The sequence below is a fragment of the Aquarana catesbeiana genome, linkage group LG09 (genome assembly GCF_042186555.1).
Source record: "Aquarana catesbeiana isolate 2022-GZ linkage group LG09, ASM4218655v1, whole genome shotgun sequence".
Taxonomy (NCBI): domain Eukaryota; kingdom Metazoa; phylum Chordata; class Amphibia; order Anura; family Ranidae; genus Aquarana; species Aquarana catesbeiana.
In genome coordinates, this window is record NC_133332.1 from 65,122,220 (window position 1) to 65,396,447 (window position 274,228).

The 274,228-nt window shown below is 42.7% G+C and overlaps 1 protein-coding gene across 2 annotated transcripts; it reads left to right on the forward strand.

The window, feature by feature from the left end:
- The first annotated feature begins 111,729 nt into the window (after positions 1-111,729).
- TMEM91 (transmembrane protein 91) lies at positions 111,730-233,297 on the forward strand. Of its 2 annotated transcripts, none has more exons than XM_073598672.1 (4): positions 111,730-112,160; positions 157,307-157,908; positions 231,356-231,499; positions 232,807-233,297. In XM_073598672.1, exons 2-4 carry the CDS (start codon positions 157,516-157,518, stop codon positions 232,963-232,965), a joined length of 696 nt encoding a protein of 231 aa, XP_073454773.1. In that variant the 5' UTR covers positions 111,730-112,160; positions 157,307-157,515; the 3' UTR covers positions 232,966-233,297. The 2 variants fall into 2 exon arrangements, with proteins under 2 accessions (XP_073454773.1, XP_073454774.1); XM_073598673.1 differs by having other exon boundaries at positions 111,730-112,135.
- The last annotated feature ends 40,931 nt before the right edge of the window (positions 233,298-274,228 follow it).

Sequence of the window (274,228 nt, forward strand, 5' to 3'; positions counted from 1 at the left end):
CTCCAACAGTTGTCTCCTTCTCACCAAGCTTCTTGCTGATGGTCTTGTAGCCCATTACAGCCTTGTGCAGGTCTACAATCTTGTCCCTGATGTCCTTTTACGGCTCTTTGATCTTGTACATGATGGTGAGGTTTGAATGGAAGAAAGATTCTGTGGACAGGTGTATTTTATACACATAAATTGTCTCTAGGGGCACCTTCTTAAATAGACAGGACTAATCTGAGTACCACATGAGCACAAACTGTAGCCAGTCTGTGGGAGCCAAAATTATTGTTGGTTGGTAGGGGATCAAATACTTATTTTACTCATTGAACTGCAACTCAATTTATAACATTTGTATCATGTGTTTTTTTTTTTTTGGTTGCTATTCTGTCTCTATCATTCAAAATACACCTATGATAACAATTATAGACCATTAATTTCTTTGTAAGTGGGCAAACTTACAAAATCTGCAGAGGATCAAATAATTATTTTCACCACTCTATGTATTAAAAATAAGGCCACTTGCAAATAGGACTTTCATGGTGTCTCAACGGTACATTAGTCATCCAAATTATAAAAACGTATGTTTTTTGTTAAAAAAAAATTCTGTTTTAATAAATCTAGTTAAATGTGTTTGCCAAAAATTAGGTGGAAAACCCCTAGCTCATATTTAGGCCAGGTGTGACACCAGCCATTTTGGTTGCTTGACAGTTTGGTTGACAGCACAAGCAACTGTGATAGTTATCAGGCATGCCTTTGGCAAACAGTTAAATTGATGGGTTTAGTTCCACTTTAGTATGTTTTAATTTTTTCAAGATTCTGGCCCATTTTCTGAGTAAATGTCCACTTCTTCTGAGTTCTACAATCAGCAAACTGAATGCTCAATTGGACTTTAAAGCAAGAATGTATGATCACTTTACTATTTCTTATAGTGGCTTGTTGAAGAAGATACAATGCCAGGATGGCAAATCCAACAAGAAGATAAATATGTTGGGTCAGCATGGCTGCAATTTGGACAATGACCAATTTCAAGCATAGGCTTCATGTTGCACTACCCTTGGACCATGCAAGTCTGTTCACTTTCCACTCAGCTTAAAGTAGCCAGTTTTCCACTACAGGACAGCTGGTGGTAATGTCATATTACATTTACACTCCAGTCAGTGCTGCTAATCAGCCCTTGGGATGATATTAAAAGTGGTATTTTGGTAGCTATGCAACGTGAATGTCTACAAATCTAAGCATTCACATTCCCATCTGATAAGCCAACTTAGACTGCTATTACTAGGCAGAAACAATCTCCACAATACAATTATGTGCACACCAGCCGGCTGCTCTAATTGTTTATACCCTGACCTGTGATGATTGGAGGTCATGAGCTACAATGACCTTGTTTTAACAGCCAATTAATTAATGGAATATATTAAATATGTTTATGGTGGTGCTCCTGAACTCTCTGCTGTAAGAATCTACAGCATGCCATATGGAGCCAGTAAGAAGAACCTCCAGTAATTCATAGTTCAGGACCAGTTTAAACCTAAGAGACATGCAATCATACTAGTACAGTACACAACGTTTATTCCCCCTCTGGATTATTCTTACCTAGACTACATGTACTATTGATAAGAAGTATGCATTGATTTTTTTTCCCCTTTTCCCTCTCTGGGTGCATGTTGGGACCCTCTGAACTGCTCTACTGTCTGGGTGGCCACCATTCCCATACCATCTAGTACCATTTATGCTCCCAGCTGCGCCTATTGATGTAAGCCTTTGATTTTTTTACCTACTATGTTTGATACTATATTCATTGTTAAGCTGTAAATACACCATAAATCATCATATGTGTGTAGGTATATATTTATTATTTACATATGTTACCATCTGTTTTCTTTTGCATTTTAGCAACTATATCTCAGAACATCCCATGTGTCCCTGAGGAAGCATGTGGTGTGAAACACATCGGGATAAAGCACCAAACAACCCACCTGGTTTACCTCAGTCGAGTGGTATATAGGGGGTGATTTACGAAAGGTGTGCGCCATCAGTAGAGACGCACGGCGAGGCGCAATGCACATTTCCATATTTACGAAATGGTGCGCCGGTAACAGAACTTGAATTCCCCATTTACTATAGCGATCTTGGCGCACGGGAGAATGCAATCTGTGCTCCACTATGGACATGGTGCACGGCATCTCCAAATCAATATTGACAGAAGATGGAGGTGCCAATGTTTTGGGTTGATATGAGAAAGATTAGTAATAACTGCAGAAGTAACAAATATGCCCAAAATAGAATAAGAAAGTAACTTTTTCAAAGAAAACCTGCTGTGCCTGCAAGTAAGTTTAGAACTGCGTGAGATCAATGTAAGCAGTGCGCATGCACAAGCGGCTCTTGCGCTCGTTCACATGAGTTTGTTCACTGCGCGGCCAAAATCTTAGTAAATGTTAAGCAACGTACATGCAATTGCATGGGTTGAACGGGCCCACCTCTAAACTTGAAAATGTTTTTTTTACGCTGGTTCTCCTTTATGTATTTTTTTAAGATTTGCACCAGGTCATGTTAGCATGTCACGTTGCCAACATGTGACATGCACCTTGTTAAAATGATGTAAAAAGACTCTCGCTCCTCTAGCTCCCCCTAAAAGGGCATTTAACCTTCCCCCTCTGATGCATATGATTTCCTTGGGCTAGCTTTTGCTTTTAAAGGGGTACTCCACACTCCATTCTCCAATGCTCTTGTCTCCCTCCTCCAATCCCTTGGATCTGCCCCAGGCATCCACCTCTCTTTCATGGGCTGGCTTGCTGTGTATTTGGCTAGGGGTTTGTTAGTGTGTGGGAGGGGCACAATATTTTTTTAGTTTGGGGTGGTATTTTTCACGTGAGGGTTCTCATTTTAAGCCTTAATAGACCCAAATGGCCTTGTATGTATTGGGGGCAGGCTATTTTTTGTTTTGGGTTAAAATCTTGCATCTGCAATGTAGATTTTTAAGTTTTCTCTACATCTTTGAAGCAGCATTTTGGATACATGCTACAGATGCACCACTTTACAGGCAGAGTATGCCCCCCCCCCCCCCCCCAGTTACTAGCTTTTGAGCAATTTTGCATTTTTAAAGGCACTTCTCCTTGTTTTGTTTTTGGGGTTGTCCAAATTGGTGACATTGATATATGTCCCTTAAGATGGGACCTGGGCCCCCATACCCATTTTAAGGCCAATAACTAGAAGATAAGCCAGCCAAGTGGGGACTAGCAAAATTAACAAGTAATTTCCCATAGACTGCAATGGTATTTGTTGTATAACTTTTGCCCATGTTAGGCTCTTTGACTGCCCTCTTGGACCGGGGGGGGTGTTTGTGCCATTTGTAATTTGTAGCATGCTGGATGATGTGCTTAATTTTGGATAGGGGGGTGGCTTATTTTGTGCTAGCAGCATTTGGGTTGGTTTGGGCATGCTCAGGGACTTTATTTTTTTGCTGTGGCTTTTGGTGTGTGAAATGCATTTAGGTTGGTCTGGGCATTCTCAGGGACTTTGGTTTTATTGTGCTTTTTGTGTGTGAACAGCACTTGGCATGCTCAGAAAGTGTGTTTTTGGGGTTAGTAATTTAAGGACATCCTTAAAAGGTGTCCACTTTGAAGTTCTTTTTTTTTTTTTTTTCCCACTTCAGCAGACACGTTTGAGAGACTTAAATCAACTTTGCAGTTCATCTTTTTCGTCCCTTCTCTTTGTCACATTATAGTAGCTTGTGTCAAACATAAGTGTTTATTTTATCATGCCTTATACAACTGAATAAATATCTCGCTGTTACAAAATATGTGACCCAACCCCCCCCTTTCCCCCCACCCCCACCTACCTCTGTGTACCCAACCCAAACCCTCATATAATATATGATAATTAACTAGTAACAGATGATTGAATGAAGGGGTTTTTATATAAATTACTGACTAGACCAAGGGGACCCTAAGACCGCTGAGGAAGTCCTGCTGGACGATACACGTGCAGATTGGTTTTTATCCCGGTTTAGATGTTGCTGCAGCCGCCTATCATTGTCATCTGTAATTTACATGCGCCTTAATGCCTAGTACTGGCTATAGTGCTATATTTGTGAGTACCTGTCTTTTAATAAAAGGAATCGCTTTTTAAGTTATACAGAGAGCACTATGTATTTTCTTTGTATATTCCATGCATATTTGGAAGAAAAGTGTTGAGCCGTATTAAGGAAGAGAGTTCCAGCTTTCCAGTCAAGACACCTCCCAGACCACTAAGAAGTGGTGAAAGCTTATGAGACCTTTCTGTTAGTTCAGGGGTCCCTTTAACAAGGTGAGCGGTTTGACTGGCAAGAGGGGGAGCACGTTTTCTACGAGCACTTTGGATTTGCATGAAGCACCCTGCATCACCGCTGATATTTGTTGTTTTTTCCATTTATGGACATTTCTAATTATTAATTTGGATTTTAGCGCTGCACTATTTATTTTATTGCAAACCCTCATATAACCTACAGTTTATCCCTTCCTCGCTAGAAATCTAGACTCTAAGTTCCTTTGCATAACTCAATGATTTTTTAAATTCTTTCCAGCAATCCCATTTACCTATGGTCCTTTCATTTTCTTCTTCTAAACTATACCCCAAACATTCCATACTATATGTCTCTTCAACAGCATCGATCCACTCCCAAAATGATGGGCATTCCTCATTTTGATAGTTCTTGGGGATCAGTCTCTTTGCTGCATTTATTAAATGAGGTACCAATGACAGTTTATATTGTTTTACATCTTCCTCAACACCGTGTAGCAACACGACCCACGGGTCTTCTGCAACTTCTTTATTAGTAATTTCCTTGATAGGATGTAAAATCTTTTTCCAATATTTTTTGATTTTGGGGCAATCCCACCACAGATGGGCCATTGTTCCTACCTCCTTACAACCTCGCCAACACTGCACCGATTTATTCCTCTGATATTTGCTTACTTTATCTGGTGTTGCATACCATCTAGTCAAGCATTTGTAATTCATTTCAGCAGTTTTAATATCTACTGCCGAACTATGAGCAAGTTTCACTATTTTTCCAGTAGTGTTTTTATCCCTCTGTGACCCCAGTTCCCTCTCCCATTTTCTAATATATGGCGGTATCTCCACTTCTTAAACCCTCAACAGTACTCTATACATTTTTGATATAATATTCCTTGTACCCTCGACTGAAAACAGTCGTTCCAACATAGTCAAATCATCTCCAGATCTAATTGGTTGAGGTAGATTTTTGACAAAGTGGGTCAACTGGAGATACCGCCACTCATCTATTGCCCATGAGTCTTTATTGTGCATAAATTCTTGTAGTGGAATAATTTTGCCATTTCTAATTATTTCTCTAAGTTGTGTCGTGTCCTTTTTTATCCAATTCCCACCAATACTTTTTTTCCCTGGTGCAAAATATTCGTTTTCTTTCAGTGCAATTAAGGGTGAATTATATTTTCCATTTAGTTGTTTATATATCCCGTCCCAAATTTTTAATACATTTCGTGTCAATACATAAGTGTTTTCGTCCAGTGTTCTATAATGTGGAGGGTTCCATATAATAGTTCCCAATTGTGCCTTACTAAGTGTTTTTTCTATACCCATCTTTTTTCATTTTTTCTTTTGCCCATTCTATCACCCTTGACAGTACTATTGCTTTGTAATAATTATGAATGTCAGGAACAGCTAGCCCTCCGTTTGTTTTCCCCGGTTTTAATATTGGAAAGGAGACTCTTGTTTTTTCCAAATTGAATTCATTAATAAGATTTTTAACCTTCTGAGATATTGCTGAGGGAGTGCCACTGGCAGCATCTGGAACCTATAAGTAATCTTTGGGAGAAGTACCATCTTTATGATATTAATACGTCCTATCCATGATAGCGACCTACTTGTGAGTTTTTTACTTTCAATTCTAACTTTGTCGAGCAAGGGTAAGTAGTTTATTTTATAGATATTCTCCAATGTGTTTGCTAATCTAATTCCCAAATACTTTAGTTCTTTTGTCCAAGCGAACTTGAACTTGTTTTTCAACGATCGTTCTTCCGACTTACTTAGATTAATATTTAATATTTCAGACTTTGCTAAGTTTATTTTGAAGTTAGATATTTCCCCATATTGTTTTAAGACATTTAATAGGTTGGGCAAAGTGATCCGAGGGTTCGTGATGTAAAACAATATATCGTCCGCAAATGCTGCAAATTTATGTTCTTCCTTTACCAATGTAATTACACTTAAGTCAGGATTTTTACGTATCGTAGCTAATAGTGGTTCTAAGGATAGGACAAATAATAATGGGGATAGGGGACACCAATGTCTTGTCCCATTTTTCATCTCGAAAAGGGAAGACATTGAGCCATTTATTTTATAGATGCTGTAGCGTGATGATATAATGTTTTGATCCATTTAATCATTCTTGGGCCGATCCCCATAGTTTCCAATGTCTGTATCATGAACCCCCAGTCTACCCTGTTGAAAGCCTTTTCGGCATCGATCGACAGGAATAGTCCTGGGGGTCCGCTTTCTTTTAGCCTTTGGAGTAAAAGCAACATTCTCACCCCATTATCCCTCCCCTACCTTTTGGGGGTGAATCTTACCTGGTCCGGGTTTATGAGAGTGTTCATCAATTCTTTCATCCTGCCTGCCAGTACTTTTGCATATAATTTTATGTCTGCATTTAATAATGAGATTGGTCTATAACTGGAACACAGCGTTCCGTCCTTGCCTTCTTTCAATATTACTGTAATTGAGGCAGATAGAGCCCCCCTACTTAGATCATACTCTACCCCCAAACCGTTCATATATTGGCATAGCTTTTGGAATTAAGATCTCTTTATATTTTTCATAATAGAACATTGTGAACCCGTCTGGGCCAGGGCTTTTCCCTGGTGCCGACTCTAGCAAGGCCTTTTTTATTTCGTCCTCTGTTATAGGATCCTCTAATGTCTCCCCAACATGTTCGATGATTTTAGGGAGTCTCGCCTTCTTTAGAAAATTGGTAATTTTCCCGCTATTAACTCCAAACTGGGTCCCTCGTTGGTCTACTGAGTATAATTCTTGTTAATAGGTTTTAAATATATCCGCAATTCCTTTTGACGTATAGACCATATCACCTTCTTTAGTTTGAATCTTTTCAATAAAATTTATGGCTTTTTTCTTTTGTAACATTTTAGCCAGGTGTTTGCTAGGTTTATTTCCCCACTGATATCTTTCTCTTGCTATCCTATTAAATGTTTTCCTAGATTCTTGTTCCATTAAATATTTCAGTTCAACTCTTTTATTTATGACCTTTTGATAGGATTCTTGGATACGGCCCTGATATTTTTTATGTTCTTGTTCGATCCTAAATATTTCATCCATTAATTTTTGGATTTTCCCTATTCGCTCCTTTTTTTTCCTTGCACCCAGTTTTATCAGGATCCCCCTAATATAGGCCTTATGGGCCTCCCACAAGGTGGATCCCGATACTTCCCCAGTATCATTTAATGAAAAATAATCTTTCAACTCCCTTTCAACTATTGCAGAGCCTTCCTCATCCCGAATATCAACTCCTCATTTAAACGCCAAGCAAAGGCTTGGCCCTGTTTCCCGGGGACTGTCAGTTTCATCCTCACTGGGGCATGGTCCGAGAGTGTAGAAATTTCTATCTTAGTTTCTATCACGTTATCTATGTCTCTATGGTCAACAAATATATAGTCTATCCTAGAATAAGACCCGTGGACGAGGGAGTAGAACGTAAAATCATATATTTTAGGATGTTGTATCCTCCATATGTCGACCAATTGGCAGGCATGCAATTTTTGTTTTGCCTCTTTTAATTGTACGTTATTTGTCCCCTGTGCCCGGGTCGTATTATCCAAACCTGGCTCCATACAGAAGTTCATATCCCCCATCAAAATCAAATGTCCCTTCTTGAAGTCCATCAGCTTCCCCAGGAGATTTTTTAGATATTTCATAGAATCCTTATTGGGGGCATAGATATTCGCCAATGTACACTCCATTTCGCATAGTTTACTCATTAGGAAAAGGAATTTTCCTTCTGGGTCCGTCAACCTATCCTCCATTATGAACCTGGGTTCCTTTTGCGAACCCTATTGCTACCCCCCTCGTTCTTTTTGTAATTGTGTCTCCATAGTACCATGTCGGAAAATCGCTAGAGTACAATTTCACGTTTGACTCGTGGGATAGATGGGTCTCTTGGAGGGAGACCACCTCTGCCCCGTAACGTTTAAGCTCTTACAATATCTTATGTCTTTTATTGGGGGTATTAAGACCCCTAACGTTATAGGACATGAAGTTAATTGTTGTCATCTCTTTATTCCCTCTATCCCATACGGAACTTGTTTCTCTTGTCTATGGCGAGGATTTGCCACTCTTTTAAACACTGTACCAGAGGTAACCCCCCCTCATGCAAATCCCTCCCCAATCCTCACTAAATTTAATAGGTAGGATGCCCGGCGGGTGTGGAGAGGCGACTCTTTTTACATCTTGCTGCATGTATGCGTTCCTTGATCATCCGATCAAGGGCGAATACTGCTGTGCAAAATGTAAGCACATTGTTTCCCTGGAAGCCCAGGTTCTGAATCTGGGGAAGCAACTGTCAGCACTGAGAAGTCCCTCCATACTAAAGAAGAGCCAGGAACGTACACGGCAGGTGCCGGCAGGGGCCAGCACAGAGGCGGGTGGAGACAAAGAGGTGCAGGCACTAGCAAAGAGTAGATAGGTGAGAGTCAGGAAGGGTAGAGGGGGAAGTGCCAGGGAGGCCGATCCAGGACTGGAGCATCCCAATAAGTACGCTCCATTGAGTGACATTGGTGAAACCAGTCAGGGACCAGCACTGCTGGAGCTGAGGGACTTTCCTAGCTGCCGGGGGAAGAACTCCTCCAGTGAGAGTGGGGGGGCAGTGAAGGGAAAGGAAAGACAGATTCTGGTGGTAGGGGACTCAATTCTTAGAAGGACAGAGAGGGCAATCTGTAACCAAGACCTGAAGCGCCGAATAGTACGTTGTCTACCGGGCGCTCGGGTTCGGCACATCGCTGATCTTGTGGACAGATTACTGGGAGGGGCTGGGGAAGACCCAGCTGTCATGGTGCACGTTGGCACCAATGACAAAGTCAGAGGCAGATGGAGTGTCCTAAAGAACGATTTTAGGGACTTAGGAGCTAAATTGAGGCAAAGGACCTCCAAGGTAGTATTCTCAGGAATACTACCGGTACATCGAGCCACACCAGAAAGGCAGAGGGAGATTAGGGAAGTAAACAAGTGGCTGAAGAGCTGGTGTAGTAAGGAGGGGTTTGGGTTCCTGGAGGACTGGGCCGACTTCTCAGTCGATAACCGGTACTATAGAAGGGACGGACTGCACCTAAATGAGGAGGGTGCAGATCTGCTGGGAATGAAGATGGCCAAAAAGTTAGAGGGGTTTTTAAACTAGGCGATGGGGGGAGGGTCCAGAGGTAGAGATAGTCAGCGCCGAAGATATTCCAGAGGGTAGAATTGGGGGCATTAGTGGTAGGTAGACCAAAGCACAAAAACACAAGGTAAGTATAGTAGCAAGTCCTAGTTGCAATCTCGAAACACCCAATACGAGGACAATATGCGACCGGTCTAAGCTATGTGGTATGTTCACCAATGCCAGGAGCATGGCGGACAAGATGGGTGAACTAGAGATACTGTTGTACGAGGAGGATTTGGATTTTGTGGGAATTTCAGAGACCTGGTACAACAGCTCTCATGATTGGCTGGCAAACATTCAAGGGTATACCCTTTACCGAAAGGATAGAGAGGGTAAAAAAGGGGGAGGGGTATGCCTATATATCAAGAATAATGTACAAGTGAATGTGAGAGATGACATCACTGAGGGAGCTAGGGAGGAGGTGGAATCCTTATGGGTAGAGCTCCAAAGGGATGAAGCTAAGGGGAAAATAATACTGGGAGTATGCTATAGGCCCCCTAACCTGAGGGAGGAAGTGGAGACAGATCTCCTATCACAATTTGGATTAGCAGCAAGGATGGGAAGTGTTATCATAATGGGGGATTTTAATTATCCGGAAATAGACTGGGCGGAGGGAACTGCGCATTCATTTAAGGCTCGCCAGTTCCTTAATGTCTTGCAGGACAATTTTATGGGTCAGATGGTAGACACACCAACTAGAAATAAAACATTACTGGATCTACTGATTACCAACAATACAGACCTGATCACGGATGTGGAAATACGGGGCAATTTAGATAACAGCGATCACAGGTCAATTAGTTTCAGTATAACTCACACAAATAGGAAACATAAAGGGAATACAAAGACACTGAATTTCAATATAGCCAACTTCCCTAAACTACAAACCTTGCTAAAAGGCATAAATTGGGATAAAATATTAGGAACAAAGAATATGGAGGAGAGATGGGTTTGCTTTAAGAGCATATTAAATATGCGATTACACTCAATGTTTTTAAGATTTATCTGGAGAGGGAAGACACCTCAATTAAAATTCACTCAATTAATAAATACTAAAAGGAAAGGGGGATGGGGAGCACCAGACGTACGGAAATATTATGAAGCTATTGCATTAGCTAGAATTGTAGATTGGGTTAAAAATAAAGAAAAACACTGGGTTGTAATAGAAAATATAATTAGTGATACTAAATTATATAAAATAATATGGATTTCACCTCAATTGAGAGAATATAGCACCAAAACTCATGATATCACCAGACATGCACTTAAGACATGGGACACACTGCACAAAAGGGAGCATTGGGAGTTCAATTCACCTTTAATGCCACTCAAAGATGTAGACCATTTTGCACCAGGGAAAGAGGAGTGGTTTGGCAAATGGTTACTAGAAGAAAATATTCAACTAAAAGATGTAATGTGCCAGGGCAGAATATGCTCACTCCAAAAGCTTCAAGATAAGAGAAACATGATAGCTATTAACCCTTGGCGCTACAATCAACTAAAGCACTTTGTAGATTCCTTACAGCGCCCAATTAGATCATGGGATAATTTATTGCCCCTAGAGAAAATCAGCACGGACAAAGATGGGAAGGGTGGTCTTTCTCGGATTTATAAAGTCTTAGTTGAACTGGGAAGGCCAGACAACCCGGCCTTTATAGAGAAATGGGAAAAGGAGTTAGGGAGAACACTTTCAGCTCCAGAAGTCTCATTGATATTGAAGAGAGTCCTGGCCACATCAGTCAACAGTAAATTGTTAGAACTAAACTTTAAGTGTTTGACTAGAATGTATCGGACTCCGGTTAGGGTACATAAACTTCAAAGGGAAAAACCGCAGTATTGTTGGAGGGGCTGTTCAGAACTAGGGACAATGGCCCACATTTGGTGGCTTTGTCCGGAAATAAGAATATTTTGGGGCGAAGTAAGAAAATATATCAAAGAGATCACAAGTTTCGACATACCCAATGACCCTTGGATATGCTTATTGCACTTGAGCGATATGCCCACTAAAACATATCTTAGAACACTTTTGCCACATCTTATTGATGCGGCCAAAAGCCTAATCCCTAAGCATTGGCAAAAGAAAGAAAGACCCACGATGAGGGAATGGTTTAATAAAATTAATGAGATACATTGTCTAGAGTATTTAAGGTTTAGTGAAGGGATAAAAATGGGGGCCTATGAGATAAAGTGGAGAGAATGGGAAAAATGTAAAGAATCCTCAAAAGCAGTCGAGATGTGGATCACTTAATTGGATTGGGGGTTTTCGCTCTAGTGCAAGATACAGAGGTAAATCCAAAGTAGGGGTAGTTAGGAAGAGATTATGGGAGGCTTGAGAAGAAGAACGAGGGGAGACGGGTGGGGTATGGTCTCGGGGGAGGGGGGGGGAGTTTTTCAGGAGGGAAGTAATTGCAACTTGTTGAGCAAAAACCTTTTGTAATATGATGATTTGGTCTACTAAACAGATCTATAACCACTATGATGTGAAGATAAGATGGGAAAAATTTTGATTTTTAAATAATTGAAAAATGTATTCCCGGGGAAAACTTTCTCGCTGATGTGGCAAAAAAAAAAAAAAAAGAGCATATTAAATATGGGCATTAGCCAATGTATCCCATTGGGTAATAAATTTAAAAGAGCGAACAAAAGTACTGGATGGCTTAACTCCAATGTAAAAATGCATATAAAAGCAAAGGAGAAGGCCTTCAAAAAATACAGGGTTAAGGGATCATCCTCAGCATTCAGACTTTATAAAGAATGCAACAAGAAATGTAAGAGTGCAATTAGGACGGCTAAGATAGAACATGAAAGACACATAGCGGAGGAGAGCAAAAAAAATCCCAAGAAATTCTTTAAGTATGTAAACATTAAAAAAGGGAGGACAGACTATATTGGCCCCATAAAGAATGAGGAAGGACATCTGGTTACAAAGGATGGGGAGATGGCGAAGGTATTGAATTTATTCTTCTCCTCAGTCTTCACAAGTGAATCGGGGGGTTTCAGTAACCAAAACTGCAGTATTTATCCTCATGACACAACACAGGAAGCACCTCCATGGTTAACAGATGACAGAATTAAAATTAGACTTGAGAAATTTAACATTAATAAATCACCGGGACCAGATGGCTTGCATCCAAGGGTACTTAGGGAACTCAGTCAAGTGATTGCCAGACCGTTGTTCCTAATTTTTACAGACAGTCTACTGACTGGAATGGTACCAGCTGATTGGAAAAAAGCCAATGTAGCACCAATATTTAAAAAGAGCCAAAAATACATCCCTGGGAATTGCAGACCAGCTAGCCTAACATCAATAGTATGTAAACTCTTGGAGGGGATGATAAGGGACTATATACAAGATTTTAGTAATGAGAACGGTATCATTAGCAGTAATCAGCATGGATTCATGAAGAATCGTTCTTGCCAAACCAATCTACTAACCATCTATGAGGAGGTGAGTTGCCATCTAGATAAAGGATTTTGCAAAGGAATTTGACACAGTTCCTCATAAACATTTACTGTACAAAATAAGGTCCGTTGGCATGGACCGTAGGGTGAGTACATGGATTGAAAACTGGCTACAAGGGCGAGTTCAGAGGGTGGTGATAAAATGGGGAGTACTCGGAATGGTCAGGGGTGGGTAGTGGGGTTCCCCAGGGATCTCTGTATTTGCAGACGATACTAAGCTAAGCAGGGCAATAACTTCTCCGCAGGATGTGGAAACCTTGCAAAAAGATCTGAACAAATTAATGGGGTGGGCAACTACATGGCAAATGAGGTTCAATGTAGAAAAATGTAAAATAATGCATTTGGGTGGCAAAAATATGAATGCAATCTATACACTGGGGGGAGAACCTCTGGGGGAATCTAGGATGGAAAAGGACCTGGGGGTCCTAGTAGATGATAGGCTCAGCGATGGTATGCAATGCTAAGCTGCTGCTAACAAAGCAAACAGAATATTGGTATGCATTAGAAAGGGGATCAACTCCAGAGATAAAATGATAATTCTCCCACTCTACAAGACTCTGGTCCGGCCGCACCTAGATTATGCTGTCCAGTTCTGGGCACCAGTCCTCAGGAAGGATGTACTGGAAATGGAGCGAGTACAAAGAAGGGCAACAAAGCTAATAAAGGGTCTGGAGGATCTTAGTCATGAGGAAAGGTTGCGAGCACTGAACTTATTCTCTCTGGAGAAGAGACGCTTGAGAGGGGATATGATTTCAATATACAAATTCCGTACTGGTGACCCTACCATAGAAATAAAACTTTTTCGCAGAAGAGAGTTTAACAAGACTCGTGGCCACTCATTAAAATTAGAAGAAAAGAGGTTTAACCTTAAACTACGTAGAGGGTTCTTTACTGTAAGAGCGGCAAGGATGTGGAATTCCCTTCCACAGGTGGTGGTCTCAGCGGGGAGCATCGATAGCTTCAAGAAACTATTAGATAAGCACCTGAATGACCGCAACATACAGGGATATACAATGTAATACTGACACATAATCACACATAGGTTGGACTTGATAGACTTGTGTCTTTTTTCAACCTCACCTACTATGTAACTATGTAAAAGCCATGTAAGCCATGACCCTCTCAAGATCTCAATCTCCTGAGGTGAAGTTCTCAGTGTACCGCCCCCCCCCCCCATTACAAAGGGGTTTATTGGGGCAGCAAACCGGTCGCCTGGAGGGCACCCAACCCAGAGCAACTTTCCCAAACCGCCATAAACCACTCTTCTCTCTACTCCCTCCCCCGCCCCCCAACCACCCCAAAGGATTCTATCAACCAGTCATGTATAAGGCTGTATTTCTAATCAGATCTTCTTCCTATCATGCATCCCGCAATTCATCAGTCCAGCCCGGTAACTCTGGTACCTGCAGATCCAATTTTTTGCAAAAATCCCCCACTTCTTTGGGGAATTTTAACCTGGCAGATTTCCCTTCTTTGTAACCCAACAAACAAGCTGGGAACCCCCAGCTATATTTAACGTTCTGTGTCCTCATCCCCTCCAGCAGGGGTTTCAAAAGACGCCTTCTTGCCAACGTTTCTGGTGCCAGGTCCGCAAAGACTTGGATCTCAGAGCCCTCATATTTTAGAGGAGCTTTTCCTCTTAACCTCACCCAAATTTTTGCTTTATCTTCATAAAATTTGAATCTCACTATTATGTCCCGGGATCTGTCTGCCTTTGCGATATCTGATTTTCCGACTCGGTGTACCCTTTCAATATTTGGAAACGCCGCTACTCCGATATCAAGTAAAGGGCAAAAAATTGTACACATACTTTTCCTCAGATCTTCACCCCTTTTCTCCGGTACAAAGCGAATTCTTAAGTTTTGCCTTCTATTTCTATTCTCTTGATCTTCTAACCAATAAAGGAGTTTCATTTGATTTTGTTGTATTATTTTAACTTCTTCTTTAAGGCCGCATAGCTCCTGCGCTTGTTTATCTATTTTATCCTCCGACGTCTCTACTCTTGCCAGCATGTTTCCCAGATCAGCCCTCAGCATATTTATATCAGCTTTTATTGAATTTTCTAGTCTCAGGAACATTTCCAACATTTCTCCTTTTGTAGGGATTTGAACATCCATCCTTTGTTCTTCTGTTCTGGTTAATTCTAATTCGCTTTCAGTTGTTAAGTCATCTCTAGATTGATCTGAAATTTCTTCTCTCTTTCTATCTGTTCCCTTCTTCTTATCCGCTTTACCTGCCCTTTGAGTCTCTAGATCGATGTTCTTAGGGCTCGTCCCCTGGGCCAGATACTGTTTAATCGTGCTCCCCACAGCATTATCTTTTGGGGTTTTCGGGGCACCCCCCTTAGAGAGTTTAGTCGAGGATTTGCTCATGCTGCCGCTCTTCTGCCCGCCTCCCCAGTTTAAAAAAAAAAAGGAGGGGGGCCTCCAAAGGGGGGAGGAGATAGGGGCTAAACAATAGATCTCAGTATCTCTTTGCGAGACAGATGTGTATATATGTATATTTTTTTAATTCAAACACAGACTCTAGCTGGATTTTATCAAGCCCGTCAGGTGCAGTCGTATGGTACCAACGTAACAGCCACAAGGTTCCTATTGATGACTTGTCTCTTTTTTAGGTCCTATAGCGGCTCTGAGGGAATATCTTTTGGTAAGTCAGTGTACAGCTAGCTAAAATAAGGTATAACACAAGCCTGGAGATGCAGTTTGCCTGACCACAATTTAATATAGTGTCTATGCCCCAAAGGAGCCCGGCTGAGTAGTCCACCCTCCACCAGTCCTTGGAAACAGCCCCTTTAAATGCAGGGTTATTATTGATGTTGACAATAAACTTAAATGTCTTAACTCTGGTGGGATAGTCGGCTTCCTTCAGACCCCATACTAACTTCTGTGTCCCAGACCTTTGAACCTCCCCAATAAGTAATACCGTTTTTCTACACAGTCAAAGGGTTTTAGTATGAGTCCTTTTTACATGTATGTGTCCTTGTTGTATGTATTTGATCTGTCACCCAACCCACCGGCAATCTCTATCTACTGCAGGATCTCACCGACCACAGTAGAGGGCTTCATATGCAATGACAAGATTGTATCTTAAATTTTAACACAGCCAAGTAAGGTACCTCCGTGTTCTGCCCTTCAGCGTGATGGGATCTTATATCCATATGTTCCTACTCTTACCTGGGCAACCAGGTGCATCAGACTGCCAACCTGACTTTGCTGCAGATCTTCTCGCTGCATTCGTGGGGGACACCAGTGTTAGCTTCAGGAATCCAGGATGGGGTGGTGGAGCATGAAGTTTAGGAGGAGTAGAGGGGAGACAATGGAATCAATCCACACGCCTCGCTGCGCCGCATAGCCGCGTGACTGCACACACCATCACGTGGATCTACGGTTCCCGAGCACCCGGGAAACAGAGTGATCAGTGCCGGTATCATCCGTGACCGCGGCTCCTCTCCTCCTCCACGCCCGCCACGGCCCTCCCCAGGAAGACACCGTCAACCCGCCGGCCGGCACACTCAGGCTCCTCCCTCCGTGTCAGACGTCTCCTCCTCACGTCATCACGCCCACTTTGAAGTTCTATCTCTACATTGGGTGAACTTGCATTTTGTGTGTTTCACGGACTGTGCATGTGTTTTCAATTGCCTAATTAACACACAAACCTATGTTATATTAAGCTTGCAGATAGCATTCTTTACCGTGTCAAGAGAGTACATTTAGGTGTCCTTATAGAGTCTGTAAACACAAGTATTGTCTCTTTGTATTTTGTTTGTTATGTCTTTGCAGATTTGTTTTAGAGTACTTTTTACTTTTGTTTATTTTTTATTTTTTTTTACGGGGGGGGGATATTTTTCCCTGAAATATTTTTGATGTTGTCAATGTGTGTTGTTTGTAGGTTGTTAGTTTCACTTTGATTTAATTGTCTGTGCTGCATTATTTTGCAAAATCTTCCTCAAGATGTTGTGACTAATAAATGTTTAAATCCTTAAGAGACTGTCCGTTTGTGGATGCAGTCCTTTGAACTCCTGTTAATTTCCACTGAAAAATGGTCAGACCTCAAAACCATATTCTGTTAGTGTCTCAAATTAACATACATGTGTTTTTTGCTTTTCTTGCTCTCTTCCAAGTCCTGTTTTGTTGACCAATAAAATTTATAGCAAATTTTTATTTTTTATGTGTTTTGTTCAGATTTTGTTTTGCAGATGCATGCTCAATCCAAGTAATGCATTTTACCCCCCCCCCCCCCCCCAAACAATTCATGCAACAGATTTCCCAGCTGCAGCTTAACTAGGCTGATTGGCATGGCAAAACAAAAAAAGGTGTGATTTATCTAAAAGCTACTTTCCTGGTACCTTCATGGTAGCATATGCATGGATTGTGCATATGCTGACATGGATAGCCACCAGGAATCGAAAATTACAGAGAGGTAAGTATTCAATTTTCCATTTTAGCGCAGTAGTTCTCAGCCTCAGTCCTCAAGTACCCCCGACAGGACATGTTTTGGGGATTTATCTTAGCTAACAAAAATACCAAGCCATTGACTGTGATTTAAAGCACCCGTGCAAGAAGAAGGAAAACCTGCAAACATTGCCTGTTGCAGGTACTTGAGGACAGGGTTGAGAAGCACTGATTTAGAGCACTAAGCTAAAATCTAGCTCAAGACAATCCTATTCTAATTGTGGGCATTTGAGGGAAACCAAGTGAGTGTTAGAACCCCTGCTTGTCTTTTTTAGGTTGGGCTTTGTGTCCCTTTTCTAAAAATTGCCTTCACTTCCTGTCACAAACCGGAAGTGAAGGTAAAACCCTACCAATATCTTTCCTTGGGGACACGCAGGTCAATCTAACTAGTGTCCCCATTAGGCAAATTGCACTCTAGCACTTTGTTGTGTACACCCCAAATTATTAAGTATTTTGTGGTTTATTAAAGGCAAATCCACTCTGCAATACAAGTGTACTTGCTGTAAATCTGAGGGGGAAGCTCTGGTGATTTTATCATCCAATGATGTAGAAGGAAATATGCTGTTTTTTTATTTTCCTTGCATGTCCCCCCTTGGATCTCCAGCAACTGCACTTCCAAGTGCACTTGTAGTGCAAAGTGGATTTGCCTTTAGTAAATAAACCCCAAAGTCCAAGATACCTAATAATTTGGGATGTACACAGCAAAATGCTAGAGTGCAATTTAGCTAATGGGGAACCTAATTGGATTGACCTGTGTGTCCCCAAGGAAAGACATTGATAGGGTTTTACCCTCAATTCCTGTTTGGCTATGTGACAGGAAGTGAATACATTTGAAGGAGAAACTGGAAAAATTTGGGAGGTGTCTTCACCCTATCAGGGGTGCAGACATCCCCAAAAACTGACAAGACTTATAATCCCTCTGCACTCTATCCCCAAGCATAAATAATAAATGATTTCATTTAGTTTAACTTTGCAAAGACACATTCCTAAGTTCAACTGTGGTGTATGTCAATGGCCCATTTAGACCTTGTTTAATAGAAAATACCAGTTGCCTTTCACTATAAACATTTGGTAGTCCAGTCCTGGAAATCTGCATTTGCTTTACTATTAATTTCCATAAAAATTGGGTTCCTGCAGCTAGATGTGCCAAATGCATCTAGATGTGCCACCGCTGTGTATGTGAGATGCACAACTGTTGTGTGCATGGAGGTATGTACCTGTGACGCATATCTGGTTCCTGGAAGCGGTGGCCAGCACACAGGAATGACATCACCCCCTCCAGGAAGTTGCTTGTACTGCTGCTAATTTTGTTCCCACCACCATGCTCCGCTCACTGTTCTCTGAGAAAGAGATGATCCTTATTTGCAAATTAAGATAATGTTTTATTTATTTTTACATGGGGTGGTGTTTGTATGGGTCATGTGTGTATGTCTAAATGATTTGGCCTCAAAACACACACCTACTTCCTGTGTACAGATTCACTTCTGGGCCAATATATATTGCTTCCTGCTTCAGTGTGTGTGTATACATAGATATATATCTATAGATGTAGGTTCTTGTGTCCACTAGCAGAGAGAAGTTGGGTAGATGCCACACACCCAATTCTGGAGGTATAATAATGGTCTAGCACAGGGGTCTTCAAACTACGGGCCTCCAGTTGTTCAGGAACTACAATTCCCATCATGCCTAGTCATGTCTGTGAATGTCAGAGTTTTACAATGCCTCATGGGATGTGTAGTTCCGCAACAGCTGGAGAGCCGTAGTTTGAAGATTCCTGATCACTCTAGCATGTCTTGAAAAAAGGTGGTTTTTCATGTGCCTTGTATAACGCCCAAGAAATATTGTATGGAAAAAACAAGTGGGTCATGGCACATCTACATTCCAAATTTGGCACTTGAGATGGTCATGCACTATGCAATCTGATTGGCCAATCTCTGTACAACTCGATATTTAGGCAAAATGGGTAATAGGAAGACGCACTTGAACAATGAATTCAAATTATAGGAAATCAAACAGGCTCTTGCACTAAATCTAATTTATTTAAGATCTAACTGATTGCAGTGTATGGTCACCTTTACAGATCAAGATTTGAAAATATTAATTTATTGGGTTTAGAAACACTTCTCAATTCTTTGTAATGTTTTGAAAGATTTGGGTTAAAAAAGAAAAAAACACATTTCAAAGATATATTAGAAGTGATAGGAATGAGATTAGCATCAAAAGGGTTACTTAACTGAGAACACATACTAATTGCCTAACAAGACACATCCAATGAGATGAAATTAACCAATTGTATTGCGTGTGCGCTATTATCAATGAGAAAAACGCAGTTACCCTAGCGCCAGTTGCAGTTTACATATGCAGATATTTCTTATCGCTGTTTGCGCTTCAATGTGCGCTGGTTCATACGTTCGATTAATTACTTTTCCAGCGCACCAATTAATGTATGAACTGTTGGAGTGCCTTCTTCTTAGTAAATCACCCCATAGTGTCATACCTTGGATATCTTCCACTTCTACTGTATAGAGATTATTTGATTAATCTTGAATTTAAGACGGGAAGAGCAGTGCTTTATTATCATGGGGCAGGTGTCTGTTAAAATGATTTGCTGAGCTTCTGTTTTTAGGGGGATGTATTACCCCATATCTCTTTTACCCAAATATGTAATAAATTGAACTTCTTAAACTAATATGGTTTTCTGATTGTATTACACTGCTGGAAGGTTTCAACAGAGGCGGCTCTCTAATTAGGCAAATTAGGCGGTCGCCTAAGGCCTCGCACTCACAGGGGCCTCGCGGCCGCCTAATTTGCCTGTTCTCAATCACTGAAGTTGACGCCGGCGGCTCCGCCTACCCCCACTGGGACTCTGTGGCTTAGGAGCTGATGGACAAATCAGATACTGCCCGCAGCCTGAGGAATAGCGGCCTCATCACGGAGCGTCCCAGTCCGTGGGGCCTCATGTGTAAGTTTTGCCTAAGGCCTCACAAAGCCTAGAGCCGCCTCTGGGTTTCAACACCTCTAAAGTCCCACCTCTTCTATTTGAACCCTTTTTTCTACACACCATTCTTTAGACTTATCTGCATATTATTTGTGCTAAGGTGGCAGGACCGCACTCATTGTCCATCCTCATGGCAGCCATACATTTTCTCACTAGACCCAAAGGGTGCATCACGCCGCTGTCTGTACTACTTGATGTTCACGTCAAGCGTGAGTTCAATATCTAAGACGTACTGGTACACACACAGAGATTCCCCTCTGACGTATGCCAGCCAGCAGAGGGAGGTTGCAGCACTGTTCAAGAAGGTATTTAGGATTATAATAAAAAAAAAAAATTGACATATTGCGCTTCATATGGGGATGCAAGTGATTTATGTACATTACTTTGCAGCCACATAGGACATAGCGGCAGGAGGGGAGGGGTGGGAAGGAGATCAGCTCACACTAAACAGACTACTGTGCTAACTGACAGGGAGGGTGGGGGGAGAGACTGTCCACACAGCGGGATGATGGAGGAACATAAATCGACCATGGTATCATGGATCAGCATCCATTTGTGAGGTCAGGCACTGATGTGGACAAGAAGGCCTGGCTCGCAGTCTCAACTCAAATTCATCCCAAAGGTGTTTTATCGGGTTGAGGTTAGGACTTTCTGCAGGCCAATCAAGTTCCTGTACCCCAAACTCGCTCATCCATGTCTTTATGGACCTTGCTTTGTGCACTGGTGTGCAGTCATGTTGTAACAGGAAGGGGCCATCCCCAAACTGTTCCCACAAAGTTGGGTGCATGAAATTGTCCAAAATGTATTAGTATGCTGATGCCTTAAGAGTTCCCTTCACTGGAACTAAGGGGCCAAGCCCAACCCCTGAAAAACAACCCCACACCATAATCCCCCCTCCACCAAATGATTTGAACCAGTGCACAAAGCAAGGTCCATAAAGCTACCATTTAGCTTTCAACTGTAAATTCTACAGTATGGTTTTTAAGGGTTTCTGAATGTTACTGGCAACAAAAAATTGCTCTTGTTAGCCCACGTCTATCACATAAGCCCTTTGGGGTTCAACTAACATACACACATCAAGAGCCTGTCAATTAGGGGACATAGGGTTGCCACCCGGCTGCTGTTTTCCTGGACTGGCCTGTAAAATCAGACTTGTTGCTTTTTTGTTTATGTGAAAAGGCTCATTATGCCAAGTGTGACTTTGGTAAATCCACAGACCTTACCTGTATAGATTTATTTTAACTCACAATTTCTATTTTTACAGAGTGTTAAACTGGCCTTCTGCTCCTTCTGGGGGTTGTGCGGTTAGTCCTTGGCTCTGGGGAGGAGGCAATGTCTTGTAGCTTTGCTTGTTGTCAAAAACAAGTATACAGGTCATTTTTTTCTCATTATACTCTCCTGAAATTCTTCAGAGAGCTCCGCAGAATAAAATTCAGGAATTTTCTGTTATCAGACCACTTGTAGGAAGCTGATGAGATGCAGGACAGGTTGTTCTTGTTGTTGCGGTTGCCGTGAATTATTTTCATAAGGTCAGTGGTTTATACTTTTGTTCCAGTCATCTGGGTCTCATTTAAAAGATAATAAAGGTTCCAAGAAGATGGATCAACATTAAAATTCACATTTTGCATTGATCAATAGGGCACATGTAATTTTTTTTTTTTTTGTGTGTTTAATAACAGTCCTTCTTTTATGCTATGAATGAAAAAAAAATACTCCAAAAAAGCCCAGGCTAAGCTAAAGATGACATTCAGGGCAAAGTAACAGGTTCTCTTTATAGCATACCTTTTTGCTTATAATAATTACCCTTTCTCCCGCTGCCACCCAATTCACCTCCCCCAATTGGAAACAAAAAGCCATATATTACCTTGGGGTTATCAAATCTAACGTCATTGCCCCTGCTCCCGTCTGACATTTCTGAGGCCTGGCAATTGGCCGCCTAGGTGCCATGTGCTACATAGTGGGTGGAAGGGGAGAAGGTCACATGCTCCTCAATACCTAGAAATTCTGGTTTGTTTCCAAAGTGAATAGGTGGCAATGACTGTATAAGTTGCAAAGGAGGTGGACTCCAAACAGAAATTGTTACTTAAAGGGGAGCTCCAGCCCCCCCACCAAAAAGTTAAAAGACTTTTAATATTAGGACATCTACCTGTCCAGGCATCCCGCGATGTCGGCACCCCAGCCAATTTTTCAATCGGCTCTCAGCTGTTTCCGCCGCCATTCCTTGTAAGGGAAACAGGCAGTGAAGCTGGTTCCCTACTGTGCATGGGCGATGCGTGTTGCACTTTGTGAATGGCCCGGCGGCGGAGGAAGGGGGCTGAACTTCCGGGGGTACTTCCCGGAAGTGGGGACGGCTACCTGCCAAAAACAGGTACCTGCTCCCCCCAAAATGTGCCAAATGTGGCAGCGGAGAGGGGAGGAAGCAAACAAGCGGAGCTTCCCTTTTGGGTGGAGCTCTGCTTTAACCAAAATTTGGCAAAGTAGCAGGTTGACCTGTAAGAGGACTTGAACTCTTGAAGCTGTGCCCAAAAAAAAAGCAAGCAAAGGGCAATTGCTGTCTGTAACCTTCCTGCAACTGTTATTGTCTTTACTTTTATAGTCCCTGGCTTACCATGCCTTGTTCTGCACGGTGTCTAAGTGTAGAGGCAGACGTCTTGGTAATAGCAAGGCTTTGCTTCCTTTATGTCACAGCTGTCCCCTGATCACTAGTAATCAAATGACTGGATCAAGAAGCAGCTAAAGAGGTTTAGAAAGCGCAGCTCCCTAGAATGAATGAATCAGAAGTAGGAAATGAATGCAGTGCAGATTCCTCTCCAGCAAGCAGCACAGTAGTGACACCATCAAATCTCACTCCAAATCTCCTGAGTTAAGCAATCTTGGGCAGCAGTGCCTTCCATACTACAGATTTACAGCAATGAGGCTGTAGGCACAGGAATGAATTAGAACACTCAGATATCAGTAATTGCACTGTTGTTTTTAAAGAGACATTCAATACAAAAGGTAGATTTTTCAGGGTACTGCTTTGGTACAAAGAACAGTTCTTGAAGTTCTACATAACATAGCAAATCTTCGCTTTTTGATTTCCTGTCAATTTTAAGGTCTGCACCACAATTGTTGCCTTTTTATATGACTAGCATCCACAAGAATATTTCTGATGGTTCCAAAGAACAGAAGTGGGTCAAGACAATGAATCAGAATGACTGGCTGCTCAATAAACTGAGGAGATGACGCATGTCCCTGGTGTAGAAGATGTAAAGAAGAAAAAACAGTGCTTAACCCTATGCATGGGGTAGCTTTGCATATCTGCTTATTACTGGGTATGCACAGACGAAACATGGATGTAGCACCCTCATGTTTAGGCAGGGTTGCTATCAAATTTAGTTGCCAGGCGATAGTTGCCTTGGTCGATTGTCAGGAGATCAATTGACTCCTCTCTAAATCTATCTCTCTAAAAACACTATGCTAGTAACACTGGATAAGACAGGGGCTTTTCAAACTCAGACATGAATGGATGGGGTGTCTCAGCCAATGGGCAGGGATTTTCTTTGGTCCCTTAGCCTGCTGGGAGAGCCTGTTTATTTGGGTGGAGTCAGGTGATCGGGTTCTGTGCCACCTGGATGGCTGTCTGGGTGGACACGTGATGTGCTGCCCTGGGCTGCTATGCCAGAAGCCTGAGGCCTATCCGGGGACATTTGGCTGCTAGGCTGCCTGAAGGCCTTTCCAGGAGCGGGAGAGCAGCGTAGGGTTGGGACTGCTGGCTTGTAGTCCAACCAGAAGTAGCGGTTCAGCTGGACGGGGAACCAGCCGTGGTCGGAGGTAGAAGGGGAGACTGTTGCCACTAAGGGACCATCCACCTTGTTACCGAAGACCACTGTGAGTAAGCTGAAGCCAGTACCACAGCAGTCTTCTCACTAGCCGGGGATGGTGAAAAAGTGGGAAAACTTCAGTGAGTGCCAAGCCAGGGACCCAGCGGGAAAGCAGGGGTGACGCTTGCAGGGTATCAGTGGGTGCCGAGCCAGGGACCTAGCATGACAGCAAGGGTGACGCTTGAAGAGTATCTGTGAGTGCCAAGCCAGGGACCCAGCAGGGAAGCAGGAGTGATGCTTGAGGAAGATACTGAGTGCTAAAAGTGGAAGAGCTCAGGGGATCTAGTGGTTATTGGATCCGAAGTCTAGTAAAAGACCGGGATTTTATTGAGTGAAGATCCACAGTGAGCGACTGTGGAGTAAGCAGAGAACTGTTTGTGTTGCCAAGAGTTGGATACAACTGCCGTTAGTAACTGCTACAAGATTGTTGCCATAGGAGAAAGCGGTGCTACCTATACAGAAGTTGTGTCCGGCTGGAGGCCTTCACCTGTATAGCTGTCTTCCTATAGAAGTCTCGGAGTCTGCCAATTATCATTGCGTCTACTTAAGGGTGTCCTGGTCCTAACCCTCTCTCTCACAGTACTGTTCAAGAGCCAATAAATCTCTTTGCATTCAAAAAGTGTCTGGCGCCCACCATTTCATCTTGCATTACACCCACCATGCCTTGTAACCCGCTCTACACAGAAGGATGACAGCTGTCCCTAACTCTGGAGGTCACCATTAGGCCTCAAGGGACTCGGGACTTTGCTACATGAATAAGGTTGAAAGTAGAACTATAGGCAAAACTTTAAAAAAAATTTTGGGATAAATTAAGGGAGGGTTATAACACCTGTCGGTTCATTTTTCGCCATCTGTGACCCGCTAGGGAAATTCACCTTCACTTTCAGCCCCATAACTAAGACAGGAAGTGAGAGGAAGTCCCTGCAATTAAGGGAATCCCTTGTGGACTCCTAGGCCATTAGAACTACTGTCCTCATTGGAAGATTTCCCCTCTATTTTCTGGGGACAACCCAAACCTTACTTTCACTTTCAATGATCATGGTAAACAGGACAAATAGAGAAGGTAAAGCGGAGTTCCACTCGTTTTTCAGTCTATTTAAAGTCAGCAGCTACAAAAAGTGTAGCTCCTGACTTTTAATAAACACCCACTCACCTGTACCAGGGTCCAGTGATGCGGCCGCCCAAAGCCTCACTCTTCTCCCTCTCCTCTCCGTGGCAACAGCATTGCAAGTGTGGGCACCCGGCTGTGATAGCTTGCGGCTTCACAGCCGGGTGCGCACTGCGCATGCGTGAGCTGCGCTGCGCTGTCCTGAATGGCCGGGCAATCTTCTGGAACCTGGGACGTGTCCCAGAAGATTGCAGGGAGGGAGGGGGAGAGGAGATGTCGCCTAGGCACCATGGCGAAAGTGCCCCCCCTTTAAAACATTTAAATGCCTAATAGGGGGCACAGACAGCAATAAAATCTGACAGATGTTCTAATTCCTTTCCAAAACCAAAAAAAAAAAAGAGTTTTGCTCTAAGTTATACTTGGAACAACAGGTACAGGTAAGCAGTATTTCAATGGAGAGGTATTCCTATTGTTCCTATGGACAGACATGTATTATATAAAAAATAAATGTATTATGAATAGGTTAGAGCAAGGGTCTCCAAACTTTCTAAACAAAGGGCCAGTTTACTTTTCTTAGGACTTTAGGGGGCTAGTGGGAATAGACAATGTCCTTGTTTCAGTGTAAACTATGCCCTATCGTTGGTGTTATTGGAAGGAACAGTGCCCCATTATTGGTATTAGAGTGAGGAATCGTAGCCTATTGTTCGTATCAATGGGGGGAATAGTAACCCATCATTGGTATCAGTGGGAGGAATAGTGCCCCATTATTGGTATTAGTGGGAGGACTAGTGCCCCATCATTGGTATCAGTGGGAGGAATAGTGCCCCATTGTTGGTATCAGTGGGAGGAATCATACCCTATTGTTCATATCAATGGGAGGAATAGTGACCCATCCAACGCTGTATCCTGGCCTAGGCCGACAAGGCCTAGGCCTAGGGCAGCACTTTGCAGGGGGGCAGCACGGAAAGAGTCCCTGCTGGCTTGCGCTACACAGTTAGTGAAGCGCCAATCTTATGGGGCGGACTGGTCTGAGAGGCAAATTAGTCTAGCACCCCCATAAAGCGACCAAACTGCCTCTGGTATGCGGGCGGCTGGCATTCTGCAACTGTGGGGGGGGGGGCATCGCTTCTCATTTTGACTGTCCTATCATGCAGGACCACAAACCTTCCCACTGTGCTATATGTTTTCTGCTGCACCATTGGCATGGTTATATCTTTAGTCCTCTCCATAAAATTATCAGAAATTATCAGAAATTTGTGCTTAAATTAGAACTATAGGCAACACTTTTTTAATATATTTTGGATAGAATAAGGGAGGGTTATAGCCCCTGTCAGTTTATTTTTTTACCATCCCTGTCCCATTGCAGAGATTTCCCTTCACTTCCTGCCCCATAGCCAAACAGGAAGTGAGAGGAAATCTATGCAAATTAAGGGAATCCATTGCCCCCCCCCCCCCCACAGGCCCTCAGAACTAGTGTCCCCACTCGAAAATTTCAGGGCGGGTCTTAAACAGCAAGGGGTGTGGCCCTGACCGGAAGGGGTGGGTCATATTTAAATTAGAGGGTGCACAAGTTTAGTCAGGCCTAGGGCAGCACAAAACCTAAATACACTACTGGACCCATCATTGGTATCAGTAGGAGGAATTTTGCCCCTTTATTGGTATCAATGGGAGGAATAGTGCCCCTTAATTGGTGTCAATGTGAGGAATCGTGCCCCCTTGTTGGTATCAGTGGGAGGAATCATGCCCCATTGATGGCGTCAGTGGAAGGAATAGTGCTCCATCATTGGTATCTATGTGAGGAATCGCACCCTATTGTTCGTATCAGTGGGAGGAATCATGCCTCATTGAGGCATGCAAAGGGCCATAGTTTGGAGAGCACTGGGTTACAGCATTCATAGTGTTTTGACACTCAGGGCCAGATTTCTGCATATTGGGCAATAGCTCAAGATGGCAAAACTGCCAGGAATAGAAAGATTCCAGCAGTGTCCCCTATGGTTCTGAGATTTCTACTTAGCCTGTTCTGACCCCCCTGAATAAGGGCGGTCGCAGGCTTTCTGGTAAGCCTCCATTTCTATATCACCAGATGGTGGGCAGCACAAACGGTGGAATATTGATCCAGGGTCTCGCTTTGAACATTTCAACTTTTTTGGATTTTATTTCACCTTCACTTCATATATGAACTATTTTTCACAACATTTATATATATTTTTATGTTTTTTTTGCGATATTTTTTATTAGCATTTGATACTTATTAATTTATTTATGTCAACATTAACATTTTTGGATATCAATCACTATTGTTTGTTACAGATTTAGTGACATATCATATTCACATTTTGTGGTATTTGTCCAGCGCTGCACTTTTTTCCTTTTTATTCTTTAAAACAAACCCAGTTCTAGCCTGCCACTCTTTTCCACAAAAAATTGAATGCAGGGGTAGGCATCCTCAGCATTCCGACTGTTGTGGAACTACAAGTCCCATGAGGCATTGCAAGACTGCCAGCCACAGGTATACATCCCAGAGGCAGAAGCATGATGGAATTTGTTGTTTCACTGCAGTTGGAGCGCCTACCCCAATCGAATGGGTCCTCACTATATCTGTGTCCACACAGTACATTTGTTGTTAGTGGAAAAGTACTGCTTACAAAAAGTTCCCTCATTCTGAGTTTGCTCATATATAATCAAACTATTTGAAGATAAAGCACTTTGTCTAATGTCGTGTACACACGGTCGGACTTTGTTCGAACATTCCGACAACAAAATCCTAGGATTTTTTCCGACGGGTGTTGGCTCAAACTTGTCTTGCATACACACAGTCACACAAAGTTGTCGGAAAATCCGATCGTTCTAAACGCGGTGACGTAAAACACGTACGTCAGGACTATAAACGGGGCAGTGGCCAATAGCTTTCATCTCTTTATTTATTCTGAGCATGCGTGGCACTTTGTCCGTCGGATTTGTGTACACACGATCGGAATTTCCGACAACGGATTTTGTTGTCGGAAAATTTTATATCCTGCTCTCAAACTTTGTGTGTCAGAAAATCCGATGGAAAATATGTGATGGAGCCCACACATGGTCGGAATTTCCGACAACAAGGTCCTATCACACATTTTCCGTCGGAAAATCGGATTGTGTGTACGGGGCATAATTCTCTAGCTATCAGTTTTAGGATGTACTGATACAGAGTGGGCACACTACTTATTTCAGCCTCTCAACAGTCTTGACTTACCTTGAGTGGCTATGACATCCGATCTTGTCAGTGTAATAGTAAAGCTTGCCATACATACACGTATAGATTACTCCATAGGGGAATTAACAGTTTCCTCCATCCACGCTAGCAGTGCAGATGGACAAATCTCCCGCTGTGCTCTATTGTATTCTGACAGTTGGCACTCTTGGCTTTTCAGAACAGTGCCGAACCAATTGGATGCAGGTTCTGTTTGGCCAACAATATTAAACCTGGCTGTTTTAAAAACAGTTGATCAAGGAATCAACTTTTGTCAATCCAGGTGTTGCAGACAGTGCAAACCACAGAGCAAATTTCAGCTGAATTTAGCATGAATCATCTAAAATTTCATGCATGTGTAGCAAGGTCCCAGACCTCTAGAGGCCTAATGGTGACCTCCAAAGTCAGGGAGAGCTGACATGCTTCTTGGTAGAGTGGGTTACAAGGCATCGTGGGTGTAATGCAAACTGAAGTGATGAGCGCCAGACACTTTTTGAATGCAAAGAGATTTATTGTCTCTTGAACAAGAACTGTGCTAGAGAGGGTTAGGGTCAGAACACTCTTAAGTTGATGCAATGACAATTGGCAGACTCCGAGACTTCTATAGGTAGACAGCTATACAGTGGAAGGCCTCCAGCCGGACACTGCTTCTGTATAGGTAGGACCGCTGTCTCCTATGGCAACAAATCTTGTAACAGTCACTAACAGTGGTTGTATTTAACTACTGGTAATACAAATAGTTCTTCTCGTACTCTACAGTCTCTCACTGTAGATCTTCACTCACAGAGCTCCCAGTCTTTCACTAGACTCTCAGACACAATCGCCACTGGATCCCCTGAGCTTCTCAACTTCCATAACTCAGTATCTTCCTAAAGCATCACCCCTGCTTCCCTGCTGGGTCCCTGGCTTGGCACTCACAGATACTCCTCAAGTGTCACCCCTTCTGACCCGCTAGGTCCCTGGCTTGGCACTCACTGATGCTCCTCAAGCATTACCTCTGCTGTCCAGCTGGGTCCCTGGCTTGGCACTTGCTGAAGTTTTCCCACTTCTTCACCGTCCCCGGCTGGTGAGAAGACTGCTCTGGTACTGGCTTACTCACTGTAGCCACTCTGTACTGTTACCTGTTACCTGTACTCCAGTAACAAGGTGGTCCCTTGTTGGTGGGTGGCGACAGCTTCCCCTCTACAACCGACCACAACTGGTTCCCCGTCTGGCTGAACCGTTACTTTTGGTTGGACTTCAAACCTGCAGTCCCAACCCTACACTGCTTCTGGATAGAACCTCAGACAGCCTAGCAGCCAGATGTCCCCGGGATAGGCCTCAGGTTTCCTGCCTAGCAGCCTGGGACAGCATAACACATGTCCACACAGACAGCCATCCAGATGGCACAGAACACCAATCACCTGACTACACCCAAATAAATAGTCTCTCCCAGCAGGCCGAGGGACTAAAGAAATCCCCGTCAATTGGCTGAGACACCCCATCCATTCATAACCTGACCTTGCTAAGCCCTTGTCTATCTAATGTCACCAGCATAACTCCACCTAGCGACAGAAGAGAGAAGGTGCAGCAAGTCCAGAACTAGAGAGGAATCAGTGGATCTACTAACAATTAACCAGGGCAACTACCGCCTGGCAAACTAAATTCACTAGCAACTGCCTAAACACCAGGGTGCTACACGTGTATGGTCAACTTAAGGCTTGCATTTACTGATATTGAAGGGGAGGCACAACACAACTGCCCCGGGAAAAGGAAGTATAACTCCAGTCTCTTTGGTGCGGCTAATCCCATGAATACTCATTCAGTCTACCCAGGTATTATTTAGAGATGCCTCCTTATGATGATGTGTAAATGATAAGAGAGTCCCCATTGATATGAGAAGGCAGTCGGACATGCTTGCATGACTCACCTGTCATCATACCTCCCAACTTTTTGAGATGGGAGCGAGGGAGACATATTAGCAAAAGTATGTAGGCATCAGATACACACCCTGCCACGCCCGCATAAAGGAGACTATATAGGGGTTGTAAACCCTCATGTTTTTTCACCTTAATGTATCCCCCAGGGGGCAGGGCCGAGTCCTGCAGGAAGTATGACGTTTGTTATTTTTTTTTTTTTTAAAAGGGGGGTTTACAACCCCTTTAACTAAAAAAATATTACTTAAACGCACAAGTGCTTTTTTTACTACTACTACTATTCCTTTATATTGGCTTTTGAAATGATAAGTAGTGCATTTTATTTACGACTATAAAGATTAGACCAAAATGAGGGACAAATGAGGAGGAAAGAGGGACAGAGGGAATTTGTTCCAAATCAGGGACAGTTGGAAGCAATGCCTGTCCTCAGGAGCTCCTGTCTGGTGGCTGATACAGCAACATGAATGTTAGGCTCAACCAAACGTTCCTGTTTTGGTGATTAGAGAAGGGAGGAGATGAGCAGTGATGGCAGATACTGTCTGCTGCCCATCTAACAGGAAAAGAGACACTTGGGGCTTCTAACCTTCCTGATCGATTGTTCCCCTTGACAGTGGCCAGATAATAGTATCTCTGGGGAAAGCAACTATCCAGCAACAATGAAAATGGCTGAATCAGCCATCTATACATTATTATGTTTGAGACAGAGCTCTTCCTCGGATCTATCCCTGTCCCTCCAGCCATCCTCTCCCCACTCTGCAGCTTTCTCCTTTCTCCATCTTTCTCTTTTTCACTACACTTCAGAACACTTTGATTTATGGATTATGATAAGAGCCCTCCCAGCTGTGCAAGTCTGTCTAGGGCCATGATTACCAGCCTCAGTCCCTATCAGGTTATTAATCAATCCTGCAGTCTGATCCCTCTCTTACAGGATAAATATGTCACTTACCTACACAATGAGCCACAAACTGACAAAGTGCTTGATCAGAAAGCTCTCATCCTCTGCTTCTTATATCACGTATCTGGCTGCCGCTGGTCAGTCCAAATCACTCCTCACATCCAGTGCTTAAAGGGTCTTTACTTTCTATGCCTAGAGATTACTAGTGGTTGTAAAGGATAAAGGTTTTATACCTTGATGCATTCTGTATTAAAGCGGAGTTCAATTTGTTTTTTAGTTTATTAAAAGTCAGCAGCTACAAAAAGTTTAGCTGCTGACTTTTAATAAACAGACACTTACCTGTCCCACAGTCCAGCGATGCAGCTGCATCTCTCCCCCTCCCCTCCGCGGCACCGTCATAGAAACGGTGGGCACCCGATAGGGTTGCCACCCTTTCTTTGAGCCAAACCCGAACACTTCAGTGGAGCTTGGCATTTTTTTTGTAGCATACACTTTGAGATTGTAAAATGCCTGGGACACTTATGTGTGCCCTAGGGGAGTAGTAATGCGGCACGTGCAGCGGTGAACAGTGGGTGTAGCCAATTGCATATAGTGCAGGTGTGTGTAATGTACAATATAGTGTATATAGTGCAGGTGTGTGTAATGTACAATATAGTGTATATAGTGCAGGTGTGTGTAATGTACAATATAGTGTATATAGTGCAGGTGTGTGTAATGTACAATATAGTGTATATAGTGCAGGTGTGTGTAATGTACAATATAGTGTATATAGTGCAGGTGTGTGTAATGTACAATATAGTGTATATAGTGCAGGTGTGTGTAATGTACAATATAGTGTATATAGTGCAGGTGTGTGTAATGTACAATATAGTGTATATAGTGCAGGTGTGTGTAATGTACAATATAGTGTATATAGTGCAGGTGTGTGTAATGTACAATATAGTGCAGGTGTGTGTAATGTACAATATAGTGTACATAGTGCAGGTGTGTGTAATGTACAATATACTGTATATTTAGTGTGTAATGTACAATATAGTGTATATAGTGCAGGTGTGTGTAATGTACAATATAGTGCAGGTGTGTGTAATGTACAATATACTGTATATTTAGTGTGTAATGTACAATATAGTGCAGGTGTGTGTAATGTACAATATAGTGCAGGTGTGTGTAATGTACAATATAGCATATATAGTGGAGGTGTGTGTAATGTACAATATAGTGTATATAGTGCAGGCGTGTGTAATGTACAATATAGTGTATATAGTGCAGGCGTGTGTAATGTACAATATACTGTATATTTAGTGTGTAATGTACAATATAGTGTATATAGTGCAGGTGTGTGTAATGTACAATATAGTGTATATAGTGCAGGTGTGTGTAATGTACAATATAGCATATATAGTGGAGGTGTGTGTAATGTACAATATAGTGCAGGTGTGTGTAATGTACAATATAGTGTATATAGTGCAGGAGTGTGTAATGTACAATATAGTGCAGGTGTGTGTAATGTACAATATAGTGTATATAGTGCAGGTGTGTGTAATGTACAATATAGTGCAGGCGTGTGTAATGTACAATATAGTGTATATAGTGCAGGAGTGTGTAATGTACAATATAGTGCAGGTGTGTGTAATGTACAATATAGTGTATATAGTGGAGGTGTGTGTAATGTACAATATAGTGTATATAGTGCAGGCGTGTGTAATGTACAATATAGTGTATATAGTGCAGACGTGTGTAATGTACAATATACTGTATATTTAGTGTGTAATGTACAATATAGTGTATATAGTGCAGGTGTGTGTAATGTACAATATAGTGGAGGTGTGTGTAATGTACATTATAGTGTATATAGTGCAGGAGTGTGTAATGTACAATATAGTGCAGGTGTGTGTAATGTACATTATAGTGTATATAGTGCAGGAGTGTGTAATGTACAATATAGTGCAGGCATGTGTAATGTACAATATAGTGTATATAGTGCAGGAGTGTGTAATGTACAATATAGTGTATATAGTGCAGGCGTGTGTAATGTACAATATAGTGTACATAGTGCAGGTGTGTGTAATGTACAATATAGCATATATAGTGGAGGTGTGTGTAATGTACAATATAGTGCAGGTGTGTGTAATGTACATTATAGTGTATATAGTGCAGTCGTGTGTAATGTACAATATAGTGCAGGCGTGTGTAATGTACAATATAGTGTATATAGTGCAGGAGTGTGTAATGTACAATATAGTGCAGGCGTGTGTAATGTACAATATAGTGCAGGTGTGTGTAATGTACAATATAGTGTATATAGTGCAGGAGTGTGTAATGTACAATATAGTGCAGGTGTGTGTAATGTACAATATAGTGTATATAGTGCAGGTGTGTGTAATGTACAATATAGTGCAGGCGTGTGTAATGTACAATATAGTGTATATAGTGCAGGAGTGTGTAATGTACAATATAGTGCAGGTGTGTGTAATGTACAATATAGTGTATATAGTGCAGGCGTGTGTAATGTACAATATAGTGTATATAGTGCAGACGTGTGTAATGTACAATATACTGTATATTTAGTGTGTAATGTACAATATAGTGTATATAGTGCAGGTGTGTGTAATGTACAATATAGTGGAGGTGTGTGTGTAATGTACATTATAGTGTATATAGTGCAGGAGTGTGTAATGTACAATATAGTGCAGGTGTGTGTAATGTACATTATAGTGTATATAGTGCAGGAGTGTTTAATGTACAATATAGTGCAGGCGTGTGTAATGTACAATATAGTGTATATAGTGCAGGAGTGTGTAATGTACAATATAGTGCAGGTGTGTGTAATGTACAATATAGTGTATATAGTGCAGGTGTGTGTAGTGTACAATATAGTGTATATAGTGTAGGTGTGTGTAATGTACAATATAGTGTATATAGTGCAGGTGTGTGTAGTGTACAATATAGTGTATATAGTGCAGGAGTGTGTAATGTACAATATAGTGTATATAGTGTAGGTGTGTGTAATGTACAATATACTGTATATTTAGTGTGTAATGTACAATATAGTGTATATAGTGTAGGTGTGTGTAATGTACAATATACTGTATATTTAGTGTGTAATGTACAATATAGTGTATATAGTGTAGGTGTGTGTAATGTACAATATAGTGCAGGTGTGTGTAATGTACAATATAGTGTATATAGTGCAGGTGTGTGTAATGTACAATATAGTGCAGGCGTGTGTAATGTACAATATAGTGTATATAGTGCAGGTGTGTGTAATGTACAATATAGTGCAGGCGTGTGTAATGTACAATATAGTGTATATAGTGCAGGTGTGTGTAATGTTTGGTGGGGAGCCTCCCAGTGTAATTTTGGGGGGTGGGGGAGTGTGACAGACCTAGCTGGGACAGAGGCTGTTGGAGAGGACTGAATGCAGGCCTCTTGCCTTTTGATTATGGGCCCTGGATTTTCAAGGGAACAATACTCTTTGCGAGGTGAATGAGAAATCCAGTCTGATCTGTACTGTAATCAGACTCAGTCTTGTATATATGTACATATTGTATGTTGTCTCATTCTGTTGTGGACTCTTTGCTGTGATCATTTGGGAAGTGTATCTCTATGAAGGGAGGGGGGATTCCTCCAGCAGCCCCCCTGCTGATAAGACTGTTTACTGAGGAGAAGTTTAAACACACCTGACCTGTGTGTCTATTGTCATTGGACAGTTTAACCCGCCCCCTTTTCCAAGGGTGGGGGGGAAGAGTCTCTGAGTTATTTTATCTGTTGTGTCCATGTGCTTTGTGAGCGGTTGGAATATCTGATATCTATATCCAGACTGGGAGGAAGTGGTATACTGACGGAAGCACTCAAGTGGAGTGAGGGGCGTTCGTTACAGGGAGGTCTCCTGGTGTAGTATGGAGGGGAGAGGAGGGGAGCTGACAGAGAGGAGGGGCTGAAAGAGAGAAGGGGGGCTGACAGAGAGGAGGGGGACTGACAGAAGGGACAGGGCATGACAGAGGAAGGGGGCTGACAGAGAGGAGGGGGGGCTGACAGAGAGGAGGGGGGTGACAAAGGGGAGGGGGCATGACAGAGGAAGGGGGCTGACAGAGAGGAGGGGGGGCTGACAGAGAGGAGGGGGGTGACAAAGGGGAGGGGGCATGACAGAGGAAGGGGGCTGACAGAGAGGAGGGGGGGCTGACAGAGAGGAGGGGGGTGACAAAGGGGAGGGGGCATGACAGAGGAAGGGGGCTGACAGGCAGGAGGGGGGGCTGACAGAGAGAAGGGGGGCTGACAGAAAGGAGGGGGGCTGACAGAGAGGAGGGGGGCTGACAGGAGGGGAGCTGACAGAGGGGAGGAGGGCTGACAGAGAGGAGGGGGGCTGACAGAGAGGAGGGGGCTGACAGAGAGAAAAAGGTAGCTGACAAAGAGGAGGGCTGACAGAGAGGAGGGGGGCTGACAGAGAGGAGGGGGGCTGACAGAGAGAAGGGGGCTGACAGAGAGGAAGGGGGCTGACAGAGAGGAGGGGGGCTGACAGAGAGAAGGGGGCTGACAGAGAGGAAGGGGGCTGACAGAGAGGAGGGGAGCTGACAGAGAGGAGGGGGGCTGACAGACGAGGGGGGCTGACAGAGAGGAGGAGGAAGGCTGACATAGAGGAGGGGGGCTGACAGAGAGGAGGGGGACTGACAGAAGGGACGGGGCATGACAGAGGAAGGGGGGGCTGACAGAGAGGAGGGAGGTGACAAAGGGGAGGGAGCATGACAGAGGAAGGGGGCTGACAGAGAGGAGGGGGGGCTGACAGAGAGAAGGGGGCTGACAGAAAGGAGGGGGGCTTACAGAGAGGAAAGGGGCTGACAGAGAGGAGGGGTGCTGACAGAGAGGAAGGGGGCTGACAGAGAGGGAGGGGGGCTGACAGAGAGGAGGGGGGCTGACAGAGAGGAGGGGGGCTGACAGAGAGGAGGGGGCTGACAGAGGGGAGGGGGCTGACAAAGGGGAGGGGGGCTGACAGAGAGGAGGGGGGGCTGACAGAGAGGAGGGGGGCTGACAGAGAGGAGGGGGGCTGACAGAGGGGAGGGGGGCTGACAAAGGGGAGGGGGGCTGACAGAGAGGAGGGGGGGCTGACAGAGAGAAGGGGGCTGACAGAGAGGAGGAGGGCTGACAGAGAGGAGGGGCTGACAGAGAGAAGGGGGGCTGACAGAGAGGAGGGGGACTGACAGAAGGGACGGGGCATGACAGAGGAAGGGGGCTGACAGAGAGGAGGGGGTCTGACAGAGAGGAGGGGGGGGACAAAGGGGAGGGGCATGACAGAGGAAGGGGGCTGACAGAGAGGAGGGGGGGCTGACAGAGAGAAGGGGGGCTGACAGAAAGGAGGGGGGCTGACAGAGAGGAGGGGGGCTGACAGAGAGGAGGGGGGCTGACAGAGGGGAGGGGGGCTGACAAAGGGGAGGGGGCTGACAGAGAGGAGGGGGGGCTGACAGAGAGGAGGGGGCTGACAGAGAGGAAAAGGTAGCTGACAAAGAGGAGGGCTGACAGAGAGGAGGGGGGCTGACAGAGAGGGGGGCTGACAGAGAGGAGGGGGGCTTACAGAGGAAGGGGGCTGACAGAGAGGAGTTAGGCTGACAGAGAGAAGGGGGGCTGACAGAGAGGAAGGGGGCTGACAGAGAGGAGGGGAGCTGACAGAGAGGAGGGGGGCTGACAGACGAGGGGGGCTGACAGAGAGGAGGAGGGCTGACAAAGAGGAGGAGGAAGGCTGACAGAGAGGAGGGGGGCTGACAGAGAGGAGGGGGACTGACAGAAGGGACGGGGCATGACAGAGGAAGGGGGCTGACAGAGAGGAGGGGGGTGCTGACAGAGAGGAGGGGGTGACAAAGGGGAGAGAGCATGACAGAGGAAGGGGGCTGACAGAGAGGAGGGGGGCTTACAGAGAGAAGGGGGCTGACAGAAAGGAGGGGGGCTTACAGAGAGGAAGGGGGCTGACAGAGAGGAGGGGCGCTGACAGAGAGGAGGGGCGCTGACAGAGAGGAAGGGGGCTGACAGAGAGGAGGGGGGCTGACAGAGAGGAGGGGGGCTGACAGAGGGGAGGGGGGCTGACAGAGAGGAGGGGGGCTGACAGAGAGGGGGGGGCTGACAGAGAGGAAAAGGTAGCTGACAAAGAGGAGGGCTGACAGAGAGGAGGGGGGCTGACAGAGAGGGGGGGCTGACAGAGAGGGGGGGCTGACAGAGAGGAGGGGGGCTTACAGAGGAAGGGGGCTGACAGAGGAGGGGGCTGACAGAGAGAAGGGGAGCTGACAGAGAGGAGGGGGGCTGACAGAGAGGAGGGGGGCTGACAGACGAGGGGGACTGACAGAGAGGAGAAGGAAGGCTGACAGAGAGAAGGGGGGCTGACAGAGAGGAGGGGGCTGACAGTCGAGGGGGGCTGACAGAGAGGAGGAGAAGGGCTGACAGAGAGGAGGAGGAGGGCTGACAGAGAGGAAGGGGGCTGACAGAGAGGAGGAGGGCTGACAGAGAGGATGGGGGCTGACAGACGAGGGGGGCTGACAGAGAGGAGGAGGAAGGCTGACAGAGAGGAGGGGGGATGACAGAGAGGAGGGGCTGACAGACGAGGGGGGCTGACAGAGAGGAGGAGGGCTGACAGAGAGGAGGAGGAGGGCTGACAGAGAGGGGGGGGGCTGACAGAGAGGAAAGGGGCTGACAGAGAGGAGGGGGGCTGACAGAGAGGAGGAGGGCTGACAGAGAGGAGGAGGAGCGCTGACAGAGAGGAGGGGGGCTGACAGAGAGAGGAAAGGGACTGACAGAGAGGAGGGGGCCTGACAGAGAGGAAGAGGGGCTGACAGAGAGGAAGAGGGGCTGACAGAGAGGAAGGGGGCTGACAGAGAGGTGGAGGGGGCTGACAGAGAGGAGGGGGGCTGACAGAGGAGGTCTCGGGCTCCCCGGTCACCTCAATATCTCATCTCCCAGTCCCCAGCTGTGGTGGAGCAGGAAGAGGGTGAGGCTCCATGAGATGAGGAGGCGCTCTTACACGGACAAGTGTAGGAATGGAACACAGCCGCCGGTGCCACTTGCCACATAGTAAATACAGAGTTACAGGGCAGAGACGGGGCAAACTGGGATACAGAGGTACTGGATATATGTTGTGCATGTCTGGGTTTCCAGGGGACAGAAACCCAGGCACAAGTTGGCAAACCCGTACTGTCCGGGTCAATCCCGTACGGGTGGCAACCCTAGCACCCGACCGTGACAGCTTGCGGCTTCACGGCTGGGTGTGCGCTGTGCATGCACTGTGCATGCACGAGCTGCACTGTACTCTGCTAGTGGCCAATCTTTTTGGACCTGTGACATGTCCCAGAAGATTGCAGAGAGGGAGGGGCCACCTAGGGGTGGAGGAGAAGTCGCCTAGGCGGCCAAGAGACGGAAGCAGGAAGTGGGAAAGGAAGTACCTCTCAAAACAAGGTACCCCCCCCCCCCCCCAAAAAAAATGACATGCCAAATGTGGCATGTAAGGGGGCGAGGAGTGCTGAAAGTGGAAGTTCCATTTTTGGGTGGAACTCTGCTTTAAGGTAAAAACCTTTCATGTTCAGCTCTCCCCCAGCCCCCGCTAAATACTTACCTGAGCCCAATCTCGGTATAGCCCTGTGCCCGAGAGCAGCATCTCTGTGCTCCCTCTCCTCAAAAAACATAGGGGCAGCAGTGGGAGCCATTAACTGATTCTGCTGTCAATCAAATCCAATAAGCAGAGAGCAAGGGGTGGGGCAAAACCACGCTGTGTGTGTCTATGGGCACACAGCCCGACTCGGGATGGAGCCTGCACGTGTGCCACCATAGCAAATGGCTTATTATGGTGGCACACAGAGAAGAGAAGGAGGCTAGTGTCGGTGGGGACCCCAGAAGAGGAGGATTGGGACTGCTCTGTGCAATACCATTGCACAGAGTGGATAAGTATAACATGATAGTTATTAAAGCTTGACTATCACTTAGAGAATTTACTGCTAGTCTAAAGCAGTGCTTTTCAACCTTTTTTCAGTCAAGGCACCCTTTAAATTATAGACAATGTCAAGGCACCCTTTAAAACTATGGACAGTCTCAAAGCACCCTATTCTAAAATGTAAGAAACTGTTTTAATAATTTTACATAATGCAGAAACAGTCACATGTAGGACATCCAACGTTAGAGGTGATTTTATTCTTTCAAAGCAAATACACTTTTGCACACAGGTACTGACTAGTATTCCAATGTTTCTCTTCTTCCTCATTTTCTGTCTATCAGTTATCTACAGTAATGTGACCCCCAGTACCGAGGAAGAGGGGCAGAGGAGGGTTAAACAAGGATGCTGTATAGGCGACAGACATCCTCCTTATCAACTGATGACATGATTGGTTGTTAGGATGCCAGTGCCTAAAAAGTCGTAATGGTGCATAATGAAAACCCATGGATTTGTGTAACTAGAAGGCAGGCTTGATCCACCTGCTGACTTGTATATCATTTTTGATAAATTTTTAGGCATTTTGCAAAGGCACCCCCTGAGGAAACCTCAAGGCACCCCAGTTGAAAAAGGCTGGTCTAAAGCAACCTTTCTTAACCAAGGTTCCTTGGAGACCTAGGGTTCCTTCAGAGGTTGCTAGGGGTTATTTAAGTAATTAACAATTTCTGTAACCACCTACAACAATGATCTTTTTTTTAGCTATCTGTAAAGGGGGTTCTTTCCCAATGACCACAAGTGTAGGGAACAATCTCCCTAGTGACTATCATGCTATGTACCATGAGCTGTAGATATTATTACATTAGCAGGGGTTCCCTGAGGCCAGAAAGCTATTTCATGGTTCCTCTGTGTTAAAAGGTTGAAAAAGGCTTGTCTAAAGAGAAAGGTTCCAGTTTCTGCAGAATTGAATCTATGATCACTTTCTTGAGAATCTTTTGTTTTGTTTTTCCAACTGTTGGGCAGCCAGTTTGGGTGTCACTCATTAAAGGTTTTGACTATTTAGAGGCCTCACTCTGCATACTTGTCAGGAACTAGGACAGCTTCTAGGTGGCTAAGCACCATGGTAAAATTGTGATGAGACAACGTGTCTTAATTACTATGATCTCAATTTAGTATGAAGCTGTGCTCACAACCCTTTCTGGGTACCTACCCTCTCAGGTTGTCCAAGCCTGATGCCCCACTCTATTCAAATAAGATCATGCAAGCCATAAATGAGATTTAATCCCAGTGTAGAACTTTATTTTCATTGAGTCCAAGTACAACCCACCTGAGCTCCAGGCACACATATTAAAAAGATCAATTAAAGGATACATGCGCATTAAAACAAACACTGGGTCAAGATAAGTATGTGTTCGGGGGTGAGGGAGGGGAAGTTTCAAATTGCACTTATTATTTAAATTATCTGCACATACTCTTCCCTTTAAAAAGCAATTCAAAAGGTAAATTGTTTTCACTACACATTATTTTCACCTTACAACATAAACTGCCTTGCAATTGAAATGGTAGAGCATGCACTTATCTCTTTAACTGATCTTGTAAATTTAAAATGTAGCTAAAGCTAAAACAAAAAAATGCAATGTATTCCAGTTTACCAATACTTAGATGGGGTGGCTGCATTCACTTTCTTTCTTTTTGACTTTTTGTTTTTTTTATTGTTACCTTCAGCCAGTAAAGCCTTGTACATGTGATTGGATTTTCCGCAGACAAAACCTCAGACTTTTGTCCGAAGGGGTGTGCCTGGATTTTGTCTTGCATACAAACGGCAAGGAATTGTTGGCCGACAAACATGAACGTAGTGACGTACTACGTGGTTTTTCAGCTCTTTATCGCCATCCTTTGGGCTCCTTCTGCTAATTTCGTGTTAGTAGAAGTTTGGTGAGTGTTGATTTGTGCTTTTCATTTTGCGCTTTTCATTTTGCGCTTTTCAATTCGTTTCTGAACGGCCGTTCGTCAACCAGACATGTTGCGGAATCTGAGTAGATAACATGTTATTTATTATTGGCCTTGGAGTTATTGCTTTGACCCAAGTCCAGTCCAGGAACAGGAGGAGGAGGATTTATTGGACCACATTTATTCGTGACCCATTATGTCATATGCCTTTGCTGCGGGAGCTCCAGGAGAATAATCCGGATGATTTTCGGAATTATCTCTGGATGACGGACCCCTGCTTTTACCAACTCTTGGCTTTGGTGACCCCCTATATTAAGAAGCAGGACACATGCATGAGGCTTTTATTTTATTTTTTGGTTGAATAATAATGATTTGATTTGGTATATTTTCTATATTTTTGGATGCATAGAATGCACTTTTTTGTTAAGTTCTATTGGCAGATAGCTTGTCTAATTGTATTTGTTTTCTTTTTTTAATGCACAAAAAAAATTGTGTAGAATAATACCTGGCTATGTGTTTTACTTCAAATGACAGTTTGGGAGTAGGCAGTTACATTTAAAAAAATACAATGTAAAATTAACAAGGAACACCAACATAGTTGTATCTTTGATCTTAAAAACTACAGGATAATGGTGTTGTGCTAACTTGCCCAAAAAAAAAAAAAGCATAATAATATTATTCTTGATATCACTAGAAAATAAAAACGTTTGGCAGAACTCCATCAGTATCACCAGCAAAGTAGCTTCATTATTATCCCATTAAAGAAGTAGGGAATTGTGCGCTGCATTTCGAGATTTCATAATTTGCCACATCACAAATGTCAATTCTCCATTACGAATGCTAGTTTACAAGACCGACCACTCCTAGCTCATCCTTGCTTCCGAGCATGCGTTTGGACTTTTGTCCGACGGACTTGTGTACACACGCTTGGAAAATCAGACAACAGACATTTGTCCGCGGAAAATTTTAAAGCCTGCCATCCAACATTTTTCCACGGAAATACCGACAACAATTGTCCAATGGAGCGTACAAACGTTAGGATTTTTCGCCAACAGCCTGTCATCACACAATTCCCGTCGGAAAATCCGATCGTGTGTACGTGGCTTAAGTCTGTTATTTCTCAACTTGACAAGGGTGCTTACAGGGGTCAGCTTTTATTAATCTACGTAAAATCTTTATCCAAAAGGTAAAAAAAAAAGTTGCTGTAACTGCTTAAAAAGTGTTAGCTGAAATTAATTTTTAATTTGTTGTTCAAATCAATCTAAAGCCAGCCATGGACGGAGCATTTTTTTCCTGCAACCACGGGGTTGCAGGAAAGAAAATCACTCAATTCCCCTATCAACACAGTCAGTATTGATGGGGGAATCCCTCCCATGGAGCCATTGTGCTCTCCCGACGGGAATGACTATAACAGCCACTAGCAATAATCGCATGTAAAAAAGCAGAAAAAAACATCAAACAAATACATCCACCACATACAGTTGCAGTATCATACATTTTTATAAATATGCTTTAACCATTTGACCTCTATTCTACCTGTGTAACGAATGATCGGCAGGTGCCGGCAGACATTGAGTCTTCGGTAGCTGCAGATCAGCTCCCGCTGTGTGTGATCACAGCGGGAGTGGTTCACCTGTAGCACACGCACGCGCCCCAGACCTGCACTAGGTACGTGATCTGGCACAGAGCGCCTGCCCTGCCGCACTATATGTATGGTGGGCGGTCTGCAAGTGGTTAAAATGTGTATATGGCTTTCTCTGACTTCACAATTACAGTCTTTTTTCGAGTGAAACGCGCCAGTGGAGGGTGCTCAGGAGCCTTGTGCATGGACTCATAGCAAATACATTTTTTTAAATCACGAAGCCAGTGTGTGGCTTTCATGATCTTACTTGCCTTTGCAGTGGTGGTGTGACCTCTCGCAGACATCCAATCAGTATCCTGATAGAACTTTAAAACATCTAATGCTGTCAGAGGTCACATAGAAGCAGAGCCAGCTAGTTCTAAGACTGTGAAAAACAATGACAAAGGGATTGTGTGCGTTTCATCTTCTATCTCACTGCAGCTTTAATTAATTAACTGCGTATGCAGTACAAAGCGGTTGGTCTGAAAACCGCATGGGATAAGCTATAATTCCTCTTTATGGAGCAATTACAGCCAAAAAAAGGCAAACGTCTTTTAAAGCAGTTATAAAGTCCACTGCTAGCTGTAGAATCGTTTTTTTCCCTGCTGCGGAGCCAGTCTTCCCCCATGTTATTATGGCTGCTTTACCCTGCAGAGTAAAAGTGTTTAATTTTTTAAGTGCCTTCAGCTTTACCTTTGAATCACGAACCTCCCTTCTAAAGGATGCTTGAACTCTGCTGAACTCTGTGCCTGCCTGCATTCTCCCCAGTGGCGGAAACCCACCTGCAGATCTGCATTTGTGTCGTGCTCTGCTGTTCAATGCCACCAACCCTTCTGCTTATATATATATATATATATATATATATATATATATATATATAATATATACAATATGCCTTGAAAAAGTATTCGTACCTCTTGAAATTTTCCACATTTTGTAATCCTACAACCAAAGACGTAAATGTATTTTATTGGGATTCTATGTGATAGACCAACACAAAGTGGCACATAATTGTGAAGTGGAAGAAAAATGATAAATGGTTTTCATAATTTTTTACAAATAAATATGTGAAAAGTGTGGGGTGCATTTGTATTCAGCTCCCCTGAGTCAATACTTTGTAGAACCGCCACCATCACTGCAATTACAGCTGCAAGTCTTTTTGGGGATGTCTCTACCAGCTTTGCACATCTAGAGAGTGAAATGTTTGCCCATTCTTCTTTACAAAATAGTTTAAGCTCTTTCATGTTGGATGGAGAACAACAATTTTCAAGTCTTGCCACAAATTCTAAATTGGATTTAGGTCTGGACTGTGACTGGGCCATTCTAACACATGGATAGGCTTCAATCTAAACCATTCCATTGTAGCTCTGGCTGTATTTTTAAGGTTGTTGTCCTGCTGGAAGGTGAACCTCCACCCCAGTCTCAAGTCTTTTGCAGACTCTAACAGGTTTTCTTCTAAGATTGCCCTGTATTTGACTCCATCCATCTTCCCATCAACTCTGACCAGCTTCCCTGTCCCTGCTGAAGAAAAGCATCCCCACAACATGAGGCTGCCTCCATGTTTCACAGTGAGGATGGTGTATTCAGGGTGATGTGCAGTGTTAGTTTTCCGCCACACATAGCGTTTTTTGCTTTTAGGCCAAAAAGTAAAATTTTGGTCTCATCTGACCAAAGCACCTTCTTCCACATGTTTGCTGTGTCCCCCACATGACTTTTTGCAAACTGCAATTGGGACTTCTTATGGCTTTCTTTCAACAAAGGATTTCTTCTTGCCACTCTTCCATAAAGGCCAGATTTGTGGAGTACACGACTAATAGTTGTCCCGTGGACAGATTCTCCCACCTGAGCTGTGGATCTCTGCAGCTCCTCCAGAGTTTCCATGGGCCTCTTGGCTGCTCCTCTGATTAATGCTCTCCTTGCCTGGCAGTTTAGGTGGACGGCCATGTCTTGGTAGGTTTGCAGTTGTGCCATACTCTTTCCATTTTCGGATTATGGATTAAACATTGCTCCATGAGATGTTCAAAGCTTGGGATATTTTTTTATAACCTAGCCCTGCTTTAAACCTCTCCATAACTGTATCCCTGACCTATGTGGTGTTTCTGGTGTGTTTCTTGGTCTTCATGATGCTGTTTGTTCACTAATGTTCTCTAACAAACCTCTGAAGGCTTCACAGAACAGCTGTATTTATACTGACATTAAATTACACACAGATGAACTCTATTTACCAATTTGGTGACTTCTGAAGGCAGTTGGTTCCACTACATATTAGTTAGAGGCATTAAAGGGGGCTGAATACAAATGTATGCCACACTTTTCACAGATTTATTTGTAAAAAACATTTTGTTGAAAATCATTTATCATTTTCCTTCCACTTTACAATTATGTGCCACTTTGTGTTGGTCTAGCACATAAAATCCCAATAAAATACATTTACATTTTTGGTTGTAACATGACAAAATGTGGAAAATTTCAAGAGGTATGAATACTTTTTCAAGGCACTGTATTTTTAGGTTATATAAGTTATATTAATTTAGTATACAAAATAAAAAAATTTAAACGGGCAGGCTTTTTAAAACTGAATAGACATACTAGAACTATTTCTGTATGAAAATATTCTTACCTGAGCTGAGCTGTGCAGCGTAGCTCAATGTACAGTGTTTGCATCCGGCAAGATTAATGAACTCCTGTGTATCACGACCCAGCCAATCAAAAATGGCTGAAGTTCGAAGCCCGAAAGAAGACTGTCTGAAGATGTCAGCAGCTGGTGTGGGAGCTCTAGGACACCATAACGCTGGAGTTGAGCTGAGTATGGTTCAGCTTCAAGCTGGTGGGCCAGTATTACATTCAGGCATTTTCAGAATAAAGGGTAAGTAATGGCAACGTTATTTTCCATTAGAATGAGCTTGGGTTTGGACCTAAACCCATAAGGAAGCTGTCAATGCTGAGCCAGTTAGCTACACATGGGGATTCCCTGCCCTGCAGCTGCACTTACACTAAGGGGTAGGGATGCTTGTGACATTATTGACCTAATATGGCCCAATAGGTCAATGTCATTGACCTAATATGGCCACATTAGGTCAAAGATGTCACAAGTATCCCTAACCCTTTGTGTAAGTCTAGCTATGGGGCAGGGAACTCTTCATCCAAAGCTGAATGGCCGGGTACTGACCACTTCCTTCTAGGTTTGGACTGAACCCAAACTCATTCATATTTCCCACTTAGTTTAAAGAGGATCTGAACTGTGGCAGCTGTCCAAAAAAGACAAGAGGAGAGCAAAGAGTTAGTCACCGGCAGGGGCGTTGCTAGGGGGTCGCTTTTGGGGCTATAGCCCCGAATCTGGGGCCAATAGCCCCGAGTCTCTGCAGGGGTCCCCAAAGCGGAGGGGAGGCTCTCTGGGGACCCTTATGTAAGTGGGGGGCTCTCTGGGGACCCAAATGCAAGGGAGAGGCTCTCTGGGGTCCCTGATTTTAAGGCAGAGGCTCTCTAAGGACCCAGATGTAAGGGGGAGGCTCTCTGGGGACCCTAATGTAAGAGGGGCTCTCTGGGAACCCTGATGTAAATGGGGGGCCCTCTGGGTACCCTGATGAAAGGGGGAGGCTCTCTGATGATTCTGATGTAAGGAGGAGGCTCTCTGGGGACCCTGATGTAAGGGGGGCTCTCTGGGGACCCTGATGTAAGGGGGGACTCTCTGGGGACCCTGATGTAAGGGGGGACTCTCTGGCGACCCTGATGTAAGGGGGGACTCTCTGGCGACCCTGATGTAAGGGGGATTCTCTGGGGACCCTAATGTAAGAGGGGACTCTCTGGGGACCCTGATGTAAGTGGGGGGCTCTTTGGGGAAATATACACACATACACACACACACGTATATTACTGTATATATATGTGTATGCCCGCCCAAGGGTATGACTTTCTTTACTATGGGCTCTAGCCCCAGATCTTTTGTAGACCTAGCAATGCCCCTGGTCACTGGTGTAGTGCTACCCCCTCAGGAGCCTGAGTATTTTGGGTACCCTGTCCACTACTGAGCCCTGAGTGTTGCCCCTGCTGACACCACCGGAATACCCTAGACCAGGTGAATCCCTAGTTGTAACACATATAAACTGATGAAATAAAAGTTTAAATTTTGTAAATGTCATGGAAATGGCAAATAGGCAAAAGAAACCAATTGGCAAAATTTTCCAAAGGGCAGAACGCCAACAAGAGAAAAGCAACATAATGCAATACAGTACCACTTTAGGCCACTCCCACCCATCCTGCAGGACTGAAGATTTAAACATGAACTCCCAAACCGAGAGAATTTTCCCTAAATGAACAAAAGAGATGAGAAAAAAAGAACAAACTTGCAGGCTCTCAGTGAGGAGAGTCAGGGTTTAACTCTCAGGTATTTAGGCAAGTAAAAATACTATAATAATAAAATGCACAATAGGGGTGTAGTCTCTTTGAGGAAACTGAGTTACCCAAGGGATGGTAAAGTAGCTAGCGAAGTTCCCTTGTAGTAAACACTGGTAGGGTGAAGAGTCATTTACCATTTTTCTTCCCCATGTCAGATCTCCCCTTCTAATGACTGGTGACTTGATGACTAGTGGGAGAATATTCAAGAAGCAAGACAGGACAGATGGAAGAATCCACAGAAGAACAAAGCAGAAGCAGTGAATTTCTTGCACTGCAAGTCCTAAGGTACAGTTTCCTCTTCAGCAAAGAGAACAATGAGCAGCACAGTAATCACATCACCAAATCTTACTACAAATCTTCTGAGATAGACTGGTCTAGAGGAATCCACACTGCAGAGATCCAGCTAGTAGGCTACAAAACAGAAGTGGATTGGTATTTTTTGGGAGGTAAATTAAAGCTGGCCATACATGGCTGGCTCAACAAAATAAAATTAACCGATTCCACATTTGAGATGGAAAGGGGAATCCTCCCTACTGCACTATTGTATTCTAACACAAGAGTGACTCCTCTGTTGTCAGAATACACAGATCAATGCTGCAGACTGTAATCAAGCAGCTTTTATCGAACAGGATGGTTCTACAGAAGTCAACTGGTAGATCAACTTCTGTTCAACTGCACTTGCCACACATGGATAGAAATTTGTCTGGTCCTCGCTGAAACAGCCAAATTTTGATCCACCTAATGTCACCTTATATCAAAAGATAAATCTTTCAAAGTACTCCTTATGCACAAATAGCATTTCTGTATGCTGCCTATAACATAGCAGCTTCACTTGAGTTCAGAGCCACGTTAAATGTTTTTTCAAGCCAAAATTAATATCTTAGTTAGAAGTTAGGTATAGTAGCCCCTGCTCTTCCTATTACTTTTGCTATAATATAAAATAGATTGGAAATCCAACAGGGATAGTGGTCTCTCTCGTAATGGCCATAGCAGATGTGCAGACCCAGAAATCCATGCCCAGATATCTCAATAACAGAGTCCCTGAGATATGTATTAGAAGCCGTTGGGTGCTTTACTTTTCCAGCATCTATCAAAAGCTAATGTAGAGCTACCGTTGACTAGAATTGTTTTAAAGTCCCAGGTTCAATTCCCACTAGTGCAGCAGCCAGGCAAACAGCATCTTCACACACATTGACTCAGAAATAAATAAATAAATTTTTAACATTTATTTCTGTGGTAACTTGGATAGGGTTCATGGAGCTGCAGGATATTCCACAACACTAATTGGAAGTGAGGACATTCTTCCTTCTAGTAGCTCTGTTGAACAGTGGTGGGACACTAAGTAAGCAGCACTGGGGCACCAGTATCAATGACCCAGGCCAACCAAGCCTTACCGTCTGTGCAGCAGCAGGGGTGATAAAGTGGACCATCACCGAAATTGTCTCCCCCTCTGGGCCAGTACTCACAGTGTCCTTCTGATATAAAATGCACTTTGATTCCAGCAGACAGGCTTTCCCTGTGTACTCCCAAGGCAGGTCTTCAGTGCAGTACCCTTCTTGGTTCCTGGAAGACTGGTGGTTGAGCAGACCCTCTCAGCAATGGCTGGGATCCTGTGAAGCGGGGTGGGCATTCAGCAATGCACCCAGGAAGGTAGGCAGCCCTCCCTGGCTGGGAACTTCTTCTCCTAGACAAGAAACCCTGGGCTCTGTGCTCCAGACTACTTATGTACTTCCCAACCACAATCTGGATATGCCTCTCCAGGAATTGGCTGGGGCTGCATTAATATTCAGGCTGCCCATCCAGCTTCCCTCAGAGCCCTGAGGCCAGCACTCTACTGGGGCCCCCCGACAGTGATGGAACGCCAAGGCCCGTTCACAAGTGCGACCTTTGCGAGCCTGGTAGTTCCCCCAGTTAACATGTAAATTCTTGGTGTGCTTTGTGTATTTCTTCCAAATCTGTGCAGTATTCCATTGTGATACTTTACCTTGGTGCAGGAGTTTCCTGTAATAAAAATGGTGCAGCTTTGCATGGTAGCCAATCAGATTCTAACTTCAGCTTGTTTAGTTAAGCTTTGGCAAAAAAAAAAAACTGGAAGCTCATTGGTTGCTATGCAGAGCTGCACCACATCTTGCACTCTGCAATTTTGGTAAATCAACTCCAAAGAAGCTAACGTGCTTTTTTGCCTTTTAACACCTTAGAAATGCCTGCTGTGTGTTTACATTAAAGAGTTGACAGTCTGCCAAGATTCTGTTCTCACCAAAAACAGCTAATGTGTTGTTAAACTTAAAAATGTATTTATGCACAATGTGTATAGATACAGAGATGAATGAGGAATTGTTTTAGGCCCCTTTCACACGATCGGACCGTTCAGGTCCGCCTGTCAGTTTTGACGGCGGACCTGAACAGGGCGCTCCATGTTAGTCTATGGAGCGTCGGATGTCAGCGGAGACATGTCCGCTGACATCCGACCCGGTCCGATCCGCTAAAAGCAGATGGATGGCTCTACGTCCAGGTCCGTCGCTGGCGGATCGGATCGGGTGAGATCTGATGAAAACGGACATGCTGTCCATTTTCATCCGATCCCTCCATAGGTGGCAGCGGCGCCTGACAAGCCCCTCCCCGCTCAGTGAGCAGAGAGGGACCTGTCATCCGCCGGCTCAGCGGAGATCAATGGACAGATCTCCCGTTGAGCCGGCGGACCGAGGTGGGCTCCGTAGAAACGGAGTCCGCCTCGTGTGAAAGGGGCCTTAAAGTGCTTATTCTGCTTGTTTAGAAAATACAAATACTTTAATGTGCATGATCTTGGAACATGTTCACCTTAAACATAACACACATATTGTGTTAGCAAACTGTCACAGAACACAGATTAAGATCGCAGAACACAGCTACCTGCAAATATCCTCACAGACAGCATCCCTCACACTGTGAGGCTCACAGTGAAGTTCAGTTTAGCTCTGGTACCACAGGTGAATAGCTGGAGGCATCCAAGGCCCAGGGAAGAAGGGCCACCCACTGGAACTGGAGTACTCTGGTAGCAAGTGAGGGCCCCCCCCCCACAGAAGCTATGTCTTCCAGAGAAGCTTTGTGATGTTAGGCTCTTACTCAGCTTGTTTTGACAGTGTAAGTATAGGCGTTACTGCGCTAACCTCAAGAAACAAAGAAAAAGCAGCTACATAAATGTGACAAACATATAAGGAATCAAAATAGTGGGTAATGTAGCGCTAACAAGTAAGCACAAATATTGTAATATAAGTGGAACAGTGCAAAAATATTTAAATTATACTTTAACATATAAGTGGAACAGTGCAAAAAGTCAAAATATGCACAAATAGCATGTGAAAAAAATATGTGAAAAAGTCCAATGGATGAGGAAATCTATTGAAAGAGGCCTGTACGTTACCACCAGGGCTTTTTTTCTCAAACAATAGGTGCTGGAACTTAACCACGGCCCCACAAAACCCCTCCCCCTACACACACCCTCCAAATCACATCAAATAGTGGGTGTGTTCAGTCAAATTTCACAAAAACAGTAGGGGGGTCTTAAAGGGGCATTAAATACCAGGATTGCATTACATACAGCGTGCAGAGCTGTCACTTGTAAACATAGAAACCAGACTTCTGTGTTTACAAGTGATTGTGGTGAGCAGGCACCAAAGAGTCTGAGCCAGAGGTGGTGGAACTGAGTTCCACCGAGTTCCCCCTGAAAAAAAAGCCCTGGTTACCACTAAATGATAATGGATCGAGGGTGGAACAAACTAGCACTGTCCGGTATGGGAAACATCAGGGGTGGTACATCTTCAACACAAGAGAGGTATATATACTTTTAACGGAACAGGTGGACTCAAATGTCAGCGACAAAAAGTCATACAGGCAGGGTGCCGAAAATGGCAGATACACAGAACTCCAAAGGGTCCAGGACCTCAGAAGATGAATCCAGGGGTATTGTGGATGACCATCAAACGAGCCTCCAATGAAAGGAGCACCGAAACTGAATCTTAGATGCAAAAAGACCAGCTGGACAGCAGCGCAATTCTCATCCGGATGGTATGTGGAGAAAAAAATTGCTTCCATATGGTGTAGGTCAAACAATGAGGTTTTTTATTTCTAGAAACCAGTATACAGCAATAATGATAAAAATTGTGATCACAGATAAAAATGCAGGGCAATGTGAAGAGCAATAAACCTAGCCCTTTTTTGCACCGTTCCACTTATATTACAATATTTGTGCTTACTTGTTAGCGTTACATTACCCACTATTTTGTTTTGACAGTGGGCCTCTCACCTGGCTGAAAATTACATGCCCACCTACCTCTGCTTTATCAGGGGTGGCTTCTCTAAGTTGCTAAAGGAGGGAAGTTAAAAAACGTATCTTCTGTGTCCAGGAACTCAGGGAGTTTTGGGAAAAGTAGTTAAAGTGGCCTGCATCCGCATCTAAACATCGTGAGAGCATGGGCACTCCGCTACAGATCTATGTTAAGTCAATACATTTCCAGAAGCAAATCTTTAAAACAAAATTTTCCCTGTAAACCATGGCATTTGGCATATATACAAACATCAAACTTGCAAAGATGAATAGCAGTTCCAAGGTAAAAATGCAAGTGTTGTACCCAAACAAAATTGACATACTTTTTTTCACACAAATAGAGCTTTTTTTTGGTAGTATTTGATCACCTCTGAGGTTTTTATTTTTGCGCTATAAACAAACAAAGAGCAACAATTTTGAAAAAAAAAATACATTTTTTTTTACTTTTTGTTATAATACATATCCAAAAAAAAAAATTTTTTTAAATGTATTCATTAGTTTAGGCCAATATATATTCTTCTACATATTTTTGGTAAAAAAAGAAAAAAATTGCAAAAGGCATATCTTGATTGGTTTGCGCAAAAGTTATCGTGTCTACAAACTATGAGATAGATTTAGGGACTTTTTTAGGGACTTTTATTTTTATTTAGCGATTTTTAGCGGGACTGCGACATTGCAGTGGACAAATCTGACCCCAAATGACACTTCCTGGGGACCAGTGACATTATTACATTGATCAGTGCTATAAAAATGCACTGATCAATGTAAAAATGACAGTGGCAGGGAAGGGGTTAACACTAGGGGGCGATCAAGGGGTTAAGTGTGTTCCCTAGGTGTGTTCTAACTTTAGGGGGGGTGGGCTCACTAGGACATGACAGAGATCACTGTTCCTGATCACTGGGAACAGTAGATCTCTATCATGTCTCCTGTCTTGTTTACATACATACACTCTGTACTAGGCAATCGCGGGGGCGTACTCACTTTTGTTGCCAGCGGTTTAGACATCAATGGCTGTGTGTTGAGTTCATTTGAGGGGACAGCAAATTTACACTGTTATACAAGCTGTATACTCACTACTTTACATTGTAGCAAAGTGTCATTTCTTCAGTGTTGTCACATGAAAACATAGAATAAAATAAAATAAAATGTGAGGGGTGAGATACTGCATATATTATATATATATATATATATATATAGTATCTCACAAAAGTAAGTACACCCCTCAAACTTTTGTAAATATTTTATCTTTTCATGTGACAACACTGAAGAAATGACACTTTGCTACAATGTAAAGTAGTGAGTGTACAGCTTGTATAACAGTGTAAATTTGCTGTCCCTTCAAAATAACTCAACACACAGCCATTAATGTCTAAACCGCTGGCAACAAAAGTGAGTACACCCCTAAGTGAAAATGTCCAAATTGGGCCCAAATTGTCAATATTTTGTGTGGCCACCATTATTTTCCAGCACTGCCTTAACCCTCTTAGGCATGGAGTTCCCCAGAGCTTCCCAGGTTGCCACTGGAGTCCTCTTCCACTCCTCCATGATGACATCACAGAACTGGTGGATGTTAGACATATTGCACTCCTCCACCTTTCCGTTTAAGGATGCCCCACAGATGCTCAATAGGGTTTAGGTCTGGAGACATGCTTGGCCAGTCCATCACCTTTACCCTCAGCTTCTTTAGCAAGGCAGTGGTCATCTTGGAGGTGTGTTTGGGGTTGTTATGTTGGAATACTGCCCTATGGCCCAGTCTCCAAAGGGAGGGGATCATGCTTTGCTTCAGTATGTCACAGTACATGTTGGCATTCATGGTTCCCTCAATAAACTGTAGCTCCCCAGTGCTCATGCAGCCCCAGACCATGACACTCTCACCACCATGATTGACTGTAGGCAAGACACACTTGTCTTTGTACTCCTCACCTGGTTGCCGCCACACATGCTTGACACCATCTGAACCAAATAAGTTTACCTTGGTCTCATCAGACCACAGAACATGGTTCCAGTAATTCATGTCCTTAGTATGCTTGTCTTCAGCAAACTGTTTGCTGGCTTTCTTGTGCATCATCTTTAGAAGAGGCTTCCTTCTGGGATGACAGCCATGCAGACCAATTTGATGCAGTGTGCGGCGTATGGTCTGAGCACTGACAGGCTGACCCCGCCACCCCTTCAACCTCTGCAGCAAGGCTGGGAGCACTCATACGTCTGATTCCCAAAGACAGCCTCTGGATATGACGCTGAGCACGTGCACTCAACTTCTTTGGTGGACCATGGCGAGGCCTGTTCTGAGTGGAACCTGTCCTGTTAAACCGCTGTATGGTCTTGGCCACCATGCTGCAGCTCAGTTTCAGGGTCTTGGCAATCTTCTTATAGCCTAGGCCATCTTAATGTAGAGCAACCTTTTTTCTTTTTTCAGATAATCAGAGAGTTTTTTGTCATGAGGTGCCATGGTGAACTTGTAGAATCAGAGAGTTCTTTGCCATGAGGGGTCATGTTGAACTTCCAGTGACCAGTATGAGAGAGTGAGAGCGATAACACCAAATTTAACCACTTGACGACTGCCTCACGCCGATGTACATCGGCAAGGTGGCACGGACAGGCAAAATCACGTACATGTACGTGATTTGCCTTCCGCGGGTGGGGGGTCCGATCGGTCCCCCCCCCGGTGCCCGAGGTGGTCGCCATTTCTTCCCGGGCGATGAGAGGTGAGGGGGAGGCCATCCATTGTTGGCCACCCCCTCCCGATCGCTCCCGGCGAATGAAAATGCTTCCTTTCCCTCTGTAATGTAAACAGAGGGAAAGGAAGTGATGTCATCCCTCCTCGAGCCGGTCTTTTCGTCGCGGCGCCGAGGAGAGAAGACATCAAGTAAGTCTGCACAACACTACACTAACAGTAGAACACGCCAGGCACACTTGTCACCCCCCATCACCCCCCGATCACCCCCCTGTACCCCCTGTCACTCTGACACCAATAGCATTTTTTTTTTTTTTGCATTGGTGTCAGTTTGTGTCAGTTACAAGTGTTAGGGCAGTTAGGTTAGCCCCCTTTAGGTCTAGGGTACCCCCCCTTAGGTCCAGGGTACCCCCCTAACCCCCCCTAATAAAGGTTAACCCCTTGATTACCCCCCCGTCACCAGTGTCGCTAAGCGATCGTTTTTCTGATCGCTGTATTAGTGACACAGGTGACGCTAGTTAGGGTAGGTAGGTACACTAGTGAAGAGGCCTACACGTTTCTGAGCATGACAGATAGTGAAGAGGAAGTCACTCATCTGTCAAGTTCAGGCTCAGAATATGAACCTGTAGAGGACAGCGGCTCCATGACAGATAGCTCTGACGACAGAGTTGTGGTCCCTGCTAGGGTCAGGCGTACCAGACCCCAATCTTCTTCTGTCCTTGAAGTGCAAGAACCGCAGGGCTCTCGTATGGAGCAGAGAAGTACTAGCGCCGCTATTCCTTCTGGTGAACTGGCAAGCACCAGCGGCCTAGTACACCCTGGTCGTACATCCAGCACTGCAGTATCACGTGGTGACGTGGCGAGTCCCATAAGTGCAGTTCAAGCTGGTGAGGTGGCAAGCACTAGTAGTATCCCGCTGCCACCAAGAAGACAAAGACAGGCCCGTCGTGCCCATAGTGCCCTTCCTGCTGCATTGGCCTATCCGATTTGGGAACCCACCACTTCTGCAGCACCCGTACTTCCCCCTTTCACTGACCAACCCGGAATTCAGGTGGAAACAGTTGACTTTACGCCACTGGATTTTTATTCACTGTTTTTCACCGAAGATCTCTATAGATCTATTGTGGACCAAAGCAATTTATACGCTGGTCAACACATCGCCGCTAATCCCCAGTCCTCCCTTGCCAGAGATTGGAGACCAATTACGGTCTCCAAATTTAATACCTTTCTGGGCCTTTCCCTCCTCATGGGGTTGAATAAAAAGAGTGAGTTGCGGTCATATTGGTCCACTGACCCAATTTACCATTCGCCCTTGTTCTCTGCTTCCATGGCCAGGGCACGATACGAGCAGATTTTGCGGTTCATGCACTTCAACGACAATGAACTCTGTCGTCCTCGTGGAGACCCTACATACGATCGGCTCTACAAAATTCGGCCCCTCGTAAACCACTTCAACCAACGTTTTGCAGACTTGTTTACCCCCCATCAAGTTGTCTGCGTTGATGAGTCCCAGATTAAATTTTCTGGCCGCTTGTCATTCAAACAGTACCTTCCCAGCAAGCGTGCCAGATACGGGGTCAAGATGTATAAGCTCTGTGACAGGGCCACAGGCTATACATATAGTTTTATGGTTTACGAGGGCAAAGATAGTCACGTAGAGCCGACAAACTGCCCTGACTACATAGGAAGCGCTGGCAAGATAGTGTGGGACTTGGTGTCACCCTTATTCGGAAAGGGGTACCACTTGTACGTGGACAATTATTATACGAGCGTGCCACTTTTTAGTCACTTGTTTGATCAGCAGATTGGAGCATGTGGCACTGTGCGACCTAATCGCCGGGGCTTTCCCCAGCGGCTTGTAGATTCCCGTCTTAGGCTGGGGGAGAGAGCCTGCTTGAAGTATAATAATTTTCTCGCTATGAAGTGGAGGGATAAGAAGAATGTTTTCGTTCTCACCTCCCTTCATGCAGACACGACGACCCAAATTCCTACGGCGACTGGTGTTGTGGAGAAACCCCTCTGTGTCCACGAATACAACCTTAATATGGGAGGGGTGGACCTCAACGACCAGTTGTTGGCGCCGTACCTAGTTGCCCGTAAGGCCAGACACTGGTACAAAAAAGTGTCTGTTTATTTATTTCAATTGGCTTTGCTGAACGCTCATGTGCTATACAGAGCTTCAGGACTGACTGGATCCTTCCTTAAATTCCAGGAAAAGATCGTCAGAGCCCTCCTGTTTCCAGACGGTGGTCTACCTCACCTTCCCCAACCAAATGCAGTAAGCCGGCTGCATGAGAGGCATTTTCTTTATGCCATCCCGAGTACCCCTACCCAACGAGCCCCCCAAAAAAAAAGTGGTCGTGTCTGCAGCAAGCGCGGATTTAGGCGTGACACCCGGTCTTATTGTCCCTCCTGTCCTGGCAATCCTGGTCTTTGCATGGGTGAATGCTTTGAACGCTACCATACACTAGTTGAGTATTAGCGTAGGGTTCAGCACTGCACAGACTAGGCACACTAACACAGGGTCTCCCAAGATGCCATTGCATTTTGAGAGACCCAAACCTGGAACCAGTTACAAAAGTTAAAAGTTACTAAAAAAAAGTGTAAAAAATAAATAAATAAATAAATAAATAAAAAAATAAAAACACAAAATAAAAAAAACAAAAATAGTTGTTGTTTTATTGTTCTCTCTCTCTCTATTCTCTCTCTATTGTTCTGCTCTTTTTTACTCTATTCTATTCTGCAATGTTTTATTGTTATTATGTTTTACCATGTTTGCTTTTCAGATTTTTTATACTTTACTGTTTACTGTGTTTTGTTGGTAACCATTTTATTGTTTTCAGGTACACCATTCAGTTGCAGCGCGGATTTATTTATCTTGACAGCAACAGCGTTTGCTCCCACGATATATAAAGCTGTGACTCCAGCGCTGTCGGAGGTGATTTCACCACCACAGTTACATACTTCAGCATATATGCCGAAGCGTGGGGGCAACAGTGGGTGGAGGAGCAATTTGCTCCTGCCTTTTGCGGGAGGATGCCCCCATGCTTCGGCATATATAAATGGTGCATGTATGCCCATCATTAGAAGTGGGTGGATGAAGGGAGGTATTCTAATGGTGGGCATACCCACCGATCAATATCTTTTTTTCGTTCAGCCCACAGGCTGCATGAAAAAAAAGTTTACAATATATGCCCAACAAGGACCAGCAACGTACTGGTATGTTGCTGGACTTTGAGTGGTTATACCAGAAAGATGCCTGCAGGTTTAGGTATCATCTTGGTATCATTCTTTTCAGCCAGCGGTCGGCTTTCATGTAAAAGCAATCCTAGTGGCTAATTAGCCTCTAGACTGCTTTTGCAAGCAGTGGGAGGGAATGCCCCCCCCCCCCCCACCGTCTTCCATGTTTTTCTCTGGCTCTCCTGTCCCAACAGGGAACCTGAAAATGCAGCCGGTGATTCAGCCAGCTAACCATAGAGCTGATCAGAGACCAGAATGGCTCCAAACATCTCTATGGCCTAAGAAACCGGAAGCTACGAGCATTTCATGACTTAGATTTCGCCGAATGTAAACAGCGCCATTGGGAATTTGGAAAAGCATTTTATCACACCGATCTTGGTGTGGTCAGATGCTTTGAGGGCAGAGGAGAGATCTAGGGTCTAATAGAGCCCAATTTTTAAAAAAAAGAGTACCTGTCACTACCTATTGCTATCATAGGGGATATGTACATTCCCTGAGATAACAATAAAATTAATTTAAAAAAAAAATAAAAATGAAAGGAACAGTTTAAAAATAAGATAAAAAAGCAAAAAAATAATAAAGAAAAAAAAAAAAAAAAGCACCCCTGTCCCCCCTGCTCTCGCGCAAAGGCGAACGCAAGCGTCGGTCTAGCGTCAAATGTAAACAGCAATTGCACCATGCATGTGAGGTATCAACGCGAAGGACAGAACGAGGGCAGTAATTTTAGCAGTAGACCTCCTCTGTAAATCTAAAGTGGTAACCTGTAAAAGCTTTTAAAGGCTTTTAAAAATGTATTTATTTTGTCGCCCCTGCACCTTAGTGTGCAATTTTAAAGCATGTCATGTTTGGTATCCATGTACTCGGCCTAAGATCATCTTTTTTATTTCATCAAACATTTGGGCAATACAGTGTGTTTTAGTGCATTAAAATTTAAAAAAGTGTGTTTTTTCCCCAAAAAATGCGTTTGAAAAATCGCTGCGCAAATACTGTGTGAAAAAAAATATGAAACACCCACCATTTCAATCTGTAGGGCATTTGCTTTAAAAAAATATATAATGTTTGGGGGTTCAAAGTAATTTTCTTGCAAAAAAAAATAATTTTTTCATGTAATCAAAAAGTGTCAGAAAGGGCTTTGTCTTCAAGTGGTTAGAAGAGTGGGTGATGTGTGACATAAGCTTCTAAATGTTGTGCATAAAATGCCAGGACAGTTCAACCCCCCCCCCCCAAATGACCCCATTTTGGAAAGTAGACACCCCAAGCTATTTGCTGAGAGGCATGTCGAGTCCATGGAATATTTTATATTGTGACACAAGTTGCGGGAAAGAGACAAATTTTTTTTTTTTTTTTTGCATAAAGTTGTCACTAAATGATATATTGCTCAAACATGCCATGGGAATATGTGAAATTACACCCCAAAATACATTCTGTTGCTTCTCCTGAGTATGGGGATACCACATGTGTGGGACTTTTTGGGAGCCTAGCCGCGCACGGGACCCCGAAAACCAAGCACCGCCTTCAGGTTTTCTAAGGGCGTAAATTTTTGATTTCACTCTTCACTGCCTAGCACAGTTTCAGAGGCCATGGAATGCCCAGATGGCACAACCCCCCCCCAAATGACCCCATTTTGGAAAATAGACACCCCAAGCTATTTGCTGAGAGGTATAGTGAGTATTTTGCAGACCTCACTGTTTGTCACAAACTTTTGAAAATTGAAAAAAGAAAAAAAAAATACATTTTTCTTGTCTTTCTTCATTTTCAAAAACAAATGAGAGCTGCAAAATACTCACCATGCCTCTCAGCAAATAGCTTGGGGTGTCTACTTTCCAAAATGGGGTCATTTGGGGGGGTTTTGTGCCATCTTGGCATTTTATGGCCTTCAAAACTGTGATAGGTAGTGAGGAGTGAAATCACAACTTAACGCCCTTAGAAATCCTGAATCCTGCCCTGCCATTTTAGCACCTCAAGAAATGACATAGGCAGTCATAAACTAAAAGCTGTGTAAATTCCAGAAAATGTACCCTAGTTTGTAGACGCTATAACTTTTGCGCAAACCAATAAATATACGCTTATTGACATTTTTTTTACCAAAGACATGTGGCCGAATAAATTTTGGCCTAAATGTATGACTAAAATTGAGTTTATTGGATTTTTTTATAACAAAAAGTAGAAAATATCATTTTTTTTCAAAATGTTCGGTCTTTTTCCGTTTATAGCGCAAAAAATAAAAACCGCAGAGGTGATCAAATACCATCAAAAGAAAGCTCTATTTGTGGGAAGAAAAGGACGCAAATTTCGTATGGGTACAGCATTGCATGACCGCGCAATTAGCAGTTAAAGCGACGCAGTGCCAAATTGGAAAAAGACCTCTGGTCCTTAGGCAGCATAATGGTCCAGGGCTCAAGTGGTTAACACACCTGCTCCCCATTCACACCTGAGACCTTGTAACAGTAACGAGTCACATGACATTGGTGAGGGAAAATGGCTAATTAGGGCCAATTTGAACATTTTCACTCAGGGGTGTACTCACTTTTGTTGCCAGCGGTTTAGACATTAATGGCTGTGTGTTGAGTTATTTTGAGGGGACAGCAAATTGACACTGTTATACAAGCTGTACACTCACTACTTTACATCGTAGCAAAGTATCATTTCTTCAGTGTTGTCACATGAAAAGGTATAATAAAATATTTACAAAAATGTGAGGGGTGTACTCACTTTTGTGAGACACTGTATGTATATATATATATATATATCACCAATTTCATATCTTGTTCCTCCTGGCTTGTATGAATCCTGTGATGCCTTTATTTCTATTTTTAAAAATGTCATTTTAATACCCCCTACCCACAGGCAACCATATGTATAAGATATTCCAAAGTGTCAGCCAAGCATTTATAAATTTGTCACGCTTTTCTAAACTGCACCTGCTTTACGACATGTTCTTCTTGTATTTTTTTTTTTTGGCTGATCCATTAGCCGTTCAGCAGGACATTTATTCAATTGAAGGCAGCTACTTATTTAACAGTCTACTGCACTGTAGTTGGATGAAATTACCCAAGTATGAGGGATTTACAACTTTCAGCTCCAATCTGGTTCTTGTAAAGCCAAATGTGTGCCTCTTTTGCATTGTGTAAAAAAGTGATTTTATGGTGTTTTTTTTACTAGAATTTTATAAAACTGAGTGGTTATGAAAACAGATGTATTTATTTTGACAGTGCTTTTCAAAAAGACATATTTTAGAAAGAATATACATTTGTATATTATAATTACTCAGTGTCGGAATAAAACCAAGGAAGTACATAGAGAAACTGGAAGAAGCAATCAATTATTTATACTTTTTTATTCAGCATTTTACCATTTTACTGATCTGCATTGTGCAGCTTCTAAGCACACACTGAGGAATAGACGGGAAGCAGAACAGAAAATGCTAATTTCTTCCTCATATACTACTGATTGGTCTCTGTCACTCATAACGGACTGTACTTACTGGCCTGCAGTGCGCACCCAAATTCCCCCCTCTCTCCCATCCATATTCAATTTTTTTTCTAAATCTAATAGGAATAGCTTGACATTTCTGGAGTCCCATGAAAGATATGAGCTGGACATCTGCCCTGCACATTTTTGTATTATGGTCAAAGCTGTAGACAGTTGATTTGGAGGATTTGGTGTCCTTGCTGGTGCTATGCTGCTGAGATCCTGCCATGTTGGTTTCCTGGTGCTGGAACGTTTAGTAGCAACAAACTTTGCACATCAAGCCAGCTGAAAAAAATGTTTATTCCACCGAAAAAACAATTTTTTAATGTTAAAAATGTGTTATGAAATTATCATTTTATTGTTACCCTCAACCTAACACCAACCTCTAATCTATCCTAATTCTTAGACCTCAACCCAACCCCTAAACCCATCACTAAACCTAACACCTAAACCTAACCTTAACCTGCACCCACCCCAATAACAAACCCTTAACTTTCCCCAAGAGACTGCTCCTGCAAAAGAGTGGAGTAAATACTCACCTCTACTGATGCTCCTTGCCAACTAACTGCATTGAAGAGGAATGTTCCACTGAAGTTTGTTAATTGAACCAACCCTTTTATGTTTATCTCCCTCACTGCTCTCTGTGGATCCTCCCATTGGCTATAGGACACAGTAGTGATATAAAGGTGGACAGGAGTACTGAGCACCATGAGGGACCAAGGAGAGGGACACCCCCCGAAGTGTCAGTTTCTGTAGACTCTTCAGGTGAGAGGTCTCTTCAGCTAAGCTGCTTTTCATGGTACAGGTATCTGAAGTGGTGTGCAATAACTCTGCAGGGACAGCTTACTAAGGAATTACATTTTTAGAAAATTGCCGCATTAAAGTAAACCTGTGCCCTGTCTTGTTGGGTAAAGCAAAGGTTCACTTCCTCTCCCCAGCAGAACATACTGTTTTTATTTTACCTTCTCTTCACTCTCTATCGATCCGTTTAGCTGCTGGGCAGGAAGATAAATTCCTAGTTCTTCCAGTTTTGAGGGGGTATGTGACCCTTTCCCCACATTACACAGAGCTTGTAGCTGCCCACTTAGATACCCATCATTGTAACATGGGGAAAGGGAAGAGTCCACAGACCTGCGCAATCTTGAATTTGCTAACTGGACCTTACATAGGGCATCTTCTCTTTAATTCCTGGAGGCTAAACAGAGTGGTTCGGGGAATGAGTGGAGGTGAGTATGTGCTGCTTGGAAGGTGGTGGATAAACATTAACCTTTTCTATGTTTGGATTTAGACCTTACATCTTTTTCATGAGTGTCACTGCATGTATACTTCACCCTTGGTGCCCACCTGCAGGAGGGGGTTTAGGGGCTGTAATACAATATGTGTCCAACACTGAGAATGCTACAATTGGTAGTAAATGTTAATATTGCTATAACTTTCTTGATCACTCACTTTTTTTGATGCTTTATGATAGATTGTAAAGAGTACTAGTACCACAATTGTGACTGTACTCTCGCCTTAAAAAATGTTTTCTTACTGATAATTCTGTACTTGACTTGACATGTCCATTACCCTTTGAAAAAATCAACACAAATATTGTAAAAAATATTAAACATGCCATATTAGGAAGACCAAAAGAACTTGCAGGGATGGCATTATCCAACTTGAAGCTTCACCACTGTGTTCCAACCCTACAAGGGGTTCTTAACTGGTCCAGGCATGTAGATACGGAACAATGGGTAAACCTTGGAACAATTGGCTATTCTCCCTCCCCTGAATACACTTTTCTGGTGTGTGGCCCCAGTGATTGCACAACAGAATTAATTTTTACCCATGTACAACATATCATCGAGCCCTTCCCCTCTCCTTCCTATACTGGGAAACCCCAACTTCCCCCAGGATTGCATGATAAAGCTTTTAGCTCACTTAAGTGCCAAAAACAGACTACAAGCACCTCACTTTATCAAAAATTCCTTTAATTCTGAGAAAATGTGTCCCCCCACCCAGGTCACTTCTGATTCTACAAATGTCACATTTCCTTAAATTCCTTCCTAATGCATACCTGGTAGAACACCCCATGACCCCATTCAAAAAGGACTGCTGTTCTCGAGGACCAATCAGACATGCACGCTCGGCTGCTTAAAAATGACTACTACTTGAATCATCCTTAAGTCCATTGCCTTCCCACCCTACAGACATGTCCACTCAATAACTCAAAGTTCACAGATTGCCTGATACCCAAGGAACCCACCTACTTTCTCTTCCATCACAATACAGTTCTGTTCAAGGTGTGTAATCATACAGCATTCATCAATGCTGCACACTCTTGCATTCAGTGTTATGGAAATCCTCTTTCACACCATCCATTCGGCAAAGACATCCAACCTTTGGAGGACCTGATAAGTTCTCTCAAGGGCATGGATGCAAAAGTCCAAAAACTTCTCTTTAGGTCCAACTTGTCTTCTCTTTCTTAGAATGCTGACATCTTGATTATTGTGTATAAGGTGGAACACCCAACTATAGCTTTATCACAGTTTTTATATAGTAAATTTTCTCACCCAATGCTTCAATTCTACAGTCACACAATCCTACACCCATCATAGTACCTACTACTGATCCCCTTCTTTAGTTTGCCTTGCCACCTTCATCTGTCTGGAGGTGAAATTAATCCCTACTTTGGCCTTTTCCCCCATCCACCTATCCCCCCCCATTTACCCTTCCTTAATCAACCTTAAAGTGGTTGTAACCCTAAAAAGAAATAAAAAAAGCTTCTGTTTCTTTAAAGCATGGTTAATACCACAGTGTTTCTGCAGTTTAATTTGTCCAATTCTATGTTCTAAAATACCTGGGTGATCCTGCCTGTTCCTATGTTCCCCTATGTGTACTGAGCACAGTAATCGTGGATGCTGATCCATGATACCATGGTCAGTTTATGTGTCCCTGTCATCAAGTTGTGTGTACACAGTCTCTCCCTCTCCTTCTCCCTCCCTGCCTGTCATTTCATAGCCTGTGTGTAAAAGCCGATCTCCGAATCAGCCCCTCCCCTCCCATCCTGCTGATATTCACCTGTGGCTGTAAACTCAGATTTATAAAAAAACTGGCATCCCCTCTGTTGTAGCAAGATATAAAGTACTGTGTCAGTTTTTCCTAAATACCTTGCACAGCACCCCTGTGCGGTCATGTGACCTCCCTCTGCTGGCTGGCATACATCAGAGGGGAATGTCAGCCCCTCCCCCTGCTCTCCTTAGATCGGGGAAGTCACGTGACTACACAGCGGCACTGTGCAAGAAGGTATTTAGGATTATAGTTTTTTTTAAAACTGACACACAGAACTTTATATCTTGCTACAACAGAGGGGATGCCAGTTATTTATAAATCTAACTTTACAACATCTTTAATTGTCTCCCAAATTTGTCCCTACCCTTCCCTTCCCTAAATTTGACCCCAATCCCTCCTTCCCTTCACTAGTAAGAGAAAACAGAGTATCGACCATTACGGCAATACACCTAATCCAATCCCAGGTGATCAATACTGGCCAACAGATCTTATGCATTGACTTGGTGCGAATTGATATACACAGACTTATACCTCCCAGCTGTCCCGGAATGGGCAGGACTGTCCTGAAATGTTATTCATACCCCGGGGTCCTGCGGATCAAGGCTGAAGCCGGACTCAACTAATCCCACTGCTCCAATCCTGGGCCCCATGGGCTCCAATCCCCCTGCAACACGGCTTCTCCTTCTTTTTCTCCCACTGTAGCGGGATTGGTTACAGTATCTGTGTCCAGCACCCCCCATTTCTGATTACAGCTCCCCATGTGCCCCCCCCCCCCCCCGTGTACCCTCCCAGCACTGCCGGCTCTCTTCTCCTCCCTCCCACCAGCTGCATCACGGGGGCACAGAAGGATAAGATTTAGGATGGAGAGCAGGGGGAGTGAAGTAAATTCCTTTCCTCAATAAACACAGTGAGCGATCGGTACTGATTGCTTCTGTGTTTATTCATAACTAAAGCATAGTACAGAGTGCGTTCTGTTCATTCACTGTGCAGTGCAGATGAGGCCGTTTCTTGAAAAATAAAAATGCATAAAATTTGTGAAAAAAATTTACTTTTGCTTTGCCATACAGGGCAAAGAAAAAGGGTTACTTAGCATACACTTACACAGGGCTTTTCCTGGGCTTATCGGCTGAATGGAGCAACATAGGAGTGAGGACAAGAAAGTACACTATACTACCAAAGTATTGGGACGCCTGCCTTTACACGCACATGAACTATAATGGCATCCCAGTCTTAGTCCGTAGGGTTCACTATGGAGTTGGCTCACCCTCTGCAGGTATTACAGCTTCAAATTTTCTGGGAAGGCTGTCCACAAGGTTTAGGAGTGTGTCTATGGGAATGTTTAACCATTCTTCCAGAAGTGCATTTGTGAGGTCAGGCACTGATGTGAATGAGAAGTCCTGGCTCGCAGTCTCTGCTCTAATTCATCCCAAAGGTGTTCTATCAGGTTAAAATCAGGACTCTGTGCAGGCCAATCTAGTTCCTCCACCCCAAACTCACTCATTCATGTCTTTATGGACAGCCTTCCAAGAAAAGTTGAAGCTCTTATAGCTGCGAAGAGTGGGCAACTCAATATTGAACCCTATGGACTAAGACTGGGATGGCAATAAAGTTCATGCGCGTGTAAAGGCAAGCGTCCCAATACTTTTGGTAATTTAATATATATCCTGCTGGAGAGAGGTAAGGGGATGCAGTTATACTTTGCCCTGCATGGAAAAATTGGAAAAATTGGAGGCTCGTTAAAGAGGAGTTCCACCCAGGGGGTCCATTAAAAAAAAAAAAAAAATTAAAAGTCAGCAGCTACAAATACTGCAGCTGCTGACTTTTAATTAGACACTTACCTGTCCCTGGGTCCAGCGATGCGGGGGATCGAAGCCCCGCTCGTCCCCCTCCTCCGCTCGTCGGCGCCGGCATTTTAACTGTGGGCGCCGGGCTGTGGCTTCACAGCCTGGCACCCACTGCGCATGCGCGAGCGGCGCCGCGTGCCGTGATTGGCCGCTCAATCACCTGGGACCTGTAATGGGTCCCAGATGATTGACAGGAGGGAGGGAGCAGAGCGGAGCCCTTCCTGTGCCGAAGGGGAAGTGATGTCACCAGCCCAAGCAAAGGAAGAGGCAGACTACGAGGGACCACCTAGCAACAGGCATTTAGAGGTAAGTAAAAGAAAAAAAAAATATCCAAATGTTTTTTTTTTTTTTTTTTTTTTTAATTTTTCAGGTATTTTTGTTTTTTTGCGTGGAACCCCACTTTAAAGTCAGTGATGACAAACTTTCTTGATCTGGAGGGCCTCAAATATAGCACCAAAGGGCCACACATAAAATTAAGTAAATATTATTATTATTATTTTACAGGATTTATATACCGCCAACAGTTTTCGCAGCGCTTTACAATGCAATGAGGGGGGACAGTACAATTACAATACAGTTCAATACAGAAGGGACAGGAGGGCCCTGCTCATGGAGCTTACAATCTAAAGGAAGGAGTTGGGGTGGATATTCATTGTCAGACAGCAGACACACAACAGAATATATTCAGAGACTGCGAATAAGAGGTGATGAGAGACTGCAGACAGGATAAAAGAGATGGTCAGAGACTGCAAACATGACATACAGTATGATACAAGAAATGGTCAGGACTGGGGGCATGCCATAGGAGATGGTCGGAGACTGAACATGCTGTAAGAGTTTTTGGAGACTGGGGACATGCTTCAGAAGACAGTCGTAGACTGGAGACATATTATGTGAGACTGCTAGAAATTGTTGCTATAACAGGTAAATAGGGAAACACAGATCAGTGTCTGCAAGGGTCCCCAGAGGGCTGCACAGAAAGTGCCAAAGGGCTGCACATGGCCCCTGGGCTGCAGGTTGGGCACCAGGGCTTTAAGTGAACCCATTGTATTGCCCTTCATAAACATGCCACAGTTTAATATCACTTGACTCCTTCAAATGAGGAAATCTGTGTAATTATGCTGATAATAATACGGAAAAGTCTTTGTACAAGGACGTAATGTGTCACATTCCCTGTGGACAAAATCTAGCACTGAACATATTAAAATCTAGCACTGGACATATTGCCATTTTAGGTTTCCTTTCATGAACTCTGTTCTCTGCACAGGATGTATTATATGAATTAAATGTTCTCCTCAGACGATTGAAAGGCTTATATTGACCTACCACTAGAGATGAACAAAAATTCGTATTACAGAGCCAAATTGTTTCCCAGACTTCAATAGAGTTTTCAAAAGAAAAAGCCATTATAGTCATTAATACCCTGCAAGGAGATAAAGCTGTACGATACACTTTAAGGATTTGCAGGGAGCAAACCAGAATGTATGTCAGGGCAAAGTGAAAAAACACATATGCAATACATCTCTGCAATGCAAGCACATATTTTTATGTTTTATCCCTTTAACCAGTTTGGCTCTAGAGCAAATTTTTGAACACAATGTAAAAATCTGCATTTGTAGCAATAAAATTAATCCAAACCTCCAGAGGCCCTGGAGAATGAAAAGATGATAGCTGAAATTTTTATGTCACATATTTGCACAACTGTTTATTAAACATAAATTTTCAGGAAAAATTATACTAAAATTAATTTTAGTGCAGACACACACAATAGAATATCAATTTTTGGTAAAATATAAAAGATGAGGTTGAGTCCAATAAATAGATATTGTACATGCCAGGTTTTAAAATTGTGGGCGCCTGTGATATTGCAAAAAATTACAGTGCCCAAAAAATCACCATAGGTGATGCTTTAAAAGCTTTTACAGCTCATCAGTTTACAGTAACTAGGAGCTTTGGTGCTAGAATTATTGCTCTCACTCTGACGTCCGTGGCGATATGTCATACGTGTGGTGCAACCATGGTTTACATATGCATGTCCACCCAGGGTGTTCATTTACACATGTGTGCTGAGCAGCAGGGGTTAAGGCAATTTTTTCATACATTTTTTTATATGTATTTATTTTATTTATTCGTTTATTTTTACTTGATTGCTATCACAAAGGGTTAAACCCCCTTGTGATAGCATTGGGCAGATGACAGGTACTCTTTATGTAGACATTGGGGGTCTAATAGCCCACTATGTCTCCCTTGCCCTTCACAGCATCTAACCAAGCACTGTACCTGCCAGGAAATGATGGATATGAAACCAGATGTGATTGATTTCACAGTGCTCTCCCTCCTCTACCTGGGTGTTGTGGTCCCGGGCAATAGTGGGAGAGCCCAGGAACCATGGGGGGAGAGGGCATTGTCCCACTGGCTATATGAAAGTGGAAAAATACCTGCTGATCTGCCAGGAATGCACTCCTGAATCGTGTGGTAGGCTGACAAATACAACATTTTTGTGTATTTAGAAGCGTTAATGAGCTTCGAGATAAGCAAAATATTGTCTTCAAGAGCCATGTGTATTCTTGCTTAAACCTTGGTGTGATTTGTGTACAACTGTAATTCTAAAAAAGTTGGGTTGCTGTGTAAAAATCTACCTAAAAACAAAATGCAGTAGTTAACAAATCTCATAAACTCATATTTTATTGACAATAGAAAATAGAAAACATATCAAATGTTTCAACTGCAAAATGTACCATTTTAATAAAAAAATAAGGTCATTTTGAAATTAATGGCAGCAACATGTCTCAAAAAAGTTGTGACAGGGCCATGTTTAACACGGTGCAGCATCTTCTCTTCTTTTAACAACACTCTGTAAATGTCTGGGAACTGTGGAGACCAGTTGCTGGAGTTTTGGGAGAGGAATGTTCTCTCATTCTTGCCTCATATAGGATTCTAACTGCTCAACAGTCCTGGGTCTTTGCTCTATTTTTCATTTCAAGATGGTCCAAATATTTTCAGTTGGTGAAAGCCGGCCTGTTAGGCACCCAGACTCTTCTTCTACGAAGCCATGCTGTTCTCATAGATGTAGTATGTGGTTTAGCATTGGCCTGCTGAAATATGCAAGGGCTTCCCTGAAAAAAACAGTGTCTGGATGGGAGCATATGCTGTTCTAAAACCTGGATATATCTTACAGCATTGATGGTGCCTTTCCAGATGTGCAAGCTGCCCATTCCATATGCACTATTGCACCCCCCATGCCATCAGAGATGCAGGCTTTTGAACTTAGTGCTAATAACAAGCCAGAAGGTCCCTCTCCTCTTTAGTCCAGAGGATGTGGTGCCCATGATTGCTAAAAAGAATGTCAAATTTCAATTAGTCTGACCAAAGAACAGTTTTCCACTTTGCAACAGACCATTTTAAATGAGCTTTGGCCCTGAGAAGACTGCTGTGTTTCTGGATCATGTTCAGATATGGCTTCTTTTTTGCATGATAGAGCTTTATCTTGCATTTTGGAAAGGCACGTCAAACTGTGTTCACAGGCGGTAATTTCAGGAAGTTTTCCTGAGCCCATGCAGTGACATCCAAGATCACGGGCATCCAATGTTGCATTTTGACTTTGTCTCTTGGGCACAGAGATTCCTCAAGATTCTCTGAATCTTTTGATGATACTATTTACTGTAGATTATATATTTAAAGTCTTTGCAATTTGACATTGAGGAATATTATTCTGACACTGTTTTAGACTCTGATTGACTCCCAATACCATACCTGGGAACTTTTGAAAAGCAGAATTTCAGAGAATTGGTGCTGAGCAGGGATGAGGCTAAGAGTGGCACGCATAGCATGCCATGGCAAATGGTGGGTAGGCCAAAACTGTGCTAATATGGAGAGAGGCTAAAAGTGATATAAAAGTCTTGTATTTTTTTTTGGTTTAAAAATAACAAACATGTTATACTCACCTGCTCTGTGCAGTAGTTTTGCACAGAGCAGCCCAGATCCTGCTCTTCTCGGGTCCCTCGGCCCCTTCCTCCTGCAGAGTGCCCCCACAGCAAGCAGCTTCCTATGGGGGCACCTGAGCTAAGTCCATTCAGACACAGAGATGCGGCTCAGCCCTGCTCCCCTCCCTCTCCTAATTGGCTCACTGAGCCAATGGCACCCGTTGATGTGTCTCAGCCAATCAGGAGAGAGAGTCCCGGACAACTGAGGCTGTCATGCAACATCACTGGATCGAGATGGGACTCCGGTAAATGTTGGGGGGGCTGCTGCACATAAAAGGTTTTTTATCTTAATGCATAGATTGCATTAAGTTAAAAATCCTTCTGCCTTTAGACCCACTTTAAAACTTGAGCCTATGTACAGGGTGCAAGAGTCAGAAATATGCAACATACAGGGAGTCTTGCATAGGTAATATACTGGGGCCCAGGTTAGGTAAAATATATGAAAAGAGCAAAAATACTCTTGCGCACAGGTGTATTGGCTAAAGAGTCCCAAGGGTTCAAGAAGGACTATGGATTTCAGCCTTGCTGCTCTTAAGTATGGGAATGTCCTAGTGGACATAAACCACTGGATTATTTGCCTCTGTGCCATATACTATGCGATTTTTTCTTCGACCTTTGTGAGTAGTTTTTATCTTGTTTTTAATTAATAAATCTGTCAAGGATAATGCACTAGGCTGGTGCGCTCTTTTTCTTTCGTTTCATTTAGGTAAAATATATATAGAGCAGGGGTCTAAGTTGTCTAACGTGCATAGTGCAGGGGTCCAGATTTAAACATGTACATAGTGCAGGGGTCCAGGTTGGGTAATGTTCATAGTGCTGGGGTCAGGAGTGGGTAATAAACACAGTGCAGGGGTCAGAATTATTTACAGCTCAATGCACAAAACCCTGTTTGATTTTTTTTCACCATCACCCTCTTATACATAGCACAGCAGCACCATGTTGCACCACAAAACACATTCCCAATGTACCACATCCTCAACGTATAACAATCGACCTGCTCACCATAATATATGGATGTGAACCATCTGTACCTTGAGGTGCACTGGAAGATAAAGGGTGCAGGTCTGTCAATAGGTGCATTGTAGTGCACTGGCAGCCCATTAAAAGGTAATGAGCTGCCTTTCCTCCGCACATCCTACTGCTCAACGTAAGTCACACAAACTTGTGTGCAGTATTACACCGCAAAGGTCTATATCCATTCTAACAGTCCTCAGAGAAAGATATTGCATGGATAGAAAGGCCCGGAGTAAGGAAAAAGAAACCTAGACGGAGGGCTGACAGGGTTAAAAGAGGTTTGGATCAGTAGAAGTTGTTAGGTAGGTTAAAGTAAATAATAAGGGAACAGCTACCGGATTGGTGGAGTAGAGAAAACGGGAGGGGCTGCAGGGGTAGACCATAAAGAGAATCCTGGTGAGGTCTTCACTCAGGAGAGAGACTGCGTTGGGACAACTTCCCACCCTCCCCATAGTATGGTTAAGTTCTTGGGCAATTTTGGGCCACTTTCCTTGGTGGACTGTCATGGCAGCTGGCGGGGTACAAGGTCCTTGTATGTACTTGATAAATGTACATTGGTAGAGACCCATCTTGGGTACGGCTCCCTGTAGTTTGTTTGGGTTGTATCTGCTAGTAATGGTGTTGTCTTTGAGTCAGTGCTTTGCAGCTGGAGGCCTAAGTTTGGTTAAGCAGATACTTGAAGTAGTGGTGCCTACAAGGACCTTGGGGCTCCAAATTTTCACACGGTACTGACTGTTGTTTGTATGTTTTGTATATATGTCATTTAACCGCTTCAGCCCCAGAAGATTTTACCCCCTTCCTGACCAGAGTACTTTTTGCGATTCGGCACTGCGTCGCTTTAACTGACAATTGCGTGACGTGCAACATTGCACCCAAACAAAATTGACCTCCTTTTTTTTCCAACAAATAGAGCTTTCTTTTGGTGGTATTTGATCACCTCTACGGTTTTAATTTTTGTTCTATAAACAAAAAAGAGCGAAAATTTTGAAAAAAAACGCATTTTTTTTACCTTTTGCTATAATAAATAACCCCCAAAAATATATATATAAAAAAACAATTTTTTTCCTCAGTTTAGACCGATAAGTATTCTTCTACATATTTTTAGTAAAAAAAAACAAAACGCAATAAGTGTATATTAATTGGTTTGCGCAAAAGTTATAGCGTCTACAAAATAGGGAATAGTTTTATGGCATTTTTATTATTATTTTTTTTTTTATTAGTAATGGCAGGGATCTGCGATTTTTATTGGGACTGCGACATTATGGCGGACACAAGGTAAAGGGGGAGTGTTGATCAAGTAGTCACAGTGACAAAATCAGCTTTTATACCCTAGTCAAATCTTCAGGCAGAGGTCAACAGAGCTGTTGAATTTAGGGTGACTGGTCAAAGCTACAGGATGAGATAGATATATAAGTATCTATGCATTTCTGCAAGGCTGTAACCGGTAGCGTAGCCTCATGCTAGCACTCAAATATATTTTAATAGTTGTCTTCTTTTATCTCCTTTCTTATTATCTCGTGTAACTTATATCCCTAAATACGACACCCACGTTTTCTCTACATCACATTGCTCTGCTCAGCTAGTGTTTGATCAATCTGGTGAATTTGTACCGTGTCATCTACAGTATATTCACAGATTGCCTACAATTCAGTAGAGCCTAGATGGAACACAATGTTTACCAGAGAGCTTTCACAAAACAGATTTCTTCCCTCTGTATTTGTTGTATGTGTTTCCAAGCTCGGTGTTTTCCCCAGTATGTCTGACATTACTAACATTCCTCTTAAAGTGGAACTCAATGAGGGTTGGGGGGTTTCAGGAAATGGTCCTCCCCAAACAGGCTGTAGTGCTATACCAGACTGCTAATTAGGAGAACCACAACCTTTGCTAAGTTGGTTTGATAGTAAATTTGGCAGTGCCTCCACCCAGGACAGGGCCTATGTGAGTAGAGGTGATTCCCAGATGTTTTGGAACTACACTTTCTATGATGCTCATGCACACTGCAGTGTAGTTGAGCATCATGGGAAATGTAGTTCCAAAACATCTAGGTTTGCCAAGGTTCGCCATCACTGAACTACTGCAACCAGCATATAGCAATAATCATAGGTTTATAGATACACAACAGTATAGAAATAATGCTAAAGACTAGTACATACATTCAATATACATAACATTTGCAAATAGGCCCAACAGGAGTCCTGATGGAATTGCATACCTGCAGTATACCTGGTATATACTGTATAGTTATTTAGCAAAGATACCTCTAGAGAAAAGTGGCAAACAGTGTACAGTTGCAGGGGTCCCTAGGGAAGATCATAGGTGTGACATCCGTTCTTGTTTTGAGGAGTTGAATACTGGATCAGTGGTGATGCGGAAATCGTCCAACCGGAACTCAAGCACCCCGTGAAGCAGCTTCTTACCGACAACATCAGTGGTGTGACACTGGAACTCAGTGTCTGTCTATCTACTCTGCCTCTCATTTCCTAACAGTTGCTATTCTGCCATGCACCTATGTCTAGGACAGGGATCCTCAAACTACGGCCCTCTAGCTGTTACGGAACTACACATCCCATGAGGCATTGTAAAACACTGACATTCACAGACATGACTAGGCATGATGGGAATAGTTCCTGAACAACTGGAGGGCCGTAGTTTGAAGACCCCTGGTCCTGGACCTCAGATACACACAGAGGCTGCAACAGTTAAAATATAAGAACACAGGAACACTTGCCTAAAAGTCTCCACTTTTGGTATGGATGAAGTACAGCAGCAGTAGCTCCTGCATGGAAGGTCACCTGGTTCAATTCTGTGCTTACTTTCTGGAAACTGCCCTATTTAAAATATCACAGTCCTCCAATCTGGGGTTTCTGACCCAGTTAGCAGGGACAGGAAGGACCTATCTATGGTCAACTAACTTTGTGATCATTACTAAACATCAACTATTTACAAATAAACACTAGAGGCAAGCATCTCCCTACACAAGTTTTTGTATGTCTGTGCTTCCACTTACTTTCTCCCATGCTGTTAACCTGTAGTACTTTTTTTATGTCACTAAATGTACTTAGTCTAATGGGCAACATCATTTAACCCACTTGTTCTGGACCTGCCCCCAGCCTATGAATGGACAGTAAAACAAGAAGCAGCACAGTAATGAGCTCATTTCTCCTTCACTCTACTTTCTCCTCCTACCAGCATGCTTCTTGTCTGCACATGAACTGATTGGCTCTTTGTGCTGCATGCTCTTCTCAAACTCCAGCTCTGTGGAACAGAGAACGCATGTGGCTCATAGCAGGTTAAATTCAGATTCTGACACTGCTGGCATTTAAACATTCATGTAATGATATATTAATGATTACAGAGCTGCATTAATATGAATCTTTTATATCTGCTTAGAGTTTAAAGCATTGCCAGGGAGATTACTGTGATCTCTGGGAGAGATAATAGACACCTGTATTTATCACACTCACACATTACATAGTATGCATAGACTTAAAATAAAAATAACTACCTGTTTTTAGGTCCACTTTAAGATGATGCTTTATTAGGATTGCATGAATTTAGACAACATCTTTTGCTGATCTCTTCTACTGAAAATGTTAGTTGCATGGCTGTCATGCTATCCTCCTGCTTCAATCTTTGAGTCTCTAACCCAGAACAAGTATACATATAATGACTTCTAATTTTTCTATGACTTATTCTGATACACAAAAGTATATAAACATAATTGCTCTCTTTTATTCTGTTAAATATACAATTGAGAGTGTAAAAGAATAGTATACCTGTTGATCCTGCCACAAATCCAGTGCCCTCCTAACATCCTGTACTGAGCTAACAGCACAGCACCTCTGAGCTGTATCAGCCCTGTCCAGATCAACTCTGTGAACTACAAAACACCTTCTCCTATGTTATAGAGACAGGGACAAGAGGAAATGCTCTGTAGTCTCAAGACACTTATGGGAAGATTTGCTAAAACTGGCACACACAGAATCTGGTGCAGCTGTTCATAGTAACCAATCAGCTTCCAGGTTTTATTGTTAAACTTAATTAAACAAGCTGACGTTAGAAGCTGAGTGCTTACGACGCACAGCTGCACCAGATTCTGTGTGCACCAGTTATAGTAAATCTCCCCTTACACCTCAATCACATCGAACTCGCACAATTTCAAAGCTGCATTTCAGTCCGACTTCGGGGGCGACTTGAAAGACATCTGACAAATCGCATGTCAAATGCTGATGTGAACAAAGGCTTAGTGTCTTAGGGTGACAGTTCTGCTCATCCATAGATACAGTGAAGAAGTGTGTTACTGGCAAGGTCACCAGGTGACAAAGGGAAAAAAAAATCCCGACCAAGGAAAACCAATGAATCCACCACCTCTAAGGACTGGTAGTTTGATACATACAGTATAATACATGTTTGTTTTTGATATTAGATATACTTTTTTAAATCAGGTATTTTTTATTGAGATCTTTTAAAGATGAAATTCAAACATCCCATAATCTGTCCACATTGCATACAGTGCCTTGAAATAGTATTCATACCCCTTGACATTTTCCACATTTTGTCATGTTACAACCGAAAACGTAAATGTATTTTGTTGGGATTTTATGTGATAGACCAACACAAAGTGGCACATAATTGTGAAGTGGAAGGAAAATGATAAATGGTTTTCAACATTTTTTACAAATAAATATGTGAAAAGTGTGGTGTACATTTGTATTCAGCCCCCCTGAGTCAATACTTTGTAGAACCACCTTTCACTGCAATTACAGCTGGAAGTCTTTTTGGGTATGTCTCCACCAGCTTTGCCTATCTAGAGAGTGACATTTTTGCCCATACTTCTTTGCAAAATAGATCAAGCTCTGTCAGATTGGATGGAGAGCGTCTGTGAACAGCAATTTTCAAGTCTTGCCACAGATTCTCAATTGGATTTAGATCTGGACTTTGACTGGGCTTTTCTACCAAATGAATATGCTTTGATCTAAACCATTCCACTGTAGCTCTGGCTGTATGTTTAGGGTTGTTGTCCTACTGGAAGGTGAACCTCCTCCCCAGTCTCAAGTCTTTTACAGACTCTAACAGGTTTTCTTCTAAGATTGCCCTGTACAGTTTTGGCTCCATCCATCTTCCCTTCAACTCTGACCAGCCTCCCTTTCCCTGCTGAAGAAAAGCATCCCCACAACATGATGCTGCCATCACCATGTTTCACGGTGGGGATGGTGTGTTCAGGGTGATGTGCAGTGTTAGTTTTTCGCCGCACATAGTGTTTTGCTTTTAGGCCAAAAAGTTCAATTTTGGTCTCATCTGACCAGAGCACCTTCTTCCACATGTTTGCTGTGTCCTCCACATGGCTTCTTCTTGCCACTTTTCCATAAAGGCCACGTCTAATAGTTGTCCTGTGGACAGATTCTCCCACCTGAGCTGTGGATCTCTGCAGCTCCTCCAGAGTTACCATGGGCCTCTTTGCTGCTTCTCCGATTAATGCTCTCCTTGCCCGGCCTGTTTAGATGGATGACCATGTCTTGGTAGGTTTGCAGTTGGTCCATACTCTTTCCATTTCGGATGATGGATTGAACAGTGCTCCGTGAGATGTTCAAACCTTGGGATATAACCCAACCCTGCTTTAAACTTCTCCACAACTTTATCCATGACCTGTCTGGTGTGTTCATTGGCCTTTGTGATGTTGTTTTTCACTATGGTTCTCTAACAAACCTCTGAGGGCTTCACAGACCAGCTGTATTTATACTAAGATTAAATTACTCACAGGTGAACTCTATTTACTAATTAGGTGATTTCTATAGGCAATTGGTTACACTAGATTTTAGTTAGGGGTATCAGAGTAAAGGGGGCTGAATACAAATGCACACCACACTTTTCAGATATTTATTTGTAAAAAAAATGTTGAAAACCATTTATCATTTTTCTTCCACTTCACAATTATGTGCCACTTTGTGTTGATCCATCACATAAAATCCCAATAAAATACATTTACGTTTTTGGTTAATCTGCAAATGCATGCACAATGTTTTCCATGTATTTAAATGGGCCTAGTTTAAACCAGTGCATTGCGTTCCAGTGCAGTCAATAAAAGTGGAACATGTTGCATTTTTTTTTGTATAGAACATATCTGTAAAGCACAAAAATGCATGGAAAATGTACTGGATTGTATATCAACACACCAGGAACACACTAGAATGTCCTGAGTAGAGATGAAGAAAAAAGAAGGGGAAAAAATGCAGCGGGACATATTAAAAACACGTGTAGGTACGCATGCAGAAACGAATATGGAAAGCAAAAATTGTGATGTGGACCAGCCCTTACTTTGGGTATTAAGCTACGTCCACACGATGCGGAATTCGGAAGGGGATTGTCGTTTTAAAGGCTGTTGTCCGAAATTCTTGCCGTTACTATGCTCCTTTCAACAACTGTCTTCCAATTTTCGAACAACAAATGTTGGATGACAGGCTAGTAAATTTTTGGTGAACAACGGCTCCACGTCTGATTTTCGGATGATCAGTACACAAATCTGTCACACAAAAGTCGAAAGTACAACCACGCATGATCGGAACCAAGGAACAAGCCAGAAGCGGTCAGTCTTGTAAACTACCATTCGTCATCGAGAATTAACATTCGTGACGCGTCAAATTATGAAATGTTGAAATGCAGCGCACATTCTCTTCTTCTATAATGGGATAATAATTAAGCTGCTTTGCTGGTGATACTCATGTAGTTATGCCAAACGTATTTTAAAAGGCATTTGTTTTGTACGATATGAAAATCGCGAATTAACGCTCACCAAACGTCTACTGACATGAAATTAGCATAAGGGGCCCAAAGGGTGGCGCTTGAGAAATGAACTTCCTCTTTATACTCTCATAGTACGTCACTATGTTCGTGTTTGCTTCTAGACAAAATCCTGCACACCCGCTTTTGACAAAAATCAGGCGCTCGGTCGTCCAACAATCAAACCGTGTGTAGAATCCCCTACTGTTGACATAACAACTGACTCTCATTAAGATGATAATGGGTACATCCAATGAGTTCCCCACATCCAATTCGCAATAGGAGTCGGTTCACATATCTCTGCAGCGGCTCCGGTGCGATGTGCGTCTTTTGGTCCATTTCAGGTCCGAATTCAGACAAAAATTCGGGCTTAAATCAGACCTGAAACGGTTAACAAGGATGCACCATTCTCCTGCTGTGAGCATATGTGAACCCAGCCAGCCAAGCTCTGTAGCCCAGGACCTATAAAACATGTGACCACCAAGGTCCAAAAAAATATATATCGTGTGAAGATTTATCACTGTTAATGGATTTACATAACAGCCTTTGTGTCAATAAAATGATGTACAACCCAAGTCTATGATTTCCAGTAGCTAAATTATTAAAATAACCTTTGTGCAATCAGTGTAATAGGCGATAGACCTGGCACTGATAACCATTAGAAATTTCCGTGGACATCCTCTATGTTGGAATTAGATACTCTTGTAAAGAAAATGTCAGCAATGGAAAGGCTAGTGTATATTCAGTAATACTGTATCTCCAGAAAGGTTTAACATTGCATTTTGTTTTAATTCAGCTGATGGTTTACCTTAGCTAAAATGGATCTTAGCAGAAGCGGAGGAAATGCTCAGTATAGAAACTTACTAAAAACTAAGCATGTGCAGAGTTGCCACCACAGCTGCAAATTCCCTAGCTGAATTGGGCACATGAACAGGATGTGGAAATAGAGAGCAGCAGGATCACACAGTTTTGCAGAATCCAGAAAACAAATCTCATAGTGACTGGGTGAGTATGAACAGCATGTAATACACCATTTATTGATAGTGTTTTAGGATGTGGAGTGGCAGTCCCGTTTCTACCCTACCGATGACAATTGAGAAGTAGCTGGATCAGGAGCACTAAGGGCTACTAAGAGTTGAGTGAGGAAGGACAGCTCGGAATGTGATGGGGGATTCACAATATGGCATATCTCCTCTGTATGGAATGTTTCTGGTAACTCTCTTCCTGTTGTGTTCATTTCTGAAAGGGGATTTCAGTCAGTAGCCCAATACTTACACTGTCAGGTAGGCTGTACAGGGCCCCCGTGATTTGCAATGGTGGCCCTGCCTCCACTTGATCCCACACTCATATGCCGTGATGTCTCTAATTCATGTATACGCAGTGCCTATAGCTCTGCGTTCTATCTTTTAAAAGATGTTGTTTTTATCTCCTCAATGTCATTGTGTGACACTCATTGATCTTCCCATTCCCCATCATTCACTACAAATTTTCTCTCTACTATCACTTGTGTTCTCTATCACTGTTCCTTCACAGCCCACATTTGCTATCTTGTTTTCCTCTCTTAAGTCTTATTATTACCTCTCAGCTTCCTCTGCCTCCTTCTTTCTTATAAATAACCACAAGTGATGGTTTACTGATGCCCTTTCTAAATGTCCTTGAACTGAGGCTGCCATGACAACACAATGCTTCCATCAGAAGCCCAGATCTCTGATATTGCAAACTCTAATGCTTCTTCTATGTTTATAAATAGCACGGAGCAGTAGAGGTCATCATGGCCTGAAGCAATTGGACCACTTATGTTGTGTTAGTGCACCAGAATGGCAACATGCACATGCAAATTTTACAACCAGCACAGCTCTACCGTGCTAGCCCATCTCTTGAAGGAATCTGGTACTGAGGTAAATATGGCAGCTACAAGAAGACCTGAAGGAGGACACTCCTCCTCTACAATTAAGAAGATAAAAGACTAAGGACCCAGCATATCATGTGGCCATGGAATTAGGAACGTAAATGGATTTTTAGCATAGTGATTAGCTGGGGGTTATTGACTAAAGTTCCACTTTAAAACCATAAAAGCTTATTACTTTATAGATGTTACCTAGCGTGACGTTTTGGTACAATCAAATTGTGGCCTTTGTGTGATCTAAACTTAATTTATTAGCGGGACCTCTTACACTTACGTCTTTTGAATTATCTTGTCAAACTACTGGTTTGTTAAGGGGTAGAATGTTGTTGTTCAGTCATTTAGTCGTGTCCTCATGGACCATAGCACGCCAGGCTTTTCTGTCCTCCACTGCCTCCTGGAGCTTGCTTAACTTCATGTTCATTGTTTCAATGATGTTATCTATCCATCTTGTTTTCTGTCGTCTTCTTCTCCTTCTCCAACACCGTTTTTTTTTTTTTTTTTTGTGGGGTTCCCCTTCAAGATCCTCAGAGCACAACTCACACCACAAGTTGGATCATCATGATCCGACTTGGATGCGACTTCTATTCAAATCAATGGGCTGAAGTCGGATCAGTGGACGGCTTTCATAGGGAACCATTGATTTTGAATAGAGGCAGAGAAACATTGCTAAAAGCTAATGCGGCTAAACGTACATTACTGCTAATGCAAAAAGCTACTAAAAGTGCGATTTTACAGCCACTTTTTCCTGACGTTGGTATTGGCTTTGCAGCTCGTTTTTTCTAACGCCTGTGTACGTGAGGCCTTACAGTTAGGACCACAGTATATACAGTGGTCCCTTGGCGTAGGCACTGTGGCTTACGCATATATTTGCACTTGATTTGTTGTAGCCGTATTAGTGCAATTGTGACAGAGAAAATTGAGTACTGTCCGTGATACTTTTTTTATTTGCACTAACATACAATTTTTCAGGACAAGCTTTCGGGGTATGTCCCCTTCTTCAAGGTCCAAGCAGTACTGATTCACAAATTTGCTTTAAAATTTGTGAATCAGTACTGCTTGGACCTTGAAGAAGGGGACATACCCCGAAAGCTTGTCCTGAAAAATTGTATGTTAGTGCAAATAAAAAAAGTATCACGGACAGTACTCAATTTTCTCTGCATATATTTGCAAATGTGTGCAAACAAAACTCTCTATTTTTAACGTAAACTGTTAGACATGGTCAGATTTGGTTGTTTTGTAGGCTGGTTGGTAAGTGTGCTGGGAAATCTTTTGTTTGTGATAAAAACTATGACAGTACCCATCTGACTTTGCCTATACATGTTATAATAAACCATGTCTATCTAGCCTACATGTTTGTATTTGCTTGCAGATAGGCTTGACCTTAAAAAAAGATCTAAATCTTAACAGATGATATTTCATTTGCAAATGCACTGTGCATTATAAAGAATTGCCCTTTTCATAAAATACCATTTTCAGCTTGTCTTATCCTTTTTTCCCATCTCAGTGCTTTTTTCAGCGACTTCCTTTTCTCCATGCACTCATTCCAGCGTTGGCTGAACTTGATTGTTCAGGACTGTCTTCTTAATGAGGTTGATGGTGGACCACGCCTGTGGAACATGTCAGCATGGCCAATTGTAGTCTCAACCAGAAGTGTATGTGACAAAATAGGAGCACAGCTCTGAGACAGTTGCCACCCTTTAAAAGGAAGTGTGTGAACAAAGACCTTTATTACACCGATGTCAATGAAAGTTGCAGATATACATTTTTTATTGCAATACCACGTTGAAGCTTATGTAGATTTTAGTAATTGGATTTAGACCTATTTTAATTGCTGGAAATGCTGTGCAGTCATTGGATCTTTCCATTTTCTTTATAGAAAAATGAGAAGCCTTTTAACAATGGGACGATTTAAATGATAGATGTGTAAGTAATATACATTTTTTACACAGTATGTTTAATTGCATTTTGTAATGGCAGTGATTATTTTATTTTATCATTCAGCACTGCACAGTTTGGTAATACTATTCATGAATTACTATTTAATTGCTAATCTTTTATATAGGATTATATATCATTTAAAATATATTGCTGCCTTTTTGTGGTTAGACAAACCCAACACCTTTCACTGCTCACAGACCAGCCCGGTATTTGCTGCAATCAGGTACCAAGGCCCTGAAGTCAACTCTGCGCTCTACTGTAGTCCACCATCCAAATAATGGGCCACACACTGAAGATGTTCTGTTCCAGCCAAGGTTTATTGTAATGACAGCACACTGCTCATTTTCACCCATAGCCATGCCCTCAACATGTTTCACTCATAACAGGCCTAATTATGTGGATTATCATGGATCCCCGTGATTAAAGTGATTCTAAAGGTTAAAAAAAATAACAAACATGTTATACTTACCAGTTCTGTGTAATGGTTTTGCACAGAGCAGCCCCTATCTTCTCTGTTTGGGTCCCCCACCAGCAGTCCTGGCTCCTCTCCCCTGCTGAGTGCCTCCAATAGCAAGCCTCTCTCTATGAGGGCACTCAAGCAGGCTCGCTCCCGAGCCACACTTTTGTGAATGGACCTTGTCGATTCACACATGGAGAATTGACAATAAATGACCTGGAGGATGGGGTAAACAGTTCAATCTCTGTATTTGTGGATGATACTAAGCTAAGCAGGGCAATAACTTCTCTGCAGGAGGTGGAAACCTTGCAAGAAGATCCGAACAAGTTTAATGGGGTGGGCAACTACATGGCAAATGAGGTTTAATGTAGAAAAATTTAAAATAATGCATTTAGGTTGCAAAAATATGAATGCAATCTATACACTGGGGGGAGAACCTCTGGGGGAATCTAGGATGGAAAAGGACCTGGGGGTCCTAGTAGATGATAGGCTCAGCAATGGCATGCAATGCCAAGCTGCTGCTAACAAAGCAAACAGAATATTGACATGAATTAAAAAGGGGATCAACGCCAGAGATAAAACGATAATTCTCCCGCTCTACAAGACTCCTGTCCAGTTCTGGGCACCAGTCCTCAGGAGGGATGTACTGGAAATGGAGCGAGTACAAAGAAGGGCACCTAAGCTAATAAAGGGTCTGGAGGATATTAGAACTTATTCTCTCTGGAGAAGAGACGCTTGAGGGGGGATATGATTTCAATTTACAAATACCGTACTGGTGACTCCACTACAGGGATAAAACTTTTTCACAGAAGGGAGTTTAAGAAGACACGTGGCCACTCATTAAAATTTGAAGAAAAGAGGTTTAACCTTAAACTACATAGAGGGTTCTTTACTGTAATGCTCCGTACACACGGTCGGATTTTCCAATGGAAAATGTCCGATCGGAGCGTGTTGTCGGAAATTCCGACCGTGTGTGGGCTCCATCGGACATTTTCCATCGGATTTTCCGACACACAAAGTTGGAGAGCAGGAGATAAAATTTTCCGACAACAAAATCCGTTGTCGGAAATTCCGATCGTGTGTACATAAATCCGACAGACAAAGTGCCACGCATGCTCAGAATAAATAAAGAGATGAAAGCTATTGGCCACTGCCCCGTTTATAGTCCCGACGTACGTGTTTTACGTCACCGCGTTCAGAACGATCGGATTTTCCGACAACTTTGTGTGACTGTGTGTATGCAAGACAAGTTTGAGCCAACATCCTTCGGAAAATATCCTAGGATTTTGTTGTCGGAATGTCCGAACAAAGTCCGACCGTGTGTACGGGGCATTAGAGCGGCCAGGATGTGGAATTCCCTTCCACAGGCAGTGGTCTCAGCAGGGAACATCGATAGTTGCAAAAACTATTAGATAATCACCTGTACGACCAAAACATACAGGGATATACAAGGTAATAATGACTTATAATCACACACATAGGTTGGACTTGATGGCCTTGTGTCTTTTTTCAAAGTCACCTACTATGTAACTATGTAGCTTGGCCCCACCCCCCAGGTCTTCTTTTCTCATTGGCTAACTGGGTGTGATTGGCAGCAGCAGGAGCCAATGGCTCCTGCTGATTTGTGAGCCAATAAGGAAAGAGATACCCAGGAGGGCACTGCTCTCGTGCACATCCTTGGATCGAGATGGGACTCAGGTAAGTATAAGGCCTCATGCACAGTGGATGTTATATTAACGTTATAAAAACGCCAGCAGCTTTGCAGTGGGTTTTTAAGTATTTTTGAAATATTGCTTTTTAGTGGGTATTTAGTGCTAGCGTTTTTCAGCGTTTTTTTTTTTTTCTTCTATCAGCATTAGAGCGTTTTTACAGCTGAAAACGACTCTCAGAACCCACTAATTTTGGGGGGCTGGGGGGAAGCTGCACCAAAAAGTATTTTACCTTATTGCATAGAATGCTTTAAAAGGGATTTTTTTTTTTCACAATCATACTTACCTAGGTGGATGCAACATTGGTCCAATGCTGCATCTGTCCCATGCTGGATCTGCACTGTGAACCGAGTGATCTAACACGGCCAATCGCTTGTTTCTCAGGGCTCCGTGAACAGAGAGCTGGTCACTGTCAGTCTCTGCTCTCCCCTCCAGCTCTCACCAGAGCGCTGGGCTGTGGAGGGGGCGGGAGCGGTCGGCTGAGGCTCTCAGCGGCTCGCTGAGAGGCTGAGCTGGGTGCCGGTCCAGGCATGTGGGCGGATGCCGACTCCATTGTCGCGATCTTGCCTGAGCCTGGACTGGCTCTCTGATGTCAGCAGACAGCGAACTTCAGCCCGTTGTCTGCTGAAAACAGGTCACAGGAGTGCAGAACGAACTGCACTCCTGTGATCCACAGGAGAAGTATAGCCAAACAAGCTTTGGCTGTACTTCTCTATTAAAGCGGTGTTCCACCCGCAAATTATTTTTTTTTAAAGTCAGCTGCTACAAACACTGTAGCTACTGACTTTTAATAAGGACACTTACCTATCCAGGAAGCCCGCGATGTTGGCCCCCCGAGGCCAATCCGTCCATCGGATCGGGTGCAGGCGCCTCCACTCTAGCTAAGGGAAACCGGCAGTGGAGCCTTGCGGCTTCACTGCTGTTTCCTACTGCGCATGCGCGAGTCGCGCAGCGCTTTGTGAATGGCCAGCTGTCTTCTGGAACACACACAGGTCCCAGAAGACAGCGGGGGGGGGGGGCTCGCCGCACAAAAAGGATATGACAGCCTGCGCCACGGACCGGATGGATCAGAAGTACACTATGTACTTCATAAAAAGGTATGTTACAAGAAAAAAAAAATTTAATATCCAAAAACGAGAGGTGGAGTGGTGGTCTTTCGTTTAAGACCACCTCTCAAAAGTGGGTGGAACTCAAAAAAACCCTTTAGAACCACTTTAAGACTGTTGTGGCTGAAACATGTTAGGGGTTTGGCTTTGGATGGGAGTAAGCAGTGTGCTGCCATTGCATTAACCCTTGGCTGGAGCTGAACAATTTTGGTGTGCAGCTCGTTATTTGGATGTTGGATTTTTGCTGTCAAAATATATAAACATTGCATGATGATTAAAAAAACCTCAATGAAACAAAGGGACAATGGGCAAATCTCACGCCACTACAGTTAATACATCTGCCCTTTTCAAGACAGCTGTAAGGCAGCCTACAATACCCCAGCACACTGGCAGTACCATACTGCATACAAGTCAAATGGAACAGAAAGCAGAAATTCCTAATACCGGTGGTTTTTAAGGAGAGGTGACAGGTAGACAGATGGAAAGGTGGGAAAGCAGATGGAAGTGTGACATCCACAGATCCTGTATAGCAGGAATCAAATAAAACTCACGGATGAGAAATAAACCAGAAGACCTGTTCTAGATTGGGGGAAACAGAAGATGCATTTATCTGTATTATTCATGCAGTCATAACACATAATTACATGTGCATCGCATACTTCTTTGTCATTCTCTCCATGTTCCCACTCTGTAAACTAGCCCGCACCACACATAGCCTTTAAGACAATGGTTTAATTAGAAGGGGTGACGATTAACAAGCTAACCTTTGTAAATGAAAACAAGTTCCTACGCACGATTACATGAAGTAATTACAGTTCAGCCCAACTCTTTATCTCACTGTGATAAAAACAGCCTGAGGACTTCATAGAGGAGCTCCTGGGTGCCTTATTGCCCCAGACTTAAAATCATCACCAAGGGAACATAATTTCTGTAGGCAGGTGAATGGCAGATGACGGCATTGGCAGAGGCCCCTATACAGATCTAACAGCCTTCTATGGATACTGCAGAATCCACCACACCATGGGGTGAAAGTACACAGCGCAAACACATAGCTGAGTGCAGTGAATAGTCCTGTCTCCAGGGGAGCCGGCTGTGGATTGTGTGCGTTATCTGAAATGTTCAGATGCCATGTGCTGTGTATTTACCAAGAGATAATGTATCTGAATCAGAGATCCAGGGAAAGAGGGACACAGGTTGACACTGGGAGGGGGGCAGCTTGGAGAATGAGGCTTGTAGGCTTACATATAGCCATAGAAGCCCTTATAAGTGCTGTGAAAAAACAGGCAAACCAATGGACACAGAGAAAGAATTTTGGCTCAATATCCTGTAATATTAGCTTTAAAGTATAACCAAAGGCATACATTCAGATCTGGATAGAGTAGTGAGGGGTTAGAACCACTGTACCACTGGTGGCCATTAGGAATGAGCTTGATGTTCGGGCCGAACATAAGTTCAACTTGAACATCGTGTGTTCGCCCGTTCGCCAAAGAGCGAACATTAATGGGCATTCGCAGCAAATTCGAGTGCTGCGGAACGCCCCATAATGCACTGCGTAATCGCAGTGCATTGCTGTATGATGATTGACCAAAGCATGCACCTGACCTTCATGCTTTGGCCAATCACAGCGCGCTCTGCTAATAGAGCCATAATTAGCAAAAGGCAGGGTGCATTTGGCCAATCATGGCTCAGGGGGACTAAGTCCACGCCCCACACTATATAAGGCTGCTTACAAAGCGGCCACGTGTAGTGTTGTTAGTAGATGAGAAAATCCGGTCAGCCGCACATATTATCCAAAAAAAATTATTGTAAAATCAGGATCATACCATATACAGGACACCGTGGCAAAAAATATACAGGCAATCAGCTAACGCGTTTCGCACTTATGCTAAGTGCTTGCTCATAGCTATAAGCATAAGTGCAAAACGCGTTAGCTGATTGCCTGTATATTTTTTGCCACGGTGTCCTTTATATGGTATGATCCTGATTTTACAATAAATTTTTTTGGATAATATCTTCCTGGTGTGGGGCTGTCCGGATTTTCTCATCTACTCTCAGCATGATTCAGCATTAGCCAGCACCTGGGGCTCTTTACTCCTGGAGAGAATCATCCACTTTACACCTGGTTTGGATCTACACTGCTGCGGGGAAAACTCTCTTGCTGCACGTGTAGTGTTGTTGGTGTAGACAGAGAGATAGCTTGATTTAGATTAAGCAAGCAGGTTATTCAGTTAGTGGCAGTGTATTTGATATATATATATATATATATATATATATATATATATATATATACAGTCAGTCTAGTGTGTATATATATATATATATATATATATATATATATATATATATATATATACATAAAATCTGCATCCAGTGTAGCCTATATCTACAGTGCATTCTGTGGTGTACTGTTTCTAATACACTTCAGGACTTCAGGCGGTGTACGCAGTATAAAATACAGTGTGTACAGTGTTTACTACACTTCTGGTGGTGTACACAGTATAAAATACAGTGCAGCCGTTGTACCGTTTCTAATACAGTGCAAGCGGTGTATACAGTATCTAATACAGTGTGTACAGTTTCTACTACACTTCTGGTGGTGTACACAGTACACAATACAGTGTAGTGTGGTGTTGCAAAACAAAATATACATCATGTTCGAAAGGCCACCAAGGAGAGGCAGACGCTCACAGGCCACTAAAAGAGGGCAAGCAATCTCTGTGTCTACAGTCAACAGTACTGGTCGTGGACATGGTGCATCCTCTGCAGGTGGCCGTGGGGCATGCTTGTCCTTTTTTTCTGCTGCTGGCCGTGTTATTGAGCCAGAACATGCAGAAGAGTTGGTGGAGTGGATAACAAAGCCGTCCTCATCCTCCTCGTCCTCTGTCACCCAGGCTCAGAGTAGTTTGCCTTCCAAAACAGCTGCCAAAGCGGCCTATTCCACCGGCTTCTTGTCCACAGTCACTCCTTCCATAGCCCCACCATCATGCATGGAGGAGTCCCCAGAATTATTTGACCACAGTGTCAGATACAAGCTGCTGGAGGATGCGCAGCGATTTGAAGGCTCCGATGTTGGTTCCCAGGTTGAGGAAGGGAGTAACGTGAGCCTAGAGAGATGGGTTGCCCAAGAAGGACAAGAAACGGGCAGTCATGTTCCCCCAGCTGCAGCGTACTGCCAAGTTTGCTCCAGTGACGAGGAGGGAGGGGATGATGAGGTCACTGACTGTACTTGGGTGCCTAAAAGAAGAGAGAAGGAGAAGGCACAACTCCAACGAGGCAGGATGTCCTCTAGGGGGCAGCTTAAGGGGAACCAGCCTATTGCATCACACTGCAGAGCTCCGCAGGTGCAGGGTGCTGCTCGATACGTGTGCAGCAGATCACACTGTTGCTGTTTGCAACCTATGTCTGAAGCGGATAAAGCGTGGCCAGAACAACAGCTGCTTGGGCACCACATGCTTGACCAGACATATGACGACCTGCCATGCAGTCTGTTGGCAACAGCACTTGAAAGATCCAGATCAAAGAAAAAGGCGGACTTCTCCTTGCTCCATATCTGGGATCTCCAACCGTACTATACGTCCAGTCCTCTCAAAAACCTGCACTGAGGAATGAAGGTATAGCAATAGGTGTCCCAAGTACTTGCAGCCAATCTGCCAGCAGTACAGCACCATCTGATTTTAGCAGGCAAATTTCCCTACCCCAGTTGCTGAACCGTAAAAGAAATTCAGTCCCAGCCATCCACATGCTCAGCGTCTAAATGCTAACTTGGCCAAATTGCTAGCACTGCAACTGCTGCCTTTTCATCTGGTAGACTCTGCCCCCTTTCGTGAATTTGTGGAATGTGCTATACCTCAGTGGCAAGTTCCAAAATGCCAGTTCTTTTCACGGAAGGCCCTTCCGGCTCTCTACCAGCATGTGGAAGGCAATGTTTTGGCCTCGTTGGACAGGGGTGGTCAGCAGTAAGGTGCATATTACCGCTGACTCGTGGTCCAGCAGACATGGGCAGCGCACCTTCACAGAACACTGGATAACTCTGCTGGCAGCTGGGAAGGATGCAGGACAGGGTTCAGTGTTGTTGGAGCTTGTTCAGCCACCACGCCTCCAAAATGCTAGTGGTGATTCTGCCACAGCTCTCTCCTCCACCCCCTCCTCTTTTTCTTCCTCTATGGCCTCTTATGCAGATTTGTCCTTTCAACCAGCGGTGCTCCGTAAGCATTCAAGGGGCTACACAAGTGGTCAGGCTAAAAGATGCCATGCGGTGCTTGAGTTAGTCTGCCTAGGGGACAGGAGCCACACTGGGACAGAGATTATGTCAGCTCTGCAGGTGCAGGCTCAGAGGTGGTTGACGCCACGCCAGCTTCAGCCAGGAATGGTTGTATGCAACCATGGCACCAACCTTCTCTCCGCCCTCCGACAGGGACACTTGACCCATGTTCCATGTTTGGCACATCTCTTGAATTTGGTGGTGCAGCAGTTCTTGAGCAGGTACCCAGGCTTACAGGATCTCCTGAGGCAGGCCAGAAAAGTCTGTGGTAATTTCCATTGGTCATACAATGCCAGTGCTCGGCTGGCTGACATTCAAAGGGAATGCAACCTACCCACCAACCACCTCATTTGTGACATGCCCACCAGGTGGAACTCAACGTTGGCAATGCTGCAGCAGCTTCACACACAGCAGAGGGCCATCTATGTACCTGTGCGAGTATGGCGCCAAGACAGGGTCAGGGGAGCTTGGCTTCTTTTCGCCACACCAGTGGCTACTGATCAAGGATGCATGCACTGTCCTGTCACCATTTGAGGAGGCCACAAGAATGGTAAGCAACGATAATGCATGCATCAGTGACACTGTCCCTCTAGTCTTCCTGTTGGAGCACGTGCTTCGTGGAATCATGGACAGGGCACTTGAAGCAGAACAGCGGGAGGAAGAGGAGGACTTTCTTACCTCTTAAGGCCCTCTTCTATCCAGATAGCATTCCCGTGGGTCCGCCAAACACACAGGAAGAAGAGGAGGATTGTGTCAGCATGGATGTAGAGGATAACACTCAGTCTTTAAGGGATGGTTTTCAGTCCCCAGAAACCCAAGGAGTTGTACGTGGCTGGGAGGAGGTAGTTACGGATCATGTGATCTTAGTGACCCAGAGGACTTAGAATCAAATGCCTCTGCAAACTTACTCTGCATGGCCTCCCTGATTCTACAAAGCCTTTGAAAGGACCCTAGGATTCGTGGTATCAAGAAGAGGGATCATTACTGGCTGGCAAACCTTCTTGATCCACGTTACAAGGGTAAGGTTGCAGAACTCATCCTGCCTTCGCAGAGGAAGCAGAGGATGAAACACCTTCAGGAGGCCTTGAAGAAAGGTTTGTGCAATGCATTTCCAGACCCTGGGAGGTTACAATTTCCTGGTGCTGGACAACATGTTGCTGAGGCTTTGTTCAGTCAGAGGATTAGCGGTGGAGAAGGTGGCCGGCTGACCGATGCATTTAAACAATTTTTAAGTCCTCAGCAATAAGGTCTGATCTGTTCAAGCAACCATCGCCAGCATCTGCAATACATGGTGTAGGAATATCTAGGGGCAAGAGCAGACTTGGAGACCTTTCCAACAGAGCATCCATTGGGTTACTGGGTCTTGAGGATGGACCACTGGCCAGAACTTGCTCAATATGTAATTGAGCTACTGGCCTGTCCTGCATCCAGCGTGCTTTTCTGAACGTACATGAGCTGCTGCTTTAGGGTTTGTAACGGATCAAAGAGTGCGCCTGTCCACAGACTCCATTGATAGGCTCACATTCATAAAAATTAATCAGTCTTGGATCAGCAGCTATCAAGCACCTGAAGCTGATGTAACTGATTGAATTTGCTATGGATGTGGGATCCCTTGAAGACTGCCTATGCTTATTATCCTATTGCTCCTCAATCTTGATGATGCTAGCTTCCAACAATATTTTTGGTTTAGGGCACCACCACCCAAGGCCCAATTTGTCTGTCCCTGTTTAACAGGAGCATGTAATTACAAATTTTGATATATAATTTCACAGCAGAGCCCGTTCCTGCACCCAACAAGAGTAAATGTGAGGGCTTACAGTGTTGTGGCACCACCACCACCAAAGGCCCAATTTTTCTGCCCCTGTTTAACAGGGGCATGTAATTACAATTCTTGATATAATATTTCACAGCAGGGCCCATTCCTGCGCCCATCAATAGTAACTGTGAGGGCTTACAGTGTTCTGGTACCACCACCACCAAAGGCCCAATTTTCTGCCTGAAGGATTTTGGGGGTGACATCCACGCCATTTTTTTTTTTTTTGGTATTTTTGATATTTTTATCTATATTGCCGGGATCTGACAATACATTACAGCCACAAGCAGTTTTAAATGCCATTTTTTCCTTTAGAAATGTAATTTTGCTGTGGCACTGTTTATAAACATGGGAAAGATGCGTTACATTACAGGCATACTAAGGACATCCCCCAGGCATGATATTTAAAGGAATATTTCATTTTTATTGTTTCACTTTAAGCATTATTAAAATCACTGCTCCCGAAAAAACTGCCTTTTTAAAACTTTTGCATTGATACATGACCCCTGGGGCAGGACCTGGGTCTCCACTTTTTATGGCAATAACTTGCATGTCTTTAACCCCCCTGGCAGTATTCCCGAGTCTGGCTCGGGGTGGATTTTCTATACCAAAAGCGGTATCCCTGAGCCAGACTCGGGATCGCTCGGGATCGCATCGCAGGCTCCATGTAGAGGATACTTACCTTGTCCCCTGGATCCTGCGATGTCTCTCTGCTGTGATCGGCGAGCCGCCATGTCTCGATTCACAGTGCCGAGCTCCGTTCCCTGCGAGCGTTGTGACGCACGGGGACGAAGTTCGGCGGCAAATTCAAAAAGTGAAACACACAGTATAGATACAGTATACTGTAATCTTACAGATTACAGTACTGTATCAAATAATTACACATCCCCTTTGTCCCTAGGGGTCTGTCCAGTGTCCTGCATGCAGTTTTATATTATAAATACTATTCTTTCTGCCTGGAAACTGGAGATTGTCCATAGCAACCAAAACTGTCCCTTTACATCAAAAGTGACTTTAGAGCAGCTAGAAAACAGCGATAATAAATTAGAATCACTTGCAGAATTGAGTGATAGTGATTTGTGGGAAAATCCGTCATCAAACACTAAAAGTAACGAAAGTGACAATTCTGCAACTGAGCAAATTTCAGTGTTTTTGATTTGATTACATTATTGAATCATTTTTATTATTATTATATTATTATTTGTTATAATTATTTATAGTTATTTATTATATTATAATTTTTTATTTTGTTTTTCAAACTTTATCATACCCGGGATGTCTACTAGACTCTGGTTTGGACAGATTTAAGTGAATTATTCCTAAGAATTACAGGCCTACCAGGGGCGTAACTACCACCATAGCGACCCATGCGGGCGCTATGGGGCCCGCAGCCAAGTGGGGCCCAGTGAGGATGAGAGCACCACCGGCACAGTCTCCCAGCCAGGGAAAGAGAGAGGAGAGGAAGAGGCAAGCTGTGATCTGTCCCCAGTGCAACATGACCTGTGCCCAATACAGCATTGCCTGTGCCCAATACAGCCTGGTCTGCCTGTGCCCCATACAGCCTCACCTGTGCAGAGGAAGAGGCAAGCCACCCGGATCAGCAGAGAGCTGAATTGCCCAATGTAATAGCTTTCATTAGAACTTCCAGTGTTCCCGGGGCTCACGTCACATAGCCTTGGCCCTTGACAGAATGCCAATCCTTAGCGGGACGTGTGACGTCATCAAAGGAGTCAGGCCAAGAGGTGGGGCTATGTGATGATGAGCCCCGGGAAGACGGGAAATTCAAATGAAAGCTATTACAGTGGGCAATCCTGCTCTCTGCTGATCCGGGTGGCTTGCCTTTTCCTCTGCACAGGTGAGGCTGTATGGGGCACAGGCAGACCAGGCTGTATTGGGCACAGGCAACACTGCATTGGGCACAGGTCATGCTGCATTGGGCACAGGTCACGCTGTATGGGGCACAGGTCACGCTGTATGGGGCACAGGTCACGCTGCATTGTGCACAGGTCATGCTGCATGGGGCACAGGTCATGCTGCATGGGGCACAGGTCACGCTGCATTGGGCACAGGTCACGCTGCATTGTGCACAGGTCACGCTATATGTGGCACTGCATTGACACTAGAGCAGCTGTGGGGGGGGGCTGTTTGCAGGGGGGCCCCATACAACATTTTGCTATTTCTAGTTACGCCCCTGAGGCCTACAATATAAAACGGCAAATTTCTGTGCAAAATAATGGTACCGCTTTCAGCACCTAAAATCTGAAATAATCATACCGCCAGGGAGGTTAAAATTAGAACTTTTGATTTTTCACGTTCGTGTCCCATAGACTTTAACGATGTTTGCATGCTCGAACAAATTCTGATTGTCCTGATGACAAATGTCACCAGAATCGAAAATTAAGCTAAATCCAAAATTGAGAGTTGCCACTAGAACAGCGATCTTCCAATAGGGACACTTGTTCCCTTTGTAGCACCCTCCTAGGTAAATGTAGCTCTGTTGCTTTCCTGTAATCAGCAGAGCATCGTGTGATTGCTTTAAGCTGATCTTTGCTCTGCAGGCTACAAGTTTGATTGCTTCCTCCTGTCTTCTGGAGATTTACAAAACATAGTGGGTCGAAGAGTCTAATGAGCAGCCTGAATATTCCTGTAGCTTTAGCCAATCCATGGAGAGGTGTGCCCAGATGGTGGTTGGGGAGCACATTAAAGGGTTTGTTAACCCATATATATAAAACTATGCCAGCCCCCCTATCAGTAGTTTTACAAAACGAGCAGTGTAAATACCTAATTAGAGCTGTCATCAGGCCGGTGACATGACTCCCGACCGCTTTCCAGCTCTGATGGATGGCTTCTTGATCTCCCTCTGACGTCAGCCGGGGAGATCACGTGGCCGCTGGTCTCCACTGCAGCAGCCACCTATCGGAGCTGGAAAGCGGCCGCGAGTCACGTGACCGGCCTGAAGACAGCTCAAATTAGATATTTACAACACTCGTTTTGTAAAACTAATGACATAGTGTGCTATGCCAGTCTCTAATAGAGAGGCTGACGGTGAAAATGTTATGTTTTTAATTTACAAGCAATAGCGGTGGGGGGTGGGCCGGTGACAGACACAGAGGCAGATGACAGGGAAGAAGGAGGGGGGAGAGAGGAGAGCAGAGGAGACAGCATAAGACGGAGGGCCACAATTAGACCACGGTGATTAAGGCGGAGCTACCCTGGTTATCGTGGTCTATTTAGAGAGGGCATACAGGAAGTGCAATGTTCAGAGTTTGCAATTTTAACGTGTTACATTAGGGCAGCCTATTGAATTGAATGGGCTACCTAATGCACCAAAGAAAGGTGCATGTAGCATTCTTGACAGCATATGTTAGGAAATTGTAGCACAATGTACTGTTCCATTATGCACATTCATTGGCATGGTGTGTTGAGGTGCTATTCAGAATGAATGGCAGCACAGCACCAATGCATATAATGTTCACACATTATCGCAACAAAGCAATTTCAATCTGGCTTAGTGAGACACAGATGGAAAAAAAAATTAAAAATGGCTCTGGATATAGCAATAGCATTGATTTATCTAGTCACTATAAACAAAAATAAATAGATTAAATAAAATATCTTCGCTATTGGGTAAAATAGGGTAACCCTTATTCCGGTGTATGGAGTAGGTGAACTGTAAGAACACAGTACACTATTCCCCTATAAAAACATGCAAAACTCTGACAGAACAGTAACAATAACTAAGTTGGCAATCTGCACCTTTTGTTATACACATTATACTTAAAGTCAACAACATGATGTGTAGGCGGCTGTGCGCTGGCACTGGCAACCCTGCTACTCTAGGCCACTAATGTTGACTATGCATAAATCTGTCCCTGAATACAATTCAACATTACTGGATACAAATCATTACTGTTACAACCACCCCTGAATGATCTTAAATACAAAATACGAACATCCTTGACCACTGGACAGATAAGCATAGTTCTAGTCCTGTTCATTCTAACACTGGTTGCATTTGGATAATCCTGTTCAAAAGCACCTATTGGCCGACACATCATAGATCTGTTACACTGTGACCAAATGTACTGCATTAAAGCTGGACACCATTCACAAAAACTTTCAATCAAATGTATTTATCAATAGTCTTAAAAAGCTATAAATCCATTTTGTGTGTACCAATATCTTTCCAAACCCGGGTATTACCTGGTACAAAGTACTGATGACATCACTGTGCTGTGTATAGCCTGTGTATTGGGCAAAGCTGTGGGAGAGACCCAGCTGGCTCCACCCACTACAGGCTGCTTGCAGAAAACTACAGATGGGGGGGGGGAGAAAAGACCAGTCACCCTGCACAAGGAGAGAGAGCAGAGCTGTGGGGGGGCCTAGCAGGCTCCACCCACTACAGGCTGCCTGCAGAAAACTACAAGAGGGGGCGGATACAAGACCAGTCACCCTGCACGAGTAGAGAGAGCACCAATGGCTGGTCTTTATTACAGGAAGCTCCCACACAGAGGCAAAGTTTCACACTGAATTACTGTAAAGACCTGAAATACAAAAAAAAAGGTGATAAGATTCAAATAAGAATATAACTGATACTTACATTGAGACAATATTTGCTTATCCTGGAGTTCAGCTCTAAGTCTGTACAGATAGTATATGTCAGTTTTTCTTAAGGTGGTTGTAAAGGCTGAATGTTTTCTACCCTAACAACTTCAGTTCTGAAGATTTACCCCCCTGCCTGACTTTTTCCACTCCAGCCCCAGAAGAATTTAGCCCCTTCCTGATCAGAGCACTTTTTGCGATACGCCACTGCGTCGCTTTAACTGACAATTGTGCGGTCCTGCGACGTTGTACCCATCATAATTGACGTCCTTTTTTTCCCACAAATAGAGCTTTCTTTTGGGGGTATTTGATCACCTCTGTGGTTTTTATTTTTTGCGCTATAAACAAACAAAAAAATGACAATTTTGAAAAAAAAGCAATTTTTTTACTTTTTGCTATAATAAATATCCCCCAAAAATAAATAAAAAAACACATTTTTTCTTCAGTTTAGGCCAATATGCATTCTTCTACGTATTTTTGGTTAAAAAAATTGCAATAAGCGTATATTGATTGGTTTGCACAAACGTTATAGCGTCTACAAAATAGGGGATAGTTTTATGGCATTTTTATTATTAATTTTTTTTATTAGTAATGGCGGCGATCTGCGATTTTTATGGTGACTGCGACATTATGGCGGACGCATGGGACACTTTTGACACTATTTTGGGACCACTGTCATTTATACAGTGATCAGCACTATAAAAATGCTTACTGTGTAAATGACACTGGCAGGGAAGGGGTTAAACACTAGGGGGCGATCAAGGGTTAAGTGTGTCCTAGGGAGTGATTCTAACTGTGGGGGGGATGGGCTACCACTGACATAACAGCGATTACTGCTCATGATGACAGCGAGCAGTGATCTTTGTCATGTCACAAGGCAAAACAGGAAATTCCTTGTTTACATAGGCATCTCCACGTTCTGCGGCTCCGTGACACGATCGCGGACCCCCAGCGGACATTGAGTCCGTGGGACCCGTGGGCACAGTCACGCTGTACGCGGCGCTGGCAATTAAAGGAGACCTACAGGTATGTGCATTTGCCCACCGCTGCCATTGTGTCGGTTGGCAAGTGGTTAACTTACAATTGCGTGGTCGTGCAACGCTGTACCCAAATAAAATTTGTCCTATTTTCCCACAAATAGAGCTTTCTTTTGGTGGTATTTCATCTGCAGTTTTAATTTTTTGTGTTATAAACATAAAACAACCATCAATTTTGAAAAAAAAAAAACAATATTTTTTACTTTCTGTTATAAAACATATTCCATAATACATATTCCTGCTTTGCAGGAACACAGGATTAATGTCTTACCTTACTGACAGATCGACGATCTGCCTTGTTTATATAGGCAGATCGCTGTTCTGCCTGTGTCCCGAATCATCAGCGAGTGCCGGCAGCCATCGGGACCACTAATTAGCTCCTGCTGTGTAGAATCACAGCGGGAGTGAGCCTCAAGCGGCACGCACTCATGCCTGATACCCAGAGATGCAGGATCACGAATATATACGTGTTACTGTGCAGCGCGTCCGCCATGTAGCAGTAAAACTGCTATACAGTGGTCAGCAAGTGGTTAATACATTCACTTTATTAAGGTAAAAAACTTTCTATTGTCAGCTCCAGCCCACCCTTATACTTTTCAGGGCCCTATCTCGATTCAGCGCTGTGCCCAAGAGCAGCAGTGCTACTCTCTCTCCTCTAAATGGACTCTGGCTCCCCATTGGCTCCTGCTGATGTCAATCAAATCCAGTGACAAGGGACCCCTGGGCAGAGGGAGCAATCAGCAAAGCTCATGTATATAGTGTTGGACCTCTACACAGAGACCACTGCTACCACACATAGAGCAAGGGTACTTCTCTGACGCATCCTGACAGGGAACAGACTTTTTTATTTAGGTTGGGACTGTTTGCCAAGAAAATACATTGTAAGTCTCTGCTGCACTTTTAATGTATTTATAGATTTAAACTGATAGTTTAGTTGGGCTTTAAAGCTCAACTCTAACCAAAACCTTTTGCCATGGGACAGAATGTGTTGGCAAATTATAATGAAGACATAGAGAGCAGTAAAACTTAACAAAGGTTCCAACTTATCCTCATGCTATCCAAGATTTTCTAGATGAAGTTAGTCTTTAAAGTACAAAGTATAAACAGAGAAGTCAGTGCTACTACCCATACAACACATAGGTAGCAGAGCTCCCAGGTGCTCGATCCACAGTTGCTGGCTGAGTAGAGTAATGTGGAAAAAATGATCCGCACTCCGGTTGTTGCTCTTGAAATTTCTTCATTTTATTGAATAGCCACAGTGGACAAACGCAGATTAAGTCAGTTGATGTGTTTCAGCCTATAAGGCCTTAGTCATAACCACCAGTCTTTAAAGTACACCTGCATCAGTCTAAATCTAAACTACCAGTAGGTATGAAAAACAGGCACCTGGTATGGTCCTACTTTTACCTAGCTTCTAGGATTCCCTAGGACCACCCAAAACCTCAGTAATGCAAATTCTGACCACGGCATGGTCCCTCCTCAACTCACTACTAGTCCCTCTGTGAGAAGTTTGGCCTTAATGACCAACAGTGAAATGCAGGAGGTGGTAGGGGGTTGCCAAGTTCAACTTGATTATGTACAAACAGTATTTGCATAACCAAAAGAAATGGGACTCTCTATAAAAGCCTTTCTCAACCTTTTTAAGACTGGAGGAACCCTTGAAATAACTGTCTAGTCTCAGGGAACTCCTGCCTATTACTATATTTACCGCTCATGGTACATTAGTCTGATGGTCAGTGGGAAGAATTGTTCTTATATTTTTTGTCATTAGAAAGAATTCCCCCTTAGGCCGGCCATACACAGTTTGAATCTCAGCTGGTTCAGCAGGAACCGGCCAAGATTCAAACCGTTATTGGGGAGTTTGAATGTACAAAGTTGATCAATTGATCAACTTGGGACAACCAGCCTGCTGGATTCTCTTATTACTAGCAGCTGCTATAGCCACTAGCAATAATCACTGTCTTCTCCCAGCTGGGGCGGCTTTCCCCCCACCGGGAGCAGTTGAAGGAAAGAAATTCGCACTGTGCATGGCCTGCCTTACAGACAGCTAAAAAGATCATGACTGCCAGTGGTTACATATCTGAGAGGTAAAAATTTCTCATAACTCAACAAAACCCTAATAACCTCAAGAGCAGTGGTTCTCAACCTCACTAGTGCCGTGACCCCTTGATAAAATTTTCCAAGTTGTGGAGACCCCCAACCGTAAAATTATTTTCATAGCGTGGGTTGTCAGCACCCAGGGCAAGACAAGTAATTTGCGCCCCTAACCCACGGACATTTAGCACTCCCTGAGTCCCTAACACTCGTACAGTATTAAAAACCCTTATGGTACATTTTAGAATGTATCACTCTTTCTCTTTGTTCTCCTTTCTTTCCCTTTTATCTCTCTCTATCCTAATTTCTTGTTTTTTTTCCCCCATCCCTCTCTCTAGCCATCTTTCTTGTTCTTTCTCTTATTCTTTCTCTCCCTTTTTCTTTGTTCCTCCCCCTCTTTTCCTCTCCCTTCCATGTATTCTCTATTTTTATTCCTTCTCTTACTTCTTGGTGGGGGGGGGGGGGGGGGGGAATGGGATAAGTGGCAGTGTTGGCGAGGAGTTCTGATCAGCCAACTAAGGGGCTCTTGATCAAGGTCATCTGCTGATCTGAGAACTGTATTGGGGACCTTTAATGGCAATTATAATCCCAGGTAGTGTTATTCAATGTTTCTCCGACTTTGTGGTGTCTCGTAGCAGTGACACCTATGCCAAAATAAGGAGATAGGGTCTCCTCCAGCCCCTCCCACTTCACATTCCTCACCAGTCAGCTGACCTCTAGTCTCTGCCCCTCAGTCATGCTGTGAACTGAAGGGGCGGCTGCAAAGAGACTGAGAGGGCAGCTGCGGGCTCCAGGGACAGCCCTGCTGGGCGGCCGCAAAAAGGCTGGGAGAGTGGTGCGGGCTTCAGAAACAGCCAAGGATTTGGTGACCCCTGGCAAATCATCATTTGACCCCCGAGGGGGTCCCGACCCCCAGGTTGAGAACCACTGCTCTAGAGGAACCTTAAGGTTCCACAGAACCTGGTTGAGAAGGGCTGCTTTAGAAGCTATGAAGCAGTATCAGTTGACACTTCTCCATTCTTGCTTCTCACATCTGCTAGTGGTATAACACATTTAGGATGAGCTTAGATGTACTTTACAAAATCCTTCATTCTCATATTCAGCTATACCTGACCTATAGATATGCGCATAATACATCGCTATGCTTTATACAAAGCCGGTGCAGCCTCCTCTCAGAACATCTTCTCTGGTCCTGATGATCATGATACAGTATAACTATGTTTGGAACACCTTGCTTTGAACTGAGTAATCGTATCTCACATTCAGCATACAGAAGAGATACTTTGAAGTATTTTTCTGTTCCCCAGCATGAGACGTGGAATAGTGCACTTGTTAAAAATCAAGGACAAATGTTTAAGCGTTGCAAAGTGTTCCCAGACATGCCTTGACAGCTCTGATGAAAGGTACGTAGTGGGTACTTTCTGTGTTGTTCTGTATTTACAAGCTCCATCACCAGGCTTAGGAAGGATAATTGTCTATGCAGATCTCCACAACTCTGGAATATATGCTAATGTATACATTTAGTGAGTGCTCTCAATTTATCTTTTTGGCATTTACACAACTTGCATTGCATTGTACCTTTGTTTATGTAACCACAGACGTAACATGACTACTATCTATTAATGCAGAGTTACAGATTTTAGGTGGCCAATAAATTTTGTATTCTTATAGCTTAATGTGGTTAAAACATATATTGAGTGCCTTCACTATTCTATTTATTATCATTATTATTATTTCACAAGCCTTATGCCGCGTACACACGGTCGGACTTTACGGCGGACTTTGCCCGGCGGATTTTTCGACGTACTTTCCGACGGACTTTGTGAATGAACGGACTTGCCTACACACAATCCACCAAAGTCCGTCGAATTCGTACGTGATGACGTACGACCGGACTAAAACAAGGAAGTTCATAGCCAGTAGCCAATAGCTGCCCTAGCGTGCCTTTTTGTCCGTCGAACTAGCATACAGACGAGCGGACTTTTCGACCGGACTCGATTTCAACGGATAAATTTTAAACAAGTTTAAAATCTAAGTCCGTCCAACTTTTGAGAAAACAAAGTCCGCTGGAGCCCACACACATCGAATTGTCCGACGAAATCCAGTCCGCCGGGCAAAGTCCGCCGTAAAGTCCGCTCGTGTGTACGCGGCATTAGTTTACATTTTCTCCTAATTCACGTAAGGGTCAAGCTGTCCCCCAAAAGTAAGGAAAACTATAACTTGAGCAGTTGCAGCAATACTTTAAAAGTGACGTTTTAAAGCATATCAAAACCCAAGAACAAAAGTTGATAGTAATGCAGCTTACTGGTCCTTATTACACTATATTACCAAAAGTATTGAGACTCCTGCCTTTACACGCACATGAACTTTTATGGCATCCCAGTCTTATGCCCCATACACACGGTCGGATTTTCCACCGGAAAATGTGTGATAGGACCTTGTTGTCGGAAATTCCGACCATGTGTGGGCTCCATCACACATTTTCCATCGGATTTTCCGACACACAAAGTTTGAGAGCTTGCTATAAAATTTTCCGACAACAAAATCCATTGTCGGAATTTCCGATCGTGTGTACACAAATCCAACGCACAAAGTGCCACGCATGCTCAGAATAAATAAAGAGATGAAAGCTATTGGCTACTGCCCCGTTTATAGTCCCGACGTACGTGTTTTACGTCACCGCGTTCAGAATGATCTGATTTTCCGACAACTTTGTGTGACCATGTGTATGCAAGACAAGTTTGAGCCAACATCCGTCGGAAAAAATCCATGGATTTTGTTGTCGGAATGTCCGATCAATGTCCGACCGTGTGTACGGGACATTAGTCCGTAGGGTTCAATATTGAGTTGGCCCACCTGTTGCAGCTATAACAAAGTCAACTCATCTGGGAAGGCTGTCCACAAGGTTTAGGAGTGTGTCTATGGGAATGTTTGACCATTCTTTGCAGTGAGACTTGAGCCCATTTTCTTTGTATGGCCTCAAATCGCACCACAGAGGTATTGGTTTTGGGCATTCGCATGAGTATGAGTACTTGTGCAAATATTCTATATCGGCATTGATACTGATATCGGTATCAATCGTGCAATCGGTGCAATCCTACTTTAAACTATATATTGGGGGGCGTGGCTTGGGCATGACCGAGTGAGGCAGCATAGCTCCACAGCTCCTCACAGAATGCCGCTTTATTAGCATATACTGGGGCTTACACGGCCGTTTTCGGGCACATGGAGAGATGTCTCAACGCCGCAGGGCATACTCGCAGCCGTGGAACTCAGCAAGGACCTCCAGGGCTCCATAAACGCCTTCCTTACCAATGGAGGACAGCCACGTGGTGGAGCTTCCAAGTTGGTGCCCGGCCACGGCAGAGGTAAAGACGCTCCTCCCGCGGCCCACTCCTCTCTGCAGCCAGCAGTCTCCCCTATACCATTGCCAAAGTTGATGTGCGATGCAGCCCCTCCAGAGTCCCCTGGCTATGGTTAAGGTAGTGTCATACAATGTTTGTGGTCTCTGTTCCCCAATAAGAGTTATAGGCTGTGGCTCAAACTTAGGCGACTGAGGGTACAGGTGCTATTTCTGCAGGAGACACACATAGATGGCTCGTCTCTCAAACTACCCGCCCACCTTTTTCCACAGTGGTACCTTAGCAATTCCCCAAAACCAAAATCTTGCGGCACAGCTATCGCCATCCATAAGGGCTGTCCGTTTCAACCCATAGACCACTATACAGACTCCCAAGGGCGTTATGTATTCTTAAAAGGGACCATCATGGGACAGGTATACACATTTGCGACGCTATACGCCCCAAACTCACAACAGCTGATGCAGAGAAGGCGTTTGATCGTGTGGACTGGGATTTCCCTATGACTGTGCTGGTGAGGCTAGGCGTGTAAAACAATAAAATCAAGTATAGGAAAGAGTAATGCTCAATCTTGCCTTACTCTTTCCTACACTTGATTTTATTGTTTTACACGTGATCACATTTTTATATCGTTTGTTGATTATTGGTTATATCCAATAAAATACGTAATTTGATCTGCACTATTGCGTCCTATCTATCTTTTTGGGAACCATCCATGCTCTGGAGACTTGTTTGTGGCCTAGAATTCCCCCCCGGGCTTTTGAACGGACAGTCGTGACATGGACCATAGAGGATAGATCCCCCTCGAGATCCGGAATTTCCAGGACCAACCATCTTCCAACCATCGTCCATTAAGGATCTCAGAGCCTGTTTGATTTGGTGTCACCGGCATCCGAATCCACTCCTGCTGGTAAGCGTATTCCATCTATTCACTTCCCATGATCGTACAGCTTATGATATACAAGAGAAGATTTCTACATCAGTCCAACATTCATATTTAGCCTATGTTTGGGACTCTCTTGTATCAGATTCATAGCCATATATTGGGACTTTACTATATCCCGTCTAATATTCAATTCTTTGGTATTATGCTTCATGTATTTCAGCTATGTATATATTGGTAATGGTCACCATGTCTGATGTGCCTTTTACCATTGGTTATCATTTTTAGCGCTGCATTTCACTTTTATTAGCCCTAAACCAATTTACATCAGAGAGTGGGAAAGAGACCTCCAGTGTGAGTTTACTAATGAACAATTGAACCACCTATATCACCTAACACACTCAAGCTCAGTGGAGTCAAAGACTCCAGAGAATAATTACAAAATACTTTCACGGTGGTATCGGGTACCAGTGACCCTGTCTAGGATCTATCCATCGACTTCGGATTTGTGCTGGAGGGGTTGCGAACAGTGAGGAATGCTTCTCCACATATGGTGGGATTGTCTCATACTGAAACCCTTTTGGGCTATGGTCAGTAAGCATATTTCCGATGGAATTGGGGTGGATATCCATGACTTACTGAGGCAGTTCCTTCTTCACATCCCCCCCATGGCTCTATCATGCTATAAATGTAGTGCTCTCCCCCACCTGCTCAACGCGGCTAGACGCCTAATCCCAATTCATTTGGAAAGGCCACACATACCGAGCAAGGTGAAATTGATTGGGTAGGTGGGGGAGACTATGGAAGCAGAGGGGTTGCTTGCCACCTGCAGGGGTACCCAGAAAAGTTTTGACTCCACTTGGGCACCTTAGAAGAACTACATTTCTGGGATGTTCCCAATCTCACCCAGCTTGGACATGGCCTTGCTAGCATTGGCTGACCCCAAATTTAAGCAATTAGCTCTGACGAGCCGGAACCCTTTGGGTGATGGCCCCTTGGTGGCAGAACCTAGCCGGACGTCGAACCAGGTGTGAACAGGTTTGAACACAGCGAACGAAGTGTCCACATTGAGTGGACAATATAAGTTGGATTCTTATTATTTCTGGTCATCGGCATCACAAGTTTCCAATATGTAGTGGGTTCTGTCCCCATTGGGATACTGTTTAATAGTAACGGGGCCCTCCTGCTACTTCCCTTTCAAAGGAATGGGTATGTCTACAGGGATCAATTATCCAGGACTAAGGAGGACCCTTATTGGTTTACTAGTCTAAGATAGGATCTATACTGCTCAATAGTTAACAATAGTTTTTTGTAAAATGCAAAAGAAGATGACTAATTTAGTTATTTCTCTATGATTTATTACTTCTTTGTTTATTTCTGCCCCCCCCCCCCCCCTTTTCTGTGCTGTATAACACCTTAAATAAGGATTATATATATAAAAAAAAAATTAAAAAATCGACCCCTAGTGGAGTTATAGTTTATTTCAACCCCTCTCAGTGTCATATTTGCTGGACAGCTCAGGGGGGGGGGGGGGGGGGCATCTAAATATGAAGAAAGTTGTAGGTGAAGGCATGTGAACTAAAAAAAACATTCTGATTGGTCACATTGATGGCACTTACCAATCAGAATCGTTCTGGTCTGCGGAGAAGAGGGAAAAGAGTGGGGATTTAAATCCTTGACCGCTGGAGCAGCTGCGGGAGCAGTGACAACTCAGCAACCCTGGAGGTAAGTACAGTGGGGACTGGTGGGGGGTGTTCCCACTGTACTTACCTCCGGGGTTGCTGAGTTGTCAGTGCTCCCGCAGCTGCTCCAGAGGTCAAGGATTTAAATTGCTACAAGAATTATAGTCATAATACTCTGGCCACTCCCCTCCTTTAATGTGTGCCTCAAGCTACCTATGGGATCTTGTATTAGGCACCTCCATATGCGTGCCCTTATGCACAGATAGCTCCTACAGTACTTTGAAACAATGAAAGCCAGTTTTCGAACGCCCCTTGCTATTATGCTTCATTATCCAGGTAGGGGGTACCTGCTATAGTATCCCAAAGCTGGTTTCCTAAGTCTGAAAAGGGGAAGGTATGGTTTCTGGGGAACCTGTCAGGACCAAGCTTATGCAAAAATCGAAATATTCAGTTTAAAATTGAATTACTATAACTTTGTAGTCTTAAGTTGGGTATAGACAGTTCAAATTTAGGCATATTAATGCTAAATCAGCTGAAATTTGAGCTGTGTTTGGTCTTGCATTGACCACCCGGCTCAACATAATTTGATTTAAAAATCTACTGAGCTGGATGGAAAATTATCAAACAGTGACTGCATCTGATAGGCAGAACAAATGTATTCAATTAATACAATGAACATTATTTGACGCTTACAGCATACATGGGGGAAACAAGTGGTTTTCTCTCTGACTCTTGCAGGCTAAATGGTTTAAAGTGGTAGTAAAGCCCACTTTGTGATTTTACCTACAGGTAAGCAATATTATAGGCTTACCTGTAGGTAAAATCATTATTATTATTTATTATTATACAGGATTTATCTAGTGCCAACAGTTTGTGCAGCGCTTAACATAATGAGTAATAGCTGTGGGGGATGAGTTGATGGAGGAAGTAAAACAGTGTATTAGTTAGAAGTAAGACAGGCTTCTTTAAAGAGAGGGGTTTTCAGGGATCGCCTAAAGATGGATAGATTAGGGGACAGTTGGACAGATTGGGGTAGGGAGTTCCAAAGGATGGGAGAAGCTCTGGAGAAATCTTGGAGGTGAGCATGGGAGGAGGGGACAAGGGAGCTCGAGAGCAGGAGGTCTTGGGAGGAATGAAGAGAGCGGCTTGGTTGGTATTTTGAGACTAGGTTAGTGATGTAGCTGGGGGCAGAGTTATAGATGGCTTTGTAAATTATTGTTAAGGTGCACTGTTTAGGAGATATTCACCCTGGATCTAGCCGTTGACAGACCTTCAGAGCTTCTTGCCAGAACTGAGGGTGCCTGCACGCATGCCACCCACAGCGCCGGAGCCTGCTAACCCAGAAGAAAGACCAGGGAAAGATGTCAGCCTTCTGAGGTGGAGGGCTTCAGTCAAAGGTAAGTATTTCATAATGTGCTAGTATGCGATGCATATTAGCACATTATGCAATTGCCTTAAAGGTGTTTTTTGTTTTTGTTTTTTGTTTTTAACTTCTGCCATAGTTTACTAAGGCTTTAAATGTAAGCCATCTATGCCCATCTTTTGGAAAGATTTATAAATTCCCCTTTTATAGCTTTACTTATTTTATCTGAATGTAAAGCTAGCCATAGATGGTTCGAATCATCTATGGCCAGGCTGAATGTACTCAAATTGATTTATCGATCAACTTGGGTACAACCAGCATGTCAGATTTTTGGCAGGCGATTATTGCCAGTGGCTATAACCGCTATCAATAATCGTTGTGTTTTCCCGGCAGTGATGGCTCCCCGTGCTCTTAAATGCTTTATATCTTTTTTCTATTTCTATACAATATTATTTTTATCATCAATGGGGAATTTCACTTTTGTTAAAAAAAATAATCCACAAGGTTTAGTGTGTCTATAGGAATGTTTGATCATTCTTCCAGAAGTGCATCTGTGAGGCAAGGCACTAATGTTGGATGAGAAGACCTGGCTCACAGTCTCCGCTCTAATTCAGCCAAAAGGTGTTCTATCGGGTTGAGGTCAGGACTCTGCGCAGACCAATCAAGTTCCTCCAGCCCAAACTCACTCATCCATGTCTTTATGGACCTTGCTATGTGCACTGGTGTGCAGTCATGTTGGAACAGGAAGGGGTCATCCCCAAACTGTTCCCACAAAGTTGGGAGCATGAAATTGTCCAAAGTGTCTTGGTATGCTGAAGCCTTAACAGTTGCCTTCATTGGAACTAAGAGGCCAAGCCCAACCCCTGAAAAACAACCCCACACCATAATCCCCCCTCCACCAAATGTTTTGGACCAGTGCACAAAGCAAGGTCCATAAAGACATTGATGAATGAGTTTGAGGTGGAGAAACTTGACTGGCCTGCACAGAGTCCTGACATCAACACAACAGAACACCTTGGGAATTAATTCGAGTGGAAACTGTAAGCCAGGCATTCTCATCCAACATCAGTGCCTGACCTCACAAATGCACTTGGAAGAATGGTCAAACATTCCCATAGACACACTTCTAAATCTTGCGGACAGCCTTCCCAGAAGAGTTGAAGCTGTTATAGCTGCAAAGGGTGGGCCAAATGAATTTTGAACCCTACAGACTAAGACTGGGATGCCATTACAGTTCATGTGGACAAGGGTTGTGGGGATGAGGCCCTTTTCCCCATCAACATGGGGACAAGGTGTTTTGGGGGACCCCAAAGCACCCTCCCCATGCTGAGGGCATGTGGCCTGGTACAGTTCAGGAGGGGGGGTGCCCTCTCACCCCCCTCTTTTCCTGCAGCCTGCCAGGTTGCGTGCTCGGATAAGGGTCTGGTATGAATTTTGGGGGGGACCCCCACACCATTTTTTTTTTTGAAATTTTGGCACAAGGTTCCCCTTAATAGCTATACGACCTGAAGGGCCCGGTGTGGATTTTGGGGGGACCCCCACACAATTTTTATTGTGATGCAGGGTTCCCCTTAATATTCATACCAGACCCAAAGGGCCTGGTAATGGAATGGGGGGGGCTCACGCCGTTTTTTTTCAATGATTTTTATCTATGTTGCCAGAATCTGACAATACATTACAGTTTTAAAAGACATTTTTTCCTTTAGAAATGTCATTTTGCTGCGGCACTGTTCTAAACATGAGAAACATGTGCTACTTTACAGGCATACTAAGGACACCCCCCCCCCCAGCACAATATTTAAAGGAATATTTCATTTTTATTCTTTCACTTCAAGCATTATTAAAATCACTGTTCCTGAAAAAACTGGCGTTTTTAAAACTTTTTTTTGCATTGATACATGTCCCCTGGGGCAGGACTCGGGTCCCCATACACTTTTTATGGCAATCACTTGCATACAAGCCTTTAAAATGAGCACATCTGATTTTTCATGTTCGTGTCCCATAGACTTTAACGGTGTTTGCACAAATTTTTGGCCTGTTTGTAAGTCCTGGTGTGAACCGAACCGGGGGTGTTCGGCTCATCCCTACCCAATAGCCAATAGCACATGAGCATGGTTGGTACCATAATATTAATGCTTCAAATGCAAAACATCATTGTATAGAATGAAAAAAATCAAACATTAATAATAGTATTTTCTGTGTATGGCTGTGCTCAGTTCCATAGCATAGTGGTATGCCCTGCTACCTTCAAAGGTTCACGGCATGGGTTTGAATCCCACCAATGGTATCACCTCCTAAAACTTGCATTGTACTCAGCAGCAAAATTAGTGAATGCACATCGGTTTAGTTTATTTCATCATTTAACTCTTCAAATGCATGCAATGGTATGTAATTATTCAATAATATTATGGTGTGGAATTCCAAAAATCCAGCTATTCAAAAATCAAGGAAAAAAAACAGCGTAGGGTCCGCCCCCAGTGCATACTAGGCCCTTCGGATCTGGTATGGACTTTAAGGGGAACCCCAGACCAAAATTAAAAAAATATTTGACATGGGGTCCTCCCCAAAATTCATACCAGGCCCTTCAGGTCTGGTATAGATTTTAAGGGGGACCCTGCACCAAAATGTAAAAATAATGGCATAGGGGTCCCCCCCAAAATCCATGCCAGACACTTATCTGAGCACGCAACCTTCTTCCTCCATCTTCCTCCGCTTCTTCCTCCAGTCTTCTCCATATTCCTCCGGCTTCTTCTTCCCCGCCTCGTCCTCCAGTCTTTCTCCTCTGCCGCTCCCGCCACCAATCTGCTGAACATGAAAACAACGAACCTCCTCCAATGCTGCAGCACGAAGTGATGTCATCCGCCCCATCGCAGCATCGGAGAAGGTTGTTTCTTTTAAAGTTCGGTGGGAGCGGCAGCGGGAACGGTAGCGGGAACGGTGGAGGAGAAAGACCAGAGGACGGACCGGGGGAAGAAGAAGACGGAGGAAGATGGAGAAGACCAGAGGAAGAAGCGGAGGAAGATGGAGGAAGAAGTGGAGGAAGAAGAAGCTGGAGGAAGAAGGAGAAAACCGAAGGAAGACCGGAGGAAGATAGAGGAAGAAGCGGGGGAAAGAAGAGGACATTTTAATAAAGGAATTGTCAAAAACCGGCTATTGTCTTTTGTCACATTTCACTGCTTTTTTTAGTGATTGTATAGGGGTACAATGTACCCGATACCCATTCACATGGGGGGGGGGCCGTAATCTGGGGGCTTCCAGATTCCGATAAGCCCTCCGCCCACAGACCCCCACAACCACCGGGCAAGGGTTGTGGGGATGAGGCCCTTGTCCCCATCAACATGGGACCCCAAATCACCCTCCCCATGTTGAGGGCATGTGGCCTAGTATGGTTCAGGGGGGGCGCTCGCTTGTCTCCTCCCTTTTCTGAACTGCCAGGGAGTTGCTCGGATAAGGGTCTGGTATGGATTTTGGGGGGACCCCTACGCCATTTTTTTTATTTTAGCGTGGAGTTCCCCTTAATATCCATACCAGACTCGAAGGACCTGGTATGGACTGGTGGGGGGAGCCATTTTTTTTCTTTGATGTTTACTCTATATTTACTCTATATAACTATAACTATAACATTTTTTCCAATTGATACATGTCCCCTGGGGCAGGACCCAGGTCCCCATACACTTTTTATGGCAAAGAACTTGCATATAAGCCTTCAGTGAGAAATTTGGATTTTGCAGGTTCAAGCCCCATTGACTTCCACTATTCCCGCATATGTGAACTGACAGGCATGTTTGCTGGCAATAGCGCTGCTTTCCATTTGCATTAACGCCCAGTTTCTGAGAGTTGAAGTCTTAATTGGGTGCTATTTTCTGGGACTGCAGGATCATTTTTTGGTGCTATAGTAAATGACCCCCAATCTGTAAACTTAAACTGTATGTAGGGCAGCAACTGTCAGATGTCAGGTGATCCCTCATCCCTGAGTCTGAAGCTGAAAATTAAACACAGACAATGTAGATACAACTAAATAACAATGCAAAAAAAATCTTTATTAAGCCACTCTGCATATTTTGAATATTCAGATTCTTGCATAAGCTCAGTTCTGACTTCACATTAAAGGTATAAAAGGTAGCAGAAGCACTAAAACATTACAGAAATAATATCACCAGTAGCCCATGGTGGCCGGTCACATGACCAAATGTCTGGGTATTAGATCACACGATTTCTACAGAGGATGGAGATCAGAGTTCTAATTGGGCTTTTTTTTGCCGTTACAAAGATCATGCAATCAAATACAAACAATTCTTGGCATCAATCTTAAAGCCAACTGCTTGCAGAGAATGGTATTACAACACATTGGAAAATCATTTTTACCTACATCTCAGCAAACTTTTTCTACCTAATATGCTGCAACTGTCTTTGGGTTCTACTGTAGAATTCTTGTAGAATTGTCTGAAAAAATGTCCCTTGGAAGACAAACCTCAAGCCCATGTCACACCAGTGTTCATGTTGCTGCCAATACTCTGCCAGTGACAGGATGGCTAAGGGAGCAACAAGAACACTCAACAGTTCCTGTAGCATGTTTGCTCTTTTACTGATGAGCAGCTTTTTGGCCACCAAGGGAGCAGCGTCACTGAAGCCGGTGAGCTGCTGCCACCGACCGGTAATGTGATACGGCCCTCAACCTTCACCTTGCATAGGTTCGTCGAATGAATGGCAACAGTTTAGTATTTATGAAAGCTATTTTATCTAAGGAAAGTTTTGAAAACAAGGGCTGCTGGGGGTACTTGAGGACTCAGGTTGGGAACCACTAATCTAACAGGACTGTTCGCACCCCATATGTTAGGATACTACTGAATGATTGCGCTAATTGTGACAAGTTTGTCTAAAAGCTACAGCAGCATTTATAATACCTTACGCAGCCCACAGATGATTTGATTTCGCTTACTTCCACAATACGTGGAAGGAAAGATAAATGCTTGATTCCCTCATCAGCATTGTCAGTGTTAATGGGGGAATCCCTCCCGCAGCACTATTATGTTCTACCAGTGGGGGGGGCAGCCTGCCAGAACACGGTGATTTCTGCTAGCGGGCAGTAATCGCATGTCAAAAATCTGACTGGCTGGTTGTACCTAAGATGATACATGGATCAGCTTGGGTACAATCAGCCTGCCCGTACATGGATTTGGCTGAATGAGCCAAATTTCGACCCATATATGGCCAGCTTTAGGCAATCATGTATGATGCACCCTTCTATACAGACGCCACCCCTTTTTAACCAAATATGTTATAAACGATTAAAAAAATGCCTTATTTGAAGTTGGATACTTTCTGTGTATGAACCCCACTGTATCCTACTTAGCCCCTACAGAAGCCTTTCTCAACCCTTTTAACACTTAAACTCTTAAAATAACTTTCTGAACTCTGGGAGCCATTGGTAACAATTATTATATGTACAGCTCATGGTACATTAGTGTGATGGTCACTTGGAAGAATGCTTCTTACATTTGTGGTCACTGAAAAGAATACCCCCCTTCCTTACAGATACCTAAAATGATCATTGGTGTCAGTGATTACTTATCTGAGAGGCAGAAATTGCTCATTGCTCAGTGGAACCCCTAGCAACCTTTGGAGGAACTATAGGGTTCCACTGAACCTTGGATGAGAAAGACTGCCCTACAGAGCAAGAGCAGATGTCTACATGCTGCTAGATCTATAGAGAATCTTGTCACTCCCCCAAAACTTATGTTGTATTTAAATGTTGCCCACTCTTATGCTGGCAGTCAAGGCTGAGACCCACAAGTGTCTTTGTAATTATGACCTTAATCCCATCCCATGGCCACCTTCATGTGCTTGGGTTGTGCAGTCATGTCACTGTCAGCGGGAGGAGCTATGTGGCATTAGCGTTAAATGATGTTAAGCAAGGGCGCTTAGTAAATGTGCCACATCTGTCCAGAGGGGGATACAGTGCCTGACATATGGATTACAAGGGATTAAATAGAAGAGATTTGTTTGGGCAGGATTAACCCTCTAGCGCGTAGGAGAGCTTTTAAAAAGCAGCCACTTGACATTTTTAGGCAAGATGTTGTCACAGGCTGTAAAAGATGAACAAATCCATTAGGAGTATGTGTGTTCAATTCTAAAGGGCAGGTCACTTAGAGAAAGACATTGAGGTTTTGATGAACCCTTCAGAAGCTTGCAGTGTTTATCAACAGCAGTGCAGTATGGTAGAGAAAGGGTTAGTAGCAGCAGCACCAGCGCAGCATCTTTTGCTCCCTCCCTCCTTTGCTAGCAGAGAATCAGAAACACTGAGAGAGAGGAGAACAGAGTACACAGCAGATCCCAGCATCTAGGTATGTGACGGGGACCCGCACACAGGTGAGGAGGGGTGAGGGAGTCTGGGTTTTCTTGGACTCAGCTGGACTTGGGCAGAAAGACTAGATATGTATTCTTCAATGTTCTGCATAGTCTTTATATTCTGCACTTCTTGACCCTACTGATAAAGACAAGACTTATTCAGTTAACTCTCAGTTTGTCCCTGACTGTTAATCCTTCATTGTTGAGTTTAGCTCTAATATTTAAAATGTTAACTCCAATATCCTACATTGCTTACATACCTCACCACTGCATACAATGTTGTCATACTTAACCACTTCCTTCTGACTTGAATTATATTCTAAAATCTTATAGTTTTGTATGTGAACATTACTTACTCCAGCTCCAAAAACCTGCCATGCCACGCCTAGCCCTTATATATAAAACCTAATTGTTAAATCCTCCAATTTTACATCTGACTGTTACATCCACTTAATTCACTGGAGTATATGTAAATGAATTCCTAGATGCTGTACTTCAGTGAAGAACAGCCAGTATTTCTTAATCCAGCTACTTAATTTTATTACTGTTCTGCCAAAGCCTTACACAGATTCCGACTTAACTTCTTCTGTATATTTTGCAATATGCAAGACCATTATATCCATCAGTACTCCATTTAAACCATTTAAAGATGATCCTATTATCCTATGCTGCGATTCTTAGTATAGTGGTTTTGTCTATCGTGTATAGAAGTTGTTATACTTCCTAAATTGTGTATATTGCTTTATTGTGAACTCTCCATCTTGCAAGTGTAGGTATTGTCTACCTCAACTCTATATATCATCCACAGTTTGGCCATTTAAATTAAATTGTCTGCGCCTCTAACACAGTCCATTTTTAGTCTTCTATGCCCTAAAAAAACTCACATCCCAACCTATAACTAATAGTACTTTTTTTAACACCAGTAGTTAGTAGCATGTGTACCATTTATCTACACCCAACATTTTTTCTGCTAATCCATTTTACAACTTGATGCTTATAAAGATTTTATCATCTGTTGTTTTGTAAAGTATATACTTCACTTGACATATAATTCATGTGTATTCATGTTGGTTATCACTCTCTACAAGGGTCCACTCTTTTTTTGAACTATGCACGTCTTAACCTAGCCACCGGTATTCAGCACCTGCTCAGATGTCAGATTCCTTGTTACATGTTAAACTTCAGTTCCTCCTAAGCGTGCTCTTGTCAGTGTATCTGTTCCGTGGAGCTCACTCTTGTTTCATCAGCCGTTACAGAGTAGGAGATAATTGTCTCGTCCAAGGTCACAAATGGGGGACAACTGAAAACAGAAGCAGAATTAGGTTTTATTGCAAGAGTGTCAAAGCTGTTGATTCATAACGGTCTTCTTCAACAAGGGGTGATCATTCTTTTGTATTATAATCTGATATTATACAGCTATGTATGAATCAGACCAAGGCAAAGATGTCACAATCTGCTATTTTGCTTTATTATGTTAATAAATGATCATATGTGTTTCGCATTCCATAGTTTCATATCAATCTATCTTATATTTTACACATCAGTCTTCATTACAATGATATACTGAATGTGGTAATGGTAGACCTTTGTGTCATTGCTGGCTAGAGGACAATAATGGTGTTGTATTGTGCTATTGTCTCAGCTTTGGGATCTCATTTTTTTATCTCCAAATGTGTTCTGTCTGCTCAGTTATTCCACTCAAACCCCCCTAACTATCCTCTCTGAGTGTGCATTTCTTCAACCTTCTTTATTTCATGGTGTCTTCCCAGTTTTTCCTGATGATCCCACTTGCAGATTCCATCCACCATCAATGCGTGAGCCTTAATTTGCATAATGTGTCTTTCCAGTAATCCCAGAGTATCTAACAGCCAACAGCCACCCTCTCTGAGTGTGTCTTCACATCTTTGTTCTTTAAGTAGCTTTTACTCAAGGGACATAGTACAGAAACCCATAGCAACCAGAATCTTCTTTATTGGTGTCAAACTAGTACAAATACGATTCACACTGGTTACTATGGTTATTAAACTTTGCACTTGGTGTTTTTTATACCTTGCATTGATTTATTGAATAGGCTGGAGTGTGAAGCTTAAGACTTTCAGTTATAGTCCATTCCTTCCCTTTCCATCTTTATCATTGATGCTTTCTTGTTCCCTTCAGTGAGTTTGTCACATCAGTCATTCGCAAGTGTTTTACTCAAAACCAGGAACCAAATACACTAAAATAGCATTTCTCAACCAGGGTTCCATGGAACCCTAGGGTTCCCTTCTGAAGGTTGCTAGTTTGTTCCTTGAGCAATGGGGAATTGATCTTCTACCTACACTGACTATCACTGCAAGGGAAAACATCTACACTGAGCACTAATTTTAGAGACACCAACATTTTTACTTTTTGCATTTCTTTTCTGTTGTTATTATTATTCATTGAATTTCCAAAAAATGTTGTTGCACAGAGCAGGAGGGTCTAAAATGATCTTACCAGGGTGTAAAATATGCTAGGTATGCCATATTACCTATTTTTAGAATTAAAATGTTCTGCAATTTAGTGGCCATGCTGATGTACCCGAAACTGTAGGTATATTTTTTTTCTAGCAGGGGTACCTTGAGATTCTAAAAATATTTCAAGGGTTCCTCTGGGGTAAAAGGGTTGAGAAATGCTGCAGTAGAGCATGCCTTCCCATTTCCTTTTCTGTTTTAATAAATACTTAAGGATTTTCAGTGCTTAAGAGGCAATGTTGTTGCGAAAGACAGTTGGATAAACAGGTCTCAAACAAAGATTCAGACTAATGAGTTATTATGAGTGGAGGTAGAAAGAGAAGGACACAAAAAATGATTGTTTTCAGGCAAATGTGCAGTAGAAATTTGAACAATAATAATTGGAAAAAAAACATCACACCTGCAGTTGGGTTCCAGCCAGTAAGAGAGTCAATTCAATAATTTCAAGAGATTTCATGGATAAACATGGTGCTAAGTTAAAAGAAGGAAGTTGACCCCAGGGTAGTAATCTCATTCTCCAAATTCTATTTACTCAACCCTTTGAGTGTTTCACTCATATACCCCAATCTACTCGAGTGTCTCTGCTTTCTAGCGTATCTTCTGCCTCCTCGTTGCCCATACATCCACTTCTTAATAATCCTGCTTTTGTTTTTCTGAATATGTCTTCTTAATCCTTCCCAAATGTTTCTTTCACAGCCAACAGGAATTTTGGATGTGCCTTTTTGCTTGTTTTATTGAGTGTGTCTTCCCAATGCTTGCCAAGTATTTCACAGATTTTCGATAGAGAAAATGGAATTGCTCAGTGTTTGCATACATTTTTCAATAAGCTAAAAGATTTCCACAAACAATATGAATGCTTGTAAAGGTTAGTTATAGCTCACAAGGGTACCCAAAGTATATGTACAATGCTGACACTATCCCATGTATGGGCAGGCTGTAACTCAGAAATTATTGAGGCCATCAAATCAGCATGACAACTAGTATTTTTAGAGAAGGAAGTCAGCAAAGGCAGTCTACATATTCTTTCAGCACAGGTTTCCTTATACACAATGCATGTCTGGTATGGACAAGCCCTCCGTTTATATATTTAAATTCTCCAGCTTCTAGTATGTGCTGCCTTCTCCACATTAATTAAAGTTTCATCACATCATCTGAGTGTGCCACCGGGGCTTCAGTTTATTATGTGTCCCTTCAAGCCTGCTTTACACTCATTGAGTTTGTCTTGATCTTCTTTGATTACTACATTATAATTGATAGAATTAGTAAGATTAATTTAAACCACAACATCCTGGTATATACATAATTGGTAGGGTAAGAGGCACTGATCATCAAATTGGAACAATTTTGCCAGCAAGTGGTAAGTGGTAAGGTATTAATACTGAATTTCGGGGCTGTAGAGGTAGTGTTAGCTTAGGAAGTAACTCATCATATTTTCATATGAGACAAGACATCTCCTGGTGACACAAACTACCATCTGCCAATGCATCTGCCTGCTCTCCATCGCACCCATCACCCTTCACTCAGGTGTGTCATCATATAAGTGTTCCATATATTATTACAGGGTGTCAGTTGTCACTTTCCGTCTATCTCTCTAATATCCAACCCATCTCCCACTATTATTATTTATTGAGTACTTAATCCCCTCTCATTTATTGTGACTCAGATACTCGTCATTCCTCTCTACTCCTACTCTCTCTGCTCATTTTTTTAGGTCTTTATAACATTCCATTATTTCATATATTCACGAGATGACACTTGGATCACATGTTTCTGATGAAGTCATGTTTATCATTCCTTTATCAAAAAATGATTTTTTTTTTTTTTTTTTTTTATTCTTAAAGCAGTTTATAGCTTTCACCCCTATAAAAGTCTAAATTAAAATAATATGTTGTCATTTTTATGTTTTACTGCTATCTGACTGAAATAGAGGACTTTTCCTTGAGGCTTAAAAAAGTCAGTCTTTATCGAGCAATACTGCAGAGAGCCTCTTTTGACTATGCAAACAGCCACATGCCCACTGGACAGGGAACCCACCAAGATACTTACAAGTAATAGACTTTGACCCTTAATTAAAAAAAAAATATATATATATATATATATATATATATATACTGTAGATCTATCTATCTATCTATCTATCTATCTATCTATCTATCTATCTATCTATCTATCTATCTATCTATCTATCTATCTATCTATCTATCTATCTATCTATTTATCTATCTATACACATATATATATATATATATATATATATATATATATATATATATATATATACACTATATTGTATTGGGACACCTGCCTTTACATGCACATGAACTTTAATAGCATCCCAGTCATAGTCCGTAGGGTTCAATATTGAGTTGGCCCACCCTTTGCAGCTATAACAGCTTCAACTCTTCTGGGAAGGCTGTCCACAAGGTTGTGAGGTCAGGCACTGATGTTGGACAAGAAAGCCTGTCTCGCAGTCTTCGGTCTAATTCATCCCAAAGGTGTTCTATTGGGTTTATGTCAGGACTCTGTGCAGGCCAGTCCAATCACAGACCCCCCCTCCCCATCACAGACTCACCCCATAACAAAGCCCCCCATGACAGATCCCCCCATCACAAAGCCCCCCAACACAAACTCCTCTCCATCACAAAGCCCCACATAACAGATTCCCCCCATAACAGACTCCCCCATATCACATACTTTTCCCATCACAGATACCCCCATAACAGACGCCCCATCACAGACTTTCCCCATAACAGACTCCACCATCACAGATCCCCCCATATCACAGGCCCCCCATATCACAGATCCCCCCCATAACAGACTCCCCCATAACAGACTCCCCATCACAGATCCCCCCCATAACAGACTCCCCCATAAAGACTCCCCCATCACAGATCCCCCCATATCAGTCCCCCCCATAGCACAGACCCCCCCTATAACAGACTTCCCCATCACAGATCTCCCCATAACAGACTCCGCCATCACAGATCCCCCCATCACAGATCCCCCCATATCACAGATCCCCCATAACAGACTCCGCCATCACAGATCCCCCCATAACAGAGTCCGCCATCACAGATCCCCCCATAACAGACTCCCCATCACAGATCCCCCCATATCACAGATCTCCCCATCACAGATCCCCCATATCACAGACTCCCCCATATCACAGATCCCTCATATCACAGATCCCCCCATATCACAGACTCCCCCATCACAGACTCCCCCATATCACAGATCCCTCATATCACAGATCCCTCATATCACAGATCCCCCAATATCACAGACTCCCCCATCACAGATCCCCCCATATCACAGATCCCCCATCACAGATCCCCCCCATATCACAGACTCCCCCATATCACAGATCCCCCATCACAGATCCCCCATATCACAGATCCCCATATCACAGATCCCCCATCACAGACTCGCCCCATATCACAGACTCCCCTCATGATATTACACTGACGCCCCTTGTATAATATCACAGCACTCCCACTCCCCTCTGTTACCTGTATCACACAAGACACGAAGCATGGTAGGTCCGGACAAAGGGCGGGACTTTGCAAGTGAAAGGCAGGTGATTGATTCCTGGGACCGCCCCGATGCCTAGTAACCAATCACCTGCTTCTTAACACAAAAGGTCCTTTGTCCAGACCTGTCATGTTTCCCGTCCTGTGTGATAAAAGTAGCAGAGGGCAGGGGGAGTGCTGCGATGTTAAAGGGGCAGTCCGCGGGCCGGATAAAAAACGCTGGAGGGCCGGATTCGGCCCGCGGGCCGTAGTTTGATGACCCCTGGATTAGAGTCAAGTGTATGAATTACCAATTTTACCAAGCAGGTGCCAATGGTCATAAGTTTTTTTATGTAGGTTAAACACAGTCATTAACTGAAACAGAAACAGCTATGTAGGGGGCTTAAAACCGGATGAGAAACAGCCAAACTCTGCTACTAAGGGGAGGTTGTGGAAGACAGTTTCATGTCACAGGTCATACACCATGGCAAGATTGAGCACAACAACAAGACGCAAGGTAATTATACTGCATCAGCAAGGTCTCTACCAGGCAAAGATTTTACAGTAGACTGCAGTTTCAAGAATTGTAGACACAGTGGTTGGTCAAGGAAACTTAATGCAGCAGATGAAAAATAATCATCCTTACTTCCCTTTGATATCGTAAGAGCTTCAGCAGTGCCACCAGCACAGAACTAGCAGAAACCTGTGGGAACCAGGTAAACCAATCTACTGTTTGAAAAAGTCTGGCCAGAAGTGGTCTTCATGGAAGAATTTCGCCCAAAAAGCCATACCTCTGACCTGGAAACAAAGCTAAGTGACTTAACTATGCACGAAAACATAGGAACTGGGGTGCAGAAAAATGGCAGCAGGAGCTCTGGACTGATAAGTCAAAATGTGAAATATTTGGTGGTAGCAGGAGGCAGTTTGTTCGCCGAAGGGCTGGAGAGCAGTACAATAATGATTGTCTGCAGGCAACAGCGAAGCCTGGTAGAGGTCCCTTGCAAGTTTTGGGGCTGTATTTCTGTAAATGGAGTTGGAAATTTGATCAGGATCAAACGTGTCCTCAAGCTGAGAAATACAGGCAGATACTTATCCATCATGTCATACCATCAGCAAGGCATGTGATTGGCCCCAAATGTATTCTGCAGCAGGGCAACAACCCTAAACATACAGCCAATGTCATTAAGAACTATCTTCAGTGTAATGAAGAACAAGGCATTCTGGAAGTGATGGTTTGGCACCCACAGAGCCCTGATCTCAACATCAAGGAGTCTGTCTGGGATTTAAGGCAGCCTACATCCACAGAACAGATGTTTGAAACAACCTACCTGCTGAGTTCCATAAAATACTGTCTGCAAGTGGAAATAGAAGAACTGATGCTGTTTTGAAGGCAAAGGATGGTTACTCCAAATATTGATTTGATGTGGATTACTCTTCTGTTCATTTACTTTCCATTTTTAATTGCTAAAAATAAACTTTAAACACATCTATTTCTTAATTTACAGCATCTCTTCATACCTGCCAGAAATTTTTGCACAGTAGCACAAATACACAACAATGTTAAACCACTTGTATTCCAATTCAGGCATCTGGCATGCTTCCGTACCCTGGCAAACATATAATCCTAAATAAGCACAGAGGTGCTGGAGCCACTAGAGGCACAGGTACACTTTCTTTTTTTTCCTTATTTAATCTTGTTAAACACAAGAAACATTAGACCAACCGTTTCGAGTGCCCCTGCCTTTTCTTAGGTCCTGTCAAGTTGAGAAAGGGTGGGGACACCCAAAACAGTCGCTCTAATGTATGGGCTCTGTAAACCATGTCCAAGACAGGGACACCCAAAAAAAGTCTAAGCGGGTTTTATTCAGCAATGCAGAAAACACAGTTTTATCGTTTTATTTATTAATTTATTTGTTTATTTTTAGTGTTCTGTCAGTAGTCAGCCCCTTCATCCAGCAGCAGGCTCTCACAACAAAGTGAGAGGGAGAGATATAAAGGTCTGTGGACAGCAGAGTCCAATATTGAGGTCTAGCTACCAGTTAAAGTGGATTTCCACTCTGAAAAAATAATTGCACAAAAAAATACCTAAAAAAATGGAGGGGAAAAAAAAAATTTTTTTACTTACGTGAAATGGCTGTTGTTAGGCAGTCTTCCTAATCTGACTCTTCCTACACCGCGGTGATCTTCAGTCTTCTGCTCCCCGCGTTGTTTTCTGGGGAATGGGGTGCGGTGTGTTATGGGAACTGTGTGTGTCCCACAACACATTGCATCCCATTCACAAAGCGCCGCGCCGCTCGCACGCAGTAGGAAACTGGCAGTGAAGCCGCAAGGCTCCACTGCCTGTTTCCCTTACTTAGGATGGCGGTGCTGGGACCCGAGAGCCGAGGGACGGGTCGGTCTCGGGCGGCCAACATCGCAGGCACCCAGGACAGGTAAGTCTACTTATTTAAAGTCAGCAGCTACAGTGTTTGTAGCTGCTCACTTTAAAAAAAAAATTTAGCTGGCCGGAATCCCGCTTTAAGATTTAAACCTAGGAATGAAGGTTTTATCCCACCCAAAGCTCTACAAAGCTTCTCGGTTCAGCTATCTGCCTATCAATACTTAGAAACCTTACCCAATATTAACATTTCTGAGCCTTAATTCAGCTTCTTGAATATAGAAACTGTCAGACAAACACAAGATTACATTTTTTTGGAATATAAAGGTGAAATTTTGATTCAGAGAGGTGCTGGAGCCACTAGAGGATTCTTTGTACAGGATCAGTTAATATCTTTGAACAGCCTCAGCTTCGATGTAGAATATTGTAAACCCTCCCTGCTCCAAGAAAACATTCATTTTGTACCCTTTAGGGGTTTGTTTCATTTACAGAATATACATGTGAAAAATGACTAAAGATTCATTATTGATGGGTTATTGTATACTAGCTGAAATTGAGCTTTCAGTTTAAAGTAAATGTTCTATTCGGCGTCAAAATCTGAGCACCTTCAAAGAAACCTATCATCCAGTTTTACAAAAAAAAAAAAAACCCTGCCTAAAAAGCAGGCACCGACCGCAAGGTGTCTATTGTTACTTTCACCAACCAGTAAAACTTCCTCCGTGTTCTTCCCTGATTTAGCTCCACTCTGTTACATAGGGTCTGGGTTTTCCGACTTCTCAGTTAAGCCCTACCCTACTGCCATTCCACTGCCCAACGGGAGAACTTCAATGACTATTAAAGAGTAAGAGTGGTCTAAAAAATATTACCCCAGTCAAACCCCCAGACCCCCTTTTTTTATTCTGTGGCAACCAGTATGCTCTTGGCTGTAATAGTAACAGGGATGTCTCCAATTTTAGACCTGTACTGTGGAATCTGTGCCCAAAAATGAGCAGGTGGAGGACAATGGACTAGTTAACAGTATTGCCTTTGGCATCTGATATTTTCCTATTACTGACTTACAATGTTTTGTTCTGCATGGTGTCTGTGTGGAAGTGCCCATCCTGGTATAGTCAACAAGGTGAACAGTGAGCATTCAACTATGGTCTGTGAATGGGAACTTACAGTATTTATGCTGTTGAGGGTGAGGGTGCTGGGCACTGTATCCAGTAAGAGTCTTCTCTTAATGGATAAACTGCAGGCAGATGGGCAGGGCTTAGTACACTAAACTGGGAAGTAAAGCTCCTAGTAACAAAGTGAAACTAAATCAGAGAGGTGCAAAGAGAATCATCTTCTGTCTTATAAAGTAATAGCAGAAATCCTGTGATGCTTTATCTTAGGCAGGATGTTTCACATAAAAGTTTACAATGTATGGCAAAGTACATCTACATCCAGGGCTTTTTTTCAGGGGGAACTTGGTGGAACTCAGTTCCACCACCTCTGGCTCAGACCCTTGGGGGGGGGCCTGCTGACCACAATCACTTGTAAACACAGAAGTCCGGTTTCTGTGTTTACAAGTGACAACTCTGCACTCTGTATGTAATGCAATCTTGGTATTTAATCCCTTTAGGACCCTCCTACTGTTCGTGAAATTTGACTGATCACACCCACTATTTGATGTGATTTGGAGGGTGTGTGTAGGGGTTTTGGGGGGTCGTGGTTGAGTTCCAGCACCTATTGTTTGAGAAAAAAAGCCCTGTCTACATCCAATAACAAAAATGCAAATATTGCAGTTTACCAGTTCTTAGACTGGGTTCCTGCATTCGCTTTCTTTGTTTTCAGGATTGATTCTTTTAAATGTTACCAGCTGATCCTAACAGTAACAATCTTCCCATTCTAGGGGATGGGGATTATTATGTAGTTCACAGACGTGAACTGAGAAAGACTAATAGCAATGGAATTACTTTACCCAGAAAGTATCTGCCAATCATGGATAGTCTACCACCTGGAAAAGGGAAACAGCACATGAAAGGATTATTTTTTTTTATTATTAATGTGTATGTAAACCCTAACAATGAACTTCTCTTACGTGGCCCCTTTATTCTGTTAAATATACTATGGAAAATATCTTGTTAGATTTATTTGATTAGTTAAAAAACATTTGATCTTGCAAGATCCAAGTGAATTTAAGGAAAAAAACTTGAAAAAAGAAAACTAATGCAGCCCCACCATCTTAGGCAACCATTCCCAACCAGAGGTTGGAAGGACCAGAGGTTGCGGAGGGTTCCTTGAGCAGTGGCTAAAGCCTACTACACATGATGAGAAAATCAGATGAGAAACACCGCTTTTGAAACAGACGTACAATAATCTGATCGTTTGTACACAGCTTTTCGAGAGCTGATCACAACAGTTCATGCAAAATTATCCAAAGGGACAAACACAAAAAAAATTCTTGTACGATACCAGATCGTACGATTTTAATTTAATCAGCACAGTATTCGTCCGGAAAAAAAATTGGAAGACCAAGACCACGCAGGCTCAGAAATGAAAAAATACATTACAATACAATGCAATACATTGCATCACTTCCAAAGTTTTATTCTGTCATACGACAATTTTCGTAACTTGAGTGACCTCTTCATTTTCCATATGAAACCAGCATGCAAAAAAAAAACAGACGATCATTGCTGTGATATTCTCATTGTGTGTATGAGGCTTGACCTGCAATTTGAGGGTGCCTGCATAGTTCCAGGGCCATTGCAACTTAGCAAAGCCAGCAGCATGACACAAATTATCTTTTTAGCTGTAGGTAAGGGTGGCATACCCATAACCATTGTAAGAGGCTTTCTTCCCAGTAGCAAAGACAGGAGACATCCAGCGCACTAGAAGCACATAGTCCCAGGTGATAGCTAGCAAAAGGAGCATAGAAACAGTCAATGGGGATGTATTAGCCGCAATAGAGGCAGCCGCTGCTAAAGCGTTAGAAGACACTTTGTAAAAAGAAGGGAAGAGGAAGCAGTGCCATCTAGGTGTAGCAGATAGGTGTTTAATAACAGCAACAAATAAGCAACTCACAGAAGTAGCTGGCTGGGTGGACGAGTGGCCGGAGTTCCTACACACTGGGGGACCAGGTGGATCCTCGGTAGCTGGTATACTTAGATGGCGCTGCTTCCTCTTCCCATTCTTCCCAGTAGCCAGCACTGTAAGATGTATTTTCCCACTAACACCTATTGAATAGGTTTTAGCAGGAGTTCCCCTAGACCTGAAAATAATTTCAAGGGTTCCTCTGGGGTAAAAAGGTTTTCGCTTGTAAGCTGCATTATATTATTATTTGTGGGTTAAGATAAGCAATCCCACATGATATCCAAATCAAAGAAAACTAGTATCTCCACACATGGTATTTAAAAATATGAAAGGATAAAATATATGTGAAAGTAAGAATATAGTTAATTTCACTTTGTATATTCTTAAACTGGAAACAAATTAGACATATATATATATATATATATATATATATATATATATATATATATATATATATATATATATATATATATATATATATATATATATATATATATATATATATATATATATATATATATATAATCTATTAAACTAAATGCTAAATGTAGCAATAGTGAGTAAAAGTGTAAGTTGCCCTATAATTCTAGAATTATCACGAGTACAAATGGTAGAGACTGATGATCATTTTATAATTAGAAGACCATAAAAATGTTTGTTTCAGTTGCTAAGTACTGCTGTTGGTTTTGCTGCCACCTTCAAACCTACGTGCAGTATGGCTCCTTGCTGGTTTGTTACTGAAAAGCATTTGGCTTTGATATACAAGCATTTGAACATCAAACTCTAGTCCATATGTGTTTACTTAGCTATTTGGAAGGACAGAGGTCTGTTGCAGATCTTTGTGGTCTCTCCTTTTACAATCCCTTCATAGAACCATCACACAAGCAGCCTGCTCCACATTTTAGCTTAAGCTGATTATTCTCTATTTCTCTGTTTAGTCCATGTCACATATTAGCTCCCAACATTCAAAAATCACAAACCTTGGCGGGAAGTCTACTTTCTAAAGACCTAAACAGAGAGCCGTCTCATGTAGTAGCAGGACCATAAGAGGGGTCAGATGCCCCCTGAGCATATAAACATACTCCTATATTACCTGGGGAAAAATTTAAGTAGTCATTTGAGAAACACACATATAAGTTTCCATCTTATAATCAATTTGCTGAATGTTCCAATTACCAGCATAGATAATTGAATCAATTGTCTTGATGGATAGATAGACATATAGCAGATAGCAGATAGATACATAAATGAAATGTAGCACCACCAGCAAGGTACCTCAGAGGCGGGCTGGGCAAGCATTTCACCTCAGGGTTTAGTTCTCTGCAATATTGGAGCAATACTTTCACTCAACAATTCTGGAAGAGAGGGCACAGGATACCCATACACTTGGCATATTCCAGATGAGGGACAAAAAGTACTTACAGCCTTCATAGATACAAGACCTTCAGGCCCACCTGAGGGTGGGCTCCTAAGCTCCTAACTGCAAGACACTAGTTGGCTTAGTTACAGACTCCTTAGAGAGAATCTACCACACTTCAGTTGAGGACCAAGCTTCTGCCTAATATCTCAGATTCCCCAATGTCCCAACCTGACTGAAGTCCCTCCGTGGTGCTTCAGTCTGCTTTTTTAGCATACTAGGCTTCGAACCTAGGGTTTTATCCAAGCACATGGTCACCTCCCTCAGATAGCAGGCCTATGAGGACACCCATCTACATCCTTCCCCAGGCCGGAGGCCCAGGGGTATACTGACTTTCCAAGGTCACTCCTGAATACTATTACCCTCTTCTAGCCTGCACCACTGGCAATATACCTCCTAGTGTTTGGCCAGCGAGATATAAATACATACCTCACAACTTTTTTTGGATGGGAACAAGGGACACCTATTAGCAAAAGTATATAAGCATAGGACACACACCCTGCCCCCCCCCCCCCCCCCCCATAAAGGAGAATTATGCCAAAAAAAATATTAGTTAAACCCACAAGTGTTTTTTTTTACCACTACTATTCCTTTATATTGGCTTTTGAAATTTACAAATGCAGCACTTTAGAAATTGGATGAAAGGCTTAGCACTGGGAAACACTTTTGAAAGATAAATAGTGCATTTTATATATACAACTATATAGGTCATACCAAAATGAGGGACAAATAAGAAGGAAAGAGGGACTTTATTCCAAATCAGGGACAGTCCCTCGTAATCAGGGACAGTTGGGAGCTATGTAATTATTCAAATTCCCCACCGCAAGCAGAAGCAAACAATAACCAGAACGCAAGAGAGACCTAAGAGCCGATATATTAATCCAGCTCAGGCTGACTACAGCCTAGCAAATATTTCATTTAGATAGACAGTCCTGTTTAATGTGGAATTTCACTTTCTCAATCAACATTGACTATTTTTAATCCTCATGCTGCTAGCATTAGTAAATAGTTAGGAAAGTATATCATATTTACTTGTTTTAAAGTTTTTTTTACATTTCTTCAATTACTTCCTGGTTTCCAGGTCTAGGCAAATGATAGCATACATCCCAGGAGTCTTCAGAAGGGAAGGAGGGGAGGATAGGTTTTCTTAGCTAAGCACACCCTCCTGGCTGCATGCCTGAGCTTAGGGCAGTTGGATTCCAGGAAGTACATGCTACATGAATCATCTGTCCTTACTCAAAAGGGCCATGGCCAGAAATGCTAAGGGGGTGTTTTTCAAAGTGATTTCTCAGCAAAATAAAGCATGGAGACATGGCTGGATGGAGGCGTTTGCTTTGAATATTATAAATGAATTAAATAGTGTTTTGGTTTGTGGTGCTCAGATACAGTGTTGTTCCACTTTAAAGGAAGGGTGACTACAGAAAGGAAAGGATAAAAAGTAAAAAAAAAATAATAAAAATAGTCAAAAGAGTAAGAACAAAAGGAAGAAAGTGGGAGGGGAAAAGGGAGAAGGAAGGAAAAGTAGGGAGGGGAAAGATTTGAGGAAGGAAGATTTGGAAGGAGATGACAAAAAGGGGGCTAAAGAGAGAGAAGGATGGGAGGAAATGAGGGAGGAAGGAAAGAAGGACATGAAATAAGAAGTGGAGTGGATGATGGGGAAAAAAGGGATAGATAGAGTAACACTACCTAGGCAAAAAGATCAATGGCGTCCCTAGGGGGGGCCAGAGGGGGCCCTGACCCCCCCCCCCCAAAAAAAACATTATGCTGTGCCCCACCATGTGCCCCCCCTCAATTAAAAAAAAAAATATTTATTTATTTATTTTTTTTTTTACAAAAAGGCAATGTCTAAGAGGGAGAGCGTCCCCAGTCAGCTCCTGTGGGTGATTCCTCCCCATCCCTCTGCTCGCTGATACTGCATAATGCGAGTGCTCACACAATCACGCCCGATCTGCTCCTTCCCCTGCATCCTCACTGGCAGGGAGAAGAGCGAGTTGCAGGACGGACTCCACCAGGACTCTCAGTTGCTGAAAAAACAGACTGATTTCTCCCATTCTTAGGACAGGAGAACCAGCCTGTAAATTCTAAGAGATGCCAGCCCAGCGCTGTCAATAGCAGGGTCAGGACAGCAAGAGGAGACTGGGGAACCCCACAGTGGCGGAACACCAGGGCCCGGTGGCAAGACAACCTTTGCAACCCTGATAGTTCTCCCACTGCTTTGGACCCTTATATTTTCTTGGTATGCTGGTGACATTAACCACTTAACAACCGGCCCATAGCCGAATGACGGCTGCAGGGCGGTTGCTTAACTCTGGGAGGACGTCATATGGCGTCCTCTCAGAATTCCCCTCTCGCGCGCCCCCTGGGGCGCGCACCCGAACACATCACGGATCCCGGTAAATGGCCGCTGATCGCGGCCGTTTACCATGTGATCGCGCCGTCAAATGACGGCGCGATCACATGTAAACAGATCGGCGGCGTCTAATGACGCCGGTTCCTCTCCTCCCCTCCTGTGTACCGATCGGTACACTGTGAGCGAAGAGGGGGATGGATGGATGGCTGCAGCACTGTGGGCTGGATGTGTAGTGCCCACAGCGCTGCACAGAGACATCCAGCCATCCATCCATCCATGCTCAGCCATCCCCACTACTCTGCAATGCTGTGCAATACTCTGCAATGCCCCACATTACTCTGCAATACCCCCATATTACTCTGCAATACCCCCACAATACTCTGCAATACCCCACAGTACTCTGCAATACCCCGCAGTACTCTGCAATACCCCGCAGTACTCTGCAATACCCCGCAATACTCTGCAATACTCTGCAATACCCCACAGTACTCTGCAATACCCCGCAGTACTCTGCAATACCCCGCAGTACTCTGCAGTACCCCGCAATACTCTGCAATACCCCGCAGTACTCTGCAATACCCCGCAGTACTCTGCAATACCCCGCAATACTCTGCAATACCCCGCAGTACTCTGCAATACCCCGCAATACTCTGCAATACTCTGCAATACCCCGCAATACTCTGCAATACCCCACAATACTCTGCAATACCCCGCAGTACTCTGCAATACCCCGCAGTACTCTGCAATACCCCGCAATACTCTGCAATACCCCGCAGTACTCTGCAATACCCCGCAGTACTCTGCAATACCCCGCAGTACACTGCAATACCCCGCAATACTCTGCAATACCCCGCAATACTCTGCAATACCCCGCAGTACTCTGCAATACCCCGCAATACTCTGCAATACCCCGCAGTACACTGCAATACCCCGCAATACTCTGCAATACCCCGCAATACTCTGCAATACCCCGCAGTACTCTGCAATACCCCGCAATACTCTGCAATACCCCGCAGTACTCTGCAATACCCCACCATACTCTGCAATACCCCGCCGTACTCTGCAATACCCTGCCATACTCTGCAATACCCTGCCATGCTCTGCAATACCCCTCCATGCTCTGCAATACCCCACCATGCTCAGCAATACCCCGCGATGCTCTGCAATACCCCGCCATACTCTGCAATACCCCGCCATACTCTGCAATACACCGCCATACCCAGCCATACCCTGCCATGCTGAGCCATGCTCAGCTGTACTCGGCCTCTGTATGTGGCCAGGCTGTGGAAGTCTCACACATGTGGTATCGCCGTACTCAGGAGGAGTAGGAGAATCTATTTTGGGGTGTCATTTTTGGTATGTACATGTTATGTGTTAGAAATATTGTATAAATGGACAACTTTGTGTTAAAAAAAAAAATGCGTTTTAACCACTTCCCGCCCGCCGGCTGTCATACAACGTCCTTGACTTTGTGCGGGGATATCTGAATAAAGCCTGCAGCTACAGGCATCATTCAGATGTCAGCTTTTTCAGCCGGCGATTCCCTACACCATAAGAATGATCATAGCGGCTGTTCCACTGCTTGATCGTTCTTACGGGAGGCGAGAGGGGATGTCCCCCCTCCCGCCGCACTCCGGTGCTTCTACCGACTCACCGCTACGATCGAAGCCAGGATCGTTTTTTTTTTTTTTTTTTTTTTTATTTCAGGCTTCCCAGCCTAGAGGTGAGATGTGGGGTCTTATTGACCCCATATCTCACTGTAAAGAGGACCTGTCATGCCATATTCCTATTACAAGGGATGTTTACATTCCTTGTAATAGGAATAAAAGTGGTCAAAAATTTTTTTTTTTGTAAAAAAGCATCAAACTAAAATAAATAAAGTAAAATGAACAATAAAAAAAAAAAAAATTTTTAAAGCACCCCTGTCCCTGTGTGCTCGCATGCAGAAGCGAACGCATACATAAGTCCCGCCCACATATGAAAGCGGTGTTCAAACCACACATGTGAGGTATCGCTGCGATCGGTAGAGCGAGAGCAATAATTTTGGCCCTAGACCTCTTCTGTAACTCAAAACATGTAACCAGTAAAAATTTTTAAAGCGTCACCTATGGGGATTTTTGAGTAGCAAAGTTTGGTGCCATTCCACAAGCGCGTGCAATTTTGAAAGGTGACATGTTGGGTATCTATTTACTCGGCGTAACTTCATTTTTCACATTATGCAAAAACATTGGGCTAAATTTACTGTTTTGGTTTTTGTAAAGCACAAAACAGTTTTTTTTCAAAAAAAAACGCGTTAAAAAAATTGCTGCGCAAATACCGTGCGAGATAAAAAGTTGCAACGACCGCCATTGTATTCTCTAGGGTCTTTGCTAAAAAAACATATATAATGTTTTGGGGTTCTATGTAATTTTCTAGCTAATAAATGATGATTTTTACATGTAGGAGAGAAATGTCAGAATTGGCCTGGGCACTCCAGAACGCCTGAAGGTGCTCCCTGCATGTTGGGCCTCTGTATGTGGCCACGCTGTGTAAAAGTCTCACACATGTGGTATCGCCGTACTCGGGAGTAATAGCAGAATGCGTTTTGGGGTGTAATTTGTGGTATGCGTTTGTGGTGTGTAAGAAATAACCTGCTAATATGACAATTTTGTGAAAAAAAAAAAAAGTAAAAAAAAAAACTTGATTTTGCAAAGAATTGTGGGAAAAAATGACAACTTCAAAAAACTCACCATGCATCTTTCTAAATACCTTGGAATGTCTTCTTTCCAAAAAGGGGTCATTTGGGGGGTATTTGTACTTTTCTGGCATGTTAGGGTCTCAAGAAATTAGATAGGCCGTCAGTACTTCAGGTGTGATCAATTTTCAGATATTCGCACCATAGCTTGTGGACGCTATAACTTTCACAAAGACCAAATAATATCCACCGATTTGGGTTATTTTTACCAAAGATATATATAGCGATATAAATTTTGGCCAAAATATATGAAGAAAAATTACTAATTTGCAAAATTTTATAACAGAAATGAAGAAAAATTTTTTTTTTTACAGAATTTTCGGTCTTTTTTCTTTTATAGCGCAAAAAATAAAGAACCCAGCGGTGATTAAATACCACCAAAATAAAGCTCTATTTGTGTGAAAAAAAGGACAAAAATTTCATATAGATACAGTGTTGCATGACTGAGTAATTGTCATTCAAAATGTGAGAGCACCAAAAGCTGAAAATTGGTCTGGTTAGGAAGGGGGTTTAAGTGCCCAGTTGTCAAGTGGTTAATCTCTTGTTTCCTGCCACCCTGGGGGGGGCCCCAATACAGTAGGAAGGGAGCTCACTGCAGAACATGTGAAAGGGCCATTGTGGGATCGTAGTAAAGGGCCCCAGGATATATATATATATATATATATATATATATATATATATATATATATATATATATATATATATATATATATGATTGCATTTTATAGTTGCCCCCCTACTTTTGTCCCTTTCCCCCCATGTGCCCCCCCAAATATGAAAGCTGGAGACGCCACTGAAAAAGATACATGAAAAAAGGAAGGAAGGCATCATAAGAGGAAGAACAGAAGGGGAATATACTGGGAGAAGACAGGAAGGAAGGAATGAATAGAAGAAGGGTGAAAAAGAAGAAGTGAGACATTAAAGAAGGAAGAAAAACCTAAGTAAGAGGGGAAGGAAGAAAGGAATGAAGGAAGGAAGGATGGAAGTAAAAAAAGGAAGGAAGGAGGGAAGAAAAGAAGGAAAAGAAGAAGGAAGGAGGGAAGTAACGATGGAAGGAAGAAAGGAAGGAGGGAAGCACGGATTTTTCAGAAAGACAGAGCGACAAAAGGCTGATTTTCCTTTCATATAAATGCTGTACAAAGCAATAAGAAATTGTTATCGGGTATCAGATGCAATCATAGCTTTGCTTATGTAATGGGATTGTTATTGATTGTCCAGTGCTGGGAGTGTAATAATGAGCTATGGCAGCGATGTAGATGTGAGGTGCTGCAGTCCGGCTCACATCTGTATTCCTGGGCAGAGAAAGCCGACTAATGGATTATCTGTAATGAAGCAGAAAGTCGAGAGGTCAGCTCTCTATACATCCTCCTCGCCTCTTTGCCTTCATCGTTCACAAATCCCCCGCAGATGCACGGTTAAGAATAGTAACAATAAATTGGATTTTTTTCCCCTTTTTTTTCTTTTCTTATATAAAGCAGATGAAGTCGGTGAAGGAATATGGGATAAAATGAGGCTTATTCTCCAAAGACAAATGAGTTCTCTCCATATCCTAAAACTATGACAAAAGAGCAATTTACAAAGATTAGGAGAAAATGAGGCATTACAAGGGACTTCTATAGATCTATCCTGCTGCCTACGCAGCCTTTGTAGTCAGGACTGGAGGGGGAACCTGGGGCTTTGTCTTCCCTACAGAGATCACATTATATTGATCCCCTTATGTTACAGAACCCAGAAGGGGGCTTATCCTATTAAAGTCTATTAGGTGAAACAGCATTGCGTTGTAAAGATCAGGAGTTAATGTAAAGGTATTCTATTTAAGCTCATGTTGGTTGTACTGTGTTAGGAGGATGGCATGCTATTCAACCACCTAGGGGCAGAAGTGAATGTGAAATGTGCCATCCTATTCAATGCCTAGGGGCAGCCGTGTATGTTAGTGACTAATGTAAGCAATGGTTTCGAAATGTAGCTGTGTATACAGAAATAGAAATCCAATAAAACACCTATTTGTAGCGGCTCAAAAGAAACATTCAATTTTAGCTCCTGAAAGCAGTGGTGTATATGGTATTGAATGTGCTATTCAAATAATTATGCTAATGCAAGCACGACACATATAAGAGGAGGCATCTTTTTTCACTGCTTATTGAGAAGGGTGTAGGTAGGAGGCAATGTTTTTCAAGAAAAGCAATTTAAGGTGTTTGTAAACCCTCACATATACCTAGAGAAGTGACTGGCCACGGGAGATACACAGAGATGAATAAAATCCTCCTACATAGATTCTACCTGTTTGTCTGCAGTCTTCTCTTCTCTAGATCCATTAAAAATTGAGTTTTTATAAAGCTTGTCAGAGCTGTCAGAAAAGAAGGGGGTGGGGAGCTGAAATTACACTCTGCAGAGCTCAGTTAGGAGGGCTCTGAGAGCTGATTGGAGGGAAGGCCTCCCCTCCACATATCACATAGGAATAGAGACGAGGCTGCCAATCAGCTGGAAGTCCCTCCCCGTCACCTTTTTTCTTTTGGTGTCAGAAAAATGAAGCGATTCATGCTCCCAGTTCGCCCACGGAGCCAACGCGAGTGCCCAGCGGTCGCAATCACTGCCGGGCTCCCGCGATCATTTGGGGCACACGGAGAACCGGGATCTGTGTGTGTAAAGACACAGATCCCATTTCTCTGAGGGGAGAACAGACAGATCGTATGTTCATACTGAGTATGAACAGTGATCTGTCATCTCCCCTACACAGTCCCCTCCCCCCTTCAGTTAGGACACACACTAGGGAACACATTAACCCCTTGATCGCCCCCTGGTGGTTAACCCCTTCACTGCCAGTGACATTTTTACAGTAATCAATGCATTTTTATAGCACTGATCGCTGTAAAAATGCCAGTGGTCCCAAAAATGTGTCAAAATTGTCCGACGTGTCCGCCATAATGTCGCAGTCCCGATAAAAATTGCAGACCGCCGCCATATTACTAGTAAAAAAAAAAAAATAATAATAAAAATGCCATAAAACTATCCCCTATTTTGTAGACGCTATAACTTTTGTGCAAACCAATCAATATACGCTTATTGCGATTTTTTTTAATAAAAATATGTAGAAGAATACATATCGGCCTAAACTGAGGAAAAAAAATAGTTTTTTTATATATTTTTGGGGGATATTTATTATAGCAAAAAGTAAAAAATATTGCATTTTTTTCAAAATTGTCGCTCTTTTTTATTTATAGCGCAAAAAATAAAAACCGCAACAAATACCACCAAAAGAAAGCTCTATTTGTGGGAAAAAAAGGACGTCAATTTTCTTTCGGTGCAACATCGCACAACCGCACAATTGTCAGTTAAAGCGACGCAGTGGCGAATCGCAAAAAGTGCTCTGGTCAGGAAGGGGGTAAAATCTTTTCCGGGGGGTGAAGCGATTAATTAAGACAAATCTATTTTACAGCTGATAATGAATAAGTGCAAGCATAGTGCAGACAGGGTAATTGTTGACCATTACTCCACTGCCCTTCTCAACCATGTAAGAATTTTTTTAAACAAGTAAAAAGCACCTAAAAAGGTAACTAGCCATTTCTACTTTTTTTTTAAGTTATGCTAATGTTAATGGGAACATGTTATAAATAATAAGTAGGTCCACTTTTGGCTGTAAAAGTTGAAATACCCTTTAAGGGTCCTTTCACACTGGGGCGGTTTGCAGGCGCTATTGCGCTAATAATAGCGCCTGCAAACCGACCCGAAAGTGCCGCTGCTTTAATTCCAGTGTGAAAGCCCCGAGGGCTTTCACACTGGAGCGATGCGCTGGCAGGACAGGAAAAAAAATCCTGCCAGCAGCATCTTCGGAGCAGTGAAGGAGCGGAGTGTATACCGCTCCTTCACCGCTCCTGCCGATTGAAGTCAATGGGACGGCACGGCTATACCGCCGGCAAAGCGCCTCTGCAGAGGCGCTTTGCGGTGGTTTTAACCCTTTCTCGGCCGCTAGCAGGGGGGTAAAACTGCCTCGCTAGCGGCCGCATACCGACGGTAAAGCGCCGCTTACAATAGCGGCGCTTTACCGCTGACAACGCCCCCGCCCCAGTGTGAAAGGGCCCTAACAAAGTGGTCTGTTGCACACGGCTTTTATGAGTTTGTCTTTGAAAACCTTACCATAGGTTTATTTTTACACTTAAGGATAGACCTGCTTCAAATTCCTGTGCAGGGATGTCCAAAGGAGAAGGTTTTGCATTCAAGGCTGTGCCTCATCAATGCTAATAAATGGGAGCACAGGGGACCAGTGCTGGGACAAGGTCATCTAGAGCCCAAGGCAAACATGCCAAACTGCACCCCCCCCCCCCAAGATGTATGAGCATTATGTGTCAGCAAGAATCCCCTCTCCCCACAAAAAATGTTGCACTAATCTGCATTCTTACCCCCTAAACATAAACGCCCCCTTTGCCCAGTACAAATCTACCCCCTTGCTGAAATCTGCCCTCCCAGCACAAATCTTTGTTCCCCCATCTCCCAAAATCCATCCCTAGCACAAATCCCCCACCCAAAAAAAACCTTCTAGCACAAATTTCCCCTGATAGCACAAATTCACCTCCCCCAAAAGAATGTCCCCTCCTAGCACAAATCCCCCCCCCCCCCCCAAATCATTCCTACTAGAACACCTCCCCACCCTTACAAAAAAATATGTTCCTCCTAGCATAATTCCCCCGTCCCTCTACCATATCACCTATTTTAGCACAGACCCCCCAAATGCTACCCCCCTACCCAGCACAAATACTCTTCCCATATCCCCCTTCCAAATACCACTAAATCACCACTCCTAGCATACCCCCCCCCCCCATTTCTCCTCCTAAAATAATTCTTCCCCCCCCCAACACAAATCACCTCCCCCCAATCTATTTCTGGTGCCCCCTCCACACTTCACCTCACATGATACCACAGTGCCCAGGACAGCCACCCCTCCTGCCCACCCCTTGTCCCGGCTCTGCTGGGGGTTGTCCAAGAAGAGTTCTTTGGGAGGCAATGTAAGAAAAAGGAGGAATTGTATGGAGCCCTGTATATAAACTGAATTTAATAATGCTGCACTGGGGCAACCATGTATATAGGAACTGAGGTTTGGAACATATTTCCAGCTGTACCTTCATAGCAATCTGTGAAAAAAAGAATAAGAATAAAAATTATTTTTAGCAAATTCATTTTTTGATCACGATGCTCAGAATGGCTGTAAAGTAGCAGTAGATACGGTCCCCCGGAAGGCCATCTGAACATCAATGATCTGCAGAAATAATGTATGGAAATACATAAACCCAGATGGCAGTTCTAGGCTGGCAGGGTACCAGTGCAGCTGATGTGAGTACCCGGAGATGCTTTAGAATTATATTGGAATTCTGTTCTGTTCAAGCTGCTACAGGATAGCAAGCAGAGAAGCGGTTGTATACAGAACATCTGGTACAGGAAATACATGACTTCCTTTATATGAATATTTTATAGAGATTTACAAGGTAAGTGTTATCCTGTGCTGAGCACAGACAGAGTGACCTATATATTCCCAGCATCAGGGACACCATATTGATAGGTTATCTATATTAATGGGTTCCCCCAGGGCTGCTGTCTGCATGGATTTTACGCATCACTGAAGTCCATTTCACACTAAGGTGCTTCATGTGGAATGAGAAAGTTTAGGAGGACAACCAGTATTTATGCAGCAGATAGAGTGCTAGCTCCACTGGCTTCTAAATTTTACCTGATTTGTTTCTTTTTATCTTTAAAGCTGAACTCTAGGTAGGTAAAAAAAGACACAAATCAAGGCAGCTCTGTACTCATCAGTACATCATTATATGTACAGTGCCTTGAAAAAGTATTCACACCCCTTAAAATGTTCCACATTTTGTCATGTTACAACCAAAAATGTAAATGTATTTTATTGGGATTTTATGTGATAGACCAACACAAAGTGGCACATAATTGTGAAGTGGAAGGAAAATGATAAATGGTTTTCACAATTTTTTAACAAATAAATACGTGAAAAGTGTGGCGTGCATTTGTATTCAGCCCCCCTGAGTCAATACTTTGTAGAACCTCCTTTCGCTACAATTACAGTTGCAAGTCTTTTTGGGGATGTCTCTACCAGCTTTCCACATCTAGAGAGTGACATTTTTGCCCATTCTTCTTTGCAAAATAGCTCAAATTCTATCAGATTGGAAGGAGAGTGTCTCAGAACAGCAATTTTCCAGTCTTCCCACAGATTCTCAAATGGATTTAGGTCTGGACTTTGACTGAGCTATTCTAACACGTGAATATGCTTTGATCTAAACAATTCCATTGTAGCTCTGGCTGTATGTTTGTGGTCTTTGTCCTGCTGGAAGGTGAACCTCTGCCCCAGTCTCAAGTCATTTGCAGACTCCAACAGGTTTTCTTCTAAGATTACCCTGTATTTGGCTCCATCCATCTTCTCATCAACTCTGCCCAGCTTCCCTGTCCCTGCTGAAGAAAAGCATCTCCACAACATGATGCTGCCACCACCATGTTTCACGGTGGGGATGGTGTGTTCAGGGTTATGTGCAGGATTAGTTTTCCGCCACACAAAGCGTTTTGCTTATAGTCCAAAAAGTTACATTTTAGTCTCATCTGACCAGAGCACCTTCTTCCACATGTTTGCTGTGTCCCCCACATGGGTTCTTGCAAACTACAAATGGGATTTCTTATGGCTTTCTTTCAACAATGGCTTTCTTCTTGCCACTTTTCCATAAAGGCCAGATTTGTGGAGTGCGCAACTCATTGTCCTGTGGACAGATTCTCTCACCTGAGCTGTGGATCTCTGCAGCTCCTCCAGATTTACCATGGGCCTCTTTGTTTGCTTCTCTGATGAATGCTCTCCTTGCCCAGCCTGTCAGTTTAGGTGGACGGCCATGTCTTGGTAGGTTTGCAGTTGTGCCATACTCTTACCATTTTCAGGTGATGGATGGAACATTGCTCCATGAGATGTTCAAAGCTTGGGATATTTTTTTTATAACATAACCCTGCTTTTAACTTCTCCACAACTTTATCCCTGACCTGTCTGGTGTGTTCCTTGGCCTTCATGATGCTGTTTGTTCACTAAAGTTCTCTAACAAACCTCTGAGGGCTTCACAGAACAGCAGTATTTATACTGAGATTAAATTACACACAGGTGGACTCTATTTACTAATTAGGTGACTTCTGAAAGCAATTGGTTCCACTAGATTTCACTTAGGGGTATCGGAGTAAAGGGGGCTGAATACAAATGCACGCCACACTTTTCATATATTTATTGGTAAAAAATTTTGAAAACCATTTATCATTTTCCTTCCTTTCCTTATGTACCACTTTGTGTTGGTCTATCACATAAAATCCCAATAAAATACATTTACGTTTTGGTTGCAACATGACAAAATGTGGAAAATTGGGTATGAATAGTGGGTATGAATAGTTTTTCAAGGGACTGTATAATTTAATGCAAGTATCTGAAGTACAGTCCCTGGAGTGCGAAGGAAGAAGCAGTTAAATTAGTTCATCTGCCAACAAGAAGCAGCTGATGGGAAGAGAAAGCAGAATGACCAAAAGATGACCTCATCACTGTTCTGCTTCTCTTTTCTGTGTCCAGTCGCAGGTAAGAACAGGTCAGCCATCAGACTGAGGACATCTAGTGGTAGTAAAAGAGTACTGCAGGGGAAACCTCTGACATTAAAGTGAATTGGGCAGCAAACACTTGTTTATTTTCTGTTTTGTATTTCATTTTTTTGTAAATACATTGTGAAAATTAGTGTCTAATGTATAAAAAGAATTGCAGTAAAAACACAATTTTTAGCTTTGATCCAACTTCTTTCTCCAACTTCCCTTCACTGTAAATTACAGGGTATACCAGGTTTAGGTGGCATAAATGATGGCAATATTTTCATTAAAAAAACTATCATAAGATTTTGGTAGATTGGCAAAAAAAATTTGAAAAAATTGCTCATGACATTTCATGCAATATATTATTCCCTTATGAAAAAAAAAAATATATATATATATATATATATATATATATATATATATTATTCCAGTATATGAAAAAATGGCTCATAACTGCCTAAAGCCATCCACACACATTACAGCTTGATGGTGATGGTATAATCTGCGTTAGATTTACAGCGAATATACAGCGAATATACAGTGAATAGATTATTTAAGAAGACCCTTGCACTATATAGTTCCCGGAAAATCTAAAGGAGATTGTATGAGATTGTTACTGGATACTAAAATTTATAGGTAAAGTTGATCCAGGAAATATCTGATTGTCTCTTTGGGCATCAGGGAGGAATTTTTGTCGTCCCCCCCCCCCCCCCCCCCGCTGGAGCAAATTGAACCATGCTTTATTGGGGCTTTTTTGCCTTCCTCTGGATCAGCTTTGGATATAGGATTGTGTATATGGAGGTTTTCGATTTGTGCGTGTTTTGTTTTTTGTTTTTTTCTGTGTGTTGAACTGGATGGACTTGTGTCTTTTTGCAACCAGATGTAACTACAGTATATGTAACTATGCAACATATTTTATTGGATAATTTTAGAGACTCTACATATATTGGGTATGAATTTCAATTAATACGTTCTTGACTTCTTTAATATCTCAAATCTTTTTTTATTGCATTTGAAAGTTATCTACTTATACATATTCTCATAATTTAAAAATCTATATATATATTTGAGATCTTGAGTTGTTTTAACTTATAGTCATCCTAACCTTTTAGTACAATATATTTATGCATAATAATTGTTAATGTAACTGAAGTATCATTTTTTTTCTGTACTATATTATATGTTAATTTTTTTCATTGAAATTCTGAATAAAAACAATGAAACAGAAGCTGGCTGTGAAACAGGGGTGGGCTTTAAGGGCCAAATCAAGCTTTTGCATTGCTGCGACATACAGTACTGTGTGTTTGGTGTGATGAAGTGCTATTCATTTTGAATGACATCCCAATGTACCTTACCCAACACACCAACGTTGTAATGCGACACAACTACAGTCAATAGATGGTCAGGCTTTTCTGTGCGTCACATTACAAATAAGGGCCAGATTTTGGACATGCTGGGATGCTTTGGTAGCCCATTCAAAATGAACGTTATGCAGATGCATTGGGGCACCGCATGAATGTACATGGACCTATAAAATGGACAACTTAGCAAAGCATTGCTCTCCCTATTTACAGAAAGATCTCCAAATCTGTAAGCCCCAAGACCCAAGCGAGATGATTGGGTTTATTGTCTTTGAGAATCTCCATTAAATAATTTGTGTGACTGGTCATTTTAATTACCCAATCACATTAAAAGCAAAATTCGATATACTTATTTAATTTGCACATGATTGTTTTTTTCAAGTGAACAGGAATTTGCTTTTCTTATGATTGGATAAAAGTGAATATTCACACAATTTATCGAGTAGAAATTCTTGACTCAGCATGTCATCCCATGTTTCTAAAGAAAGGCGTAAGGGAAAAAACAGACTACGTATATCTGGCCTTGAGTCACAAGAATTTCACTGTAACACGTATTTTTGATTCCCTGTGATTCACAGATTTTCTCTTTATATTGCCCTCCCTGACATCACCAATAATCTCTCTTTTCCTATAATTAAAGGTGTTTTCACACTACCCCACCCCCCGCTGCAACTGTTTCTTGTGATCCTCCATCTTCTCATTAGTTGCCCTCTGCTGTAAGGCATTCCATCTTCAGGTGATAGATTTACCATTAATAATTACTCTCATTATCCCAATCCCCTCTCCCCATGCCATTAATCACATCTCTCTACGTCACTTTTCCTTTATTATTAATGAGGATCTGTCCCTACCCACCAGCACTGTGCTGCATAATTAACCCTTATTGGAGTAGAGAGTTGGCTTAGTTCATATATAATATCACTTAAAGGAAACCTGTTTGAGGAACACAGATAGGCTGCCATGGCTGTCCTGATGACACTCTTGCTTCAATATAATAAGTCAGAGGCCTTGAAAATATGGCAACTAAGGGCTTCTCACTTTACCCCTGCAAACTTGTTCCAGGTCAGTGACTCAGGAAACATTGAATCCACAAGCTGCAAGGCAAGTGACATTTCTACTTGCAATGCCAATAATAGAGCGAGGTGTCAGGGAGAATACAACCTGAATGGTTTATATGAAAATAAAGACCCTGTCAATAGCAGAATAATCTCAGCACAGGGTGGATTGGGTATTCCAAGTTGAGAAGGCTTGGTGGCTAAGTGATTAACATTTATGCCTTTGGGTTCGTGGTTCAAATGTCAACCATGTCACTGCATGGAGTTAGCATGTTCTTCCTGTGTTTGAATGGGTTTCCACTGGGCACTCCAGTTTCTTCCCATGCTTTAAAGACATGCTGGTAGGTTAATTGGCTCCTGCCTAAATTGGTCTTAGTATGACATGTGCACAAATTAGCTATGCGCGTGGGTTTACTACATTCTGCATGCCTGTCCCAAGCCGAGCAATTAGAAAGGGTTGAGGAAAGACCTCATGAAAACCTTGTACCTTGTAAAAAAAAAAAAATTACCCAGATAATTCTATGAAAAAGTTTTCATGCATCTGTTTCTGCATGCCAGTCCCAAGCCAACCAGTTTGGGAGAATTGAGAAAAGATCTTGTGAACTACCTTGTAAAGAAAAAAAAAATAGGTCAAGAGAATTCTATTGAAAAGACTTTAAGGATATTAGACATGTTGCCCACAGAATCACAGAAAGTCGTATAGGACTGAATAGGTATTGGCTATGTATATACTGTATGGTATTACATTCTCCATGCCAGTCCCAAGCGTAAGCAATTGGGGAGGGTTGAGGAAAGACCTAGTGACCTACCTTCTAAAGAAATTTACCAAGAAAATTCTACAGAAGAGCCTTTCAAGCATCATATTCTGCATGCAATTTCCAAGTTGTGTAATTGAGAAGGGTTGGGGAAAGACCTTGTAGCCTACCTGGAAAAAAAAAATTCCAGGAAAATTCTATTGAATGGTTTTCAAATATCACATTGTCAAGAAAATTCTATGGAAAAGGCTTTGGATCAGACATGATGCCTAAAGAATCACCAAGAGTTGTACACAACTGGATGGGTATTGGCTGTGTACATGTGTTATCCCATTCTGCATGCTGGTCCCAAACTTGAGCAATTGGGGAAGATTGAGGAAAGACCTGGTGACCTACCTTTAAAAAAAAAAAAATTCCCCAAAAATGGAAAAGGCCGTCCAGCATCATATTCTGCATGCCAGTCCCAACTTAAAGTGGATGTAAACCCAATATCATCCTTTCTAAACTACTGCCATAGGGGTTATCTATAAGGATATACCTGCCTCCTGCATGTATCTTTACCTGTCAAATGTCTCCCCTCTGTCTGTTATTAGACCCGAAAAACTGCATATTCTGTGGGCGGGTCTGTTGTCTGGAGTTCGGTGGGTGGAGTCGTGATGTCAGTAGACTCCCCGCCCACCTCTACACTCCCCTTGTCAATATTCATTTCTCCTGTGTATTTCTTACACTGAACTTCTGCTATGATCTCTAACATCCAGTGAAAAGATAGGAAAGTAACCACATGACTTCAGCATGCCAAATCACGCTGAGGTGTGGAACAGCCAATCCTTGCAGAGCTGCTGAAGAAAGGAGTGGGTGGGAATTAAAAAATAATGTATGTCTTAGGCTAGTGCACAAGATATGTAAATCACCTGTCACTCACAGCAAGGGGGAGGATCTGACAAAGTTTTTCTCTGTTTGTCAAGTTTTATCTCACTGAACAATAAAAGGGGATTGCTCAGAGATGGATTAACTCTTTGTGGCAAGACTGGGCTCAAATGATAGGAAATCTTATACTCTACAGTATGATATAAAAAAAAAATAAATAAATTTTCGGGTTTACATCCACTTTAAGCAATTAAGGAGGGTCGCAGACCTAGTCATCTATGTTATAAACAAATTGGCAAGAAAATTCTATAGGAAAAGGCTTTTAAACATCACACTCTGTATGCCAGTCCTAAATCAAGCAGTTGGGGAGGGTTTAGGAAAGACCAAGCAACCTACCATTCTATGAATGAAGATAAAAAAAAAAACCTTCTATGTACAGGCTGTCAATCACTGAAGTGAGCCAATGAAAATAGAACAGGGGCGGGGTCAAGCTGTGCTCCATGTTTGAATGGACACACGGAGCAGCGGCTCAGGAGCAAACCTTCTTGAGTACTCCCATAGCAAGCTGCTGGCTATGGGGCCACTTGGCAGGAGGGAAGGGTAAGGAGCGCCAGCAGGAGATCCAAGAAGAGGAGGATCAGGGCTGCTCTTTGCAAAAACCACTGATGATTTTCTGTTTCCACAGCGGTCCCATAAGTATGGCATATGCATACAAGCTGGACTGGACTAATGTACGTACAGTAACTATGAAATAAATTCCTCCCTAAATATCAGATTCAAGTCGGTTTTTAATGCGCAGAAGAATATAGTTTTAACCTGTGTCATGTTCTTTGTTTTAGTCGTTCTAACACAGATTGATTACTCAGTTTACCCACATCTGCCTTTCAAAAAGACCCCTTGTCAGTTGCGATTTTGTTTCACATCTTTTAAACCACAGACAGGCTCTTCCACTAATGGATTTCCCTGTGGTGTATAACCCATGACACTACATTTCTCCACTCGCTTTTTACCTTCTTTATTATTCACTGCTTGTCTCTAACAGTCACTGAACATATGCACACCTGACTGTAAGTGAGGTGATGATTTACATCTACCGATCATAATGTCAGATTTAAACTATTCTAGGAAATTTGTGGCACATGCTAGAAAAGTCTTAAAGTGGAACTAAACCCTCCTATCCTTTACAGCCAAGGAAGCGGCCATCTTAGCCTCTGTTTGACCTGCAGTTGCCATGGTGCTGTACATGTGGTACATGTGATCAGGTATGACACCAGCCATTTGATGGCCTGACAGTTTAGTTGAGAGCACTGTGACAGTTATCATTCATGGCATGCTTTGAATGTAACTATTTGGGGAAACAGTAAGGCCCCATTCACACCATGGTGCAGAAACGTCAGTTTTTCTGTACGTGTTTTGCAAGGGCACAAAGAAAACAATGGCTCTCTATATGCCCCATTCACATCACAACGTGCAGATTTTTTCTGCGCAGGAATCTGCAACGTGTATGCAGTTTTCTGCATGGAAAAAAACTGACATGAAATCAACATTGGTGTGAACAGGGCACATAACTGACTAGCATGAAAACTGATGTCAACATGCATAAAAACTCACTGAAACGCACAAGAAAACTAATGTAAACTGATGTCTCTGCAAGTGAAATCTGCGCAGTTTTCACATCAGTTTGCATGTATGGTATGAACGAGCCCTTCAAGTTAAACTAAACCCTCCTAAACTTTTTAGCCAAGGAAGCTACCATTTTGGCCTCTGTTTGATCTGCAACTGCCATGGTTCTGCACATGTGATCAGTAATGACACCAGCCATTTGATGGTTTGACAGTTTGGTTGAGAGCACAAGCAAATGTGACAGTCAGACCCCTTTCGCACTGCCGGGGCGTCAGCGGTAAAGTGGCGCTATTTTTAGTGCCGCTTTACCGTCGTTTTAGCGGCGCTATTCAGCCGCTAGTGGGGAGGTTTTAACGGGGAGCAGCGGTGGAGGAGCGGTGAGTTCACCGCTCCTTCACCGCTCCAAAGAAGCTGCTGGCAGGACTTTTTCTGACGCCCTGCCAGCGCACCGCTCCCTCAGGCTTTCACACTGGAGTGCATGGAGCAACTGTTTTAGCGCGGTTTGCAGGCACTATTTTTAAATGCTATAGCGCCTGCAAAACGCTCCACTGTGAAAGGGGTCTTTGCATTCATGGCATGCCAGGAATCCAACTGTTTTTTGAAACCCTTAAATTGATGGGTTTCACGAAGGCCTCATACTAGCGCGGCTAAACACGCATTAACGCCAATGCAAAACGCTTCTAAAAGTGCGTTTTTACAGCCATTTTTTCCTGGCGTCTGTACTTTGCAGCTCTTTTTTTAAAAAGCCTTGTGTGCATGAGGCCTAAAGTGGAACTAAACCCTCCTTTACAGCCTTCTTAGCTTCTGTTTGATCTGCAGTTGCCATTATGCTGCACATGTGATTACTTACGACACCAGCCAGGGCCGGATCTAGGGGGGTCTCATGACCGGCTTCTGTCAAATGAGCAAGCTGGAAAATCAGCACCCGATCAGCGCTCGCAGCCAGTGGCTGATCTGTGTATTCTGGAGGGAAGGGGAAGTCCCCTTGTCAGAACACAATAGGTCAGCAGGGGAGATCGCCACACTAACATCGCTTAGTTAGTACAGCGACCTCTCCATTTTTTTTTCATTCAGCCCTCTGGGTTGAACAAAAAAAAACTTTATGTATGTACCCAGTATAAATCCTCATATTCCAGTTTTGCTAAATCTAAATGATCAATTTCTTTTCCAATCGATCCCTTCTGATAGAAATAATCGATCTATGATTGACAAAACCATTTGAGCGATATACGCTCTGGGCAGTGGATTATAATTTATAGTAACTGTAAGTTATAATCATAAGTTATCAAACGCATTTCTGTTTCCACTATTTAATCTCATAATCTGATCATTTTAAATACAATCATTTCCAAGAGCAAAGTATCTCAGTGCTGCCAATCGCTGCAAAACTGTCCATATTTCTCTGCCTTAGCTGATTGATTCAATTTGATCAAATCTGATCTAAATTGAGTCTAAAGCCTCTTACACACGATCAGATTTTCAGACGATTGTTCATCCATTTTTTTTGTTGCATGCTAGTCTCATGTTGAAAGTAAAGAGGTTAATCACCATACAAAAATTCTCATACGACAGAATGCAACATCAAAAGTGATGTAATGCGTTGAATAGTTTTGTAATTACTCTTTCGTTTCTGAGCATGCCTAGTCTTGCTCTTACGATTTTTTTCGGCCGAAAACCGTACTAATTAAATGAAAATCGGACGTTGAGTTTATGTACGACAAAAATTATATATTGCCTGCATGGGGGGAGGGGGGGCTGGGGCATGGGAATTCAAGTTGCTTATTGGGCTTAGTGTTAGTTGAGGGATTTTTAATTGTGTAAATGAATAAATAAAGATTTCTTAAAATGAATAAAAAAATAAGAAAGTCTTGTTTCTGCTACTATTATGTGACGATAATGAGACGGGAAAAAATGAGCCATATATGGTGATTTAAATCCTCTTAATGTAAACACTGAAGTAGCAACAAAAAAAAAAAAAAAAAATTATATAGCCTGCACATCAGGATTTTTTCGTCTGAAAAGTCAGAATCTGTCAAAAGGACCATACTAACGGTAAGATTATCGGTCGATCGGGCGTCGTACAAAAATTACTGTACGAATTTTCGGATCGTGTGTACTGGGCTTTAATCCATTGGAAAGGAAGTGATGGCTATTTGATTGTTTACAGATTCAATCGCACATCAATCAGATAATAAAATCAAAGAGGGTGCGGCCAATTGCGTGGTCAATTTATCAATGTTTTCAGGCAAGTTTCACACCGCTTTCACTCCAAGATTCACACAAAATTGAATTAGAATTGTATGAAAGCTGTGTGAATGTTGAATGAAAACATTGATAAATAGACCCCTCAGACGCATCAAATGACTAAAATCTTATAGAGGAGCCATTCTGGAGCTTGCAGCATAGGAATTATGGAAAAGGGGGTTAAAGATGGAGTTTTCCTTTAATTATTGTGTCACTATGAATATCGCTGGGGGGGGCCAGAATGGCGCGGACTCCCGAGTCGCGCTGAACGAGCCTGGGAGGATTTGAACCCATGTAGAGATTTAATGGCCTGCCCTGCACACTAATGATGAATGTGTGAGGTATTAAACGCTGCTGACACAACAAAGAGAATATCTAGTGAGAGAGTGAATGCTGAATTATCTCATGGAACGGTATTAGAGCCGGGGACAGTGTGGGGCCAGCAATCCCCTACATCCCCCCACCATCCTCGCCTGCGTGGCTCTGTCATATTCCAGTAGTGAGATAGATGTTATGTGCCCACTTGCAGTTCCACGCACTGAGGAAGCCAGGGAGCCGGAGTTTCCATCACTCAGACAGCTGCCTTAAAAGCCTATTAATATTTTATTACATGGTTTGCTTGCTCTTTATGCTCCTGTGCTCTGCCTCTGACTGACAGATTATCATGTGCGCTCCCCCCCCTAACAGGGGTAGCCCCAGGGACCTCAGAATTTCCTTTGTAAGCTCTTTATTTCCACCGTAAAATAACGCATACTGGTTTCATCTAAGACCACCACTTCTTAGGCACGTTTATATTGCCCTTTATGTGTTATGGATGGAATATTTTAGGATTAAAAGTAGAACAAAACAACCATTAAGGATTGCAATGAGGTGGTTCCAAAGGGACCAAAAAGCCCACTTCTGTCTTTATTATTGTAACCTTTAGCTGAAAGTCTTTCTTTAACCACTTTCCGCCAACTTGGCACATATATATGGCCTCTCGGCTGGCAGGGCTGCTGATAGAAATCACGGGGCCCTATACAGCCTACCTGACAGGCCCCCCCCCCCCCCCCGAAAATATCAGAAGATATTTTTGCTAAAATGCATAGCCCATGATGCTATGCCAGAAATGATACGCCCCGCCGAGCTAGACCCATTTAAGTGAATAGCGGCACAGAGGCAATATCTGCAACCCCACAGTGAGCGATGGGTGGTGTGTTAAATAGTTACATAGTTGGTAAGGTTGAATAAAAGACACCATCAAGTCCAACCTGTGTGTGTGCACTTTTATATCAATATTACATTGTATATCCCTGTATAATAAAATAGTACAAAAAAAGGGGAATTGGCGCTGTTAGTGAGAATAAAATTTTTTTGTGAGAGAAAACCTTTGTATTAAACTATGTATATACGGACCAAATTATTACAATGAAAACAAAACCAAGTGAGTGTATCATAAAACAAATGAGAAAATAAAAGTGTGAACAGTGAAGAAAAAATAGATCACTGAATATAGAATAGAGTGAGTGGGGATATGTGAATGTGTCTCCAATCATGTGACTCTGTAAATATGCAGCAAAAATAAAATAAAGTGCAAGAAAAAACTAAAGTGGCATAAAGTGGCAGGTGTATATCATCTGTGGTGTTACCTCCAATATATACCCTCAATAAAACTATGAATGGAGGCTCGTGAACAACAGTGAAAAATGTGTAAAACCACCAAAAAAAAAAAAAAAAAAAAAAATATATATATATATATATATATATATATATATATATATATATATATATATATATATATATAAATAATGACCAGGCAACAGAATAGTGGATAAAAAATGAAAAATGAAAAAAATGAAAAAAGTATAAAAAATTATATATACAGGACTGTATATATAAGGAAGTCCCGAAAACAATCAATCAGATGTCCATTGGTAAGTGACTAAGTGTATGGAAAAAAATATATATAGTGACAAAGTCCCAAGACAATAATTCAAATGACGATCTGTGAATGGTGGACTGTGCACATAAATAAAGCCTGACTCTTCAGTGCTCCCCTCTTCCAACCGCATGCCCCTCTTGTTATTGCACTCACCAGAGCGTCTCACCCCTGCAGGGGTAACAGGCGTGAAAGCTAAATCCAGATGGAGATGTCCCCCTGGGTAAGAAACCCCTCTGGTGTCACACAGCTACCAACAGCTTCTCTATGCGGTTACAAGTTCCTCAGCACAGTACTCAGCCTCCACCTGCTGCTGCTGGCACACTCCGAGCACCCACTGCCTGAACCATACACACACTGCACTCGACGTAGCCAATCAGCAATTAGCCTTCTTTCCGCTTCAGTTACGTCAGTTCCCACAGAAGACTGGGGCAACCTCCCCTGTATGTTGTGGTCGTTTACGTGCCTATCTAATAGTTTTTTGAAATTATCTATGCTCCTTGCTGAAACCACTGCTTATGGAAGAGAATTCCACATTCTTACCACTCTTACCGTAAAGAACCCTCTACGCAGTTCCGGTTAAATCGCTTTTTCTTTAACTTTAGCGAATGGCCGCGAGTCTTTTCAAATGCCCTTTGGCGGAAAAGTTTTATCCCTATTGTGGGTTCACCTCACCAGTACGGTATTTGTACATTGAAATCATATCCCCTCTCAAGCGTCTCTTCTCCAGAGAGAATAAGTTCAGTGCTTGTAATCTTTCCTCATAACTAAGATCCTCCAGTCTCTTTATTAGCTTTGTTGCCCTTCTCTGTACTCGCTCCATTTCCAGTACATCCTTCCTAAGGACTAGAGCCCAGAACTGAACAGCATACTTTAGGTGCGGCCAGACCAGAGTCTTGTAGAGCGGAAGAATTATCGTTTTATCTCTGGAGTTAATCCCCCTTTTAATGCATGCCAATATTCTGCTTTGCTAGCAGCAGCTTGGGATTGCATGCCATTGCTCAGCCTATCATCTACTAGGACACCCAGGTCCTTTTCCATCCTAGATTCCCCCAGAGGTTGTCCCCCTAGTGCGTAGATCGCATTCATGTTTTTTGCCACCCAAATGCATTATTTTACATTTTTCTACATTAAACCTCATTTGCCATGTAGTTGCCCACCCCATTAATTTGTTCAGATCTTCTTGCAAGGTTTCCACATCCTGCATACAAATTATTGCCCTGCTTAGCTTAGTATCGTCTGCAAATACTGAGATTGAGCTGTTTATCCCATCCTCCAGGTCGTTTATGAATAATTCAAATAGAATTGGTACGAGGACAGTACCCTGAGGGACCCCACTTTCCACATTGGACTATTCCGAGTACTCCCCATTTATCACTACCCTCTGAACTCGCCCTTTCAATCCAGGTACTTACCCTTTAGTCCATGCCGACAGACCTTAGCTTGTATTGTAAACATTTGTGGCGAACTGTATCAAATGCCTTTGCAAAATCCAGATACACTACATCTACCAGCCTTCCTTCATCTAGATGGCAGCTCACCTCCTCGTAGAAGGTTAATAGATTTTTTGGCAAGAACGATTTTTCATTAATCCATGCTGATTACTGCTAATGATACCGTTCTCATTACTAAAATCTTGTATATAGTCCCTTATCATTCCTTCCAAGAGCTTGCAAAATATTGATGTTAGGCTAACTGGTCTGTAGTTTCCAGGGATATATCTTGGTCCTTTTTTAAAGATTGGTGCTACATTGGCTTTTCTCGAATCAGCTGGCACCATACCAGTCAGTAGACTGTTCATAAAAATTAGGAACAACGGTCTGGCAATTACTTGACTGAGCTCCTTAAGGACCCTCGGGTGCAAACCACCTGGTCCCGGTGACTTATTTATGTTAAGTTTTTCAAGTCTGTTTCTGATATTATCCTCTGTTAACCATGGGGGTGCTTCCTGTGATGTGTCATGAGGATAAACATTGCAGTTTTGGTTACTGAAGCCCCCTGTTTCCCTCATAAAGACTGAGGAGAAGATACATTCAAAACCTTCTCCATCTCACCATCCTTTGTAACCAGAATCCCTTCATCATTCTTTATGGGGCCAATATGATCTGTCCTCCCTCTTTTACTATTTATGTACTTAAAGAATTTTTGGGGATTTTTCTTACTCTCCTCTGTCATGTGCCTTCCGCGTTCTATCTTAGCCGCCCTGATAACACCCTTACATTTCTTATTGTATTCTTTGTACGGTTGCAATGCTGATCCCTCAGCCTTGCATTTTTTGAAGGCCTTCTTCTTTGCTTTTATATGAATTTTTACATTGCGTTAAGCCACGCAGGGCTTTTATTATCTCTTTTAAATTTATTACCCTTTAGGATGCACTGGCTAATACCCTTATTTAATATGCTCCTAAAGAAAACAAATTTTCCTCCGTGTTCTTTGTAACTAGGATTTTATCCAATTTAGTATCTTCGCAAGGAGCGTAGTTTCTGGAAGTTGGCTCTTTTGAAAATCAGTGTCTTTCTATTTCCCTTATGTTTCCTATGTGTGTGATTTATGCTGAAACGAATTGACCTGTAATCTTTGTTTCCCCGTATTTCTACATCCGCGATCAAGTCTGTATTGTTAGTAATCAGTAGGTCTAGTAACGTATTGTTTCTTGTTGGTGTATTTACCATCTGACCCATGAAATTGTCCTGTAAGACATTTAGGAAATGGCCAGCCTTATAGGGCGTACACACGGTCGGACTTTGTTCGGACATTCCGACAACAAAATCCTAGGTTTTTTTCCGACGGATATTGGCTCAAACTTGTTTTGTCTACACACGGTCGCACAAAGTTGTCGGAAAATCCGATCGTTCTAAACGCGGTGACGTAAAACACGTATGTCAGGACTATAAACGGGGCAGTGGCCAATAGCTTTCATCTCTTTCTTTCTTTATCTTTCATTATTTATTCTGAGCATGCGTGGCACTTTGTCCGTCGGATTTGTGTACACACGATCGGAATTTCCGACAACGGATTTTGTTGTCGGAAAATTTTATCTCCTGCTCTCCAACTTTGTGTGTCGGAAAATCCGATGGAAAATGTCCGATGGAGCCCACACACGGTCGGAATTTCCGACAACACGCTCCGATCGCACATTTTCCATCGGAAAATCCGACCGTGTGTATGGGGCAATAGATGAATTTGTGGTTCCTTCCGCCAGTCTATGTCTGGATAATTAAAAGCCCCCATTATAGTGACACTTCCCATCCTTGCCACTATTCCAAACTGTGATAGGAGGTCCGTCTCCCCCTCCTCCCTAAGGTTAGGGGGCCTAAAGGCATACTCCCAGTATTACTTTCTCCTTGGTTTCCTACCTTATTAACTCTACCCATAAGGATTCCACCTCTTCCCTTGCTCCATTAGTGATGTCATTCCTCACATTCACCTGTATATCATTTTTGATATACAGGCATACCCCTCCCCCTTTTTAACCCTCCCTGTCCCTGCGATATCTAGTCCGCCAGACTCCTGGCATCAGTGAACATGCCTCGTAGTTTTGTCTGGACACATACTATCTCCTTATCGGGTGTTCTGAGGTTGCAAATAGGACTTTTTACTATACTTACCATGGGTTTATGAGTTTTAGCCAACCTACCACTAATGCCCCCAATACTACCCACTGAAATACGTTCCACACTGGCTCTCTCTATGTCTGGACCCTCCCCCCCCCCCGTCGCCTAGTTTAAAAGCCCCTCTAACTTTTCGGCCATCTTCACTCCCAGCAGATCTGCACCCTCCTCACTTATGTGCAGTCCGTCCCTTCTATAGAGCTGGTGACTGACTGAAAAGTTGGCCAAGTTCTCCAGGAACCCAAACCCCTCCTTTCTACACCAGCTCTTCAGCCACTGGTTTATTGCCCTAATCTCCCGCTGCCTTTCTGGTGTGGCTCGAGGTACCGGTAGTGTTTCTGAAAATACTACCTTGGAGGTCCTATTCCTCAATTTAGCTCCTAAATCCTTAAAATCATTTTTTAGGACACTCCATCTTCCTTTGACTATGTCATTGGTGCCAACGTGCACCATGACAGCCGGGTCTTCCCCAGCCTCCCTAGTAATCTGTCTATCCATGATATGCCGAACCCGAGCGCCTGGTAGACAACATACAGTTCGGCGCTTCAGGTCCTTTTGACAGATTGTCTTCTCTGTCCTTCTGAGAACTGAATCCCCTACCACCAAAATCTTCCTATCCTTCCCCTTGGCTTTCCCCCCACTCTTACTGGAGGAGTTATTCCCCTGGCAGTTAGGGGCATCACTCTGCTCCAGCTGTGCTGGTCCTTGACTCGTTTCACCAATGTCACACAACGGGGTGTAATTATTGGTATGTTCCAGCTCAGGATCAGCCTCCGTGGCTCTTTCCCCTCTACACTTCCTGACTATCACCCAACTACTCTTCTCTGGTCCAACCCCGTCGGTCATCAAACCTACTAATTTAATAGGGATTTGGGATTATGCTCTGTCCAATTAACTAACAACTAGCTTCCTGACACTAATACTCAACAATACAATACACAGGTACTCACAGCACTCGTGCACTCCGGTACTCACAGCGCTAGTGCACTCGGGTACTCACAGCACTCATGCACTCACAGCACCGTGCACTCGGGTACTCACAGCACCCATGCACTCGGGTACTCACAGCACCCATGCACTCGGGTACTCACAACACTCGTGCATTCGGGTACTCACAACACTCGGGTACTCACAGAACTGCTGCACTCGGGTACTCACAGCACTCGTGCACTCACAGCACTCTACACAGGTACTCACACTACACAGGTACTCACACTACACATGTACTCATACTACACAGGAACTCACAATACTCAGATTACTCACAGTATTCAACAATACACAGTGTCCCCATTACAGTGTCCCCATTAAACACAGTCCGTCCTTTCTGTTAGTTATGACTTGACTCCGGTTCGCAGCACACTAACCTGCCACTTCCCGGTCGGACCTGTCACCTTGTGGGCTCCTGGCACTGGTACTGTCCTCAATGCCTTCTGCTCCCACTCTATTCGGGTACTCACAGCACTCTACACAGGTGCTCACACTACTCAGGTACTCACAATACACAGGTACTCACAACACTCAGGTACTCACAATACTCAGGTACTCACACTACACAGGTACTCACACTACACAGGTACTCACAATACTCAGGTACTCACATTACACAGGTACTCACAATACTCAGGTACTCACAATACTCAGGTACTCGCAATACACAGGTACTCACAATACACAGAATACTCAGGTACTCACAATACTCAGGTGCTCACAATACTCAGGTACTCACAGTCCTTCCTGTTAGTTATGATGACCTCTCTGTACCTGCTAAAATGCCCCTGCAATCTGACACTTGCAGCGCTTGTTAGCGCCTACAGCAGGGATCATCAAACTATGGCCCTCCAGCTGTTGCGGAACTACGCGTCCCATGAAGCATTGTAAAACTCTGACATTCACAGACATGACTAGGCATGATGGGAATTGTACTTTCTGAACAACTGGAGGGCCATAGTTTGAAGACCCCTGGCCTACAGTCTCCCCCAGTCAGCCTGCCTGTTTCTGCTCACTCCACTCCCCTGTCTACCTGTCACTCTCCCCCTCCTGTTTGCAGCACACTAACCTGCCTCTTCCCAGTCGGACCTGTAACCTAATGGTCTCCTGCCACTGGTACTGTCCTCAGTGCCTCCCCCTCCCGATGGCCCGCGCCCGCCGCTGCTCTCAGTCCCTCGGGTCACCCGCCGCCACTTCTCCTGTCTGGGGGGGGGGGCTTGGTCCAGTGCGGTCTCCGGTCCGCACTCACACACACAAAGTTCCTGGACACTACGTTGCTCAGCTGATTCGGATTTTCGCGTCAATGCAACAGCACCACCTGTTCATTCGGGGATGGTGAGCCCCCCCCAAATCCTGAGATAACCCACCTGTCTGCTCTCAGTAGCTGCCAGCGGGAGAGGAGAGGAGGGAAAATGGCAGCACTGTGGGGGAAAGGGGCGCACAGGGGTCCCAGACAGTGGGAGGGGGCGCAAATACTAGAACCGATCCCACTGCAGAGCAGCTGAAGGAAGTAAAGAAAAGTAGAAACCGGCAGCGCTGCACAAGAGTCACAAGTCTCAGCAATAAGGCAGTACTGCTGGACCTCCAGCTTGGCAGGTTCCCCCCCTTTTGAACTGATGGGGCCTGGGACCCCCTTTTGAACTGATGGAGTCTGGGCCAGTACAGGGGGGCTGGCTGTACTGTCTTATTAGCAGCCCCATAGGCGGGTGAGCTTTAACGCCAAGCAATGGCATATACTGTACGTGGCCCTTAGGTAAACATTTTACTGTGCTGAGAGTGTGCTCCCTGCAGGCTTCCAGCACAGCAATGAACGGGTACAGGAAAGCAACTGATGCATACTTGCAACCGCGAGCTTTCCAATCACGTGACTGCCAATCACAGCAGTCACATGATTAGAATGCCCGCCTCTGCCTCCCAGCACTTAGAGCCACTTAAAGAGGTGCTCCAGTCTCCCAAAAAAAAATAAGAATCAGCAGCTACAAATACTGTAGCTGCTGACTTTTAATCTAAAAAAACTTACCTGTTCAGGGATCCAGCAATGTCAGCACCTGAGCCTATTCTTCAATCGGCTTGGGGTGCAACCGTCTGCATTGTAAGTAAGAGAAACCGACAGTAAAGCCTTCTGGCTTAACACCTGGTTTCCTACTGTGCAAAAAATTGACAAATGTGGCAGTGGAGGGTGCAAACAAGCGGAGCTTTCCCTTTTGGGGGGGATCTCTGCTTTAAAGGGGCAAGAGGCGGCGGCAGGAGGGGTTTAAGGGTCCACATACACTAGAAAGCAGAAAAAATGCCAGAACTGCTGACAGAAAAAAAAGCAGCAGAAAAAACGCTCCTATGGAGCATATTGTATGCACGTTTTTGTTTATAAATGTTTTTCCATAAAACACTAGAAAAAAGTACACCTAAAAACACTAGACATGCCTAAACACTGCGTTTAGGTGTGCTTACGCGGGTTTAGACACACCAAGAGCTCCAAAGCTCCTCTCAAAAACGCACCTATGATTTTTATTTGGCGGTAATGGGTTTTTTTTCAGCTTGTAAATGCACCTCTACAAATATGCCTGTAAATGCCCAAATGTGCATAGACACATAGACTAACAGAGATGTGCTACTACAGGCTGAAAGAAAAAATGGCAAATGCCTGTATAAGTAGCAATTTTTAAGTCCAGTGTGCATAAGGCGGAAAGTGTTAGTTCACCTTTTCAGAAAAAAAATGAAATGGTGAACCAACACTCCCCCCCCCCCCACCCCCTCCCTTACAGCTTTACTTACCCCCCATGAGCTATGAGCTGCCTCCAGGATGGATCAGAATGATTATGATTAGTCAAAGCGTCATCAATTGCCATATCAAACTTTTGAATTCTACATTCAATTTTAGGCTGCACTTATGCATTACAATAAGTACATTTTTTCCACAAAAACCACATTCACGGAGAAGATTTTCCATCTTTCTTCCATCAATCTTGTCACTGCAGTCTAAAACCATTGTGGATTAGATACCATTTAAAGGCTAAGTTCACTTTTTTGAAAGAAATAATTAATGCACATATTTCTGCAGGATAAAATGTGCATTTATTATATTTTTTCAGAGGAGCCTGCAGGGCATTGCACCAATGATCAGTAGATTGGGGGTGCAATGTCAGGCTCCTGCAGACGCAGCCTCCAGCTTTCCTGCCCATACCATATAAAGTTTTAGAAAATCAATTTTTTTTTTTCAATTTTATGGTGTATGGCTTAAAAGAGTGCTTAGGCACCCTTATATACCCAAATGTGCACTATTATTTTTCAGGAGGAATTCCAGACAAAAGGTAAATTTTTAAGATATTGCTTAGGCACAGTTATCATTTCTAGATGTTCCCTATAACATAGTAAATTTTCACTTTTCAAGTTCAGTTCCACTTAAATGTATAAAAAAAAGGAACGTTGCAGTTTAATGTATAGATTTTTCTAGTGTTTCTGTAATCGTGAGCAGAAAAGGGACAGACGTCACATAACATATGTATGAAGGCGATCTCAATCACACCGTGTACTAAATATAGTCTGTGGCTCTGTACTCCTGAATATGAAAAGTGGAGCTGCCACTGTTACATGATGAACAAAACACTCTCACTGAGAATATCATTACCCAGCATTATGGCTGTGTACAGGGAGAATATTGGTTCAGAAGGAACACCACCGGATGTGTTGGCTAGCCTCATAGAAATTCTAATTATTATTATGAATACAATTTTGGACCCTAAAGGTAGGATACAAATTTAAATATTTCCACAATATAACTGGATCTCCAATGGTACAGGAGACCTGTACTGAGATAAATACGAAGGCTGCCTTTGCTGACCTTCTGAAATTTTTAGGGAAATCTGAACCTTGGTAGTCACTGATCTATAAGAAGCATCTAAAAGCTGAGGTCAGGGGAGCATCACAACTCCTGATCTGCATATTTGTTCTGGGTCAGAGTCTCGAAGTATTGAAGCCTTTGGATCAATAAGAGCCAGGCAACTAGCCCCTTTGAAAGGAGAGTTCAATAATGTCAGGCTCCACATTTTCTCTTTGCAGCTTTTCTTGAAACATTAGTAACATCACATTGGATGGGAAAGGGAAGAAGGAGAAGGATAACAGAGGATGGCGGGGTGTCAGAGGAGGGCAGGTGGGAAAGTGAGGACACTTTGGTCAGAATAGAGAGAGTATTAGCTGGTCATACACTGTAAGATTTCTCTGGTTCCATACCCTGGGCTGGTTGGGAAAGATCTATTGATTCCCCCATCAACGCTAACCAACATGGATGAAGGAATCTGCACTGCTGGTAAAGCCAGCACCCATGGTCAGAATACCCCAACAATGTCTTAATCTGTTTAGATGCAGCTGCTGTTTGGCTGATGATTTTCTACCTGGCTGCTTCAATTTTCAGATCAAAGAATATCAGGTGGGAGGGTGCCGACGAGGCCACACACAGTTTGAATTCTAAAAAGTTCACTAGAACTGCCTGAAATTCAATCTGTTTATGGCAAGTTTTACATAGGGAGGGGAGGATGGGTGCAATGAATGGGGGAGGCAAGTAAGAATTTCATCAGAACATGTGCAACGAAGAGAAGGCTTACCAACAGCCTAAAAAGTTTTGCTGATGTTTGAGGGGCCCGGCCCATACAATATTTTAGTTTCACAATCAGGCTGTTTTCAATGATATCTAGATAAATGCAAAAAATGCAGACTTCTCAGGGAAATAGCTCTTAGACAGGTTGGAAAAAGCTTGTTCCAGGTCAGTGATCGACTAACAGCCCCAAAGTATGCACCTTACAAAAAACAGGTCTGCATTGGCAGCACACACAATTCTGTCCTGACAAATTCCCTTAATTCATGTCTTGGCCTTCTTGGCTATCCCCAACCATCCTAATCCATTAACACCTTCCTCTCCTTTTATTTAGTAGCCCGATGTGTTTGATAACATAGTCAGAAGTAATTTCTCAAAACATAAATCTGATTGGTTTTTATGGGTTTCCTCATTTTTATAATTCCTTGCACTGCCTTTTTAAAGAGTCAGGTAGTGTTCCAGCTGTCACTCTGCGCCTCTCTGCAATAGGCACAACCCAATGGACAGATTAAGCTTTGGCTTCTTATTTGTTTCTACTATGTTAATTGCTCCCTTTGTGGTTAGGATAGAAATAGAATACTAACATTGTTTTTATTCTTTTCTCACAGAAAACAATTATATGAATTGCTTTCTTGGGAAGCCTGAAGTGACTATCTGTTGTTTGGTCCAAAGACCAATCTGTAAAGAATCATGAGGCATGAACACAGAAGATGTAGAAGCTGAGGTCACTTCACAGACCAGACAACACCCAAGCTTTGCTTCACGGACAATGGCTTTTCCCCAAATCCCTTGGAGGCAAGAGTAGGATAGATCAACAATGGAGTGTCTGCATGAGTTACAGCACCCCCTACTGGACAGGTCTGTGGGGTCAGGCATGCTGACCCCTCTCCTCTCCAAAGACAGCGGAGGAGGAGGATTCATTTGGAAATGTTTACCACATCGTTCCCAGCAGGGAGCAGAGCTCAGCCAACAATTCCTGGACCCAGGAAGCCTGCGCAGGACTGTAGATTCTGGAAGTGGGAGTTTTGCAGATGTGGCTTTTTGGAGGTCAACTGATCCCCGAATCTGGCGGGGAAAAGACTATTCTGAGACCACCTTTGTGGACCCTCAGCGAAGCCCTGATATGTGTAAGAAGTTACTGTTTACCCCAGAGAAGGACATTCACACTGTATCATGTGACGTGAAGGAGGACGACGTGCTGGACCTTGAAGTAAGTGATTTTAAATTTGTATGTTTGTAGGGCACACAATCCTGCATCTAAATCAATTGAGCCTACATGCTGAACAGTTCTTACTTTTATCCTCTATGTGCCACTGGCTGCTTAGTTAACTAAATCCCAGTAGCTGTTGAAGCCCTATTTTCTGCATGGTCCATGTTCTGAGTCAGGAAACAGTCTCCCAATTGTACCCCTGTGTTGTTAACCTGGTAGAGACTTTAAGTGGCCATGCTGTCACCCATTGCACATGCCTGATTTATTGTTGTCAATATCAGTGGCGGCTGGTGCTAAAAATATTTTGGGGGGGGGGGGGGGGGGGGCGCAAACAAAAAAGCCAAAAAACCCCATTGTGTACTTAAAAGTGGGGTATGCCTGTATAGATTTGCTAAAAATCAAAAGTGGAAGGGTTTGGGGCGCAGTGCTCTTCACCCCAAGGACAATCTAAAACAAGCCAATTAGAGCTCTCAGCCTCAATCACATGCTTTTCAAAACTTTAAGGACCTAATAGACACCCATTAGTCCGGCGCCCCACACAAACTTCATGAATAAAATACATTTTTTTTTGTTTTTTTAATAAATGATAATATATATGACTAACAGTTTTTTAACATATGAAAACTTTGTTGGGGCAGCGCCCCTGCGCTCCTTATTGACTGGCCACCACTGGTCAGTGGTCGCTGTAAGAAAAACAGTCCAGAGAAATGATGTTCAGATGATGCTGCCAGTAGGCAGGTAGCTGAAAGAGGCTGGAGGAGATCTTAAGCACTAAGATGTAATAAATGATGAAGAAAAGGGGGAAATAGATTTGTAGACTTTACCGAGTAGTGTTAGCTGGCCTCTTTTTTTATTGCTGCTTGGAAAACCTGATGAACAACAAAAAGAGATGAGATCCTTATTTACAAAAAGGTGACAGTTATTTTCAGTCATAGCTCCTAACTGTTCCTTAATTGGAGAGACGTTCCTGCTTTTGAAACCAAAAATTCTCTGTCCCTCTTTTGTATAGACTTGTATAAATAATATATTCTTTAAAAGTTTTATACTTGTAGGAGAAAATGGGAATCCGAAATAGAGAGGCCGATATTATTATCAGAATAGAAGAAGGGATTTCTTCTGACACATAAATTATCATTAGCAGCTAAACACCAGGAAATTATAAAATTACGATAAGATGGTATTGGAGTCCAGCTGATTTACATAATATAAACGGAGATAATTCGGAAACATGTTGGAGATATTTTAATGATAGAGGCACAGTGGCACATATTTGGTATTATCGCCAATGGTGAAGGATTTTTGGCTTAAGATATTTTGTATTTATCGGAAAATATCAAAATCTGAAATACAATCAGATATCAGTATCTCAATATTATCAATGATTCCAGGATCAATGAAAACCATTAAGGCAGATATCTTACGCCATATGATAATAGCCGCTAGGACAATAATAGCTTGAAACTGGCGAAAAGCAAAAAGCCCCACAATAATAGAATGGGTTTGTGAGATGAGCGAGCTGCAATCCATAGAGGAAATTATTATGTTTCAGGAGAATTTAAGTAAACAAACGCAAAAAACATCCCAACATGGGAAGAGTTTCAGGCCTCTGCAATTTTTATACAATATCTATGAATATGACCGTACCCCTTTTTTCCTTTTCCTTTCTTTTTTTTTTTTTGTTGTGTTGTCTGAATATTGTTGTAGTTATGTCTAGTGTGGAATGGTGGTTCGATAGAATAAGGAATAGAAGATAATGGTATAGGAATGTTTTATATGTAAATGATGTAAGATGATTTGATAGACATAGAATCGGAAAAGTAGGAATCATTATGGGATATTGTTCTCTTTTGCCGACAATGTAGAATAGCATCCAATTCCATAATGTGACTAAAATGCACGTGTATGTATTTGTTTAAACTGTTTTAAAAATGAATAAAACAGAGATTGAAAACAAAAGTTTTATACTTCACTAAATCTTTCCTCCAACTGACATCTTCCAAATTAACTGCCAACTTCCAACCTATTTGTTATATTAAAAAGCCAGCATAAAGGAAATGTGATTAAACAAAACACTTGCTGGTTAAACCTGTTCATTTTTTGTGTATTAACTGTTAGGCCCCTTTCATAAGGGCCCCTTGAAAAATGCTTTGCAGTGGATTTCAGAGATGGCTACATGGTGGTTTGCAGATGGTCAATATGCAATTCTGCCCATTCCTGAATGACTGCTTTTATTTGCTCCCAATTGGCATGCAGAATGGCTACCAAAGCGACGTGCCAAGTAAAATTTGCCCCATTGTGGAGTAAAGCATTGCAGCCGCGCCAATGTGAAGTGATCTGTGCATCCACCATGTAAATTTGTAGGTAGGTGGTTAAGAGGGGGAAAATCAACCACCCGTTTTACGATCCCCTTGCCACCTGCATGAACGTATTCCTACTGTTCTGCTTAACTGGGGGGCGAGTGGCAGATGTCCTTTATCCACATACATTGTGATTAAAGATGTCCCTCTTTTTCATTTCAGAAAATTGAGAGGTATATTTCCAACTAAGACCAATGAGATTTGCAAATTGCACTCACGTGGCTAAAATAAAAATCCTAATACTTGTGTATAGCTGTGTGAATTAAAACTAATAATTGTGCAATACTGATTCTTAGGTTTTAAAGGAACGCTCAGTGGTAGTTACCCACTTACGTTGTATTTCTGATGGTGGGTATAGTGCATACCTCTGCACTGTGGTCTTTATTTAAAAGACCTATAAGCATCTGAGGGCATTCAAATGTGAATGAATGATCTGAAAGCTCTCAGGCACCCTTTTCGGTCATCCCTCATACTTAAGACAACTTTACAGGGTCAATCATCATATTTGATTCTATGCCGAGATGGGGCAGAGATGGGAAATTTTCGGAAATTGGAAATTTCAGAAATTGGAAAATTTTGAAAATTGGAAAATTTTAATTCAGAAATTCGAAATTTCGGAAATGTAGAAGTTCGGAATTTGAAATCTCAGAAATTCGAAATGAGGAAATTTGAAAATTCGGAAATTCTAAATTTCAGAAATTTGAAAATTAAAAAATTTGGAAATTTGAAAATCCGAAAATAAGAATGAAAGTCTGAAAATTCAAAAGAATAAAAATTTGAAAACCCGAAAATCTGAAATAATAACTAACTAATAATAACTATTAAATTATAGGTATTGGAACTTCCTTTCAAATTTGGCTGTTAGTGAACGTAACGTGTACGAATTTATCCGAAGTTACAAATTATCTGAAATAAAGAATGCCGTATCTAAACAAATGGAATGTAACAATCTAATAATAATAAATAACAATAATAATAATAAAACCTTTTTATTATTGTTATTTATGTTTAATTTGTTTCATTCCATTTGTTTAGATGTGGCGTTCGTTATTTAATAATTTGGAACTTCAGATAAATTTGTATTCGTTACGATCACAAACAGCCAGATTTGAAAGGAAATTCCAATACCTATAATTTAATAGTTAGTTATTATTAGTTAGTTATTATTTAGAATTTTACTGATTTTCTCTCTTTTTTTCAGATTTTCGGATTTTTGAATTTCCAAATTTTCGAATTTCGGAAATTCGGAATTCGAAAATTCTGTTTTAATACTGTTTTTATTGAAAAAAATTTTTAAATTTACATAACAAAAAAAAAAAAAAAAGGAAGAAAGACAAACATTAATCTCATCCAATAGGTGCCAATAAAAAACATACCACATTATAATAATATATAAAACATAAACATATACCAACACACTGCAGGGGTTTCTGAAAGAAGGGAAAAAAAAGAAAAAAAACAAACCAGGAAAAGATAACCCATGGTGATACTCCAGACCCATGATAGCGGACCCGGAACCCCAGACGTCCCGGCCACACTCCTCCACCACCCCCACACTCAAGGGGGGTGCAGTCCCAAAACATCGAGGGCACCAAGGACTGCCACCACCGCCCAAGATCACACATCCTTAAACCCTAATAAAAATATCCCTGCCTGCCTTATCTTCCTTCATCTAATTAGAAAAAATAAAATATATAATTTCCCACTCCCTTTCTTAAACTCCCACAGTAATGTTAGATGTATCACACAAAACACATGAACACAAGCGCACAACACAAAAAATAATTAAAATTTTAAAAAATTAAAAAAAAGGGAGAAGGAAAAGAAAAAAAAAACAAAAAAAACCCATAATACTCAAAATAAATAAAACTACCCGAAATAGCTACTCAAACCAGAATCGCCTCACTCAAACCGACTCTGCACTAATTTCATATCCTACCTCCACACCACATACAGATTCCATAGTTCAAGGGATTCCCTTAGCACTTTCCAAGGAAGCCAAATTTGATGACATTGTTCATACGTGTCCAACTCCTGTGACAGAAGAGTCTCCATCCTTTCAATATGGTCCATCTCTGAAACCCACTCAATCAACGATGGAGCATATGCCAACTGCCAATGGCGCAGTATTACTGCCCTTGCAGCTGTCAACCAGTGTCTTAAAAAGCCTTTTTTAATGCTTTTGTATGAGCCAGGTAGGATGGATAGTAAAGTAATTTGTGGTGTGTTGGGAATAGTCACCCCAGTTGCACGAGTATGAAGCTGGAGTATCATGTCCCAAAAATTATGTACAGAAGGACATTCTCACCAAATATGTAATAACGAACCTTTGGCAGAATTACAGCGCCAACACAGGTCTGAGACATTTGGATATATACGGTGAAGCAACAACGGACATCTATACCACCGAGAGAGAAGCTTAAAATTCGTCTTGTGAGCCTTGGTTGCTAACGACATACTATGTGTAAGGATAAATGCTTTTTCCTATTCCTCTGATTTAATTTGGACATTCAAGTCCATATTCCACTTATTTGTAAACTCCAGGAGACATGAATGGAGTCTAAAAATAAGAACCCTATACACTGCAGACAGAATATGTTCTGGTACATTTTGTTGTAACAGAAGAGACTCAAAGGTATCTGGCTCTCTAATAAACACATCTATAGAAGAAAAGGAAGAAAGAAAAGATGTTAATTGCCGATATTCCAGCCGGTGTTTAATTGATTGCTGCTGAATAGGGATCAAATCTGATAGCAATGGGAGATCTCCCTGACAAATAATTTGGGATATACGACAATTTGACTCCTTACTCCATACCAGAAAATGTCTCCGTGCCATTGCCAGTAAGAACCCTGGGTTACCAAACAGGGGTGTCATTAATCCCACTTTAGGAGAAAGTCCTAATTGGTTTTGTAGTTTATCCCAGGTACGCAATAAATGTGCTGTAAGAAAGGACAAAGAGGAAGGTGGACCCCCGGCAGAGATATCAAGCCAGGGAAGCGCCTGGAGATCCAAGGGAGCAATTGACTGTTCTATGTGTACCCATTTTCAAATTGCGAATTTTCAAATTTCCGAATTCTAAATTTGAAAATTTGGAAATTTGAAAATTCGGAAATTTGGAATTCGAAAATTTGAAAATTTGAAATTCGAAAATCCCAAAACTGGAAAATCCAAAAATTCGAAATTCAGAAATTCTGAGATTTGCAAATTCGGAAATTCGAAATTAGAAAATTAGAACATTTGAAAATGACGAAATTCCAAAATGCAAAAATTCGAAAAAGGTTGGGGCCATTTGTGTCCCCTTTTACAGCAGACAAAGCACAATTGGGTGATTGGGTCGGGCCCCTTAAAGGATTCGTTCCAGCCTGACTTTATCTGCCTCTTTTGGATCAATCCCTTTCTTCAGAATGATCTGATGCAGAATCCGGTCTGCTCTAACAACATAGGCAGATAGTTTCTCCCCTCTATACTGAAGCTTGTGCTCAAACTTGTACATCAAGTCAGGGATCTTCTCTACCCTCCCATAAACTGCACACAGAGCTTCAATATAGTCCATGGCTACACAGTCGGGCTTTCCCCTCTTTAAACTCCAGAATTACATTGGCCGCAGGGCTTTTGAGGCCTTCGCTTATTCTCTGCCTTTTCACTGCCTCAGGCACACTCCATTCTTCCACTGCTTGAATGGCCTGATCCATCCAGTTTTCAAATTCCTCTTCACACTCTGGGGTTGGTGTGTGACCCGAGAAGAACTGTAGCTTTCAGTAGCCTTCATTTGCTGAGATATCAGTGCTTTTTATCAGACTCTCAACTAGGCGGCTCATATCCAAATAAAAGGAGACAGGAGGCATTCCCATTCCAGGAGTATCCACTTCTTCCTTGGTCTCAGGACTCTATGAACCATGTCTGGAATGTTCTTCCTCTGGCTTTCCCGCTGTCAGTAAAGGTATCACTTGAGCCTCCAACCCTTCAGCTAAACTCAGTGCATAAGTGTACTCTTCCTCAAACTCTGGCTTCACATCCACAACATAGGATCCTTGCTCTGGAACAGCCCTTCTTATCAGCTGCCTCACCTCTCTTTCGGACCATCCAATTCTGGGCACCTTCACCACGTTGGCCAGTTCCAATTGCCTGCCTTGCTCCAGTGCCCAACTGGTGGCAGTGACTAAGTCTATCTTCCCCTTCTCTCTGGGTTGGTCACAAGACTTGCTTGGGCTTCCCATGAGGGGTATCCCGGGTGAGCCCCCAAATGTAGCGCTATCCTCTTGAGGGTTGCAAGACAAATCAATACCCCTGTGGTTGCCCAGACCCTGAGAGTCCACTGCCACCTCTGACACCCTGGGTTCAAACTTTTTTTTTCCCTTTTAGATAACAGCAAGAGAAAGGAAATACATCAGAATTGACTGAATCAAAAAACGGTTTACTCATTGAGATGATAGTAAAAGATCAAATAGACAGATCAGGTTTACACTCTAAAATGTTATTCCCAATTAATGTTATTGACAGAGAAATAACTATCACATCTAACATTCAAACATGAACACTATAATCACTATGCTCAAATAAATGAATATAATGCCTGTGAATAGGCTACAGGAGAACAGAGGAATGTCTCTTATAAGTGTCAGACCCCTCTCTACTGATCCTTCACACATAAATGCAAAACAGCAGAAAAACAAGTACAACTTTAGCAAACCGAAACTGTGTTACAATTCAACCTGCTCTGACAGAGAGTTCTTGGTGAACTGCAGCTCTATAAGCTTTAGTGAAACAGATGCCTGAAATGGGGAGGGAGGTGAAAGTAGTCCTGTGTTGCTGTGTGGCAATCCGGTTAATCTTCAGGTAGCTTTAGTTGTTTTATTGCATGCAAAATAATGAATAATAAGGCAAAGTAACTGATCCAATAGATTGTGTACAAATAGCAGACAATTCTTCCTGTGTAAAACACAACTGTAGCTGAATTTACAGTGATCACTGACTTAAAGATGTTACTTCCCGTGGAACTACAAATATCAGCAGAACAATAGATGGCAAATATGTCTGTATATAGTGTCTATGGTTAATTGATACATTTCCCTGAATCAAAGATGGTAATAGGTGCAAGAGACAATGGTGTCTATATACAGTGTCTATTAGACTGGGCTAATTCCCGCTCACCGCACTGGAACAGAAGATGACAATGAGGATGGTAAGGATGATGATGATGATGAGGATGATGATCTCTCAGGAACTTGGCTGAAAGAAGGGCATCCGGCCTCCACCGCTCCACACCATGGCTCACACAGATCTGATATCTTTACGGGATAGATAGGATAGAAGCAGCCCCCAGGCTGCCAGTGGACAGTGAAGGGGAACTGTCCGCAGGTGTCCCTCCAGGTATCTGTTGGGTAACTCCGCCAGAGCAGGCCATGACTCAGCTGTAGCTCACCCTGTAACAGATTCCCTGCATGCAGATCCACGCTGGTCCCAAAGGAGCGCGCCAGCCCTCAAACCTTCCTTATTATAGTCTCTACCAGCAGCCTGTTCTTCTCCATCAGCCAGCTGGTAGTTGTAGTTTCACATAATACAGCCAGAGGTTGAATCCTTTCCTTAGTGACTATATGTCCCAAGATGCTTTGCTAGGTTTTGTCTCTGATCAAGAAAGCAACAGAATGATCCACACACTGAAACACTAGAGGGAAACAGCTCCCCCTGAAACAATGCCACACAGCGTCTTCTGATTGCAGGAATAAGTATCCAGCTCCTGGCTACACATACATCCAATGTGCAAACAGGAAATATTAGCAAAATGGCCTGATAGGAGTCCTGGTGGAACCATGCACATATACCTGGGTATATATAGTTGTTAAAAGAGATACCTTCAGATGAATGTTGCAGCAAAGTCCAGTTACAGGTGCCCCTGAGGATGATGCGGCGTCTGTCTGTGTCAGAAACCTGAAGACAAGATCAGTGGTCACAGGGTGAAGTAATTGGTACAATAAATATTATTGTACCTATATATTAATTTGTCTATTCCTATAGTTAGCTATTCTATAAAACTCTGACCACATGTTACTGTTGATATCACAATAATACAAGGTTAGCTATGAAACCAAACACACGGTTTATAAGTAATAAAGTCTTATTTATTTCCCAAGGAAATAAGAAAGCTAACATAAAATACTAGAGAAAGATATTACAAACATATACCAACAATACACATCATATCAGAATATCAAAAATACTTATCACAAGGCTCTCTGCAAGGCTTTGTGTAATCGGCTAGGCTCAGATGTTGAAGAGAGAGCCATGAGGCTTAGGCCCAAGCCAAAATCCAAGGGAGAAGGAGACTATTTCTCTTCTGTGTGCCCTTTTTACTCACATTCACACCCACTCGTAGCCACCCCCACTTGCCTCCTGTCCAATGAGGTATTGCCAAGCTGTAGTCCTTCTAATACTAATATCTGTCCATTCTCCAGGAAACATGCTGTTTTGTCCACTAGGGGGCAGTGTTTGTCCATGAATCGCCACTGTCCGACCTGGGTCAAATCTTCATAGACATCTTGGCCTTTGAACGTCTGTAGCTCAAACCATCAGTCATCTTGGCAGCAGTGGCTCTCTTTGAAGCTTGTAATCACACATATCACCCCAGGTGGGCTTGAGCCAAGCCCTTGTTATTCTGATATGCTACAAAGCTTTGATGTGTAACTGGTTACATTCCAACTTGGGGCCATCTGCCTGTATCAGCCATGGGATGAAATACCATAAATATGATATTAAATCATATTGAATTCCAAAACAGGGTGAAGCTCCAACTGTTGTCTGACCAGCCTGGAATGGAACTTTTCACTGACAGGACTATGGTGTGGCACTGAGACTCAGAGTTAAATCTACTCTGTGCTTTAGTCCCTGCCTATTAGTTTCTAAAATATAAAAATATAAAGAGTGATATGTAAACTCTAGTGCAATAAACAGGCTCCCTTTCTAATATACAGAAGGGTGACCACTACATGGCACTGTGCATGTGAAATAATAACAAAGACAGGGCAGAGATATTCTGTCTGTCACAAAGATTTAGACATACACTAAGCAGCTGCAGTTAAACTATTAGATCATAGGAATACTTACTAGTCTCTTCTAGTCTGGATGAAAACACAACAGCAACAATTTGGTGGACAGAACATGGTTTACTTCCTGGAAACTCCACTTTCTGAAGATATCAAAGTCCTTCAATCTGGGCTTTCTGACCCAGCTAGCAGGGATAGGAAGTGATTACATAAATAACTATATGACAGTAAGATGTACGACCACTTACAGATACAGACAGTAGATGGCAAAAGATCCCTACAATAGCAATAAAACATAACTTCTATCCTGCTCAGTTGGTTTATTTGAGTGTTATAGTATGTCAGTTGTACTTGTGATTTCTATAGTTACAAGATGGTTGGCCAGTTAGTCTAAAAAAGGACTAACACAAGCAATTCTCATTCCTCTTGCTGAAGTCTACAAAAGAAATTAAGCTGAAGCTAGGCACCCTGTCTGATGCTCTGAAATATGACCTTTAAAGAATACCTGTGTTTTGTCCATGTAAAGCAAAGCAACAGGTTCACTTTAAAGGCAGCACCATGAAAGCCCATACTCTCCATCCCTTAGCTCCGCCTCCCATCCAAACACACACACACACATACTTATAACCAATCCATTCAGCCATCAGAAGCAAAAGGATATACTTGATACTATCAGGCATGGTAGCATGTAACTCACTGATCACATTTGCGTCTGAAAGTTGGCCACCCAGAAAGCCCAGCACTAATGTACAAGTGAAACAAAACAACCTGGAATACCTTTCTCTTCTAATAAAATAGTAATAGGCCTTGTTTTATATCCAATTTGCGTTGTATCCCAGTGTAAAGATGTGTCATTTACAGTAAACCTGGATCTTTGATGTGCCTTCCTAGCCATCTACATCCTCCCCTTTTCTGTCCCACTTTATCCCACTCGCTTGCTGTCTGGGACGGGACAAGGCACCGTTAATCTTTGTCTTCCCCGCACACCCTATTAGCACCTGTTTTATTGTAATCCTGAGAATAAACCAGGGCTGGTACCTGCACCATTTCAATGTTGGCTCAACAAAGTTCTCCTACGGATAGGGGACTATATTGATGGTGACCAACCATACTCCCTACAATATTTTAAGGATAAATTGCAGATGCCCCCAACCAAAACGTTTTGGTATATACAAATTATATCTTGTATAAGATCTAAACCTAACTTGTTAAACAGGCCTCTTACACTTACGACCTTTGAATTATCCTGCCAGGTTTTTTGAAGGGACGAGTATCTACGGTATATGCTTCCCTCACTAATCCGAATACCAAGTTTCCTTACATGATCCAGTGGGAATGGGACCTAAATTTTACTTTTCAATTATCTGACTGGTAAGACATTGCTTATGCTCTGTCTAAAATGTTTATTACTACAACCTTAATAGAATTTAATTATAAACACTAATGTGGTGGTATTTGGTCCGTACCTGGATCGCAAAAATGCACCCGACCGCATTGCCTATCTGTTTCCAGAGGTGTGAACAAATGGGGACCATGCATCATATCTGGTGGCAATGCCCTATAGTGACCAGATTTTGGATTCAGATGTTCAAATTAATTTATGGCCCTGACTGTGTTTATACACTCAGGCAGGTGGACATTAGATTTCCCCTATATCTCCCACTCTTTGTCCCCTGCCACCCTTCCTCCCTTTTCTCCCTTCAGTGTGTGAATTATCACTTTAATACGTTTCTGTAATAAACCTGATGCTTAGGTTTGCTGTGTTGTTGGCCCCTTGTGGACCAGCCAGTGATCATAACCATTTTTCTATATCAGAGCCCTTATCTATGGACATTTCCATGTTATGGTTCTCTGATGATTATTTGCATTGTTATTGTTAGCTGTATTAAAGACCTCATACTGCATTTATGATATCGACCTTTACTTATTCATTTGCTGCATTTTTTACCATTGTGTTTTCTAATTTTAATAAAGATATTGAAATATAAAGTAAACATGTGTTCTTTTGTCAGGTTGAGATATGTTCACATACTTTTCAGAACAGCTTGAAAATGCAAGGGGTGCCCTAATATGTAATTAGTAGCCTCAGGTCCACAAGACCACCCAATTGTGCCTCATTACTGGATCATCATTACGAAGAGCATTTAACCAATGGGGAGGTGTGAGAGGAGTACAATTAAGCTGTTTGCATAATAGAGTGCCCAGGCTTTGGTGATCCTGGGAACACTTTGGAAGGTATGTGAACATAGATATAGGAATCAGTAAATGTGTGCTGTTGACGTGTGTCTGAAATGTGAATTTCAACTAAACATAGGTCCACTAACCATATCTTTATGAAGGTGGCTTTGTCATTTTGGAAGAGAAATATGGATATACTCATGCTGGAACAGAAATTGGTCTCCCTCAACCTGTTGACAAAAAGATGGTAGCACACAGTTGTTTAAAATGTCTTTGAATTATGTAGCATTGTTAGTACCCTTAACTTTTAACAACTGGACTTAATACTTTAAAGGGATGACCTTATAGTATACCATTCCATCTCAGCCCTGCTGCTTCTGGAAGCCTGGTACTTTTGGGTATGGGGACTCACTCTCCTCCTCTCATGTCTTAGCACTGATGCTTGGCAATTGGCTCAGTGATGTTACATGGGGACAGAGAGCTTCCATACCCATTCAAGCTTTAAGTGGCAACTTGGAGCTTACACAGGATTTTCTCTGTTCTATCCTGAAGGTCAAAAAGAGTGGCAGTGGAGCGAAGGGTAGGTGAGGTTATACAGCTGGTTGGCCAATTTGTAAAGTTATCTTGTAGCATTGCTTTGCGCAGTCAAAGCAGAAGTTTCTTCTTCTCGGTTTACAACAGTTAACCTGCGGCGCCCACCTTTACCTCCATGGCAATTTTCACGGTGGAGGTAACTGTCATTTTTTTAGTACTCTCCCCAATGTCTAGAAACTGTTTTTTTTTGTTTTTTTCCCAATCCAATCCAATATGTTGACTACAGATGTACGTTGTACACGGCTTTTCATATTTTGAAGTTCCATACCAGTGAAAGAACAGATAGATATTTATCATACTGCTCAGATGCCAGAGTTATTTACTTTGCATTTATATTTTATATATGAATACATTTATTATTATTATTATTATTATTATTATACAGGATTTATAGCGCCAACAGTTTACGCAGCGTTTTACAATATAAAAGGGAGACAATATAGTTATAATACAATAAAATACAAGAGGATTAAGAGGGCCCTGCTTAGAAGAGCTTACAATCTAATAGGGTGGGGCAAGTGGTAAAAGATTAGTTGGAGATGTGATAGGCTTCCCTGAAGAGATGAGTTTTTAGGGATCACCTGAAGGTAGCAAGAGTAGGGGATAGCCGGACAGGTGGAGGTAGCGAGTTCCAGAGGATGGGAGAGGCTCTGGAGAAATCCTGAAGAGACGAGCATGGGAGGAGGAGACGAAAGAGCTTGAGAGTAGGAGGTCTTGAGAAGAGCGTAGATTTATTCTGCAGACTACATTCTGTTCTTGTTCCTTAAACTCTCACTGGATGTTTGTTGGTCATTTTAGGTAGCTCTTTTGTTCATACTGTCAATATGCAAAGATGGATTCTCTATTTTGAAGCACTTATTGTAGTCCTCTGTATTTGTTAAAAACAACTAAAACTTTATGGGGAAAAAAAGCACAGTTTCACTTTAATTACTGGAGTTGTGGTGGTACATGTTTTCTTATTTAAGTGTTAGAATAGGGATGCTAGAACTAGTTTTTGAACTAAGTTGAGGTGTATACTAGACATGAATGCAAATATTTGATGGATGGTATTTCTAGGGCATTTATGTTAATGCTGCCAAGAGTGTTTAGAGCACATTCTTGCCAAGCTTTCCTTGGCACCCGCTATACTAGATCTGTGTTAAGCTTTATGGCTCAATGCACAGGGACATTTAGAAAAGTACTAGTTTTGCTTTGCACTTCATTACACTAACATGAACCTGGACTGCTGCACATAGTCCATTAACACCACAGAAGCGTTAACCCATAAGTGCCTTTTTATACACGTGGCAAGGCCGGCCATACACGGTTCGAATCTTGGCCAGTTCAGCAGAAACCGGCAGAGATATGAACCATTAATTGGCAGGCAGAATGTACCAAGTTGATCGATCGATCAAGTTGGGTACAACCAGCCTAACATATTCTCTTGCGATTATTGCTAGCGGATACTATAGCTGCTAGCAATAATCACTGACTTCTCCTGGCAGGGACTGCATCCCCCCCACTCCCCCAACCGGGAGAAGACAATTGCCGATTCCCCTGTCAACTATGTCTATATTGATGGGGGAATCCTGCTAATTTATTTCCTGCAACTCGTAGTTGTAGGGAAGAAATTTGCACCGTGTATGGCCTGTCTTACAATATAAAGTGAGGGAGAAATGTTCAGAATAGTGATGATGTAGAAAAATACCAAAAATGATATGATTCATCATTGAGTTTGCTATACTTATTTAATGGGCTTGTTTTACACACTTAAAGTGGGGTTCCACCCAAAAAAACAAAAATACATGAAAAATCCTAAAAAAAACCCCAAAAAAACATTTGGATATTTTTTTTTTTTTAACTTACCTCTAAATGCCTGTTGCTAGGGGGTCCCTCGTAGTCTGCCCCTTCCAGTGCCTGGGCTGGTGACATCACTTCCCCCTCGGCACAGGAAGGGCTCCGCTCTGCTCCCTCCCTCCTGTCAATCATCTAGGACCCATTACAGGTCCCAGGTGACTGAGCGGCCAATTACGGCGCGCGGCGCCGCTCGCGCATGCGCAGTGGGTGCCAGGCTGTGAAGCCACAGCCCGGCGCCCACAGTTGCAATGCCGGCGCCGCTGAACGGAGGGGGAGACAAGCGGGGCTTCGATCCCCCGCATCACTGGACCCAGGGACAGGTAACTGTCCAATTAAAAGTCAGCAGCTGCAGTATTTGTAGCTGCTGACTTTTAATTTTTTTTTTTTTACTGGACCCCCTGGGTGGAACTCCTCTTTAAAGTAAAACTGTGAGCAAAACTTTATTTTTTTTTCATTTTGGATAGAATAAGGGAAGGTTGTTACCTCTATTAGATTTTTTTTTTCGCCATTTCTGTCCCATTTTGGAGATTTACCTTAATTTACTGTCCCATAGCCAAACAGGAAGTGATAAGAAATCCATACAAGTTAAGGGGACCCCTTGGGGACCAGAACTAGTGTCTATTGGAAGATTTCCCCTCTATTACTTTTTGGGGACAACCCAAAATTTAGGATTTTCTTTACTTTGACTTTTAATGATAATGGTAAACAAGATAAATAGAGAGGATCAGTTTTCATTAATGGGGGATACAAGCAGCAATGAAAACTGACAGGGGGGTCTAATCCCCCTCTACTCTATCCAAAACTAAAAAAAAATGCCTTTAGTTATACTTTAAAAACACAAAAATGACACAAATCCTATATTTAAAATCTTTAAAATCCCCTAAATGTTTTAAAATCTGTTAAAAACAGCTGAGCTTTAGTTCATAGACAAAACTACCCAGAAAGCAATGAATGGGATTTCTTCTTTAAATATATTTTCATGCAATAAAATGTGTACTTATATAGGAACAAGACAAACGTGAATAGGTCCTTAGTTAAAGAAAAGTTATAATCCTTTTTAGTAAATTCTTTTTGGGAAGTTTATAATCCAGATTTATATTATTTGTAAAAAATATTTATTTTACAAATAAGCATTCAATATAAGATATATACCTGTGTTTGCAATGAAGTAGGAAATCCCAGCACTAGTTTTTCACTTTCTAGCAGACTGTGTTAATCCACTAATGAAAGCGGTTCATTAGAGGGCTGAAGTTTATTTACCTTCACGCATTCTATGCATGATGGTAAAAAACCTTCTGTGTGCTGCTGGAATATATATATATATATATATTTAAAGTTAACCAATTATAAGTTAACCAATACAAAAAATAATGACACTCTGTGTTATCTTGTATGTCGATCAATTATGTGAACATAACACCCAATGTGATCCTCCACCAGTCGTACCAAACTGATTCACCAGATCAAATGGCTGGTCAGATTATAAACCAGCAACTGTGCCTTTTAGCAATCAATGCTTAGATCCAAAATGCTGTTTGAAACGCAACGCACACTGTCCTCTCCAAATCTCGTGCAGCGACCCACATATATATGTAAAAAGGAAGAAGGAGGCTCTGATAGTGTGATAACGCTTTTTAAAAGGATTTATTAAAACATTAAGAAAAATTCCACTCACATTTTAAAAGTGTCGGACCTGACACTAGGGAATACATGCATCTGTGTATTCCAAATTGCCTCCGGCTGCTGAATTCAAATGCAAGTCGTGAGTACGATCCTGGAAAGCGTGTTGACGTCAGTGTCCTTGCACCGCCCTACGCGTTTTGTCATAAGACATCTTCCTGGAGCGCAACGCGTAAGTCAGGGCAAGGAGACACCAGAGGCGATTTGGAATACACAGATGCATAGTGCATAGTGCATGACCATCTTAAGTGCCAAATTTGGAATTTAGATGTGCCGTGACCCACTTGTATTTTCCAAACGATATTTCTTGAGCAATTATACAAGGCACATGAAAAACCACCTTTTTTTCAAGACTGCTAGAGTGATCAGGACTCTTCAAACTATAGCTTTCCAGCTGTTGCGGAACTACACATCCTATGAGGCATTGTAAAACTCTGACATTCACAGACATGACTAGCCATGATGGGAATTGTAGTTCCTGAACAACTGGAGGGCCGTAGTTTGAAGACCCCTGTGCTAGACCATTATTATGCCCCCAGAATTGGGAGTGTGGCATCTACCCAACTTCTCTCTGCTGGTGGACACAAGAACCTACATCCATAGATATATCTATATATACACACACACTGAAGCAGGAAGCAGAATTCATTGGCCCGGAAGTGAATCTGTACACAGGAAGTAGGTGTGCGTTTTGAGGTCAAATCATTTAGACAAACACACATGACCCACACAAACACCACCCCATGTAAAAATAATTAAACAATTATCTTAATTTGCAAATAAGGATCATGTCTTCCTCAGAGAACAGCGAGCAGGGCATGGTGGTGGGAACAAAATTAGCAGCAGTACAAGCAACTTCCTGGAGGGGCGTGATGTCATACCTGTGTGCTGGCCACCGCTTCCAGGAACCAGATATGCGTCACAGGTACATACCTCCATGCACACAACAGTTGCGCATCTCACATACACAGCGGTCACGCATCTAGATGCATTTGGCGCATCTAGCTGCAGGAACCCAATTTTTATGGAAATTAATAGTAAAGCAAATGCAGATTTCCAGGACTGGACTAACAAATGTTTCTAGTGAAAGGCAGCTGGTGTTTTCTATTAAACAAGGTTTAAATGGGCCATTGACATGCATCACAGTTGAACTTAGGAATGTGTCTTTGCAAAGTTAAACTAAATGAAATCCTTTCTTATTTTTGCCTGGGGATAGAGTGCAGAGGGATTAGAAGTCTTGTCAGTTTTTGGGGATGTCTGCACCCCTAAAAGGGTGAAGACACCTCCCAAATTTTGCCAGTTTCTCCTTCAAATTTATTCACTTCCTGTCACATAGCCAAACAGGAAGTGAGGGTAAAACCCTACCAATGTCTTTCCTTGTGGACACACAGGTCAATCTAAATAGTTACCCCATTAGCTAAATTGCACTCTAGCATGTTGCTGTGTACACCCCAAATTATTAGGTATCTTGGACTTTGGGGTTTATTTACTAAAGGCACATCCACTTTGCACTACAAGTGCACTTGGAAGGTTTTACCCTCACTTCCTGTTTGTCTATGTGACTGGAAGTGAAGCCAATTTTCAGAAAAGGGACATAAAGCCCAACCTAAAAAAGACAAGCAGGGGTTCTAACACTCACTTGGTTTTTCTCAAATGCCCACAATTAGAATAGGATTGTCTTGAGCTAGATTTTAGCTCAGTTCTCTAAATCAGTGGTTCTCAACCCTGTCCTCAAGTACCCCCAACAGGCCACGTTTTTCATCTTGCACAGGTGCTTTAAATCAGAGTCAATGGCTTTTTAGAGGTATTTCAATGGTATTTTGAACAGCTGTTTTAGCTAAGATAAATTTCGAAAACATGTCCTGTCGGGGGTACTTGGGGACTGAGGCTGAGAACCACTGTGCTAAAATGGAAAACTGAATACTCACCTCTCTGTAATTTTCCTTTCCTGGTGCCTATCCATGGCAGCATACGCACAATCCATGCATATGCTACCATGAAGGCACCAGGAAAGTAGCTTTTAGACAAATCACAAATTTTTTTGTTTTGCCATGCCAATCAGCCTAGTTAAGCTGCAGCTGAGAAATCTGTTGCATGAAAATTGTTTAAGGGGGGAGGGATTGGGGGAGAGAGTGTAAAATGTATTACTTGGATTGAGCATGCATCTGCAAAACAACTTATTAACAAAACACATAAAACATAAAAATTTGCTACAAATTTTATTGGTCAACAAAACAGGACTTGGAAAAGAGCAGGGAAAGCAAAAAACACATGTATGTTAATTTGAGACACTAACAGAATATGATTTTGAGGTCTGACCATTTTGCAGAGGAAATTAACAGGAGTTAAAAGGATTGTGCCCACAAACGGACAGTCTCTTAAGGATTTAAACATTTATTAGTCACAACATCTTGAGGAAGATTTTCCAAAACAATGCAGCACAGACAATTAAATCAAAGTGAAACTAACAACCTACAAACAACACATATTGAAAACATCAAAAAGATTTCAGTGAAAAATATCCCCCCCCCAAAAAAAAAAAAAACTTGCTCTAAAACACATCTGTTTTGCAAAGACATAACGAACAAAATACAAAGAGAAAATACATGTGTTACAAACTCTATAAGGACACCCAAATGTACTCTCTTGACACAGACACACAATCTTGCCTATTTTCAGGGCAAGGTAAAGAATGCTATCTGCAAGCTTTATATAACATATGTTTTTGTGCTAATGAGGCAATTGAAAACACATGCACAGTCCATGAAACAAACAAAATGCAAGTTCACACAATGTCGAGACAGAACTTCAAAGTGGGTACACCTGTTAAGGATGTCCTTAAATTACTAAGGTGCCAGGTGATTGGAGAAAAGCCAATGTAGCACCAATATTTAAAAAGGGCCCAAAATACATCCCTGGAAATTACAGACCAGTTAGCCTAACATCAATTGTATGCAAGCTCTTGGAGGGGATGATAAGGGACTATATTTAAGATTTTAGTGACGAGAACGGTATCACTGGCAGTAATCAGCATGGATTCATGAAGAATCGTTCTTGCCAAACCAATCTATTAACCTTCTATGAGGAGGTGAGTTGCCATCTAGATAAAGGAAAGTCCGTAGATGTGGTGTATCCAGATTTTGCAAAAGCATTTGACACAGTTCCCCATAAACGTTTACTGTACAAAGTAAGGTCCATTGTCATGGACCATAGGGTGAGTACATGGATTGAAAACTGGCTACAAGGGCGAGTTCAGAGGGTGGTGATAAATGGGGAGTACTCGGAATGGTCAGAGGTGGGTAGTGGGGTCCCTCAGAGTTCTGTGCTGGGATCAATCCTATTTATTTTGTTCATAAACGTCCTGGAGGATGGGATAAACAGTTCAATCTCTGCAGACGATACTAAGCAAAGCAGGGCAAAAACTTCTCTGCAGGATGTGGAAACCTTGCAAAAAGATCTGAACAAATTAATGGGGTGGGCAACTACATGGAAAATTAGGTTTAATGTGGAAAAATGTAAAATAATGCATTTGGGTGGCAAAAATATGAATGCAATCTATACACTGGGGGGAGAACCTCTGGGGGAATCTAGGATGGAAAAGGACCTGGGGGTCCTAGTAGATGATAGGCTCAGCAATGGAATGCAATGCCAAGCTGCTGCTAACAAAGCAAACAGAATATTGGCATGCATTAAAAAGAGATAAAACAATAATTCTCCCGCTCTACAAGACTCTGGTCCAGCCGCACCTGGAGTATGCTGTCCAGTTCTGGGCACCAGTCCTCAGGAAGGATGTACTGGAAATGGAGCAAGTACAAAGAAGGGCAACTAAGCTAATAAAGTGTCTGGAGGATATTAGTTATAAAGAAAGGTTGTGAGCACTGAACTTATTCTCTCTGGAGAAGAGACGCTTGAGAGGGTATATGATTTCAATTTACAAATACCGTACTGGTGACCCCACCATAGGGATAAAACTTTTTCGCGAAAGGGAATTTAACAAAACACATGGCCACTCATTAAAATTAAAAGAAAAGAGGTTTAACCTTAAGCTACGTAGAGGGTTCTTTACTGTAAGAGCGGCAAGTATGTGGAATTTCCTTTCACAGGCGGTGGTCTCAGCGGGGAGAATCGATAGTTTAAAAAAACTATTAGATAAGCACTTGAACAACCGCAACATACAGGGATATACAATGTAATACTGACATACACACATAGGTTGGACTTGATGGACTTTTTTCAATCTTACCTACTATGTAACTGTAACTAACCCAAAAAAACACACTCTCTGAACATGCCCAGAACAACCCAAATGCAGCTAGCACAAAATAAGCCATCATCCAGCATGCTATAAAATTACAGATGGGACAAACACCCCCAGTCCAGGGGGGCAAATAAAGAGCCTAACATGGGCAAAAGTTAGACAACAAATACCATTGCAGTCTATGGGAACTGACTTGTTAATTTTGCTAGTGCCAACTTGGCTGGCTTATATTCTAGTTATTGGCCTTAAAATAGGTATGGGGGCCCAGGTCCCACCCTTAGGGACATATATCAATGTCACCAATTTGGAAAACCCCAAAAACGAAGCAAGGAGAAGTGCCTTTAAAATTGCAAATTTGTTTAAAAGCTAGTAACTTGGGGGGGCGGGGGGTTACTCTGCCTGTAAAGTGGTGCATCTGTAGCATGTATCCAAAATGCTGCTTCAAAGATGTACAGCTTTAGAGAAAACTTACAAATCTGCAAGATTTTAACCCAAAACAAAAAATAGCCTGCCCCCCCTCCCCCCAATACATACAAGGCCATTTGGGTCTGTTAAGGCTTAAAATGGGAACCCCCACGTGAAAAATACTACCCCGAACTAAAAAAATATTGTGCCCCTCCCACACGATAACAAACCCCTAGCCAAACACACAGCAAGCCTGCCCATGAAAGGGGGAAGATGCTTGGGGACAGGAGGGGCTCGGGCACCCCAAAAGTCAACCACCTTGTTCCCTTATTCAGGGGGACAAGGGCCTCTTCCACACAACCCTAGGCTGGGGTTGTGGGGGACTGCAGACAGGGGGCTTTACGGAATGTGGAAAGCCCCTTTAAACTAGTGGGTACAAGGTGTTTTGCGGTTGGTATTGGGCTGAGCCCAACATGCCCCAAAGGCAGCCAGCTATGTTGAGTGCATGTGGCCTTGTATGGTTCAGGAGGGGGTTGGGCGATTGCTCTTCTCGCCCCTTTCCTAGCTGACCCTGTTGTATGCTCTGAAAAAGGATGTGGTTTGGATTGGTAAAGGCAGCTCACAGCCTTTTGAGAATAGATTGGAGTGTGGAGTTCCCCTTTAAAAGCAAAAGTTAGCCCATGGAAATCCAAGGGAATAGACGGGGGAGACAAGAGCATTGGAGAATGGAGTGTGGAGTTCCCCTTTAAAAGCAAAAGCTAGCCCAAGGAAATCATATGCATTAGATGGGAAAGGTTAAATGCCCTTTTGGGAGGAGCTAGAGGAGCGAGAGTCTTTTTACATAATTTTAACAAGGTGCATGTCACATGTTGGCAATGTAACATGCTAACATGACTTGTGTGCAAATCTCCTTTAAAAAATTACATAAAGGTTAACCAGCGTAAAAAAAATTGTCACGTTTAGAGGTGTGCCTGTTCAACCCGTGCAGATTTTGGCCGCGCAGTGAACAAACTCATGTGAACGAGTGCAAGAGCCGCTTGCGCATGCGCACTGCTTATGTTCTAAACGTACTTGCAGGCACAGCAGGCTTTCTCAGAAAAAGTTACTTTCTCATTCTATTTTGGGCATATTTGTTACTTGGGCAGTTGTTACTAAACTTCCCCACATCACCCCATAATATTGGCACCTCCATCTTCTGTCAATATTGATTTGGAGATGCCGTGCGCCATGTCCATAGTGGCGCACAGATTGCATTCTCCCGTGCGCCAAGATCACTATAGTAAATGGGGGATTCGCGCTCTGTTACCGGCGGTTAACATTTCGTAAATATGAAAATGTGCGTTGCGCCTCGCCGTGCGCCTCTACTGATGGCGCACGGCTTTCGTAAATCACCCCCACTGTCTCCCAACTTTTGAGTCTACAGTGTGTAGACTGTACAGTACTCCTCCCTATGCGTTTCGTCACTAGCTGACGTCATCTGGGGCTTGGCTGCAGTGATGAAACGCGTAGGGAGGAGCCTGCATCTCCGACGTCATCACGCTTCCCTCTTCGGAGGAGATGGTCTAACAGCGGTTCGCATGCAAAGGAAGCCTCTTGAGAAGCCGCCACTTGGATCCACTGACCTTGTTGTTATGCTCGCTTGTGACTGCCTTCACTCAGCTGCATTCTTGTAAGTGCAATTTTTGTTTGTGTTCAATAAATACATCTACATACTGCACTATGGGAGCTCTTTTTGCTTTCTATTTTGAGTAATACTACCAACCACAGACGGAGCAGCCCTGGTCTCTTCGGCCCTTTCTGGCGATACTGAAGTTTCAGCTCTCATTTGTCCATACAGTTTTTTGGGTGACCTAATTCCCTGGGCCTGGTGAGACCAACATATTGGTCTTTCTATCCAGTAAGGAGCCAACTTACTCACCTTGGGTGTTTCGTTTCTCACTGGATAAGAGATCTTTTCCTCTCATCACGGAAACATTCCCAGTGACTGTCTTTTCTTTTTTTTGCGAGTATATTGGGACTAATTTTTTTAATTAATTTAATACTTATGATTTTGCACTCGTGATTAATAATTTTAATTATTGACACATTTTGTTGAAACTGGCGTTCATATGCGCATATCCATCATGTTATATCATTTTTTTTATCAAGTGAATTTCACAGCACGGGTTATTTTCACATTTGCCTGTGGGGTATATTGTTTCATTTTCACAGTACTGTTTTTTATCGATATCCTTCTGTGGGGTACATTGATATATTTACTGGTGTGTCATATGTGAATCATTATGTTCATTTGTTTTGTTCTACTCCACTAAGGTATTTAATTAACATTGCCAATTTACATCTGCCTTAGTTTTCTGTTTATTTTGTTTTCACCACATGCATTCAAGAATCTAGCGCTGCACTATTATTATTCTTATTTATGATTTTGGGTTTTGTATTGTAACTTTTGGTGTGGCTGCTTATTTTTTGATTTTTCGTTAAATCTTTGTACAGTTAGCAATTTTTTAACGCAGCATTTGGCCACAGGCCCTTTCTTTCTGCGATCATCAGCATACGTCAGACTTCAGGTGACCTCTGATCTCTTGACAATCCAGTTAAAGTTTTAGGCTAAGACAAAGTAAGTAAGGCCCTATACTTATCTAGCAATTTGGGATTTGCACAGTTACAATAATAAAGACAGATTTCTGTGTAAGCACAATCGTAACTGGATCTCCGAAAGATTTGTGAGCTAAAATAGGTCTGTCCACCACTGCCCACTCCCAGGTCTTCTATATCTTTCCTCCTCAGTGTGCACAGTATTGAATTTTGCCACACAGACAAAGATCATTCTCTTCTCTCTGAGATAAGAGGAATAATCCTGTATGGGTCTCAGAAAATAACATTTAGAAAGATTTCTACCAAAGACAACAAGCTGTTCTGGTTTTCACTTGGGTTTTTTTTGCTAGGTTATTAACCCCTATCTTGCCTAATTAATGTAATTGATGCTCAGCTCTGTGGCACTGTATATGGCTATGGGAGGCTGAGTATAGACAGGCATAGGACTACTAAGGCATTTCATTAATAGAGTGGACATGGATTGTATATTGGACCTGTGTCCCTCTTTCCAGGGCTTTTCCTTATTTCTCCTGCCATGATGCTAAAAGGGATCATTGTCTAAATAAGTGAAAGGGGGTTTCAGGGGACCTTTATGTGGGATGACCCTCTCCTCGCAGCACATACATATATGCTCACACTGTAACATGAGGGTAACAGGGATCCTGAGACTGGGCTAAGCGGGAGTAACTTAGCTTACAAACAGCTACTTTCTTAAAGAGGAAGTAAACTCAAAGGCATAATTTGTACCTATAGGTAAGCCTACGATAAGGCTTACCTTACCTACTGGAGTCTCAAGGCTGCCTTTGTTTATGCTCCTATGTTGGCACATCCTGATCCTATGTTACCTTCTATCCTTGAGGTTGATGCTTCTGAGACTAGAGTTGGCACCCTTCTGTCTCAACGTCCTACCTCTGAGAGCACTATGCATCCTTGTGGCTACTTTTCCAAGAAATTGTCACCTGCGGAGTGCAATTACGAGATTGGTGACAGAGAGCTGTTGGCGATCATTTTATCCCTGAAAGAATGGAGACATCTCCTCGAAGGTACCACTGAGCCGCTTCTCATTCTTACTGACCATAAGAATCTCACATTCTTGTCTGAGGCTAAATGCCTCTCTCCCAGAAGGGCGCAATGGGCTCTTTTCTTGTCAAGTTTCAATTACATTGTCTCATTCTTTAACATGGGGACCCCCAGATCCCCCCCATGTGAATTGGTAACGGGGTACATTGTAAAAAGTGTCAAAGATGGTAAAAAAAGACAAGAGACAGCTTGGGACAAGTCCTTTATTAAAAGATAAAAAAAATTAAAATGCCCCCCGATGTAAATGCACGCCGCCCATAAAGATGCAAGAGTTCCGCCTCCATGGGAGGCTCCCGACATAGGGGGGCTGGGATCTGGGGTTGTCCTCTTGTTAAAAGGGGCTTCCAGATTCAGATAAGCCCCCCGTCCGCATACCCCCACAACCACCGGGCAGGGGTTGTGGGGATGAGGCACTCATCCCCATCAACATGGGGACAAGGTGCTTTGGGGTCAGACCCCAAAGCACCCTCCCCATGTTGAGGGCATGTGGCCTGGTACGGTTCAGGGGGGGCGCTCTCTCGTTCCCCCCTCTTTTCCTGCGGCCTGCCATGTTGCATGCTCGGATAAGGGTCTGGTATGGTTTTTTGGGGGGGACCCCTACGCCATTTTTATTTTAAATTTGGCGCAGGGTTCCCCTTAATTTCCATACCAGACCTAAAGGGCCTGATATGGATTTTGGGGGGACCCCCACGCAATTTTTTTTTAAATTTTTGGTTCGGGGTTCCCTTTAATATGCATACCAGACCCAAAGAGCCTGTTAATGGACTGGGGGGGAACCCGTGCCGTTTTTTTCAATGAGTTTTATCTATATTGCCAAGACCCGACAATTCATTACAGATGCGATCAGTTTTAAATGACTTTTTTCCTTTAGAAATGACATTTTGCTGCAGTACTGTTCTAAACACCCCCCAGGCATGATATTTAAAGGAATATTTCATTTTTATTGTTTCACTTTAAGCATTATTAAAATCACTGCTCCCGAAAAAACAGACGTTTTTAGAAAAAAAAATTTGCATTGATACATGTTCCCTGGGGTAGGACTCAGGTCCCCAAACACTTTTTATGACAATAACTTGCATATAAGCCTTTAAAATGAGTACTTTTGGTTCTTCATGTTAGTGTCCCATAGACTTTAACGGTGTTCTGTGGCTTTCGAATTTGCCGCCAACACCGCATAATGTTTGTTGTTCCCCGAACGGCCGAACAACCAAAGTTCGGCCTGAACTTATGCTTGGGCCGAACCGTTCGCCCATCCCTACTAGTCAATTAAAAAGAAAAAAAAAGACGCCACACTCTAGTGATCTTTGATCTCTTCCATGTTGTCCAGGTAGATATCCACCTCTCAAAGGTTGCCTACCCCTGTTGTAGGGGCCCTTACTGCTTCTTCAGCTAGCAGTTGCTATGTGAGTCTAAGCATCCAGCAGCACTATATACCATCAACTGGAGCACAGCAGCCAGAAAACAGGAGGCTTCAGTGTGCCTCCCTTCCAGCTTTTTGACTCCATCAGGACACTTTACCCCAAATTGCCTCCAGGCACAAAGCCTGCATAGAGAGGATGGATACAGTCTAAGCCCAGGCTTCAGCACTGGAGCCTCTTCCACAGCCTGCTCACAACAGCACCTATCCACAGAGGGGAGGGGCTAACAAGGATCTCTACCAAGGTGGGAGGGATTTCTAAAGAACCTTCCTGAATACTGCCTCTCCATTTTGTCAAAGCCTGGTCCTACTCACTAATAACAAGGACTCTCTATACCCAACCCTGTCATAGAACTCTGGAGTCTTCCCAACAGAGTATAGCAGGTGGTCTGGTACAAACAATTGCGGGATACAATGGGATAAAATGGCGGAGATCCAAGTTTTTGTCAAAGCTTAATTGAACAGGCTGAAGTTAGAAGCTGACTGGCTACCATGCAGAGCTGCACCAGAGTTAGCGCTCTCCAGTTTTGGTAAACCAACCTCTATGTTTCACAGGAATACCTGCAAAATGCTAAACAAAATCCAGCAAGGCTGCCAAGGAACACATCCCTACATCAGGAAAGCACAAGACACACCGCAAATAGAGCAGTGGTTCTCAACCTGCTAGTGCCATGACCCCTTGATAAAATTTCCCAAGTTGTGGGAACCCCTAACAGTAAAATTATTTTCATAGCATGGGTTATCAGCACCCAGGGCAAGACAAGTAATTTGCGTCCCTAACCCACAGACATTTAGCGCTCCCTGAGTCCCTTCCACTCGTACAGTATTAAAACCCCTTATGGTACACTCTCTCTTTGTTCTCCTTTATTTCCCTTTTATCTCTCTCTATCCTAATTTCTTGTTTTTTTCCCCATCCCTCTCTCTATCCGTATTTCTTGTTCTTTCCCTTATTCTTTTTCCCCCTTTTTCATTTGTTCCTCCCCCTCTTTTCCTCTCCGTTCCATGTATTCTCTATTTTTATTCCTTCTCTTACTCCTTGGTGGGGGGGGGGGGGGGGGGAATGGGATCAGTGGCAGTGCTGGAGGGAGTTCTGATCAGCCAACTTAGGTGCTCTTGATAAAGGTCATCTGCTGATCTGAGAACTATAGTGGGGACTTTTAATGGCAACTCTAATCACAGGTAGTGTTTCTCACTGTGTCTCCAGCTCTGTGGTGTCTCGGAGCAGTGACACCTATGCCAAAATCAGGAGACAGGGTCTCCTCCAGCCCCTCCCACTTCACATTCTTCACCAGTCAGCTGACCTCTAGTCTCTACTGCCCACTCATGCTGTGAACTGAATCGGCAACTGCGAAGAGGCTGAGTGGGCGGCTGCGGGATCCAGGAACAGTCCTGCTGGGCGGTCGCGAAAAGGCTGGGAGAGCGGTGCGGGCTTCAGGAACAGCCCAGGATTCCGTGACCCCTGGCAAATCGTCATTCGACCCTTAGGTTGAGAACCAATGAAATAGAGACTCTAAGCTGCTCTGTTCCCACAATACACTATTTTTTAAGCTCAATTGCCAGCTCGTGCCTTTTTATTTTTACTTTAACCGAGTGATGCATAGTAATGCCTTAAATTGATTTTGCTTTTAGTAGAAATCGGCTTTCTATCGTCCCTTTCCAGTATTCTATGCTGGTCCAGGCCTTTCAGATTGTCCTGTAACTCTGGCTCAGGGAGTACTCCACATCGGCTAGAAATTCCAGAAGCCATGAGGTCACCCATAGGTACCCAGGGCCCAGCCATTGCTGATGCTTCCTCCACTTCCTTGCAGCAGCTGCTCAGTGACATAGGAGAGCTGGAGCTGCGGGATCACATGACCAGACTGGAGTGGATTAAACATAAGTACACAGATGTTTTTATACAGGTTAGGCAGGATAGGTATAAGGAGGGGTGAGGGAACATTTTTAAGAATAGTTAGACTTAGTATAGGTTAGAATCAGGCACCTCCCATTTTCACTGGATTTGCAGAACACTCCAGGTGCTCCAAAACCGGGGTTCTCTATATATTGAGATTGAACGCACAATTGTCACGCTCTGCACACTTCTTCACGCTCTGCACCATTCTCTATTGGCTGGTTAGGTATAATGGGCAGCTTACCTGACCAATTGGGTGGATGAAAACTCTGGTTGCTTGGTCACTGTTTGCATAACAAGACACTTTTCTTTAGTTCTTTTTACCCCAGTTGTAAATATCTGTGCTTCTCCATACAGTGATAACGTAGCAGAAACAAATTCACTTAGATGTGTTAATGCTATTTTGTGTCATGGTGCTTGCTGCATCTATTTGTGTGTTACTGGTGTGTAATGCTCTGCACTGGCATGTCATTTTGCAGTATGTTGTGCAGCGTTGTGTCTGACAGACTGTATTTCCACGCTCGGCTGCCCGACAATTGTCAGCTGGTTTACAGACTCATTCCAAGCGAGCGGGGAGCCCAGGAGACGCAGATGGAGGGAGGCGGCCGTCGTGCACTTCCTTTCACTTAAACATTTTTTTTGCTGCGTTCAAATAAAATACCCAGAGGGCCTAGCTGTATAGGGTGCTAGTAATGAAGGGCACGACAAACGAGATGCATCAAATGCTTTACAGCCGTTAAATCTTATTAAAAAGGGTTCATTGTTAAAATTCATAACAGGCTTGCTAACACTGTTAACATCAGCACACCTGGAGGCATGTCACACTACAGTGATCAGACTATTTTATAACCTTCACATATTAATTGTGAAGATAGGTGGAATTTTCTAATGAAGAGTGAAGAGAATTGACTGTGGTGCGGCGGTCGTCGGGCAGCTAAACCAAAAAACAAAAATGTAATACATTGCAGCTTACTAATCCTTAGATAAGGTGGCTGCATTTTTTTAAAGTTTTATTTTTCTTTATTAAGTGTCAACGCTCACTCACTGCACTGTATCTATTGAGGAGCAGTCCTGTCATCTAGGCTTCTCTCCTGCTTTGCTCTCAAAAAACCCTTCCCCTCTCCTTATCTCTATAAGACAGAGTGCAGGTGTTTTGTAGTTCACAGAAGATCACTGGGAAAGTTAATAATATTCTCAAAGTTACTAAATATCAAGAATTGTGAAAGGGGGCCACTGAGTGCATTGAGGTGCATTACTGCTCTTCATATACAGCCAACGGTGGAGGTGTGTCTTTTAGGACTAGTTTATGCTCTAGCTCCGAAAAGAGTGACCCGCACTTTGTTGACAATTCTACTTTATTCTGCTAGGAAACAAATAGCGCTTTCATGGAAAAAGTCTGCCCCTCCGACAACTTTAGCATAGAAGGCTCTTGCCAACAAAGCCGCCCCGCTATATAAGGCTACCTACATAAGTAGAGGTATACCACAAAAGTTCGATAAGGTGTGGGGCAGTTGGGTAGGGCTTCCAGGGCTGTCTGATTAAGTGGCTATTTATGAGATAATATATATCGCTATCAATATTTGTGTGTAATGGACTTGGGGAGGTGGCAACTTGCTTGTTCTTCTCATTGGCGTTACAGGGGGCTCTTTCTTCATTCTATAGGGCAAGGGTGATGTTATAATGCATGATGGGTGTACATTATGGTCGGGCCAAGGAGATATTTGCTTTTGCAAAGGAGTATATATTTTGTATATGGAGTTTTTTGTAATCTCGTTCTGATATTCATGGATATGGACCTTGAGGTTACACAATGAGCCAATTTCTGAAGAAGTAAGTGTATGTTTTAAATTTGTGCGTGGCCCGTTGGGCTTTTGTTGATCGTATTTTTATACCTGTAAGTGCAAAACTTGATAAATAAAACTTTTCAAAAAAAAAAAAAAGTTACTAAATGTAATTGCCACATCCCTACAAGACCATCCAAATTAAACAGCGGGGTACAGCTCTCAAAGTACCTTACAGTGGTTCTAAAGGCAGGGCATCTTTTACATTGTACCTTAAAGTGATATTAAAGTCTCGTTTTTCATTTAAAAAAATAACAAACATGTTATAATTACCTGCTACGTGCAGTGATTTTGCACAGAGCAACCCGAATCCTCCTCTTCTCAGGTCCCTCGTCAGCACCCCTGGCCGCCCTCCTCCTGGGGGACACCCCAGCTGAGCCGCTGCTCTATGTGTCCATTCAGACTTGGCCCCGCCCCCTCCATTTCCTGATTGGCTCACTGGCTGTGATTGACAGCAATCCGTTTGCTATGGGGGGGCACTTGTGCGTGCTTGCACCCGATCCCACTCTATGTGTCCATTGATACACAAAGCGGGGCTTGGACGCACCCTCCACTCCCTCCTCACTGGCTGGGGTTGACAGCAGCAGGAGCCAATGGCACCCGCAGCTGTCTATGAGCCAATGAGGAGGGAGAGAACCTCTACTCTCGTGCACATCATCCTTGGGTTGAGATCGGGCTCAGGTGAGTATAAAAGGGGGCTGGGGGGGAGATGCATTCAGATAATGCATTAAGGTAAAAAATCTTCTGCCTTTAGAACCATTTTATATAAATGAGTATGTTTTACTTGGAGGTTTTTTTTTTGTAATCAGCATATGATTTAGAACAACAGAGAAACAACTTCAGTAAACAAAGCAAAGAAACTCCATAAGAAAAATGACCCCTATAGAGTCCCTCCCACATTAAGGTCCCATTAGAGTCCCCACTTAGAGCCCCCTTTAGAGTTTCAATTGGAGTCCCCCATACATCAAAGTCCCAATCAGAGTCATCCCTTACATCAGAGTCTCTTCTAACATCAGAGGTCTGCATAAAATCATGCTGCAGGCTGGATTTGGCCTGCGGGCCGTAGTTTGGAGACCCCTACAATGTACAGTACAAAACATATTACAGCGCACACATTCAAGAATGACATTTCCTGCAAGGCTAGTTAAAACCACCTGAACATATTCAAAAAAATACAGGGGTTTGGTCACACTATATGGTCATATAGTGCTAAGCCCACTTACTGCGACAAAGTACCCCGAATTATTGGGTCCTACCCTAGTAATAGAATGGAAGATCCTGTGTCTAAACCATGGGAGCTGAACTCCTCTAAACTCCTCTAAACGCATTTTAGGGTGTGCCCCCCAAATATGTTTTTGTATATGGTAATAGACCCTGACCAGGATTTTTGGGCTGGAGCTCCAATCCCCCTCCTCATTACCTCTTATTTAGTGGCCACCAGTGCATAGGAGGAATCCCCTTCAGTTCTACCACATAGAGGAGTTCAGCTCCCATGGAGACACAAGATCTTCCATTCTATTACTAGGGTAGGACAGGACCCACTAATTCGGGGTACTTTGTCGCAGTAAGTGGGCTTAGCACTATATGACCATATAGTGTGATCAAACCCCCGTATTTTTTTTAATATGTTCAGATGTTTTTAACTAGCCTTGCAGGAAATGTCATTCTTGAATGTGTGCGCTGTAATATGTTTTGTACTGTTTGTTGGCCTTATAGCAGCACCATCTTGAATCTAAACGCATTTTAGGGTGTGCCCCCCAAATATGTTTTTGTATATTGTAATAGACCCTACAATATACAATCGCCAATAAGCTCCCAGACAATATATGCTCACTATCTCATTGGCATTATTTTGTGTATGTAACACTGGCCAGACATACAAGATATTGTACTATTAACAGCTATAGTGTTTAGGTTTTAGACTTGTGCCTTTGATGTTAGACAGATTATGTGTCTCATGGAAGCTTGAGGACAATTGTCTAAAAAAAGGTTTATGGGTATGAGGATAGCAAGTTGACCCTTGTTTATTTTTTTACGGTTTTTGGTATTATTCTTAGATTTAGATATACTTCAAATGAACCAATCAGGTATTACGGTAGCTGTCACTTTTCCCCTATATGTAAAAAACAAAGAATTTATTTGGTTATTATCGCCAACACATTATGTTTTTCTGTGCTTATACTCAAGAGCATAGTATATGAATAAATTATTCCATTTTATCAGTTCTAAAATGGCTATTAAAACTCTACAATATTTATGATGTTCTTGATACATTCACCCCTAATTTACCCACATAAGCAGCCAAAGGCGATTAATTAATGTAATAAATAAAGTATCCTAGGACTTTCCTTTACAGTCAATCTCTATAAAATATATAAAAAAGAAGAGTATACTATGCATATATATTTCTTAAGTTATGTATGCTAATGTGTTGAATTTATACAGGGGCTTTTTGTGTGTATTTGTCATGCCGATGTATAATTAAATTTTAATATGTCTGTTCCCTTTTAGTTTTTGACTACCCTTGTGAGAAATACTGTACATTTATTTTCTGATATTCTACATCAGTGCTAATTATAACCTAGCTTCATTAAAAAATAATTAGACATTTTTGCATTTTTGCAGATTTTTTTAAGCCTATAATGCACTTGTTTATGTATTTTATTTTCCCCCTTACAGTAATGTAGATGCTAATTGCGTACCAGGTAGTTATACTCATCTGCAGTGTGGAACTATCAGATAATATAAGCCTGACACATCAAGATGAGTTATCACATATTTTATGCAAAAAAGTGACATTGCAAGCATTGTAGTTACTAGTCACAATATTGCTTGATTCATTGAACCATTCATGGATAAGTCATCAAAGTGAACTCTAGGCTAAATACACAGCTGATATATTGTATATATACAGTATCTGTGCGAGCTGTTTTACCTGCCAAAACACTTCAATTAATGTTATGATCTAGGAACCCCTGCCAGACAGCTTAGTATGGTTGGTGACCTCAGGTTTCTCTTCTGTGCTAATACAGCTATATACGGCACTGAATGGCTACTAGGCCGAGGTTGCCTACCCCTGGTCTATGGGGATCTTTGACCATTCTTCCAAAAGCGCATTTGTGAGATCAGGCACTGATGTGGACGAGAAGGCCTGGCTCGCAGTCTCCGCTCTAATTCATCCCAAAGATTTTCAATCGGGTTGAGGTCAGGACTCTGTGCATGCCAGTCAAGTTCCTCCACCTCAAACTCACTCATCCAGGTCTATATGGACCTTTCTTTGTGTACTGATCCAATCATTTGGTGGAGGGGGGATTATGGTGTGGGGTTGTTTTTCAGGGGTTGGGCTTTGCCCCTTAGTACCAGTGAAGTGAACTCTTAACGCGTCAGCATACCAAGACATTTTGGACAATTTCATGCTCCCAACTTTGTGGGAACAGTTTGGGGATGGCCCCTTCCTGTTCCAACATGACTGCGCACCAGTGCACAAAGCAAGGTCCATAAAGACATGGATAAGCCAGTTTCGGGTGGAGGAACTTGACTGGCCTGTACACAGTCCTGACCTCAACCTGATAGAAATCCTTTGGGATGAATTAGAGTAGAGACTGCGAGCCAAGCCTTCTCGTCCACATCAGTGCCTGACCTCCTAAATGCGCTACTGGAAGAATGGTCAAACATTCCCATAGACACACTCCTAAACCTTGTGGACAGCCTTCCCAGAAGAGTTGAAGCTGTTATAGCTGCACAGGGTGAGCCAACTTATTATTGAACCCTACAGACTAAGACTGGGATGCCATTAAAGTTCATGTGCGTACAAAGGCAAGGTAATATAGTGTATTTTCTGAAAGTAGAGACCCTGGAGAATAAAATGGTGATATTTCCAATGTTTTATTTCGCATGATATTTGCACAATAGTTTATCAAGTGCAATTTGTCAGTACAAAATACACTTAAAGTGTTACTAAACCCACAACAGTAAAATCAGTCTGTATATGCAGTAAAGCATGCTTGTCATACTCACTGTGGAATCTAAGGAGTTAATCCTCTGCATTGTGTAGATGGACTGCTTGATCCTGTATACACAGATCCTCCCCTCCCTGCACTGTCCTCCTTGACAAGTCTGGCTAAGACAGAGCCTTTTGAGTCAGGCTGAACATGCTCAGTTTGGTGTGTATTGCTAGAGAGTTTTTTTTTTTCTTGGGAGAGTGCATGTGATCAGCACAGGGCCAATCAGCACTGTCCAGACATGTCCAGACAGAGGGTCAGGAGCCCTGCAGCCTCATAGGACAGCTCAGTGCAGTATGAAAACTCCTCCTACAAGCTTTCCGAGAAACTAAAAGAAATCACAATATATTGCTTTATACTGCTGATGAGAAAAGGTATTTAGATGTTTATATTTACTAAAATAATTGCATTTCCATGCTCTGTGTACCATGGGAGACCAGATACAGTGAATGTAAGCTCCTGGGTTTAGTAATGTGTCAAAAATAATAGCGCCACAGAAATGCGTTTCAATGGGCAGCTGCTACTCTAATTATTGTGAAAAACAATAAAAGACAAAATATACAGGCATACCCCACTTTTAAGTACACAATGGGGTTTATTTACTAAAGCTGGAAAGTGCAAAATCAGGCTCACTTCTGCATAGAAACCAATGAGCTTCTAACCCCAGCTTGTTCAATTAAGCTTTGGTAATAAAACCTGGAAGCTCATTGATTTCTATGCAGAAGTGAGCCTGATTTTGCACTTTCCAGCTTTAGTAAATAAACCCCATTGTGTACTTAAAAGTGGGGTATGCCTGTACTGTATAGTGAAAAGAGTAGCGCTAATCCGCTCCTAAACTAAAATGATGAATTATTAAAAAATATGTATCTATGTATATGTAATGTCACATATGTGATTCCAGCATTTATGCAAAAATATATGTAACATATAAAAGTGCTAGTGCAAAACAAACATACATATTGTGCAATATTATTAAAATGCAAAAAAGCTAATAATAAAGAGAAACAGCAAAAATATAAAATATGACAAAATTTTCAAATTATAAAAAACGTCTCTATTTATAAGTGCAAGTGAATCCTTCACCACTCTCACCAAAATTGACTCACCAGATCGATGAATTAATACAATTATAGCCCCTCAAGAGCATCAATAATATCTTCAAACGATCACCAGTCACCGTTTTACAGTCAAATTCCCCTTACACAGGTCACAGCAAATCATAGGGAAAACAAAACACAAGGAAGGAGGCTCCCATAGTGTAAAAACATCTCACAGCTAAGTTAAAAATTTCCTCTGTAATCCACTTACATTTGAAGAGTGCCTACCCGGCACTAGGGAGTATCACTCTCAGCTAACAATAGCCGCTCGCCTCGATGTCAAACAGCGTCCCTGCCCTGTCCTACATCCGTTTCATCGTGTCACATCTTCAAGGAGCGGCAGGACGTCTGAAGACACCACACCATATTTATAGAGGGCATTTGCCTTATTTTGCCCTATCCACGGCTTTTTCATCAGGTCAAAAGTATATACAGTAATAAAATACAGCATGCTAAAACTTTAAAAGACATATACATTAAAAATTCTATACACTATATACATTCCCTCATGCCATATAATACAAATCTACCTATAAATCATACCCATACATTTACTTATTCTACTCAGCAGAACATTTATCTCTTAAAGGGACCACTTGATATATTAAAGGGGTATCCCCCACTACTTCCCTCATGTCATATAATACAAATCTACCTATACAAATATCTAATAATCATATCTATATGTTTATTTATTCTAATCAACAGAACATTTATATCATACAGGGACCACCTAATATACTAAATTAAAGGGGTATCCCTCACTGCTATAATATATACTTTCCCCATGTGATGACATATTCAACGCAAGAAAGCGGATAACTGGGCAAATGTTGAACAGAATCCAAACTAAAAATTAGTCAGAAAGCAATTCAAGTCAATGTCAACATTTAACCCATTCGGATGTAAAGTATTCATGAGATAAATCCAGTGGGCCTCACATCTCGACACTTCCTTTGATCTATCCATATCTTTCCAACTCCCTTCAATTTTTTTAATCCCATATACAGTCAGCAGACTAGGGTCTTTATTGTGCTTTCATTTGAAATGTCTCAACACACTATGTGTTTCTACTCCTTTTTTTAATGTTCTTAATTTGTTTGCCAATTCTTGATTTTAATTGTGTCGTAGTCCTGCCGACGTATTGCACATTCTAATACGTATACTACATGAGAAGAATCACATGTAATCTGATTTTTTATATAGCAAATTCTATTGTCTGCAAATGCGGTGAACTCAAATCTTATTCTTTTCACTGTCATTTTGCAGGCTCTGCATTTATTGCATTTGTAAAATCCTTTCATATCTAAAAACATTTTACGTCCAATGATCTACAATGTTCTTAACAATTTTACTCCATATTTTTCTATAAGTAAATTTGGGATGCGTCAGGAGTATTTTTCTGAATACTTATATCTCTCAACAATATTGGCCAATAACTTTCTATAATATTCTCTATTTCCTTGGATTGTATATTGAAATCAGTGATAAAATTACAACTGTCTTCATATTTTTTCTTTTCCTTTATTGGATGCAGTAAATAATATCTGTTCTTACTTAAAGCGGGGTTCCACCCAAATTTTGAACATTATCTCTATGCATTCTCTTCCTTGCCTAGATGCTGACATGCTGTGTAAAAAAATTTAAATCTCCGTAATTACCTTTTTTTTTCTAATCTTCTTAGCACTTCCTGGTTTTCCTCCCATGGGAGTAGGCGTGTTTCTAGCCTCTCCCAGACCTCCCACAGTCCCCTGGGAGCTAGTGTCAGGCTTCCCAGCATGCATTGTGCAACAGCGTCATCTCGGTGAATGCTGGGAGCACAGCATTCACCGCATCAAGGAAATACATGCTTGTGGGCTTCAAATGCCCACAATGAAGATGGAAACCGCCTTCAGTGAATTTTAAAGGTTATTCTTCACAACGAAATCGGACACAGGCAGACTTATTACACAGAACATGTGAGTAGATAATCATGAGAAGAAAAGTTTGTGAATGAACTCCAACAAAAAAAAAACGATAGATAGGTGGACCCCCGCTTTAATATCCTATTCCTTTCTCTCATCAAAAATAATTATTCATATCCTTTATCTAAAAATCTCTTAATTAGCATATCCGTCTGTTCAAAAAAAACGTATTCTGTTACAATTCCGTCTAATTCTGGTAAATTGACTACCCGGGGTGCCATATATCCACCTCCGATGATGGCAAATAGAGGTCGGTATATAGCTATTCCTATCTGTTTCCTTAAAATGTGTCTTGGTACTAATTACTTCATTACTCTTAAATAAGGTGAGGCCCAAAAATTAATAGTATCTCGACTCTACTCACCAGTGAAAGTCAGGCCATATTCATTGTCATCTAAACTATGCAAACATTGCAATAGGCCCTCTGTAGGTCCCTCCCAGATAATTATATAATCTATATAATGTTTATATAACTTCATTTGTGGCCACTTGTGATGTATTATTTCAGCTTCCCATTTCGCCATGACCAAATTGGCAACGCTTGGAGCATATTTAGCTCCCATGGCTACTCCTTTAAATTGTTGGAAAAAAAATGTATCATACCAAAAATAATTATTAGACATGGCGAAATTTACTAACTCGAGAATAAATTAAATATGTTTCTTTTTCAGATTGTTTTCCAATGCCCATTTTACTGCATCCATGGCATCCTTCTGGTTGATGCTGGTATATAGTCAATTCACATCCACTGTCACCAAATGTGCATCTTCTCTATATATCCCGGAGTCTAGTATTTTAATCAGTTCTCCACCGATAGGCTTTGTTCTTTATTACAACCTTCTGCAAATACATATGTATATATTCCCCAATCCTCGAGAACAATGATCCAATCCCACTTACATTAGGTCTTCCCTGGGGTTTTGTGATACTCTTATGGATCTTTGGAAACTAATATATAGTTGGTACCCTTGGAGCCCTTAATATTAAGAATTTAGCTTCTTTCTCGGTTAGAATTTTAGATTTTTTGCCTTTTTCTATAATCTTATTAAGTTGCTGTTTTAATCTCTTTGTGGGGTTACTTGCTAGTTTTTTATAGGTGTCTTTCACTGTCAATAATTTTGTCATTTCCTCTTTGTAATCTTTTTTATTCAAAATAACAATAGCTCCACCCTTGTCTGCTGCCCTTACAATGATATCCTTCGTTTTTTCTAATTCACGAATACACTGTTCAACATAACTTGGTGACTTATTTATTTCTTAGTAGTACAGGGGGTCCCCGGGTTACAAACAAGTTAGGGACTGTAGGTTTGTTCTTAAGTTGAATCTGTTTGTAAGTCGGAACAGGTAAGTTTTTTAAGTGAAGCTCCAGCCAAAAAAACTATTTTTAAGCTTTTTGGATAGCATAGGGAAGGGCTATCACCCCTGTAACATTTGTTTTGCTGTGTGTGCCCGTTCAGAAGATTTCCTTTTCCCTATAATATTTCTTACAGGAGTGAATTTCCCTTCCTAGGGGTAGATTTCATCTCACTTCCTGTTGTCTCCCTCCGTTTGTAAGTCGGAGTCGTTTGTAAGTCGGATGTTTGTAACTATTAATGTCATTTTCTACCATGGCCTTCAAAACATCCAAAAACTCACTTTTTTTATTCCTAGGATTGAAAACTGAAGTGTTTCTTAAACTGCTATTTTCATATTCCATATCATTTGATCCCTGTATTTTAAAATCATTTTTATTCTTATTTATCTCAAAAAATAAATCTTAAATTCAATTTTCTAGTGAACTTTTGTAAATCAATGTATGTGTTAAATTTTTTAACATTGACATGGGAAATATAGTTTAATTCTAAATCTAATAATTTTAATTCTGCTTCTGTTAAGTTAGCGCTGCTAAGAGTAAAAATATCTGTGCCTATTGTTTGCTCTTTCTATTTCTTCCTCCTTCCTCCTCTGGTCCCTCTTCTTCTCTTTTTCTTGTTTCCCTGTGCTCTATCATATAATCCGCATATTCATTCTCCTGGTTCCTGTGATCCCAGTACTGAAAATATAAACAGAAAAAGTATTTCCCCTGCGCTCGTGCAGGCGGTATTAGTGTAGAGTAGTAGTAATTCCGAATGGTAAGTAGTATAGAATGATCATGTGTGTCCCGCTGCCTAGACTGACCAGGGGTGGTCCGAAGGAAGCTAAGCGAAAAAAAGGGGTGGTAGGCGCACGATACAACGCATGAATCAAAGTTATATGATTTATTCATAGACAAAGTAGATAAATACAAAGAAATTACTACAAATTCATTAAAATGGGTTACAAGATATTCATTAAAAATGAATAATTAATTATGCCCATGCAAGGGCAAATCCTCAAGGTAGGCTATCTTGAGCATTTGCTGTTGCATGGGCATAATGAATTATTAATTTTTAATGAATATCTTGTAACCCATTTTAATGAATTTGTAGTAATTTCTTTGTATTTATCTACTTTGTCTATGAATAAATCATATCACTTTGATTCATGTGTTATATCACACGCCTTCCACCCCTTTTTTCACTTAGATCCCAGTTCTGATTCTGACCTCCCCTGTAGGGTCCTCTAGGTCCTTCTCTGGGGTAATACCCCATCTGATTTCCTCTGAAGGGGAAGTAACCTCTCCCTCTCTGAGGTGCCATATATCCCCCTCTGTAATTGTAACTCTGGTATCCCCCTCTGTTAAACTAACCCCCTCTGGGGCGGTGGGGGGTCCTGTAGTTTAAATCTCCTTTTGTAGGTCTGTTTTGTAGTTCACAGTGCCCATATTGGTCTCCTACTTGTGCATATTCATCATGTCTTCTCTCGGGGAACCTATCCACCCTATCTGGGGTATGATATGTCGCATTTTTTCAAATTGTACCCTTGCTCTATCCTTAGATGGGGTCCCTGTACTTTCCCATTTGGGTCCAATACCTTTCTGTGTATGATCTTTAATTCCCCCTATTATTTCCGGGGTAGATTCTTTAGACTCACATCCTTTAATAATCAAATCTTCTTGCCATTTATAAACTTTATTAGATTTGTAATCCTCTTTGTCTCTCTCATGTTTTTTTACTTTCTTATTTTTAGTCTCTTTATCTATTTTAATAACATACTCTTGAACCACTTTAGATTTTTCTTTATATTCATTTGTATCCACTAGGGGTGCCATAATCTCTTTTAATCCTCTGATGCTAATCTCAACCTTTCTCAATTTCAGCTGTCTTCTTTTTATAATAAGCTCCATTAATTTTGCCTCACGAAAGGTGAACCATTCATCCATCAATTCTTTACCAATAAGTCCCTCATTGGCTGGTATATCCAACCTTAACCTTCTAGGGTTAATCCTCTAAAATGTTAATGTCCCACCAGATTTTAATTTGTTTTTCCATCAAATGTTTTAATTGTTTGAAATTGGTTTCTAAATCAATACCAGTCTTTTCTTTGGGGGAACAAAACACTTCCTCTACAATATCAATTGTTATTTTTTCCATATAACCAAAAACATCCATGGCTGCTAAATAATATCCTCAAGGGAGAAAATGGAGAAAAGTGAAACAATGTGTCAAAAATAACAGCGCCACAGAAATGTGCTTCCATGGGCAGTTGCTACTCTAATTATTGTGAAAAACAATAAAAGACAAAATATATAGTGAAAAGAGTAGCGCTAATCCGCACCTAAACCAAAATGGTGAATAATCATGTATCTATGTATATAATAATGTCACATATGTAATACCAGCATTTATGCAAAAATATATGTAACATAGTGCATATAAACGTGCAAAACAAACAATCATATTGTGCAATATTATTAAAGTGCAAAAAAGCTGATAATAAAGAGAAACAGCAAAAATGTAAAATATGACAAAATATTAAATTTATATAAAACATGTCTATTTATATGTGCATCAAGTGCTCCACAGGTCACAGCGAATCATAGGGAAAACAAAACAGAAGGAAGGAGGCTCCTATAGCATAAAAATATCTCACAGGTAAGTTAAAAAATTTCCTCTGTAATCCACTCATATATTAGGTGGTCCCTGTAAGAGATAAATGTTCTGTTGATTACAATAAATAAACATATAGATATATACAGTGAGATATGTAAGGTATCCACAATCCTTTACAATATGGCAAAAAGATACTAAAAAGCAGCCAGCACAATTTGTTTGATAAGCAAATAAAAAATGTATGAAAGTCCACATGCAGTGCTAAAATCATGAATAAGTGAGGCCTCTGACGATGTCCTATTGGACGAAACGCGTAAGACGAACCCACGAGACACAAGCACGCTGAGAGTCGCGGCATTTAAGATTTCACACATATCTGTTCGTTTTTAACATCATTGATGTAAGTACAACTTAAATAAAGCCTATTCATCTATTCGTACGGGCTTCACTATGTGCTGTTTTATCATTATTCCACTGGTGTCATCATTCTCTCAGTGAGAACAAGCCCTTGATTGTACCTGGCTGCTGGGAGTCCTGGCTGGTGTAACTAACAAGAGTGGATATCGATGTATTCCATCCTGTTTCATTCTACAGCCTTGATTATCCATTTAGAGAGTGGAGTTGGAGTTGATGCTTTGTTTTTTGATCATATGCCTACTTCGATCCTTTATCTGGTAAGAAGATTGGATTGACACTGTGGTGTGGTGTGCTTTTGTTTACACACTGAAGCTGGTGCAAGGGTTCCATCTATCCCTTTCCTATGAAAGACTGTTTATTATTCATGATTTTAGCACTGCACGTGGACTTCCAAACGTATAGATATGATTATTAGATATTTTATAGGCAGATTTGCAGTCCTGCCTACTTAAGCTGTGCAGCCCAGATGATCTCTGCCTTCGCCTTGGTGACATCTCTAGAGACGCTTTCCTGTGTTCCTGTTAAAGACTTTCTTAGCTGACATTCCTTCTGGCTCCAGATTCTGCTTGCTGTTCTACTACGCTCATCTCTGGCTCCCTGACTTTTTGGCTTGACTGACTATCCGTTCCAGTTCCTGAACTCTGGCCATGTTTTGACTACGTTTACTCTGTTTACCTTTTTTTTTTTTTTTTCCAATAACATTTTATTTTAATTTGTTACCAAAGTTTACATTGCATAAAATATAACAGGAAAAGGTAGTAAAAGAGTACAATACGTGATATAAGGCAAACAGACACATGTATATGGAATATTTTCCTTAGTATGTTGCAAAGGAGTTACGGTTTCTTAGCTAACATGGTTGCAACTGCTTTTCAACATCACATATTAAGAGTAAACTTCTCATACCAGATAACAAAAGTAACATATGTAATAAGAAAGAGAGATAAAGAAATAGAAAAGAATGGGGAAAGAAGAGGGATAAAGTCACCTGAGTGAGTCAATGATCCGTTTATAAAGATTCCTCCCGGAGGTGCCACAGCTCCCAAACCTTATCATGGGCTTCCAATCTGTCCTGCATCCTGGCCGTCATCTTCTCCATCAACTCCACATCTTTAATTCTCGCATACAGTGCCTCAGGGGTAGGGGGGATTTCTTTTTCCAATTCAATGCTATCAGACATCGTGCGTCCGTTAAAATATGGCGCACTAGTTTTTTATTGGTTGAGATCTTTAGTGGGGATAGACCTAGTAAGAAAAATTTAGGGGTTATGGGGAGTGGTTTTCCCAAAAGATTGGTCAATAACTGCTGGACTTTTTCCCAAAAGGTAAAAATTTGAGGGCACTCCCATTAAATATGAAGAAAGGTACCCCTGGCTCCCAAGCATCTCCAGCATCGGTCTGAGCTAGTGGGGTAGATAGCATGGAGTACATCCGGGGTCATGTACCAGAAGAAAATTATTTTGTATGCATTTTCTTTATACAATGTACAGATTGAACTTTTCGCTGCCTGAGACCATATCGCCCGCCATTGTTCCATGGGGAGTTCCTCCATGAGGGCTTTCTCCCACTTAATCATATAGAGGTGCTTACCTTGCGCCTCCATTGAGTAGGCATTCAGGATTTTATAGATATCAGAGAACAGTCCCCTCTGAGTCAAACCTGCCAAAACCAAGTTTTCAAAAGGGGTTAGGGGGGAAAATCGCAGGTCAGGCGCTATGGTCAGGGCATAATGGCGGATTTGTAGGTAGCTATAGAATGCTTGGCGAGGTATATCGTACTTAGTTTGGAGTTCAGAGAAGGATAATAGCTTACGTGTTCTAGGGTCTATTATGTTTCCGAAGTGGAACAAATTCCGCGAGGACCATGGGTAGGACATTTGTTGTGTAAGGCTGTCTGGCACTTTAGGGTTGCAAATAAAGGAGGTTAAGAGCGATTTTTTAGAAGAGAGGCCATGTGGGGAGCGCAATGCTTTCCAGAGCTTACGAAGTTGGGACATAGCTCCTAGTAGACGTTCAGGGGGCACCTCCGCATCCGCACACCACAGCAAGCTATTTGGATGGGTCGGGGCCAGCCAGATCTTCTCAATTTCTGTCCACTTATTGTAGGACCTCTGGGTGGACCACGATATTATAGCTCTGAGTTGAGCAGCTTGGTAATATTTAATTAGATTTGGTAATGCGAGGCCGCCATCCGACCGAGCTGCCATAAGGACTGATTGGGGTACTCTATGCCTTTTATGGTTCCAGACAAATTTAAGTATATCTATTTGGAGTTTTCTTAGATGTTTGTATGGAACTGAAATGGGTAATGTTTGAAATAGATAGAGTAGCTTCGGGAGGATTGTCATTTTAATGGACGCTATCCGCCCTAAGAAGGAGAGATGGTGTTTTTTCCATCTGAGGAGCATGGCTCTGATGGAATGAAAGAGGGGGGAAATTTTCCTGATAAAGAGTTGCGAATGTTGGAGTAATGCGAATTCCCAGATATTTTAGAGATATAGTTTTTCAATGATATGGAAAGTTGGCCTGTAAGCGTATGGTTTCTGATTCAGGGATATTTATTGGGAGGGCTTCTGATTTGGACGCATTAATTTTATAGCCCGATAGGACCCATATCTATCCAGCTCAGCGTGAAGATTCGGGAGGGATATTCTAGGTTGTGTCAGGGTCATAATGATATCATCGGCAAACAATGAAATTTTAAACTCCCTACCCCGGACTGATATCCCATGGATATTCCGGATTACCTCGGATGTAAGCTGCCAAGGGTTCCACACATAGTGCAAACAGCAGGGGAGAAAGGGGGCACCCCTGCCGTGTGCCATTATTTATTGAGAACGGGGCAGAGAAGGCAAAAGGAGTTCTGACCTGGGCAGTGGGGCTAGAATATAGGTGCTGTATCGCTGGCAGGAAGGGGCCTTTTAACCCTATATGTTGTAGGGTGGCGAACAGAAAGGGCCACCCCAAACGGTCAAAGGCTTTTTTGGCATCCAAGCTAAGGAGCAAAGACGCCGAATCCTCCCTGTTCGCCACATCTACCAGGTCAATTACTTTCCTGGTGTTATCTCCCGCTTGTCTAAGCGGTACGAAACCCACCTGGTCCTTATGTATGAGAGAAGGGAGGACTACATTCAGACAAATTGAAAGTAGTTTCGTGAAAATTTTTAAGTCGGAATTCAAAAGAGCAATGGGTCGATAATTAGCACATAGTACGGGGTCTTTATCCGGTTTGGGAATCAGGGTAATAAATGATCGCTGCATATTTACTGGGCCGGAAGTGTCCCGGAAAAAGGCGTTAAAAAGTCTGCTCATATATGGGAGTAGAAGAGGGAGGAAAGTCTTATAGTATTCGTATGGTAAGCCGTCAGGACCTGGGGATTTACGAGATGGTAGTGATTTAATCGTGAGCTCTATTTCTTCCTCTGTGATAGGTGCATTTAGGGCCTCTAAGTCTGTAGTTTGTAAACGGGGGACACCACTTTTTTCTAGATAACGATGCAATCTAAGTGAGATCTCTGGGGAGGGAGGGTTGCTTGGGATGTCTGGGTTGTTATAGAGGTCGGTATAGAAGTCTGCAAAAGCATGTGCAATATCTTTAGGGTGGGATAGTAAGCAACCTGTTTTATTCTTAATTTGGTGGGGTGTTGAGTTAAGGGAGTCTTCTCGTAGTTTTTTTGCTAATAAAGAATGCGCTTTGTTTCCCCTATCGTAATATACCTGCTTTAGCCGAAGCAGAGCTTTTTCCACTTGTCCCAGTGCAAAATCCCTCAGAGTCGCCCGAAGCCTAATAACCTTCCTGAGAAGGGGTACAGTAGGGGATGTTTGGAGCCGTGTCTCTAGGACCTTTAGTTCCCTCTCAGTTCGGTATTTTGTGGCTAATGCATCTTTTTTCATGGCCGATGATAAAGCTATGCATTTACCCCTGATGACCGCCTTCCCATAACGTAGCGGGAGAGATGTCAGGGGTGTTGTTTTCCTTAAAATAGAGTTTCAGGGAAGAGGTTAATTCCGTGGTTGACTGGGGATGTTGGAGGAGAAAAGTATTTAGTCTCCAGTTGTAGGGCCTAGGATTGGGGGATCCTACGTCTAATGTGAGCATAATCGGGGCATGGTCATACCAGCGAGATCGGGAGCACACTGGCTTCACAAACTATTCTAAGAGTAGAATTATTAACAAAAAAGTAGTCGATCCTGGAGTGGGTTTTATGGGGAGCTGAGTAGAAGGTGTACTGCCGATCCCCTGAGTGGAGAGCTCTCCAAGCATCAAAGAGAGCATGTCTTCTAAAGAGTTGGCAGAAGAGCTTCGAGTCTCTAAGGGCTCGAGCTGATGGTGCCCGGGGATCCACCATTACCTTTTTTATTATTATTAAACAAGTGAGATTTAACTGTTCTTCTGTCTCAGTCTGATTCATGGTTTCTGACACCCCTTTAAGAGATAAAAGGTTCGGCTGAGTAGAATAAGTAAATGTATGGATATGATTTATAGGTAGATGGGAATATATATATTGTATGGAATTTTTAATGTATATGTATTAAAGTTTTAGCATGCTGTATTTTAATATATACTTTGGCACTGATGCAAAAGCCATGGATAGGGCAAAATAAGGCAGATGCCCTCTATAAATATGGTGCGGTGTCTTCAGATGTTCAGCCGCTCCTTGAAGACGTTGCACGACGAAACGGACGTAGGACGGGGCAAGGATGCTGTTTGACATTGCATATGTCAGCTCGTGCTTGTGGCCTATGACAGGTCCAGAGGCGAGCAGCTATTGTTAGCTGAGCGTGATACTCCCTAGTGCCGGGTAGGCTCTCTTCAAATGTGAGTGGATTACAGAGGAAATTTTTTAACTTACCTGTGAGATGTCTTTACGCTATGGGAGCCTCCTTTCTTCTGTCTTGTTTTCCCTATGATTCGCTGTGACCTGTGTAAGGGGAATTTGACAGTAAAACGGTGACTGGTGATCGTTTGAACATATTATTGATCCTCTTGTAGGGCGGTGAAGGATTCACAAAGCGGTGGAGCACTTGATGCACTTTTAAATAGAGATGTTTTTTTATAAATTTAATATTTTGTCATATTTTATATTTTTGCTGTTTCTCTTTATTATTAACTTTTTTGCACTTTAATAATATTGCACAATATGATTGCTTGTTTTGCACTTTGATATTCACTAGCACTTTTATATGTTACATATATTTTTGCATAAATGCTGGTATCACATATGTGACGTTATTATATACATAGATACATGATTATTGACCATTTTGGTTTAGGTGCAGATTAGTGCTACTCTTTTCACTATATATTTTGTCTTTTATTGTTTTTCACAATAATTAGAGTAGCAGCTGCCCATTGAAGCACATTTCTGTGTACTTTGGCCCTTTGTATCATCTAAAATACCTGGTTGATCCTGCCTGCAGCTGCCCTCTCCTCTGTAAACTGAATCATGGCTGCTGAGCCCTGACACTGTGGTCAGTTTACGTGCCTCCGTCATCCCGCTGTCTCTCTTTGCTGCCTCTCTCCCCCTCCCTCCCTGCCTGTCAGCTAGTCTCTACTGATCTTCTCCCTGCCCCTCCCCTCCTGCAGCATAAAGAACTTTGTTATGTTCATATAATCCCCTGTGTTAGATAACGTTATGTGCCCCAGTGTATGTGCTTTATAAAAAATATGTTGATTTGCACCTTATTTCAGAGCGCTGCTCGGCGCTCACGTGACCACCCACCACTACCCTCCTCCTGGCTGACATCAGCGAGGGATTCTCAGTCCCTCCCACTGTAGTTATCAGATTGGGAGAGGAGAGCGGCGGACAGTTACGTGAGTGCCAAGGGGTGCTCTCAAATAAGGTACAAATCGGTACACTGGGGCACATAATGTTGTCTAATACGGGAATATATGAACATAACAAAGCAGCTTTACAACCACTTTAAATTTAGGGCACACAAATGCAATATATTACCCAATTTTTGGATAAAATATAAAAGATGAAGTTACGCAGAGTAAATATATACCCAACATGTAAAGCTTTAAAATTGCACGTGCCCGCAAGATGACGACAAACTTTGGCACCCTATATTTTCCATAGGAAACGCTTTAAAAGCCCCTACAGGTCATCACTTTAGAATTACCCAGAAATAATGGCTCTAGAATTATCTATCACACTTCATCCTGCATTGTGATATATAACATGTGTAGTGCAAGCGACATTCTCATACATATTTGACCCCTATGGTAGTGTTTATGTTCGTATGTGTGTATATGGTGGTGTGTAGGGCTCCAAATTCTTTTGCGGGGGTTCTAAGTGTTTAAGTGTAACTTTTTTATGCTTTTTTTTACACTAATATATATATATGATGTGGGGTTGATTTACTAAAACTGGTGCAAACAGAATCTGGTGCAGCTATGCATAGTAACCAATCAGCTTCCAGGTTTTATTGCCACAGCTCAATTGAACAAGCTGAAGTTAGAAGCTTATGTACAGCTGCATCAGATTCTGTGTGCATCAGTTTTAGTAAATCTCCCCATAGAGGCCAAAAAGTCTCCAATGTGATATAAACTCTTTGTGACAGGTTCTCTTTCATGAGACATCATGGGTCTTTCAGGCCCTTGATGTCTCATCTGCCATCTAATGAAACTAATGGAGCACATATTGGGCTACATTAGCTTTTTCCCTGTCAGCAGCAGCCACAGTAAGTGACACCAGAATCCAGAAGTGACATTTTACTCTTTGCTTCTGGATTCTTTATAGCAATGGAAGATCAGCGCTTGTTCTTTGGTTTTCCACCCCTCCACCCAGCAGCACCCACCAAGCATGGCATGGGGGCGCAGAAAGATGGCTGTACCTAAGAGGGTCGACAGTCGGCTTGTAGAATGTACACACACTCCCAGCTGCTGTAAAGCCCCCCCTGCTGCCACTGCCGTAAAACATATGGCAGTGGCAGTAAAGTGGTTAACTGACACTTATAAAGCTGTCACGTGCAGTCACAAAGGACAACCTCTGTAGGAACATCCAGTTTAGCAACTGTGAAAGAATCATTGTAAAAATGGGATACCCTTAGACTCCCATAGAAGTAAGACTGTACTACTAAAGCAGCTCTGATAAAGTGCATGCACGCGAAACATGTAAGCTACGGCAACCTTTTCAGCTTGCGGTTCACCACTAGATACAAGGTTCCTGCTTGCGGAGTAGTGTTGACGTCATCTCGCGTGCCCAGCTCCGGTGGCTACGCTCGGCTTCCCCGGCTTCATCCTCCATCGGCGGCAGACACACTTCATCTCAAACAGCTTGGCACAGTGCTGTTGGATCACTGAGGTCAGTTCCAGCCTTCACCACAGCCAGCCAGGGTCTCTCCACTTACACTGTGTTCCTCTGGATCCTCACAGTGCCTGATCTCACGTCAGAGGTAGGAGGTTGTCCATCGCCCCGCTTTCTTCCATCGGGATAATACCGTTCCCAACACGGTTTGGGATGACCTCTCTCCACGTGTGCCCGGCGAGCCTCCTGAAAGCATTTAACCCCTTCTCATCCAGACATCATGGTGGTACCATTTTTAATACAATATATTTACATAGCTATATGCTTTTTATTATCTGCTGCAGTCTGTACCAGCACTAACAGCCTCTTGTAAGTTGTCTACAGTACAATAAACTAACTTTGAATCCAGTCCATGGTTCATGTCATACATATATCCACATATGACTGACAGTTTCTAGAGCTTCAGGAACTTGTTGTTTGTACTACTAAAACAGTGTTAAGCCCCGTACACATGATCGGATTTTTGGCCAACAAAGCGTCAGACTTTTGTCTGAAGGGCGTGTGCCTTGAACTTCCATACAAACGGTACACAATTGTCGACCAACAAACACGAACGTAGTGACGTACTACAAGGGATTTCAGCTCTTGAGCTCCACCCTTTGGGCACCTTCTGCTAAAGTCATGTTTGGTGAGCATTGATTCTGTGTATGCGTGTTTGTACTTTGGACTTTTGTGTGACGGACTTGCGTACAGACGATAGGAAAATCTGACAACAGACCATTGTCTGCCAAAAATTTACTAGCCTGCCATCCAACATTTGTTGGCGGAAAGTTGGGCAACAATTGTCTGAAGGAGCGTATTAACAGTCGGATTTTAAGCAAACAATCTGTCATCAAATAATTCCCAAAAATCCGATCATCTGTACGAGGCTTAAGAGTGGAAGCTGTGAGGTTAATTTACTAAAACCGGAGAGTGCAAAATCTGGTGCAGCTCTGCATAGAAACCAATCAGCTTCCAGTTTTTTTGTCAAAACTTAATTGAACAAGCTGGAGTTAGAAGTTGATTGGCTACTATGCAGAGCTACAAAACTCTTTTTTTTTTAAGGACCCTTCTAGACGAACCTCCTCCCATGATGAAAGCTGTGGTTTGGTATCAACAAGTCAGGTGGCTTCACCCTTACCATGGGAAGATGCCAACCACCTACATTTCTGGGGTTCCAGGATGGTAACATAGGGAGAGGTAATTTTTTTAAAAACAAGATAAGAAAAAAACACCCTACTGATGTTTATCCTGTAAAGCACAGAATCACTTTCCTGGCCTGCATGCAACTTCCTTCTCGTTCTCTACCCATTGACTGTCACACACGATGGTGGATGCTGGTGAAGGGGAGAATGAAGATATATACGACCACTTTTATTAAAGATACAACTCTGGACAACGCAATACACAAATGACCCTTATAGCTCTACTGGCAGTGATTTGTTTTTCCCAGACGGCCCCTTCATTTTACTCATTTACTGTTTCATCCATTCTAGTTTAGCAGGTTTACACTGGCTACGTCAATATAAAATTTAAAGGAATCAATGGGTCCAACACATTTAAAACAATACCTTTTTAATGTATTATCAATCTCAATATCATATTGCTGTTTTAATGCTGTACAATTCTGGTATAGTTAATTATTATTATAGTTAATGTGTGTCATCTGTACTGCACTTAAAGGGGTTGTAAAGGTAAATTTCAAAAAAAAAAAAAATAACAAACATGTCATACTTACCTTCACTGTGCAGCTCGTTCTGCACAGAGTGGCCCCGAACCTGCTCTTCTGGGGTCCCTCGGCGGCTGTTTCAGCTCCTCCCCGCAAGAACTAACCACCTTAATGCGAGCTCCCTCGCATGGTGGTTAGTTATTGCGGGCGCACTCCCGTGATACAGCCGGCGGCTATAACCGCTCACTGTATCACTCGGCCCCGCCCCCCGGCGCGCCACGTCATTGGATGTGATTGACAGCAGCACGAGCCAATGGCTGCGCTGCTTTCAATCCATCCACTGTAGCCAATCAGCGACCAGGCTGAGCTGCAATAGAGATGACGGGAGCGAGCAGCGGAGATTCGAGGTGTCAGGTAAGTAAAACGAGGGGGCTGGGGGTGGCGGTATTGTCAAAAGTTTTTTCACCTTAATGCATATAATGCATTAAGGCGAAAAAATTTTTACCTTTACAACCCCTTTAACACTAATGATTTTTATTTAAATACACTTATAAAGGGGATGATAAATTCCTTTTGTTTACACATTTACCAAGTCATGTGGTTTAACCACTTGCTTACCGGGCACTTACACCCCCTTCCTGCCTAGGCCATTTTTCAGCTTTCAGCGCTGTCGCACTTTGAATGACAGTTGCGCAGTCATGCAACACTGTACTCAAACATATTTTTTTATCCTTTTCTTCACACAAATAGAGCTTTCTTATGGTGGTATTTAATCACTGCTGGGTTTTTTATTTTTTACAAAAAAAAAAAAAGACCAAAAATTTTGAAAAAAAAATGTTTTTTACTTTTTTCTGTCAGTAAATTTTGTAACTAAGTAATTTTTCGCCTTCACTGATATGCGCTGATTAGGCGGCACTGATAGGCTGAACTGGTGGGCATTGATGAGGTGGCACTTATGGGCACTGATGAGGTGGCACTTATGGGCACTGATGAGGTGGCAATGATGAGGAGGCACTAATATGCCGCACTTATGGGCATTGATATGTGGCACTGATGAGCACTGATAAGTGGCACTGATGGGCACTGTTGGGTGGCACTGATGGGCACTGTTGGGTGGCACTGATGGGCACTGATAGGTGGCACTGGTGGGCACTGATAGGCGGCATGGATAGGTGGCACGGATAGGCGGTACAGATGGGCACCGATGGGCATTGATGGGTGGCACTGATGGGCGACACTGATGGGCATTGATCGACAGCAGTGATGGGCATTGATGGGCAGCACTGATAGGCGGCATTGATTGCCAGCACTGACTGGCATCGCTAATGGGCACTGATTGGTGGCACATGTGGGCAGTGGTGGGCACTGATTGCTGCCACTGGTGGGCACTATATGCTGGCATTGGTGGGCAATGATGGGCACTGTTTTGTGACACTGTATTTTTTTATTGTAATCAGGGCACTGATGGTCAGTGCCCTGATTACATCCCTAGATGTCCCCCTGTGAGGAGATGCCGCTGATCGGCTCTCCTCTCCTCACACTCTGTCAGTGTGAGGCGAGGAGAGCCGATTACCGGCATCTTCTTGTTTACATATGACCGGCTGTGATTGGATACAGCCGATCACATGGTTAAAGAGCCGTGGAGATGGCTCTTTACAGAGATCAGGGTCGCGCCATTTCCTAGCAACACAGCGCGGCATGAGAGCGGTCGTTCTGGGATGCCATCATATGATGGCGTCCCAGAACGAGAGCTGCACAGCCCCTCCGTCATTTGACGGTGGGCGAGCAGCAAGCAGTTAAAGTGTATTTCTACTTTGCAGTTAAAATTTGAGAAAAGCCCACTATATGTTTGTTATATCTCTCATTCACACAGAATGCCTTTTTTAATAGCTCTTACTTTTCCAGGTGTTTGTTTAGAGCAGGCCTTGGGCAGACTGCAAGCTACTTTGAACAATTTCAAATGAGAGGAAACACCACTAAAAAAGAGGGACACTGAGTTCCCTCATTACAATGTAGAAGGTCACATTCTAGATCTTTAACTCGGAGAACAGACAGTATTCAAATCTAGTTCACAATTGATAATGAGGTCTGCCAGCATAGTACATACATGATTAATTGTGGTAAACATTCACTCCCCAGCCCTCTCTGCTCAAGGCACCACAGCCTAAAATGCACAAAGCATAAATGTTACTTTTTTTGAAAAAACTGATCCTGGGGCATTGCAACCAACTGCCTTGATTAAATACATTTCACATCACAAGCCCTACTTCACAGCAGAGGTCCTCCAATCACACCATAGCCACCCCCTTTAACATCAGAGTCTGTCCTTCATGTCAGAAAACCCCCTCCAACTTCACATCAGAGGTTCCTCATCATATCAAAGTCCCCACTATACATGCCCAATTTTTTTCTCCCTGCAACACTTTAACTTCAGGGACAACATGTTTACTTGCTGCCTAATATATCCCACCAACTTTCAGATGCCATTGTAACAAAATAATGTTATTCACTTGTAGCCATGCCCCCGTAGGGGTTGCTGAATGTTGTGGTTCACCTGTCACCCTGCCCAGCCTGGCATCCATCTCTCACAGACCAGTCCATAGTTTTGTTTTGTTTATTGTATTTTATTGAGGGGATTGAACTTGGATGGGAATAGGAAATTATGGGATGCCCAGAAAGATTCAATGCAACTTGCTTGGGACTTCTATATACACACACCTGTATATACACTCCAGTCTTCTCTCGAGCACAACTCTTGCTTAAGACCTCTTTCCCCCACTCCTCCAGTACTTCACCTGCTGCAGACCATTACTTCTCCAGACTAACTAGCACCATATGGTTAGGCCTGACACTAAGTTAGCCAGGCCTCAGCAAATTATCTTCTGCAGACAGGGACCGCGGGTCCCAAAAGTGTGGCAAATAAAAAGTCCTTGGTGCTAGCTGTCCTCTTCCTAGCTATTGACCCCAGATAGCTTTCTTCAGGCCCTGCCAGCCAGCCTGACTGCAATGACCTCTCTCCACTGCCCTTCCCACAGTCCACTCCTCTGGTTCTGCACCCATCTCAAACTGCAAACTCCCAGTTCTCTCAGGTGTGCCTCCCCAGTCCTCCTTACTGTGCTTCACTCACCAACCCTCCAGGCTGCGACCAGTTGTCCTCCCTGGAGTCTCTTAGCAGTGTTCTCTCCCGCTGTCCTCTCCTTGCTCTCTCATGTGCTTCTCCTTCCAGGATCTCTTCTCTCCCCCGAGTTGCACCCGAGCTCCGGCCCAAGGTCACCCCCCAGACTGGGGAGCTCCCTGTTGGCCCTGACAGCCTCCACACTCTCTCACTCAAGCTCTTCCACCCGACAACTCCTCCCCAGCTTGGCTGACCCTGGGCATTTAAGGAGACCTGCCCCATGCCAATCCAAGTTGGGGATTGGTCAAGGCTCCTCAAATTACCCCAGGCAACTCCACCTCTCCTCTCCTTCACTCTTTCTAGCACCTTCTAGAATGAAGAGGGAGGCATAAGTGATGCTACCTGTGAGTAACCTAGCCCTGCCCTGAACCACTCCCAGCCCAGAATGAAAACAAACAGGCCTAGCCACCAGCTAGGCCTGCCTAAATTTTCCTACTCTGCTAGAAAAATCCTCACTCTAGCACCCACTCTAGAGGGTGCTACACACTTAACCTGTCAGTGGTCTTAAAGTTATGGCTGATCGGTGTATAATGCTACTTTCAGTGGATATATGGAAAGGTGTTGGTCTAATAAAACTGGAGAGTGCAAAATCTGGTACAGCATGGTAGCCAATCAGCTTCTAACTTCAGCTTGTTCAATTAAGCTTTGCCAAAAATACTTGTGAGCTGAAGTTGAGGTTTATCTACAGAACTGCACCATATTTTGCACTCTCCAGTTTTAGTAAATCAACCGCAGAGTGTTGTCCTCCTTGAAACTGCACATTATGGAAGACATGTAGTTATGCACAACCCCCATCGGTCTTCCACATGTTGCCAGGTACGGTGTGCTGATCACTTTTTTTTCCAAGTTACCATCAAAATAAAACCGCAAATACAATCAAAACCTTCAGTCAAATTAAAATCAGAAAATGACAACTGTGCTCCAGTAACTATGGATAATACTGTCGCTTCCTCCATTTTTGTAGAATAATAGAACGAGATTCACAGATGGTTAGTATAATATATAGTTACTATGGGCTACAAAACATTTCACCAGACGCCCGTCCCGTGCTTCAGTAAGCCTTACATGTTTTCCTGTTGCTGAGGACAGTGAAGCATGACAAACGCTAACTGCGGCGGCGGTCACTGAGTCTGAGTGACAACAAATCAGCATGCCAAAATATTATGCCATTATCAGCTCAGCACGTCCAATGTACAATGACTTGTTTATAAAATGCCCTTTACCTCCTGTTTCTGCACTTTATCTCTGTAGAATGTAATCTTATACAAGCACTGAGCGGTCTCCTAATGTATTTGCTTACTCTTGTATCAGTTTTACTACACGACTCTATATATGCCTCACCGAAAATATTTATGTGCTTTTATACTATCTATGGCACTCATCTTTGTTTGTACCCCAGAGGGCTCTTTGTACCCGAGGGGGCTCTTCTTGACATTAATATGTCATTAAAGCAAACCGTTGGGCACATCTTATTGGTTAAAAGAGAAATATGGAGTATGTTTTTTAAGAATCATATTTACCTAGGTAAATGCAGCATTGGTCCCCCGCCGACTCTAACACTGAGAACCGATCGATCAAAAACCACCGATCGCTCAGTTTTCAGAGCCCCCTGAGCACAGAGATGGTGATTATCAGTCACAAGCTCTCTGCTCTGCCTCCTCCCCTCCCTCCCTGCTCACTAGAGTTCTGAGCTGTGGAGGGGATGGGAGCGGCCAGCTCAGGCTCTCAGAGGCTCGCTGAGAGGCTGAGCCAGGTGCCAGTCCCAGCATGAAGGCAGATCCCGACTTCCTTGTCACAATCTTGCCCAAACCTGGACCGGCTCTGTGATGTCAGCTGACAGTGGGCTTTAGCAGAATGATTTGCACTCCTGTGATCTACAAAAGTAGAGCCAAGCAAGCTTTGGCTGTACTTCTCCTTTAAGTGGCTCCAGATCCTTATAGTAGGTTCCACCAGGCTCCTACAGACCTCCACAGAAGACTTCCGAGATCGGCAGAACCTGAGACAATCTAAGGCCTCGTTCACAGGGAACAAGTGATTTTCACACGATTCTGCCTTATAGTTTTATAGTTACATAGTTAGGATGAAAAAGACACAAGTTCATCTAGTTCAACCAAGGGGAAAAAAAAATGAAACAAACAATCCCATATACACAATCCTATACCCACAGGCAAAAAACCCCAGCAAAGCATGATCCAAACTTGCTACAGCAGGGGAAAAAATTCCTTCCAGATCCCCCGAGAGGCAATCGGATTTTCCCTGGATCAACTTTACCAATAAATGTCATTGTCCAGTTACATTATGTACATTTAGAAAAGAATCCAGTTCTTTTCTAAAGCAAGCTACTGGGCCAGCCTGAACCACCTCAGGAGGAAGTCTATTCCACATTTTCACAGCTCTTACTGTGAAGAAACCTTTCCATATTTAGAGATGAAATCTCTTTTCTTCTAGAAGTAAAGAGTACCCCCTTGTCCTCTGTGATGACCTTACAGTGAATAACTCAACACCAAGTTCACTAAATGGACCACTTATGTATTTATACATGTTGATCATATGCATCGTATGCACCTTTGTCGCCCGAAAAGAAGCTCCTGTTCCTTTTTGGATGACAAGCTTCACGCAATTTGTGAAGGCACAGTTTGTCGCACAACAATCGCAGCAGAACCCCATTGTGTTTGGGGTGCCACTCTAGGATAATGGAACCCAAATGCATGCAGCGTGCTGTGCTGTAATTGCCACATGGTTTGGGATCCTAGGCAGAATCGCATCGAGATACAAATACTAAATTGTTATCAATCGGCGCAAACAAATAACCTAACCTAAAAAGCCGCTATAACACTCAAGGTCAAAATACAAATCCTCAGTAAAACTTTTTAAAACATAAATAGTGCAGCCCTAATTGAAAACTAAACTGAATCAATAAGGATTAATAAATGTATCATTTTAAAACTTCAGAGAGAAAGTCCATGCTTGTAAACAAATACACAGGGAGTCATTCCTAAAAGATATGAAACACATTATTCAAATTCTAGAGAGCCTTGAAGCCTCCCCAGCAAGTTTCTTAAATGTGAGTTCGCTGTATACTATTATTAGTCATGAAGACGTTTTATCTTCGATCAGATGAGCTTTTTGTCATCCGACCTCCCAAGGAAACATAAGAAATTTATTTTGAGTTGTCTGAGTTTTGTTTGTCGAGAAATTACTTTTAGTACAATAGGCAGTTCTTCTTACAGACAAAGGGAGTTGCGATGGGGGCTCTGTTTGCTCCCAGTGTGGCCAATTTATTTATGGCCCACTGGGAGGAAGAATGTGTGTTTAAAAACCGACCCCCTGAACTAGTATGCTACCACAGGTATATTGATGATTTAATTATGATTTGGGAGGGTGAAAGATCTGGTTTAGAGGTATTTATGAACAAATTAAATGCAAACAATAAAAGTATTATTTTATCTTGGAAAATTAGTACTGAGCGGACAGTCTTCCTTGATTTAGAAATTTTTAAAAAAGGTGATACTTTTAAGATGATCAATCATTTTAAGTTGACGGATCAGAATTCTTTCATTTCATTAGAGAGTTGTCATCATACCAAATGGCTGTGTAACATACCCAGAGGGCAGTTTATTCGTCTACAATGAAATTGCACCTCAGAGGAAGATTTCATTGGCCAGTCTCAGGTTCTGTCAACCCAATTCCAGGAGAAAGCGTATAATAAAATTAGGCCTTGAGAAGGAAGTGGAAATGGTAAGAAAAATGGATAGAAAGATTTTGGTTTCCATTGTATCACATAAGAATGAAAATATCTCTACTAATGTGAAGATGGTTCTGGACTACAACATCCAATATAAAAAGTTTGAAAAAACTTTCCAGAGACATTGGCCAATATTAAAGCAGGACAGGATTTTGGGTCCAGTCCTCCCCGAAAGGCCTCAGTTCATCTACGGGAAGGCACCCACGCTCAGGGATAGACTAGCACCAGGGGTAATTGACCCCCCTACCCAAGTACAGAATAGGCTCTTTTCCTTTCTGGCTTCTATGCATGCGGGCGATGCCCAGCCTGTTGATAAGCCAGAGGCAATATGAAGAAAAGAAAGCATTTTGTGGCAGCCGCCACCAATAAGACCTATCAAATCAAAGAGTTGATTACTTGTGCGATTACAGGAGCTGTATATATGTTGGAATGCGAGTGTGGCTTGCAATACGTAGGTAGAACCTCCAGACTGTTACATGTTAGAATTAGCGAACATGTTAATAACATTAAGAAAGGACTCATAACCCATAACGTTTCAAAGCATTTTAAATTGTTTCATAATTGTGACCCCAGACACCTTAAACTTTGGGGTGTTGAGAGAGTTAAGAAACATTGGAGGGGGGGGGTAATTTTATCCGACAACTCTGTCGTCGAGAATCATACTGGGCTTATGAAACTAAGGTGGCAGTGCCTATGGGTCTAAATGTAGAGTTTGACTTAAATTGTTTTATTTCGGATCGTTAATTGATTTTTAGGTCATATAAATATTTATATTATTTCATTATTATATACATTTTTTGTATATTTTCTATATGAATTGTTGTATATGAATTTTTTTATAGGAATTTTTATATGGTAATTTTTTGTCTGACCATAGAAACAAATTTCTTTGTGTGGTTCTTTAAAAGCGTTTTAAAAATCTTTTAGAATTTTAAATATAAATATGTATTGTAAAGTGGAGGTTGGTTGCTCTGATGTTTTTTGTTTTTTCGTTTTAAGTGTTTTACTTTTCTATACATTGTGCAAATGGAGAGTTTTATATTATTCGTAACGATTTGAGTACTATTGAAAGATACTTTTGATCATAATTGTGCCGTTACGATTTTTCTCTTTTTTCCTTTCATGTGTGTTTGCCAGGGACAGAGCTTGCTCAGCTGGCGGGTTAGTTTTTTGCCCTGTATGTCCGTTTTTGATAGGGCCTTGACTTGCTTGCTGTGCTGAGCTCAGCCACTATGTCCGTACGATGATCAACACCGTTAGGATCACTACTGCGCATGTCCCGCAATCAGATGGTTGATAATAGGGCTGTTGTACGTGCCTCCGAACACCGCTGATTAAGTCCCTCCCACTGGGACGATACGCGTGCGGGAGGATCTGAACACGTCAGCAGCAGCCACCCTCCACTCAGTCTCTGTGAGACAAGCTTGCAGTTTGCAGCGATCGTTTTTATTCTTAGCACTGGGACTACAGTGCTTCACTTGTGAGTAGTTTACTTTTTGGATTTAAATTAAATGTATTGAGTATATACAGAGAGCACTATGGATGTCTTATTCTGATCTTACATGGTACAACGAGGTTTGTCTGTAACAACATTGATTGGGAGATCTGACGAGCGATCGGAGTAGTAAAGCAGTGGATGTATAATATGAGCTGGATCTCTGGAAAGGCATCTAAACCTCTTTAACCCCTTGGGTTTTGCAGACCTATCTGTTAACTCAGTAGGTCCACTGTGCAAGGTGAGCGGCTTGTGTTTCTGTCGGTGGTGGTATTTTCACGAATCTGCACCAGATTGAAAAGCATCTTTACCAGCACAAGTGTTCACAATTGAGGACTTTCTCTGCTTTACTCCCTGTGTATTTGTTTACATGCATTGAATTTCTCTCTGAAGTTTTAAAATTATACATTTATTAATCCTTATTGATTCAGTTTAGTTTTCAATTAGCGCTGCACTATTTATGTTTTAAAGAGATACAAATACTGTTATGGTCACTCAGGCCCTCCAACATGACCCCACACTGTAAAGTGACTGGTTTGTGGTGATCACAAGGCATAGAGCAACTCTGATTGGCTCTGTACATTGTGCCTCTGAATCTGCTCTGTCTAAGTACAGCTTGATCACAAGCATTTAAAGCAGCATTTCTCAACCATTTTTCAGTTGCAGCACTCTCTAAAAGTATGTAAAATCTTGAGCCATTCCAATCTAAAATGTAAAAAGCAATAGGAAACCTGAGCCTGGGACATTGCACACAACCCACCTTGATGAAATTAACTTCACATCAGAAGCCCCCCCTTCACAGTAGAGATCCTCCAATCACATTAGAGCCACCCCCTTCACATCAGGGTCCCCCCTTCACGTAGGAAGCCCCTCCTCTTCATGTCAAAGGCTTTCTCGTCACATAAGAGTCCCCACTACATATGACAGCCTCCATCTCATCAGAGCATGACAGAGCACTCTCCATTACATCAAAGTTCCTCCAATATATCAGAGTCTCCCTATCACCACAGGCATCCCCTATCTCAGAGCACCCTCATAACACAGCCCCCTGTCACAGAGCACTCTAATTGCAGATTCCCAACATCACAGAGCCCCCGCTCCCCCAGTCACATAGTTGCTTCATCAGAGCCCCCAATCACACAGTCCCCTCTTCACATCGTTGTGGCGTTTTTGCGGCGCTTTTCCTGCGCTTTTCAATTGTTTTTGCGGCGTCAGGCCTGCACTTTTTTTAAGGTCACGTGACTCACAAGAACCATTTTGTGGTGCTTTTGAAGCGCTTTTCAGGCGCTTTTGAAGTGCTTCTGAAGATCCTGCCAGTGACAACACTTCCTGTTCCAGGCTGACAGTGCTAAGCCACTAACACTCAATTAGGGCAGAATTGTCAGCCTTCCTTATTAGCAGGAAGACAGCCCAATGGTCATTTTAGGGAGCATGCATTGCAGGCTGATGACACTAGCTTAGCATTGTCAGCCTACAATAGGAAGTGTTGTTACTGGCAGGATCGCCAGAAAATAAACTTTGCAAGAGATTCACAAAAATATGATGTTCTTAGGAAAAAAGTATATAGTAAGGCATGATTCCAAATAAACGAGAAAATCAATTTATTCTGCATTCACACTACAGTAGAGCGTGAATCCATGTAAAATCACGTGATTTTTCGCATGTTCACAAAACGCACATAAAAAAGCATGACTGTTAATTGCAAGCAAGACGCGCGGCTAAAAAATGCTCAAGGCTAAAAATGGATGGAAATGAATGGGGTACTCATTACAGGCAATGTGCTACATAGTGTGAAAAGGGACTTTCACCCCATTAATGATCAGGCCAATTTTCAGCTTTCAGAGCTGTTGCACTTTTAATGACAATTGCACGGTCATGCAACGCTGTACCCAAATTACATTATCGTTATTGTTATCATTTTTTGAGACAGATAGAGCTTTCTTTTGGTGGTATTTAATCACCTTTTTTAAATTTTTTGCTTAACAAGCGAAAAAAGAGGGAAAATTTTGAAAAACAAAAACTTTTTCTACGTTTCTGTTCTACATGGGAGATGTGTATTAGTTTAATCGTGCTGCTAAAATCACTAGAGACTAATCTCTGGAAGTATCAGTTGATTGCTAAACAGATGGAACAAATGCCCCCCTATGGAAAAAGTTGCATGTAGTGGAGATTAATTCAGCATGAATGAACAATGCATGTGAGTAACTTCTACAAGATGCTAGGGAACAGTTTGTCTTATTGGTTCACTAATCAATTGCTACTCTTCTATAACATGATTGATCTACCAAAAAATTCCTGTGAATCATTAGGGGATAATAGCAGTATGCAATTGAGGTGACTGTCAGCAAGTGGTTAGATCTCTCAGCTAGAGATTAAACTTGCTCACCCCTTTTTAGACAGCTCATTTAAAGATTTTAGCCTAGGTTCACATTGGAGCGATTTGTCATGCAATTTGAGAGATCAAATCGCATGACAAGTCGTAGCCTATTGGAGGCAATGGCACTGTTCCAATCAGTGCGACACCAATTTTGCGGCGCCGCACCGATTTACAAAAGTAGTTTCTGTACTACTTCAGGTGCGACTTCAATCGACATCTGTGCATGAAGTAAAACAATGGATATTCCCGCGCTACCTGAGTAGTGTAATAAAAGATAATTTGGTTGCGGCAAACACCGATAGGGGTCAAACCCCACCCAAAAAAGAAATGTGAAAAAAAACAATATATAGTACTGTGCTCCAAATATTAAAGTGCTAACATGATCAATAAAGTGCTAAGTATACATACAGGTGAGTATACAGATATCATAAACTCCAAATAGTAGAAAATAAACTGTGATAACATATGACATTTTTTAAACATCTATAATTTTATTATATTTTCTTATTTTCTTTGAATATATATCTTCTATCAAGTTTTCTGCATTTTGATTTACACTTTATTACGTGGATTCTATGGACTTTTCAGTATTATTGCACAGCAGATTTCATAAGTGATCACAGTTTGTTTTCTACTATTAGGAATTTATGATATTTGTATACTCACCTGTATGTATACTTAGCACTTTATTGATCACGTTAGCACTTTAATATTTGGAGCGCAGCACCATATATTGTTTTTTGTTTTTTTTACATCTGTGCATAAAGCCAAACAGATGTCTATCAAGTAGCACCTGAAATCGCGCTGACCTTGCTACTTTGAAATCACGCTACTTCAAGTGAAGTACCGCAATTTCAAAGTAGCATCAATGTGAACTAGGGCTTAATTAAGCAAAGCCAGCCCTCATGAGGCAGGGTGCTACTGTGCAGTCATTTTAGCTAGCTTATAGAGCTCTTGGTATCCTTTGTTATTTATTACACATTTATTACAATTTGTACAACCCAGACTGTATAAATAGTAAAATAACAGATATTAAACAGATTAAAAATTATAAACAAAAAATAAAAATAAATGTCCCAAAATGTATTATAGCTTCCTTTAAAAATGTAATATGTGGAGTCTAAATGGGGGTCTCTGTATAACATTATTTCCGTTATATGGCTTTATATGGCTTTGGGGTATGGTTACACTTTATAGAAATACAAAGAAGTAATCATAAATTTGGGTTCAATGAAAAAGGTCTTTTGATAATAAAAGTTGTAATTTTCTTACTTCTATGGCTCTTATCGAATTGAGAAAAAGAATAATATCATAATAAAGGAAGGAAAGTAGGATTTAGGGAATACAAATTCACTTGGCCATATTATGCTGTAGTGTTCATAACAATGCTACAACGTTTCAAAATTGCTTCATTATATGGTATAAAGAGTTGTGCGCACATAGATATACAGAGCTGAAATTACTCCTTACCTCTTCTGCTTCTAAGGGACCTTTCAGAAAAAAAAATCAGCCTCCTATCTGAATTGAACTCCCTCCATATTGCACCCCATGGCATTATTTAACGTTACTTTGCAGACTGAACTCAACTGTATTTTATAGCTGCAATACCAAATGTTACCAGGAGGTGCATTAAACCTGTAACTACAGGTCACGGGTCTGTTAAAGGAATATTAACCACTTAAGGACCGGAAGGATTTGTCCTCTTAATGACCAGGCCGTTTTTTGCGATACAGCACTGTGTAATTTTAACTGACAATTGCGCAAACGTGCGACGATGTACCCAAACAAGATTTATGTCCTTTTTTCTCACAAATAGAGCTTTCTTTTGGTGGTATTTGATCACCTCTGCGGTTTTTATTTTGTTCGCTATAAACAAAAAAAGAGAGACAATTTTGAAAAAAAAAAAATATTTTTACTTTTTGCTATAATAAATATCCCAATTTTTTTTTAAACACATTTCTTCCTAAGTTTAGGCCAATATGTATTCTGCTACATATTTTTGGTAGAAAAATCGCAATAAGTGTATATTGATTAGTTTGCGCAAAAGTTATAGCGTCTACAAACTATGGGATAGATTTATGGCATTTTTATTATTATTATTTTTTTTTTTACTAGTAATGGCAGTGATCTTCGATTTTTAGCGGGACTGCAACATTGCGGCGGACAGATCGGACACTTTTGACACTTTTTTGGGGCCATTCACATTCATACAGTGATCAGAGCTAAAAATAGCCACTGATTACTGTATAAATGTCACTGGCAGAGAAGAGGTTAACTCTAGGGAGCAATCAAGGGGTTAAGTGTGTTCCCTGGGAGGTGTTGATAACTGTATGGGCGCTGAGCTGACTGGAAGAGGAGAGAGATCGCTGTTCTTAATCACTAGGAACAGACGATCTGTCTCTCCTCCCCTGTCAGAACAGGGATCTGTTTGTTTACACTGACAGATGCCCGCTCTATTTGTCTCAGGAGCGAACGCGGGTGGCCAGCGGACATCAAGTCCGCCAGACCCGCTGGTTGGCGCCCCCGCTCGTGAATGTGCACGCGCGAGCCCACAAATTGCTGTGTACACGTCTGACGTACAATGATGACGATTCGCGCAGGGGAGCCAACTTGCCGCAGTACAACTGCAGCAGGTGGTCAGGAACTAGTTAAAGAATATGAAGGCTGCCATTGTTGACTTGTTTTTTTTAAGTGCTAGTTGCTTGACCGTCATGTTAAATCAGTGATTTTGCTCTGACTTTCCTATATACATGAGTGTTCCAGGTTAAGTGACAGAGAAAGCTTGGTAAAAAAAATATTCTTAAAAGGAGACTGGCAATGGTAGCCCTCTTATACGGTTTATCTTTTAAATCAGGGGTCCTTGCTGTATAGAATATATAAGCATTAGAAACAAAGAGTTTATTCTATTGAGCATTTCTTAAATGGGGCATAAGCCTTGGTTCACATTGATGCTACTTTGAAATTGCACTACTTCACTTAAAGTAGTGCGATTTCAAAGTAGCAAGGTCAGCAATTTCAGGTGCTGCTTGATAGACATCTGTGTGGCTTCATGCACAGATGTCTATTGAAGTCGCACCTGAAATCGGCAAAAGTAGTACAGAAACTACTTTCGCAAATCGGTGCCGTGCCGCAAAATCGGTGTCGCACTGATTGGAACAGTGCCATTGCCTCCAATAGGCTGCAACTTGTCATGCAATTTGATCTCTCAAATCACATGACAAATCATTCCAATGTGAACCTAGGCTAATAGCTAAAATAAGGCAATTTCTTCTTGACAAATTATCCCTCAATATTGGAAGTCTTCCAACCCTCCCCCATAATCCTATGGATAGCCACCGTTAACAACATTATGCGGATGGAAGAAATGTTATCCCTGGACTCTGAATCTTTTGACAAATATAAGACCCTTTGGTATATTTGGATCTATTTTTCCTCCTCAGACGCCATATCTATCGCGTCCAGCTGCGGTTCCCACACCCAACCCTAGAGACGGTTGAAGATGAAGACAAATTTTGAGTCATAATCTCCCCTCGCGGGGCTTTATTTTTTCTTTAACCACTTGCCGACCAGGCTTTTTCTGGCACTTATTGTTTAAATCAGTACTTTTTGCTAGAAAATTACTTATAACCTCCAAACATTATACTTTTTATTTTTTAGCAGAGACACTAGGGAATAAAATGCAGATGGTTGTAATTTTTTATATCACATGGTTTTTGTGTAACGGTTTTTCAAACGCAATTTTTGGGGAAAAAATACACTTTAATAAATTAAAAAACAAATATTTACCCAATTTTTTTGTATAATGTGAAAGATGATGTTATGTTTTATTTGTTTTTGATCATTTTTATTCCTATTACAAAGAATGTAAACATCCCTTGTAATAGAAATAAGGATGACAGGTCCTCATTATAGAGAGATCTGGGGTCAGAAAAACCCCAAATCTCTTATTTACCTTTAAAAGCAAAAGATCAAAGAAAAAAAACAATTTTTTTTGATCTTTTGCTTTAAAAAAAAAAAAAAAATTTACTTCCAGCCTGGACCGGAAGTGATGTCATGACATCGCTTCAGTCCCAAAGGCCATTAAGTCGATCAAAGAGTATTAACTCTTTGATCACTTATGGGAGCAGTCAGCCACACCATCAGATTGTTTCTCAGGCGAACCGGAGGAAACGGTAAGCCCAAGAGACACCGGCGAGCGGCAGGGGGCGCCGCCTTTCCGGTGGCTCTTGAGCTGTTTGGACCATTTTTTTTTTTTTTAGAAAACTGGCCGCAAAAAACGATACCGGGTTAAGGCTGATATCTTCAGCCATAATCCCGGTAAAACACTTGCAAAGCGCAACGTATATATATGTATTGTGGTCGGCAGTGGTTAATTTCACCCCATCGCTCAGTTGAAATATCAAATAGTCAAAAGGTCTTGTCCTCCAGGATCCTTTCTCTTCCCCCCACTTTCTCTTCTCTCTCCCAATCCCTTTCTAGTCTTTTCATCTAAGCTGTACTTATTTCTTTTCTTTTTCTCATATGGACATATTGGGGGTTATTTACAAAAGGCAAATCAACTTTGCACTAAGTGCAAAGTGCACTTGAAATTGCACTGAAAGTGCACTTGGAAGTGCAGTCACTGTAAATCTGAGGGGTAGATCTGAAATGAGGGGAAGCTCTGCTGATTTTATTATATAATCATGTGCAAGCTAAAATGCTGTTTTTTTATTTTCCTTGCATGTCCCCCTCAGATCTACAGCGACTGCACTTCCAAGTGCACTTTCAGTGCAATTTCAAGTGCACTTTGCACTTGTAGTTTGCACTTGTAGTGCAAAGTGGATTTGCTTTTAGTAAATAACCCCAATTGTGCCTTAGAAGTTTATTCTACTAAGATATCGTTGCCTTGGGCCTCTACACCCAATGTAGTTCACTTGCACTATTCCCAGAAGTGTAACATTTACTTCCTGGAATCCACCTGTCCTGAGCTCAGCCATGCAGGCAGGAGGGTTTGCTTAGCTGAGAAAGCTCCTCCTCCCCTCTTTCTAATGAAATAATGCCCATGAAGATTCCTGGAATGTATGACATAATTTTGGCCTAGGCCAGAACCAGGAAGCAACTGAAGAAGTGTAAAAAAAAAAAATAGAAACCAAAAAACATAATATACTCAGATAGCAAGCAATTGTGCTGCAAGTTTGAAATTTAAAGACCACATTCCATGACTCCAGATCAACTTTCTTTGCAAACATTCTGCAAGTCTGCTGTACATTTTACATTTTAGTTCAGTTATGTTGTGTAATAGTCATCCCACCACAGGGGTCACTGTGGCTGAATTTTCATGCTGTAGACTTGCAGAGCTCTTGCTGTAGACTCACCACTGGAACTTTGCTCTTGCTATAGACTTGCCACACAAATTTGCTACAAATGGGAAAAGTGTAAACTAGAACTTGTGCTTCAAGTGGTCTGCAAGTGTACAACTGTCAGGGCTGGGCTCAGCCCTTCCTTCTCTGAGCTGGCCACTCAGCTGTTGGCTAATTGCCAGCTTCTATCTCTGCACAGTTATTCAGCTGTTAATGATATCCTGCTCATCAGTCCTGACTATTTAAGACGTCCAGCCCAGAGCATCTCTGCCTTTGCCTTAGTCAACATCACCGAGGCGCTCTCCTGCATTCCTGTTAAAAGACTTGCTTGGCTGACATCCCTTCTGGCTCCAGATCCTTGCTGTTTTACTACGCTCATCTCCGGCTCTCTGACATTTGGCTTGTCTGACTATCCGTTCCGGTTCCTGAACTCTGGCTATGTTTTGACTATGTTTGTTCTATATACTTTTATTATTAAACAAGTGTGATTTAACTGTACTTCTGTCTCGGTCTGATTTCATGGTTTCTGACAACTTGCCAGTGAAAATGTTTGGCAAGTTAACAGACTTACAATTCAACACTTTTGTGGCAAGTTATCCTTGCTATCTGGGTACCTTCCTATCTATGTACTGTTAGCAGCATAATGAAAAAAATATACAGTAGTTATTGTTGACTGAGTTTAGTTCCGCTTTAAAGGTACACGGCAGTCAACGCAATACTCTGCTATGTACTCTCCATCAAAGAGACCTTATCTCTTCCACTCTTCACCTCACATACCCTAATGTCCTCCACTGACCTCACAGATCTCTCTAATCTGGTCTTCATACCATAGTTTCTGCCCCTTCTAAAGGCTCTCCCCCAAAAAAAATCAGCTTTTTCCCTTCTCCACCCCCCCCAACCTGCTCCCCAGTACACCATCACCTTCTGTCCCCCCCCTTCTATCATTAATTCTTGTTTTCCTGAATGGACTGTACACTAAAGTTACCACCTTTTTTTAAATGATATCCAGGGGCACCTTATTGACAATACCCACTTATATTGGAGGTGGGGCAGGGGTGGACCGGGTGGTGGGGATAATAGCGGCATGCAAAGCGCGCCACACTCAATATTGGGTGTGGCCAAATTGTACTGACAGTGGGAGGGGCTTAAAGGGGTATGATGTAATAAATTGCAAGTGCCTAATTTGCTCTAGCCAAAAATGTAGGTCCAGGAGTGCATTGAAGGTCATCATCACATGCAAGAGCAAGGTGGCAAATAATCTATATCTTCACCTCCTGCAACAAAGTCTGCACAAGCTGAGAGAGGAGGAAATAGGAAGACCACATAATATTGGCATGTGACATCATCGGAAACGGCCAGGAGCAAACACACCCCTCCCCTCTCTCCTGCTCCAGACCAATCATAGAAATGTTGATAAGATGGATTACACTGCAGCCACCCAGGCAGGGGACGCCATAACTGAAGCTGTTCTTTTAACAGGGTAGGAAATCGGGAATTTGTTTCCCCCAGAACAGCCCCCCAAAATTGTGAACTGCCCCAGGAAACCAGTGACATCAGGTCACCCCACTCTACATGCTATACTATACAAGACCAGTATGAGAAATCATATACAGATACAGATGTCTGCACACATTTCAGTCATATTTATTACTAATGGAACCATTTGTGAGCATAATTCACTTCCACTCAATTTTCCTGACACCACCTTGAAAAGGAAGCAATCTGATAGATTTAAAGAATTTTCAATAAGGTTGTAGCATGTGTGCTTTAATCATTTTTCCCATTCAATATTTGTGATCCCACTGACTTTTACAATATACCTGCCAGGATTCTTATGTCAGCCTAGATTATGATCTCTCACTTAATATATGACTCCATTGTAAGTATTGTGATATCACAAGTAGAGTTGTGACAGCATATTCAATAATATGATACTATGATAGGTATTAGGATGTCAAAGTCAATATATTCATGGTGTAAAATGTATTTTGATGTAAAAAATGTGATGGGATTTTTCCAGCATTGTGATTGTGAACATTAGGATAGTACAGCTAAAGCATGATATGTCATAAAGCACTATATCGATCAGCCAAAACATTAAGATCCCTGACAGGTTAAGTGAATATTATTATTATTATTATTATTAATATACAGGATTTACAGAGCCTTGAAAACGTATTCATACCCCTTGAAATTTTTCACATTTTATGTTACAACCAAAAACCTAAATGTATTTTATTGGGATTTTATGTGATAGACAAAGACAAACTGGCACATAATTGTGAAGTGGAAGGAAAATGTTAAATGGTTTTCAAAGTTTTTTACAAATAAATATGTGAAAAGTGTGGCGTGCATTTGTATTCAGCCCCCGAGTCAATACTTTGTAGAACCACCTTTCACTGCAATTACAGTTGCAAGTCTTTTTGGGGATGCCTCTACTAGCTTTGCACATCTAGAGAGTGAAATTTTTGCCCATTTGTCTTTGCAAAAAAGCTCAAGCTCTGTCAGATTGGATGGAGAGCGTCTGTGGATCTGACACAGATTCTCAATTGGATTTAGGTCTGGATTTTGTCTGGGCCATTCCAACACATGAATAGGGATGAGCTTCGAGTTCAAGTCGAACTCATGTTCGACTCGAACATTGACTGTTCGCCAGTTCACCGAACAGCGAACAATTAGGGGTGTTCGCGGCAAATTCGAAAGCCGCGGAACACCCTTTAAAAGTCTATGGGAGAAATCAAAAGTGCTCATTTTAAAGGCTTATATGCATGGTATTGTCATAAAAAGTGTTTGGGGACCTGGGTCCTGCCTCAAGGGACATGTATCAATGCAAAAAAAAGTTTTAAAAACGGCTGTTTTTTCGGGAGCAGTGATTTTAATAATGCTTAAAGTGAAACAATAAAAGTGTAATATTCCTTTAAATTTCGTACCTGGGGGGTGTCTATAGTATGCCTGTAAAGGGGCGCATGTTTCCCGTGTTTAGAACAGTCTGACAGCAAAATGACATTTCAAAGGAAAAAAGTCATTTAAAACTACTCGCGGCTATTAATGAATTGTCGGTCCGACAATACACATAAAAGTTCATTGATAAAAATGGCATGGGATTTCCCCACAGGGGAACCCCGAACCAAACATTTTTTTAAAAATAGCGTGGGTGTCCCCCTAAATTCTATACCAGGCCCTTCAGGTGTGGTATGGATATTAAGGGGAACCCTGTGCCAATTTTTTTTTTTTTTTAAATGACGTGGGAATCCCCCTCAAAATCTATACCAGACCCTTCATGATTTTAAAGGGGGGGATTTTAAGGGGAACCCCACGCTAAAATTAAAAAAAAAAATGGCGTGGGTCCCCCTAAAAATCCATACCAGACCCTTATCTGAGCATGCAACCTGGCAGGCCGCAGGAAAAGAGGGAGGGACGAGAGAGCCCCCCCCTCCTGAACCGTACCAGGCCACATGCCCTCAACATTGGGAGGGTACTTTGGGGTAGCGGCCCCCCAAAGCACCTTGTCCCCATGTTGATGAGGACAAGGGCCTCATCCCCACAACCCTTGGCTGGTGGTTGTGGGGCTCTGCGGGCAGGGGGGCTTTTCAGAATCTGGAAGCCCCCTTTAACAAGGGGACCCCCAGATCCCACCCCCCCGTGTGAATTGGTAATGGGGTACAAAAGTACCCCTACCATTTCACAAAAAAAGTGTCAAAAATGTTAAAAATGACAAGAGACAGTTTTTGACAATTCCTTTATTTAGTCTTCTTCTTTCCATCTTCTTCGGGTCTTCTTCCTTCAGTTTCTTCCTCCATCTTCTTCTTCCTCTGGTTCTTCCTCCGATCCTCTGCTTCTTGCTCCGGTGTTCTCATCCGGCATCTTCCTCCGCGGCGTCTTCTTCCCCCCTTTGTTCTTCGTCAGAAGAAGAGAAGCGTCACACAGCGGGAGCCTCCCATGGATGCGGAGCGGCCCAAGAACGAAGCGGGGAAGAAGACGCCACGGAGGAAGATGCCGGACGAGAACACCAGAGCAAGAAGCAGAGGATCAGAGGAAGAACCAGAGGAAGAAGAAGATGGAGGAAGAAACCGAAGGAAGGAAGAAGGAAGAAGACCCGAAGAAGATGGAAAGAAGAAGACTTTAAATAAAGGAATTGTCAAAAACTGTCTCTTGTCATTTTTAACATTTTTTACACTTTTTTTGTGAAATGGTAGGGGTACTTTTGTACCCCATTACCATTTCACAGGGGGGGCGGGATCTGGGGGTCCCCTTAAAGGGGGCATCCAGATTCCGATAAGCCCCCTGCCCGCAGAGCCCCACAACCACCGGCCAAGGGTTGTGGGGATGAGGCCCTTGTCCTCATCAACATGGGGACGAGTGTCTTTGGGGGGCCGCTACCTCAAAGCACTCTCCCAATGTTGAGGGCATGTGGCCTGGCATGGTTCAGGAGGGGGGGCGCTCTCTCGTCCCCCCCTCTTTTCCTGCGGCCTGCCAGGTTGCATGCTCGGATAAGGGTCTGGTATGGATTTTTGGGGGGACCCCACGCCATTTTTTAAAAAATTTTGGTGCGGGGTTCCCCTTAAAAACCATACCAGACCTGAAGGGTCTGGTATGGATTTTGAGGGGGACCACCACGCCATTTTTAAAAAAATTTTGCTGTCAGACTGTTCTAAACACGGGAAACTTGCGCCCCTTTACAGGCATACTATAGACACCCCCAGGTATGAAATTTAAAGGAATATTACATTTTTATTGTTTCACTTTAAGCATTATTAAAATCATTGCTCCCGAAAAAACGGCCATTTTTAAAACTTTTTTTTGCATTGGTACATGTCCCCTGGGGCAGGACCCAGGTCCCCAAACACTTTTTATGACAATAACTTGCATATAAGCCCTTAAAATTAGCACTTTTGATTATTCATGTTCGAGTCCCATAGACTTTAACGGCGTTCGCGTGTTCGAACAAATTTTTTGCCTGTTCGCATGTTCTGGTGCGAACCGAACAGGGGGGTGTTCAGCTCATCCCTACACATGAATATGCTTTGATTCTACACCATTACATTGTAGCTCTGGTTGTATGTTTAGGGTCGTTGTCCTGCTGGAAGGTGAACCTCCGCCCCAGTCTCAAGTGTTTTGCACACTCTTATGCCCCGTACACACGGTCGGATTTTCCAAAGGGAAATGTTCGATGGGAGCTTGTTGTCGGAAATTCCGACTGTGTGTAGGCTCCATCGGACATTTTCCATTGGAATTTCCGTCACACAAAATTTGAGATCTGGATCTCAAATTTACCAACAACAAAGTCCGTTGTCGTAAATTCCGATCGTGTGTACACAATTCTGACGCACAAAGTTCCACGCATGCTCGGAATCAAGCAGAAGAGCCATACTGGCTTTAGAACTTCATTTTTCTCGGCTCGTCATATGTGTTGTACGTCACCGCGTTCTTGACGTTCAGAATTTCCGGCAAGATTTGTGTGACCGTGTGTATGCAAGACAAGTTTGAGCCAACATCCGTCTGAAAAAATCCATGGATTCTGTTGTCGGAATGTCCGATCGTGTGTACGCGGCATAACAGGTTTTCTTCTAAGATTGCTCTGTATTTGGCTCCATCCATCTTCCAATCAACTCTGATCAGCTTCCCAGTCCCTGCTGAAGAAAAGCATTCCCACAACATGTTGCTGCCACCACCATGTTTCACAGTGGGGATGGTGTGTTCAGGGTGATGTGCAGTGTTAGTTTTCCACCAAACATAGTGTTTTGCTTTTAGGCCAAGAAGTTCAGTTTTGGTCTCATCTGACCAGAGCACCTTCTTCCACATGTCTGTAGTGTCCCCCACATGGCTTCTCGCAAACTGCAAACAGGCTTTCCTTTCAACAATGGCTTTCTTCTTACCACTTATCCATAAAGGCCAGATTTGTGGAGTGCACGACTAATAGTTGTCCTGTGGACAGATTCTCCCACCTGTGCTGTGGATATCTGCAGCTCCTCCAGAGTTACCATGGGTCTCTTGGCTGCTTCTCTGAATAATGCTGTCTTTGCCCGGACTGTCAGTTTAGGTGGACAGCCATGTCTTGGTAGGTTTGCAGTTGTGCCATACTCTTTCCATTTTTAGATGATAGACTAAACAGTGCTCCGTGAAATGTTCAAAGCTTGGGATATTTATTTATAACCAAACCCTGCTTTAAACTTTTCCACAACTTTATCCCTGACCTGTCTGGTGTGTTCCTTGGTCTTCTTGATGCTGTTTGTTCACTAAGGTTCTCTAACAAACCTCTGAGGGCTTCACAGAACAGCTGTATTTATACTGAGATGAAATTACACACAGGTGGACACAGGGGTATCAGAGTAAAGGGGGCTGAATACAAATAGACGCCACACTTTTCAGATATTTATTTGTAAAAAAAATTGAAAACCATTTATCATTTTCACTTCACAATTATGTGTCACTTTGTGTTGGTCTATCACATAAAATCTCAATAAAATATATTTACGTTTTTGGTTGTAACATGACAAAATGTGGAAAATTTAAAGGGGTGTGAATACTTTTTCAAGGCACTGTATATAGCGCCAACAGTTTGCACAGCGTTTACAATGTAGGGAGACACTACACCAACAGTACAATTCAAAACAAGAGGGTTAGAGGAGTCCTGCTCCTACAAGCTTACAATCTAAAAGAGAGGGGCTGGTGAAACCAAAAGGTAGGGACTATGAGGGATGAACTGATGAGGGGAGTAGAAGATTCGGTTGTTAGCTGGAGGCAGGGTAGGCCACCCTGAAGAGATGAGTTTTCAGGGATCGCCTAAAAGTGGACAGAGTAGGAGATAGCTGGACAGAATGGGGTAGCGAGTTCCAGAGGATGGGAGAGGCTTTGGAGAAGTCCTGGAGATGAGCATGGGAGGAGGAGACAAGGGAGCTAGAGAGCAGAAGGTCTTGGGAGTAGCGGAGAGGACGGTTTGGATGATATTTGGAGATGAGATTGGTGATGTAGCTCGGGGAAGAATTGTGCATGGCTTTGTATGTTATAGTTAGTGTTTTAAATCCTATTAGTTGGACATTGGGAAGCCAGTGGAGGGAATAGCAGAGAGGGGTGGCGGGCACTGGACGGATGGTAAGGTGGATGAGTCTGGCAGCGGAATTCATGATAGACTAAAGAGGGGATAGCTTGCGGAGAGGTAGGCCAATATGGAGGGAGTTACAATAGTCAATGCAAGAGATAACAAGGGAGTGAATACGTTGCTTAGTGGTCTCAACGGTTAGAAAGGGGCGTATTTTGGAGATGTTTCAGAGGTGAAGTCTGGACAATTTGGATAGTGATTGGATTTGGGGCTGAAAGGACAGGTCAGAGTCTAGGATTACACCTAGTAATCCTAGACTTATAATCAATGCCATTGCCATTGTAACAAGATAATCAATCAATAACATTGATTATCTCGTTACAATTGCATCTAAAAGTCAGTGGGATATATTAGACAGCAAGTAAACATGTTGTCCCTGAAGCTGATGTGTTAAAATTAGAAAAAAATGGGCATCGCAGTTTGTTATGTACGGGGCTGCCTAACCGCAGACCAGTCAGGGTGCCAATGCTGACCCGTGTTCACAGCCAAAAGCACAGGGAAAAAAAAAAGTCCTGATTGGTTGCTTTGTGTTTTTACGCTTTCCGTAACATCTCTGATCTTTGCACGTCCTCGATGGATAAGCCTGATTGAGTATGCATTGTGGATGTTTGTGTTTTGCTGTTTCCACTAATGAGCTTTATTTCTCTTTTCTAGAATGATTCCTCCAGTGAAAGCGACACAGACAGTGAGAGTCACTTTTCCCTGCTCTTCCCCCAGGATTACTTGGGCCTAGCCGTATTCTCTATGCTCTGCTGTTTCTGGCCCCTGGGCATTGCTGCGTTCTTCCTGTCACAAAAGGTAAATGGCGGCTGACATTGCCGCAAGCATTGCCTATCCCAGGTCTGCTGGTGGAAGGCCACGTAGAGGCTAAAACTGGAACACTCTGTATATTCCTGAGGGGGAGGGGGGGCTGGGGGTGAATGTTATTTAAAGGATCAGTCCACTGAAATCCAATATTTCAGTTTTAGGTGGAAATTGATAAGTGATATTATGATAATGAGGGGGTCCCACTCTTCCCCCAACTCTAGCCAAAACATTTATTTCATTTCGGATGGAGTGGGGAAGGAGTAAAGCCTCTTTTAAGTGTTTGCCGTTATCAAAAACAGAATTACATTTGCAGTAAAGTGGGGAAATGTTACCATGTCTCACAATGCTTTTTATTGTTGTCTGTGACTTCCTGATAGGGTGACAACCACAACTCCATTTCTTGTATGGGTGTCAGGGAAGAAGGAAGTGAGAGAAAATCCTTTTTAGCGGGGTCCCCTTCTGATAATATCAGTATAAGCATCTTTGTATTGATATACACTATTTTACCAAAAGTATTGGGACACCTGCATTTACACGCACATGAAGGTTATAATTTCTGCTGTGGCTGTGAAGCCCTTTTTTTGGATTGATGGAGCTTGGGCCTGGTACAGGAGGGCTGGCTGTACTGCCTTATCAGTGGCCCTGGTTGTTGGTAAAATGCCCATCTAATTGCATATTTGATTCCTAAACTTTAAAGTGTTACTAAACCTACAACAGTAAAATCATTCTGTATATGCAGAAACCATGCTTGTTATACTCACTGTGGGACCTAAGGGGTTAATGCTCTGCATTGTGTAAAAAGGCTGTTTGATCCTGTCTTCTCTGATCTTCACCTTCTTCCAGTGTCTCCAACTCCCCTCTGAATATTATAAATGGAAGGAGTCAGGCTGCACATGCTCAGTATGGTGTGTATTGCTAGAGAGTTTTTTTATGTTCTTGGGAGAATGCATGTGATCAGCAATGTCCAGACAGAGGGTCAGGAGTACTGATGTTTTATACAGAATACACAGAACACTTTATTAATCCCAAAGGGAAAGTGAGAGCAAAATGAAAACTTCTCCTACCAGCTTTACCATACAGGGATACAAGTCACAAGACTGGCTGTATACTGCTGATGAGAAAAGGAACAGTATTTAGCAGTTTATATTTACTAAAAGAATTGGATTTCTATGTTCTGTGTACCGTGGGAGACCAGATATAGTGAATGCAGGGTCCTGGGTTTAGTAACACTTTAACTGTGATTTATGGAAAAGTCTGTGTAATTCTGTTTTTGTAACCAGTTTCTCCCTTCTCTACAGACCAACAAAGCTTCAGCTCAAGGCGACTACCATGGGGCCATCGTGGCCTCCCGACAGACATTCTTGTTGGCGGTTCTCTCGATCTTCCTGGGCATTTGCACCTATGTGGGTGCTGTGGTGGCACTAATTGCCTATCTGTCCAATAGAGCCCCCACCTAGAGGACCAGATGTTGGATTGGACAGCCAGACTTCTCATTATCATGACTAGAGCCCTCCTGTCTGCTGGTTACCCAGAAAACAACAAAGATAAAGATTGGGGGTTCAATGGAAATCTACTTTTTTTTTCTTCATTTTACTTTATTCAGATGTGAAAAAAATCGGAAGTGTCCTGATGCATCTCATACTCCAGCCAGTTCCTTGTGGAAGAACTCTGGGCATTGTGTAAAAAAAGGTCCACATGTATATTCACTGGAAATTTGGAAAGCTTATTTTTAAATTGTGCAATGTGTAATTCTCTGTAATCCTTTATAATAAAGTCCCATCATTCCGTATCCAGCAGCTGACAGTAAATGTGACTACAATGGCTGATGAGGGAGAAGACAGACGTGAGACCTTCAGTCTCTCCCAGTCCCCTCCTGGGATTTGTTGAGGTACGCAAACTTAAAGGCTATATGGCTCAGACACTCTGGGAGATACATTAGTTTCAAAAGCAGAGTTCAGGCAGAGTTTAGACATGAAAGAAGGCACGACATGGACCATATATTAGAGAAATAACTGCAAGTTCAGAAAATGCTGACAGAGTCTCCAAGGCAAGGCAGTCAAGCAGTGTGGGAGACACATAACACTGAGCACAAGGCGGGCCATATTTATTACATTTCATAAGGAATATTTTTTTTCCTGGTTAAAGTTCATCTATAAAAGAAGCCAGGAGAAGCAAAAGACTGTGCGGCCATAATACAAGAGACGGTCAGAGACTGCAGACATGTTACAAGAGATGGTCAAAGACTGCCGACATCATACAAGAGATGGTCAGAGACCGTGCAGCCATGATACAAGAGATGCTCAGAGACTGTGCGGACCTGATACAAGAGATGGTCAGAGACTGCAGACATGATACAAGAGACGGTCAGAGACTGCAGACATGGTACAAGAGATGGTCAGAGACTGCAGACATGATACAAGAGATGGTCAGAGACTGTGCGGACATGATAAAAGAGATGGTCTTAGGGCCCTTTCACACTGGGGCGGTTTGCAGGCGCTATTGCGCTAATAATAGCGCCTGCAAACTGACCCGAAACAGCCACTGCTGTGTCTCCAGTGTGAAAGCCCTGAGGGCTTTCACACTTGAGCGGTGTGCTAGCAGGACGGGAAAAAAAGTCCTGCTAGCAGCATCTTCGGAGCTGCTTAAAATCAATGGGACAGAGCGGCTATACTGCCGGTGTTCTGCCATATAGTGTCCTCCTATCAGATAGTGTCCGCTCCGTACTGCGCAGGCGCAGCGCTTGCGCAGTACGGAGCAGAAGGAGATGCCGAAAATGTCCGAAGTTGATCAGCTGACCATCAGCTGTACACGGCGCTTCGGCAGTTGTTAGCGATGGCTGTGTAAGAGGGCCCCTCGCGGGCTCGCTTTGCTCGCCACGCTTCGGGCACGGCCTCGCTGCGCTCGGCAACTATATATTCTCACTCTATGTCCACTTGGATAGTAGGGAATGATCCTGGACATAGGGTGAGAATAACAGCGCAGGCGCCGTGTACAGCTGATGATCAGCTGTTATACTTCGGAGACTTTCGGCGTCTCGTTTGTCCTCCGTACTGCGCCTGCGCAGTACAGGGAGGACACTATATGATAGGGGACTGTATTTGACAAGACACCGGCAAAGCACCTCTGCAGTGGTTTTTAACCCTTTCTTGGCCGCTAGCGGGGGGTAAAACCGCCCCGCTAGTGGCCGAATACCGACGGTAAAGCACCGCTTACAATAGCGGTGTTTTACAGCCGACGCCACCCCCACCCCAGTGTGAAAGAGCCCTTATTATGGTAATGACAAGCAAACCCTCGACCCTAGGCAAATATTTTCCTGGGCCCCCCTCCCACCCCTAGAATTTTTCTCTCCACCCAAACATCTCAAAAAACAAACACACACATAGACTTATCAAAAAAAACTTTAATAATGTAAACATAAAGATCTGGTTCACATTTAGATTGCTCCAGGCTCACTGATTGGTTGCTAGGTTACTGCACATCATAACCGCCCACTGATTGGTTGCTAGAGGTTACTGCACAATATTACCACTCAATGATTGGTTGTTAGGGTTGCTACAGGTGGATGAATATGACAGGGGTGGGGTGGTAGGAAGCTGGCAGAGGGTTACAGGGGGGATGAAGATGACAGGGGTGGGGTGGTAGGAAGCTGGCAGAGAGGTACAGGGGGAGGGGTGAAGATGACAGGGGTGGGGTGGTAGAAAGCTGGAAGAGGGTACAGAGGGGATGAAGATGACAAGGTTTGGGGTGGTAGGAAGCTGGCAGAAGAGTACAGGGGGGATGAATATGACAGGGGTGGGGTGTTAGGAAGCTGCTGGCAGGGGGTTCAAGGGGATGAAAATGTCACAGGGGTGGGGTGGTAGGAAGCTGGCAGAGGGGTGCAGAGGGGATGAAGATGACAGGGGTGGGTGGTAGGAAGCTGGCAGAGGGGTGCAGGGGGGATGAAGATGACAGGTGTGGCGTGGTAGGAAGCTGGCAAAGGGGAACAGGGGAATGAAGATGACAGAGGTGGGGTGGTAGGAAGCTGGCAGAGGGGTACAGGGGGATGAAAATGACAGGGGTGGGGTGGTAGAAAGCTGGCAGATGGGTGCAGGGGGGATGAAGATGACAGGAGGTAGGGTGGTTGGGATGCCAGGCACAGGGAGATGATTAGAAGGATAATGATGACAGGGGGTCAGTAGGTGGCCTCATATGCCAGATGGCATACATATCATCATCAGGGCTGTGTGTGTGGGGCGACTGGCAGCAGTGATTTTTGGGGCACCCTCCGTGATCGCCAGGCCCCAGCTCTGGCAAGTCCTCCAATACAGACGGCCCATCCTGGAGTGTGGATCAGAGAGCAACTTGGCCGCTGCAGGGATTATCCAAGCTCTCAGCTCTGCGCATGGCTTTAGTTCAGAGCACAGCCCGGCAGAAGGGGAGCGGAGTACACAGAGAAATCCACTGACCCTGAGAGCTCGGGCAGTGAAGTGCTGAAGTAGTCAGTCCGCTACTAGTAGGCAAAACTAGTTGCAGGAATAAAGACGCCAGCCCTGGGGACACCGACCGGGGGACATTCCCTCCCACGTTAGGAAAATTAGGCGGCCACGAGGCCTCTGGAGTGCGAGGCCTTAGGCGACCAGCCCCTTTCTTCTAAACAGCCATACCGATACTGTCACAAGGCTTGGCATATCTGGGTATGAAGGGGCATGCGACCTCCTCCCCTGTGACAGGGCAGCAATCATTACATGATCGGTGAAGTAATGTTATCACTCCCCATGTTTATCAACACAACTTACTTTAATGCCAACAGTAGAATTAAAAAGTGCAAAGGGTAGTGGGGTAGGGTGAGCATAAGGGGGTCTTTGCTCCACATAGGCAGGATGACAGCGTCTCTTTAAAGAGGAATTTCACCTGGCCATCCAAAAATAACACTCATCAGGTACAAGTTCTGTAGATATTTCATTTCTGGAGAGTCAGGTGAAGTCCCCCATTAAAGAGATGCTGTTTTTTTTTTCAACACCCAACACCTCCCTGTGTTATCTTAATCAGCTGGGATTATACCGCTTAGGTGCGAGCTGACCTTGGAACCAAGATCGAAACACCCAGCAGCGAACAGAGAGTGTTTCGATCACACAGGATAGAAACAACATTCCAGGGCATGCAGTTGAAAGGGAGAAGCAAATGAAATGAGATTTAGGAAGAAGCTTCTGAGGCTTGGGTGTCTTAAAAGTGACACTAAACTGTGGTTTAAAAAATATATTTTATTCAAGTATGTATTCTTTTTTTTATATAATATTTATTTGTAACACAGAGAGTACAGCATAGCCAACAATGCCCAACTGATTAGTGTTTGCGAATAAGATAACAAATGTAAGTGCATCAACATATATGGCTACAAAAACATAGGGTATAAAGGGGGATGGGAAGGGAAACCGGGGAAAGAAGGAAAAATATAAAGCAACATTGCTAAGGGGGATATCCCCCACGTGACCCGGGGGGTTACCCTGGGTATGCATTCTGACTGAATAAAACATGAGATCCATGCTGAGGGTCAGCTCCAAAATGCCCAAGTATGTATTCTTAACTGAGAAAAGTCCTTTCTATTGCTCTCAGCCTCCTCCATATCTCCAATTTCCTTTTTTGCATGCTGTGATCCAACTTCCTGTTAGAGGGTGGCTGCATTTGTTTTCTCTGGTCCCACAGTATGTAGGAATGTAGCCACTCTCTCTTGCCACTCCCAAGATGGACTATGGGATTTGAAGTGTTTCCGGAGCAGTGCACATGACCGCAACTAACGTGCACTGCTTGTTCCAAATAAATGGAAGTTGGGGGGGGGGGGAGGATTGGAAGTTCATGGAGGACATTTGAAGGAACCAGCAAAACACAGTAAGTAATGATTTCATAAAATATAGATTACCGGGTCATTAAAGTTATTGTAAAGGTTTGTTTTTTTAAAGCGTTACTTTTGTTGAGGAAAAAACATTCCCTTCTGGATGATGTACATTGCAAGGATTATAACAACTTTGGTGCATATTCCTACCTTTTGTTATACTCCTTTTCTGGCCCCGGCAGCGCTCCTGGCCTCTCCTCTTCATCAGGTGCCCCCACAGAGAGCCTCTTTCCTTAGGGGAACCCAGGCAAGCGCGTTCACGAGTCCCGCTGCTGTGTCCATTGACACAGAAAGCAGGACTCAGCCCCGCCCCCGGCTCCCGTGTCACTGGATTTGATTGACAGCAGCGGGAGCCAATGGTTCCCGCTGCTATCAATCTATCCAATGAGGACCCGAGACAGCGGCTGGAGCCCCTGGGTTTGTGTACATCGCTGGAACTATCGGGTTCAGGTAAGAAAAAGGGGGGCTCTGGGGTCAGCTGCAGCAAAGAAGGTTTTTCAGGTGAAAAACCGTCAGACTTTACAACCCTTTTAAGTAGTGAATGTGTATGGATTATTTTTGGAGAAAAAGGTTATAGTGGAATTATTTTTGGAGAAAAAGGATATAGTGGGGGTTATTTACTAAAGGAAAATCCACTTTGCACTGCAAGTGCACTTGGAAGTGCAGTTGCTGTAGATCCGAGGGGGACATGCAAGGGAGGTAAAAAACAGCATTTTAGCTTGCACATGATTGGATGATAAAATCAGCAGAGCTTCCACTCATTTCAGATCTACCCCTTAGATTGAGAGCGACTGCACTTCCAAGTGCACTTGCATTGCAAAGTGGATTTGCCTTTCGTAAATAACCCCCAGGGGGGTTATTTACGAAAGGCAAATCCACTTTGCACTACAAGTGCAAACTGCAAAGTGCACTTGAAATTGCACTGAAAGTGTTACTTGGAAGTGCAGTCGTTGTAAATCTGAGGGGTAGATCTGAAATGAGGGGAAGCTCTGCTAATGTTACCATCCAATCATGTGCAAGCTAAAATGCTGTTTATTTTCCTTGCATGTCCCCCTCAGATCTACAGCGACTGTACTTCCAAGTGCACTTTCAGTGCAATTTCAAGTGCACTTTGCACTTGTAGTTTGCACTTGTAGTGCAAAGTGGATTTGCCCTTCGTAAATAACCCCATAGTTTACTGTCACTTTAAGTGCAATAACACATAGCAGTCTACTAGAATCTATCTTCTACTGATTTGCGTTTTAACACAGTAATATTGGATTGGTTGCAATGGTTCACTTAAGAATAAGAACTCTTTGTTGTTAAAAAAAAGTCTTTTATGTCAAATCGATTACATAAGTGTCTTCATTTTACACATCTTATGAATAGGTGGATGATTTTCAAAAGCGCTTTGAAAACTTTTCTTTAAGTTTTGAATTGAAGTTGCAAGGTTGAACCACACACCGGAGGTTATTTACGAAAGGCAAATCCACTTTGCACTACACTTGCACATGATTGGTTGATAAAATCAGCAGAGCTTCCCCTCATTTCAGATCTTCCCCTCACATCTACAGTGACTGCACTTCCAAGTGCACTTGCAGCGCACTTGTAGTGCAAAGTGGACTTGCCTTTTGTAAATAACCCCCACTGACTGACTGACTATGGGGGTTATTTACGAAAGGCAAATCCACTTTGCACTACAAGTGCACTTGGAAGTGCATTCGATTTAAATCTGCAAGGTAGATCTGAAATGAGGGGAAGCTCTGCTGATTTTATCATCCAATCATGTGCAAGCTAAAATGTTGTTTTGTATTTTCCTTGCATGTCCCCCTCCGATCTACAGCAACTGTACTTCCAAGTGCACTTGTAGTGCAAAGTGGATTTTCCTTTAGTAAATAACCCCCTATATCTCTACAGAACCGCCTGCTATGGAGCTGTACAATGACCCAACACATACACACTGAAACAGCAGATTCATTACAGATTTCTAGAAGATGCCTACAAATCATTGGACATGTAATCGAAATTCGGACAACATTTTCATTATTCGGAGATTCAAATGTATCCGAATCCCTGAATCACAATCGTAACAAATTTCAATGAATCAAAAATAAGTTATGTTAATGTTTGAAGCATCTGAAAAACAAAACAACATAACGAATGATCCGAGTGGATGCTTATTTGGTCCGTTTTCCTGACCGATGTTTGTAAATAATGTTTATACCGGAAGGAAAACACCCAATAGATTGCCAGTCACTTGCTGAGAAACGCTGTCATGGAGCTAATAAGTTAATAACATGTAATTACTGCGGATCTACCTGTCACCGGGATGGACATGGGTTATTGCAGCGCTGACACTAAATGTTACATCTTCATCTTTCTGTGTCCTGACACGGCATTAGGACGGATAAAAACATTTGTCACTTACACTTTCCTACCTCCTTCTGCCCTTGGGTGTCTATAATTAACAAGCCGTGGCTTATCCCCGATTATCTGGCTGACAAAACTCTTTAACTCTGATTAGAGAGCGCAGAATACGCGGAGCGCACACCTCTGTGAGTCGGCAGTGAAGAAATAAACTTGCAAGGAAAATCAAATCAAATGTATATTCCTGGGGAAACTAAAAATGGATGCAGTGGGGAGAGATACAGGTTATGTAGCACAACCCCCATTTTACATTAGCCTCACGCTCTTAAGAGTGTTTGGCAGTGGATTACTTTTTAGAGGGCGTTTGGTGGTGGGAAAGCGAAGTCTGGGAAGAATAGTGGAGGGGGTGGTTGCGTTGGGGGGTGGCAAAGTCCGGGGGCTCACGGAAAGCGATTGAGTGGCTGTAAAGTTGCCCGATTGCCTTAACAGGCAAAACTTTTTTTTGTTGTTGTTTTGGATAGAGTGCAGAGGGATTAGAACACCTATTAGGGGTTATTGCTGTCTGGGGGGCCTTAAAGGATTCCCTTAATTTGCAGGGATTTCTTCTCACTTACTGTTTGGCTATGGGATAGGAAGTGGAGGTAAATCTTCCCAATGGGACACAGATTGCAAAAATCTAACAGGGGTTATAACCCTCCCAATACTCTATCCAAAATGAAAAAAAAACAAAGTTTTGCTCATAGTTCTACCTTATTCTTTTGATATTCCTGGAGTTGGGCTTTAATTTTGGGGGGGGGGGGGGGGGGGGGGTTGGAGCACGAAACTCTGCTGACACTGGCTGCCATTTGACCCTAAAGACCGAGGACATCTTGTGGCAGAATGAAAGTAGTACAGGGTACTCCAGAGATGCGCTATTTTGTTGCGTTTTCTTTGTGCATGCATTCTGAAGTACATTTTTTTATTTAGATTTTAGAGTCAATGAGGTTAACAGCTATTGACCTATGCTGGTAATAACTTACCAACACGCCAAAATGTATGTTATTTAGGTTTTGACTCCCAATGTACAAAAATGCAGAAATAAAAAAGGACATAGTCGTATTTTTCAAAAAGCACTGCACTGTAGCACTGAGATGATGGGAAAACTTTTATTTTTACTTTCCATCATTTTTATTGAGAGGTGTATAGCCGAAAGTAACAGAGCAATCAAAACAATAGCCAGAGCCCTGGTGCAAATTGTTGGATACACAGTAAAATGACAAGAACATAATCATGTACAGATGACAATCAAAGGCCAACCTTCAACCAGCTAGGTAGCCCAAACTTAGAGCAAATGATAAACTCAATGTACCTGTACATTTCAAATGTTCAATGAGCCGGTTGACACTAGATACACAATTCATAACGTAAACCAATGAAACAAAGAAATGTAAGGGCTCATAGTTTCATTCAAGCACAGAGCAAATCCCTATAAGTAAGGAGCACTAGAGAAAAAATAGCAAAAGGAAAGAGGAAAACATAGAACAATGAACCGGAGAGAATGAGAAGACAGGGGAATCTGGAGAGAAGAGGGCCTGGTACAGGTCTAAAAGGGTCAAGTACAGCAGGACCAAGAGCCCTAGAGCTGGATATGAACATACTCAGCCAAAGGACTCCAAGTAGTCTCAAAACGTTTAGTGGTATCATTAACGACACTAGTGAGTTGTTCATTAAGCATAATCCAAGACACTTTCCTCCTATACAGGTGCATCTCATAAAATTAGAATATCATCAAAAAGTTCATTTATTTCAGTAATTACTGTATTTATTGGTGTATAACACGCACTTTTTCACCTTGAAAATCAGGTGCAAATAGTGTGTGCGTGTTATACGCCGATATTGTAATTTGGGCTGCCTAGGAGGGAATGGGGAGGGGGGCGGGATGAGAGCCATCAAATTACATACAGAGAGAATCTCCGGTTTACTCAGTGGCCTCTGTAATAGGAAGTCCCGTCTCCTGGGCCGGAATTGGACCAGTGTTCTGTCTATCATAGAAGCCGGTCCAGGAGGCGGGACTTTGTATTAAAGAGGCCACCGAGTAAACAGGAGATTCTCGCTGTATGTAATCTGATGGCGCTCGTCACGCCCGCCTCCCTGTCCCCTCCAAGGCAGCAGTAATCTGAGGTGAGGCTGCAGATGGCAATGATCAGGCTGCATTCATGGCAACGGTGAGGCTGCATATGGGCATTGATCAAGCTGCATTGATGGGCAATTGTGAGGCTGCAGATGGGCAATGGTGAGGCTGCATTGATGGGCACTGACCCTTATTTTGCTTCAAAGTTCTTTATTTAACATTTAAGTTTTTTCCTGAAACTTCCCTCCTAAAATGAAGGTGCGTGTTATACGTCTGTGCGTATTATATGCTGATAAATATGGTAAATTCAAAAAGTGAAACTCATATATTTTATATAGATGCATTACACATGGAGTGATATATTTCAAGCATTTATTTCTTTTAATTGTGATGATTATGGCTTACAGCTAGTGAAAACCCAAAATTCAGTATCTCAGAAAATTAGAATATTACCAAAAGGATTTTGAATACAGAAATATTGGCTTACTGAAAAGTATGTCCATGTACAGTATAGTATGCACTCAATACCTGGTTGGGGCTCCTTCTGCATGAATTACTGCATCAATGCGGCGTGGCATGGAGGTGATCAGCCTGTAGCACTGCTGAGGTGTTATGGAAGCCCAGGTTGCTTTGATAGCGGCCTTCAGCTCATCTGCATTGTTGGGTCTGGTGTTTCTCATCTTCCTCTTGACAATACCCCACAGATTCTCTATAGGGTTTAGGTCAGGAGAGTTTGCTGGCCAATCAAGCACAGTGATACCATGATTATTAAACCAGGTATTGGTACTTTTGGCAGTGTGGGCAGGTGCCAAGTCCTGCTGGAAAATTAAATCAGTATCTCCATAAAGCTGGTCAGCAGAGGGAAGCATGAAGTGCTCTAGAATTTCCTGGTAGAGGGCTGCACTGATTTTGGACTTGATAAAACACAGTGGACCAACACCAGCAGATGACATGGCTCCCCAAATCATCACTGACTGTGGAAACTTCACACTGGACCTCATGCAATTTGGATTCTGTGCCTCCCCACTCTTCCTCCAGACTCTGGGACCTTGATTCCTAAATGAAATGCAAATTTTTCCACAGTCCGTGATGATTTGGGGAGCCATGTCATCCGCTGGTGTTGGTCCACTGTGTTTTATTAAGTCCAGAGTCAACGCAGCCCTCTACCAGGAAATTCTCTGGATCAGTTCTTTACATCATTGAATGAGAATGATCGTGGTATTGTATTGACACAAGAGTCCAGTCGAGAGAGAATACATTTTTTAGACAAAATGGAAATCGAAATGTGTAATCGGGAGTTTAAGTTTAAGACCTATTTCAAACCAACTAATCGTAACGGCTTCATCCCTGTTGACAGCTGTCACCAGGTGCTAATCATACAAGATCTTGGATCATTCATGGACATTATGTTTTAACAAATGTTTTAATCTTATGTGTGTTTACTCACACACACATTTTATGTATACCTATATTCCAGTTGCTATATAATTTTATGTTATCACCATATCTAGCGCCGCTGTTCACCCCTGTTTTTACCATAAATGCTGGCTGAGGTCCATCCCTCACAGCCAATTTTTATGCTTGCGACGGAATTGTACTGATACGCAAGACTTTATACATCAGGCCTCGGTACTCAGACAGAGATTTTTAGATAAAGGTTACAATCAAGGGAAGGTAGATTTAGAAATACAGAAGACCCTTGCTGTAGATAGAGGCTCCCTTTTGGTTGATAAGCCTCGCCAAATAAGATGATACCTTAAGTGGTCTCTATTCACCTTTTTCTCTTCTAAGCATGTCTAAACATATTAAACATATTTTAGACAAACATTGGAATATCATAAAAAATTGTCGCATTTTGGGTCCTCTTTTGCCTGATCGAGCTAAGATCATATATAGGGGTGCCCCATCATTAAAGAGTAAAATCGCCCCTAATATTATCAATCCCCCAGTTAGGACCTCTTTTTTTCAGAAGTTAGTGGGCTATTACTCCTGCAAAAAATGCATTGTGTGTCAACACAATATATGTGGTAGAGCGAAAACACAACAATATAAGTCTACAGTTACTAACCGTGTTTATAATATGAAACAATTCTTTACCCGTGCCACTAAAAATATTGTTTACCTAATTACTTGTCCGTGTGGTAAACAATACATGGGCAGAACCATTCGCCCCTTTTCCTAGGGGTACTCAATTTTTGATCATTGATCGTTACATACTGCCTTGGAGGGGAGGACAGTGGCGTAGCTAGCACATCTGGCACCCGGGGCTGGACAATTTTTGCCATTCCAACACTGTGGGTGTGGTCAGATTGCATCAACAGTGGGATGAGCTTAAAGGGCCATATGCTTTAATGACTGTGCCACAAGCGACTATGTAGCAGACAGTACGCTCATTTTAATAAAATAAAACAATTCTATTGCATATCCATTACTACACAAAGTGATACTAAAGTCTTGTTTGTTTTTTTTTCTAAATAATAAACATGTTATACTTACCTGCTGTGTATAGTGGTTTTGCAAAGATCAGCCTGGATCCTCCCCTTCTCTGATCCCTCGTCGGCACTCCTGGCCCCTCCCTCTTTCTGGGTACCCCCACAGCAAGCAGCTTGCTATGGGGGCATCCAAGCAGGCACACTCCTGAGCTGCGGCTCTGTGTGTCCATTCACACACATAGCCATGGCTCGACTCTGCTCCCTCCCTCTTCTGATTGGCTCACTGGCTGTGATTGACAGCAGTGTGAGCCAATGGCTCTCGCTGCTGCCAAAAGCCAATAAGGAGTGCAAGTCCCCAGACAGCCAAGGCTCTTGTGGACATCGCTGGATCGAGAGGGGGCTCAGGTAAGAATTGGGGGGGGCTGCTGCACACAGAAGGTTTTTTACATTCATGCATAGAATGCATGATGATTAGGGATGAGCTTCGAGTTCGAGTCGAACTCATGTTCGACTCGAACATTGGCTGTTCGCAAGTTCACCGAACAGCGAACAATTTGGGGTGTTCGCGGCAAATTCGAATGCCGCGGAACACCCTTTAAAAGTCTATGGGAGAAATCAAAAGTGCTAATTTTAAAGGCTAATATGCAAGTTATTGTCATAAAAAGTGTTTGGGGACCTGGGTCCTGCCCCAGGGGACATGGATCAATGCAAAAAAAAGTTTTAAAAACGGCCGTTTTTTCAGGAGCAGTGATTTTAATAATGCTTAAAGTCAATCAATAAAAGTGTAATATCCCTTTAAATTTCGTACCTGGGGGGTGTCTATAGTGTGTCTGTAAAGGGGCGCATGTTTCCTGTGTTTAGAACAGTCTGACAGCAAAATGACATTTTGAAGGAAAAAACTCATTTAAAACTACCCGCGGCTATTGCATTGCCGACAATACACATAGAAGTTCATTGATAAAAACGGCATGGGAATTCCCCAAAGGGGAACCCCGAACCAAAATAAAAAAAAAAAAATGACGTGGGAGTCCCCCTAAATTCCATACCAGGCCCTTCAGGTCTGGTATGGATATTAAGGGGAACCCCGGCCAAAATTAAAAAAAAAAAATGACGTGGGGTTCCCCCTAAATTCCATACCAGACCCTTCAGGTCTGGTATGGATTTTAAGGGGAACCCCGCGCCAAAAGAAAAAAAAAAAAACGGCGCGGGGTCCCCCCAAAAATCCATACCAGACCCTTATCCGAGCACGCAACCTGGCAGGCCGCAGGAAAAGAGGGGGGGACGAGAGTGCGGCCCCCCCTCCCTCCTGAACCGTACCAGGCCACATGCCCTCAACATTGGGAGGGTGCTTTGGGGTAGCCCCCCAAAACACCTTGTCCCCATGTTGATGAGGACAAGGGCCTCATCCCCACAACCCTGGCCGGTGGTTGTGGGGGTCTGCGGGCGGGGGGCTTATCGGAATCTGGAAGCCCCCTTTAACAAAGTGACCCCCAGATCCCGGCCCCCCCCCTGTGTGAAATGGTAAGGGGGTACATAAGTACCCCTACCATTTCACGAAAAAAGTGTCAAAAATGTTAAAAATGACAAGAGACAGTTTTTGACAATTCCTTTATTTAAATGCTTCTTCTTTCTTCTATCTTCCTTCATCTTCTGGTTCTTCTGGTTCTTCTGGCTCTTCTGGTTCTTCCTCCGGCGTTCTCGTCCAGCATCTCCTCCGCGGCGTCTTCTATCTTCTTCTCCTCGGGCAGCTCCGCACCCATGGCATAGGGGGGAGGCTCCCGCTCTTCTCTTCTTCTTTTCTTCTTCATTTTCTTCTCCGGGCCGCTCCGCAATCCATGCTGGCATGGAGGGAGGCTCCCGCTGTGTGACGGCGCTTCTCGTCTGACAGTTCTTAAATAACGGGGGGCGGGGCCACCCGGTGACCCCGCCCCCCTCTGACGCACGGTGACTTGACAGGACTTCCCTGTGGCATTCCCCGTGACGTCACAGGGAAGTCCCGTCAAGTCACCGTGCGTCAGAGGGGGGCGGGTTTCACCGGGTGGCCCCGCCCACCCGGTTATTTAAGAACTGTCAGACGAGGAGCGCCGTCACACAGCGGGAGCCTCCCTCCATGCCAGCATGGATTGCGGAGCGGCCCGGAGAAGAAAATGAAGAAGAACAGAAGAGAAGAAAAGAAGAAGAGAAGAGCGGGAGCCTCCCCCCTATGCCATGGGTGCGGAGCGGCCCGAGGAGAAGAAGATAGAAGACGCCGCGGAGGAGATGCTGGACGAGAACGCCGGAGGAAGAACCAGAAGAGCCAGAAGAACCAGAAGAACCAGAAGATGAAGGAAGATAGAAGAAAGAAGAAGCATTTAAATAAAGGAATTGTCAAAAACTGTCTCTTGTCATTTTTAACATTTTTGACACTTTTTTCGTGAAATGGTAGGGGTACTTATGTACCCCCTTACCATTTCACACAGGGGGGGGGCCGGGATCTGGGGGTCACCTTGTTAAAGGGGGCTTCCAGATTCCGATAAGCCCCCCGCCCGCAGACCCCCACAACCACCGGCCAGGGTTGTGGGGATGAGGCCCTTGTCCTCATCAACATGGAGACAAGGTGTTTTGGGGGGCTACCCCAAAGCACCCTCCCAATGTTGAGGGCATGTGGCCTGGTACGGTTCAGGAGGGAGGGGGGGCCGCACTCTCGTCCCCCCCTCTTTTCCTGCGGCCTGCCAGGTTGCGTGCTCGGATAAGGGTTTGGTATGGATTTTTGGGGGGACCCCACGCCGTTTTTTTTTTTTTTTTTGGCGCGGGGTTCCCCTTAAAATCCATACCAGACCTGAAGGGTCTGGTATGGAATTTAGGGGGAACCCCACGTCATTTTTTTTTTTAAATTTTGGCCGGGGTTCCCCTTAATATCCATACCAGACCTGAAGGGCCTGGTATGGAATTTAGGAGGACTCCCACGTCATATTTTTTTTTAAATTTTGGTTCGGGGTTCCCCTTTGGGGAATTCCCATGCCGTTTTTATCAATGAACTTCTATGTGTATTGTCGGCAATGCAATAGCCGCGGGTAGTTTTAAATGAGTTTTTTCCTTCAAAATGTCATTTTGCTGTCAGACTGTTCTAAACACAGGAAACATGCGCCCCTTTACAGGCATACTATAGACACCCCCCAGGTACGAAATTTAAAGGGATATTACACTTTTATTGTTTGACTTTAAGCATTATTAAAATCACTGCTCCTGAAAAAACGGCCGTTTTTAAAACTTTTTTTTGCATTGATCCATGTCCCCTGGGGCAGGACCCAGGTCCCCAAACACTTTTTATGACAATAACTTGCATATAAGCCTTTAAAATTAGCACTTTTGATTATTCATGTTCGTGTCCCATAGACTTTAACAGTGTTCGCATGTTCAAACGAACTTTTTTCCTGTTCGCATGTTCTGGTGCGAACCGAACAGGGGGGTGTTCGGCTCATCCCTAATGATGATCAAAAAGCTTGTGCCTTTACAATCACTTTAACAAAGAATGTGCTGAACTTAGAATGCAGTAGTCAGGAGTAAGAAATATAAAATACAGTGAGGGGAATTTATCAAAACTGGTGCAGTCAGAATCTGAAACAGCCGCGCATGGCAACCAATCAGCTTTTATCTTCAGCTTTTTCAGCTTTAAAAATTAAAGCTATGAGCCGATTGGTTGCCATGCACAGCTGTTCCAAATTCTGTCTACTTTAGTTTTGATAAATTCCCCAAAGGGCTCATTCAGACAGGCGCTGAGACAGGTCCTGTATGCTGAGCCACTTTTTGCTGCATCTGCATCCACCAGAGAGCTTTACCTATAGAAATGGGTGTACAGATCCGAATGTAGACACTGTGCGTTTGGATACATACATTCCTTCTTGTCTGCATGTCAAATTTTGACATTCGACTATATCATGCAGCTTCTGTATCCCAATTGACTTTGACTGGACTGCCTGCACAGAACACCATCCATCCCCACGCGGTACACAGCCATCACACTGGGCATGGACGCATGTGCTCCATGTGAATGAGGCCTAATTGTCATCATGTGGACCGAACAGCAGGAAAGAGGAGATATCGGGTAATTTAAAAGAGAAGTATGGGAATTTTATTTATGAATCATACTTACCTAGGTAGATGCTTCAGCTGTCTGCCGCCAGCTCTAAGGCTGAGAACCGAGTAATTAAACAGCCGATCACTCAGTTCTCAGTGCTCCCTGAGCAAAGAGCTGGTGGCTGTCAGTCTCTGGCTCTGCGCCCCCCCCGGTGCTCACTGAAACACTGGGCTGTGGAGGGGGAGGGAGTGGCCAATTCAGGCTCTCAGTGGCTTGCAGAGAGGCTGAGCTGGGTGCCGGTCCAGGTATGTGAGTGGATCCCAACCATATGGTTGCGATCTTTTCCCAGCTTGGACCGACTCTGTGACATCAGCAGGCATCAGCATCAAAAAAGCAGGCTTAAGCCCGCTGTTAGCTAAAAATGGGTCACAGGAGTGCAAAACAATCTGCACTGCTGTGATCAACAGAAGAAGTACAACCAAACAACCAATACATATGTCATATGACCTGTCTCTCTGCTCCTGTTTGGCATTACTTGCGACAATTGAGAAATGTCCCCATTTATGTTGTAAACTCACCCTCCAGGGCCCAGGCTGGCTCTTCCTCAGCCCAGGCTTTAAATCCAGGCTTTTTCTCCCTGAAGCTGGAAGGACTTTCAGGCACCCTCTTTCCTAGTCCAGAGGGCCTCCACAATCCCCCTCTCATAGTCCAAGGCCTACAGACACCCCACTCTCCTTATCTGGGACCTACAGGCAACCCCTCACCTAGTCCAGTATCTCCCTTGTACCCCCCCCCACCCCATCCAGGGTCCTTTGCCACACCAACCACCATTTCCTAGTCAATGGCCTCCTCTACACCTACCTCCCTAGTACAGGGTCTCCTTGCACTCTTCTCCTAGTCCAAGGCCTCCTTTACAGCCCGCCCAAGGTTAAGAGCCTCCTCTGCACCCTGCTCTCCGAATCCAGGTCCTTTATCATCCCCACTTTTCAAGTCCAGGGCCTCCTCTACATCCCCCAGTCCAGGGACTCCTGTGCACCCCCCCCCCCACTCCAGCACCTCCTCTGCACTCCCCTAGTCAAGGGCCCACCTCCCATAGTTTCGGCCCTGGGGGAGGAGATAGCATTAGGGGAGTATCACGACTAGAAACATTTTAGATTTATGAGTTACGTTCCCACTCCCCGTTCATACCGAACGGGGAGTGGGAACGTAACTCATAAATCTAAAATGTTTATTAATGCTTTTATCAATAGAGCATGAAATCACTCATGGTCCTTTAAATATTACATACTAACCTTCTTATATACACATTTAATATATATGGCTTTGGGGTTTTCCAGTTATAGCGTTTTAACTTCATTTACTTTAATTATTTAATGTTTACTAATATAGAAGTAATTATCATGTGGTTTATTGACCCGTTGTTGATAACCTATTTAGATGTAAATTTGTAATCCCTGTGGTAACAACATTCTCTCTATAGAGAAAACAGAGCTGAGTAATGTGACCTATGTTATCAAATGTTACTGGTATCACATATATCGGCTCTATTTGCTTTTACTGTATGATTAGCAATGATGCGGCTTCAGAGTCTTGTCTGCCCAGATACTAAAACAAGGCTTGATCCGCAGATGTGAAGTTTTGATGGCCGGTTCTTTTCCGTGATTTCAAGACGAGGCGTGACCCGCATACATAACGTGGTTACACCTAGCGGTCTCGCCTCGGTCTCAGATTGAGGCTTGACCCGCACCAATCTGCGCTATCTTGCCACGATCCCGGAAACAGTGGCGGCTGGTGCTCCATATTTTTGGGGGGCACAAAGAAAGCCCCAACCAACCCCATATCCACCACTCCCCCTCCCACCCCCACCCTTAGCCCACGATAGGGCCTACAGACAGATAGATAATTAGACAGACAGACAAAAAGATAGATAGATAGATAGATAGATAGATAGATAGATAGATAGATAGATAGATAGATAGATAGATAGATAGATAGATAGATAGATAGACACAGTGCACTTACAGGACCCTTTTTTTTTGGGTGACTAGCTTTGGGGGGGGCGCATGTGCGCCCCCTATGGATGGACCGCCACTGCCCGGAAAAGAATTGGCAATTCATACATACCGTGTCACGGACTGGTTATCCACTTTGGGGTCATATTTCCTATAAATATACAATGTCACAGACAGTCTGACACCCCAGATGATGTCTTTTTGACCTTGTTCCACCATCTAACAAGAATCGTTCATCATGCGCTCTGATCTTTACTGAAATGTAAGTGTTTTATATTTTTAATAAAACTCCTGCCTATGGTTTTACATGTCGAGTCTTCTACCTTCTCTCCTTGGATTCACGCATTAATGGAGTGATGATGAAAGGATTCCACCTCTGAAATCTACTTTGAAAGGTCCTGTTTACAGTGTGCATTATTGCTACATCGGCTGCGGTGTTTTTTGGCAATCCCCCTAGCATCTTACAGTTCGTCCGGAGATGATTGGAGTGGCGATTCTTTAAACACCATTGCTTGTATTGACCCATTTGGTATAACCTAATTGGGTCCATATGTTCTGGTAAGCCCCCTCATATTCTATTGGTGGCGGATTCCTTCACTGTGGTGATCTTTCTACATTGGGATCCACTCGCCATAATTTGGATCATGTTTTCATGCAACACGTACGTTATATGGATTTGTTCACCATAACTGGACTTTAACTTTTTCAGTTCACTGGTTTTATCAATTTGTGTGACTTTCACTTGTCCATGTTTTATTTATACACTTTCTTTATGTATGTCATTCATTACATATATGACCTTAACGTTTTATTTGAATCACTTTAATCACTGTTTTTGCACTTATATGAATTCATTATTAGCGCTGCACTGTTTTTTACTTAAATCTGTCTGGTATTGAGAAGAGGAAGATGAGAGACACCAGACCCAAAAAGATGAGCTGAAGGCTGCTATCAAAGCAACCTGGGCTTCCATAACACCACAGCAGTGCCACAGGCTGATTATCTCAATGCCACGCCGCATTGATGCAGTAATTAATGCAAAAGAAGCCCCGGCCAAGTATTGAATGCATACTATACTGTACATGGACATACTTTTCAGTGTGCCAACATTTCTGTATTAAAAATCGTTTTTTTTTTTTTTTTTTTGGTCTTATGTAATATTCTAGTATTCTGAGATACTGAATTTTGGGTTTTCACTAGCTGTAAGCGATAACCATCAAAATTAAAAGAAAGAAATGCTTGAAATAAATCACTCTGTGTGTAATGTATCTATATAAAATATATGAGTTTCACTTTGTTTTTTAACTTTTGAATTTAATTACTGAAATAAATAAACTTTTTGATGATATTCTAATTGTATTAGAAGCACCTGTACATAGACATAGACATAGCAGGCTTTTTCCAAGACCGGGCTATGGTAAGTTTAGCAGCTAGGAACATAAAAAAGATGAATCTTTTGCATTGACTGAGGCAGGCTCTCTATCAGTTCACTTAAAAGAGCAATACGAGGTTGCTGGGAGACCGGAATTCCCAACACCTTACGTATCAAGGCTAAGATCTTATTCCAAAAACCCCGGAGTTTATAGCACTCCCACCACATATGATACATAGTACCAAATGAATGGCAGCCACAGAAACACAGGGGCGAGGAAGTCAGGTAGAGCTTAGATAGACAATAGGGAACCATGTACCATCTGGTCATTACCTTTACATTTGCTTCCATAAGGGAGACATTCATTAAGCCCTTACATGCCGAAAACTCTTATTTTTAATATGCGAATGTTGCAACATGTGCATTAAAACGCAACAGTGTAAATGGGCCCTGAAGACAAGTATGCATTGACAACTGATTTTTTTTTTTCTTATTATTCTTTTCTTTTAAACTAGCTGGGGTGCCTTTAAAAACTAGATTGAAGTTGCCATTAAAAATCAGTTTGTAGATTATCTGGTATACCATTGTGAATTTGTGCAGATACCAACTTGACAAATATCTTTGAAAACAGCCAGCAAACTAGAAACAAATAGAGGATTGATAGCTTCTTAATGGATCCAAGGCCATCCAACAAGAAATCTTATAGCTTTGGATATTTTACTAAATAAGGCCCTTAGGTTCAAACCGACGCTCCAACTGTTCTGTGTCACTTTATTCTTCTTCATTATGTCTGTATGAGTAATGGTGATACCCAGCTCCTCGCAGGGACATATAGACTTGCAATTTAATATTTCATTTTCCTGTAATGTTTTGGGGTTTCTGAACATTTTCAGTTATTGTGTGTGATTTATGTCGATTTCACGCAGTTCTGTGCGGGCAGCTTACATAATGGTCTCATTATAAGGGCTGACATGTTGAAAAATGTTTTTAATATGCGGCTTATTACCATAAATGAGCTGGCTCTTTTGTTATAGATTACGGCTGTGCTGAGATTATTGCATTTGTACAAGAGCCTGCTATGTCAGCGTTATGCAGAGAGCATCATAGTCAGGGCTCACAGCTGTATGTTGGGATGTGACCATTATAAGTGGAGTGCTGTTGGCGCCCTCTGGTGTATCATTTAGGGAATGAGTGTTTGTAGGTAATGGATGGTGATCCAACTGTTGGGCAAGTCCAGTTGTGGTTCTTCATCGGCAGAAGTGCTGCTCTAGAAGTAGATGTAGATGGAAAAAAAGACTGCTATGCCATGAGCTACTTTATTTTGAACATTAGTCTTTGTCTTATTAAAATGCAATATGATAGCCATGTTAGTGCTTTTGACTCGCAGCACTGGGGTCCTAGTTTGCAACCCCACCAGAGGTCCTTTCTGATGGAATTCATACATTTTGCATATATTCAGGTTTCCTCCCACAACTCTGATGCATACTGGTAGGTTAAATGACATCTCAGAGAATTAGTCCTAGTGTGTATGATAGGAACTAATGAGAATGGTGCTATCTACGCTGCAAAATGAGGAGTATGGTTGGCATAAAAAAATAAGAGTCCAGCTTTGCAAGACAAGAGTGTTACCAACTGGTTACCTTGCTGCCTAGATCTATAGATCTATGCTTTGATTAGTATTAGGCCCTCTGTGTTTTTTAGTTTAAAGCGGAGCTCCACCCAAAAGTCAGCAGCTACAGTATTTGTAGCTGCTGACTTTTAATTTTTTTGGGGAGGAGCCTGGAGCTTCTCTTGAGCCCAACAAAATAAACATGCCTGACTAAAGGGGTCGTGCGTGACTCCGAAATGTTGCACCTTTCTTGTGTAGTGATCATGCAATAAACTACCCATTTGGACGCCACTTTGTGTCAATCCTTGGTGTGCTGGCAAATATGTACATTGGACTCCCAACATGGCGCCGCCACCCTTCCACAGGGGGCCGCCACGAGGGGCAGACAAACAGAAGGAGAAGGAAGCAGGAGCTTCCAAGGAGAAGGGTGCCAAAACAGGGGGCAATAGGGACATGCTGTACTATGGGGGGGGGGTTGGGTGCCGGTGATCCAACCGACTGACGGGGGTTGGATTGTTTGCCGCCCCCCCCTCAAAAAATGGAGCACCAGCCACCCTGCCAGTGAGTATATACTCGTTACATGGTTGTCAAGAGGTTGATCCATTTTTATTTTGCCTTCCCTGGCTCCTTCCTGAAATGATTAAATAAAGCCTGTTTTTATTACATACCTTATTGTAGACCCAATTACATCATCACTAGGTGTCTGTACTTCCCTATGCAATTTCGGCAGATTATGGCTGGTGAGAGGGGCTGGCAGGGTGCTATACGGAGCTTCTTAAAAACATCACGGCACTCAGAATTCCCTCAACATCCAAGCAATGGGCTGGTTCTTGGGAGGAGTTATGCAAATATCAAAATGCCTTGCTGGGTGGTTGTTGGTCTAGAGAAGTGGGCATTTCTGGACAGACTGTATTTGCATGCACACCGCCTTAGGTAATGCCCACATGCGATGCTGAGCCTTCACGATTAAAAGAACTGAAATCTAATTAATGAAAGGGGTGGGCCAGGGGCAGTCAGCTAGCTGGCTAGGAAATGAAACAGTCACCATTTGACTTGCTGCAACCTCTAATGCAAACTGTGAGAAGCTTACAGTGTTCAGTGAATTCAGAGTAAGTAATTTCAGTATAGGAGAGAAGCCTGTGCAACTGTGCAAGAGTGAAGGTAAGCCTCGAGTGCAGATTTAAATGTTCTTTTTTTTTTTTTTTTTTTTTTTGTAAATGTTTAGTGGGATAAAGTCTCTTGCCATAAAACCAATTCCATTTATACAAAGGCAATACCATTAGTGTGCATGATCAGCATGTATCTCACATCTGTCCAGAGATTAATGCCATTCTTCCTGTCATTCTCCATAGCATTCCTTCTACACAGGGGATCTGTGACGGGAGAGCGCGGTGACAGTGGCGCACAGGCAGCCCACAGATAATATGCGTACGACTCAATTGGAGATGATTTGGACACTGTGTTTTGCAGATAATTTACTGACACAAGCAGTGACAGCTGCCTGCACTCCACTGTTCCTGGGCTGACAGGCCCCAGCGCGTTTCTCGTCAGGGACTGTCCTCGCACCAGACAGCGTGTGAGCCGCAATTTTAAAATAATCAGCGAGACGTAATAATATGTTAATATTATGCAGACAAGAGACAGGAGCGGGCCAGGAGGTGCTGTAATATGAAGAACAGCGATACAGAGAACAGGTCAATGCGTTCGGCATGATGCCCCACTGATTGTCTGTGCACAGTGATGTCATGCAGGTCTCTGTAAAGCTGGAGAACAAGAAGTAGTAGTTACAAGGATATATGTACAAAGCAAAGAAAAGTATGAACGTTATGCACAGTAACCAACAGGGCTGATTTACTAAAGGAATGGAAAGTGAGAGTTCACTGAGCTTAGTAACTAAGATGAAGCTGCATTCACTTCAGTCAACCAAACATGTGCTTGCAAAAACCTATAACCCAATGGTTTCAGTGTTCTTTGAATCGCTGATGCAAAGTGTAAAAGGATGATAGTGCTACATATCATCCCCAATACATTTGCCCCTCCTACCCCTACACACAAGCCTCGCCAGGTTTCCATATCATATCATCTCGTTTCATGGCCCTGATGAAGGGGGAGTTGATCCCCTGAAATGAGTTGGAATTATCTTCTGACTTTTTATCAAGAATAATAAACTTCTGCTGGACTGGCACTAAGGCTCCGTTCACAACTAACCGCTGAGGTGCCATGTGTAAAAGGATGATAGGGCCACATTCCATCCTATCATATCATCCTTGATACATTTGTCCCTCCAACCCCCATACATGTGACTCGCCATGTTTTCCAAATCATATCACACAACATCATATCATATCATCCCCAATACATCTGCCCCTCTTACCCCTACACACAAGCCTCGCCATGTTTCCATATCATATCATCTTGTTTCATGGCCCTGATGAAGGGGGAGTTGAGCCCCTGAAATTAGTTGGACTTATCTTATGACTTTTTATCAAGAATAATAAACTTCTACTGGACTGGCACTAAGGCTCCGTTCACAACTAACCGCTGAGGTGCCATGTGTTTTTTGATAGGGCCACATTCCATCCTATCATATCATCCCCGATAAATTTGCCCCTCCAACCCCCATACATGTGACCCGCCATGTTTTCCATATCATATCATACAGTATCATATCATCCTCAATACATCTGCCCCTCTTACCCCTACACACAAGCCTCGCCATTTTTCCATATAATATCATCTTCTTTCATGGCCCTGATGAAGGGGGAGTTGAGCCCCTGAAATGAGTTGGACTTATCTTCTGACTTTTTATCAAGAATAATAAACTTCTACTGGATTGGCACTAAGGCTCCATTCACAACTAACCGCTGAGGTGCCGTGTGTAAAAGGATGATAGGGCCACATTCCATCCTATCATATCATCCCTGATACATTTGTCCCTCCAACCCCCATACATGTAACTCGCCAAGTTTTCCACATCATGTCATCTTGTTTCATGGCTCTGATGAAGGGGAACATGAACCCTGAAACATGTTGGACTTATGACTTTTAATCAAGAATAATAAACTTCTACTGGACGAGCACTAAGGCTCAGTCCACAACTAACTGTACAGGTGTCATGTGTAAAAGGATGAGAGGGCCATATATCATTGTACCATTCCCAATACATTTGCCACTCCTACCCCAATACACACAAGCCCCGCCATGTTTCCAAATCATAGCATCTTGTTTCATGGCCCTGATGAAGGGGAAGTTGAGCCCCTGAAATAAGTTGGACTTATCTTCTGACCTTTTATCAAGAATAATAAACTTCTACTGGACTGGCACTAAGCCTCCGTTCACAACTAACCGCTGGGGTGCCATGTGTAAAAGGATGATAGGGCCACATATCATATCATCCCAGATACAATCGCCCCTCCAACCCCCCATACATGTGACTCGCCATGTTTTCCATATCATATCATTTTGACTCTTAGCCCCGATGAAGGGGGAGTTGAGCCCTAAAACACGATGGACACATTTGTCCCTTCTACCCCCCCCCCCCCACACACACACACACGCTTTGCCATGTTTCCATGTCATCTTGTTTCTTGGCCCTGATGAAGGGGGAGTTGAGCCCCTGAAATGCATTGAACCTATCTTCTGACTTGTTATCAAGAATAATAAACTTTTTCTGGACTAGCTCTAAGGTTCGGTTCACACCACTGAGATGCCTTGTGCAAAAGCTTAATTCTAGGTTGTGTTACTTTAAATAGTTTGTTTGGGCCATCTTGGACTATCGCCATTACTAAAAAATTAAGTTGCTGTCAACTGAGGTGGAGATCATAACCTCAGCCAATCAGAGGAAGCCTTGTATTCATAAAAATGCAAGGCTTCCTGTGAATGGCTGAGCAGTGCTCATCCCGACTTGATCTTGTAGTGGCAGCAGGCATGAAGTTCCCGTAACACTGCTTGAACACAGCGCTGTATACTGCGTGTATCTGATGCTATATACAGTTTATAGAGTGCTGAGAGCAGCTGCATTACTAAGTAATAGAAATGATTAGTTTAGGCCAGCTGGGCACCAATGAATTTCTCTTGCTGCCCGTGTAACGCATACATGCAAAGGCAAAGAGAGGGGCTTTAATGCCTACACGCTGCACACATGCATCCAATGGCAACAGAGTTTTCTGTGCTCAGAGAGCACTCACTGCTCACTCCCAAAACAGTGGCCGAGCTGACAGCCTTCTAGCCACACTATCAATCCAGACTCCTGATCATGTGACCACTCTACCAGCCAATCACAGTGATCACGATCCTTCCTGCCCTCTGGGCGTACAGACCCTATTAAAGAGATGCCAGGGCTGAACAGGAAAGGGTTAAAGTAACACTCGACCGGCTTGAGGGCCAGTTCACACCAGAAGGCAGCGCAGAAAAGGCACGTCCCATATGCGTGTTCCTGCACTGCGTTCAAATCTGCATGCAGATGCCAATGTATTGTTAATGGCACCCCAAATGCAGATTGCAAATGCAGTGCGTTTGCGGGCACCAAATCGCATAGTATCGCTGTACGGTGCAGTGCATTTTTAAAAGCGAAATTTGTTTCATTTTAGAATCTTACTTACCTAGGTGGATTCAGCATCTGTCCCCCGCTGGCTCTAAGACTGAGAACTGAGCGATCAGACACCGCGATCGGATCTCAGAGCCCTCTGAGCAGTCACTGCTGTCTGCTCTGCCCTCCGCGCTCTCTGGAGGGTCAGTTGAGAGATTGAGACAGGTGCCAGTGCAGGCATGTGGGCGGATCTCGACCATATGATCATGATCTTGCCTGAGCCTGGACTGGCTCTGTGATGTTAGCAGACAGCGGGCTTCAGCCTGCTGTCTGCTGAAAAAAGGTCACAGGAGTGCAGAAGGAACTGCACTCGTGTGCAGCTTTGCAGCTTTGGCTGTACTTCTCCTTTAAAGCATTGCAATCACTACTTTTTGCGTGGTCCAGTGCGTTTTGCAACCTATTGAAATAAATATGCTGTCAAAACGCACCGCACGAGAACGTGCAGGAATGCCACATGCTCCCGGTGTGAACGGTCCTTAAAGCAGATTATATAAGGAGGCTGCAGGTGGAATAGAGGAGATTTATATCTAAAAAAAAAAAAGTAGTCTTGCAATATAGTCAACAGAGATCGACAGGAAGGGAAGCCTCTTGAACAAGAACACAGCGAAAAAAAAACAGAACACAGCGATAAAAAACAGAACACAGCGCTAAAAAACAGACAAAGCTCTCACTCTTCTTCACTATATCCAAAACTTACAAAAAATAAAAGAAAATTATTTGGAAGCTGGAGTCTAGGCACAAAAAAGTTCATTTACATACGGTATACTTCTCAAAGCCACAAAAGATATAAATCCACTTCATTAGCTCCAAATGCCTTTGGAAACCCAGATATTACCTTGTAAATAGCAGTGGCATTATCACTGTGCTGTACATAGCCTGAGCTGTGGGAGAGGCCAACAGGCTCACCCACTACAGGCTGCTCACCAACTGCAAAAGGGGGAGGAGACAAGACCAATCACCCTTCCCAAGGAGAGAGAGCAGCAGTGACCGGTCTGCTTTACAGGAAGCTCCTGCACAGAGGTGAACTTTCACGCAGTATTACTGCACAGATCTGGATGAAATAGAAAAAATACACCAAGATTCAAGGAAGAATACAGATAACCCTTGTATTTAGATTCTATTTCCTTATCCTGAAGTTCAGCTTTACTGTAACTATGTGTGAGAATAACCAAGACTATAGCTAAGAGATTTGCAATTCAGACAATTCCTTCCAGTAGGATCTTGGTACATTAAATGGCCAAACCCTGGAGGCAAGTTATTCCTCATTATATCTGTCAAGACATCACCCCGCAGACAGGGATCCAGGTGAGCCTGCAGCCGTCAGTCCTCTTCGAGGTTTAACTGACAGATCCTTGGATGGCCCTGCGAGAATTTACATTCCAGCTGTAATTTTATGATATAATATATGATGTGTAATAATCTCTTACTGAGTGCAATTTACTGAGCATTAGTCACAAGCCGAAATCTCTTCTCCGCTTTTGGATCAGCTCACAACACTAAGATCCCGGGGAAAACACTGAAAGCGCTGCAAAATCTGAGTTACAAGCTGGTGATTAAGGGGATTAAAGAGAACCTGTCACAATTAGGTTTAGGGGAGAATTTTAATACGATTCCTAAATGATCATACCTGTGCAGGCTTACCCATGAAAGATTTGCAATTTTAAAAAAAGAACATCTTTTAGAGCCAGGAATGGCAAGGAGTATGAGATTAGAGAGTTGATTACCTGCAATACCACCCATGTAACCTATATCATCGAATGTCCCTGCCGACTGCAATATGTGGGCAGGACTACCAGACCCCTCTATGTACGGATTAGGGAACATATTAATAACATCAGAAAAGGGTTTCCTAAACATAATCTCTCCAGACACTTCGATGAATTCCATCACAGGGACCCGTCTGGGTTGATTTTTTACGGTATTGATACCGTTAAAAGTCACTGGAGGGGGGGCAGCAAGAGGGTGCTTATATCACAGAATGAAACAAGATGGATACATCGTTTGGACTGCCTGGTTCCCAGGGGTCTGAACGTAGAGCTAGATCTTAATTGTTTCTTGTCCAATTTCTAGGTGCCTCCCCCATCAGCTATATCAACCCCCTTACAACCTCTAGACTCCTTTAATTATATTAAACTTAGATCTAGCCTGGGGTTTTTAGTCTCTACCCTCAGCTACACCAACACTTGAATCATCTCTACTGTATTTTTCAACTCTTCTTGTACCTCACACATTCCACTGCACTTACTGGTTTCCTATACCAGGGCCTTAGGTTTTGACTACACAGGTCCCTTGATTTTTATGGATTTTTACTCCTTTTTTCTGAACACAGGTCCAATTGCATACATCATATTTGTATTAGATGTTTACTATACATATATATTTTTTACATACACATGGTTTGCCATGCCTGATGTTGCTGCTCCCATTACGCACCATGTTTTCATTGCCCGTAGTTACATTCTTTTTTCTTCCTTCATTATTATTATTTTATATTTTCCATTTTACACATACGTTTATTATATTATATATATGATTTTTATGCATATATACACTTTTTTATATATCTTTGTATACACATTCCCTACATGGTATTGTACGTTTTGGGGCATGCAGTGTGATTTATATCCATTATTGTTTTTACATCTTCTGCAGATTATAATATGTTTTTCATATTAATCCCATGTTGTGAATTAAATGGAGGCGCCTAAACATGTTATTATCTATTTTATCCACATGATGGCGCATTACCATCAACTAGTATAACACGAGATCTCGATTAGAGGTCACGAGGGTAGGTTAGTAGCGGCTGATTGGCTTCCGCGGCACCTCCGTTTCCCTATATAGACGTGTGGAGTACTAAGATGGCCACGCCTCGGATGACGTCTTGATGACGAAACGCGTAAGGCGTGGCCTTATGATACGCACATGTCACTATCTCTTTGTGTTTGTTCCGGTTTCCAGCTGTGGGCGGTGGAACGCACGCCATACCACGCTGCTCAACAGCTGAGATCCGGGATCTGGAGCACTGTTCAGCTCCGGTGCTTTTTACACTGATTTTATACTTTTTACTACATTTGTCAAGGACTTTTAATAAAATCGTATTTTTGTGGAGTTACGCTATGAAGTTTCCTTCTTCCTCACTTTATATGGATGTCTGTTTTGGGGATATTACTAAGGACACTATACCCCTGGACGGAGGAACGCTCCTTGGACTCGCCACCGCGGGATTTTTCCACACATGCCTTTACCCCTGCAGGGGTGAGGTAGTCCGGTGAGTGCAAGCATGAGTGGGGGTGTAATGGAGGACGGGGACTATATCAGTTGAAGCGGAGATCACGTTTTTTCCACCATAAGGACACATCTCTGGGACTTGGAACTTGGACATTTATGTTTTACACTTTTTATATACACTTTTAATTTTCAATTTTTATGCACACTTGTTGGGGATTTCTTTCATTTTAATATATTTTTTTATGCTATAATTGTCTACCTGACTTGCCAATACTATTTTGATTGCCACAATTGCTCATTCACCTGCGGGCATAATTTATTTCTTTTTATATACTCATATGGAAGTTGATTTATTTGAGGTTAAGGCACATTTACATATCTGTCTAGAGGCACTATTGCACTTTGCTGTTTTTTCTGCCAGGGATACTGGTTGTATTTTATACACTTTACATTTGGGGTATATTTCTTCACGCACACATGAGCATTTGATTTGATAAATTGGTATTAAGGCACACTCTTTATTTTTAGGAGCCCGTTGCACTTTATTATTATCTACTAAGGGTATTGTTTGTATTTGGTACACCACAGCCCCTGTTACGTATTGTTCACACGCATCACCTCTTTTACAAGTATTTCCGTTTTATTTATCAAAGAAGTTTTATATTCTCTTATGCACATATAGCTTGACAGCGCCAATTCTCCTGCTTAGAATATTATCCAATTTGCAGCCAGGTGTTGGCTAAGAATGGAGAGTGAGAGAAAACACTGGCTGCGGCTGCTTCCTGAAGCTGCTGAACTGGTTAAAAGCTATATCAGCAAAAGGAGGGAGTTGCCAAGCAGGTAGAGTTCAATAGACTGAGTCAGGCAGCGCTGCACGGTGGGAGCTGCAGTCCACAGGAGGAGGCCCTACTGAAATCAAGAGCTTTTGAACTAAATTTCCAAGAAGGAGGGGAAAGAGCTGCATTTTCTCAAGCTGTACAGGTCACTGCTTCCTCTTGCCATGGAGCAGAGTCAACCAAAGAGCGCCCATTGCTGTCCAGTGTGCACCACCACTGCTGCATGACAGCGGCCAGAGCAGGCTCCAAAGTGTCCAGGTGTGCCGACAGAGTCACCTGGGCACAGAACAGACTGTGGACTAGTCGCTTTGTGTGAACAGATGGTGAGCAGCATTACCGCTGGGACTGGTGAGTTGCTGCTGTAAGGATTTACTCTCTGCTGCTAGAGAGACTGAGCCCTTTAGGAACTGACCACACAGCCATCTAGTAGCTTTACTGCTGTCTGCAGGTTTGACTGGGACTATTCTCATGTGCACCAACGATACACTTGGGCCCCAACCCTGGCTGGCTGAAGAGTTAGGACTAAAGTCCCTTTTACAGTTGCTACACAAAAACCTTTACCTATTGTTTATGCTATGAGGTACCTCTCAGGGGACATTGCACCATATTGTAGCCACCTTCTGTGTTTATTCTAACCTATACCAATACATTGGGGGTTATTTACGAAAGGCAAATCCACTTTGCACTACAAGTGCACTGAAAGTGCACTTGGAAGTGCAGTCACTGTAGATCTGAGGGAAAGCTCTGAAATGAGGGGAAGCTCTACTGATTTTATTATCCAATCATGTGCAAGCTAAAATGCTTTTTTTAAAAATTTTCCTTGCATGTCCCCCTCAGATCTACAGCGACTGAACTTCCAAGTGCACTTGCAGTGCACTTGTAGTGCAAAGTGGATTTGCCTTTCGTAAATAACCCCCATTGAGTTAATTTACCACTAAGGGTCTTGTGTCTATTTCCTGGTGCTAATTCACAGCCTAGTTAAAGATATCTATACTCTGATCTTATAAGTGCTTGCAGTAACTTTTATTCAACCAGGTGTATCAGAGGGACTAAAGCCTCGTACACACGATTGGATTGTTGGCCAACAAAACTGTGGAATTTTGTCTGAAGGGCGTTGGCCCAAACTTGTCTTGCATACACACGGCAACACAAATGTTAGCCAACAATTATGAACGTAGTGACGTACTACGTGGTTTTTCAGCTCTTTAACGCCACCCTTTGGGCTCCTTCTGCCAATTTCGTGTTAGTAGAAGTTTGGTGAGTGTTGATTCGCGCTTTTCCTTTTGCGTTTTTCATTTTGAGCTTTTCATTTTGCGCGTTTCAGTTTGCGCTTTTCAGTTTGTTTCTGAACGGCCGTGTTGCGGAATCGGAGGAGATAACGTGTTATTTATTATTGGCCTTGGAGTTATTGCTTTGACATTATTTTTTTGGTTGAATAATGATTTGATTTGGTAATTTTTCTATATTTTTGGATGCATAGAATGCACTTTTTGGTTAAATTCTATTGGCAGATATCATGTCTAATTTTATTTGTGTTCTTTTTTTAATGCACAATAAAAAAAATTGTGGAGAATAATACTTGGCTACGGGGGTTATTTATGAAAGGCAAATCCAGTTTGCACTACAAGTGCAAACTACAAGTGCAAAGTGCACTTGAAATTGCACTGAAAGTGTACTTGGAAGTGCAGTCACTGTAAATCTGAGGGGTAGATCTGAAATGAGGGGAAGCTCTGCTGACATTATTATCCAATCATGTGCAAGCTAAAATGCTGTTTTTTATTTTCCTTGCATGTCCCCCTCGGATCTACAGCGACTGTACTTCCAAGTGCACTTTGCACTTGTAGTTTGCACTTGTAGTGCAAAGTGGATTTGCTTTTAGTAAATAACCCCCTATGTGTTTTACTTCAAATAACAGTTTAGGAGTAGTTAGTTACATTTTAAAAAATACAATGTAAAATTGACAAGGGACACCAACATAGTTGTATCTTTGATCTTAAAAACTACGGGATAATGGTGTTGTGGTAACTTGCCCAAATAAAAATTAAAAAAGCATAATAATATTATTCTTGATATCACTAGAAAAAAAAGCCTTTGAAAATGTGTTTGCAAAAACTCCATCAGTATCACCAGGAAAGCAGCTTCATTATTATCCCATTAAAGATGAAGAGAATGTGCGCTGCATTTGGAGATTTCATAATTTGCCACGTCACGAATGTTAATTCTCCATTTCGAACGCTAGTTTACAAGACTGACCGCTTCCGGCTCGTCCTTGCTTCCGAGCATGCGTGTTTGTACTTTGGACGTTTGTCCGACGGACTTGTGTACACACGTTCGGAAAATCCGACAACACACATTTGTCCACAGGAAATTTGCAAGCCAACATTTGTTGGTGGAAAGTCTGACAACAAAAATTCGATGGAGCATACATACGGTCGGATTTACCGACAACATCCTGACATTGAACATTTCCTGTCGGAAAGTCCGATCGTGTGTACAAGGCTTTAGGGTGTTCATGGAGTCGAGGAGCAGAACAAAGAACCCAAATTACCAAGCAGCTCCTTCGGGGGTAGCGCTACAGATTTATATCAGACAATAATTTTTATCCCTGCTTTTTCGAAAGATGAATCTAGGAGTTTGAGGAGACCACTTGACATTTGATTTGCCAACTGGTTGCCTTCATTAGGATAACATATGCTTGTGTGCAAAGTTTAAGGCTAGTTTCACAATAAGGAACGGAGCGGCTCACAGCAGGGGTCTGATGAGTCTCCATTCACCGTTTCAGGTCCAATTTCAGAACACATTTTTGGCTGAATTCGGACCTGAAACAGACCAGAAAACGCACAGGACTCCTGTGCAAATCGCTCCAGAGATGTGTGAACCAGCTCCATAGAGAGCCAGTCACAATATCCTGACATGCGAATTTGATGCGTGGAAACCAGCATCCATTTCACACTGGTGTGAACCCAGCCTTATGGCTTTTTCACATGAGCAGCTGGGGCAGAGTAAAAACAGGCAGCCGAGCCAGAGTATTACCACCCCCTGGCCACCCACCTAAATTCTACGATTACAGCTGGACTTGCAGAGTTTGACAGGCGACACAGCCTGTCAAACTAGCCCACTACGGTCAATGGCAGCATGCTGCGACTGTGAGCCTAATGCTTAGCTTATGGTTGGAGTGGAGCATTTTATGTATTTATGTATGACTGTAGTCCTCTTTTTTGGGGAGGGTGGGGGGTTATGAAAATAGGCCCTCCCTAAACAGAATATTGCACTAAACCTGTAGGTAAATAAGAGAACCAGAACCTTTGTTAAGTGGAAGAGTGGGTTTGATAATAAAGTCAGTGCCTCCACTCAGGACAGGGCCTCTAATATAATCAAAGTTAAAGCTGAGAACTACTGCAAACAGCATATAACATTAACCACAAGCATGTACAGTACTGTGCAAAAGTTTAAAACAGGTGTAAAAAATGCTGTAAATGAAGAATGCTTTTAGAAATGGAAGTGTCAATAGTTTATTTTTATCAATGAACAAAATAGAAAGCCAGTGAACAGAAGAGAAATCCAAATCACACACCTCCCTGATGGCATGACATGATGGATAAGTATCTGCCTGTATTCAATATTTGGTGTGACCCCCCTTTGCCTTCACAACAGCTTCAATTCTTCTAGGTAGACTTGCACACAGTTTTTGAAGGAACTCGGTTGTTTCAAACATTTTAAAGAGCTAACCACAGATCTTCTGTGGATGTAGGCTGCTTCAAATCCTTCTGTCTCTTCATTTTTTTTTGATTCATAGAAGAACATGGAAACAAAGCAAAGGGACTCAAATATACACAAAAACATAGGAACTGGGGTGCAGAAAAATGGCAGCAGGTGCTCTGGACTGATGAGTCATATTTTAAATATTTGGCTGTAGCAGGAGGCAGTTTGTTTGCTGAAGGACTGGAAAGCAATACAATAATGAGTATCTGAAGGGCAACTGTGAAGCCTGGTGGAGGTTCCTTGCAAGTTTGGGGCTGCATTTCTGCAAATGGAGTTGGAGATTTGGTCAGGATCCATGGTGTCCTCAATGCTGAGAAATACACGCAGATACTTATCCATCATGTCATGCCATCAGGGAGGTGTGTGATTGGCCCCACATTTATTCTGCAGCAGGACAACAACCCCAAACATACAGCCAATGTCATTAAGAACTGTCTTCAGCATGAAAAAGAACAAGGACCCCTGGAAGTGATGGTTTGACCCCAAAGAGCCCCGATCTCAACATAATCGAGTCTGTCTGGGATTACATGAAGAGACAGGATGTGAGGCAGCCTACATCTACAGAAGATCTGTGTTTAGTTCTCCAAGATGTTTGGAACAACCTACCTGCCGAGTTCCTTCCAAAAACTGTGTGCAAGTATACCTAGAATTGATGCTGTCTTGAAGGCAAAGGGTGGACACCCCAAATATTGATTTGATTTGTATTTCTCTTCTGTTCATTTACTTTCCAGTTTGTTAATTGATAAAAAAAATAAACTATGAAAGCATCCCTCCTGTCCCTTCTGCATTGAACTGTATTGTAATTCTGATGTCCCCCTCTACGTTGTAAAGTGCTGCGCAAATTGTTGGCGCTATATAAATCCTGTACAATAATAATTCTTAATTTACAGCCTTTTTTCACACCTGCCTAAAACCTTTGCACAGTATATATTTATATATATATATATATATATATATATATATATTTATTTATTTCCTTTAAAGTGGTTCTAAAGCCTTAAGGTTTTTCACCTTAATGCTTTCTGTGCATTAAGGTGAAAAAACTTTTGTGCTGCAGCTCCCCCCAGACCCCCCCCCCCCCCTTTTTCTTACCTGATTACCTGAGACCGATCCGATCCAGCAATGTGCACAAGTGCTGCAGCCACTGTCTGTCTCCTCATTGGACAGATTGATAGCAGCAGGAGTCATTGGCTCCCGCTGCCATCAACCAAATCCTTTGACACGGATGTGGGGGGGGGGGGGCGGGGCTGTGTCCTGCTGTCTTTGTCAATGGACACAGCAGTGGGACTCGGGAGCGAGCACGTACGGGTGCCCCCAGGTAAAGCGGCTTAAAGAGGAGGGGCTTGGAGCGCCAGCGGGAGGCCCCCAGAAGAAGAGGATCGGGGATGCTTTGTGCAAAAATACTGCACAGAATAGGTAAGTATAGGCATGTTTGTTATTTGTATTTAAAAAAAAAAACCTGAAGGTTTACAACCCCTTTAATGAATATTACCACCCAAGATAAAAAAAAAAAAAAAAAAAAATCTAATTTAATCATCAGATGATTAAAAAGAAATAAGTAATATTTAGATTCCTCCCAATTCTAAAACATTTTATTCAGTGTAAGTGTGAACATCACTCCAGCAATCAATCAAGAGACTAAATTTAATCTGCAAAACTGACAGATAAATAACATTGGATTCGATGCGTCGGACTACAGAGTCTTCTGATAAGGAAACATGACAACATTCACAGGAGCTGTAAACCTACCGCACAAAAGTTACATAAGGATGTATTTAAAAAAAACAAATTGCATAGCAATTTGCCTAGCGAAAGTGTATGTATTTGTTCTGTGCAAATAGGGCAAAAAAAGAGAAAATCAAAGGGGTTGTAAAGGTAAAAATTTTTTCACCTTAATGCATTCTATGCATTAAAGTGAAAAAACTTCTGACAATACCGCCGCCCCCAGCCCCCCCGTTTTACTTACCTGACGCCTCGAAAGTCAGCTTCGCGTTCCCGACATCTGTTCCTCCGCTCACCCTGGCCGCTGATTGGCTGCAGTGGATGGATTGAAAGCAGCGCAGCCATTGGCTCGGCTGCTGTCAATCACATCCGATGACGCGGCGCGCCGGGGGGCGGGGCCGAGTGATACAGCGAGCGGCTATAGCCGCCGGCTGTATCACGGGAGCGCGCCCGCAAGCACTCACCACCGTGCGAGGGAGCTCGCATTAAGGTGGTGAATGCTTGCGGGGAGGAGCTGAAACAGCCGCCGAGGGACCCCAGAAGACCAGGTTCGGGGCCACTCTGTGCAGAACGAGCTGCACAGTGAAGGTAAGTATAACATGTTTGTTATTTTAAAAAAAAAAAAAAAACACCTTTACAAACGCTTTAAACTTTATCAGTCAATTTGCTGTGCTGGATAAATGTTTTTAATTTAAAATGCATTTGGCCACTAGAAGGTGCTAAGTAGCATTGGCATCTCCTCAGACACTTGGAGCCATCTAGTGGTCAAATGTGGTATTTTCTTTTTTAAATTAATGATTGACATTTGTTCAGCACAGAAAATTTCCTAATAAGAATTGATTTTCTTTTTCTTTGTTGCCCCATCACAGGAAAAAGTCTAATAACATAAAATTTTGTCTCATTTGCATAGAACAAATGTACATTCACTTTTACAAGCAAATTGCTATGTATATATATATTTTTTTTATAAATACACCCCATAAAGTAACATGCATAACAATAATAATACATGGGAAATGTAGCCACTAGAAGGTGCTATCATAGGCATCTTCTAAGATACTTAAAGTCATCTAGTGGCCAAATGCGGTATTTTCTGTTTTAACCACTTCAGCCCCGGAAGGATTTACCCCCTTAATGACAAGGACATTTTTTGCGATACGGCACAGCGTCGCTTTAACTGACAATTGTGCGTTTGTACGACATTGTTCCCAAACAAAATTGATGTCCTTTTTTTCCTACAAATAGAGCTTTCTTTTGATCGTATTTGATCACCTCTGCGGTTTTTATTTTTTGCGCTATAAACAAAAAAAGACCGACAATTTTGAAAAAAAAATATATTTTTTACTTTCTGCTATAATAGATATCCAAAATATATATATATAAAAAAAACAAATGTATTCATCAGTTTAGGCCAATATGTATTCTGCTACATATTTTTGGTAAAAAAAATTGCAGTACGCGTATATTGATTGTTTTGCGCAAAAGTTATAGCGTCTACAAAATAGGGGATAGATTTATGGACTTTTATTATGTTTTTACTGGTAATGGCGGCGATCTGCGATTTTTAGCGGGACTGTGACATTGCGGCAGACAAATCTGACCCCATGTGACACTTTTTTTGGGGACCAGTGACATTAGTGATAAGTGCTAAAAAAAAAATGCACTCATCAATGTTTAAATGACACTGGCAGGGAAGGGGTTAACACTAGGAGGCGATCAAGGGGTTAACTGTGTTCCCTGGGTGTGTTTACTTCCTGGAATCCAGGAATCTTGGAATCTTCCTGGAATCCATCTGCCCTTAGCTCAAGCATGCAGACTCCTGGGATGTATGACATCATTTGCCTAGGCCTGGAAACCAGAAAGTAACTGAAGAAATGTAAAAAAAAAAAAAAGTTTAAAAGAAGTAAATATGAAATACCCTCCTATCCATTTACTAATGTTAGCAGTATAAGGATTAAAAATCATCAGTGCTGATTGAGAGAGTAAAGTTCTGCTTTAAATCAATGAAAGACATTTGTCCAGCACAGAAAATTTCCTAATAAGATTGTATTTTCTTTTTTTGTTACCCCATAACAGGAAATAGTCTAACATTCAATGTTTGCTTCATTTGCATGGAACAAATGTACATTCACTTTTACAAGCAAATTGCTATGTCCTTTTTTTTTTTTTTTTTTTTTTATAAATACACCCATTAAAGCAACATGCATAATAATAATACATGGGAAATGTATTGTTAGAAGGTGCTAATTATCATAGGCATTTCTAAGATACTTGAGGCCATCTAGTGGCCAAATGCAGTATTTACTGTTTTAAATCAATGAAAGATATTTTTCTACACGGTAAATTTTCTAATAAGATTTGATTTCCTTTTTTCCTTTTTTTTTTTTGTTTTTTTGCTCCATCACAGGAAATAGTCTAATAACATTCAATTTCTCCCCTACTTGCACAGAACGAGTACATTCGCCTTTACAAGCAAATTGGTTTGCACATTTTTAAAAAAATAAATACACTCCATAAAGTAATATACTGTATATAAAATATTAATACACGGGAAAGTCCTTCTGCCTGAGCTGCAATGGAGATAATTGACACTTATGTAACTTTTCTATCATTTATAAAGCAGTGGATTGCAGCTCATTATGACTCCAGCAGCGGAGCGCGTCTATATCCATTATTTTGTTTACGAAAGAATCAGTTTAGAGCCGTGAGAAACAAATCTTGATTTGCATTTTCTGTCCTTTTATATGATTCTCCTGTCAGAATGACAGCCGACCCAAGGGGCTCTGCACTGACACCGCGGAATATCAGAGGTGACATCACAGATCAGTGGAGAAACAAGAAAGGCGCCTTATTATTGTCCGGCCAGATAACGCAGACGATGGTTTATCTGCCTACAAGGACACGGACAATTTATAGTGTGTTATTAGGAGTCTGACAGAGGAAGCAGCATGAGTTACAGAGCGGCAATGGCAATGCTTTGTGTGTACACAAGCAGCAGGCGGGCTGCACAATAGCACACACTGACATTACATTAATAGAGGGAAAGAAGATGTGATTAAATGAGAGAGATTATCCAATCAAAGTGTCTGAAGCTCTCCCCTGGGGATTCACCAAAGAATCTATGTAAGGAGAATTCAATGATAGCAGATAAGATTGGCCAATGCCTCTAGCAGGCTTTTAGGAGAGCTTTCAGATGTCGTAGTATTCATTCAATGGGCGAAGTGCTGGAAATAAAGACTTACTGCAAAAAAAAAAAAAAAAAAAGTACAGTTGATCTAGAGCAGTGTTTCTCAACTCCAGTCCTCAAGACGCCCCAACGGGTCATGTTTTCAGGCTTACCATTATTTTGCACAGGTGATTTGATCAGTTTCACTGCCTTAGTAATTACCACTGCTGTTTCATCTGAGGGAAATCCTGAAAACATGACCTGTTGGTGTGCCTTGAGGATTGGAGTTGAGAAACACTGATCTAGAGGACAAAATTAAAGCCTCGAGCTGGATATACACTAGTAGAATTTACTAGTATGTACAAAAATTCCCAATATGTTTGACTTTGACTTTACGAATGCCAGCACTTCAAAATTTGATTTGCTTTTAAAGCAGAAGTAAACCCATCGATTTAACAGTTTCAAAAAACAGTAACAATTCCAGCATGCCGGAAATGCTTACTGTCACAGTGGTTGTGCTCTCAACCAAACCGTCAAACCATCCAATGGCTGGTGTCATGGCTGATCACATGTGCAGCATTCATGGCAGTTGAAGATTAAACAGAGGCCAAGATGGCAGCTTCCTTGGCGGAAAAAGATAGAAGGGTTTACTTCCACTTTAACATCTGATTTTGGAAAAAATGGACTTTCCCAAACTAAAAAAGAACTCGTACGCCCTTAGGGTTCCTTCACACTAGCAATTGGGGGGTGCAAAACCTCATGGCTAAGCCCCACCAACCCCTTTTGCAGTAGTCAGTGGCCGTCGGTCATGATGCTTTGCTTCTCAGCCATGAATGAATGAGTGACTTGTATAGAGCTACCTATGTGAACTGAATCGCCTCAGGGCGCTTTTTGCCGCTGGCGTCCATCTGCGGTATAGCACAGTCCTTTGCCCCATGGGGTCCTGACACGCTTACAAACACATACACATACAACATACACATATTTGGCCAATTTTTCAGCAGGATCTAATTAACCTACCAGCATGCCTTTGGAGTGTGGGAGGAAACCAGAGAACCCGGAGGAAACCCACACAGGCACAGGGAGAACATGCAAACTCCAGGCAGATGGTGTCATGGTCGGGATTTGAACCAGCGACCCTATTGCTGCTAGGTGACAGTGCTAACCACTACACCACTGTGCTGCCTATGCCATGAAAGGAATTATGGCATCTGCCCGTTCCAGTGGGTAGCTAGTGTGGCAATTAACGGGTTAAAGGGGGTCAAATGATCTCTAAAGAGAGATCCACGTGTGGAACACTCTTCAGAGACTAAAGCTCGTGTGAATGAGCCTTTAGAAATGCGTTTGAGAAACGTTTTCTATCCTGCTCCTTTGAAAATGAATGTTGATTTGACTCCACTAAGAATTAGAAAATTGAACAAACGCTCTTAAAATCAACTTCTATTAATTTCAGCTTTGGGCCTCTTTTGCATGTTTTTACTGCTCCCCCTTAAGCTGCAAAGGCAGTGGATGGGGATGTACACGTGCCGCCTGCTGCGATGCTTTGCTTTTGTGGCACTGTTTACACACTCTGCCGGGTTCAGCGTTACCACCCGCTGATCGCGACCCATTCAATGCAAGTGGTTGTGGAGTTGTAGTGCAGAATTTAGGGGGTTGATCCCCACGCTTCGTGATCCAAGCATGGGGATCACTTTTCAGAGGAGTGGCATTCCTTGGAGCAAGTGTAAACGGGCCATTACGTGGGAGGCAAGGAAGTCATCTGCCCAACTCATCAATTGTCAATGGGAATGGCATCGTAACAGCAAGCCAAATGCTTGGCTCACAGTTGCATTGCCACAGTGTGGCATTTTCACTGCAAAATCCCTCTAAAGCAGTGGTTCTCAACCTGGGGGTCGAATGACGATTTGACAGGAGTCACCGAATCCTGAGAAGTTCTTTAAGCCCGCACCACTCTCACAACCTTTTCGCAGCCGCCCAGCAGGGCTGTCCCTGGAGCCCGTGGCCGCCAACTCAGCCTCTTCGCAGCCGCCCGTTCAGTTCACAGCATTGGTGGGGGGCAGAGACTAGAGGTCAGCGGACTGGTGAGGAATGTGAAGTGGGAGGGCCTGGAGGAGACCCTTTCTCCTGATTTCGGCATAGGTGTCACTGCTGCGAGACACCACAGAGCTGGAGACACAGTAACACTACCTGTGATTAGAGTTGCCATTAAAAGTCCCCACTACAGTTCTCAGATTAGCAGATGACCTTCATCGAGAGCACCTAAGTTGGCTGATCAGAACTCCCCCCAGCACTGCTATTCATCCCATTTCCCCCCACCAAGGAGAAAGAGAAGGAATAAAAATAGAGAATACATGGAAGGGAGAGGAAAAGAGGGGGAGGAGCGAAGAAAAAGGGAGAGAAAGAATAAGAGAAAGAACAAGAAAGATGGCTAGAGAGAGGGATGGGGGAAAAAAAAGAAATTAGGATAGAGAGAGATAAAAGGGAAAGAAAGGAGAACAAGGAGAGAGTGGTACATCCCAAAATGTACCATAAGGGGTTCTAATACTGTACGAGTGGAAGGGACTCAGGGAACGCTAAATGTCCGTGGGTTAGGGGCGCAAATTATATGTCTTGCCTTGGGTGCTGACAACCCACGCTATGAAAATCATTTTACTGTTAGGGGTCCCCACAACTTGGGAAATTTTATAAAGGGGCAACCGCACTAGAAAGGTTGAGAACCACTGCTCTAAAGCTACATACACACTATACAATTTAGGAGTTTAAATTTTTATGCAATCAGGCAGGCCCTTGCACTACATGATTTTGGTAAATCTAAAGCAAATCAGACAGCAAAAGTTGTATAGTGTCTTAGGCTGGATTCACATCTATGCATTTTTAGTGCATTTTGCAGATTTGCACTACAGTCCATTTAACATGGTTTCCTATGGAACACGTTCTGTAGTGCAAATCTGCAAAAAGCAATAAACATGGTGTAAACCCAGCCTTAGGCTAATAAAAATTTGCCAAAAAAGCATTCAATAGGTGGCAGTGTTGCCTCCTCCTTTTGAGAGGGGTAGAGGAGTCTGTTGCAGGTGTTAACAAGGCCTTTTAGAGCACAGTCGAAGTTGCCCCGGCAGGATAAATATTCTTCCCTGATCCCCCAAAGGCAACTTGATATTTCATGGCCCAACATTTTCCATTTTTTTAATATACTATTGAGTTGCCTAGAACCAGTTCCTGTGGAAAATAAGTCTGCATTATCACAGCTCTTACTATAAAGAACCCTTTCTGTATGTGGCTATCAACCCTCTTTTTCTTCAAGTGGGTCTACTATGGAATACACTTTGTTTGTGGTCCCAGGTCCCACCCAGGGTTGTAGGGTGCAGCTGTGAGGCCCTAGATTCATCACCAATACCTAAAAAAAACAAAACCTGGAAGTGGAAGAACAAAATAAAATTTTTTTAAAGTACAAACTTTGGTTAAATGTACAGTATAGCTTGAAGTAGACCCAGCATAGCAACGCAGCATTTCTCATTTCTGTGAATAAATTTGTGCAAAAAAAAAAAAAGAAAAGAAAATACACTTGATGTGCTGAATCCACATGCCCCATAACGCAGCCAGCAAAGGAG

Excerpts from the sequence above, each read along its gene's own strand:
- TMEM91 (XM_073598672.1), top strand. The coding sequence starts at position 157,516 with ATGGAGTGTCTGCATGAGTTACAGCACCCCCTACTGGACAGGTCTGTG. Across the intron at positions 157,909-231,355 it reads ACGACGTGCTGGACCTTGAA|AATGATTCCTCCAGTGAAAG; the intron begins GTAAGTGATTTT and ends TCTCTTTTCTAG. Across the intron at positions 231,500-232,806 it reads CGTTCTTCCTGTCACAAAAG|ACCAACAAAGCTTCAGCTCA; the intron begins GTAAATGGCGGC and ends CCTTCTCTACAG.